This window comes from Leucopleurus acutus (assembly GCF_964270905.1).
Source record: "Leucopleurus acutus genome assembly, chromosome: 1".
NCBI classification, from domain to species: Eukaryota; Metazoa; Chordata; class Mammalia; order Artiodactyla; family Delphinidae; genus Leucopleurus; species Leucopleurus acutus.
The window spans coordinates 1,694,934-1,983,291 of NC_139142.1; the positions used below are offsets into that span (position 1 = coordinate 1,694,934).

At 46.0% G+C, this 288,358-nt stretch overlaps 5 protein-coding genes across 13 annotated transcripts; 2 read left to right on the plus strand and 3 right to left on the minus strand.

Moving 5' to 3' along the window:
• Positions 1 to 4,791: 4,791 nt before the first annotated feature.
• TRMT61A (tRNA methyltransferase 61A) lies at positions 4,792 to 11,758 on the minus strand. Of its 2 annotated transcripts, none has more exons than XM_082840092.1 (4): positions 11,691 to 11,758; positions 10,658 to 11,017; positions 7,928 to 8,194; positions 4,792 to 6,040 (listed from the first exon to the last, which is right to left on the minus strand). In XM_082840092.1, exons 2-4 carry the CDS (start codon positions 10,986 to 10,988, stop codon positions 5,781 to 5,783), a joined length of 858 nt encoding a protein of 285 aa, XP_082696218.1. In that variant the 5' UTR covers positions 10,989 to 11,017; positions 11,691 to 11,758; the 3' UTR covers positions 4,792 to 5,780. The 2 variants fall into 2 exon arrangements, with proteins under 2 accessions (XP_082696218.1, XP_082696217.1); XM_082840091.1 differs by having other exon boundaries at positions 10,658 to 11,071; positions 11,691 to 11,730.
• Positions 11,759 to 16,916: 5,158 nt separating this feature from the next.
• CKB (creatine kinase B) lies at positions 16,917 to 20,247 on the plus strand. The gene is made up of 8 exons (XM_082832861.1): positions 16,917 to 16,964; positions 17,265 to 17,469; positions 17,676 to 17,830; positions 17,904 to 18,036; positions 18,381 to 18,552; positions 19,300 to 19,423; positions 19,649 to 19,838; positions 19,930 to 20,247. The coding sequence occupies exons 2-8, from the start codon at positions 17,277 to 17,279 to the stop codon at positions 20,106 to 20,108; spliced, it is 1,146 nt and encodes a 381-aa protein (XP_082688987.1). The 5' UTR covers positions 16,917 to 16,964; positions 17,265 to 17,276; the 3' UTR covers positions 20,109 to 20,247.
• Positions 20,248 to 38,638: 18,391 nt separating this feature from the next.
• Positions 38,639 to 146,540, minus strand: MARK3 (microtubule affinity regulating kinase 3). 8 transcript variants are annotated; one of them, XM_082843362.1, is made up of 18 exons: positions 145,907 to 146,540; positions 125,524 to 125,715; positions 107,443 to 107,496; positions 79,704 to 79,752; positions 77,700 to 77,765; positions 72,949 to 73,019; positions 68,791 to 68,847; positions 66,006 to 66,242; positions 65,727 to 65,846; positions 65,396 to 65,495; positions 64,966 to 65,078; positions 64,320 to 64,425; positions 58,600 to 58,817; positions 55,538 to 55,641; positions 48,213 to 48,470; positions 44,115 to 44,141; positions 42,782 to 42,826; positions 38,639 to 39,645 (listed from the first exon to the last, which is right to left on the minus strand). In XM_082843362.1, exons 1-18 carry the CDS (start codon positions 145,955 to 145,957, stop codon positions 39,300 to 39,302), a joined length of 2,214 nt encoding a protein of 737 aa, XP_082699488.1. In that variant the 5' UTR covers positions 145,958 to 146,540; the 3' UTR covers positions 38,639 to 39,299. The 8 variants fall into 8 exon arrangements, with proteins under 8 accessions (XP_082699488.1, XP_082699485.1, XP_082699486.1 ...); XM_082843359.1 differs by having other exon boundaries at positions 64,320 to 64,473; XM_082843360.1 differs by lacking the exon at positions 44,115 to 44,141 and having other exon boundaries at positions 64,320 to 64,473.
• Positions 146,541 to 177,175: 30,635 nt separating this feature from the next.
• EIF5 (eukaryotic translation initiation factor 5) lies at positions 177,176 to 183,832 on the minus strand. The gene is made up of 12 exons (XM_082845795.1): positions 183,738 to 183,832; positions 183,392 to 183,603; positions 182,064 to 182,343; positions 181,872 to 181,953; positions 181,403 to 181,575; positions 181,022 to 181,133; positions 179,848 to 179,990; positions 179,435 to 179,593; positions 178,918 to 179,079; positions 178,423 to 178,587; positions 177,985 to 178,119; positions 177,176 to 177,575 (listed from the first exon to the last, which is right to left on the minus strand). Exons 3-12 carry the CDS (start codon positions 182,133 to 182,135, stop codon positions 177,486 to 177,488), a joined length of 1,293 nt encoding a protein of 430 aa, XP_082701921.1. The 5' UTR covers positions 182,136 to 182,343; positions 183,392 to 183,603; positions 183,738 to 183,832; the 3' UTR covers positions 177,176 to 177,485.
• A 73,749-nt stretch (positions 183,833 to 257,581) lies between these two features.
• On the plus strand, positions 257,582 to 258,962 carry LOC309960897 (ras-related protein Rap-2a-like). The gene has a single exon (XM_082837890.1). It carries the CDS (start codon positions 258,125 to 258,127, stop codon positions 258,725 to 258,727), a length of 603 nt encoding a protein of 200 aa, XP_082694016.1. The 5' UTR covers positions 257,582 to 258,124; the 3' UTR covers positions 258,728 to 258,962.
• Positions 258,963 to 288,358: the final 29,396 nt, after the last annotated feature.

Here is a 288,358-nt window from a genome sequence, read left to right on the forward strand (position 1 = left end):
GGTGGGGGCACCCTCAGAGCTTTCTCACATCATCTGGCCCTGGGCAGGGGCTGATGGGCCCCGGGGAGTGGGGGAAGTGGCAGGGTGGGCAGGAAGGGTGGAAGTGGCCTGCCAGGCAGGGGACATGAATGGAGCGGGGTCAGCAAGGGAAGCGGGGGAGGGAAGGAAGGGGCCAGCCACTAACAGACTCCCCGCCCCGTCCCGATCCCCTCCGCTCCTTCTAAGAATGTGCCCGCACCCGGCCTGCCCTCCTCTTTGAAGGGACAGATGTCGGGGAGAAAGCTGATTATCCTCAAAGGCTGGAGGCTGTGACCGGAGCTCTTGGGGAGCGTGACCCAATTCTGAGCTATTCTCAGCCTGGTGGGAGTGGAGTTATTCCCTCCCGCCAACGCTGCTGCTTTGGAGGCAGGCTGACTTTGAAATGCCCTCATCCTGCGGCCGGGCCCAGACACACACACACACACACACACACACACACACACACACACACACACACACACACACACACAAATGCCCTCATCCTGCGGCTGGGCCCAGACACACACACACACACACACACACACACACACACACACACACACACACACACACACACACACACACACACACAGAAATGCCCTCATCCTGCGGCTGGGCCCAGACACACACACACACACACACACACAGAAATGCCCTCATCCTGCGGCTGGGCCCAGACACACACACACACACACACACACACACACACACACAGAGAAATGCCCTCATCCTGCGGCTGGGCCCAGACAGACAGACAGACAGACACACACACACGGAAATGCCCTCATCCTGTGGCCGGGCCCAGACAGACACACACACACACACACAAGGAAATGCCCTCATCCTGCGGCCGGGCCCAGACACACACACACACACACACACACACACACAGAGGAGGGCAAGAAAGGCTGGCGAGCCTGGCTGTCTCAACCCCACTGGCTGAGGACCTGCAAGCCCCAGCCCCCATGCCCTGTGCCAGTAGCCCTGCAGCTCCTCCCCTAAAATCACAGGGTCTCTCTCTCCACCAGGATCTGAGGTTAGGCCATGTGACCAAAGGCTTGAAAAGCGCCTGCATGACCAGGCTCGCCCCTACTGCGCCTGAGCCACAGGACGTGGTAAGAGTCACAGTCCCAGGAGGAAAGGGTGGAGCAGAGCAGAGTTTACATCAGCTCAGCCCCCACACATGGACGAGGCTGGCAGAGGTCAGCCAAGAGCAGTCAAGCTACAGACCCAACAGAGGAACTGGCTGCTGCTTTAAGACTCTGAGTATTGGGGGGGCGGGGGATTATTTGTTATGCAGCACGTCTGTGGTGACAGCTAACTAGTACACCTACCGCAAAAATTGTGGAGGTCAGTTGAGTGCCATCTGCCTGTGCACAGCCCAATGTTCTCAATTTTTAGTTTTATTATACAACTAACTGTAAGCACAGTGACTGGATGACCTGGATTTTCCCGGAAAGTCTCAATGTCAAGTCTTCTGATGAACTATTCAAGTGCCCCTGAAGGTTCAAAAAGCTATTCAAGTGTCACAAAGTGCAGAGGACATTCCTCAGATTCATAAGTGGCCCCCAAATTCCGGCCTTGGAATCTGAAAGAAGGCCAGGGGTCTTCCTGGAAAGGGCGGTGTTTCCCACTAGCGCTAATAATCATTGAGGCATTCTGTGGACACGGACAGTCCAAACGTTGACACGACACTTAATCTCAGGGCAGCAGCTTCCCCCACCCCCATCCCCCCACTAGGCAGGCACTGTGTTCACCTCTGCACGAAGGAGGGAGGGACTCGTCAACGTGGCGCCAGAGGGAGGATGCGACCCCGACAGACCCGGCGCCTGAGCCCTTAAGTGCATCCTCCCGAGGGCAGAGCAGGGTCTGGTTATCCCTGTTGAGGACAGGCTGACTGCCGGGCCCAGTCCAGACTCCGTGTTTCCCCGTGACCGCCGAGGCCACGTCCTGGCGAGGCCTTCCTGTCTCACCCCACCCCCTTCCCTGCTTTGCTCCAGCCGTGCACATCCCACCTGCAGTCTTTGCCTCCCGGGAGCCCTCGAGGGCAGGCCAGGCTGCCCTGAAGGTCTGGGTCCCCGGCACCAGCGGGCCGCTGGCAGATGCTCGACCCCCATTTGCTGCATGAGAGCGCCCGAGGTTGGTGGAGAGGAGCGACCTAAGGATTGGGCCCCCATCTGCACGCTCCCTCCTCCAGCAGGGCCAACCCAGGGACACTCTCACCTGAGCCCCACTAGGAGGCAGGAACACCCCCAGGCTGGCACGTGAGCCCGAGAGCCCCCGGGCAGAGCAGAGCACTGGGTCCCGTGACTGGCCTGTACTCAGAGCAGCCTTGCACACGGCAGGCACTACCAGCCTTTCCTGAAGGCCTTTCATCCTCCTGGGCCTGCAGGAAGCTGTCCTGCCTGGGGCCTCCTGCTGCCCCCTGGGGAGGCCTCCAGCTCACCCACCTCCAATTTCCACCAGCCCCTCCACACCCTGCAGACCGTCGCCTCTTCCAAGGAGCCTTCCATGACTGCAGCAGCAAGTCTCCTTTGACCTCCCTAGACAACCACATGGGTGGGAGAGTGTCAGATATGGGAGGTCCTGGGTGGGTGGGTGGAGGAGGCCTGGATCTGCCTCATCTCTGCTGGGCCTGTTTCTCTCCCTGTGCAGTGGGCTGGGATGGGGTAGGAGCTGCATCATCTCCCTGGGCCAGGGTCCCACGCAGCCCACCCTCCCTCCAGCACGCAGACTAGAGGCCGGAGAGCCGGCAGCCCTGGAAGAACAGAGGCCATGGAGGCAGAGGGAAGGGGACGGGAAGGGGGGCCTTCCTGCAGACCTAAGGGTTGAGGGGGGCAGGTGTGGGGAAGCCCATCCCCTGACTTGTCCTCATGCAGATGACCTTCCTTGTCGCCCTCTGCTAGACAGGGTACAGCCTCCAGGGGCCTGGCATCCCTTGAACCAACCAACACCCATCCAACAACCGCCCCGAGCCCCCAGCCCACACTGCCCCAGGTTGGGTGCAGGGCACGAGCCCCTCCAAGGCAGGTGACGGTGAAGCACAGGGAGGACAGGAGCAGCTCACATTGGGGCTGCGGGGGCAAAGCCCGGGGGGCTTCCGGGGGGAGGCAGCTGGAGACAGCCCAGAGGCAGGCCCTGATCCTGGCCCGAAGGTGGGATCCTGGCCCAGGGCCCTCAGGGCAGGTGAGTGAGTCTGAGTGGCCATCTGCTTCCCGGGCTCAGACCTGGGAGCGGGGGCTGCAGTGGAGGGAGTTGATGTGTCACGTCTCAGCCACTCAGACCAGGGCTGGGCAGGCGCAGGAATTTCCGAGGAAAAACTGAAGACCAGAGGTGGGAGTCTGGGGCTGGACGGGGACTTTCCGGGTGAATCCTCGTCCTGTGACCAGCCCTAGGCTCCTGCCTCGAGGAGGTGACCAAGTGACCTGCTGATCGGTCACTCACCACGGACCCTGGCCCTGACCCTCCGGGCGTCAAGCTCCCCATGTGCGGTTTGTGAGGCTGCTTGGCTTCTGCTGTCTGCCTGAAGGGGCTCCCAGGCTAGGGCCAGCCCTACAGGGCTGATCACCAGCATGGGATGTGTGGGAGCAGAAGATGTGGTTGAGCAAGACGCTCTTGCCTCGGTGTGTGGGGGTGGGAAGCTCTGAGAGACACTTGAGGGGCTTCGAAGGACGCGCAGGAGTTCACTGCTGGCTTGCGGCCAGGTGGGGCTCCAGGCTGAGGCCCCTGGCATGGGATAGAGGCCCAGTGGAGCCCTGGGGGCTCGTGTGCAGGGCCTGGCAGACAGTCAAGGGGCTGGAGGGCCCCATACTTGAGAGCAGCTCTGTGCGTGCAACTGCAAGCGTGGACAGGGATCCAGGCCTCCTGACCCCTACCCTGGTGGCCCTCCGCCCTTCATCCATCCTGGGCTTTCCCTTCCACCTCACACGGACCCAAGTGCAGGCTCCAGTGACTCACCCAGGGCCATAGTCTAGCCTGCCAGCCGAAGCCCTGGAGAACAGGCAGAGCCAGGCCTGCAGAGGAGGCCTATGCCCTACATCAGACACCTCACAGGCCTTTCCTGAAGGCCAAGGAAAGCCCAGGTCCCTCCTCTGTCCCCAGACTAGGCATTTGGTCAGAGGTCAGGACAGGTCCTTGAAGGGGGGACATGACCCCTGGAGTAGGGCAAGGGCTTCTAGGGACACTAGGGTCTCTGAGGGGACACAGGTCTTACCAGAAGACAGAAGGCGCCCCTGGCCCTGTGATGCTGCCACCAGGAGACTGGTCCTCTTGTAGGCCCACCTCACTTGGTATCCCTCCAAGGACCCCCAAAGCCTGGGTGGTGGCCTGGGGCCAGGACAGCAGGCCTGGGAGGTCCTTCTTGAGTTCTGGGCCCTTCCGGCAACAAGAGGGGCAACCCAGGTGCCCAGGCCGGGCTGCAGACGGAAGGCCCAGCCGGACATGGACGGAAGGAAACACACACACGCGCGCGCGCACACACACACACACACACACACAGCCAGGGACTCTCTCCCCCCCCCGCCCCCACCCTTCCCAGGAACAAGTGGCCCTTTCTGCAGCTGGGTGGGGGTGGCCACACACTTGTCCCTTTGTCCACCATGTCCCAGGCCATTGTCCTGGAGTCCAGAGCCCCTGTGGTGTCTGCCCTGGGAGAGGAAGGAGCAGGGGCCGGGGGGCCACGTGCAGGGAGGTCCAGCCTGGATGCTGGTGTGGGGAGTGGAGGTCTGGCCTCGTGGGGCACCAGGGTGGACCAGTCAGCACAGCAGGGGCAACAGTGTTTTATTTCTCTGCCAGGGGTGGTCGGGGACCAGCCTCAGGCCAGCCCGGTACCCTGGGGCTCTCGCGCCGACCTGGGGTCACCGAGTCTCCTGACGGCTGGCTGAGGCCAAGGGCAGGCACCCAGGCCCTTCGAGCAGCAGGGCGGGAGGGATGCCAGCCGTGCACCAGAGCTGGAGAGCAGGCCAGGGCAGGGTTGGCGTCACCCCCTCCATCCTGGGTGCACGCCCCCATCCCCACATCCCTGCGGCTCCTGTGAGCGGCAGGGGCACCGAGTGGCTCTGACCCGACTGGCCAGCCACCGGAAGCACGTTCCCGCCCTGCCCAGCTCTTCCCTACATGACGCTGCGTGTTCGCACGCATCGACACGAGAGGGCTCTGGCTGGGCCAGGGCCGCAGAGGTACTTCCCGGAGGCAGAAGCGAATCAGCGGGGCTGCCCCGGCCCTTCGCCAGCGGGAATCTGGGGACATGCCCACGCGGCCTGTGCACTGCCCAGAGGGGTGGGGTCAGACCTGAGGCCACACAGCGGGGTCGCCTCAGACGCCGGGCAGCTGGACCATGGGGGTCCCTGGCCCTCCTCCTCCGGGTCTTTGCAACCCCCGTTTCCTCCCTCCTCGTTTGGGGCCACCTGGGAAGGGTCAGACCTGCACCCCGCCACCTGCACTCTCGGGCCTCAACATCCAGGAGAGCCTACGGCAGTGGAGACGGTGAGTGGCAACAAAGAGCAGCAGGACGGGGACGCTGACCACGGCGGTGACGTGGGCGGGAGGCCTCCCTCCCCGGGGGCCGGATGCTGTTCCACCGTGGCAGCCCCACTCAGCCGCCCGGGAGGCCCCCGGCCCCGCCCCACCCCGCTTCCGTCGGTTTCTAAACACAGGCCCTGGCTGGCACCCGCCGACCATATAAGGCAGCCTCTGGCCGAGCTCCGCCTCCCCGTCCGGCCCCGCGGTGCTCCCAGCTCCCTGGAGCTCCTGCAGGCGGCTCACTAGCCCGGGGTCTTGGTGGCAAAGGTCAGGTAGCCGGTGTGGCCCACGGTCTCCTTCATGGGCATGCCGCTGCGGAAGGGGCCGGCGTCGGGGCCCGGACTGGCCCCCAGGTCGGGCGCGGGCAGGCTGATGGTGCGCACGTTGTAGACCTGGGGCAACACCTCCAGGGTGCTGAGCTCCGAGAAGCCGCAGGCCGCCAGCGCCTGGCACGTGCGCTGCACCTGCTCGATGCACGGGGAGAAGGAGCAGAAGCGCCCGCCTGCGCAGGAGGAGGACACGGGGTCAGAGGGCAGGGGCCGCCCCCAGAGCCCCGCCCGCCTGGCAGCCTCCTCTGGCCCGGGCGTCTGCGGCCTGGGACTGCAGGGCAGAGGCAATGCACCCCCAGTCCCTTCGGGAGTGGGCGCTGCGAGACCCCACTGTGAGAGCTGAGGAGGGTGGACGCCCCAACCCCTGCCCTGGGGTCCGAGGCCATGAAGCCCCCACCAAGCCCTCTGGCCACGAAGAGCTGCGGCCCCAGCGGCCCCAGAGTAGAGGAGCCGGGCCGGGGCCCGGGGGCAAAAGCTCTTCTGCAGCCACAGGGCAGGGCCCAGCCCACCACCCTGACCTCCCTGGGCTTCCAGAGGGCACCGCCACCCCTGATTCCCACCAGGCAGCTGAGGGTCGGGGCCAGCGCGGAGCCTTGGCACGGCAGCCGCCAGAGTGCTGGGCCTGAACAGCTTCAACCACACAGAGCAGCCTCGGGGGCGGGGGCTGCGGCTGTCACAGGAAATTACAGGCTGTCGCCCGCTCCTGGGAACACGAGGTGCCCACTCTGAGCGGAGCCCCACGGACCAAGGGTGAGGGAGAGGGGGCGGGAGCCGCAGCCCCTTCCTGCCGCCTCCCACCAGGGCTCGCCCACACATCCAGCAGGCTGGCTAGGGGAAGGGACGTGGCCCAGGCCAGCCCCTAGAGGTCCCTGAGGCCTGGTCACCTCAGCCACACGTGGGACACAGACCCCCAGGTGGTCAGCTGGGAGGCCTGGGCTTGGAGGCAGAGCGTGAGGTTGACGTGAACCCAGAGGGCACAGGGTCACCCCCAAGAGGGGACGCAACCCCTGTGCACACAGCCGAGGAACTGGGGCCTGAGCCTGCTCGTCAGCCAGAGGCCCAGAGAGCCCGCGGCCACACCTCGCCGGGCCACGCTGGAGAAACGCCAGACCCACGAGGAAGTCGGGAGCCTCTGGGCCAGAGCAAGCAGATCCAGAGAACGGGGCTTAGCGGGGCGGAGGGGACGAGACAACACACAGCATGGCTCCCTCGGCAGGAGGGAGCCCAGGGCAGGGACTGCCTGCGCTCAGCCACGGCTGCGCGACCGGCTGCGGCCTTGGGGTCCGAGGCCTGGGCCCGCTGGTGTCCCTGGAGCAGCGAGGACCTGCAGGTGTCCAGGGGGCAAAGCCGGAGCGGGCAGAGGTGTGGGGAAGCCAGCGCTGCCCCTCTCCCCAGCCCCAGGCCACCTCAGCAGAGACCAGGACACAGGAGTCCAGGGCTGAGCTTGAGCCAGCAGGCAGGGGCCCCGCTGGGACCCTATGGCCGCCTTGGCGTCTGTCTTTCCGAGGGGCAGGCCTTCCCTGGGGCGCCCTGGCCTGCCTCTCCCGCCCCCTCGTGCTGCACTGCTCAGCGGGCAGGAGGACGGCCCGGCTGCCTGAGCCAACAACTTCTCCAGAAAAGGGAAAAACCCAGGGCCTCGCCAGCACTTTCCTGGCTCGGAGCCGACCTTCCAGCCTCTGCACCCAGCATCTTCCCTAAAAGGGGCGCATTAGCCTGGCTGTGGCGGCGGGTGGGGAAGGGAGACTCTGCAGGCACTGGCTGGGGTGAGGGGCTGCCCTCTGACCTCTGGCAAGCCCAGGGGTGCAGGGCCCGCCTCTCACTCAGGCAGGGATGCCACATTCCCCAGGGACCCGAGACACCTCCCACCTTGGGGTGGGAGTGGGGCCAGGCCAAGGGGCAGGAGCCCAGGTGGAGGCCCACCCTCCCCAGTCCTGACCCCTCTCACCCTCACCCTCTCCCTGGGCGACCTCCCCATGACTCCCCCGCTGCCCTGACCCACCCCCGCTCAGGCCGAAAGTGGCCCCGGCCTGGCCACACCCCTCCCAGACCCCCCCGCTCACCTTCAACCTTCAGGGCGTCCCAGGCATGGCCCACAGCCTCCCAAGGCGAGGGGATATCCAGGAAGACAGCGTCCGCCTCGCGGCTCACGCCGAAGCCGCTGCGGCACACGTCCTGGGTGCGCACGGTCACCCATCGGCCCACGCCATGCTCCTGGAACTCCTCCCGAGCCTTCTCCGCCCGCTGCTGGTGGAACTCCACCGTGTGCAGGTGGCCCGTGGGTGCGATGGTGCGGATGATGGCGTGCGACACGGAGCCGCTGCCGGTGCCTAGCGGGACGGGACGGGTGTCAGACGGGAAACGAGCCCACCCGCACTATGAGGGACCCATCAAGGGCCCATGAGGTCAGCCGACCCCGGGTTACCAGCAGGCACCAGTCTGGAGCTCCCTGAGGGGTCCTGGGACACGGAGGCTGCATGTGTGGCAGGGGGAGAGGAGGGAGCTGACTGATCATCGATGTCCGCCGTGGGTCCAGCGGCGAGGGTGGCAGCCCTGACCACCCCCGGCTCTGGAGAGACTCTGCTGCACAGACCTGGAGCCCCGAAGACGGGTCCCGAGAGGGGCCGGGACTGGCCCGTGGCCCTGCAGGCTCTGTGCAGAGCAGATCAAGGGGACTGGAATCGTCCCACGTGGTGGCTGGGCCCAAGCTCCCCGAGGGACTCAGGTCAGTCCATCTTCCTGCTCCCCCCCGATCCGCTCCCACCACACGGGGTGCAGCTCTGCCCTCACCTTGCGCGACCAGAGACACGGTGACCAATGTGCCCCCCACGTCATCGTCTCTGTTTTCCCCCAGCCTCACGGGCCACTCCTCAGCTTCCTTCACGGCTGCCCCTCTGCCAGCCTTCCTGTCCTGCAGTGTCCAGCCGGGCCTGCGTCCTCCAGTCACCCCCCGTGACCTTCCCCCACCTCGCTGCTCCAGGCGCCAGGCCTCACGAAGACGCCCGGGCGCCCATTGCACACCGATCACCTCCCCCGCGACCGCAACAGCGCCCAGCATTTACAGGTGCAGAGCTGGACCCGATCCAGCCCAAATCCACTCCCTGCCAAGCCTCCCGAACCAGCTGGTGACATGACTGCCCAGCCAGACGCCTCGGAGGAGCCCTCCCCTTCCCCACAGGTAACTCCTGCACCTCCTCCCCCATCTCTCTGGGAGCCCTTCTCCCCACCTGCCTGCCATGCCCGCCCGGGCCCCGCTCCCGGCTCCCCGTAACAGCCCCTGACCCCCGCCTTCAGTCCACCTCAACACAGCCGCGGATTCTCTCTCCCCGCGGTCAGACCAGGCCTCTGCCCTTTCCACGCACGGCGGAGTCGGACTCCTCGTGACTCCCGAGCAGCACCCCCTTCCTCCCTGACCTCATCCCTGCTCCTGCCACGCTGGTCTCCTTGACGGCCCCTCGCGCAGGGCCTCTGCAAGACTCTCCCTGGGGTGACCCTCCCCTTTGGCTCTTGGTACCACCTTCCCATCACATTCAACCACATTCAACTCACTGCTCCCTCCTCAGAGAGGTCCTCCCTGACACCCCTAGCTGGAGGGACCCCTCTCTGAGTCACCCTCAAACACGCAGCCCTGTTCCCCAAGCCCCCCAGCAATCAACAACACTGTAACGGTCACAGTGGGCTTCCTGTCTGTCCCCTTTGAGAAGCAGAAACTTGGTCTGTCTGGTCACGGCTGTAGCCACGGTTCCTAGAAGGGAAGCTGGCGCATCAGAGGAGCCCAGAAGCACGCTCGCCGACAGCACTTTTCAGCCGAGTGGAGCGAGGCCCTGGCTGCGGATGCACAGGGGGAAGCAGGGGATGAGCTGGCCCTGAATCCCGTCCACCCCCCAGCTGCCCTGGTGCCTAGCAGTCAGCCTCTGCCCAGGCCCCACCCACTCTCTGACCCGCTCACTGCCCAGGCTCTGCATCTGACTCTCCCCATTTCAAAGTGCCTGGCTGGGCAAAAAGAACCATCCAATTGTCCACATGGAGAAACTGAGGCCCTCCATGTGGACAAAGAGAGGGATGCAGATGGCTTGAAGCCTCCAAATGTTGGCAGCAGCACTACGGGGAACTCTTTGTGACTTTGGAACCCAGATGCCCGGCCCACGAAAAACATGCTGGAAATCTAGGCACACCTGGGCCTGGGCTGCTCTTGGCTAGGGTGCATGCTTCAATCCCCAGCACCTGCGTGTGTGTGTGTGTACGCGGGCGCACACAGGTGCAGAGGCTGGGAACAGCTGCCTTCAGGCACTTCCATCTGCACTCTAGGCTCTGGGCTCAGGGACAATGGTGCTGGCCTGGGATGAGCACGGGGCTGGCTCCTCACCCACAGTGAGCACCCTGAAGCAGCCCTGGCCTCCCTCCAGAAAGGGGCACTCTCAGCCCTGGGCCTGGGGCTCCCATTCGCAGCAGTCAGGGACGGCCAGGCCAGGCACCCTCTGCCCTCGGTCAGCGCCGAGCAGCGCTCACACCCCCCACCCCACCTAGACAAGTAGGATCCCCCCTGGGCACCAGCTCCTCCAGCGGGCTAGCCTTGGTCCAGTCCCATCAACTCTCACACAGAGTACAGCACCAGTCTCCTAACCGGCTTCCTTGCTTCTGCCCTCACTCCCTGCGGTCAGCACCCCCAGAAAGACCCTGTTAAAACAGAAGTTGAGTAATAATGCCTGTGTTCAGGAAGGGCAGGCTGGAGGCTGGCTGGACAGTGGGTCTGACCTCCACCTTCATGAACTGAGGCAACCTGAAGAACTCACCCGATTCACAGACCACAGAGCCTGGCCGAAGCTCCAGCATCATGGTGAGCAGGGCAATGTCGGTGGAGTAGAGGATCTGGGTGCGGTGTGGCAGGTTCAGTGTCCAGAGCTCAGGTGTGGGGTGCAGCACGTACACCCAGCCACCTCGGCCGCAGGTCACCTTGGAGCCGAAGGGGCGGCCAATGAGGTCTACTGAATGCCGAAGGACGCCGTGCCGGGTCTGGGTCTGGGCCCCACGCTGCACACGCACTGCCACCATCGCACCATGGCCCAGTGACAGGATGGCTGTGTCACCCTCTTTGATCAGCTCCTCATACGCCACGAAGCTCATGGTGTTGCTGTCTGGCAGGTGCCAGGGACCTGGGAGGTGTGTCGGCATGAACATGTAAGGGGGCCAGGAGGCAGGATATGCACCTGGGGTCCAGAGAGAAGGCTGTGAGGCCCAGATCCTGAGCAATGGGGGTGGAGTAGCTGGCTCAGTCCCTGGCACTGTCCATTAGGACAGCCCAATAGGGCTGCACCCTGGCCTGACATTTGAAGCCCTTCTTGGTGTGGTCGTAAGAAAAAAGCCATCAGCCCAAATCACAGATGGAGAAACTGAGGCCCTACACTGACAGAGGAGGGGCCCAAGGATTCCCACAAAGTAAGGGCCTGACCCTCTCTCTTATCACCCTTCTCCAGGAGCTTGGTTCCCATTCTCCAGCTGTAGGATGAGAGAGCGACTACCTAGGGAAGAGCTGCAAATGGCCCGTGAGGTCACCTCCACGCCAGGCAGAACGCCCCCTCTCCCCAGTTTCCCCTATGGCGGGCTCCTGGGCAGACAAGTGGCAGGGGGATGCAGATGTAAGGGCTCGCAAGCAGAGGTTGGGGACGTGCAGGGGGCAGTAAACAGAAACACTGGCCTGGCCTGTGTAGAGGCAGGGGGCGGCTCAGGCCAGGCTGGCACAGGGCTGGGGGCGGCCATGAGAGGCTGCAGGGAAGTGCAGGGCGACCCCCACCCGCGCACTGCCACCCTGGCCCTGCGGAGTCTCACCGGCGACGCTCGTCGGGCTCCGACTCCCGGAGGGTCTGCACGTGGCCCCGCGCCACTGCCACAGCACTTCCGGCTCCGGCCTGGTGCGCGGCGCCCGCTGATGACGTCATGGAGCACCGCCCCTCGCGCGCGGGCTCCCGGGAACCACGGGCCGTCCCTCTCGGCCACCGGAGCGCGCCTCGTGCTCGGACTCTCTGCTTTATATCTACTTGTGCAAAAAACAAACTGAAAGCCCCACTGTCCCGCCGCCGAGCTGCTGCAGTCCTTCCAGACTCTTCCTACGGGCGCTGTTGATAAAGGCTGGGAACAGGGCAGGGCCCCGTTCCGCAGGCTTTTGACAGCCCCGGAGTCCCCGGAAGGGCCGCCCAGGCGAGCTGCGCAGTCCCCTACGAGGACACTTTGCCATGGACATTTTGTCACTGCAAACCGCCCTGGGAACACCTGTGACGGGCCCCAGGATAAATTCCAGAAAATGGAATCGCCGATGAGAGGGTCGACCCAGAAGGCTTTGGCTAGGGTCAACCAGAGGAGCAGGAGATGGTGGCCTGGAAGGGTCTGCAGAAGTGGCCTTAGCCCAGGCCTTGCCTCTTCTTGGCCTGCCTCCTCTTCAGGGGCACAGTCTCCGGAGTGCAGGAGCTGCTTCAAGGAGGGAGGGGGTCCTGTGTCCCCTCCTGGAACCCAAGGTGCAATGAGCACTGGGTGAACTGTGCTCCCTTTGGGGTCGGTCAGTGAGGACAGGGCCAGGGGCCTGAGCAGGGGACAGGGGGAGGGGCAGCTGGAGGACGGGGGCAGAAAAGGGAAGCAGCAGCTCTGCTCTGTCTCAGCAGAGCTGATTCAGAACCGGTTCCTCTGGAGAGTGTGTGCGGGGGAGGGGGACAGGGGACATGGACTATTTTCCTCCAGCACACAGGTCCCTGTGGGCCAGGGCTTATCCTGTTAGCCTGGGGGACGGGAGAGGGATAGAGACCCCAGCCCACCCAGCCACCCTGAGGCCTGAGCCCTAACCCAGGGTCAGCTAGCAATGACTCTAGGCCACACTTACCAGGCCCAGGCTGCTCCATCCTGGGCAAATGGGAGTAGCCAGGCCCTTCGGAGCCAGTCCCTTCCCAGAGCCCTGCCAACCTGTGAGGCACTCTGAACTCTCCCTCCTCTGGGGCCAGGACTGGCGAGGGTGTCTTTGGACCACAGTGCCCATGATGGAGACCCAGGTGCCTAGCTTCAGCCCCTCCATGCCCCTGCCCTGACTGGGCCTGGGTCTTGGAGCCCCAGAGGATGAAGGTGAGGGGCCTTTGGTGGCCTCCCATTCTCTGTGGGTTCTTGTCCCTGTGGGGCCAGTGCTCTGGCCACCAGCTGCCTGTGTGGCTGTATCACTGTCCCCTTGCCTCTTGCTCTGGACACCGAGACAACCCAGCTCCATCCACGGCTCACCAACCTTTGTTCCAGGTGACTTTGCACCAGCCTGAATCACCCCCTAATTGCTCTCCTGGGAGATCTCAACTTTCCACTTCTCATGGGGGTTCCTTTTCCCCAGGCTTGCAGCTGCTCAGCGGCTGAGTGCCTACTAAGAGCCTAAATTAGGACTCCCAACTTCCCACTCGCCTCTCTGTGACTGGCTGGCCAGCTCCTCCATTGCCCCCTCCTCCAAGCAGCCTTCCCAGGGCTGTCCATCCGAGCCTGCCCCACCAGCCTAAGTCCTCAAGCACCAACTGATTAGCCAGGTCAGGTGGGTACTTTGCCCAGGGCAGAGTTTATATATTATATATTGGGGCCCCCCCCTAAAAAGAACTGATACTGTATGAGCCCAGCTAAGTGTCATCACATTGAGTCTTCCCCACAATCCTGTGAGAGAGGGACCACCGCCTTACAGATGGGGAAACTGAGCCTCAGGGAGGTCAAGTAACTTGCGTAAGATCACACAGCCAACGTGGCCAAAGTGGGATTGGGATTTAAAGCCAGTAAACTTGGCTTCAGAGAACTAGTGGCAGATTTGAAGAAAGCTGGAAACTGGCAGGAAGTAGGCCCTGGAGGAAAGGGAGACCCTGAGGATGCCCACAGGGGGAGGCTGCTCTGCTCTCATCTCAGGCAGGGATCAGGTGACCCAAGGTCTCCTCTTCCCTGACCAGCTCAGTCTCCTGCGCCAGCATGCTCTGTGACCACAAGGCAGCCCCCGCTCCTTTTCTGATCCTAACTAACTTCCCCTTTGGGTTTTGCGGAGCTCAGGGACAGGGCACCAGGAGGAAGCAATGCCCACCCTGGCTGCCCTCTGAGCACAGACTCTGAGGATGGCCTCGCGTCCCCTGCTTGGATCCTGGCCCTGCCCTCCTACCTGGCTCACCTCCACCTGCCCAGCTCTGTGCCTGCCCTGCTGAGCAGGGTCATGTTCTGGGGATGAAAGGCCAGGGACTCCTTTGAGGCTCCCCACCCCCTCCAGGGCCAGGTGGTTAATGTATAACCAGGTGCGATTTCCAAGAAACCTGGACCATAAATGGGTCTGGTGATGTCACCCAGCTTCTTGCCCGGACGCGGCCAGACCGGCTCCTGTGGGCCCTAAGGAGAGTGGAGGGTCCACAGACGAGGCCAAGTGTAGCTGGGGGCAGTGTTCTTCCTGCTGAGGTGGAGGCCCCCTTCCTGCTCCCCTGCTTGAGACCACCCAGGCTCCCAAGCGGCTCCTGCCTGGTGGGGGGCCTCACCCTGACTTTTGGGTCTAAAGGCCTCAAAGGCCTCTCCCCACTTCCCCCATCACAGCTGCTGACCATGTGCACCATCAGACTGAGTCCAGCCCAGGCTTGGCCAGCCGGGGGTCCTCAGGGTGGGCCCCAGTTCAGGTTAGCACAGGGCCCATCACTCCAGGACCGCTGAGGGACTGCCAGACCTCCAACCCGGTCCCCCATCACGCACCTTCTGATCTTCCCTTTGCTCATCCGCAAAGATGAGGACAAAACACTCGTCTCCAAAGGCTGAGGATTGCTGGAGCCCCAGGCAGGAGCATCCCTAGGGCCTGACCCTGAGCAAGACCGCAAGCCTCTGGACTCCACCTCTCCAGTGTGGACCTTGCTTGTGGAGAGAGAGGGGAGCAGGGGTCCTTTCCTGCCCCATTCTCCCAAGTTGGTCAGGCCCTTGGTGGCCTGAGGGTAGGGTAGGGGGGCCTTCCGGGAAGCTGCAGAGGCTACAAAGAGGAAGCCCTGAGTACCACCCCTCCGCCCGCTGGGGTCTGAAAGCCAAATAGGCCTCCAGGAGCAGCAGCTCTGTTTCTAGAAACAGAAACGTGAGCCCATCAGGCCTTTGGGGTGGAGACTTGGGAAAGGCAGCTGCAGATATTTCTAAAATGAGGGGAAGGGGCTGCAGGGGGCACAGAACGCAGGAATTTCAGGCTTAAGGGACACCTGCTGTCTGGCCAGTCCAGACCCATTTGCCTTTTTGCCTTGGCTTGTTTCATGGGTCTCAAAAATGCTGACTGCGAACAGGTCAAAACACGCCAAGGTGAGCAAGAGAAGAGGCAGGAGTCTCTCTGCAGTAACGTCGGGGGACAGAGCACAGAGGCAGGGCAAAGCGGCCTGCGCGCCCTTTGCTCCAGTGCCCATTCCTCAGCGGCACCAGGTACGCTGGAATGCCCGCTCTGCCCCAGCCTCCGCAGGACCCATCTCCTCCCACCTCTGGATGATACTCTGTTCACTTAGCTGCTTGCTCCAGCCAGTCTTCCCGCGGCAGCAGCAGTGTTCACCTTGCTGCCCACAGAGCACACTGTGCAGTCCTGGAGGGCTTCTGTTAAACATACACACAGATAAGGCTCTTCCCCCTTCCTTGCTTCACTCACAAAGCAAAGTATGATGGACGTCAACCACACAAGCTCCAATTCACGCTTTTCAACAGCTGTATAATATTCCACACTGGGGAGATGCCTTCCCTACCCCCGGCCAGTCCCCAAGCGATGGGCATCAAGTTACATCCGGGTTTGTTTGTGTTTGTTTCTCCTACTACACATCTCTTGGTCTATCTGCAAAGAGAAATGAGACTGGACTCCTAGAAGAGAGTCCATTCTCTCTTATAGAGAGAATCAGACTCTATAGGCTTGACTCCTAGAAGTGTGATTGCTGGGTCATGGAGGATGAACATTTTAAATTTTAATAGATACTGCCAAATTCCTTTCCTAAAAAGATGTAGCAATTCACAGTTGCAGGCAGCGTGTGCATGCCTGTCTCCCCACATTCCAACCCACAGCCAACACTGGCTGGTATCAATCTTCTTTTTTTGCCAGTCTGGTTGTGCTGGGGCTAGTGGAAGGCATAGTCGTTATTTTAACTTACGTGATTCTGATTTTTAGTGTCTTTTTTTTTCTTTTTTTTTAAATCTCACATGTGCTTATTGTTTGTTAGCATTTCCTCCAGTCTTTGCCAAAAGTCTCTGAGGACTGCCTTTGGGGGTGGGGTGGGGAGGTGAACCTGTCCCCTGAAGAGAGGGCACAGGCCTGGGGTCTGGGGACTCTGAGACTGTGCACTCCCCAGCAGAGCCAGAGTATTTCCGCATCAACCAGGAGGGGCTGGGCCCGGGGGTCTCTGGCTCAGACGCCCAAAAGCCCGGAGACTTGCCCAAGGTCAAGGCACCAAGGGTGCCGCCGGGCTGGGCCGCAGCCAGGCTGCGCCTCCGGAGCGCCTTCGCTCTGCACCAAGACCGCCCGGGAGATGCCTGCGGGCACCTTGGAGAAGGTCGGCGGCTCGGGGCCAGCTCGGACGGGGCAGGAGAAGGAGGGGCGGCGGGGGTTTGGCAGTACCTGCTGTGGAAGCCCTGGACGCCCTCGCCTGGCCCCTCGCCGCGACCACCGCGGGGACTGGCAAGACGAGGGAGGGCAGGAGCCATGGTGCAGACAAGCCCGAGCGTCCTCAAGTGCCTGGTGGCCCTCCTGCCTCGGTTTCCCGCTAGGAGGCAGGCGGGGGGGTGGGGGTGGGGATCCAGAATGTCCAAGGGCCTGAGGTTCCGGCTTCGGGATCCTGGGCGGGCGTGGGGTAGGGTAGGCGGGCTGCGCGGGGTTCCGGCGAGGGGATAGTCGGGGTGGGCTGCCTGGGGCGGGGGGCTCTGGGGGGCTGCGGGCGGCGGACAAAGCGACGTCACAATCCCGTAGCGCGGCCCAATGGAATGAATGGGCTATAAATAGCGGCCAATGGGAGGCCCGCGTCGCGTCCCTTAAGAGCCGCGGGAGCGCGGAGCGGCCGCTGTTCGCCTGCGCCGCGCCCTGAGCTGCCGACCGACCGAGAACCCCCGCCCCCGCCCGGCTGCTCAGTGAGTGGGCCCGAGGGCGGGGGTGTGGGGGTGGGTCGTGGGGCACCGGGGCAGGGGCGCTGCGCATGGAGGGGGCTCGGGGGCCGCGGCGTCGCGCGCTCCCGGCACGCAGGGGCCCGCCGCCTGGAGCGGGCGCCAGGCCGGGGGTCCTGGGCGATGTGGTAGCCCCCTGCGCGCAGTGCCGACCCCGCTGACCTTGGCCGCGCCCCGGGCGACCGGTGCCCGGGTCCCTGGGTGGTTAGCAGGTCCCCAGGAGGCCCGGAGCCTCGGGTGCCCGCTGACCCCCGCGTCTCCCCGCAGCCCGCCGCCGCCATGCCCTTCTCCAACAGCCACAACACGCTGAAGCTGCGCTTCCCGGCCGAGGACGAGTACCCCGACCTCAGTGGCCACAACAATCACATGGCCAAGGTACTGACCCCCGAGCTGTACGCCGAGCTGCGCGCTAAGAGCACGCCGAGCGGCTTCACGCTGGACGACGTCATCCAGACTGGCGTGGACAACCCAGGTACGCGCACACCAGTCCCGGGGTCAGGGTGCCAGCGCCGTATCCGCGGGACAACCCGCGGCTAGGGCCCAGAGCCCCCCCCCCATGCCAGTCCCCCTCGGGCCAAAGTCCGGGCGCCCTCTTCCCGCGCACAGCCGCGGGGTCCTCGGCGGCTCGCTGAGGCCTGGCAGTGACGTCACTGTCCCCACTCCGCGGCCCCCCCACAGGCCACCCCTATATTATGACCGTGGGCTGCGTGGCTGGCGACGAGGAGTCGTACGACGTGTTCAAGGAGCTCTTTGACCCCATCATTGAGGATCGGCACGGCGGCTATAAGCCCACAGACGAGCACAAGACCGACCTCAACCCCGACAACCTGCAGGTGCCGGGCGGCCCGGGGCGGCGGGTCGGCCTGGGGAGGGGTCTCCCGGAGCTCACCTCTGCTTGGCCCCCAGGGCGGCGACGACCTGGACCCCAACTACGTGCTGAGCTCGCGGGTGCGCACGGGCCGCAGCATCCGCGGCTTCTGCCTCCCCCCGCACTGCAGCCGCGGGGAGCGCCGCGCCATCGAGAAGCTTGCCATCGAAGGTAAGGGTCGGGCCGGCCGGGCCACGGTCCCGGTCCCGGTCCCGGCCCCTGCCGGCTTGTTTACTAGTCACCCGAGCCGCCGCCGACGCCGCGCTCTTATCTGCGCTCTGGCTCCGGTTTCCCGGAGGGACCGAGGCCCAGCCCCGCGCTTACAGCGTCCTGGGGCCCGGCGAGGGTCGGCTTGGGGCGGGTCACCGGCTCGGCCCGCCGCCCAGACCGGGAGGACTGGACTCCAGCCAAGCCGAGCGGGCATGGGGAGGTGGGGCGGATCCGTGTCGCTAGGGGTGGTGGCGGTGTGGGACAGGAGCCCACCCGTTTGTCCTCCTGAGCGCGCCCCTCCGCAGCCCTGTCGAGCCTGGACGGTGACCTGGCGGGGAGGTACTATGCGCTCAAAAGCATGACCGAAGCGGAACAGCAGCAGCTCATCGACGACCACTTCCTTTTCGATAAGCCTGTGTCGCCCCTGCTGCTGGCCTCAGGCATGGCCCGCGACTGGCCGGATGCCCGCGGCATCTGGTGCGTACTCCCCAACCCCCCTCCCCGCGGGTCCCCACTCCCCCACTTCGTCCTCTCCCTGGCGAGGCCGAGGAGGAAGAGGGAGGGGCCGCGCTCCTGGGATGGGTTTGGTGCCACCCAGGCCTCCTTGCAGGTGACCTCACCTCGAACGAAGGTAAGTGAAGGACCCCGGCTAGTAGAGGCCTCAGCCTCTCAGGATCTTAGAGGTGGGGGGAGCAGTCGTGTTGGCTTTCCTCCTCCACCCCCCTCTGGGGAGCTGGAGCTTCTTGTTTTCTCTCCTTTCCCACCCGCTTCCCCGCGGGGAGTCAGTCAGGTGCTGGGTGACGCAGACGCTTCCTCGAGTGGGCGGTGGGGGAGGAGGGCTTACAAGCTCCTGTTCACACTGTGCGTGTATCCTGGGGCTTCCGCGCCCAGCTACAGCGCATCCCCCTGTAGGGGGGCTGTGCTGGCTGCCTCTGCCCCTTATCCCCTTGGTGGGGACCACACAGTACCTGATGGGCAAGCTGGGGAAGCAGCTCAGGCCTCTCTTTCTGTCCCCTCTCTGAGCTGTCCTGGCCTCCCTCCGTGCCCCCAGGCTGTTGACGGGGCTGGAGTCCGGGCAGCGGCCCCCACTCCGGGGTACAGCTGGGATGAGCACCCCAGGGACCTGGGAAGTGCCTCTGCTCTGGGGACCCCCTAGAGTTTTTTTTCTGGATGTGCCCTGAGACCACAGTCCAGGGAGGAGGCTTGACTGTGCCCCTCCCCCAGGCACAATGACAATAAGACCTTCCTGGTGTGGATCAATGAGGAGGACCACCTGCGGGTCATCTCCATGCAGAAGGGAGGCAAGATGAAGGAGGTGTTCACCCGCTTCTGCAATGGCCTCACCCAGGTCAGGCCTGGCCCCCGCCACCTGGGCTGGCACAGTGGGGGCTGGGTGCCAGGGAGGGGGCAGGGCCAGGCCCCCCGGTTCAGGCAGAGATGTAGGTGCCCCATTAACCTCCTGGGGAGTCCAGGTCTCAGTTGCCTCAGGGTCCTGCCGGGGGGCTCCCGGGTCTCAGCTGGTCCCCTGGGGCATGTCTCAGCCAGGCCTCCCCTCTCACACCTCCACCTCCAGATTGAAACGCTCTTCAAGTCTAAGAACTACGAATTCATGTGGAACCCTCACCTGGGCTACATCCTCACCTGCCCGTCTAACCTGGGCACAGGGCTGCGGGCAGGGGTGCACATCAAGTTGCCCCACCTGGGCAAGCACGAGAAGTTCCCGGAGGTGCTCAAGCGGCTGCGGCTTCAGAAGCGAGGCACAGGTGAGTGGGGTGGGGCGCCTGCAGGCACCCCTCTCTGCCGGAGCAGCCCACCCTCCCCCACCCAGGCCTGCTGACCTGGCTGTCTCCCCAGGCGGTGTGGACACGGCTGCCGTGGGCGGGATCTTTGACGTCTCCAACGCAGACCGCTTGGGCTTCTCGGAGGTGGAGCTGGTGCAGATGGTGGTGGACGGCGTGAAGCTGCTCATTGAGATGGAGCAGCGGCTGGAGCAGGGCAAGGCCATCGATGACCTTGTGCCTGCCCAGAAGTGAAGCCCTGGCCTGCATCTGCCGCCATCTCCAGCCCTGCTGCTTCCTAACTTATTGTCCGGGCAGTGCCCACCATGCACCCCTGAGGCTCGCCATTTGGCGGCTGAGCCCTTAGCCTTGCTGTAGAGACTTCTGTCGCCCTTGGTAGAGTTAACTTCTGTGATGGCTGAGATGTTGCTGATGCTGAAATAAACTAGGGTTTTGGCCTGCCCCAAGTCTGAGTGGTGCCTCCCCTTTCCAGGGGCAGCCCAGGGCTCAGCAGCCAGGCTCTGAGGCCTGAGTCTTGGGTCTGCCCTTTGTACTTCACTGTAAGCTGGGACAGTAAGTGATCAGGAGGCAGGCACCCTGCTGTACCCACCTAGTCCTGTTCCCTGAGCCTCTCCGCCATCCTGTCTACTTGGCTTCCCTGCAGGCCTGGGGTGGGCTGGTGGGGGAGGGACAAGAAGGGGGAGGAGCTCCAGGGTGGCAGAGCCCCAGCCTGAGCATCCAAAGGATTTTGGGCCCTGGGGCGTGGAGCCTGGCACTTTGCTGAGCCCCATCCTGTAGCCTGGGGGAGCTGTGGACGCTGGGGGGAGGGCAGGAGCCCAGAAACTTGATACCTTTTCCCCCCAAACCCTCTTCCTCTTCTTCTTGCAGGCAGCTGCTCCCTCGCCCACCCCAACACCTACTCCAGCTCCTAAATAATGTCTCTCCTCCCCTTCCTTCCCTCCCAGCCTCCCATTAGGCTGAACTGTCCCCTCGCCCACTCCTAGCCTAGCCCTCCAGCCCCTTCCAGGAAGCCCCAGGGCCCCGTCAGTCCCCCTCCTCCCTGCAGCCTTCTCTCCAGAACGCTCAGGTGCCCCAGTCCCTGGGCCCCCCATGGCAGGCCCCCACCAGAGGGTCCCCAAGCAGGAGGGAGGTTGGGGCTGTTTGGGACATGGCTTTCTGGTCTGTTTTCCAGCCACCTCCTGGCTGCTGCTGTCCCCATCTGGTCTCACTCGGGGGTCCCCACCATGGGTGGGCACCCTAGGTGGGACGGGTGAGCCAGCCGGGGTCCTGGGCCCGTCTTCCTTCGCCAGCTCCTCAGCTCTGCGGACAGTCTGTGCTGCCCCCTGCTGGCCAGGGCCGCCTCTGTCCTTCCTTTCCTCAACCCCATCGGGGTCTGCGATGCCCAGCTCCCCATGCATCAGCCACACAGTCCTCCTGAGGTTATCCTGCACCTGGGAGAAGCCAGGCATGGCCTCCACGCCCTGGACTGGGCAGTCTTGCCCACTAAGGATTGGGGGCGCTCACGTCCCAGGGGCAGCTTGTCAACCCGGAACCCGAGGCCCAGGACAAGCAGGTTGGTAGGGCGGCAGTGGAGGAGGAGGTGCGCCCTGGCATCTGCCTCGGTGGCCAGGCTTGGTCTGAGGGGCCCATCCAGGCAGTGTCCAGGCTGGGGAGCGCTCTCAGGAGCCTTTGCCAGGGAAGGGGGCATGGGCCCAGAGGTTGGGTGAGTGAACACCTGGATAGGCTGGGCATAAGAGGGGGCAGGCCCCCAGGTGCAGAAGACTGGCAGAGAAGGGGTCTCTGCACCCACTCTTGGGGTCCCTGACTGGCCTGGGGGCCAGAGGCCAGTTCTGGGCTGGCCCTGTTGCCATGAAGTTCCAGGTCAGGGGCACACACCAGGCAGGGGGCCCCTTTTCTCAGCTTCCTCCTCCAGCCACTGTCCCCCTCCCGCCAGTGTGGGCTGGGCCAGGCCATACAGTGCTTCGTAGAGTCTGGAGACGGCAGGGTAAAAAGGGCTGTGACGGGCACAGGAGGTGTGCCCCTCCTGTGAAGGCGTCGCCCTGCAGAGAGGGGAGGCTGAGGGCAGCTCAGGAGAGAGCGGGAACAGTGGGAGGCCTCCCCCAGCTGGTCCAGGGGCTGCCCAGTCCGGCCGTGTCGCTACCATCCGAGGGGTCAGCAGGGTTCCTGGCCTGTCTGCCTGCGCCCACCCCGGGGCCCTTGCCCGTGCTCCCTCCAGCTGAAGGACCTCCTGCTTGCTCAGGCCCCCTCACCACCGCCTGGACTGAGCCCGGGGGCGCAGGCTCAGGAATGACTGTCCCGAAGCCACCCTCCCGTGTGCACGGGTACCTGAGGTCCCTGGTCAGGCAGGCATGTCACTTCCTGATAAAGAGAACGTTCCAGCACTTCCCTTTCACCACCTGCGCAGGCCTCTCAGGGCTTGGCGCAGGGAAGCCAACTCCCTCTGAGAGGCCTAAGCCTCGCCCTCTTGCCCTCGCCTGCAGCTGGGGTGGGGCACACACAGCACCTGGGCTCTCGGAAACCTGGTCGAGCGAGCAGGGCGGGCACAGCTCCCTGGGACCCTGGGGGGAAGCGTCTTCCACAGGCTCAGAGCTACGCCATCTCAAACCCACTGCTGCTTCCCTAGGCCGCTCGTTTTCCTCTCCACCGTCTTCCCTTTGCCTCACTTTTACTTCTCACTTTCTCATTTATTTTACCTGGCTGTCCTGAATGCACGCTTGTAAGCTGTAAGCTGCATTAATTCTTTTTTAGGACAAGACAGAGCTGACTATACACTCAGCAAGGGCACCTCTGCTCAGCAGTCCATGGACCCTTCAGCCACAATCCCTACAACCTCTCCCCTTTCCTCTGGATTCAAGAGACCTCTAAACAGGGTGGTTTTAATTTTCCTGAAACCACGGTCAAACACGGAAGGTCTAAGAAATGCCCCACCACATGACGATACACACTATTTGCTCCGATCAGCACCAGTGAGAGCATCACACCTGCGTCGCAGCCAGGGCCCAGCCAAGAAACTTCTCCACCGACAGCCGGCTGGCGGGAGGATGGGGGGCGGTCCCTGGGTACTGCCGGGCGCTCAGCACTATCACCAGCCTCCAACCTCTAGATGCCAGCAGTATCACCCACCCCGACTGCCACAATGGAAAGAAAATGTCTCTAGGCATTGCCAAATGTCCCCGGGAGGGGGGGGGCAAATTGGCCCTCAGCTGCTTCGAGAACCATTGCCCTACAGAGATAACGAAGAGATGCAGTCACTTAGAACAGGGAACAGCTGGTCAGGCCTCCAACAATAAAGGGTTGTTAAAAAACCAGGCCACCTCCCTCCCTCGACGTGGCGCCGCGCGGGCCTCGACAGCAACGTGGAGAGAGCTCAGTGAGACGGTGACATGATTAGAAAAAGCAGAAGTGTAAAAGCAGGTTATAAAACAGCTTGTACTCTTGGGATCCCACACAGAACATGTATGGAAAAATCCTGAACAGCAGCAGTCAGCTGTGGGTGGTGGGGTAACAGGTGATTTCCTTCTTTATACTTTATTTTCCAAATTTCCTACAGCGAACACATATTACTTATATAAATAGCTGAAACAAATTCTTTTTTTGAGTGGTTTAAAAAAAAACACTCTAATGTGTCCCAGTTGGTGGGAGACCACTGAGGGCTGCAGGGCTTCACCGCCACCACCCCCATTTGCTCTGGGTGAGCCTCTCCCCACCCCTGGGGTGGAAACTGAACTGGCTCAGGCGTCAGCACCAGTGAGCCCACCCAGTTCCAAGTCCTGGGCTCTTTTCACTGCTCTGACTTCTCAGAACATCTTAGACCTCCAGTGTGCAGGACCTGCTGCTCTTATCGGTAGCTGAACTGGTGGCAGTTGCCTGGAAGGTCCTTCATCCCGCATTTCTACTTGGAGCTGCGTGGTGCCTCTACACCAAAGCCCCATAAAGCACCCTTGGGGGCACACATGTACTCACTTCACAGGTAACAAAGAAAACGATCTTTTCATTGGCAAGAAGTCATCTTGCTGCCTGTGAGGTTTCCAATGAACAGGGGACAGAATTTCAGCTTGGAGAAGCAAGGCTTTTTGACCCTGCTGAGGGTTGAGGCTTTTCACGTGTGAACTGGATGACAAAAGTCCCAGTTCCCAAGTCTGGCTAGAGGCTTTCTGCAGGGATCCATTCCCAGCATCTGGACTCTCTCTACCTTTCTCCCCAAATCTGTGAAGATGTTCTGCTTGGTTTCAGAAGTTCTAACTTTCACACCTTTCCCAGAGTTGGAGTCTTGTCAAAATCTAAGGCTCAACCTAAATAATTAAGCTTAACACCCAGAAAAGTTAAGAGTACTCCTTCCAGCCCCTCCTGCTGCCGATAAATCTCTGTGCACTCTCCCCTTCTGCCTTCGTAGCAAAACCCTGGCTTTGAGCCTGGCGTGCAACTGCCCAGCTAGAGGAGCACATTTCCAAGACGCTCTTGCAGCATCCATGGCTGCAGGGAAAATGCTTCAGAGGCCCACCTCAGACAAGGGGCACCCAAGCCCGGCGGGTGGAACACCCTCGAGTGTTTAACCTGGTGCACACGTGTGACAGCCAGTATCACTCCTGACCTGGCAATGGGGACTGGGGCGGGGTCCTGCCTGGCTACACACTCATCCCACTGCAATGTCAGGCCTGGCTTGGTGCCTGCTGGTCCAGGAATTTAGTTGGAACTGAGACCAATGGCTCTAGAAACAGCCTGGCTTTGAGCCCCTCCCAGCCAGCATGCGCTCAGTCAGGATGGGACACACGTGACCAGAGACTGACGGCAGTGGCACCAACACCCCCAGACTTGTTCCCATCTGCCATCTCGGTCCAACCCGGGGCTCCCTTCTGCACGTCTGCACTATGCCTGCTATGCACCTTGCTAGTCCCACTCAGTATTCTCCTTATTTCAACCCCTTTGTCGACTGATACCAAGTTGGGCGTCATGCTCCCTCTTAAGGGTCACCTCTCTTGGGGAGCCCAGACACCCCTGAGCGGAAGTGTGGGAGAGCACTTCTCTCGTGGGGTTCACAGGCGGACTTTGTCAATCCCTGAGCAGAGATAGCGGGCGAGCACGTTTCTCAGCGGGCTTACGAATCTCGAATCTCTCTTAGGAAGTGTCGTGGCCGCACACCTTACCTCCTATCCTGGATTCCTCTTATATCCTCCTCTCCTGACTTCTTGGACTGTCTATTGGTCCTTGAGCCTCCTTGGAGGCCCCTCGCTCTATTTGTTTCTCTTTCTTTTGTTTCAGTGATAAAGTGAATCTGTTTAGTTGGCTCAGGGCCTAGGTCTTCTCCTTCCATCTCTGAAGGATTGAGGCCCTGGGACTCTTGTTCCTTTCCTTGACTAATCCAAGGGGCATCCTCAGGCTAACCAACCTGGCAAATTTCAGGTTGGCTGGTGGCTCTCAGGGACCCCACTGTTGACACTGGGAGAATGCCAGGACAAATGACTACCATCTGGCCAGGATCAATCAGACCCCCGTCATGTCAAGACATCCCAATAAGAAATGGGGGCAACTACAAGCATCCCGAAGGACTCTCTGCTAGGATGCATATTAGCTAATTGGGGAAAACTTAGGGTGGTTTAAGAAAAAAAGAAATTAATTTTCTTTTGCAATACTGCATGGCCCCAGTACGAACTAGGGGACCAAGAGATCTGGCAAAAAAATTGGGTCATTAAATTATAATCCATCTTGCAGCTGGACTTATTTTGCAGAAGGAAAGGGGCTTCCCTGGTGGCGCAGTGGTTAAGAATCTGCCTGCCAGTGCAGGGAACACCGGGAAGATTCCACATGCTGCGGAGCAACTAAGCCCGTGCGCCACAACTACTGGGCCTGCGCTCTAGAGCCTGCAAGCCGCAAGTACTGAAGCCCGTGCGCCTAGAGCCCGAGCTCCGCAACAAGACAAGCCACTGCAATGAGAAGCCCGCGCACTGCGACGAAGAGTAGCCCCCGCTCACCACAACTAGAGAAAAGCCCGCACGCAGCAACGAAGACCCAACGCAGCCAAAAATAATAAATAAAATAAAAATTTATTAAAAAAAAAAAGAAAGGTAACTGGAGGGCAAGTCCCATCCATCCAAATGTTCATGACCCTATTCCATTATCCAGGCCTAAAGAACTGCCGGGTGTGCCTGGCTCACACCCCTTTCCAAGTGCCTTCTTCCCCCACAGGAGCCTGATGTTTTAGATGACCCCTTATGAGTCCATTTCCCTGGGGTCCACAACCAGGAACTCCTACCTCCCCCAATTCTGAGGGGCCACAGTCCTCCAGGCCATTTACCCCTACTGCCCCGTCTGGGGAGCTGGAGACCCCAGACCCCCATAAATCAGCTCATGGATTTGGCGTTTGGAATATTTAACGATACAGATAGGGTTGAAGAGATAAAAAGGATTCAGGGATAACAGCAAAAAGCACAGTCACTGGCAGAGGCCCTAACCCCTGCACCATCTCAGGGTTTCCCACCCTTGCAAAGACCCATGGTGAGGACAGGATCCAGGAAGCCTAGATCAGAGCCACTGTCTCACTGAGAAAGGATCTGTTTTAAGTGTGGATAACAGGGTCACTGGAAGAACGAATGCTCCCTGTATGGGAAAAGTCCACCAGGACCCTGCACAATAGATCAAGAGGGCCACTGGAAGTGGACTGCCCCCAGTCCTGAAGGGGACTCGGGGCTCTCAAACCAATGATGGCTGAGAGGACCAAAGACTGACAGGGCCGGGGACCCAGGACCGTTCCCAACTCCCCAGTGACACATGGTCACTGCCCTGGAGGAGCTTTGGGTAACCCTTGACGTGGCAGGTAGGAAAGGTATTTTCTTATTAGATATGGAGACTGCCTACTCTGTGCTGATTTCCCTGGACCCCTGTCCTCCTAATCCTCTAAGGTAACGGGGATTGATGGAAAGCCCCAAACCAAGTGCTGCCCATGCCTGAGTGCCCCATTCCCTTGTTGGGAAATGGACCTGCTCACTAAATTCCAGGCATCCACCAAGAAAAACAATTACTCTTGGCCAGGGGAGCATGCTTCAGTCCCAAGTGAGAGGAGGTCTCCATTCCACCCCATCTAAGTTTTAAAACTATGGGCTGTTAAACTGGTTCACAGTGCTAGAACTAAAGGGTGCTTTCTTTTGCATTCCCCCGCTCCCAGACTCCCAATATCACTTTTCCTTTGAGTGGGCAAATCCGGACACTGTAATGCCATGAATGCCTCCACTGTGTGTGCTTATAAAATTCAAGCCGAGGGTGCCTACAGAATAGGAATGGAATGAGTGAAAAAATTGGGCTAAAAGTCGTCCAGCTATCTGTAAAAATGGGATCACGTGAGGTTACAGGAAAGCCTCCTCAAAGGCCGGACTGAGGGCCATAATTTAAAAATTTCTTAAACCCAGGGAGGATCCCCCAAATTGTGTGTAAATAGATTACCAAAATGTGAGGCCACTGGTCTGACTAAACTAATCATACCTGATAGGAATTTTGGGGGGAGGGCTTCTCCCCTAAGCTAAATAAGGAAAAGTAAAACATTCCAGCATAGGTGAATGGGTATATCAGTCCTTCAGTATCACTGAGGTAGCCACCCAATTCTTTAAAAGAGCAAACAAAAACCTGTCCTTGTCTTACAAATCAAGTCTTTACAGGAGCAGAGGTGCGGCTCCAAAAATAATCCAAAGCCCATCCATCCTTCTACCACTCCCAAAACCTTCCCTACCTAAGAGTTTTGTAAGTATTAAACAAAGGGGAAACCTAGGAGGAACTTGCCTATGCCTGTGAGATGCAAATGTCCTACCAGCAACTCTTGTCTCTGCCATCTTTTTTTTTTAAGGAGTTTTTTTTTTTTTGCGGTACGCGGGCCTCTCACTGTTGTGGCCTCTCCCGTTGCGGAGCACAGGCTCTGGACGTGCAGGCTCAGCGGCCATGGCTCACGGGCCCAGCCGCTCCGCGGCATGTGGGATCTTCCCGGACCGGGGCACGAACCCGTGTCCCCTGCATCGGCAGGCGGACTCTCAACCACTGCGCCACCAGGGAAACCCCAAGGAGTTTTTGATGTAGACCATTTTTAAAGTCTTTATTGAATTTGTTACAATATCGCTTCTGTTTCTTATGTTTTCATGTTTTGGCCGCAAGGCATATGGGATCCTAGCTCCCCGACCAGGGATCGAACCCACACCCCCTGCGTTGGAAGGCAAAGTCATAACCACTGGACCACCAGGGAAGTCCCTCTGCCATCTTTTTAAAATGCAAATTTTGAAAAGGGGCATAAATAATTTGGAACTTGCCAAGGACAAATAAAAATCTTAAACACCTTCCATAAATATTAGTAGAAAGGGTTTAGCCATCTAGATAAGTGAGCTTGATTTGTTCCATCTGCCAGAAACCCAATTTTAATCCAACCTCTTCTGTAGACTGATGGATTTTACATTGCTGTACCTGACTCATGGCTGAAAGTTTGGAATGGGAACTACGAGTTTGTGTGTTCATTTGTATCTATATGTGTGTTGTAGATGTATGGTATTGCCAAAAATTAATTCATAAAAGAGCTCTATTGAATTGACTTAAAGGAAATTAAGCATATATATAAATGCTCAGAAATAGAAAATAATCTGGCCAGAATGAATTTCAGGTTCATGTCATCTGGAAAATATTTAGTACTAAACTGATATCTGGTATTGAAGGTGGCTTAAGCTTGTTGGTTTAATATAGACATGTCTTTGGTGTCATCAGTGTTAAGTATAATACTTCTGTTGAACCTAGGTTTACTAGACCTTACATCTATTGCAAATTTGTCAGCAAGAAAAATAACTCAATGTGGAAAAAACAAAATTTAAGTTATGTGTTTTCAGTAAAAGGTGTGAGGAATGAAAAGAATACTGAAAAGAGTTATGCATGATCAGGGTTTTCTAAGATTGGATTGAATTTAGTTGGGTAAATGGATGTTGTTGGGAGTAAGCTAAGGTAAGACTTGGATTTGGATTTGGTTTTTCTTTCTGTTAAGAGAACAAAGTTTTCTTGGAATGTTGTTTTTGGTAACAGATTGTCTTTAAGTGATCTGTATTTGTTTTTGAGATCTCTTGTAACTTTGGTTAAGAAATTAGTATCGTCTCACAGAGACCGATGATCTTACTTGATCAAGTGTTTTAATTAAAACTTTTCGACAAACTTCCCAAGTTCAAATTTTAGTCGAAGCTCTTCTGACCTTCAGCTAGCTTGGGAGGCTTTAGAGGGCCCCTGAGGCATCGCAGAGAGAAATATTTAACTAGGATTATTTATTTTATTTTCAAAAAAATATTGATTGATTTGGCTGCGTCGGGTCTTAGTTGAGGTACGTGGGATCTTTCGTTGCAGCGCAGGCTTCTTTCTAGTTGTGTTGGGTGGGTTCCAGGGTGCACAGGCTCAGTAGGTGCAATGCGCAGGCTTAGTTGCCCCGCGGCATCTGGGATCTTAGTTCCCGACCAGGGATTGAGCCCACGTCCCTTGTGTTGGAAGGCAGATTCTTAACCGCTGGATTACCAGGGAAGTCCCAAACTAGTGTTAGTTAGTATGCTGAATTACACAGAAAGCATTATCACACGAGCCATAAAGCTACTTAAAAATGTACTGTATGGATGAATGTTATTAATATAGACATTCTAAAAATTGTATAAAGTTTCTAAAATTTGGGTATGTCCTGGTATAAGGCTATAGAGTTCTAGTTGTTACCTTAAAATGTTATGTCACAACAATAACCAAGCTTCTTTATCAATTACACTGTAATCAGATGTTTAACTATGCCTTTTAAGTCTTTTGTTGTTGCTGTTGTTAGTATTTATTTATTTATTTGGTTGAGCCGGGTCTTTGGGTCTTTGTTGTGTCAGGTGGGCTCCTTAGTTGCGGCATGTGTGTGGGATGTAGTTCCCTGACCAGGGATCGAACGTGGGCCCCCTGCACTGGGAGCACGGAGTCTTAACCACTGTGTCACCAGGGAAGTCCCTCCTTTTAAGTCTTTTGTCGTTTATAGACAGTTACTGTACTCTGATGCTGTTACAAAAGTGCTTCATCTTCAAAAAGATTCACAGAAAGGCTGGGGAAGCAGTTACAACAGTTCCACATCAAGATGATGGCTATGCGAGGATTCCAGCCCATACCAACTCAAAGCAAGAAGCTTCCCCCTGTCCCCCCACCCCTGGGACCCCCTAGATCAGGCATCTAGAGATTTCTACTCCCTGACAGGCAGGGTCAATGACCCTACTCAGCCCTGAAGCAGCTACAGAAGGCAGACCATCGCCCCTCTGCTTCCCATAAGATTATGGGAGTAAAATCTCTGAGGGGGGAATGAGACAGGAAGGGGGCCAGACACAACCTTTGAAAGAATGACACAGCCCAAGGACACGACATAAACCAATTAGAACCAAATTGCTCCAAGATGGCGGAAGAGTCAATTTCCACTAGACCCCGAGCTTCAGTATACACTCACTGAAACACATCAGGAAGGTAAATGACACACCTACAGGTGCCATGACAGTTCCATAGAGGTAAAAAAGTGGGCAGTGGCCCAATTCCTGGAAATCCGCATCCCCTCCTAAAATAGCTGGAATACTCCTCCCACTCGTTGACCTGTGAAATTACCTACCACTATAAAAACTGATGGCCCGGTACCCTGGTGCCTCTTTCACCTTTCGAGATGGCCCACACTCTGTCTATGGAGTACTTATCTCCCTGAATAAACCTCTCCTCTCTTTTAAACAAACAAGCACAGCCAGGAAGGACCTCAGCCCTCACCCGTCCTTCTCCTTCTCCTTGTCCCCTTCGTGCAATGGTTTCACTGTGAATCTCCAGGGAACACGGGCTGTGGGGTCAGGCTTTGGGTTTTTCCCCATTCATCCCACCTCACCCAAACTGGGCTGCTCCTGTTTCTGGTACGTGTGGTCTGTGTTAATATCGATACATGCCCAGGTTACTACAGAAGTACACCATTTAGCAAATAAACAAAACTATCAAATTTTCACTGGAGTGAAAAGTCTAGTTTTGTCAATACTTTTGACCCACCAACTGCCCAACACATTAAGTAGCGTTACAATTTCAAAAAAAAATAAAGGTGCTCCGTATTCATCCATACTTGAAATCGTCGACTCTGCTTGACAGGGGCCACCTGGGCTGCGCACCGGCAGTCACGGTACCAGTGCCTGTCTTGGAGAGGCGATACTGTGAGCAGAGGTCGGGGCCGGAGGTCCCGCCTCCTCCTCCTTCCTCGAGACCAGAAAGGAGGATCCAGATTCTGATGGCTTTCCTCTATTCCCCAGCATCAAAGACATAGGATAACATGCCTTTGCTTTTCCAGTCCCGTTCCAGTGTTTTGGTTCAATTCATTAATGCTGTGATACTGGGAAACTCAACCCAGCAAAACGTGCCCTACACACCGAGCGAGGTCAAGACAAGAGGATGTCCTGCACAGCCTTTCAGGGTAACAGGAACTCCCACCCTCTACCCACAGGCTAAGTCGGTATGTGACAAGCCATGAGACAAGCCCATGCCAAGCCTCCAGAGCTCAAAGAAGGAGTGGAGAGGACCAGAGACACAAAGAGAAGACAGGTAGGCTGAGGGTGAGAACACTGAAGACTGGGGGCAGCAGGTGACAGCTGAGCTGGGTGCTGAAGGACAAGCAGAGACTGGCCTGGGGACCCAAGCCAAGGGGGGACCAGCAGAGCAGCCCCCAGGCTGCACAGTGCATTCAGGGAATGGGGTGCGTCTGGGGCTGGAGGAGCAGCCCACAGCTCTGGTGTTGGGACATGGCTCTCAAGGGCACCCTCTACCAAAGGACTCCTGCTGCCACGCTAAGGTACACGACCGCATATGCTCCTACCTCCCAGCTTATCTCCACGCAGAATACGCCCACTTTGAGAAAGTATTCACACCTCCCCACGCCTGCTGGCAGCTCCCTCCTGAGAGAGGAAGGGCAAGTCAGTGCAGACCTCGCTCTGGAAAGAGCTGGTGAGCCAGGTGCCCCACACTAGGATGCTTCCTCTCTGGTCCCCGGGACCTGGCTTCCCAGGGCAGCAGGGTCTCATTTGGTCTGGCAGAACTCTCCCCCGAAGCCTGCCACGTCACTGCCTAAGGAAGTGTTGGCCCTAAGTCCCCTTAACAGAACAGAGGTGCATTGTCTGAGACGTGCTTTATTGGGATGGCGACAAGAACCCTGTCCAGCAGCACGCCAGGCCCACCGCTGCCCTTACACGTCCCGAGCTGGAGATGGGATGGGCCCTCCGTGCCTGCCTTTGTACACGCTACGCCCTCCTCTTCCACTGAGCAGACTTGGGGGGCTTCAGGCCATACCTGTCATCTCTACATGCCTCCTCCACCCAGACTGGGCTTCCTGCTCGGCCCCGAGCCCTGGTGTTCCTTCATGCAGCGCTGGCCATACCAGGTTTCAAGGCTGTGTCTGTGTACCTCTTCCTGTGAGAACGTGCTTCTAGAGGACACAGGTTTTGCCTTATTTTTGGATCCCCAGAGCTCAGCACAGGGCCCTCCAGAGTAGCTGTCCCATCTTAAACCCCCCCAAGTATGAATGTCAATGAAGGAATATATGAACATAAAAACAATGATAGAAAGTCTTCACATCTTGTCCTGAAACATCTGAAAAGAACTGGGGCAGTTTAACTTAGAGAAGCAAAATTCAGGGAGGGAATACAATTTTTATCTTCAAATACTTGAGCCTTGACTAGTTAAAGGCTAGTCAAGGAGAGTAGGAGAGACTCCCAGAGTGGTGCAGGAAGCTGCTGTGCATCCGGAAAATGCAGAACCAGCCCGAACTCCTCCCAGCCCTCTGGCACTGGAGGCGCCCAGCAGAAACCAGAGAAGTTCCTGATGGGCAACTGCAGACTTCCCTTCTGCGTGAGGGACGATTCTGGCTTAAAATAACACTCAGAGATGGCTTAAGTGGGTGGGATGTAGAGGGAGCAGGAACATACAAATGGCACAGGGGAAGAGACGCGGTATGATCGGTCGTCTCTTTTCTTGGTGACACCCCCAGGAAGGCCTCTACTTATCACCATAACTAGAAACCACAAGAATGAATATCCAGGGAGCTGGGAGAGGATGTGAGAACCTCAGAATGTGCAACCACTCAGCCCCATCACACAAACCACCACAAAAAAACAAAATAAATCAGCAAGGCGACCAAACCAACACCGATGGCATCAGAAGTGCCCGACACAGCCCCCAGTCTGCCCTGCCCCCACCCCAAGAGATCCAGGTCGTCTTGGCAAGCGTGGTCTGGCCTCCACCCCAAGGTGACCCTGCTCTGTGGGAGGCTCCTGCTCATGACAAAGCAGTCAGAGCGGGGGCCACTGTTAACACGCAAGCGAATCTGACAGACCACCTGACTGAACACAGCTCACATGCACTGCCGACCCTCAGGTCGCTACTCTTTCAGCAGTCTGAAATCCAAACGCTACACTGACCGAGCGATTCTCTGTGGCGTGGGACAGAGTACGGCGCTAAGCCAAGCACTTCAACTTGCAGTTTCACATCTGATGGCAAATGTCAGGCGATGCGGGGCCTCCTCCTCTACGTCCCCAGGAACTTGCACGGTCTGAGCCCCACTTGAGCTGAATGACACCATGTGGGCATCTGTTATCCAGGCAGCTGGGTGAAGAGAATATTGCACCAGTCACCTGGACTGTGGGCTCCATTCTCATCCCACCTCTGGGTCTCGTCTGTAAAACAGGAAAGGCTCGGAGAGCTGCTGGACACCAAGTAGGATGCGCCTTGTACAGACCAAACATGGCTTCCCACAGCTGCTGCCCGTTTCAGCCTGGGCCGTGGGGGAGAGGCAGCTACAGGGGAGACTCACGAACAGCCGCCTCGCGTTTTCCAGATCTCTCCTGCGTGCACTCCATCATCACCCTGATCGTCATGGCTCAATGAATACTTATTTTGTGCTGTGTACCAGGCACTACTCTAGGTACTTGGGTTACATGAAAAAAAAAGGGCTTACATTCTAATAAGGGCAGGAGATGAGAGACAGAATAAATCTGTAAATGACGCTGAGGGTCAGGGCGGCCGGAGCAGCAGGCCTGGAGAGGCCAGGGCAGGCCTCGGTGGAGGCGGCGCCGTCGGCTTCCTGTCTGCACGCTCACACCAGGCCTGCTAATTCTCCCTGTCCTCTGGGGACACTGGCAAAGGCTTGGGGCCAGGAAGGTGGTGGCACAGGCCTGTCAACTTTCCTAACAGCGGGTTCTGAGCCCAGAACTCTACGCTTTAGACACGGGGGGAATGTTCTTATGAAGTCTATGCTGGCAGGGCAGTGTCCCCTCCTGAGAGCCGGAGTGTGCTGTTCAAGGACTTCTGCGCCTTGGGCAAGCCGGGAAGAAAGAGAAGAGGACTGGCTGGTGTTCTTCTTTAAAAAGACCTGTGCCTGTGTGTGCTGCTGTCTTCCAGATACCTGCCAGGTGCCCTGCTCTGTACTGGCCGTCTGGTGGACCCTGCCAACAACCCAGAGTGAGATACTCTTACGACATGCTGACTTTCTGAGGAGGAAACCTGAGGTTCAGAAGCTGGAATCTGGACACCAGGCTGCCCAGGTCAAGGGCGTACATCTCTAGGCCACGCTGCCCAGTTCATTTTTAAACAGGGCTCTGAGTCTGTCTGGAGGGAATCCCGAGGTCCTGCTTCGGAATCCGCCCTGCCCCGGCCTTCCTGGCCGCGCAGACCCTGCTGCAGCAACTAGCAGGGACAGGCTCAGCGCCCCCGCTGTGGCCAGGGGCTCCCCTACTGGCAGAGGATTTTCTTATTTTGAGTTCACAAAGGCCTCCTCGCAATGCCCACCCTGCTATCTGTTCTGGGCCCTAAAGCCACCCCTGAGAGTCTGGCCCAAACACAAAGAAAGGTCTCAGACTCTCCCACCACAAGCCATTTTCCACACACATCACATCTCCTCACCAGGTGAGCTCCCTTCCCTGGGGACATAAGTCTGGCCCAGATGTCCTGCTTGTGTTTTTTTTTTTCCTGCCGTTGCCACACAGCTTGTGAGATCTTGATTCCCCAACCAGGGATTGAACCCGGGTCCTCGGCAGTGAGAGTGTGGAGTCCTAACCACTGGACCGCCAGGGAAGTCCCACTTTCTGACTTCTGAGGGTTGTGATGCTGCTCTGTCACATATCCCCCAATCTCACCAGTGGCTGGGCAGCCACACTGGGATGCCACCGCACCACGCAGCGAGCACTGCTTGTGAGGAAGCGTCACCTCTGGCTGGGTCCTGGTCTCTCCACGTGGCAAACCAAGACCAACTCACGAAGCTGCTGGATTCTGGCCTCCTCGATGACTGGCAAGGACACCCGGGGTCTGCGCTCGGGAACAGTCACACCTGGACTCACCTGTGCACTGTCAGGGCACCTGCAAGGCATGTCACCCTCTTTACATCGCTCCCTTCAAAAGCAACCATTTCCCTCCCCATTCAAAAGTGGCTGCTGAGCTGTCTAAAGGATCCCACGGCAAATTAGTAATAAAAAACAAAAAACAGCCCCAACAACAAAAACCAAAAAAAGCGAAGTTTGGACCCTCTGATCCAAGCCCTCCCTCATTTCTGCTGCCGCTCTTGCCTGGGCCAGACCAGAAGACACAGCACTTCACAGACACGCCTCCCACGTCCCTGTGACTCCCTGGTGCTGCTCACGGAAGCCGCGATTGCTCCATGGATCCCACGGTCACCAAGCATCACTCACTGAGCAAGAACTGCTGGGAGAGGGTATTCTAGGGACAGCTTCCATGGCAACGGTAACTCGTTCATACCGCACACGGAGGGAGATTTTTCTTTTAAACATCATCGTTCTCTAGACTTTTGGAGAAACAGATGCTGTGGAAGTGATCACAGTTGTGCTTCTGAAAGTTAGTCATGTTTCTTAACAGTTTTCTGCACGGGTCTTCACTTTTAGAAACGGAAGGACAGCCTGAGAACAAGGCACGACATTAAGAAACGTTGTCTTGGTTCCTTTGATCTGCCTGATCTAGATGAAAGTCGACCTAACTGGAAGATAAGCCTTATATTCAAGAGTAAGACAACACTCTGATTGTCAGGTAAATGAAACCAGTAGTACTGCCTCGCCAGGTACCTTACCTCACTTCTGAGGGATTCCAGGGAAGTAAATAAGGAAAAAAGTGTGGCTTTGTCTCAAGTAATCAAAGTACTCTAGAATATTCCCTTTCAAAATTCACCATACGGGACTTCCCTGGTGGTCCAGTGGTTAAGAATCTGCCTTCCAATGCAGGGAACGTGGGTTCGATCCCTGGTTGAGGAACTAAGATCCCACATGCCATGGGGCAACTAAGCCCACGTGCCACAACTACTGAGCCCGTGTGCCTCAAAGAGAGAGCCCACGTGCTCTGGAGCCTGCACGCCACAACTACTGAGCCCGTGAGCTCTGAAGCCCGCGGGCCACACTAGAGAGCCCGCGCTCTGGAGCATGTGTGCAGCTAGAGAGCCCGTGTGCCACAACTACTGAGCCTGTGTGGTTTGAAGCCCGCGTGCCCCAAGTGGAGAGAAGCCCACGTGCTGCAAAGAGCCTGTGTGCTGCAACAAAAGATCCCGCGTGCTGCAGCTAAGACCCAACGCAGCCAAATAAATAAAGTAAAAAAAAATTCACTGTATGAAGAATAAAAATGCCATATCCTGAGGACGTAGTATCTCAAGGAAGGATGTGGGCCCCTCAGTAATGGATGAGATCTCAAGTTTTAACCTCAGTAAAGGTAACACTACCTATGCTGCCACTAAACTCAAACCCTCATCAATAGAGTCTTTTACATACAACCAGTTCAGACGACTTCTGCAGATGAATACTGGTACTACAAACACACACGATTTCTCATTGGATCAGTAACTATTAAGATGCAGATACGGCTTATGACAAATAAGCAAGCAAAACTAATATGAACATTTGTGTCTGTATGAAGAGTGGCCGTTTCATTAGGGCACGTGGTAAACTGATTTCTCCTAAAGGAGTTTAACTTCTAGTATTCCATTTGTCCTTGAAAACCATTTAAAACATGTCCAAGGCAACAGGATCAGAAGAAACTCGGCTGCAGCCACACCTTTGCTTGGCAGAGCTCCGCTTCACCCCCGCAGCTCCTGCAGGGCCATCTTGCACAGGAAGCCCTGCACACTGTGCTCTCGGAAAAGTGCATGCTGAAAGGGGATGGGTCTGGAGGAGAAAGGAGAATGCCTCAAGTGAAAAAATGAGGGGACTTGTTTTTTTTCCCGTAATCACAAAGGTTTGAAAGTACCAGTAAGGTGAAAATGACCGGCTCTATTGTTAGGTCAAAGGGCACTGACCCCTCCATCCTTCCCTGACCCTGGCTGGGGACCACAGGCCTGGCGCTCCTCCCACCACAAGGCTCTCCCGCCAGGCCCACCTCTTCTCCCCGGCCTCCCCAGGCACTGTCTCTGGGGCTCAGCACTGGTCCTCTCCTCTGCTCTGATGAGCTTCTCTCACTTGCCGAGGGTTCCCGGGGTCTCTCTCCCCGGTCTCCACCTATGTGTAAAGGTACCTCAAACTCGATGTGTCCAAACCTGTTCTCCCACCCCCAAACTTTCCCACAACCTGTCCTGTTTCGTGGGCAGCAACCCTCTCCTTTCTGCTGCTCTGGCCGAAAACCAGGACAGTCATCCTTGGCTTCTTCTCACTCACCCATTTCTAATCCAGGAGTAAACGCAGTTGACTCTTATTTCAAAACATACCCAGAATCCAACCAGTCTCACCAGGGCAGCATCACCTCTTACCTAATTAGGGCCGACAGCCTCCAAATGGCGTTTCTGGCTTCTCCTCACGCCCTGGGATGAATTTGCAACACAGCTGCCAGAACACGGGTTTGAAAGCCTGAGGCCACTCTTCTTCTTCTGTTTGAACCCCCCAGCTGCTCCCATCTCAGAGTAAAAACACATCTGCATCACCTCTGTGGCCCAGTTGGCACCCTGACCAAATGCCCTCCACTCTGCTCCAGCTCGCTGCTGCGCTCCGGCCTCGGCCAGATACTCTTCCGGGAGACGTGCGCGGATGCCTCCCTCGCAGCCAGGCCGCTGCTCAAGCACCCCATCCCCACCCGAGCCCCAGGACCTCTGGAATGCCTGACCCTGCCCTGTGACGTTTTTCATGCCATTTACCACTTTGTTCTATACTAGATACTGTACTATTGTTTACTGACTGCTCTCCTATTAGGACATATGCTTTAAGAGGCTAAGGATGTATCCCAAATACCCAAAACAGTGCTCTGCCCGTGGTAGACAGTAAGTATTTGTGACTGAGTGACCAGACTTTCATACTTGGACCACCACCGACAAACCCAGAACCCAAACAGCACACCAATTAATGTGATAATATCCCCGTGAGATTAAAGCATCAAACTGACTGATGAGTTTATTACCCTCTTTATGTAACCATGTAGGTGTTGGGAAACGGATGTGAGTCTAATTCATGTACTGAATCACAAAGAACAAGAGAGGAAAATTACATACTTCATGGAGAACAAACCCAGAACTGCCAAGGCCTGGCGTTTCTCCACACGGGGGCGCGCCGGGGCTCCCGAGGCTGAGGCTGACGGCCACTCCCGACTCCCATCCTGCTCAGGTCACCAGGGGGGCCATCTTCTCCCTTTATTGCCTTTGGGGAAAAAAGATGCTAGAAATCACAAAATGTTGGGATCCACGCTAAGGAAAGGGTGGCCCGGCCTTCGCACACTTTCCATTTGCTTTTGTTCAACTTGGTGGTGGAGGCAAAAACACATACTTTTAAGTGACTGCCTTAATCTGAATCTTAAATACAGTATTAGGAGACAATGCAAGATTTTACTCAGAAAAAGTGAATTTTTAATTATCTTGTGAATCTACTTAGAAAAACACACACAAGCAATGTTCACAACTATAAATTTAAACCTTTTGCACTAAAAAAAAAACACGAAACAACAAACACAAAACCACAGGCATGAACTGTAAACCTGCATTAATTACCAACTAGTCTTAAAGTTAATTCTTAGTAGTAATTCAGTATTTTCCTCCTTGGCAATTTTAATGTTTTAGCACCAAATAATCTCCCACAGAGGTACTCGTAACAACTCTGGTTGCCAGTGTAAGGAGATGCTTCCGTAGCACTACTTCACACACACACCGTCCACTCTCACACCCGCACAGACAGGAGGCACGTGGAGATGGATGTCACACGCTGACTTTCAGGGCAATGGAAATAAGACAGAGGGCACACGTGTCACACGTCTTTAATGTAGTGCATTCGTAGAAAAAAGGCCAGCTTTCGCTCCCAGGCGTGCTCTCGTCCTTATATTTTAATATCATGATTTAGAAGATGCAGACGTTATTGCCTAAATATTATTCTATACATTTCCACCAGTGTTCAGGAAAACACTTTAAATTGCTACTTAATTTACACCATAATTACTGGGTTACAGCTTTAGCTCATTGGCAATTTTGGAAGCGATATTTTTGAAAGCTATGGACGTCCCTGATATCCGCTTAAACCGGACCCCGTTCAGAGACAGTCTTGGCAGCTTGCACACTTCCATCTCCCACTGCACGAGGCTCTCCGCGTGCCCGTCGCCGTGGACACAGAAGAGTAAGAAGCGCTCTCTCTGCTCGTAGTCACAGTTATTGGCGTCCAGCACTTTGCGGATTTCCCGCATCATGTCATTGGGATCCATGGAACTAGTGGTTTTCATGCTCCAGGTAAAGCGCAGGGAACGAGGTTTTGCTTCTTTGTTTTCCTCCTTTTGCTCAGCAGATACGTTGCGACTGAAAGGCACAGTGCAGGTTTATTCTTAATTGCACAGGAAAACTCACCTTTTCTACTCTACCCAGCTCATGACCAACGTCTTCAATACAGCATAATAAATGACTTCCACGTTTTTCCCGCATAGGCTCATGGCTGGTAGACTGTTCCTTTGCTAAGAAGTACTCACCTATTTCTCCACAACCCCCTTCCCGTCCCAATCATAAGCCACAATGTAAAAAATCTACCTGGCCGAAAAATCTCCACCAGTCATCCGGTGAAAATTAAGAAAGTAATTGTTAAACAGAACCCTTGGGAGGAGGCAAAGTGGAGAGCGAACTGAGCACGTCTCCAGAGCCCAGCCCTCGTCATCCAGGCTGGCTGCCGGCGGCAAGGTGCCGGCAGGGCCCTTCACAGGCCAGCTCAGGGAGGCGGCGGCAGCAGCCCAGCCACCAGGTCTGCTCGGCCTGGCTGCTTCTCCTACCACAATTTTTAAAGACTCAATTCATCATAACCTCCACTGTAACTGTTACTCAGGATAACCAGTTACTCAACACAGTTGAAAATTGCTTTCCCGGCAAACGGCCCCAGATGCTAAGTACAGCTAGGTAAGAGAGTGGGCCATTCTCTCAGTCCCCTACCACCACCTTAGCATTTTTCCTTTTACTGTGCTAATTTAAACTTCCAACTTCACAGTTAAAAAGAATTCTTAGATGACACTACCTTACTACTGAAATAGGAAAATGAAATGTTGAGGCTTACTTGCTGCTGAGCACTGAAATGACCAATTTGAATGTAAACTGTACAGATTCACAAGGTGCAGGCTGTGGTCCCAGGCACGGCTCTCTCAGGAACTCCAAGAGGCACCTACCATCTCACTGCTCTGCGGTATTTAATCATTACCGCCACAAGCCGTTACTGACATTCTCAATTAGGAGGGTGAATACCTAACATGCTTGTGCATTAAAAACTCACAGTGTATGTATGTTCAATACACTCAATCCTATGGCAAGTTCACCAGAGCTGAGAGTGGACCGTAGGGTTTACTGTGTATGTAACTCTCCCTGTCAGCCACCTGCTAACAGAATATTCAGTTTGGTTCACACCTACCAAAACTGTTTGAAAGCTTCCTAAGTATAAAATGCTGCTAAATACTAAATAGGTTACAAATAAAAGCAAAAGCTCTCTAAGCTGGGGTCGGCGGGGGGGAACTAAAACACAAGGAAACAGCAATAGCACAGGTAAGGCACGGGCTGTCAGCTAGAGTCCCAGAGAGGTGGAGCCCGCCTGACAGGGAGGACCGCAAGAGAGGGGAGGAGTGGAGCAGAGGGAAAGGCAGGGTAGACGACGCGGGGCGGGCAATGGCATCTGAGAAGAGCTACGAAGACACCATGGGATTTCAACATGACGGAGGCGGGAGAAAGTCTGTGTCTAGGGCAGAGGAAATCTCTTAAGTGAAGGCAAGGAGGTATGGAAAGCACAGAATGTGTTGAGGGCAAATTCGAAGGTACCCACGGACTGGAGCTGAGGGCACAGTCTCACCCCCCCCAGATGGCCACTGGCATTTACTGAGCCCTTGATCCTCAGCACACCAGGAGGTGGGTTCTGTTAGTCCCTCCCAACTATGGCTGGGGAGACAAACTCAGGGCAGCTAGACTTGCTCAAGGGCAGGCGGGGGGATGCTGCCTGACTCTCACCCTGAACTTCTGCCTCAACTGAGGGATTTGTGCGTGGGGGAAACTGGGGCTGCTGAGGCCACACAGGGCCTCATATGGACATGGTCGGCCAGGCGATGGGGCCACTGCAGGTTTTCATTCAGGGTAGTCATGATCAGAGCTGTGTTTTAGAAAGACCAGGAAGAGAGGAAATGGGCTAACAAGGACCTGAAACAGCATGGTGGCGACTGGCATAAAAAAGGGCACAAGTGGAAGAAATCTAGAGTCCTGAACCCATCTGGTGACTCCCCCTGCCGCCAGATCCATGCAATGACAGGTACAGAAAATTTAAACGCAAAACACTCAACTACATAATCATTCTTTTTTTTTTGGCCGCACTGCACGGCTTGTGGGATCTTAGTTCCCCGATCAGGGACCTAGTGAAAGCACAGAGTCCTAACCACTTAATTCCCTACATAATCAATCTTAAAGAAAAAAAAAAAGACATCTAATTTGAAATATGAAAATTCTCCTAGGGAATTTCCTAGAGGTCCAGTGCTTAGGACTTGGAGCTTTCACTGCCAGGGCCAGGGTACAATCCCTGGTCTGGGAACTAAGATCCCACAAGCCACATGGCGCGGCCAAAAAAGAAAAGAAAAATTCTCCTAAATATTCTGCTTTCACTCCTTGAGACTAGAACTATGCCAGGAGTTCTCACCAGGTCGACAATGCTCCAGACTCCCAGACCTCACCTCCGGTCAGGAGAGCTCAGGCAGGAGGAATGCATCTTTTTTTTAAATTACAAAAGGAAATTTATTTCAAAAGCATAAGGGAACACTTACATTTGAACAAGGGGATATACAGGTGTCTCGCAAAAGAAAACTAACCCATGGCACGAAGTTTTTCGTTCAAAGTTTTGAAGCAGAAATAACCTAAGTTGTGCACTACTGCCTTAGGAAGGGAGGGGACAATGAGGTGGCAAAGGAAGGAGCGCAGCCAACTTAAATCAAGCTTCAGAAAGCCAGGCCCCTTCTGCTCAGCTCTGAGTGTACAAACATCAAAAAGAAAAAGAGGGAAAATCACACTTCATGTTCAAATTTATATGACTGTAGTTCCAAAACAGCATCTATACTTGAAATGGCTTTAGGCCACTGGCTGATCTGCCGCTGAGGTCCAGGCTACCTGGTCACAGTTTTCAAATGGCAATTCCACGTTCCTATGCCTAGGAATGCGTATTTTAACACCCAAACACCAGTGAGAACCCAGGTGGGGCTGGGACCCGAGGCTCCCACCAGCAGGTGGCTGCAGCACTCCAGCGCCCTCACGTGGCTGCCAGGTGCCGGCGGCAGCAGCAATGCTTCCTGACCACATACTGCTGGTGGCACTAAGCAATTCCACTTGGAGCAGGGACAGATGCAGAACGTTCAGAAAAGGGGTGTTGCCTCTGCCGCAGAAATGAGGTAAATACCTATAAAATATTTTAAGTAAAAATCGTTTCCCTCACCTTGAGCCCTCATATCTCCCGTTCCTCTCATATTCAGTTGGAAGCCTCAATGAATAGAATGCAGAAGCACAGAGAAGTGGGAAAGAGAAAAGATATCTTACACACCAGTACACGACCAACCCAAATATAAACACAGACATTATAAAATGAACAAATCCAAAGCACTTTTTTTTGGTCACCAGCTGAGCTTATTAAAACTCCTTCTCTTGTAGGTGTGACTCTGCCAGAGGCCACCGCCATGAGTTCATGAAGGCCGTGCAGGAGGCTGGCTACACACCTGCTTCACATACACAACAGGTATTCCTGCCCAGCTCTGGAATCTGCGCACACTCACGGCCTTCAACTGGAGGTATTCTTTTTAATCACTACCCAAAGTATAGTGGGTTTCCAATTAAATAATCATGGAGTGGAGTTTCCCACAGAAAGAAAGCACTCTTCCCACGGTTTCTGATAAAGAGCTCACGTGAATAAAGACTCTCCACAACCCACATGGTGGCCTCCACATAAAAACCCATAACCTTGCCCGCTGGTGAGCTGAGAGCAGCAGGCACGATGTGGCTGCAGTGGCAGCTTTTCCCTCAAGGGTGTGTGCATCCCGAGACAGTGAGCAACGCTTCTGGTCTTTTAAGTGTCATCATCAAAAAACTATCTACCTAGTAAGAATAACATTTACTACAGTGCTTTAAGTAAAAATGAGACATACTTTCTTCAGAGGTTGGTGGAAAGTGCCTTTTAGATACAATACTACTCACTCTTCAACTCTTGGAAAATATTAAAATATTTCTGCTATACAGTTGCCCACGTCTTAATTTCTGAAAAACCCCAACAAATGAGGTTGTAGGTGTGAATTTTACATTTATTTCCAGTATCAGGATATTAGCTGATTTATCTGTCATTTTAAAGCCTTTTGCTAATGCAATCCTTCATGAAATAAAAAACGACAGCTAACACAATTACCACTTACCGTTTGCATGCTTGAGGCTAATCATGAATTGCACATTGTTACTGAACATCTCATTCTTCAAACAGAAGCATGCTAAGTGTTATTAGTATGAAGACAGAATTATTTGGATGCTAAATAATTCTACCAAAGGAAGAAAATGCACAGAGCATGCGTAGGCCTCTTGTTACATGGGTGCCACAGTCCCTTTAAAAATGCCTGACAGAGTTAATCTCTTTCTTTCCAGCTTCCTTTCAAAGAAGTATTTAGTTCTCAGCAGAAAGTTTAGTGTTTAAGGAAAAAAAACAAGGCTAGAAAGCCAAACCTGATGTTAATTGCAGGAGCCATTTCAGGGTGAGGATTGAAAAAAAAATGTGTATATATAAATCCTACCTTTTGATAAACCTGAATGACATGTTTCTAAAAGAAATTAAGCCAAAAAAAAAAATTAACAAAAATGAGTTGCACAAGTTAAATAGTCAATTACAGATAGAACAAAAACAGCAAGTAAAACAGGGCTCCTCTCCTGTCCAATGAACAATGAAACAGCGACATTTGATGAAAAAGTAAAATTATCACAAATAATTGAGTATGTGATCTTTTAAACAGAAATATAAAAAATCTGTACTTGTAAGAAAAAATTTAGCAGTAAATATTGACATTAACTATAATTAAATGTTTTAAGGTTCTTCAGATGGGTATACCTTAAGATAATAAAATTCAACATTTTGTGTTAGTCATTTGCAATGTACTAGAAATAAAATAACATTCCTCAACTTTCTTCAGAATATCTTATGAACAAAAAATCACCTTATACAGAAACATTAAAAATTTCATTATAAAAATATTTATCCATGAAGAGAATCATTACTTACTTCAGGAAGATGATTTAGACATTAACAGAATGTCTGTTACAGTGGTTTCGTATAAATCACTTTTTAAGAAAAAAAGTCATTGGAGGTTAGGTTTTTTTCCCTTCCAGTTTTGATATAACTGACATACAGCACTGTAATAAGTTATTGGGAGTTTAAAATGAAGTAGACTTTTTAGAGCTTTAGATATCAAAATGAATGAAAATTAAATGACCAGACAACAGTGGGGGGTTCATTTTTATGTTTTATGTAATAAACGGAAAGAGCTGTGTTTAAAAGAAGTAACTCTGCTCATTAAAAAAAAATTTAAGGAGATGCTTGGGTTGTGCTGAACAGAATTTGACAAAAGAAATTTCAAACTGGCTCAGGCTTGTATGATCATGCAATAAGCATTCCTGGGTGAGTGTGAGCTGGGCTTGTCAAGCTATTTCTAAATCTCAGTTCTGAGACAGAGCACAGGAGGCACTCAAATGTATTTGAGGACTGACTGAATTAATAACTTCCTTCGTTGTTTTTTTCCTAATTTGGGACGACTTTTGCATTGCTTCAGATACCTACCAATTTTAAAAGTATCTAACTACTGGAGATAACCGCCCACCACTCCATAATCAGATCAAAAGTAGTATACAGCAGGATTACACACAGTAAGGAAAGATCATGCATGTGAAAACTGATTAAAAGGCCTTTAAAACGTATTTTCATTTCCGAATTTTCTACCTGAGAAAAGTCAAGGGGACTGCTCAGGTACCATAGGACTGATTTTCTTAACTTTTCCTCCCTTAAATCCCTTGAGGTATAAAGAGGAGGAAGCTACAGGATTAAGGCTCTCACACTCCGCCCGGGACCACGTGGATGGCTCCCAGGAGCACAGAGGCACCTGCGCTTGTGCCCGGGCTGTCCTGCCTGCAGAGTATGGGTGACTCTGAGTGCCCTGAGCCCACAGCTCTCTAAAGCTCTCACAACATCCAAGGCACAGCCAGGAGCAGAGGGCGAGTTTTCTGATGCCAGTCCCACCGTGTCACAGCAGGTCTCCTTGCGGCATCTACGTGCCAACACCTGAGCCTTTCCTGCACTAGAACTTTAACCCTCACAATTATTGTTAGGAGAGGGTAAGAAGCTGATGCTGCGGCAGCAAGGACTCTGTTTTTAAGAATGAACTGACTACAACTGAAGTACAGCACCAAGGGAGGCTACAGGTCTCAGTCTGCAAACTAACAGAAGACTTTCTGTAAAAATTTTGGGGTGGACATTATAAAATCAGATGAGCCCCTCTAGAATATTTTTAACAAGAAGCCTCAGCCTTCAATTTCAATTCAAATACATGAAATAAATTTAATTCTAAAATGTGGGAAAAGGACTCACGTCTGTAACTGTGCTTTACCGTTTTCTGCCAGGGACACTACACAGTGGGTTCAAGGCTCTTCTGGAGCCACGGATCTGACTCAGCACTCTTCTGCTGTAGGATCTTGAACATGTGCCTTAATCTCTCTGAACCTTGCCTCCAGTTTCTTCTATGAAACTGGGACAATGTCTATTCCATGGGGTAGATTATGGAGATTAAATGAGTATGTGAGAGAGAATGCATGTGTGTGCATACACACATACTTATTTATGTATATAAAATGAGTATTCCTGGGCTTCCCTGGTGGTGCAGTGGTTGAGAGTCCGCCTGCCAATGCAGGGGACACGGGTTCGTGCCCCGGTCCGGGAAGATCCCACATGCCGCGGAGCGGCTAGGCCCGTGGGCTATGGCCGCTGAGCCGGCGTGTCCAGAGCCTGTGCTCCGCGGTGGGAGAGGCCACAGCAGTAAGAGGCCCGCGTACCACAAAAAAAAAAAAAAAGAGTATTCCTATATCTATAAATCTACAGACATCTCTTTAGCTTAGCACACAGGAAGCATTCAGTATACTGTGGCTGATGTTATTTTTGTCAATGATAGTATTAAGATGACCCCTAAAAACCCACGAAGGAGGCAAACAAATTCAAGGATTTTAATGATGTGCAAGGCTTTATTTAAAGAGCCCATTACTGACCAATGTGTAAGGACACAAAGCTGACTGTCCTGTGACTGAAGCTTAGACAGACCTGACTGCCACACATCCCTTCTGTGCTCGGGGACCAGAGGGCAAAGGATCAGTTGACATTAAGCAGCCTAGGCTCCAAGGAAGGAGCTAAGGCACAGGGAGGCTGGGGACAGCACCTGGGATGACCCTGAAAGGAAGCAATGCATTATTTTGGGGGTCATCAGACTCTTCTTGGGTTGAACTCATTGTCTCTCTTGCTGGCCACAAATGGGTGCCCCAAATCTGGCAAGGCCCTTCAGACCATTCTGCTCTTCTGCCCAGCCCGGAATGGAATGTCTCAGCAAAGGGGCTCAGAGAATAATAGGGTAGACCAGAAACTCTGGACTCCTCTGACCTCTAGTCAATGCTAGTGGATATCAGAAGTCCTCCCTAATCTGGTATTTGACATCCTGACAATGAACAGATCATCTGGGGAAAGACAGTTTAATGTGACTTGTCTAAGTTTTAGATGACTGATTTAAAATAAAATTACTGGGGGAGACTGAAAAGTGGTATTTAGCTTACAGGTTAAATCAAGAAGACGGCACATAACAGATCAGTAGGCTAACGGGCCACAAGGAGTCAGAGAAGAGAGGAGGAGGGCGTGTATCATTTTAGACTCTGGGAAGAGCCCACTGTTGTTCTGTGAAGAAGACACAAGTGATGAACCAGAGGGTCTGTAACAGGCAAAACCTGCAGGACACCTCGGACAGACTAATCCACAGAGAGGCTTAAGTTCAAAGAATTTCCTCTGGGTGTCCTGGAACTGCAGGGGCTCTCAGGTTTCCTGGCTGTGGTCCTGGCTAAAGGTGCCTTTGCTTATAATGCAGAGTGGTATCTTTTCTTTTTCCTCTTATAGTAGCCAATGTTTCTAGGCTTTGCAACCTCTAGACGAAGATTCTGGAAATAAAGTTAAAAGTACCTCAAGGACCTTTAGAGATTTCCCAAGGCCCCAACTGACAGTCTACTGGACATACAAAAGATTTTATACATGACCAGATACTAGCTTCTTCCTAAGAATAAGGCAAGGATTTTATCTCCAAAACTATTCAATATAGAATGTTACCTTGTTCTCATTATAACTCAGGCCAACAGAGAGAACAATTTCAAGATTGAAGCTCTAAGAAACTTAGTGCTCCTCAACGACACTGGAATGCAACGAGAGAAGAGGAAATGTCTCTCTCCTCCGTGTCTAGGGACGCTTACACCATACACGTCTTCCTCGGTGGCTACTGATGGGGCGCCAGCCCCCGAACTACACTGGATCTGGGCTTTCGCTAAACTGAAGTGCACATGCCATGTAGAGAGATGTGAGAGTAAAAGGAAAAGTAATTAAACAACAACCACCTCCCAAGTGCTAGATAACTTTTAGTGTTGTGAAAGGACTCTGAGCTCTATAATTCCTCTTCTAAAAGGTTTTGAAAGTACAGCATTAGAAAAATGTGAGCTAAAGACAAACTGAAAAGCATCTGGGCAGCGGCTTCACACGAGGGAGACGGCACTTCTCCCTTTGCCCTTGTGTTTGCTCCAACCAACAGCACCACCTAGGCACTTACCTCCTCGTGAGTTTGGAAGTTAATTTACTAAAAAGATTAGTGGAGCCTCGGCTTCGAGTCTGCGACAATGGTGTGGCTTCATGGGACAGGCTGGGTGAAGCAGGCGGGCCGTTATACGTGGCAGTGCGCCGCTCCCGGGGCTGGCCGTGGAAAGTGCTACGACTGGCAGTGCCTCTTGGGAAGCGGGTTCGATCTGGGGTGGTGGCGCTGCTAATACTGTGTGTTGAAGCAACTGGAGCTCTCTGGTCAGGAATAGTGCTTTGAGATCAGAAAATGACAGATTCTTAGATCTCTGTTCACAAAACCCTGGCTTTGTAGCAAACATGGCACACAAACATTTACGATCACAATATACCTTTGATATAGAGTGGAGAAAACCAGTTATATAAATCCAGATCCAAGGGGTATTTTATAGGACTTAGGAGCAAAAGGTAAGTTAAATGGCAAAGGGTACCAAAGGAATAGTACATAATCAAACAAAACCTCATGGAGTTTAAGGGAACAGTACACACATATTTTCAAGGACAAGATTAATGCAGGGAAATTCTAGAACAAAGAACAGCTAACTCAAGCTTTTTTTCCTTTGCTTCCCTCTCAAATTGCTTACATGCAGAGAAACTTGCCAATACAAAAGAAATAAAGGCTATGCAGGTGAAACTGAAGAATAGGCAACTAAAAAGTTTTGGAAGCACAAAAATGGCATAAGTACTGTAAAATTCCACATGCTGAAAGCAACTTGGAAAGAAGGGGGAATTTCTTACACCCTTTGTAGTATGCAAAGGCATGAAGACACAAAGATGACCAGGGACACCATGAGACAGGATGTGCTTAACTAAAACCACACACAGGAAGGACACTTTGTAGACAACTGGAACAAAATCTTGGACTATAAAATCCACAGCACAAAATTAAGAAGCAGTGGGTACACATTAGTTTCACAAGGAATGTGCATTTTTCTTACATAGCCTTGAAGTTATCTCCTTCACTGTCTATTGGAGGTAACATCATCTTGGGGCGCCCAGAGCCTGACATGGACATCGACTTGTGATGTCGCAGCCGACAGGTGGAAGATGTCTTACAAACAGAGGCAGGGCTAGCTGCGTAAGCGAACATTTCCATCAGGCTGGGAGGGGGTTTGGGTTCAGGCAGAGGCAGAAACAACAGTATGATGGACTAGTGACAAAAAGAGCAACTCTTGTTCAAAGCATATAACCTTCCTCCCCAAACCATCTCGTCTTTGTCAAGGAACAAAAATCTCTTAAACCTGTTTTGGGGATTCTGAAGCAACTGCTAATCTGTATCTGCTTTTTTTAAAACAGCAATTTAAAAAGTTTATTAGCTTTAAAGAAAAGAAAATAACATCATACATGTTTGAATATTTACGTGAGAGGGACGATCTCTTCCGAGCTATGTATAAAATTAAGCCCACCCTAAAAGAGATGCCTCCATTCATACCAAAGTGAATCTATAATATGAGCCCACTATGCTCTTGACCTGTTCCCAAAGCACACTGTCATATTTTAAATGGACTAGTAAAATCACAGGTACAGCAGTAACTAGTTCTATTTATCAAAGTATCCTATGTTGTTTAGATATCCTATGTTGTTTGTATTTATCAAAGTATCCTATGTTGGGCTTCCCTAGTGGCGCTAGTGGTTAGGAATCCGCCTGCCAATGCAGAGGACACGGGTTCGAGCCCTGGTCCAGGAAGATCCCACATGCCGTGGAGCAACTAAACCCGTGCGTCACAACTACTGAGCCTGTGCTCTAGAGCCCGCAAGCCACAACTACTGAGCCCCCGCGCCACAAACTACTGAAGCTCAAGCGCCTAGAGCCCGTGCTCTGCAACAAGAGAAGGCACCACAGTGAGAAGCCTGCGCACTGCACAAACAAAGAGTAGCCCCTGCTCGCTGCAACTAGAGAAAGCCCGTGCGCAGCAATGAAGACCCAATGCAGCCAAAAATAAAATAAATTTATTTAAAAAAAGTATCCTGTTAAAACCTTCCTACTCAAAGGACTTTCACTTCTTTATAAACAACACTCAGAATTCCTAAGGGGTCAACAGAGCCCCATTTTTCAAGGTGGGAAAACTAATAAGAGCGAATTAACTGTTTATAGACAGAAAAAGAGTAACAAGTGGCTACATGTCTGCAGTTTCACCTGGCACAGACAGCTATGGGACAAAACTACCTAAGGGAGTTTCCCCATCCTTAATTCCAGCTCAGTCATCATGTCCTTGGAATTTCAAAGGGGCAGTTTCTTTCCTTTAAAAGATAATCAGGGATTTAGAATTCTGACCATACTCTTTCAGTGACTTTCTACAGAAATCCTTTCAAAGCCTGAAACCTAGAAACATCAGGTTCTTTCCCTCATGCCCCACATCCAGAGCAACTGGGACATCTTGCTGGTGTCAACTTCCTAACAGCACTTCAATGAGCCCGGGCCTCCCCACCTCTACTCTGAGGGTCTTCGTGCAGCGCTTCACCTCTCCCACAGGCCCAATCCTAAGTCATCTGTCTTTACTGGTCTCCAATTTCACACTTTCCAATCTGTCCATCATACAGCTGTGAACTTTCTAAAGCGCAAACCTGACCTTGTCACTCATCTGCTTTTAACCATGCAAAAGCACACTGTGTCTTCAGGATAAAGTCCAAACTCTGCTGGCATCCAAGTAGCATCCTCAGGTGCCCACAGCTCAGCCCCTGCCACCTCTCCAGGCTTGACCTTTCACTGTTACCTCCCGGGACTAGACTTTCGGGCCCACCTGATGATGTGCAGTCGCTTGGTCGTGCATCAAAGAACTTTTGCAGGAGCTATTCTCCGTGTCTGGAGAGCTGGCATCTTTCTATTTTCATCAAAATTCAACCCAGAGGTCATCCCCTCCGCGAAGTCTCCACCGGTGCCCTCTCCCATCAGGAGTGACTCATTCCGCTCTATGTATTCAGTGCAGGCACCTGCTACCGCACACCACACTGTACCGCAGTGACTCCTGTCTGCTTATGCGCCCTGGAAGCACGGCCTGCAATCTCATCGTGTCCCCGGGGTCTCCTAACTGAAAAGGTACATTAATGAAATGAGCCACTGGAATTCTAACAGTCCCAATATGAAGGAGACAGGTCTTTGTAATAAACTGCTCAAGAAGATCTGCTTGTCCCTGCGTTTGTTTGACAATCCTGCCCTCTCACTTGGGGGAGTGGCTTATAAAGATTAAACATAGACTCACTTTTGTGTTTTTCACAGTCCTTTCCTTTGGCAAAAACACCTGAATTCTGTTTTGGTAGAAATAGGTTTTTGGTCTCTCGATGTCATTGACTCCACCCCAGACTTTCCCAGCTACCCTGGCCAGTGACAGATTAAGAGATGGGCACATGGCCAGAGCCAGACCAACAGGGCCCCAGAAGACAGCCCCAGGGCTTCTGCTTGAGCAGAGCTGAGTGTGGGAAGATGTCAGGGCGGATGCTGCTGAGCCCATCAAGGAACTCCTGCAGAGGAAGCAGAACTATGAGATGAACCCTGACTCTATCCCTGGACTTTTTTAGTTATAGGAATTCATAGATGCCCTTTTTAATTTAAACTTGTTTGGACTGGGTTTCTGTCACCTGCAACACAGAGAGTCTAAGTGATTCAACTATCTGAAGAAATGCTTTGTTGTTTCCAATATGCACGTACAGACATACATACACATAGATACATATAATTTTACTTTAATAAGTTACAGATAAATACAACTGTCTTTTGTGCTCTATTACCTGTTCCGAGCAGGTCAAGAGTCGTCAAACACACTTTATGCCCCCGCCCAGCTGCTGATGTTCTCTTGCCCAAATTAGGAGCTAAGATCAATAGATGCATTAAAAAAAAAAGCAGGGGAAGAAGAGGAGGCAGGGGTTATTTGGCATCTTCCCTGGAGAATATAAATGGTCCCAAAGACTCTGGATAAGGAAATGGCTTTCCTTATCCAGAGCAGGGAGATGCTCAGTCTATCCCCCGTGAGGCCATTGCTCCCTGGCTGGACGGTGAAGGCAAGACTGTGTGGACAGACACTTTACAATAAAAAACTGACCCCTCCTTAGAGGCAGAGACCTTCTTAAAAAGGAAGTGTAAATTGATATATTACAAATTATTAAATTTTTACAAAATCTTAAAGGCAATTAAATGAATTATTTCTTTAATCATGTCACATTACGAGTTCCACAAAGCAAGCAACAAAACAGATGTGTTTTTTTTGACTTCTAAAGTAGGCCTAGCACCTCAATTTAGGAAACAGTAAACTCAATAAATGTTTGCCGAATGTCAAGTCTGTACAAACTCACAAAAATTCTATTTACAACATACAATCCCAACATCACAATGGGCTGCATCAAACTGGACAAAATTTCTCCCCCAGAAAAGTGGCACAAATGATGGTTATAGTTCATAGACCACCCCACAAGAATCTACATAAACAAAACAGTAACTGCGTTATATTTTTAGTAGTTCTGGGTACAAGGAAAAATCATTTTTTAAACCTTAACTTACAGAAATAGTATGATTTCTTAAAATTCAAATTGTGTGAAGTTCCTGTTAATCTTCTGGTTTTATATCTATGCCTGATAATTTTTTAAAATTCGAATCTACTTACTGTTATTAAAGGAAAGGTATTTTCAATTTGTTTGATATGACATCTATCCTATATCAGAACATTCTGATATGAAATTGGTTGCTGACTCAAAGCATAATCAGTGATTGGGCAAAAGCAAAATTAAAAATATAACCCAAAGACACATGTGTTAAATGTGATAAAACCTTCTTTGCTCATTTAGTTTTCATTAGCCACAATCATTCTCTTGTTGGAATTCTGTAAAAACACTCACATGTATAAGAAAAAAGTCCAACATATTGAAGGCTAAAATGGGAATTAATGTCCTTCTTTCAGAAGTTAACATAGATCCAGGCATCCTGTACCTTACTAGTATTGTAGTCAAGGAATGAGATATATATGGGAGAGGAAAAAGCAACAATCTGCCAAAGAAGTCATCTGCACACAGAGAAGGCTCAGTGCATAATTTATGACTCAAGCATCTATTTTAAGGGTGAGAAAGTTGTCACATTTAATGCCTTCCTTAACTGGAAGTAAAAAATATGACCACCAGTTTGGCACTCAAACCTCCAATATTTTCCCACAATTTTTCAATTCATTTGTAAGACAGAAAAAGAAAATCCAGATATTATGAAAATCATGGGCCCCGCTTGTGTGGTTGGAGGCGCTGTCTGACTGAAGATAAAGACAACACTTTCAGCAAAGCATTTAAAGAGCTGATGCTAACAGATGCCATAAGGCCCAGGTTGGTATAAGGAGGAGGCAGCCCCACTGAGGAAGGCGTCTGCAGGTAGAACACAGACAGGTAATGACTCCAAAGAAATCAGAGTATTCCTAAAACTATTTCCAAAGAGTGAACTGAATAACTGTAGGGAAGGAGAATTAGAGGAGTAGATGCACACACAGAAACACAAATCAAGGGAGCAGACCTAGATCTTGGTCTTAATAGCCTTTTAAATAAAAGTCTGACTCTGTACCTCAGAGAATTGTATATTCTAAAGTTCAAAAGGAATCTGATAGAATAATTCAACAATTTAGAAGAATCTGTAAAAAGAAAGGTCATGAAACAACATTTTCTAGTTCTATAGACTAATATCCATAACATATTAGAAACTTTTGGGAACTCCCTGGCAGTCCAGTGGTTCGGACTCAGCACTTTCACTGTGGGGAACCCAGGTTCAATCCCTGGTCAGAGAACTAAGATCCCATGAGGCCAAAAAAAAAAAAGAAGAAAGAAATTTCTAAGTCTTCTACTGATATCTCCTATTCAATCCCTTCAAACTAGAAGAAATTTGATAGATTTGACAAAGTAACTGTAAGAAAAGAAAATTTACCAAAGAATAGACCACTATTAAAAAATAAATATACCAATCACTAATTTATAAGCTATCTAGCCCAGCTGCTCTACTCAAATTATTAATAGTTCTTAATCATAGGAAAAAGACAATGTTAAAACAAGCACACACATAGGAATCAGAATATCAGGATGTAAATATTTCTAAAAATTCACTGAAAAATGAATGTAATCTCACATAGTAAGCTTTTACCTTCGTGTCAATTCAAACATAAGTGGTCTGTGGAAGAGGGGAATGATAAAATAGTCTGGTTTTAAGGGTGAAAGAGGTTAGGTTAAGCTTAGGTTGTTACAGAAGTTACTGATCAAACATTTTCATTTGACTGATGAGATCTAAAGGAAACAGAAATCTTATAATGCAATTTCAGAAAGTAAATGTCAGAAAAAGAGGAAAAACAATTTTGATGCTACACATGAGAATGTGATATGACCAAGCAATGTTCAGAGAGGCCAGGGGACAATGAAAGATGATGTGAATTTATTTTATGGATTTCTACTCCAGAACTTTATCTGCTCACTTTGACCTTATCTCACCATTTTGAATTTAGTTTTATACTACTTTTCCAAAAAGAAAGAAGGAAAATCATGCCCATTTGGGAAATTTGTTCTATATACAATATATTTCACTACTCTACCAATCCAACTCCCCCCACCCACTTTTCCCTCTGCCCAAACTTAGCTCTACTCCATGGTTTCTGGATGTACTTAATCCCACTTTTCTGACTCTATTTCTTATTTTGAAACCCCAAGAAAATTGTTTGCATGATCTAACTCCTTACTGATATATTACTTTGTTAGTATTTTAAATCATGCTTATCCAATGTATGACTGCCTCTCTACCAGATTAAAATCATTCAGAAGATTGCACTCTCCATTTCTCTGGGATACTCAATGTGTCTCTTTTAAGGTGAAGACTGTGTTACTACTTGTCCGCCATGCTCCTCTGACACACTGCTGACCTATGACTGAAGGCTCACCCGCCCCATCAGGTGCTCCACATCTTCCTGAGGTGTGGCTCCCCGTCTCAGGTCCTCATCCTTCCCCCTTCCAGCCCTGGTTCAAGTTATTCATGTGCACAAAATAATCTCCATTTCCCTGTTCATAATTCTACAATTAAACCATAGCTTACCATCTATTTCCTCTGGGAAAGCTCCGTGCTTTAACTCAACCCTTCCAATCATCATACGCAGCTGGCCAAGAGGATAAGCTCTGGACAATGAGAGGAATTTGGAATTCTAGGATCTCACTAAAACTCTGCGTTCAAATTTAACTTACCATTAGCGAATACTTACCACTAGTATTTGAATTTTGATTATAAAAACTGAGAAGCAAATATCATTCTTCCATTTCTCTTGGGAAAAACAAATTTTCTTGCAAACAGGTAAAATTTCATACCTGTTTTCTTTGCCATTATGAATTACTGAATGTCTATCAGCTGTAGTTCTTTCACTGCAAACATAAGTATTCCGCCGCGTCATTCCACCAGATGCTGTATTACTCTATTAAAAAAAAGGGCATTTTGGTCTTAAACTATTTAGTAAGTATAGTACAATAGGAAAAAAACCCCACCTAATTTAAATAAACGTGAATACTCTTTAAATAAACCTACACTAAAATATCAACAGTACTGGCCACTAGATCAGAGAAGAGGATGAAGGCAGCAGCCTCCACCCTCCTTCCTAGCCTCCAATGTTTCTGCAATAATGAAAGATGGCTATGGTAAAGTGACTCTGAAAAGCTGGCTATAATAATCTACAGAGTAATAACTCATGGATTATTTAAAACAAAGCAGACAGAGAGATCCACTATTTTTAAAAGGTAATACTTTCAAAGTAAAAAATTAAAAAGCAAGGATTATAAATATAAGGTAAATATACAAATAAAATAAAAATTAGGGTTAAAACTGTAAAACTATTAGAAAAAAATGGGTATATCTACATGACCTTGGATTTGACGAGAGATTCAGATAAGACACACACACACAAATATGAGTAACAAAAAGAAAAAAATAAACTGGACTTTATCAAAATTAGAAACTTTTGTGCATCAAAGAACACTATCAAGGATGTGAAAAGAGAACCTACAGAATAGGAGAAAATATTTGCAAATCCTATATTTGGTAAAGGTTTAATATCCAGAATATATAACGAACCCTTACAACTCAACCACAAGATGACAAACAACCCAATTTAAAAATGGGCAAAGGACTTGAATAGACATTTTTCTAAAGAAGGCATACAAATGGCCAATAAACACATGAAAAGATGCTGAACATCACTGGTCATTTAGGAAACGCAAATCAAAACCACAATGAGGTACCACTTCACACACACCAGGATAGCTATAATTAAAAAAACCAGAAAATAACAAGTATTGGCAAGGATGTGGAGAAAGAGAGACTCAAATACGGCAGGTGCGGTACACAAACTTGTACACAAATGCTTACAGCAACATTATTTATAATAACCAAAAGACAGGAACAATCTAAATGTCCATGAATGAATAAGAAGGTAAACAAACTGTGGCATATAAAAAGGAATGAGTTCACCCAACAACTTGGATGAACCATGAAAATATTACGGTGAGTGAAAGAAGGCAGACACAAGAGGCTTGTATAAGTCCATTTATATGAAATCTCCAGAATAGGCAAACCTACTGGGAGAGAAAGCAGATTACTGGATGCCAGGGGCTGGGGAAGAGAGGATTGGAGAGAGTGATTACTTAATGAGCACAGGGTGTTCGGAAGTGTTTCAGAACTAGAGAGAGGTAGAGGCTGCACAACACTGTGAATGTACTACATGCCACTGAATAGTATGCTTCAAATGGCTCATTATATGTCATGTGAATTTCACATCAATTTGTAAAAAGCTAATACTTTCAAAATTAAAAAGCAAGGAACAAAAGTCACAAGTAAAAACTTTTATCAGATAACAATTTTAAAACAAAGATAAAAGCAGCCACCTTTAATACAACATGAGCAGATCATGTATAGGGAAGCAGAAGACAAGTGGGAGAAAATTATAACAACATACTTCTTTCCTTTATAAATAATCATATATGAGTGGCTAATAATGCTTGCGATATACTTTCAAAAGGGGGGTGTGCAGATGAATAGAGTTAAGGAATGGAAGTTATGAAGGCAGGGAACAAAGTCTTTTTCTTCTTCTGGTAACTGTCAACAAAAATTGGAGGCTGCATTTAAATTGCAGGGCTATGGAATGACGATCCAATTTTACTGCATTAGGAAGCCAAATAAAAAACCTTTCCACACAGCGTTTACTCTGATAAAGCACAATGTCAAAGGATGGAACACACAAAACCTTCTGGGTTCCTTTCTAAGCCTCTCCCCAAGAAATGGCCAAAGGGAGCAGCACAGATTCCATGTGGGATCCTCAGTTTGGGGATTCTTTAGGGTAGAGGAAAGGCTTTGTCACCGCTAACTTTTAGGGAAAAATGTGGTTACAGAATATCCTTAAAATTGTTCATTCTCTGAAAATTCTTTTTAAAATTACTTTTTGAGTCTTCCAGTTATAAAATAAATAAGTCCTGGGGATGCAATGTGCACCATGGTGACTCTAGTGAACAATACTGTAGTGCATATTTGGAAGTTGCCAAGAGGGTAAATCTAAGAAGTTCACATCACAAGAAAAAAATTCTGTAACTGTGTATGGTGACGGATGTTAATTAGACTTGGAGATCATTTCACAATAAATACAAACATCAAATCATGAAAAAAATTACTTTTGGAGTGCTAAGAATAATAATCACTATGTTAGGTCAGAGAGAACACATTTCAATTCACAAAGAAGTTGTTGAAACTGAATAGATTCAATTTAACAAATACTACCTACTTCCTAGGGAGATATTGTTCAGGGCAGGGATTAAGAGACGGATTCGGTTTAGCAGTATAACTTTAGACAATTACCTAACTTTTCTTCAATTTCTTCACCTTAACATTTAGCTAATACATGAAAAAGCACTCAGCATGGTCCCTGGCACATGGTAAGGACTCAGTCAACACTCTGTATCAATAGAGCCCTTTGAGATGCAGGGCAAACACCAAATCCCTGGCAGTCAGAGCTCACAGTGCCCTGTACAGACTCCATCAGGTTGCTGTTTGCCATCACCTGTCTGCATTGTCCCCATTTGGTTTTATTCATTTCCTCTGTTAGATTATGACGTCTTTCCATATCTCAGCACCTGATACAGTCTGAAGTTTAGCAGATGTTTATGGAGTAACTAAAAACAGCCCTTGACATAAAGGATCTGATCACTCATCCAGTGGGATACGGCTCAACAAGAAATACGTGCAACAGAGCAAGTGATCCTTACAGGCTGAGACTGTGCCTGGTGGCCCAGTGGGTAGGGCTTTGTAGGCAGATGAACACACAGGAGCAAAATGTCTTATCATTTCAATCCTACAACCCTAGCCTGCCCTACAGTCCAACAATACTTACACCAGGGACGGTGGAGCTCTTCTTGCGTTCAGGAATATCTGCCTTGTTGGGATTACTTGCACTCCCAAGCATGGGACTGGCTGGAGCAACTCCCTTTCCTCCAGCAGCACTGCCGCCTGGTTTCCGGGAGGGAACTCCATCTTCTCTGAGGTCACCGTCTGCAGTGCTGGTCTGACTCCTTTTTGGATACGCCACAACTGAAGGAATAGCTGGTCCAGCTAAAATACAGAGTTCACTTTTTAAAAGTCAGAATATAGTTTTATGTTTTATCCTGTGAAAATGAACACTTTATAAGATGACCCAAGATTTCTATTCATCTAAGAGAATATAAGACAGTAAAAATCTTCTAAGATGCTTCCCATTCATGTATAATGTCTTCCCTATGCAATGAATTCAATTTTATTTTATTTTTTTTAAATTACCTAACCACTTAAAAAATATATATATATATATTTTTGGCTGTGTTGACTCTTCATTGCTGCACGTGGGCTTTCTCTAGTTGTGGCGAGCAGGGGCTGCTCTTCGTTGCGGTGTGTGGGCTTCTCATTGCGGTGGCTTGTCTTGTTGTGCAGCACGGCCTCTAGGTGCACGGACTTCAGTAGTTGTGGCTCACGAGCTCTGGAGCGCAGGCTCAGTACTTGTGCTGCATGGGCTTAGTTGTTCTGTGGCATGTGGGATCTTCCCAAACCTGTGTCCCCTGCATTGGCAGGCAGATTCTTTTTTGTTGTTGTTGTTTTTTATTCCTTTTTGCAGGCAGATTCTTAACTACTGTACTACCAGGGAAGTCCTGAATTCAATATTAAAATTTCACTTATTAGTCCCTAACATTCTACGTTTTTAAAGTGTTTTTTTTTTTTAAACTAATAAGCTTATATAGTTGTCTTTCTGAAACATGTTTACGGGGTGTTACTGGACAGATAAATAATCAAACTAACTTGATGCATACACATCATGCAGAATGAACTGGTTCACCTGGTATCTATACATCTGAGTGAATTTCATCCTTTTTGTATAAGAGATGCCGTCACCTTTTGGAAAAGAACAGTACAGATCTACAGGCTCTTTCTTTTGAAGTTTTATCTTGCATCTTTTTTAAAGCACTCATAATCTTCTAGGTAAACAGGAATTTGAGTAGAAAAGGAGAGGCAGTATGAGCAAAAGAAAGCATGTTTCTCATGGAAGTGACAGGGAGGACATGGGTGGATGTTCCTGGTCAGACCCCCTCCCAGGGGGAGGATGCCTAGGGACACCCCAGGTGGGCAATTAACTGATGTCCTGCAGTAAATCACCTAGAGACTCTGATGACACAGGAGATTCAGAGTTCAAAGAATTATGGAAATGAATGAGATAACTAGTATATTCATTATATATGACGTCCAGTGGTAATCTTAAGGAACAGCACCAAATGCTAATCATTTATGGTAGAAAAGCCTTTATATTTTAGGTTTATTAAAAAATGGATGGGAGGGGGAAGAGGGAAGGGGAGGGAGGGACTGGGAGCTTGGGGTTAGTAGATGCAAACTATTACATATAGAATGGATAAACAACCAGGTCTCACTGTATAGTACAGGGAATTATATTCAATATCCTGAGATAAACCATAATGGAAAAGAATATGAAGAAGAATGTATATATGTGTATAACTGAGTCACTCTACTGTATAGTAGAAATTAAGACAACACTGTAAATCAACTATACTTCAACAGAAAAATAAATTATTAAAAAAAACGGATGGGGTGGGGTACAGAAAAGCTACTTCTAGGACAAAAATCCAAATGGTAAATCTAGGGAATTCCCTGGTGGTCCAGTGGTTAGGACCCTGTGCTTTCACTGCTGAGCGCCCAGGTTCGATCCCTGGTTGGGGAGCTAAGATCCCACAAGCTGCGTGGTGTGGTAAATAAATAAATAATGGTAATTCTATTTGGAACTGAATTAAAAGTAAACAAAGATTTGATTTATGGGAGAACAACCAAGTTCTCAGTTTGGCAATTTTAACATATAAAACAAAGAATCAACCAAGTATAGGGTGATACTACCCTTAATACTTCTCTTTCCTCTCAATATCATGATACATCTAATGACATTCTGAATCTTTAGGGTTACTACCAATTTGTTCTAAAACATTTATTATTGCTATTTAGAAAATTAAAAGATTTTTTTTCATTTTAGGATTTGAGACTGTGCATGGAACAGCTACTGATACAAGCCGCTGACCTCATTCATTCAGACTGCTCCTGTTTTACTTGCACTGTGTGTTATGTGCGTGTGTATTCAGCTCTACACATTTTAATCACATGTGCAGATTCACGGGATCACCACCAGTCAAGACGAAGAACAGTTCTATCTCAAGGACCTTGTGGGCGACCCTAACACAGCCACAGCCACCTATCTTCCACCTCAAGTCCCTTCCCTAAATCCTGGCAACCGCCAATCTGTTCTCATCTCTGTAATTCCGTCATTTCAAGAATGTTATGTGAATGGAGTCAATGTAACCTTTTGAGATTGTCTCCCCCATTCAGCATAATTCCCTTGAGATCCATCCAAATTGTTGTATTTATCAATAATTTGTTCCTTTTTTTTTTTTTTTTTTTTTTTGCGGTACGCAGGCCTCTCACTACTGTGGCCTCTCCCGTTGCGGAGCACAGGCTCCCGGACGCGCAGGCTCAGCGGCCATGGCTCACGGGCCCAGCCACTCCGCAGCATGTGGGACCCTCCCGGACCGGGGCACGAATCCGCATCCCCTGCATCGGCAGGTGGACTCTCAACCACTGAGCCACCAGGGAAGCCCAATTTATTCCTTTTTATTGCTGAGTAGTGCTCCGTAGTGTGGATATATCACGCAAAAATGTGATTTTTCTTCTTCTTTTTTTACTTTTGGGCCACACCGCAGAGCTTGCAGGATCTTAGTTCCCTGACCAGGGAGTGAACCCGGGCCACGACAGTGAAAGTGCCTAGAGTCCTAATTAACCACTGGACTGCCAGGGAATTCCCCAAAATATGATTTTTTAAAAAATAATTTTTATTTAATTAATTAATTTATATATTTTGTATTTTATTTTAGGCTGCGTTGGGTCTTAGTTGTGGCTCGTGGGATCTTCGTTACAGCATGCAGGATCTTTTGTTGCGGCGTGCGGGCTCCAGAGCACGTTGGCACGCAGGCACAAGCGCACTCTTGTTGCGGCACGTGGGCTCAGTTGTTGTAGCATGCGGGCTTAGTTGCCCTGCAGCATGTGGGATCTTAGTTCCCAGACCAGGGATCAAACCCGAGTCCCCTGCACTGGAAGGCAGATTCTTTACTGCTGGACCACCAGGGAAGTCCCAGTTTCTTTTTTTTATATTTACACTTTTATTCCAATTGGAATCCAACCTTGTATAAGATGTGAGAAATGGATGCAAATTTATTTTTTTTCCTGATCACTACCAACCTCCCCAATACCACTGACTGGTTAACAGAACAGTGATTCTTCACTTTCTTTTCTTTTTCTTTTTTTAAATAAAAGAACCCCTTGAAAATCTGATGAAGATCACCCTTCCTAGAAAAAAATGTACATACATACAGGGGGGTTCATACACGGGACCGAAATTAAGAAACACAAATAAAAATTAAGTTATGATTTTACAGAAGCAGGCAGATATAAATCATTGGCATCCAGAGGGAGGGAACAAGAGGAGAGATGAGATGGGGTGGGAGGGCAAGCTAAGAGTTGGTCTGTCTACAGGCTTGTCTGCCTTCACTTGGTACCAAGTGGATGTGCTTTACTAGAGTTCATTATTTGGAACCTATCTCATTTTCAGCACTTAAATGAACAGTGCCAGAGGCATAATCTAATCTTTTTTTTTTTGCTGACCACTATCTTCATCCCCAAAGCATGTGGAATTGGGTCAGTGATTTTCTATATACAGAATTTCTGGAAATGTTCTTTTGTGAACTTCTTTTTAATATCAGAGGCTCCAAGAAAGAAGGATGATTATTATTATAAAAGCACTACTATAAGAGGTAATGGGCGGGTTAGTGGACACAGCCATAGGACCAGGGGCCAGGAATCCTGGGTCTGTCTCAGGCGTTCCCACTTCTATTTAACCTCAGAAGACCTGGTGAGCTCTCTTGCCCTATTTCCTTATTGCTAATATGGGGGTTTGGTGACCTCTTTCTAGCTCTACAATTTTCTGAGCTGGGGAAAGGGACCTGAGAAAACTCCACCACCAGGTCTCTTCCAGGATCTAGGAACAAGTCCCTTTAAACTGGTTGATTTAGAGCAACACATAGGCATTTTGCTAATTGCTCTGCAGTACACAGAAAACCCCTCCTTGTAAGCAACTAATATGAACACGAGAGACACAGACCCAGATCAACACTTGGTTTACAAATGCCACCTGCACAAATCCTGGCATCAGACAGGTTCTGAGCTCTCAGTTACACCCTAGAAAATAGCAGACATATAGACAGTTTACTGACAGTGTCAGTACAATGTGCTGCTTTGGCCCAAACCACATAGAGAGGCAGCAGCAGCAGGGAGAGAAATGGAAACCAAAGTGTCATCACTTTTGGTACAAAACCAAAGCTACAGACACCTGGAATACTCTGTGCAATTCTAAGTGCCACATCTCAAGGTGAAAGAACGGAGTGGACAAAGTCCAGAGAAGGGAAATGAACTGAACAAAGCGATGAACGGGTGTTCCATGTGAGGATGTATTTTTAAAAGTTAGGACCAGGCCAACATAAATTCGGTTCCTGCATGCTGGAATTAAAGGAAATAATAATATGTGAATAAACACACACCTACTAGAGTCTCTGGATTCCAACAAATGGGGCTGGCTTGAAGGTAGAATAACTGTCAAGTTTGGTAAGCATATCCTTTAGGGTCTTAAGTCTCATGAAATATTCACTTCTATGGTGAAAACTTTTAAGAGTGAGGGTGGTTAGACACAACAACAGCTAGAGTGTGGCTGAGAAAGACACATGTCAAAAATTTAAACCAATTAAGGCAAAACTGGGATACTATACATTTTCCAGGGCTGTGCTGCCCCATGTGGTAGCCACTGGCTGCACAGGGCTTTATAAATTTAACTGAGACAAAACTGAAAATCATTTCCACAGTTCAAGTGCTCAACAGTCACATGTGGCTCAGGCTTCTGCCCAGCCAGGCCTTACCCAATAAAAGCCTACTGAGGGACTTCCCCGGTGGCGCAGTGGTTAAGAATCTGCCTGCCAATGCAGGGGACATGGTTTCCATCCCTGGTCCGGAAAGATCCCACATGCTGCGGAGCAACTAAACCCGTGCACCATAACTACTGAGCCTGTGCCCTACAGCCTGCGAGCCACAACTACAGAAGCTTGTGCTCCTAGAGCCCGTGCTCCGCAACAAAGAGAAGCCACCGCAATGAGAAGCCCGTGCACCGCAACGAAGAGCAGCCCCCACTCAATGCAACTAGACAAAGCCCGCGTGCAACAACGAAGACCCAACGCAGCCATAAATAAATAAATAAATAAATAAATTAAAAAAAAAAAAAAAAGCTTACTGAGTGTACCAAGGAGATCAGAGCCTTGAGATAGATAAATACGCCAGAACCTGCAGGACTGCTTTGAAAGAAATGTCAAGAAGGGAAATCAAGCAAATCCAACCCCAGTAGTCCATAAGCAAAAGGATGCTTCCCAGTGTTAGGAGGCCTCTTGGTTAACGGGAGACTGAGAGAACACACTGGAATGGTCTCAAACTTACCATGGTCACTGTACCGCCTCTGCTTCTGGCTTGAAGAAACACTTCTCTGGACTTTGTGGTGAGGAGACTGGCCAGTACTGTTGTTGAGGTCACTGCTTGGCCTAACCTTAGCAAGTGAAAGATTGCTGCTAGAACTGGAATCACTAGCATCCAGCTAAGAGAAAATGAGAAAAACAGAGCAAACCACAACACGAGCCCAAATGGTTTATTATGAAACTAAACTTACAATACACAAACCTCTCATAAGTAGTTCACTGAGAGAGAAGAATCAGTGTACAAAAATGACAACCCTAAACTCAGGCAGAAGTATTTTTCTGACTGCTGGAAAAACTCACACAAGGATAAATATTTATGTTCTTCTTTCCAGGCTTTTTCAAAAAACTTAAAACGGTCTATTTATTTCATCTGATACTTTACATTATTTAAAAACTACTAATGACTATAGGTTAACCTAATGGAAGCCAAATTATTAAAGGTTATCTTAAAGTTAAAATAGCATCTCATAATAGTCATAGGACTTAGATTAGTTATTTGAAGGTAAATTTAAAAATATTATCAAATGTTATACACACTAAAAAAAACTAAGTTTACATGAGCTAATAATTCACAAAAAGGATATTGTAGGTTTTTGTCTGATTATTCTTACCTCTGAAGATTTTCTCCCCAACAATAAGTATGTAGCTGTGATTTCATCATATTTCATCTTACTAAGAGATTCTTGAATTTCGTCTTGTGAATATCCCATTCCCACCATAATATCTAAAAGAAGGGTATAATACAGTTTATGTGTTTCGTTTGGTTAAGAAATCATTATGTTACAGGGTAAAATAATTTCCTTTATTTGACCCAAAAGATCACACATTTTCTAACATAAACGGGCAGTTGGCTTATTTCTGAGTTACTGAGTGCTATTACAGGAAATTGCAGATAAGTTCCTAAATATGACAAAACATATAAGCTGATTCATGTAACTTATACTTAACTTCCCATTATCCCCATTTTAGGCATACACATATGAATCCAAACAGAAATATGCTACTTGTACACACACCAACATGCAGGCACAGAATAATTACCTATTCTTTTCTGGTCTGAGATGTCCAGTTCTGGTTCAACAAATGGTTTTAGTTCATCTTCCTCATGCCCTGCATTGATCCACCTGTCCTTCATGATTTGCTGAAAGGTGAACTGTTCATTAGCAGCATAAAATGAAACATTCTGATAATCACAATACTTAGGAAAGTTTATTTTCAACATTTCATCGATTATGGCTCAAAGGGTAACTTTTAAAAAATGTCTCAATGTTACCCCAGGATAGTATTCAATACGTCATACAAACCAAGCAAAGTTCTAAAAATACTTTAAAGACGCTCCAAAGTTGTTCCTTATTTCCACTTATGAGATTACCTCTAGAGTGCCTCGTTTTATTGGATTTAGCACCAGGAAACGTTTGAGAAGGTTTTCACAGTCTGTGGACATGTAGAAAGGGATTCTGTATTTCCCTCTTAATACTCTCTCTCTCAGTTCCTTTGGGGAGGCAGAGAGGAAAGAAAACTAGTGAGTCAACTTTTAGGTTAAAAAAGAACTCAAAGAACCCCACTGCAACAACATTAACACATTAACTCTTATCATTTTATAAAATCCTTTTAGCTTTCTGAAGAACGTGGATGCAACCACTTCTTATACCTTTAGGTTCTGTCCATCAAAGGGGAGTGACCCGCTGACTAGAGTGTAAAGAATGACGCCGAGGCTCCACACGTCCACTTCTGGCCCGTCGTATTTCTTGCCCTGGAAGAGCTCTGGGGCTGCATACGGAGGACTGCCACAAAACGTATCCAGTTTACTGCCAACAGTAAATTCATTGCTAAAACCAAAGTCAGCTATTTTAATGTTCATATCAGCATCTAACAATAGATTTTCAGCCTAGAGGGAAGACACCAAGACAAAAATGAAATTTAACCAAAATATAATCAGAACTGTGATAGAATCAGGCATTTCACAAAAGCTTTTTGTAATGATGTAAAGTTAATATATCCTAATGAATAAGAAAACATTCTTTCTAGAGAAAAAAAATAGGAGCTAAATCAGAATTCCTCATTTTTCAGCATTAATAACCAGTAACAGATATGAGGTGTAGTCATCCCTCAGTCTTCTTAGGGGACTGGCTCTAGGACCCCCTGTGGATACCATAATCCATCATCATACAAAACAGTATAGTATAGCCAGCCCTCCTTAGCCACAGATGCAGAACCCGGGGATATGGAGGCCCGACTGTAAAGACTGATTCTAGCACTAATTATGCAGCAAATATCCACGATCAATAAAATCTTTAAAGAGCTTTTTAAGAATAAGGGGCTTTTAAAAAATAGATACTTGCTTTAGGTGGAGAGCCACATTTCATAAACACTGCTAAGTAAGCTGCATAATGGCTATCACTGAGGAGGGAGCATCCAAAACTTCATTCAAGATAGAGATCACAGTCTTCTCCACTTGTTTCAACAAACATTTACCACGTGGCAATTACACACCAGGTGTTATATTAGTGTCTGGATATACAGACAGACAGGGTCCTGCCCTCAAAAAGCTGACAATTTAGAAAAATAAGCAGCTACACTCTTGGCCCTAACTGCTCTGACAGAGAAGTGGGGAGTCATGGGCCCAGCACTGAAAGGTATGGTACGGCTTCCTAGAGGGGGTGAAACTAAAACCACTGCCTGGAAGATTAGTTGATAGTAGTGGGTGTGCTAACCGGAGGCATTTCAAGCAGAATAAACAGTGTGAAAACCCTGCTGAGACAGAACACGTTTTCCTCAAGAAACTGAAAGGCAGTGTGTGGTAGAGAGATGCAGAGAGACACAGCTGGGGATGTGGCCATGTCTGAATTACAAAGGGCCAGCCAAGTGACTTGTAGTCAAGAAGTTTGGGTTTGTAACCTAAGGGCAACAGGAAGCCACTGAAAAAGTCATTCAAGCGGGAAACGACAATCCGTGGGCCTCTCACTGTTGTGGCCTCTCCCGTCGCGGAGCACAGGCTCCGGACGCGCAGGCTCAGCGGCCATGGCTCACGGGCCCAGCCGCTCCGCGGCATGTGGGATCTTCCCGGACCGGGGCACGAACCCGCATCCCCTGCATCGGCAGGCGGACTCTCAACCACTGAGCCACCAGGGAAGCCCGGGAAATGACAATCTTATTTGTGTTTTTAAAGGACCATTCTGGTTACAATGTAGGAAACAGACATGGAAGAAAGAGGCAAAATTGGAAGCAGGGAAGACCAGGCAAGAGGCTAGTGTAGTAATCAGGTACGAGATATGCTGGTGGTCTGGACTAGGAGAGTGTGAGTGGGGACAGAAAAGAGCGAGCTCAAGTGATACTCAGGAAACAGCAGCAAAAAGACCTGGGGTCTGAGTAGACGGCAGAGTAAAGGAGAGAGAGGCACCTGAAGGACAGTCACCACAATGAGAAATAAAAATTCAAGTTTAGGAAGGAAGAGTTTAGGTGTTGAACTTGCTGAACCCGAGCTACCTGAGGGATGCTGACGTGAAGGTGTCCTTTTGTCAGCTGGACACTAAATCCTAGAAGAGAGCTCTGGCTGCAGGAATGGATCTGGGGGTCATCAACATATAGGTGGCCACTGCAGCTACTGGAGTGGATGTGAATGCAGCAAGGGTGGGTGAACAGAGAACAAGCAAACTGATAACAGTTATGTGAGGAGAGAGAATAAGTGAATATCAAGTTAAGAGAGAATCTAAACAATGTTTAGAGAAATACAGCTGTGAAGGTGAAGAGGAAAAAAAGGGTGTACCAGGAAGGGGAATCGGGGTGGGGAGGTTTTTTGGTAAAAGAGGGTATAAACTTGAGCATGTTTTTATACATGCTGCTAGCGACACGCCAGCAGAGAGAGAGAGGGCAGATGAAGAAGGGAGAGATGGGAGGAAACAGAGTGAAGCAGCCCCTGGAGGGACACAGGACCCAGAACACAGAGGGAGGGACAGCAGAGGCACCCCGCTGTCCTGTAACAAGAGGGAAATCCTGAAAGGTTAAGGGTGGATGCAGGTACAGCTGGGAAAGGAGTCTCTGCCTGGTGTTTTATTTTCTCTGTGAAATAGGAAACCTTACCCTATGCCAGGAGTGTGGGCAGAGGTGGAGAACCGTGAAGTAGGTCTCATTTAAATAACGCTGCTGTTAACAGGAGAGAATGCTGACTAGAAAAACAGAAAAGGATGCCAGGCAGCACTGAGGACACTGTCCAGGTGAGAGCGTGCATTTCTGGAGGCCCCCATCTGTTTGGTGGTAGGATGATTTTTCTCCAGAGACCAACTATGAGCTGCCTTAACTGAAATGTAAAATAGATCTTAGAATTTTTTTTTTAATTTAATAACACAGTCTAATCTATGCCTCCTTTGTGTCATGAGCACTGGGAGAACTGAGCACACACAAGGAAAGTGTACAATAGTAAGGGCACTATGACTCACCTTGAGGTCTCTGTGGACGATCCGCTTCTGGTGGCAGTACTGGACTGCAGACACTATCTGGACAGGAGAGATGCAAGGTTATTAGTCATCGCTGGTGCAGACTACTCAGTGAGCGCTCACTTCAATGTCTGTGTGGATCTCTAAATATAATTTTCTCATGCTTTGGACTTTTCAATTTGGAGAGATTGAGAGTGAGTGCAAGAAGAGCTAAGTGAGGCTGTTCTTCTGTTCTTTCTAATTTTAACTAGAAAGTCTCTTCTTGAGCCCTGCCCCGAATCAGAAGGCTCTGGTGCAACTTCTGCATGCCCACGTTGTCAACTCAAAACCAAGCCGGCAGTTACGGACTATCTGCGCGCTGGGTGTTTATCCAGGTTGGTTCTCCCCAGCCAGTCCCTACAACACTCTCTTCCTTTTGGCTAATGCAGGTTCAAGAACAGCAAAAATGACTTCACTTCTCTGAGGACCAGTTTCCTCTTCCTTAAAATGGAAGGATGAATGTTGTAGTGTATGTGAACTACAAACTATGGAAACTATTATGTGCTTTATCAGTAAGAATCCCTCTTACTCTTAGCAAATGATATGCTTTCATTTAGTCAACTTTTGATTACTCCTGGGATTAGCGCTGTTATTATTATTTTTTTGGCTGCACTGTGCAGCTTGTGGGATCTTAGTTCCCCAAGCAGGGACTGAATCTGGGCCCTCGGCAGTGAAAGTGCAGAGTCCCAAACACTGGACTGCCAGGGAATTCCCTGATTGGCACTGTTAAGTAACTGCTCTACTGAAATTTCACACTTACTAGCAATTTTTAAGTCTCCTTGTCTAATTATAAAACTTTTATATCCTTATTATAAAAACTTTAGGAAATACAGAAAAGTACATACAAGAATATGCTTTTATAACCAGCAAATAGAGATGACATCTTCTGTTATTCTGGTGCATTCGCCTCTAGTCTCTACTTTGGTATTACATATGTGTATTTAAATATATATGATTACACATCTACAAAACTGGTGTTATAATGAAAATACTGCTTGTTTCTCCAAATCATCATCAACTTTGTTGTAAGCAACATGCATGTAACTGCACTGGACACAAAAACTCAGAGAGGGCTGTTCTATTGGTTGCCATTTTGGTTCAGAATAAGCAGCAAGGATAAGCTGGGCTGGGGTTAGGGTGGGAATGATGCCAAAATCAAGGCTTCACTAAGCAGCTTCATACTTTATGAAGTGCATATGCAGAAGACCAGCCCACTCATAATCAACTAAAGGTACACAAATTCCAATGCCAAAATATCAGTTTTAAGAGCATCTGTTAACAATTTCACCATTCTATATTGTCAGCATGAAAATTGGGAAAGTGAAATAGCGATAGATTTGTTTCCCTCAAAGTAACAGGTTTATTGCCTAGGAAGGACATAGGTAAATTTTATCTTACTTCTGCTTGATCAAATTTTCCCTGTTCCCCCCAACCCAGCCCCCATATTGAGATTTCTCTCATAGGTTATTTTCAAATTCTGCTTCCGAACCAGATTTGACAATGTCCTACCCTTTCTCAAAGAGAATTTCTCTTCTTTTACCTCCAAACAGCTCAAAGCTAACCTGATGCCACAATAACCTGAAAGTACTCAACTTTCAATTATTGCTTTTTTGCTTTCTGCTTTTAAGGTAAAAGCAGTTATTTCCAAAGAAGGCTGACAACCCAGATGTTTCCCAGGTGAAATAAGAATGCACGCCTAATTCACTTCCAGCAACACATGAAAGAACAGAGGCAGCAAGACCAGCAACCCACCCAGAAAGAGCTGAGGAAAGAAGACGGAGCCAGGAATCTCTTCTCTCTCTTTGAAAAGAATGAGAGCTCAGCCAGCATAAATTACAACAGCATAAACAGTAACAAGGATGAGAGTGGGGAAGGAAATGGGAAGAGGGAAAGCCATCTGCTGATGAATATGGAAAGAAGGGCCTATTTTTGACAGAAAACGGATCAAGCATAGTGTACTCTTGTGTGTGGCATACCTTTCTCTTTGTAATAAATAGGAAAACTTTTTATTTCATCAAATAATGACATAAACTTTTGGAAGGCATGGCAATTAGAAACAGAGAAAAGTGGAAGCACCAATATGCCTGATCCTTCCAGGTTTAGTAAGTAGACTTAAGGAAATACTATGGCAGGAGAAAAGATTACATTAATTGTAAGCACTGTAAATCAAGCCAGCAATTGTACAAGTACATAAACTCTCTTTCCTGGACCAACTAACAGGTCCCTCAAATAATGCTTCAGAATTTCTGCAGGAAATTAAGAAGATGTGTGATAAATGTCCAAGTATCCCTGACAAGTCAGACCCCCACCTGGGGGATGGGCGGAGATGGAAGAAGAGAGGACAGGTCTAAGCACTGAACTGCTTCCCTGGAGAAAGTCCAGGCTCAAACCTGCTGCTGCCGGCTGGCAAGAGCCTTTTCCTCACAGTCAATAAATCATATTTGCATAAACATTTGCAAGTCAGATAGCTTCATCCGAGTGGGAAGGAATTTCAGTTTTATGAAGCAAAAAAATCTTGACTTTTAGGTGGCCAATTTATAAAAATTAAGAGTACAGTTATGGAAAGGGGCAAACAGACTTGTTTTGTAATAAAGAGAAATTTGAGCTTCCTTCCGTAGACCACAGGATAAAATGATATCAGAACTGGAAAGGATTTCAGAATTAATCAAGTATAATTTCCTCTTTTTATAGCTAGAAAAACTGAGGATCAGAGAATTTAAATGATGGCCAAAGTCAATTTCAACTTTGATATTTAACAGGCTTTAATTCAAAGTACCATTGGTACTTTTAAATCAAATTAAATTTAAGCAACAGCAAAAGTTAAGAAATTTATTTGTAAGTCCTTAACTGTAAACACTAGACTAAGCAAATCAAAAGAGGCAACTGTTAAAAGAGAAATCTTGAAAATTGGTTAAACTTGCCTTTCTAAATACTGTGAAACCCTTAAAGACTCCTACCTGTACTTCTACCTTAACAACCTTAAATGTTAATAAAACAAACATTTAAAGGTTCTGAGAGAAATGAGGCTATACTGCCATTTAAATACAGAACTTAAAACTATGGGAGGACAGCGTTAATTTAGAAGAAATAAAGTACCTGCTCCTTCCTTTATCTAAATCAGGGGTGGGTAAATTATGGTCTGTAGGCTCAATCTGGCCCACCACTTGTTTTTGCAAATAAAGTATCATTGGGACACAATCATATGAGTGTATTTATTCACATATTGTCTAAGCTGCTTCTGTGCTACTACAGCAGAGTTAAATAGCTGCAACAGACTGTATGGCCTACAAAGCCTAAAATATTTACTATCTGGCACTTTACAGAAAGAGTTTGCTGATTCCTAATCTAAGTAAGACCACATCATAATGATTAAGAATTTTAGACCTGTCTCTGACTCAGTGGTAGGTTTCCTACTTGCCAGTCATCAAATTTTGGGCAAATTATTTAGTCTTCCTGTGCCTCTGTTTCCTTATCTTTAGCAAATGGGCATAATACTCTTTACTCACAAGGCTGCTCCAAGATTTACATTAATGTAGGTAAAACACTTATCCCAATATTTAGCAGGTAATGATCAATCAATAAATAGTAATTGTTATTAGAGAGTTAAGTCACCTTTATGCTTAAAACCTATTTATTAAAATGAGTGTCTCTTTAAGGTCATGTGGTAAAGCAAGCAAAAAGGTAAGCCATTAATTCACAGGTTAAGTTCTGTTTGGTTTTGGCTTATATAAGACAAAACTAATAATGAATTTTGGGATTGTGCCACTTCTTGCTAAAACTTGGGAATGGTTTTCTTTAATGCAATCTCAAGTGTTTGCAAGGCTCTTGTTTTTTAAGGCTCAACTGTCAAAAAACTAAGGCTAAGAGTGGGACTAAAAAAAACCACAAGAGTGGGACTAAAATTTCAAATACAAAAGCTAGAACTAGAACCCATGGTTGCCTCTAGCACAGTGCCTTAGGCATGAAAGCACTTAATAAATTTTTGTTGTGTTGAACTGAATGGCCAAACCCTGATCCATTCTATGGGCCTTATGACATTTATAGAGACAAACACTTGTTTGCTTTAGGGTTTAAGCAAGAAAACATATTAAATCAATAAATTAAAGGTGCAGCAATCCATACCTGTCTAAATTTAGCTCTTGCTTCTTTTTCCTTCATTCTTCCATGTGCAACCAAATAGTCAAACACTTCACCTATAATTGAGAAAAATAAAAGTAAGCAGAAGTCCTACTTCTGAGCATTAACTTTCCCATAAACTGAAAATGTTTCACTTTTAGCGATGCTCTAATTTTAATTTTTTAAATTTTATTTATTTATTTTGCGGTACGCAGGCCTCTCACTGTTGTGGCCTCTCCCGTTGCGGAGCACAGGCTCCGGATGCGCAGGCTCAGCAACCACAGCTCACGGGCCCAGCTGCTCCACGGCATGTGGGATCTTCCCGGACCGGGGCATGAACCCGTGTCCCCTGCATCGGCAGGCGGACTGTCAACCACTGAGCCACCAGGGAAGCCCGCTCTAATTTTAATTTTTAAAATATAGGTATGAAGATAAACAGAAATATGTGGAATCTGAACTAACTTAGCCTTAACGATAGGCAAAGTTTATAGATAAAATCTTTTAAGCTAAAGATAAGCCTTAACATTAAATTCTCATGTTTAAATTATAAAACTTTTATTTTAAAGGTTATGTTTCCAGTATGCTTTAATAAAAACTTGGCAATGAAAAGTGAAAGTTAAAATGGTTAAGTGATTTGTGTTAAAAGATGTCTTCACTATAGGACCATGACAAAAAAGCATTTCCTGAATATACTCATTCATTCAACAAATAATTATTGAGTGTCTACTAACTGCTGAGAACCGTTCTAGGCTCTGGGGAAACATAGCAGTGAACAAAGCAAAGTCCTTTTCCTCATGGAGTTTATACTCTAGGAGGGGGTAGACAGATAATAAACAAACAAATGAATATACAGTATAGAAGATGATAAAAAGTACTGTGGAGAAAAGTCAGGGGAAAGAAACAGGAAGTGTGTTTGTGTAAGCATTGTGCTGACTACTGTGAGGGAGTGGACACTAGTTATCTGGGAGAAAGATTCTAGACAGAGACAAGAGCAAGGAGGCCACGAGGCTGGAGAAGCATGAACAAGGGAAAAGGGAGGTAGTGAATGAGCACAGAGATGATAGGAGAAGCGAGAACAAGAAGAGTCCTGTGGGTGCTGTTCTAAGTGAGAGGAGAAGCAGAGGAGAATATGAAATGACTGGCTTCTGGCTGCTAGAGGGAGAAGAGGGTTAGGGCTGAGGAAGGGACCGGGAAACCGACTGGGACGAGCGCAATATTCAGGACAAGAGAGAGGGTGGCCGGGCCTAGAGTGGGAAATGGCTGTGGTGCTGACAAGTGGGGAGATTCAGGACACAGTGCAAAGGAAAAGCCAATAGAACTCACTGGTGGACGTCTAGGTGGTAGTTTACACAGTATTAATTCCTCAGGGAAGAGAAGTGACATTTCAAGGAACCTATCAGTACTGCCAATTGCTTATCAATTTGGAGTAAAGAAACACCTCTGAAATCAACAAAGAGTACTAATTTAGCAAACTGGATATAAAATGTGTTTGGGAAAAAAATCACATTTACTTCATACAAATAAAGAATATTTCCATCGGCTTAGTGACAACAGTTAACAAATATTTTGATACTTAAAAAACGCTTAGTTTCAGGACTTAAATATTGTTGAGAAAAAGGTTATTCTGAACTGTACATTAATATCTCTGACTTAAACTTTTAGCCCTAACTTTGAATAAATTTTAAAATAATAAATGGGTATAAATATTTTCAAGTTATCACTGACTGCCTAATGATCTTTTAAAAGGAATTACCTATTGTTAATTTACACTACACAATTCATTTAACTATGATGAATTATAAAATTAAATGTCAGCTCAGTAAAATGTCAGTATTTTCTATGAGAATGAACTTTCTATTTGCAGAATAATATACTATGTCAAAACAAGTGCTTAAAAAGTGAAAACAAAGATGCGTGCATAACATATGGAACAGTTTTGACTTTTTAGAAAAACGTAATGGATTAAACCCAGTAGTTGTAGAGTCACACAGATAAAGTCCAAGTCTGTCAATATAATTTTAAGATATTTTAAAATTCAAATGCAATATAAACCTGTTAAGAGATTTTGGAACCATACACTCACAGTCACTAAGTTATAAACCAGAAATACAACCCAGATCTCTTATTTTTCCCCTTATTAAAAATGCATTAACACTCAGATTAAGCAGCTGAATTGAAAACCTCTCAAGGCTATTATTTATTAGGAGAAAAAATTGCAAACAGTGGCTCTCCCTGCCCAGGTCACGGCCCATGTGGTTGATGAAAGGACACTGGACAGGACAGTTCAGAAAGCCCTTGGTTTTAGTTCAGGTCCTGCCACTATAACCAGTGATGAAACCACTGGCATAGAAAAACCATTCAGAGCTTTAGGTTCATCTGTAAAAATTAGGCAATTGCCCTGGATGACTTCTAAGATTCCTTCCAATTCTAAAATTCCATGATTGTACCAAATTGAAAAATACGAGGCTGGGGAGGAGTAGGTAACCATTTTTTAAAAAATTTTATTTATTTATTTAGGCTGCGTGGGGTCTTAGTTGCGGCATGCGGGCTTCTTGGTTGTGGCATGCAGACTCTTAGTTGTGGCATGTGAACTCTCAGCTGCGGCATGCATGTGGGATCTAGTTCCCCGACCAGGGATGGAACCTGGGCCCCCTGCATTGGGAGCATGGAGTCTTACCCACTGGACCACCAGGGAAGTCCCTAGGTAGCCAATTTAATGAAACGTTTGTTGTTCAAAATGGCAAACGTATCAACAATAAAACAGCTGCCCTGGAGATAGTGCTTTGTTGAGCTGATTAAAACAAATGGCCCAAGCCAATAAACCACCACCACCACCAATCAGTGCTGTTATAATGCTGAGCAACGGCACCGAGCCCTCAAAGGAGGGCTGTGCTCCCATGCCCAGTAAGCTCAGAGACATGTAACTTATGAGGTCACACTGCCAATGACAGGCACTGGCTGGAACAACTCCATGTCTGTCTTTTCTGGAGTCCATCCTCATCCTGGATGGACACTTCTCAGATTCTCAGATGTTTCTGACTTCTCCTACACAGAGCAATCTCTAGGACCCTGGTACCTAAAAGAGATGGGAACGGAAAGCCGTGACTGACTGACCAATCAGTAGAGGCTATATGGTGTCGGAAGACTGGGCTCCAGGCCTGGCAACATGACCACAGTGAGATTTCCCAGCCTCCAATTCCTCAAGGGTAAAAGCCCATCGCTCACTGCTTGGCCACATCACCGAGGCATTGTGAAAGTCAAAGGAGACCAGGTAAGAGAAAAAAGCACTTGTACACTGCAGTGGCTACACAGATGAAAAGATTATGAACCGTAAGATGAGTAGATAGCATTCAAACTCCGTATAGACTTATGGTTCTACAATTAACCTTCAGCTCTTCCTACTGCTCAACTGCGAAAATCCCAACTAAATTCTCAAACCACACATTTAAAAGATGAAGCACACAACTAATTATGAATTAGAAGTATGAAAAAGTGGTGCCAGGGGTGTGCCTGCTCTGCCCACAACAGGTTTACAATCTTTTATTTAATGGTTAACTCACCACAGTGAGGCTGAGATTCAACTTTCTGTCTCCAGGTTCTGCATCCTGGATCAAAGTGCTAACAAAACAAAACTCTACTATAATCAAAACAATTTAATCTATACTGTAGAGTTAAATAGAGTATGTCTCCAGTAGTTTATAATTTCATTAATTCAGTTCAATTCTTATTTGCTGAGTATCTGCTATGTGCCAGGCACTATGCTAGAGACAGGGAACATACAAAGACAAACAAGAAAGCTTCTGCCTTTCACAAACAATGAAAACTCACACACAGTCCAAAAACTACAAGCATAGCCCAACAATAACCCTAAAATGAAAATCTTTGTAAAAGATAACAGCGATATACATTCATTTCATAAAACTGTCTACATGTATACAACCTTATAGGCAAATAATTACCAGTCCTTAATCTTTATTTTAGGGAAGTCTAACCATAAACACGGTGAACACCATTTCTGGCCTTGGGAAATGATGGACACCAATGACATAAAAATCTGATAAAGACATCCATCCAACATGCAGTACACATTTATTTCAAATAGGCTAATGCACTGACAGTTTTGAAAATTCAAGTACTGGAACAAACAAAATGTGCTATATACACACAATGGAATATTATTCAACCCTGATAAGGAAAGAAATTCTGACACAGGCTACTAAATGGATGAACCTTAAGGACATTACGCTAAGTGAAACAGGAAGTCACAAAAGGACAAATATTGTATGATCCCACTCATATGAGGTCCCTAGAGTAGTCAAATTCATACAGAAAGAAAGCAGAATGGTGGTTGCCAGGGGCTGGGTGGAGGGAGGATGGGGAGTTACTGTTTAATGGAGACAGAGTTTCATTTTGGGAAAATGAAAAAGTTCTGAAGATGGATGATGATAATGGTTAACAATGTGAATGTACTTAATGCCACAGAACTATACACTTGAAATGGTTAAAACAGTAAATTTTATGTTATACCATAATAAAAAAAATCCAAGTATTTGCTTATTATCAATTAATGATGCTAATAATGAAACACTTAATAGCAACCCACAGAACTGCTAGGAATCAGCCTTCCTGATTCTCATTCGAGTGTATTATGATTCTGAATGTTAAGTGAAACTTTAACGATTATCCGTGTGGGCTGTGTGGTTGTGTATTCTTCTAAAAGGGAAGAAAGAAAGAAAAACAATTTATAAATTTCTTACCTCCACTGGCATACTCCATGATTAGGTAGAGTGTTTTGTCAGTTTCAATGACTTCGAATAACTTCACTAGGGGAGGGGAGAAGATACAGGAGAAAAAGAAACAAATGTCCATATGCACAGTACTATGTACATATAAACTATAACTACAAAAAGTAACTTTTTCCTGTTAAAGATTTTAATAGCTGGCCCGCTAAAAAAATTCTTTTAGGAAAATTTATAATATATTACAACAGCAGAAAAGATTTTATAAAAACATGGAATTCCATAAAAATAAACATAGTTTCTGGGTGCTCAAACGGTGTAACTTCAGGATGCACTCAGCAGTCTAGTGAAGTGTATCTGCTCTCATTTCATCCTCCTGTATTACATCTGTATCTGTTTTATTCCTAAAAGTGCAAGTCCATTCACTTGTCATTATGGCTTTAAGGATACATATAATTCCACTTGAGACTTCTGTTGCTTGGGAAACATCACAATTCTCAGAGAACAAGGTCCTTTTGTTTCTTTTCTTTTTCTTAAAGATGTATTTTATTTTATTTATTTATTTTTTTTGGCTGTGCCATGCAGGATCTTAGCTCCCCGACCAGGGATCCAACCTGAGCCCCTGGCAGTGAGAGTGTGGAGTCCTAACCACTGGACTGCCACGGAATTCCTAAGGAGGTTCCTTTGTTTCTATTCTAAAGCCAGAGATGGCAAAGTAGAAGGGATTATACTATAAATAATTGAAAAGAACTTTTTAAAAAGAATTATTTTCAATGGGTCAGTGTGACTACTATAGCAGTCTCCTGTTACAGATACAAATAATATTTCTATTACTGCTAATTCATAAAACCATAGCAAATCAATCAGAAATATAAAAATTTTAAATGAAACTGAAGTTACTCTCTCAAGCTATCAAATCACTATCTCCTGTATCTACTTTGGTAATACATACTTTACAATTAAATTTAGCAAAAAAGGGAGCAGGGAGGGAGAATGCTAATCTCTTATGTTGTGGGTTATTTTCTGATGCTTTAACACAGAGTATTAGATCAAATAAAGTACCTTACACAGTATTGGATGTGTTTGTTGAACTGGTGAATAAAAGTATCATATCATTTTTAAGATGATATATGTTCAGGCTGTTAAGAAAAATTATTTAAAGAAATTTAAGGCATATATGCTGGTAAACCATCAACATATAAATAACAGCTTTCTAAAATTCCAATGCAAGGGGAATTCCCTGGCAGTCCAGTGGTTAGGACTCCTAGCTTCCACTGCAGGGGGCTGGGGTTCGATCCCTGGTCAGGGAACTAAGATCCTACAAACCACGTGGCCCGGCCAAAAAAAAAAAATAATAATAAAATAAAATTCCAATGCAAATACTGGCTCTTTTGCGTAAACTATTTTAATCCAATGGGAATTTAAATTTTTAGAAATTTATATTTTCAAAGATGTCATTTAGTAGTAAGTATAGAGAACTCTAATCAGGGTACAACGTAAGTAATTAAAAAACAAAACAAAAAGGTTTAAGGTAGCTACTTCTTGGCAGTATTTTTTTGGTGGGAAGTTGGAATTTGAAATCCAGAGTTGGCTAGCTAGTTCCCTATTGCTTTAAAAATATGATTCAATATACCAGTATTTTCTTAGGAACACAGCTAGAGCAGAAAGTTTTACACCTTTGAAAATCGTAACTCTAACTTACTATAATTCCCTCTTCTCTATCTATAAATTAAGTACAATTATGACATTTTCTAATATATTAAAAATTAGAAAATTATAATCTGACTACATATGTTTCTACTGAATTAAAGCTTTACATTAATCTTTTAACCTATCTTAGTAATTTCAAAAAGTTAACAAAAATGATCAATATACATATACATATACATATATATTCTAAAAGTGTACCTGGGCTGGGAGAAGGGAAGAAATCTCCTGTCACTCCTGGAATTATGTTTAGCTTTATGACATACTTTCAAGAATGCATTTAGACCCAAAAGTATTTAAGAAAGCAGAAAGTACCTATGTTTGGATGATTTAAAATCTTCATTATTCTTACTTCTCTGAAGAGCTAAAAAACAAACACACACACAATTCCCCCAATACAGGTTATTAAACATTATATATATTTAATGAAGATATATTTATATTCCATGGTTGCAATATAAATTTTCTCTTAGATAATTGATTCACTGATAATGTTTAGTAGTCCACATCTAAGAAATGGAAATCCAGGGTAATTATGAAGTAGTTTTGTTACCTAATACTAAATACTTTAATTTTATCTTACGAAAAAAGCAGAGGTCCCAGAAGAGGATGATATTTTGCTATTGTGAATTATACTCTGAATTATATTTTGCTACCTTGAACACAGAAATCAGATTTAAACAGGAATAGTTTGTGATTAGACTTAGTGTGATTCAGTAACTACCTAGGGGTTCTAATTCTGCAAATCAAAACTTGTATAGTCACAATGAACTGCATCATGATAATTCCAAGTAATTCTATAAGAAGATTTTGAATAAAACCACTTCAAGCTGACTACCCATCACACAGAATAAGGGGAAATAGTAAATTGTTGCACAAACACCTGCTGTGAGTTCAGAGGCAGGTCACAGCATTAGGGCCTGGGCTAATATGAGATTTCAGAAAATAACAGAATTTTACAGGTCATCTTATACAACCCTCCTGCAAACAAATGGAAACCAGAAAAAGAGAGGAAAAGATCTTCCAAGGTCCTACTATCTTTCCATGGGGAATATGGCCAGAACTAGTCTCCCAGCACCCAGTATACTATACAGCCTACAGGAGGCAAGGCTGGAACGTGGTTTGGGAAACGAGCAGCAGCTGGCTATGGAAAAAGGAAGTTGGGGCTCTCCCTGCGTTTGTCCTTGTCCACCAGGTCTGATCTAGAACTGAATCAGCAGCTAACAGCTGAAAGGCATGGTATCTGACCTACAGACAGCTCAGAGCTTAAAAGCATGTAATCAAGATGAAGAGCCTTCCTGTCTAGAATACTGGATCATCCCTAAAGGCAGGAGCACTTTTATCTCCAACATAAATACTTCCTATTGCTGTTGTGGTCATTCCCACATTTTCTGTTCTGAGATGAGAAGACAGCCTCCCTAACAACCATTCAGGCTTGAGTTCTTTCTTAATTTCCCTCTGTCAAGCTAACACAGGAATCTCGTTTTTCCAATCCATCATAGTTGGACTTGTAGCTATAATTTGAACCTCCCAGTTATTTCTACAAATGCTAAATTAGAAGAGCTCCAAGTTGGATATCATACTAACACAGCTTAGGACACTGCATTTAGAATGAAACCCTGACCACGGCCATGGCAGCCTCTGCCTACCCTCCAACCTCAGCTCCAGCCACCGTGATTTCTCTCAGATATTAGAACATACTAAGCTCTTTCCTTCCTTAGAGTCTTTTTTCCTTTTCATCCTTCAAGACTCAGGCAGATTCTCTAAAAACCTCATCTAAGTAGGTCTCCTTTGTTTTACATCATAGCAATTTTTACTTCCTTCCTAGACTGTCTTTCAAGTTGTGATAATACATTTCTGTTTACCAGTTCACTGTTGTGTCTGTCCTCATCCACAGTGAGCACGTCTGTTTCCCTTCACTACTGCATCCTTGAAACCAAGCCTGGCCCACAACAGGAACTCATTTGTTTGACAAATGCCTGCAGGAAAGTACTAACTACCAAGAAGTGTGGTCTGAGCCAGGCTCCTTAGCATTCTAATGACCACACTGCTTTGAAATCCTGAGCAGTAGAATGCCTATTACAGGGTTGTCGTAGTTCTGCTGGCGAGAGAGGTCAAATGAAAGCGATTGTTTTTTAAATCCCTACTAGCAGTGCAGCACTAAAACATCAGAGCTAAAGTGATTAGAACCAAAGAGCAGGAAAAAAAAATGTAATACTATAGGGATTCAAGGGAGGGAGAGCTCACTTATGTCTGGGGTAGTGGGCACCATGGAGGTAACTGGATTTATGCAGTTGAAAATGGGCTATGTGTGCTCCATATATGTGAGCAAAGACAGGGAGGTGCAACCAAGTAAGACTATTTAAAGAAGACCAACCCATCACTAGATCTGAAGTGGGCCTTGAGAATCTCACCTTTCAACTACCACCCCAGGTGTGGTGGTTTTCAAACAGGTCCACAAATCCTTTGACAATCCTCCCCTCAAAAGGCAGAACTTAATACCCCTCCCTTTGTGTGTGGGCTGCAATGAGTGACTTGCTTCTAATGAACAGAGTAAGGCAGAGGCAATGGTGAGGGGACTTCAGAGACTGACGTAAAAGGCACTGGGACTCCCTCCTTGCTCTCACAGATCACTTCCTTGCATGTTGTGAGCACACTGAGCACCTCAATGGACAGGCCCAGATGGCAAGGAAATGAGGACTCATACCCACAGCTGGTGAGGAACTGCAGGCCCTAGACAAGAGCCAGGGGAGAGGGCCTTTTCGAAGTGGATACACCAGCCCCAATCAAATCTTTGGATGCTGCATCTGTGGCTCTCACCCAAAATCTCTTGAGAGCACCTGAGCCAGAACCATCCAACGAAGTCACTCCCAAACACATGACTCACAGAAACTGTGAGATGACACATGGTTCTAAGTTGCTAAGTTTTGGAGTAATTTTTAGAGAGTCGTAGTACACTACCGGTAACACACTAAAGTTTGAAACCCCCTGAGTTACATACAGCAGAGGTCACACCAAGGGCTGCGTTGTGAAAACAGAGGAAAGGTGAGTGGCACCAGATAGAAGGATGAATAGTACAAGCTTACGCTGTAGAAAGAATAGCCAAAGGTTCCCTAGCAGGGTAGTGTCAGGGTATTACCAAAATAACTTTACATATCTGCCTCTATCAGAATTATACATCAGGTAGAAATGAGTTCATAAACTCTATACCAAGTTAATCAAAGGTGGTGGGGAGAGGAAGCTAATAGTGATCAAGTGTCACCTCTGTCTGAAGCTCAGCACTAGATGCTTCACGTCTATGATCCTCTCTGACTTAATTTTCACAACTCTGTCAGGTGACTACGGTCATCTCCAATGTACAGGAGAGGAGGACTAAGAAAGTTAAGAAACTCGATCAGGTTCTCTCAGCTAACACGTGCCGGAGTCCAGAGTCTGAGGTGTCTGACTCCAGAATCCACACTCATCTCACGAGTCCAAGCAGCCACCTTTGAAATGTACAAGTAAAACAACCGACAGATTACAAGCTGGCAATACAGAGAACCCAGAGCAACAGGTGGGTACTGGCACAGAATTGTTTTAAAAGTTGACAATTTGCATATACGGTTAAAATGCCAGAGATTTCATTTATTTGTATCAACTGTGAACCTGATGGCTGAAGATAAATTTGGATATAAATAATTTATTGAAAAGAAAACATGAACTTTAAGCAAAGTCCCTACTAGGATTGTACAACATATTTTTAAGTTTTGCTACTATAAAAGGACATTTAAATAAGACGTTCACCTATTTCTACTATCTTATTTCTCTACATTCCCTTTCAACCTTATGCAGATGCTAGTTGTAAAAAATAAAATAACACAGAAATGTGTAAAGTGAAAGAGTTCTCTCCTCATCGACTAATCTCCACCCTCTACACATCTTCCCATTTTTATGTCCTTTAGGAACTGGTAGACAGGAGGAGAACAAACATCTCTAAAGGCAAAGACGTGGACCCTGGTGACGAGAACACTAAACACACTAAGCCCACAGTACTACAGAGTAAAGAAATGTCCCCAAAGCCTGTACTGAGGATGTACAGGAATTATCCTTGGGAAAAAACAATTTTACCAATTGATATAAAAATAAAATGAGCATATAAGAGACAGCATAGGGTAGGGTGAGATGTTATCATAGTCATCAAACTGTGATCTAAATCATCATGACCAAAGTGTTCAGACTTGCTTCTCCAGATATATAGGTATGAGGCAGAATGAACAGGCCAAAGGTTGAGAGCCTGTGCTTTTCATGGCAGCTGAGTGACACGCTGGATGACAACTCATGTATTAGAAATAATGGACAGGAATATAATCGCCAACCTCTTCTTTACTAGGAAAGAGGTGAACTGTAAATCAAGATTGTGAGTAATTATTAGCTGCCTTGGATGAAGAGAAGGAGATACAGGTAAGAAGCATTCAGGGGGTAAGGGAGAGGGAGGCAGAGTTGAAGCCTAAGTTCGTGAATCTGGGTGCCACTCTGAGATAGAAGACTCAAGCTGCAGCGAGGAAGGTGAGCCTGGCTTTGGACATGCCACGTGAGGGGCAGTTAAGTGAGGATACTGAAAGCATAGCATGGTACTTGGTATTTGGGTCTGAAGCTCAGGAAAGAAATCTGGGCTAGAGATAAATTCTGTAGAATTATTAGCATAGGGATAGTATCCTTGGAAGGAAATGACACCGCCTAACTGTAAAATGAAAAAAACAGAATCATCAACAAGCAAGCATTTCAGAGAAGAGAGCTGAGGCCCACAGCGGAGACTCGGAAGAGGCAGCCAGAGTGACAGAATGAAATCCAGACACTAGACTCTAATGCCTACCACAGACAAACCTCTGTTTGTAACCAGCTTCCCAGACCCTGGAACGTGTCTGGGGCACTTCATGAAGGAAAGAGAGAAGGATGATGTACCTGCTGTTTCCTCATTATGGCCCTTTGTCTCACTTACCACACTGATCACAGCACCTCTGCTGAACAAAAGAACAAATCAAAGACCCTCTCAGACAAAACTGAGGGAGAGAGCCTGGCAAAAGCCCAGAGTTTGTGGAGAAGGAACTGTCAAAATGCTCTGATGTGAAAAAGAAAGAAAGAAAAATGTCTTTGCTTCTCTATAAACAGATTACCTCTAGAAGGACAAATAGAAACTGATGCCACTGGTGGTCCCAGGGCAGGGACCTGGATGCATGGAAGTCAAGGGGTAGATAAAGACTTTGCCTTCTATAGTTTTATCTGTCCTTTGAACTCTGAATCACAACTGTAGTATCTATCTCCTCTCCTCCAATTAATTTGAATTTTAAGAAAAAGATGGAGAATGAACAAAGAAAAGTGTTTTTTGACAAAAGGGGAATTCCCGAAAAAGAAAACTGCTGTATTCTGAGGACTGTTAACAAGAAGAGAGTTTACTATTCCTTTTCATAGTCTGGGCCAAGGCTGCTGATGGGTGAAAGGCAGACAAGTCTTCCAGGGAATATCTTTAAAGTCCAGCAAATATGACAGCCAGCACAGTAAGGCAAAACTTAAGGAGCTTAAAGAGAGTTTAGTTACTCTCAGAACCACCCTAACATTAAAATAAACAACAGAATAGGAAAGTTAACAAATAACAGAGAAGATAAGAGCACTATTAAAGACCCTTTGTTTAACACTAGGCAAAGGCAGTGACCTATCTCCTACCCAGGAAGAGCTGTCTATAGATGGGGGGAGATATATATGTGTGGGTGTACTACAGTGTAATTAACCAGAATTTTACTGATATCATGTAGGTTATCCCTAACTTTTTGCTGTTGTAACATTACAATGAGCATCCTTGTATATATACATCCTCATACACTTATGCAAATATATTGGCAGAGTAGATTGGGGGGCCAAAGGGCATACATGCTTTTAAAATTTTGTTAGTGCTATATTACTCTCTAAATATATATTAATTTAAACTATGTCAGCAATAACAGAGTTCCTGATTCTCTACACTCTTGCCAACAATATGTATTATCAGTTTTTTGCAAATCTGGTGAAAAAATGTTATCTTTTCGGATGTTAAACATTTTTTACTTGAATATTGACCATCTGTCCTACTAATTGCCTGAGTGTATCTTTTGACTATTTTCTATTAGGTTATATACTCCTGTTTCTCCTCGATTTGCAAGACCTTTTATATAGTATGGAAATAAGACTTTTGTCTGCCATAGCAGAAAATGTTGGGTCCTTACTCAAATTCACCCTCTTTCCTTTGCTGACTTTCATGAGCAATCCTTCCAACTTTTTAAGCTATTTCATCTACTGTTTACTGCATATTTCTAAAATGCCAGATTATATTGCTTCCTTGATTTTCCATTTTAGACACTGTCTTGTGACTCCCACTTTGGATTTAACTTTTGTAAACCCTTCCAAACACAGACTTATGCTTCCCCTCTCCATCCTCTTCATGAAGTTCTATTACAGTTTTGGCTAAGTAAATATTATGTTTAATTTTTATTGCTAAAAGCAGTACATACAGTTTTAAAAGTTGAACTGTGTAATGTAATATATCTCTCCACCCTCAACCCTTGTTCATAATGTCAAGCACTTTCAACTCAGGTATTTGCTGCCTTACTTTCTCTTTTTTTAATATATATATATTTTTTGACATGGACCATTTTAAAGTCTTTATTGAATTTGTTACAATATTGCTTCTGTTTCATGTTTTGGTTTATTGGCCACAAGGCATGTGGGATCTTAGCTCCCCGACCAGGGATCGAACACGCACCCCCTGCATTGCAAGGCAAAGTCTTAACCACTGGACCGCCAGGGAAGTCCCTGCTACCTAACTTCTGAATAGCATGCTTGTGCTGTTATTCTATGATTTCTTAGCCCCTCCCCCTGATATTAGCTATTTTCTTAGTATTGGCAGTGAAGATTTAGCTCTCTTACACCCTGTCCCCCACCCCACATCCCTTCCCACCTTCCTCCTGATCAGTTACCATAATATTTGGCTAAAGTATTCAGTTTACATTACATAAATATTCTTTATAGCCACACTAGGAATGCATTTCCATTTTTTATTTATCAAAAATGTTTCTGATTTCCTTTGAGCTAATGACTGTCTCGGTTATTTTGTTCACTTAGGTTTTCTATGTATCTCTCACTTTACTAATTCATCCTTAAACTTTGTAACAGAAGTGTATATCTCCTCTCAAATACTTGCAAATAGTCACGTTTTCTTTCTTTCCCCCCCCCGGAAATATCCATATTCTGGAAGCCCCTGTCCTGCTCTCAAGGCCTGCTGTGTTGGATTTCCTGTTCTAGACCCTATGCTCTTCTCTTTTTTAGTACTGTCCCCCGTTGTGGTGAAATATCCCACCAATAGCTCCTGAGGAAGGATAAGTGTATGATTAAAACCTTGCAAGAATGTTCTGATTCTATCTTCACATTTGATTGACATTTTGGCTGGGAAAGAATTCTAGGTCAGGACTTCCCTGGTGGCACAGTGGTTAAGAATCCACCTGCCAACGCAGGGGACATGGGTTCGAGCCCTGGTCCGGGAAGATCCCACACGCCACGGAGCAACAAAGCCCGTGCGCCACAACTACTGAGCCTTTACTCTAGAGCTTGCAAGCCACAACTACTGAGCCCACGTGCCACAACTACTGAAGCCCATGCGCCTAGAGCCTGTGCTCTGCAACAAGAGAAACCACCGCAATGAGAAGCCAGCGCACCGCAACGAAGAGTAGCCTCCGCTCACTGCAAGCAGAGAAAGCCTGCACACAGCAACGAAGACCCCAAAGCAGCCAAATTTAAACAAACAAACAAACAAAAAAAGAATTCTAGGTCATAATTGTTTTCTCTCAGAAATGCGCCCCCCCGTTTTAATGAGATATAATTGACATAGAATACTGTGTAAGTCTAAGGTTGTACAATGTGATGATTTGATACACATATATATTGTGAAATCTTTACCACAGTAAAGTTAGCTAACACATCCCTCACCTCACATAATTACCATTTTGTTGTTGTTTTCGTTGTGGTGAGAACATTTAAGGTCCACTCTCACAGCAACTTTCAAGTACTTGCTAACTATAGTCACCATGCTGTACAACAGATCCCTGGAACTTTCCATCTTGTAACTGGAAGTTACAACAGCTCCCCATTTCCCTCAACACCCCCATCCCCTGGCAACCACCATCTACTCTCTGTTTTTATAAGTTCAATTTTTTTTTAAAGATTCCACATATAACTGATATCACAGAGTATTTATCTGATTTAACTTAGCATAATGCCCTCAAGGTCCATCCATGTTGTCACAAAGAGCAGGATTTCCATTTTTACAGCTGAATAATATTCCTATTATTATAGGTTAGAATATATAATAATAATACTCCTCACACTTTCTTTACCCATTCATCTGTCAATGAACGCTAGGTTGTTTCCCTAGCTTGGCTATTAGAGTATACAATGCAACAAACATGGGATCTCAGATATCTCTCTGAGATAGTAACTGCATTTCCTGTGGATATACACCCAGAAGTGAAACTGCTGAATCATATGGTAGCTCTAATTTTAGTTTTTTGAGAAACTTCCATACTGTTTTCCAAAGTAGTTGTACCAATCTACATTCCTACCAACAGTACACAAGGTTTCCCATTTCTCTACACCTGTCAGCATTCATCTCTTGTCTTTTTGATAACAACCATTCTAACAGGTTGATTTGCACTCCCTTGATGGCTAGTGATGTTGAACACCTTTTCATGCACTTGTCGGCTATCTGAATGTCTTCGTTGGAAAAATGTCTATTCAGATCCTTTGTTGCTTTTTAAACTGGATTATTTGGGGTTTTATTTGCTACTGGTTGTAGGGGTTCCTTTTCTCCTATTTTGTAGGCTGCCTTTTCACTTTGTTGACTGTCGTTTGTTTTTTGTTTTTTTTGTTTGCTGTGAAGTTTTTTGTAGTCCCACTTTTTTGGCTTGTGATTTTGGTGTCATATTAAAAAAAAAAGTCATTGCTAAGAACAATGTCAAGGAGCTCTTTCCCACTGTTTTCTTCCACGAGCTTTATGGTTTCATATCTTCCATTTAAATCCCTAATCCATGAGTTAGTTTTTGTGCATGGTATAAGACAGGGGTCCAGTTTCATTCTTTTACACGTGAATATCCAGTTCTCTCAGAATTTTAAAGGCCTCGATCCATTTCCTTCCAGCTTACAGTGGTGTGGAATGGTATGATGACATTCTGCTACAATTCTTTGTGACCTATTTTTTCCTCTTCCTTCTCTTTAATTTTGATGTATTTAAATTTTAATATACCACAGATTCAGTCTCTGTGGTACATTAGCATTCAGTCCAGATATATTGTGGGTCTTTTGTCATTTACTGCATTGGGCACTGAGCCTTTCAATCTGGAAATTCAGGTCCTACAGTTCTGGGAAATCACCTTCTGTTAGTCTCTGATAATCTCCCCTCCTATCCCCAGTTCTTTTTACAACACCTCTTTACCAGAAACTAGACCTCCTAGATGGGTACCTCAAGTTCACATGGTATCTTTCTTAATTTTCATCTCTATGAACTTCTGTAATACTTTCTGAGAGCTTTCCTTGACTTTATTTTCCAACCCCTTTATTGAATTTCTTTCCAATACTATAAATTACCCTCTCCCCAACAGTCCTTTCTCAATGCACCATGTTCTTCTTTCATGAATATAATGGTCATTATTGCATTCTGTCTCCCTCTTTTTAAAATCTTTGAAAACATAATTAAAGTGTTGTTGTTTTTTAAAGTAGCTGAGTTTCCTCTTCCAGTGTTCCTTGCTCTTTCTTATTCTTGTTTGTTTTAGTTTCAGGTTATCCTCAAATATCTGGAGATTCTTGGCTGTCCTCCCATATTTAAGAGAGGCACCAAAATACTGGACTAAACGTTACATATATAAAAGCTGGACCATAGGATGACCGGGCAAAGATTAAGTAGATTCACTGAAAGACAATAATGTCTCTAACTATATTTTCATTTAACTCAATTTTCCTGGAGAAGAATCCTCCAATCTCCTTTTCAGGCAACACATGAAAGGCTAGAGAGTTCTGGGAGGCAAGCAAGGAGAGGGAAGACAGAGTATCTCACCACTCAGTGGGCCCGTTTTTAGTATGGGGTCCCCAAGTCTAGATGCTCTTCAATTCCGCCTCTTCAGAAAATAAACTGCCCAATTTCTACTGGGGCAGAGAAGGGCGGGTTGCCTGGAGGTGATATGAGGCCCAGTTACACATTTTAAGCCAATCCTGTTTCCAGTTCTACATGTACCTCCACCCACAAAAGGAGCTAACAGAACTCATCCTTAAACTTTCTGAATTCTGTGGCATGACTCAGCATGATTTTTGCTGGCACCAGCCTACCTATTCCCACCCCTAAGTGCTCCCCTTACGGATTGGTTTCAGTTCACTATGATTTGCTAAGTCTACTACATGAAAAAATATATATAATAGTGTACACACACACACACACACACACACACACACACACAACTATTCATCCATCTGCTTTCCATCTGGCAAACTAGGTTTAATTCTTTGTCTGCCAGTCTTCTCTATTTTTGACACTCCTTTTTAATTCCTTTACTACTATTTAGCGAGTGGGAGGAAGGAGCAAAGATAAATGTACTAATGTTTAACTGGAAGTCCTATATGCTAATACTTTAATTCCGAATTTTTGAATGGATGTTGTGAGATTGAACTATAGTTTTCTTCCCTGTTTCTAATACATTTTGATAGCCATGTATGTGAATTCCAGAGAAGAATTTGGAAGCTTCCCTTCAAGATCTATTCACTGAAGGTTTCAAAGAAGCCAATCATGAAATTCTGCATATGGCAATTTGAGGTGGCAGCTGGCCTTTTTACCACTATTCAATTTCTTCTGTAGTTACTGATGCATTTAGATTCTTTTGTAGAGTTAATTTTGATAAGTTACGTTTTCCTAGAAAATTATCCATTTTTTAGGTGTTCTAGTTTATTTGCACAAAAGGTTCTCTCATAATAATTTTAATTCTTCTCTATCTGGTCTTTTCCCTGCCCCTCATTTCATACTCATACTTTGTGTTGTCTCTCCCTATCCCCTGGATTAAGTAACTAGTGTTTATCTATTTTACTGCCTCCCTTCTCATCCCCCTCTCAAAAAAAAAAAGCTCTAGATCATTTTGATTGTTTTTCCAATTCACTAATTTCTGCCCTTTATAAGTTCCTTACATTATTCTTTGTTCCTGAGATTTATTTTGTTCCCTTCTCTAACTTATTAGTTGCATATTTAATGTATTGTCATTTTTTGTTTAATAATGTGTTTAAGGTTTCAGATTTACTTGAACACCAAAAGCAGTATTCTATAGGTTCGGATACACAGTATTACCTTCTAGATACACTGCAATTTTGGTTTGCATTTTCTCTTTGACCCCATGAATTCAAAGAGTTTTCAAGTCCCACATGCTTGTACTTTTTGTTTGTTTCTATTTTTATTGGTTTCTATTTTTATTGCTTGTTCAGAAAATGTAGCCTGGAAAGATCTCTTAGTCAGGCTTATTAATCATATTAACTGTTTATAGCTGTGTAAGTTATGCATTGCCCAACAGTGAGGAAATCACTTACGCTGCAATCATCATAGATTTGACTGGCACAGAGCTGTAATGTATCCTAAGAAAGGGATGCTTTTAAAAAAAAATGCACAAATGTGTGGGATTTCCCTGAGTCCAGTGGTTAAGACTCCGCGCTTCCACTGCAGGGGGCACGGGTTTGGTCCCTGGTCAGGGAACTAAGATCCAGCATGCCACATGGTGTGGCCAAAAATAAAATAAAAAATAAATTAATTAAATTAAAAATGCGCAATTTGTAATATGGGCTAGTGGAGGGGCTCTATATTAAGATCTGTATCTTTTTTTCCTCTACTTAATGTGTCATACATGGCCTGAGAGAAGATAAATCTATTTTGTCACTCTTGTGCTTCTATAAATTTAGCTCAGATTTTTCCTGTCATATATTTTGGGATTCTGTTTATCATTTGCCATTCCACTATTTTTAAAATAAATTTATTTATTTATGGCCGCGTTGGGTTTTTGTTGCCACGCGCAGGCTTTCTCTACTTGCGGCGAGCAGGGTCTACTCTTCATTGCAGTGTGCAGGTTTTTCATTGCGGTGGCTTCTCCAGTTGCGGTGCACGGGCTCTAGGCGCACAGGCTTCAGTAGTTGTGGCTCGTGGGCTCTAGAGTGCAGGTTCAGTAGTTGTGGCTCACAGGCTTAGCTGCTCCGCGGCATGTGGGATCTTCCCGGACCAGGGCTCGAACTGGTGTCCCCTGTGTTGGCAGGCAGATTCTTAACCAATGCGCCACAAGGGAAGCCCTGCCATTCTACTACTGAAAATAAAAATTTTAAATGAAAATAAATTTTAAAACCTGCCTTTAAAATAGCAATTGTGAAGTGAACCAGAATAACCACTTTGGAAGAACACAGTATGTGTGTGCAGAGGTAGGTACGGAAACTCTGTATTGCAGAAGAGTGGGGAACGGAGAGACGAGGCAATAAGTTGTAACACGTATGAAAAAACATAATTGGATTGCTACTTCACAATATGCACAACTTCAAGGTGGATTAAAGATTATAAACCTTTGAGACAACAGAGAAAAATATCTTTATGGCCCCAGGCAGGGAAGAATTTCTTAAAGAACACAGAAAAGGGGCTTCCCTGGTGGCGCAGTGGTTGAGAGTCCGCCTGCCGATGCAGGGGACATGGGTTCGTGCCCCGGTCTGGGTAGATCCCACATGCCGCGGAGCGGCTGGGCCCGTGAGCCATGGCCGCTGAGATTGCGCGTCCGGAGCCTGTGCTCCGCAACAGGAGAGGCCACAACAGTGAGAGACCCGCGTACCGCAAAAAAAAAAAAAAAAAAAAAAAAAACACAGTAAATGTACAAACCATATAAGAAAAGAATGACAATTCAGGTGTGTTAAAATTAAGAAATTCTGCTGTTCATCAAAAGACAACATCCAGAGAATGAAAAGATATACCATCAAACAGAAGAAGATATCTGCCACATGTCAGTATCCAGAATACATAATCTCTAAAATGATTAAGAAAAAATCCACTAGAAACTGAAAAGGCTTGAACAGGCAATTCACAGAAGAAACAAAAGCCAATAAAAATATGAATGATGTAATACTCATCAGCAATCATGGGAATATAAATGAAAACCACAATGACATAGTTTTATATCCATCAGATAGTCAAGAATTGAAAAATCAGACAAAATCAAATTTTGACGAGGATGTAACATTACTTGAACTGTCTTATATGCTACTGGTGGGAATATAAATTAACACAACTGCTTTGGATGAATGAGGATGTACAAACCCTGTGAACCAGTAAGTCTACTACTGGACACATATCCTTAAGAAACATAAACAACTTCACCAGGACACATACGAACAATCCATAGCAGTGTCTGTGATACAAATAGCTATAAGCAATCCAAATGTCTCTGAATCAGACAGAAAATGGATAAAATAAATCATGAAATATTCATATAATAGGATACTATATAACCATGAAAATAAGCATAGCAGTGAAAGTAAATTACATCTAAATACATCAACATGGAACACAATTTGGGCAAAATAAAGCAAACAGGAGAAGGACACAAATAACATGATTCCATTTATATAATATTTAAAATCTTCACACTATATTGATGAGGGACCCATATGTGGTAAAATTATAAAAACAATCAATAGAAAATAGTAACACAGGGACTTCCCTGGTGGCACAGTGGTTAAGAATCCACCTGCCAATGCAAGGGACACGGGTTTGACTCCTGGTCAGGGAAGATCCCATATGTCGTGGATCAACTAAGCCCGTGCGCCACAACTATTGAGCCTACGCTCTGGAGTGTGCGAGCCACAACTACTGAGCCCACGTGCTGCAACTACCGAAGCCCACATGACTAAAGCCCGTGCTCCGTAGCAAGAGAAGCCATTGCAATGAGAATCCTGCGCACTGCAACGAAGAGTAGCCCTCGCTTGCTGCAACCAGAAAAAGCCCACATGCAGCAATGAAGACTCAATGCCGGCAAGATAAAGAAATAAATTAATATATAAAAATAAATTAATTTTAAAAAGAAAGAAAATAGTAACACAAAATTTTTGTTAGTGGTTACCTTGTAAGGTGGGAAACAAAGAAGGAGGTCACGTTGGGGAAGGTTACAACGTGACTGATTTAAAGTATTGTTGCTGATCCATTTCTTGAATCAAATACCCTAAACATATGTATATGGCAAATATGTAACATTCTTCTGTATGTAAAGCATTTCATTCATTCATTCATTTTTGGCTGCACTGGGTCTTCACTGCTGAGCGCAGGCTTTCTCTAGTTGCAGTGAGCGGGGGCTACTCTTCGTTGTGGTGTGTGGGCTTCTCGTTGCAGTGGCTTCTCTTGTCACGGAGCACGGGCTCTAGGTGCATGGGCTTTAGTAGCTGTGGCACGCGGGCTCAGTAGTTGTGGCTCATGGGCTCTAGAGCAAGCACAGGCTCAGTAGTTGTGGCGCATGGGCTTAGTTGCTCCATGGCATGTGGGATCTTCCCGGACCAGGGCTTGAACCCATGTCCCCTGCATTGGCAGGCGGATTCTTAACCACTGCGCCACCAGGGAAACCCAATGTGCATTTTTTTTTTTTTTTGCAGTACGCGGGCCTCTCACTGCTGTGGCCTGTCCCGTTGCGGAGCACATGCTCCGGACGCGCAGGCCCAGAGGCCATGGCTCGCGGGCCCAGCCGCTCCACGGCACGTGGGATCTTCCCGGACCGGGGCACGAACCCGTGTCCCCTGCATCGGCAGGCGGACTCTCAACCACTGCGCCACCAGGGAAGCCCCCAATGTGCATTTTTATGATCAAGTATTTCAAAGACAAAGAAATTTTCCTACCACCTCAAAACCTAAGGTTCTGGTGGTCAAGATTCCTGGAATTAGGGCAATATGAGAAAAATATTAATTTAGTATTAAAATAAATTTGGTACTTATAAAATAATGAACAGATATTATTGGGTATCTACCACACGCAAGGTGAAGGAGCTTCAGTAAGCTCCTCTGTATGCTTCCCATATGGAAGGTGCTGGGCCTGATTCCTTCCAAGGGGACATGTTGGGAAAAGGCTATGTGAAGTTAGGGCTTTAAGTTCTAATGTTAGTTCAGTCAGTGTGTCAGTTAGTGCACAGTCATTAAGAATTTGAACTCTGGAGCCCACTATCTGTCCCCACCTGGGGATCTACCACTGACTGACTGAATCTAGGTGGCTTGACCTCTCTGGGCCTCTGGTACCCCCAGGGATAAAGGAACCTGACATGTTGTTGAGATCTTGGAACAGTGCGTGGCACACAATAAGCAACATACGGCTGTGATTCTGGTTGTTGTCGCTAGGATTCTTTCCCAAAGGTCTAGTTTTTGCCCAACTTTCAATTTTCCACAAATGGGTCCATGCTAGGCTCTAAGTTTAACCCATTTAAAATACCTGGTTCTTGGGACTTCCCTGGTGGTCCAGGGGTTAAGAATCCATCTCCCAATGCAGGGCATGTGGGTTTGATCCTTGGTTGGGGAACTAAGATCCCACATGCCACGGGACAACTAAGCCCAAGCGCCACAACTACTGGCTTGTGCGCTCTGGAGCCCGCACACCACAACTAGTGAGAGGCCCACGCGCTGCAACGAAGAGCCTGCATGCCACAACGAAAGATCCTGCATGCTGTTGAGGAAGATCCGTGTGCCGCAACTGAGACCCGATACAGCAAAATAAAATAAAATAAAATAAAATAGTTGGTTCTTCAGTGGCTTTTCTAAAATAGCACAATGAACAATTGGTACAATTAAAAATAAATTCTAATATTCTCAATTCATAATCTGTACTCTAAATTTGCTGCTAAAGTGAAAATGTCTGGCAATAAATTAAAAATTTCCCCATAAAGCAGCAGCAACACTGAAGCTATATTTTCTTACACTCCTATTACTATTTTTGAAATGTAACAATATACACATATTTTTATTCTCAATATTTTAAACATGTAAAATGAAGAGGGTTTGACTTAGATTTCATTTACCATATCCTGTTCGTAAAAGTTTACCTAATTCATTACACTGATCTGAATGCAGATGCTGGATTGAAATTAATAGTCAGGACTCTAGGTATTTTTTAATATCCTCTTTGATTCCTTCAGTGATCCACTGGTCTAGTGATCCATATTGTTTAGCCTCCACGTGTTTGTGTTTTTCACAGCTTTTTTTCTTGTGGTTTCTTGGATTTCTACTCTCACAGTGTTGTGGTCAGAAAAGACAATTGATATGACTTACAGTTTCTTAAGTTTGCCAAGGCTTGTTTTGTGGCCTAGCATGTGATCTATCCTGGAGAATGTTCCATGTATACTTGATGAAAATGTGTATTCTGCTGCTTTCAGATGGAGTGCGCTAAAGAATCAATATTGTTAAAATGTCCATACTAACCAAGGCAATCTACAGATTCAATGCAATCTCTATTAAAATACCAATGGCATTTTTCACAGAACTAGAACAAATAATTTTAAAATTTGTATGGAAACACAAAAGACCCCATATAACCAAAACAATCTTGAGAAAGAACAGAGATGGAGGAATCATACTCCCTGACTTCAGACTAAACTACAAAGCTACAGTAGTCAACACAGTATGGTACTGGCACAAAGAGACACATAGATAAATGGAACAAGATACAGAGCCCAGAAACAAACCCCCACACTTATGGTCAATTAATGTATGACAAGGGGGGGCAAGAATATACAATGAAGCAAAGACAGTCCCTTCAGTAAGTGGTGTTGGGAAAACTGGACAGCTACATGTAAAAGAATGAAATTAGAACATTCTCTAACACTATATACAAAAATAAACTCAAAATGGATTAAAGACCTAAATGTAAGACTGGATACTATAAATCTCCTGGAGAAAAATATAGGCAGAACACTCTTTGACATAAATTGCAGCAATATTTTTTTGGATCCATCTCCTAAAGTAAAGGAAATGAAAGCAAAAATAAACAAATGGGACCTAATTAAACTTAAAAGCTTTTGCACAGCAAAGGCAACCATTGACAAAATGAAAAGGCAACCTACTGAATGGGAGAAAATATTTTCAAATGATATGAATGATAAGGAATTAGTATCCAACATATATGAAAGAAGCAGACTCCCAGATACAGAGAAGAAACCAGCGGTTACCAGTGGGGAGAGGGAAGTGGGGAGGGGCAATATAGGGTAGGGGAGTAAGAGATACAAACTATTAGGTAATAAGCTGCAAGGATATACTGTACAACACAGGGAATATAACCAATATTTTATAATAACTATAAATGGAGTATAACCTTTAAAAATTGTGAATCACCACTATATTGTACACCTGTAACTTATATAATATTGTACAACAACTATACTTCAATTTTTAAAAATTTACAAAAAAGGATTCTAACAACTACTTTTGTTAATGGCCTGAGCTGTTTAGTCTCCTACAAGTCAATATGGAAAGAGGAAGGTATTAAGAAAGGAAAAGATCAACAGCGCTCATCAATGAAAAAGATCCCAACAATGATTTGTGCTTCACCAGATGGGTAAGGAGAAGGAAAGAAGTCCAGAAATTGGGTCAGGAAGAGTTTAAGAGAGGGGGGAGATATGTGGCAGCTGTAGTGGCAGCAGTCTATAAGACTTAAAACACTGGAGGAGGGGGTCATCTTTAAAACAGGTTACCTTTAGAAAGAGAATAGAAATTAAGGGTTTTTTTTAAACTACACAGATGATTCTACTGCACAACAAGGGTTAAAAAAGACTGCCCTAAGGAGGCTGAAGCAAAAGTACCCCAAATAACTCAGTGGTGGTAACAGTAAGAGTACATTACATTGTAGACCATAAGAAAAGCATGAGCGGGTTCTCTCTGCTTCCAAATATACAGCTCCCTGGCTTGTCCCACAACTGAGATTCCCTGGGATGCCAAAAAAAGGTCACTGCTATTACAGAGCTCTAACCATTAACAGTGGCTCCAAAATAAACACCAACTTTAAAAAGAAACCAGACTTGAGTGGGTGTAAGTAAAATTTCCCACAAAGACCCCGATAAAAGGAACCTATAGTCAACAATACTTTGATAATCATTCAGCAATCTGCTGTATATACTTTTTTTTTTGGCCACAGTGCACGGCTATGTCGGATCTTAGTTCCCCGACCAGGGATCGAACCCGTGCCCCCTGCAGAGGAAGTGTGGAATCCTAACCACTGGACCTCCAGGGAATTCCCGTATTTTGCACATACTTGAATTTATGCACATACTTAAATTTAAAATCATTCTTTTTTTTTCCTTAGTAATTTTTTTTTAACACAGGGATTTCTGTTTCTCTCTTACTAAAAGTCTGGATTTGAGAATGGTGCTTGAATATTACTCAAATATTGCTTGATGAGTCAGCAGAACCAACTAAAGGGTGGATTCTCCAATGAGGTGCCTTGTCCCTACCTTGTGGGATATTTTAATTGGATGAAAACATCCTTGTCCAATGTATACAGCACCAAACTAGAAGTGATAGCTAATACAAAAGACTCATTTTTCAAAAATACACTAAACAGACTGGAATTATGGTAGGAAACCATTTAAATGGTCTTCAGCAAGAATGAAATAAATTCAGTTAAGAAAAAAATCAATTACAGATGTGGAATAAACTAGCCCTGTGTTGAGGGCAAGTCCTGTAGCTGGCCCAAGAGGCTGAGTATTTACTCTGGAGAAGGGACCAAGAAGACCCAAGATAGTTGGTTATGTTGGATTGGTAGGGGTTATTTTTGTGGATTGGTAGATTTAACCTCCAAAGCTCCAAATGAAAGAACAGAGAACAGTACTGTACATGTTTCTAGAAGACAGATGCTAGTGTAAACTATGAAAGAAAAAAACCTGTTTAGGGACTTCCCTGGTGGCGCAGTTGTTAAGAACCCGCCTGCCAATGCAGGGGACACAGGTTCGATCCCTGGTCCGGGAGGATCCCACATGCTGCGGGCAACTAAGCCCGTGCACCACAACTACTGAGCCTGCGCTCTAGAGCCTGTGCTCCGCAACAAGAGAAGCCATCGCAGTGAGAAGCCTGTGCACCACAAATGAAAAATAGTCCCTGCTCACCACAACTAGAGAAAGCCTGCGTGCAGCAATGAAGACCCAACACAGCCATAAATAAATTAATTAAGAAAAAAAAAACCTGTATAATAACTAGAGTCGTCCAACACTGGAACAAGATGGCATAGGAAGCAGTGTGCCTCCATCCCTATACATGTTTAAAGCTGGCTAACCAGCTATCATAAACACATATTTTAAAAAATCAATTATTTCACTACATTCACACATTTGTTTTTAACTAATGGTTCCAGTTTAAGAAAAAGAGATTACTGTTTAAATTGACTATGTCACAGTATGGTGACAATTAAAGTTTCTGCCACCGAGAAGACTGAATATTTCTAAAATAACAAAATCTTAGTCAGAAGAACCCAGGGGGAAAGTTAGGGAATTACTGAAAAGTTTATTACACAGAGATGATTGTTCCTTAAAGAGCCGGGGCATTCAAGGCTCCCAGTTTGGCCTGATGTAACCGCCAGCTCAGGGCCTTGCACTGCCCTGCATACTCGCAGGCCTCGGCAGCCCACCGCTGCTGCAGTTGCTGCTCCTCAAGCTGTGTGTGCAATCCTCCCACGAACACTTAGTGAGGACCTCCATGTCAACGCTGCAAGGAGGACTGCAAAGGTCTTTCCATTCTTTATTACTTGGTAAAAAACATTTAGATCCTAAAGGTCTAAGTAAACTTTTACTGCAAACCACATGGTGAAGTTCACCCAGAGTCTGTTGTACTTCTCTGACTCTTCTTATCACAACGCTTGGTTCAGGAGAACAAGAATGTTTCTTAAACGAATTAGTAAGAGGGCACCCCTACTTTTCACTTGAAATCTACACATTCCTCGCATACTATCTCCTCACCCTGTGTTTTTGTTTTTTAAATTTATTTAGTTATTTTTGGCTGCATTGGGTCTTCGTTGTTGCGCATGCGGGCTTTCTCTAGTTGCAGTGAGCAGGGGCTACTCTTCATTGCGGTACACGGGCTTCTCACGGCAGTGGCTTCTCTTGTTGCAGAGCATGGGCTCTAGGCATGCAGGCTTTAGTAGTTGTGGCAGGCAGGCTCAGTAGTTGTGGCTCGCGGGCTCTAGAGCGCAGGCTCAGCAGTTGTGGCGCACAGGCTTAGTTGCTCCGCAGCATGTGGGATCTTCCCAGACCAGGGCTTGAACCCATGGTCCCCTGCATTGACAGGCGGATTCTTAACCACTGTGCCACCAGGGAAGTCCCCACCCTGTGTTTTAAAATGTAGGTTCTATTATTATTCAGGTATGGTGAGCCAAGAGATCAGGAGAAGAGTGCCATTAAAATGATGGTCTGTTACTTATAGTTCCCAAAAGAAGGGGGCACACAGTGCCATGCAGGGCCATGTGAGGAAGCACCAGGATGGGTTAGAAGGCCGATGGAGCAAGGGGAAAGCATGGGGAAGAGTTTTTATTCTGGTTTCCACAGGAAAGGTAAGTCCAGGCAGGGTAAGCAGGCTGAGGACTGGTTCACTGGGATAATTTCAGCAGGTTCTTGAGTATAAGTACAGTCTCTAGGTGTCCGATACCAGCTCTGCAATGATTAGGGCAGAGAAATATTGCCTCTTGGAGTTTAAGAGCCAGATAGGGGAGGTGGTTCAGAGTATGGGCTCTGTACTGGTTAGTTTCCATCTGAACAGTGTACTCACAGGGGAGTTGCTTACTATTTCCAGGAACTAGCTAGCCCTGGGGAGTAGTCTATCTCAGGTCAGCAAGGCCCCAGATGCCAGAGCATCAAGAATACAAAAAATAAGAAAATACAGTCAATACATCTTGCTTTATTTTTCTTCATGGCACTGACATGACATTATATATCTGTTTATTGCTGCTCTCCCACTATGATATCAATTCCATGAAAGTAGGAACTTCATTCATTTGGTTCAATGTTGTACCCTCAGTGCTCTCAACAGTGCCTGGCACACAGGAGGTATTTACTAATAAGTGTTTGTTAAGTGAAGGAGTGAATAAACAAATTTGCATAAAAATATGACTTATGCAAAGTTTGGAAGGGGAGGTGGGGTACAAGGCCTACTTCTCTTTCGTACTTGAAATATTGGGTTCGCCAAAAGGTTTGCTTGGTTTTTTCTGTAAGATGGCTCTAGTAGCACTTAGTTGTCTTTAACTTCATTTGAAACAATTTTGTTAGATTGTGTGTGACAGCTGTCATATCAAAGTGCATTTAAAAAAAAGGCTTAACAAAACTAGTGAATTTTTGTGTAGCCATTTTAATATTGAAGATGGAAGAAAAAAATATTTTCGGCATATTATGCTTTATTATTTCAAGAAAGGTAAAAACGCAATTGAAATGCAAAAACAGATTTGCTCAGTGTATGGAGAAGGTGCTGTGACTGAACATGTCAAAAGTGGTTTGTGAAGTTTCATGCCGGAGATTTCTCGCTGGACAATGCTCCACGGTTGGGTAGACCAGTTGAAGTTGATAGTGATCAAATTGAGACACTGAGAACAATCAACGTTATACCACGCGGGAGATGGCTGACATATTCAAAATACCCAAATCAAGCTATGAAAATCATTTGCACCAGCTTGGTTATGTTCATCGCTTTGATGTATGGGTTCCACGTAAGTAAAGCGAAAAAGACGTTCTTGACCGTATTTCCTCATGTGATTCTCTACTGAAACATAATGAAAACGTTCCGTTTTTAAAACAAATTGTGACAGGCGATGAAAAGTGGATACTGTACAATAATGTGGAACAGAAGAGAGTGTGAAGCAAGCGAAATGAACCACCACCAACCACACCAAAGACCGGTCTTCATCCTAAAAAGGTGATGTTCTGTATATGGTGGGATTGGAAGGGAGTCCTCTATTACGAGCTCCTTCAGGAAAACCCAACGATTAATTCCAACGAGTACTGCTTCCAATTAGACTAACTGAAGGCAGCACTTGACAAAAAGCGTTCAGAATTAGTCAACAGAGAACACATAATCTTCCATCAGGATACTGCAAGACCGCATGTTTCTTTGATGACCAGGCAAAAACTGTTACAGCTTGGCTGGGAAGTTCTGATTCATCCGCCGTATTCACCAGACATTGCAACTTCAGATTTCCATTTATTTCGGTCTTTACAAAATTCTCTTAATGGAAAAAATGTCAATTCCCTGGGAGACTGTAAAAGGCACCTGGAACAGTTCTTTGCTCAAAAAGAGAAAAAGTTTTGGGAAGATGGAACTATGAAGTTGCCTGAAAAATGGCAGAAGGTAGTGGAACAAAAGGGTGAATACATTATTCAATAAAGTTCTTCGTGAAAATGAAAAATGTGTCTTTTATTTTTACTTTAAAACTGAAGGCACTTTTCGGCCAACCCAATATTTCCTCAACCTTGAAACTATTTACTAACTTCTTCATAGCTACTACAAAGAAAGCCTCAGGTTAGTTCCCATCTCAGTTAGGGAAATTTAATTACAGGAGGGGGCCATAATGAAGTGGAAATAGTCCATGCTTTGGAGTCAGGCTAAGATTTACATCTTTGCTCCATCACTTACGAACTGGAGAGTCTGACTATACCAACTTCTCAGACTCTGTCTCCTCAATGGAAAATCAAGATGGTAGTAATACTCACCTAACAGAGTATGAAGGTGAAAAGATATCTATCAGACTAGCTACTGTGAGAACGCCTATATGTGTAAGAACATGGGAAGCACATGCTCTAGTATCTAATGACAATGAATTCCTATCCAACTAATATACCTGGGACATTGCTTACAGCAAATGCTCTATGGTCTAAACTGTGGTAAACATGTTTTCATTTAGAGTTCATTAATGCTCGACTCAATGATGACTACACCTATCATAAAATGACTGCCCGAGCAGCTATCACTTATTAGTCAGGGGACTTCGGGCAGATTACTTTTATCTCCCTGGCCTCTCTTTCCTGAATAACAGAACTTACTTCATGAAGCTGTCCCACAATGTGATATTTGGAGATGGAGCATTTGGGAATTAAGTTGGTTTAGATGAGGTCATGAGGGTGGGTCCTTATGATGGGATTAAGTACCCTTATAAGTAGAGACATCAAACAGCATGCTCATGTACCTTCCCCCTACTTTGCTATGAAGACACAGTGAGACGGCAGCCCTCTGTAAGCCAAAGAGAGAGCTTGCACCAGAACCCGACCATGCTGGCAACCCTGATTTTGGACTTCCCAGCCTCTACAACTGTGTGAAATAAATGTCTGTTGTTTAAGACACCCAGTCTACAGAATTTTGTTATAGTGGCTCGAGCAAACTAATACAGTACTCCATATATACTAAATGCGCAAATATTAGCCGTGATCAGAAGTAGTCTACTGCAAATAAGTCCTATGAGACCTAAGCCAGAACCTACCATTCAATCCTTAAGCTTTACTTATTTCCTGTGAGGGTAAAATTTAAAAAACAAACAAAAAATATCTCCTGGGAAAAGAATCTTAAAAAAAAAAGAGTGGATATATGTATATGTATAACTGATTCACTCTGCTGTACACCTGAAACTAACACAACATTGTAAATCAACTACACGCCAATAAAAGTTAAAAAAAAAAAATCTCCCACTCTCCCTCAAAACCAATATTCAGCAGGACACACAATAATAGCAAACACTCGGTCCTTACTATGTGCTAGGAACTACACTCAGCTCTTCTAAGGGCTTTTATTTTACTATTATTTTTTAACATCTTTATTGGAGTATAATTGCTTTACAATGGTGTGTTAGTTTCTGCTTTATAACAAAGGGAATCAGCTATACATAAACATATATCCCCATATCTTCTCCCTCTTGCGTCTCCCTCCCATCCTCCCTATCCCACCCTTCTAGGTGGTCACAAAGCACCAAGCTGATCTCCCTGTGCTAAGGGCTTTTAAATGTTAACTTATTTAATTCTCACCACAGCCCTAGAGGTACTGTTATTATTTCCATTTTACAAACAGGGAAACTAAGATCCAGGAAGGTGACTTGTCACACAGCTAGGCTGGGTTGAAGCCGAGATTTGAATCCATGTAGGCTGGCTTAACTGTGTTCCTAACCATTACTCTATAATCCCTCTTTACATTAACACACTACTCCAAGATGAGAAAAGAAAATAACTTTAGATGGGTTACACTTAGTGTACTTGCATGTCTTTTTTTTTTCTTTTATAAATTTATTTATTTTTGGCTGCGTTGGGTCTTCGTTGCTTCACGTGGGCTTCTCACTGCGGTGGCTTCTCTTGTTGCAGAGCACAGGCTCTAGGCACGTGGGCTTCAGCAGTTGTGACTCACGGGCTCTAGAGCGCAGGCTCAGTAGTTGTGCCACACGGGCTTAGTTGCTCCGCGGCACGTGGGATCTTCCCGGACCAGGGATCAAACCCATGTCCCCTGCACTGGCAGGCAGGTTCTTAACCACTGGGCAACCAGGGAAGCCCTACTTGCATGTCTTAATAAATTCATAACTTGCTTCTTAATGACAAACTTGAATTTAATAAAACAAGATTATCTGTAACCAAATCAAAGCTAAAAATGGGGCTTCCCTGGTGGCGCAGTGGTTTAGAGTCCGCCTGCCGATGCACGGGACATGCGTTCGTGCCCCGGTCCGGGAAGATCCCACATGCCACGGAGCGGTTGGGCCCGTGAGCCATGGCCGCTGAGCCTGAGCGTCTGGAGCCTGTGCTCCGCAATGGGAGACACCACAACAGTGAGAGGTCCGTGTACCCCCCACCCCCCCAAAAAAAAAAAAAAAAAAAAGCTGAAAGTGACTTTGTAAAACCAGGAGGAAGACTAACATTTTTTTTCACTCCTGTTGTTTTCAAAATCATTAAAGGTACACAACATTACAGAGTTCTTTAACGGCTGACCTAAAAGACATTTATGGACAGAAAATGTCTCAGGGATAGTACTCAGAAATTGAGATGTACAAAAACAATGGAGAAAAATATATCTTACTAGAATCTAACATTTATTCACTCAGTGGCTGGAAAAATTAAAAGGAAAAGTGAAGAACCTGTCAGTGAAAATAACATCAGTTTACTAATATGCAGTCAACTCAGGTTTGCTTAAATGCGTTTATCAGATGTACATGATTCAATGTGTAAGCCAGAATACTGTGAACATTTTGAAATGACACTATTTTAAACACCTGTGTTCAAACACTGCCTGAATGAGCCAGTCCACATTTTTTTTGGTAGTGGCAGTACAAAAAGATCGCATATTGTTGATGGCAGAATGTTGTTAGCTCCTAAGGCCATACACCAAGTTCCAGAGTTTAAAATCACAATATACAGAGATTTGAGTGAGCAGGTGTGATACAACTGTGAGTGGTGCTGAGGAAGAAAACAAGCTGCAAGCACCACTATTACAAGGGCAAAAGATGCCAGGTATACACCACTCTGCTGCCACCTTTCCATGGAAAGGGAACTCAGCGAAAAAGAATGTGAAGGAAGTATTTATAGAATGCTTCTAATTTATAAGAACACAAACACATGATTTATGATTTAAAACAATGCCCTACAAACTGAAAACATTACACTTATCAAATTATTTAACTTGGACGGATCTGCCTTTAGTATAAATTTTTTGTGGATGGTTCATACTTGAGCTATACCAAACAAATCTTAAAAGTCTTATTATTTATATGCCAAAATTAATGCTGATAAAAATCTGCATCACACCATCAAGCTAAACAGACAGCCTACCAGGTACTAAATTGATAATGATGTGACAAACAGTAATTTGGAATAATAACAAAAAAGAACAGTGGTAATTAAAAACTATGACCAAAAATAATGAAAAAAAGCAAGCAAGAAAAATCACAACCAACTCAAGACAATACTATGATAAAATTCTTCCTAGAAAACTGCTAGAATTCCAGTTATCTGCAAGTACACATGAATAGTGGAAGATCTGTAACATTCGAATACTGAATTAGAATCCTTAGCAAACTTCTCTACATGCTAATTTTAGTTCTGAACACCAAGTTTTAGTAACCCCTAACTTATTAATTACTACCAAGTCCTTAGATATATGAAGAAATGAATTTAAGGAAATGGATACAATTTCATGTTCAGAACAAAGGACTGGAAATTTTGGATCCTTCCAGGGCCACCCTGAGAACCCTTAAGGCCCACTATGCCCTGCAGAGCCACTTGTTTAAATAACATTTTCAGTGCAAGATAAAATCTGTCTCCCTCTCCACCTTAATCCCACACACACACAGACAGTTTCAAAATTATGATGATATAAATAGAAAATAACCATCAGAACTAGAACTACGTTAGAAATGTAGATAGGGCATGATTACCCTTAAAATGTCTTACGTACTGCTTTGCAGTTTACGAAACTCTTTGATATGTATTATTTCATTAATATAATCCATCATGAGAAGATTAAATCTCCATTTAGTTATTTTTATTATTATTTTCAACTGAAGTATAGTTGACATACAATATTATGTTAGTTTCAGGTGTACAACAGTGATGTGACAATCAAATACATTATGAAATCATCACCATGATAAGTCCAATAACCATCTGTCACCATACAAAATTATTACAGCATTACTGACTACATTCCTTATGCTGTATATTATATCCCCATGACTTGTTTACTTTATAACTAAAAGTTTATATCTGTTAATCCCCTTTACCTATTTCACTCAGCTCCCCTCTGGCAACCAACAGTTTCGCTCTCTGTAAGCCTGTTTCTGTTTTATTTTGTTTGTCTATTTGTTTTATTTTTTAGATTCCACATATAAATGAGATCATATGGTACCTGTCTTTCTGTCTGACTTATTTCACTTAGTGAAATTATCTTCATTTTAAAAGATGAGAAGCCCAATGTCCAGAAAGTTAAGTGACTTGCTCAAGGTCAAGTTACACATTCAGCTAAGTGGCAGAGGACTTCCTGTTCTTTTTTTTTTTTTTTTTGCGGTACGCGGGCCTCTCACTGCCGTGGCCTCTCCCGCCGTGGAGCACAGGCTCTGGACACGCAGGCCCAGCGGCCATGGCCCACGGGCACAGCCGTTCTGCGGCATGTGTGATCCTCCTGGACCGGGGCACGAACCCACGTCCCCTGCGTCGGCAGGCGGACTCCCAACCACTGCGCCACCAGGGAAGCCTGACTTCCTGTTCTTATTTCTAGGTCTCTGTATCCCCCAGCTACCATAGGCCAAGTCTAGAAATCAAATGAAGTATGTAAAAAGGCTCTGCAAAACCAAAAGGAACTAAAAGGATCTTATTATGAAGATCATTAATCATTCACTGATGCACCAGTGAAATACCTATGACCAGGCCCTACCTGAGCAATTAAATCTCCCTATGGGCCAGTCATCAGGATTTTGAAAAGAGGCCCAGGTGATTTTAACATGCACCAGGTTGAGAACTCCTGATCTACATTAGATAATACAAATGGCAATAGCTCATTAACAAACATGTTTTCAACTATCAATTTAGTTTTACTTTTATATTTTCCTTTTATATCAATTAATCATCACTCCTTGATTAGACATATTGTGGTAGTTTAAGAAATCCAAAGTGCTGACTTTAGAGATCTCAGTATTAGCTGTAAGAAAGATGTGTAACTCTGCTTAAGACTAATTACATGAAACTATGTTGTTCTGTCTTTTTTATAACTCTATTCTAGTCAATATTTAGAATATTCAAAGTACAGCCTTCAGTTTGTGCTATTAAGAACATTTAAAAATCATTATCTTCAACTGAAGGAAAAAAATACAATACTACATTTAAACCATATTAAATTTAAGTTGCATTCATTTGAGGAAGAGGAAGCTTTACTGTGTACTAAATACAATAAATAAAAATAATAGTAGAGGTAATTAATGGACAAATTAGATGACAATTAGCACTGAAAATCATTAAAAAAAAACTGGATACTGGACCAATCTTACCTTTTGTAGACTTGTTGGATTCAACTGAGTTTTGTCAATTATTTTTATTGCGACCTAGAAAAAAATTAATATTTATAGATTTTAAGAATTTGGTCATTACAGACTAATTAGTAATAGTTTTGTAAATGCCCAGACATGTAGCATTGTTAAATAGCAAGCAAGTAAACAAACCTCAGAAACCTAAAACTCAACCAGTTACAATTATATTTTACACTTTATAAGTATTTTATAATTGACAAGAGGGGCTTCATGCAAATAAGGGTATTTTATAACATTTTACATTTAAGTTACCTATAGACACAGGGAAAAAAAGTCTCCCAGAAACCACCTCCTAACCCCTCCCAAAAGGAGGGGTTACAATGTTAACAATTGTCACATTGTTACAATGAAAATGTTACATTGTTACAATGTAAAATGTTACAATGAAAACAATTCTAAAAATATGGCAATGTAGCAAATCTATTCATTATTTTCTGACACTTTAATTTTATCTGACTCTGGGATACAAGGGCAGGAACTATAGCTTTTATAGGTTTATACAGCCCAAAATGCTTTTGAGTGTCTGGCACAAAGTGGGAGCTGGTTAATTGAGTAAATATACGAACAAATAAGTTGGTGTTGAATCTGAAAACTTTAAAAACATCTTATTTCAATAAAAAAGCTCTTTAGAGAAGAGGAAGAGGCACTAGCTCTTCGAGAAGGAAAAGGCACTCTTAGAGAAGGAAAAGGCCCTAGCTTCAGATCAATCAACAAGCTAACCAAATGAGTATGTACAGAGGCAACAAATGGGTCCCCCAGTAGTCTTTGTTCAAAAAGGGGTGAGGCAGTCTAAAAATAAGCCACTAAGACATAGGAAGAAAGAGCTACAGCTTCTAATTATATGCACTTATCTTAAAAAAAAGAAAAAAAATTAAGTTGTACTAACCGTGCACCGACATCCTCACCTAGTCAGTCTGTCTTTTCTTGCTTAAAAATGAACTACATGCACTGTGGTAACCTAAATGGGAGGGAAGTCCAAAAGGGAGGGGATATCTGTATGTGTATGGCTGTTTCATTTTGTTGTGCAGTGGAGGCTAACACAACATTGTAAAGCAACGATACTCCAATAAAAATTAATTAAAAGAAAAAAGTGAACTACGGCTAACCAGAACTAGGAACTATGGATATCGAGACGGGGGGATGGGGTGATGACAGGGGACGGAAGGAAACGGAAGTGAAGTCAGAGGCTTTGCCATGAATTAGGGAACATAATTAACCCAGCTTTGCACCTGAGGTCCAGAACAACAAATGATCTCACCCCATGTCAATGAGGCTGTGTTCCTACTATGTGTCCCTCAGAACACAGATCCAATAAGAAGCACCACTGAAGAAAGGGACTATAGTCAAAGTCTGGGGAAAGTGTTCAAAGATTCTTTGTCAACGGTTCTAGAACTTTTTGGTCCCCTTTATATTCTTAAAGATTATGCTGGACTTCCCTGGTGGCGCAGTGGTTAAGAATCCACCTGCCAATGCAGGGGACATGGGTTCGACACTGGTCTGGGAAGATCCCACATGACACAGAGCAACTAAGTCCGTGAGCCACAACTACTGGGCCTGTGCTCTAGAGCCCACAAGCCACAACTACTGAGCCCACGTGTCACAACTACTGAAGCCTGTGTGCCTAGAGCCCATGCTCCGTAACAAGAGAAGTCACCGCGGTGAGAAGCCCGCGCACCACAACAAAGAGTAGCCCCCGCTCGCCACAACTAGAGAAAGCCCGTGCGCAGCAATGAAGACCCAATGTAGCCAAAAATAAATAAATAAAATAATTAAAAAAAAATTTTTTTAAAGAAAAATAAACTAAAAATAAGTGCTGGGGCTTCCCTGGTGGTGCAGTGGCTGAGAGTCCGCCTGCCGATGCAGGGGACACGGGTTTGTGCCCCGGTCCAGGAAGATCCCACATGCCGCGGAGCAACTAAGCCCGTGAGCCACAACTACTGAAGCCCACGCGCCTAGAGCCCGTGCTCCGCGACAAAAGAAGCCACTGCAGTGAGAAGCCTGCACACTGCAACAAACAGTAGCCACTGCTCGCCACAACTAGAGAAAGCCCACACACAGCAACAAAGACCCAACACAGCCAAAAATAATAAATAAAATTAAAAAATTAAAAAACAGATGGTGCTGGGGAAATGATATCCACATGCAAAAGAATGAAGTTATCAGACTCTTAACCTAACATCAAATACAAAAATTAGCTCAGCATGGATCAAAGACCTAAATCTACGACCTATAAAACTATCAAATTCTTAGAAGAAAACATAGGGCAAAGCTTCATGACATTTCAAATTTTATGCATCAAAAGACGTTATCAACAGAGTAAAAAGGCAACCCACAGAATGGGAAATAATATTTGCAAATTACATATGTGATAAGGGATTAATATCCAGAATATACAGAGAACTCTGAAAACTCAACAAAAACCTGATTTAAAAATGGGCAAAGGGGCTTCCCTGGTGGCGCAGTGGTTGAGAGTCTGCCTGCCGATGCAGGGGACACAGGTTCGTGCCCCGGTCCGGGAAGATCCCACATGCCGCGGAGCAGCTGGGCCTGTGAGCCATGGCCGCTGAGCCTGCGCGTCCAGAGCCTGTGCTCCTTAACGGGAGAGGCCACAACAGTGAGAAGCCCGCGTACAGCAAAAAAAAAAAAAAAAAAAAAAAAAAGGGCAAAGGACTTGAGATGTTTCTCCAAAGAAGATATACAAATGGTCAATAAGCACATAAAAAAGACGCTCAACATCCTTCATCATTAGAAAAATGCAAATCAAAACTAGGAAACACCACTCCACACCCAACTGGATGGCTTACTGCCAAAAACCCCCAGAAAATAATAAGCCTTTGTGAGGATGTGGAGAAACTGGAACCCTTGTGCACTGTTGGTAGGATTGTATAAAATGGTACAGCCACTGTTAAAAATAAAAAGTACAGAGTTCCTCAAAAAATTAAAAATAGAATTACCAGATGATCCAGCAGTTCCACTTCCGGTATGTACCCAGAACTGAAAGCAAGGATGGATGGACGGATAGATTGATTGACTGATTGATTTTTGGCTGTGTTGGGTCTTCGTTGCTGCACCGCAGGCCTTCTCTAGTTGTGGTGACTGGGGGCTACTCTTCATTGCGGTGCGTGGGCTTCTCACAGCGGTGGCTTCTCTTGTGGTGGAGCACAGGCTCTAGGCGTGCAGGCTTCAGTAGTTGTGGCATGCGGGCTCAGTAGTTGTGGCTCGCAGGCTCTAGAGCACAGGCTCAGTAGTTGTGGCCCATGGGCTTAGTTGCTCCACGGCATGTGGGATCTTCCCCTACCAGGGCTCAAACCCGTGTCCCCCCCTGCACTGGCAGGTGGATTCTTAACCACTGCACCACCAGGTAAGCCCGAAAACAAGGATTTAAAAAGCTATTTGTGCACCCATGTTCATAGCAGCATTATGTATAGTAGCTAAGATGTGGAAGCAACTCAAGAGATCATCAAGGGGGACTTCCCTGGAGGTCCAGTGGTTAGGACTCCACACTTCCACTGCAGGGGGCACAGGTTCAATCTCTGGTCAGGGAACTAATATCCCACAAGCCACGTAGCATGGCCAAATAAAAAAGTTCATCAAGGGATTAATGGAAAAGCTTAACGAGGCACATCCATAAGATGGAATATTATTCAGTCTTATAAAGGAAGGAAATTCTGGCACCTGCTACAACATGGATGAACCTTGAGGACACTATGCTAAGTGAAATAAAACAGTCACAAAAATACAAATACTGCATGCTTCCACTCTTATGAGGTCCCTAGAGTATTCAAAAGCATGGCTACAGAAAGGAGAATGGTGGTGGCTGGGGGGAGGGGGGAGGGGGAATTTAATGGGTGTAGAGTTTCAGTTTTATAAGATGTAGAGTTCTAGAGATGAATGGTGGTGATGGCTGCACAGCATTATGGATGTATTTAATACCACTGAAATATACACTTTAAAGCAGTTAATAAATTTTATATGTATTTTATCACCATAAAAAAATTGGGAAAAAAGTCTATTAGTGTTAATATAAATAACATTTTAATGAAATTCTCAAATGTCCTCCTGTAGTCAATCTGTTATGATATCACACGTCACATACTTCTGGAAAATTCTACTGTACGCTCGTGAGAAAGAATGGAAGAAGCAAATAATGTCTTAAATAGTATTACCAAAACAGTTTTGATTTTGCAGACCCCCTAAAATGGTCTCAGAAAACCTCCAGGGGTCCACATCCCTACTTCAAGAACTGCTGCACTATTCATATTAAAGCTTTTTTTTTTTTTTTTAACTGATTAACTTGGTTTAAAGCCTCCATCTGCCCATGCCATTTGATTACTTCCTATGAACCTATTAACCTCCTAAGGAGCTAAAGAAAGGGAAAGACTGCAGCAAGGCATCCAGTGAGTCTGACCCTGAAGTACAAGGAACCCATCACCCCTTCACCCCTGACTGGGATAGGCAAAAAATCAGAATTGGTGGAGGAGGGAGAGTTAATGAGTGTGTGTGCTTGCAAAAAGCAAAGTCAAAATTCTGATTCTATATTTGGAAAATATAAGTCTTGATGGAAACTACAGTAAATAAATCTAAAGGAAATACTGGCTGCTGGAATATGCAAACAATGACCACCTTGTGCATAACTCAATGGGGAGAAGACATCCTGTTATAGCCCTAGAGCACTACCTGTACACAAGGAGCATTCAATAAACGCTTACTGGGGTGAGCTGAGGCCTTGAATACTCGCATTAGTAACCACACACACATCAGAGATGGAGATAGAACAGTGAAGAAACAGGGTTCCTGGTGTTTTAACAAATACCAATGTGTGTTTTTTTGGTTTTTTTTGCGGTACGCGGGCCTCTCACTGTTGTGGCCTCTCCCGTTGCAGAGCACAGGCTCTGGACGCGCAGGCTCAGCGGCCATGGCTCACGGGCCCAGCTGCTCCGCGGCATGTGGGATCTTCCCGGACCAGGGCACGAAGCCGTGTCCCCTGCATCGGCAGGCGGACTCTCAACCACTGCGCCACCTGGGAAGCCCACCAATGTGGCTTAAAATTCCATTATTTTAAAGCTGAGGGAACTCCCTGGCAGTCCAGTGGTTAGGACTCTGCATTTCCACTGAACGGTACACAGGTTCGATTCCTGGTCGGGGAACTAAGATCCTGCAAGCTGTGTGGCGCGGCCAAAAACGAAAAAAATAATTTAAAGTTGAATGAATGAATTTTCTTCAAACTTTACTTTCATATGTAATTTTATGTGGTATACTTGGATCTCCAAAAGATCCAAGGGATTTCCATCTCCCAAAGGGATTTCCGAAGAAACCCTTTCAATAACACTGTTCTGGCCACAATTCTGTTTTCTTCCTCATTCTCATGGTCAAATCCATCAAAAATGCTGCCTTTCCAGTTCCTCTTTCCTCTGATCTTCTGAGACTTTGTTTCTATTCTCATGACAGGCCCCTTGATCACTAGTTTCTTCCGGTTCTGCTCAATATCCACCTTCTAAAGATTCTATTCTGATTTTGTTATTATACATTTTCAAGTACTGCTGTTCAAACAGTATCTAAAGCAAAAACAGAAAAAAAAAATGTGTTGCATTCAGCTAAATCAAACTGTAGAAGAGAGTCATTTTATCAAAAGCAAGTGTCCTCAGAGTGAAACATTATCATTTAACATGATGTGTGTATGTGTGTCAATGAAAACTGAGGGGGAAGCTCCTAATCCCCTCTTCCTTCCAGTTCCCTTGCTGGGATGACTCAACTACCAAAATAACCTTGGCCCAGAGCTGGAGCCTGGAGAAGAGCTCAGACCTCGAGGTCACCAAAAGAGGAGGCAACTGTGGGGCATCACTTAGGTGCCTCAGAAAGATGCAGACTGGAGAGAAGACCACTGACTCATTCCCAAGGTTGTGGAGGGTGTGTGTGTGTGTGTGTGCGCGCGCGTGCGCGTAGGTGTGTGTGCGCATGCATGCACGCACAGCAAAAGCCAAGGGAATTCACTAGGCAAGGAAACAGGAGTGTCCCTGGCACTTGTGTAAAGTTCTGGGAAATTCCATTTATTCACTCTGACGCCTAAAGCAAAGTGGAAAATTACAAAATAGGGATAAAGAGAGCTCACACATGAGAAGGGCTTCCCCCACCCCCCACCCAACATTCCTCAAATCAAGAGTCCAACAAACCTGCAGCAAATACTCACTGGAGGAAAAATCCGTATCTTCCACTTCCTGTCAATTAACCACTGGTCAAAAGATCCACCCTGCTCCTGACTGGTGTTAAAGCATCTACAACCACCAGCATCTACAAGAGCAGGCAGAAAAAAGATCCCAAGTCCTTTAAGAGGACACAATAATCCAGAAGAATGGTATATTAGTCAGCTCAGGCTGTCAAAACAAAAAATACCACAGACTGGGCAGCTTAAAGAGCAGAAATTTATTTTCTCACAGTTGGAAGCTGGAAGTCAGAGATCGGGGTGCCAGCATGGGCAGTTCCTCTTGGCTTGCAGATGACCACCTTCTCACTGTGTCCTTACAAGTGGAAGAAAGCAAGCAAGCTCTCTGGTGTCTCTTTTTATAAGGACACTAATCCTATCAGATCGGGGCCTACCCTTATGACCTAATTTAACCTAATTATTTCCACAAAGGCCCTACCTCCAAACAGGCTTTAACATCTAAATTCTGGGGGACACAATTCAGTCTACAGCAACGGAGAACAAGCCTATCAACTATAACAGCTCCCTACAAAATAAAACTTCAAATCAAAACCTAACAATACAAACAAAATGGGTGAATGGCACAAGCACAGGGTGGAGTAAAAGAGGCAGACACAAAATAATAAATACTGTATGATTTCCATTGTAAAATTTTAAGAGAAAAAAACAGAATATGGTGTTTTAGAAGTCAGGATAGTGGTTATCTTGGGGAGGAAGGACAGTGAAATGATTAGAAGGAGGTACAAAGGAGGACTTCTGGGGTTCAAGTAATGGTATATTTTTGCCCTGGGTCATGGTTAAGCAAATGTTTACACTTTTTCTGGATGTGTGCTATATATCAATAAGGAGTTAATTTTTAAAAGTCAGTGATGACTTTAAAAAATTATAGTGAAGTCAATAGATAATGATGCCTAAAACTGAAAAAATAATTAAGAATAAAACATGCTATTAAAATATATGAAAGTAAAACATAAAGAATCAGTTTGAAAGACTGAAAGTGGCCATCTTAGGAGATTAGGAAATTGTGGGAGGGGGCAGGGAACACATTAAAAAAAAAAACCTTGACTCTTTAAACTGTATAATATATAATTAACTTGAATAAAAATAACAATGAAAAGCTCCTTCATACCCATAATGAGGACATTCAGTTAAAGATGGCATACTAATCACATGCATTCTCTCTTCTTCCACCTGGCAGTCCAATTAAACAATAAAGACAAAATGACAAAGAATGGCAAAGAGAATGGGAGAGGTGGCATCAGCAGACAAGTGACTTTAAATAATTTCTGGGGGACAAAAATCAGAGGCACCCAGAGCAGGGCACACACAAGCCTAGAGTATGCTCTAAGAAGGGTGCAATCCAGGAAAAACTTAGTAATGACCAGAGAAAATAACTCAGTGCCTTGAATACGGAAGGTCCCAGCGAAAGGCCAACTTTCCTCCCAGCCACCGTGAAGCCAAGCCAGGCACCTGAGCAGCACCTTCCACACACCTCATGTAGAGAGCTCTCAATGTGCTTCTTATTTCTCTGCTCTTAAAAACGTTTTCAAGAATCAGACATCTGAGGAAAGCCCATACCCTTTTCTAATACCCCTTCCCATGTATCTGTTGTTAGGGGAAAATACCAGTAACAATTAACCCTCCTCCTTCAGAAAAAAAAGGACAGTTGATTCACGTTATTCACGGTAATTACATTCTATGAAGTCACTCTGAACACTGAACTAGTGAATACTGAACCACTGTTCCTGGGGGAAGGAGTTAAGACTCCTGCGAGCCCCTGGTCATAACATTTTCATCAACTGATCAATACATAATCTTGTTTTATGTGTGTTTCTGTTTAAGGATACCTCATTTACTATACATTATTGATTCATTAACACTGAACAGCACTATCTAACTCATGCCTGAATGAAGTTTACCTAACAAATGTTATTTTCTCTGTAAGGCACGTCAAAGCCTTGCACTTAGGAACACTGGCTAATACCTCAGCCCTACAGTTGGGGGCCATTTTAAACAATAAAATCACCAACAAAATGCACAAAGATGTGGAAAATGTGTACTAAATAACCACAAAAAGGGCATCTGTTTATAGTACGAAGGCTGAAAGGCAGAGTGTCACCTCGTTGGGCCTCAGCTGGGGAAACGCACATTAAGCAATTCAAACTTTTTACTGCTCTGTGCGTGTCTGAAAAAGACTGCAAAAGCACAGCGAGTACTGATTTTCGGGATTACAAATAATTTGTAGTATGTGAATTTGCAAGTATGGAATTTGTGAATAATGGGATTGACTGTATCTGTTCCGAAAATGGATAGTGATGGTTGCAAACACTGCAAATGTACTTAATGCCATTGAGCTGCACTTAAAAACGGCTACAATGGTAAACGTCATGCATATTTTACCACAATAAAAAAAAAGTGTCACAACTATGTAATTAAGTGACTTTTAATTTGTGGGAACTGGGTTTATGTGAATACTCCACAATGAACCATGATGATCATCTCTGCCATTTTCAGCTGCATCTGTTATCAGACTTATACTAAGGCTATCTTTACCGCCTGCTTGCTCACTTCCAAAACAAATAGTTATTGAGTATTTAGAGGCCAAGGATAAATGAGGTTCAAGACTGAATCTTTTTCCCTCTGGCCTCTCTCTGGTTTCTCCTCTAGTGTAGGAGAGAGGACACAGACTGACAATAAAAGCATACAGCCACAAGAGCACAATAACAAGCTGAGAAGACAACAGTGGGAAAGCTATTTCAATAACTTTCTGAAAGAGAGAGAAGAGACAACAGAGGAAAGGACACTATAACCAAAAACAGTGTGATTTCCCCAGCATGACTTGGAAAGGGCTCTAGACTTGGAGGTCCCAGGGGACCAAAGGCAACAGGGGAGCTGCTGGGCTAATTCCAAAGTCAAAAGTGTGTATAAAGAATGCTGCTGCTCCCCAACCAAACCAATGACCACCGGTTCTTAAGGGACTGTAAACTTATTCTGCGGAGAAGACAACGAGGCTCTGGACTCAAGGTCAACAGGCCCAGGAGAGGGCAGGAGTGAGGCATGGAGATGAAAAGGGGCGGGGGGGGGGCGGAGATTAAGTGTCAGACTGCCGCTGAGGGGTGGGACCATGGCTCCTCTCGGGCAGAACAGAAGATTCTTAACCTAGAGAACAGAATGGTCCCAGAGAAGAGATCTAAAGACAAAGATATCTGGGTACTCCAATAAAAGCACTGGATGACTCCCAAAGGAAAGTTCTGTGGTCAAACATATCCTGTACATGCAAACCAGCTTCTGATCAGCTTCTTAGGGTTCCACCTTAAACAGACACAGACAACCAGGGGTTACCAGATTCCAAAGAAAGTCTCTGTATGAAAGACAGACACCAAGAAAGAATCCCAGAGAAAAGAGAAACAATGTAGGGAGCAAAAAATCTACTTAAAAAAAAAAAAAAAAGAAGAAAGCTTTTACTATCCTCAGAGAGTTAACAGAAGAAACAGTATTGATACCAGAACTGGATACTACAAAGACAAATATCAGAAAAGGAAAGAGCTAGGAGAAGGACACATGCAGGGACTCAAACAAATTTAACAGAAAGATTGGAGGATAAAGTTAAAGACATCACTCAGAAAGTAAAATAGAAACAGACAGAAAACCAAGACAGATAGATAGATAGATAAGTAAGTAAATAAGTAAATAAAATAAATAATCAAGGTTCTTGGGAATTCCCTGGCAGTCCAGTGGTTAGGACTCGGCACTTTCACTGCTAGGGCCCAGGTTCAATCCCCAGTCAGGAACTAGGATGCTGTAAACCACATGACACAGCCAAAAAAAAAAAAGGAATTCTAGAATGACGATTTTTAAATAATAAAATGAGACAATTCTCCAGAACTGTTTATATTGAAAGGGTTCAATGTGCACCAGGAACAAAGAATGAAGACCAACTCCTTGGCACTTCACTGTGAAATTTCTCAACAGCATGGATAAATGCGAAGAGTCTAAAAAGCTGCTAGAAAGGTGGAGGGAAAAGCCATTTACACTGTTTTACTCTAGACTTTGTAACTACCAATATCGGAAAACCCACTATGATCTTAATCTTGAGTTTCCCACTCTCTAACCACCTCCTCCTAACTTTCCCACCCACCCACTCTAGAATCCCAATAACTATCTGAACTCACTGGGATCCACAGCCATTAATCCCACCACCTTCTTATGGTCTGCCTTCTCCCTCAAGTACTTACTTCCTACTTAAATCTATTGTCTTTAACTGAAATCACTCCCTTGGGTATTCCAAATCAATGCCCTTGCTCTGTTTCCATTTCACTACTTACTATAATAAAATCCCAACCATCTACAAATGTTATGCCTGTGTCTGGTTAACTGAATGTTGCTGGACAGTAAATTACATCCAGGCTGTCTATTCCCGATTTAAATCCATGATCAGTAACCTCAGGGAAGTGTTAAGGCTGCCTGGTAATTCTACTATATTTCTCAGTCCATTCACTCTCCTACTAACCTGTTAATTACTGTAACTTTCTCAGATCTCTAATATCTCCTATCTCCTTGACAGTCACATTCTTAGTTGGTAATCTTGCTTTCTATTTTACTGAAAAAAGAGCTGCAATGAGAAGAAAACTTCTCAAGCTCCCACCCTCATATAGAACCACTCACCTGCAGAATATTGGCATAGTACCCTCTACTTTCCTCCTACTTCTAAGGACTGTCCACGTTATCCAAAGACAATACCTCTACCACCCCCTCTCACCATTCCAGCACGTCTCCTCAAAGCACCATTTTTACCCTTTCCCTTAAATTATTCTCATTAGCAGACAAACATGTTGGTATTTTGCCCATCTTTTTTTTTTTTTTTTTTTTTGCGGTACGTGGGCCTCTCAGTGTTGTGGCCTCTCCCGTTGCGGAGCACAGGCTCCGGACGCGCAGGCTCAGCGGCCATGGCTCACGGGCCCAGCCGCTCCGCAGCACGTGGGATCTTCCCGGACCGGGGCATGAACCCGTGTCCCCTGCATCAGCAGGCGGACTCTCAACCACTGCTCCAACAGGGAAGCCCTTGCCCATCTTTTAAAAAATATCTTGGCCTGACATCTCCCTGTAGCCACTACCCCATTCATCTGTGCCTTGAAAGCGCTATCTTGCTGTTTTTAACCTCTACCCACCTATTCTCTCTTGAACTAATATGTTACATCATATGCATCGGTACTGCAAGGTATTTGAAAGATATGTTGGATCAATTTGCAGAAAATACATAGAACCATGAGAAAGTTGAAAAAAAAACCCCACAAAACTTGAGGCAACTATTAATTCTAGAAAAAATAAAAAATTATATAAGAAAATAAATTATTGTGGTCCAACACTGAACAACATTTACATAGCTTGATTAGTAAAAAAAATCTAACTTTAACCAAATATATCATTGCAATAGAAAGGCTGAGGAAAGGAAACTAGATGTGGAAGTGAATCATAAGAAAGCTATATCCATCTTCCATAAGGGGAAAGTCAGTGATGTCTACAATTATAAATCAGGAGATAACCAAAAGACTATCAGAAAAAAGAGCCTAGAAAATTGAAAGTAGGAGCCTTTGATTAATGGTACTGAATGATAAAGAGGAGGCAAGGAAAGTCTGATTTTAGTTAGAAGCTTTTTAGTATTATTTGACTTTTTAAGCTATACGCATGTATTACTTTGGAAAATAATTTTTTAAGGCAGTAAAAAAACAGTCTCAATTAAGTACCAAATGACAGATACAAGTGAGTTCTTCTGTAGTTCATGTTAGGGGAGAGATCCCTAGGGGCCTATGAAAATAACTATGGGGAAAAATGAACTTGAAAGAAAAACTTGACTTGAAAGAAAACTGTAATATTAAAACAAACAATTATTTCAAAAACCAAAATAATCTTCAGCTGTGAAAAGCTAGCCAAAACCAAGACAGAAGATGGAACTAACATCCCCAAATCCCAAATATGGGATAGCTGCTTCTATGACAATAGGTAGCATTTTCATCAAAGAGTTAAATCAGATGAATTTTATGACTGGTGCCTGTATTTTTAAATATATATAAAATAAGGATTTTGGTGTTTTTCTGGTCTAAAAATTAAGAACCATCCTAGAGAGACAGGTCTCATCTACAGTGGACTTCTACCACAATCATTCTATTTAAAGACTTGATTAGAAACTGTTCACTAGATGTAAGACGTTCTCTTGGTTATAATTCATTAATCTAATTTGTCTGTTCACAGGAGTTCCCTGGCAGTCCAGTGGTTAGGATGCGGCGCTCTCACTGCCAAGGGCCTGGATTCAATCCCTGGATGGGGAACTAAGATCCCAAAAAGTCATGTGGTACGCACCCCACCCCCCACAAAACAGACAAATAAAACAGAAAAAACCCACAAAAACTAATTTGTCTGTGCAGTAAAAATGCCATTCTTCCATCACATAAATTTTCTTGAGTATCTTTTATGTTCACAATGTCCTTGTGACGTAAGTGCATGATACAGATTATCCCCACTCTCTTCTTTCAGGGAATTCTTTCCACTATATAATTCTACTACATTGCTAGTCTTATCCTAATGACAGCAATTAAAACTGTCTCTTTAACATATAGTAACTCTTTATCTCCTACTGACTCAGAATGAATTAAGTCTCTGAATCACCAACACCACTTCCTGGTGCACTCTGGGTTTCCTTTAGTGCTCTTACTACCTCAATAGGAAAGATACATCACATTCCCATAAAAGGGCAAGAGAATGCTGATGGAAAAACTTTAGTTTCTAGTGGGCTGAGAACAGTACCAAGTGATAAAAATAATAACTAGACTAGAGTTTTAAGTTTCTTTAGGAATATTATACTATAATAAACCTGTAATAAAACCAACTTTCTAGAAAAACTTCAGTTTTTTACCATATGACCCAGCAATCCCACTCCTGGGTTATCTTAGAGAAATAAAAACTTATGTTCACACAGAAACCTGTACAGGAATGTTTATAGCAGTTCTATTCATAATTGCCAAACATGAAAACAACTCAAATGTCCTTTAGTGTAGGAGTGGATACAAACTGTGGTCCAGTCATACAATGGAATACTACTCAGCAATAAAAAAGAACACACTGGGCTTCCCTGGTGGCGCAGTGGTTGAGAGTCCGCCTGCCGATGCAGGGGACGCGGGTTCCTGCTCCGGTCCGGGAAGATCCCACGTGCCGCGGAGCAGCTGGGCCCGTGGGCCATGGCTGCTGGGCCTGCGCTCCACAGTAGGAGAGGCCGCAACAGTGAGAGGCCCGCGTACCACAAAAAAAAAAGAAAAAAAGAACTAAGAATACTATATGCAACAAACTGGATCAATCTCAAAGGCATCAGAGAAGATATACTGTATGATCTCATTTACTTAACAGACTTGAAACAAACAAAATTATGAGGATGAAGAATAGACAGGTGGTTGTAGGAGGTTATGATGGGGGAGGGAGCAACCATAAAGGGACCACAAGGGAATTTTCTGAGGTAATGGGACTGTTCTGTATCTTGATTACGGTACTGGTAACATCAATCTATAAATGTGTTAAAATTCATAGAACTGTACATCAAAATTAAAAATGATGTATAATTTAAAAAATAACATCAACTTGCTTAATTCTGATATCCAAAATGAGAGTAAGTTCAAAAGGTGCTCAGATACAAGATGTTATGCAAATTTGGTAGCCTTCTCATATATTCACAAACCCCATTCACAACAGCAACAAAAATTATAAAACACTTTGAAATGAACATAACAAAAACTATGCAAAATCCAGATGAAGAAAATTATGAACCTTAAAAACAAAATCGAGACACACTTCATAAGCCTGGATAGAAACACTTGGTATCATTAAAACAGCAAATTGCCTCCCAAATCAGTTTATAAATTCAATTAATTTCATCAAAATTAATCCAATCAAAATTCCAGTAAGGCTGTTTTTAGAACATGGCAACCTATTTCTAAAATTCATCTGACTGGGTGTTCCCTGGAGGTCCAGTGGTTACCACTCAGCACTGTCACTGCCATGGCCTGGGTTCAATCCCTGGTCAGTGAAGTATGATCCCGCAAGCTGTATGGTGCCACCAAAATAATGAAATGGAATGAAATGAAATGAAATGAAATTCACCTGACAGAGTAAATTGCCAAAAAGAGCAATGAAATTTTTTAAAAATAAGAATAATCAGCAGGGGACTTAACCTACTCCAAAAAAATCAAAACGTATAATCAAAAGGTGCAGTAATAAAAACACCATGATATGGGTACAAAACTAAATAAATGAAATCAGAGAAACAAAAGGGAATTTAAATAAATGGGGGGAGAGAACAGATGATCTGGGACAAGCAGTAATGCACATAGGGGAAAGAAAATTAGAGCCCTACACCTCATACTAATCCCCCAAAATACATACCAAATGGATTAAACATTCAGATGCCAGCCACAGGAGTATTTGAAGAAAAAACAGAATCAATTTAAAAAATCCTGGAAGTAAACCTTTCTCACCAAGACATGAAACCCAGACAGATCAGACTGATGTCTGAAACACATAAAATGTTTAAATCGCTAAGATTTAAAAGAGAAAAAGAAAAATGGATAAAGGATATACAACAGGAAACTTATTTTAAAAAGAAAATGACACAAATATACGAAAATATCATCAATCTAAGTAGTTATCAGGAAAAAGCAATCTTTTTTTAAAAATAGATTTATTGCTCATCTGATAGACAAAAATTATCTACAATGTTAGTAACGGTGTAGAAAAATGGGCACTCTCTCATTCCGGTAGGGCTAACAAAACAGTAAAACGTTCTCTCAAAACCAATTTAGCAGTACCTATTACAGTATCAAATATTCATCCCCTCTGACCCAGGACCTCCACACTTCTAGGAATTTATCCTACAGAAACACTCTTAACGAGAGCACAGAAAGTTATGTTAAAGAATGTTCACTGCAGATATTTGTAATAGCAAAAAAATCAGAAACCACCCAATGCCCACCAACGGGGGTGAACTACGGCACCAGCACACACTGGAAGATGACGTTCCATTAAACATAATGTCAGATCTATGAGCACTAAGATCCAGACGTGATCAAGTATGTTGCTAAGAAAAATTACCATTAAGTCCCATGAGTCCCTTTTTGTTAAAATAAACAAAAAGTTACTGTGTATATAAAAAACTGTGGTAATCTACACCAAACTGCTGAAAATGATCCTCTTTGAGGAGAGAACGTTTAAGGAATTTTATTTTCTACATAACGAATTTCTATAATGTTTACATTTTATATGATTCTGGTTAAGACCTACAATAGGGGGAAAAAATTGTTTATTTCCAATTTTAAAAAAAGTGTTTTCATTTACGCACTATCTAGTCAGATTCAAGCCATTTCTGGAGAGAGAACCTACTAGATATAAACATGGTAAGCCACACTCCAGCACACATGTTATGTAAAAGGGGAGAGGGTCTGTCTGTCCCACTCCTCTTTTAACCCACCATCTCTACCTATGGAAGGAAACTGGCCAAGCAACCACTCGAGATTGGTGGGGGAAATAAACTCAGAGGTTTTGTTCCTTATTTCAAAAATTTTTGATCAAGGGCAGCAAAGAAACCTGCACCCATTCATGCTATTTACTGATTCCAAAAGCAGTCCAGGCATCTCTACAACCAGGAGTCTTAACCAGGGAACTGTCACTAAAATTGAGATGAAATGTGAAGAGGCGAATTTTTAGTTACAGTCTTTACTTAAGACTCTAGTTAGCAAAGACCAATGCTCCCCAACCTTCTTCAGGTCCCAGCACACACAGAAAACCAGAACATTTGTAGGGCAAATTGTAGCAAACCCTGGGTGGGTCCTGCTCCAGCAGCCCTCAGCATGGTGGGCTGCAGGCATCAGTACCATGGCACATCGGTACTACCACCTTGGCACACATATCAGGAGGCTTTGGTACATGGGAAGCATTTCTTTATAAAGCTTCCTTCAAAAGTAACATGAAATTCATTCAATAAATATTTATTAAGTACCTAATATGTGCCAAGCATGATAAAGTACTGATGTCTACCCTATAGACTAGAGGGGGAAGACAGGTTAATAAGCAATTCCAACATAATTGTAATTGTAATAGTAAAACATAATTGTTTATGTAATTTTAATAGTAAAACATGCTATCTAAGGAAAGTATCAGGATTTTTAACATGAATCCCATGCCTGGGGAAAGGGAGTCTGTCAATGACTACTTTCCAGAAGAAGTGACTCCTGTACAAAAGGGTGAAGTGTATTTTAGGCAAAGGAATTGCAGGTACAAAGATCCAAATGCAATAAACTATGTCAAAAATAAAGAAAAAGGCAGAACAGTTCTCTACTGCATAAGTAGAATGTGAGGAGGGAGTTAGTTTAGTAGCAGTTTCGTAAAAAAATATTTATGTATTAATTATTATTATTTTTGGTTGTGTTGGGTCTTAGTTGCTGCACTAAGACCTTTCTCTAGTTGCGGCAAGCAGAGGCTACTCTTCGTTGCAGTGAGTGGGCTTCTCATTGTGGTGGCTTCTCTTGTTGCAGAGCACGGGCTCTAGGCGCCCAGGCTTCAGTGGTTGTGGCACGTGGGCTCAGCAGTTGTGGCTCGCGGGCTCTAGAGCGCAGGCTCAGTAGCTGTGGAGCACGGGCTTAGTTGCTCCGTGGCATGTGGGGTCTTCCCGGACCTGGGATCAAACCCATGTCCCCTTGCATTGGCAGGCGGATTCTTAACCACTGCACCACCAGGGAAGTCCCTATTAATTATTTTATTATCTATTTATTTTGGCTGTGCCAGGTCTTAGGTGAAGCAGGCAGGATCTTCACTGCAGCATGTGGGATTCTTTAGTTGCATTATGCGGACTCTTAGTCACGGCATGCATGCAGGATCTAGTTCCCCGACCAGGGACTGAACCCAGGCCCCCTGCACTGGGAGATCGGAGCCTTACCCACTGGACCACCAGGGAAGTCCCTAGTAGCAGGTTTTTGTTTTTAATTAACTTATTTTTATTATTTTTAAATTTTTGGCTGCGTTGGGTCTTCGTTGCTGTGTGTGGGCTTTATCTAGTTGCAGTGAGCGGGGGCTACTCTTCATTGTGGTGTGCAGGCCTCTGATTGCGGTGGCTTCTCTTGCTGCTGAGCACCGGCTCTAGGCACATGGGCTTCAGTACTTGTGGCCCGTGGGCTCCACAGAGCAGGCTCAGTAGTTGTGGCCCACGGGCTTAGTTGCTCCGCAGCATGTGGTATCTTCCCGAACCAGGAATCGAACCCGTTTCCCCTGCATTGGCAGGCATATTCTCAACCACTGGACCACCAGGAAAGTCCCCCTAGTAGCAGTTTTAATGGAAGCGTTTTTAATAAATACGGCATGTGGTTGAGTAGAAAGCCAATATCACAAAAATTAGGAAAGCATGTGCCTTCCTGCACAATAACCTATCAAACATAAGCTATGAGAAAAATATTTGGGGAGATGAAGAAACTTCTTGAGGATAAGTCTATAAAAACAGACAACACTATTGATTTTTTCAAGCACCATGAGCTTATAATGAAGTTAAAAATTTTTACTGTGGTGGTATACATTTACCACTGAAAAAGAACACTACCTCTTTTTAAATGCAGAAGATTATTCAAACTCAATATAATCTTTATAACATTTAAAGAAATGAGAAAGCAAAAGAACTCCCACATAATTAATACATAAGCTTCTTGTTCTTAAAAAAATGTTTAATTAGCCCAAATATATACATTCTTTTTCTTTCTCTCACATGGAACTAAACAGAGCAAGTGTACTAACAGAAATCAAGCATAATTTGTATTTACCTCTCTGCCTGTAAGGATGTGTCTTGCCAATTTCACTTTTGCAAAATTCCCCTTGCCGATTGTTTTCAACAGTCTGTAGTTTCCAATGTGAGGTTGTTCATCTGCACAGGAAGCTACAGAGTTTCTACATCGTGCTCCAGAGCGCCCAGTGCGAGAGGTAACTTCTTGCCGGCCGTCTCCATGTGACGTGTGCTACAATAAAACATAAAACAAACATTAGGAAATGAGAGACCCACGGTACTTGACAAGTTTTAAGAGCCTCTGGTTGAAGAAACAAAACATCACTGCTTTAATTTTAATCCCAATACATGTGGCACTTCAAAGGGATTTGCCCACCTGATATAAAGTTGTGAGGAAAACAAGAAAATGCTAAGAGAAATACCAAGTGTTGAAATTCAACTGGGTGTTCAGAAAGAAAGGAGATATTTTCTATATGTGGCTGTAACATAAAATAAGATAAACAGGACTGCCTTACAGTCTTAAAGAGCTTAACGTTTCCATTGTAAAACAACTATACTCCAATAAAAATTTTAAAAAAAAGAACTTGACTTTTTTATATGCTATTAAATGTACCAGCATATATTATCTTTAACACACCCTGTGATGCAGGCAGAACAGCTAATATCACCATTCACCAGATGAGGATACCCTGAGATTTATTCACTACCACATCACTAGTGAGAAATTCAAAGAGAACCTAGATTCCCAACTTCTTTCTAAACTATGCTGCTAACAATAATTTAAAACAATGTGTTTAAAGACACAGCCAGACTCTGTAGTCCCTGACAAATATTTGTTGAAGAGATGAATACAGTACTCAATATACTCCATAAAGGTAAAACAAATCATATATGCCTCTGACCATATTAAATATAAAGGTACGAGAGATACAAATGCCTGATGTGTACAATTCTGTACGTAGAAGTAGCCAGCTGCCTAGTGCTTCCTCTTTCCCCTAGTGCCCAAAGGATGCCATGCCCCACTGCCTACTTTTCATGGCTGCTAACTCCTTCCTGCTCAAGGAAGGTCTCTCACTCTCACGACATTCTACAAAGACACTTTCAACCTCTTTCATTCTTTTCTCTTTTCCAACTTTTTGTCCAGGAAAATGTCCCTTGTTTCTCATGCTCTCTCTCTACCTATAGGTCAAAACAAGCCTGATTCTAGGTGATAAACCTAAGAAACTACACTTTGTAACACACTCATATCAAGGAAAACAGAAAAACAAGTATTTTACAGTAAAAGCTTAAGAATTTGTGCCATCAACTTAAGTCCTCAAAAGATGTCCTTTTCAGAATGTCCACGTTAATTTCTATCTACTTTTTCATATTCCTCTAAGTAAATCTCTGTCCCTCATGTACCAGGTTTTGGGATAGGTTCTCTTCTGTTTTATTCAATTATCACATAATACTGCATTGCAAACAACAATTTCTGTTTTTTACTGTAAATGTATATTTTAGGTTAAACAGACTTTTACAAACTGGTTACAAATCTAAACAACTCTGTTCCTATAACAAAAAGATTCTAATTTCCAAATTACAAAACAGCCTATTATAGGGTCTTCCCTGGTGGTTCAGTGGTTACAAATCCGCCTGCCAATGTGGGGGACACGGGTTCGAGCCCTGGTCCAGGAAGATCCCACATGCCGCGGAGCAACTATGCCCGTGTGCCACAACTACTGAGCCTGCATGCCACAACTACTGAAGGCCATGTGCCTAGAGCCTGTGCTCCACAACAAGAGAAGCCACCGCAACGAGAAGCCCGCATGCCACAACAAAGAACAGTCTCCACTCGCTGCAACTAGAGAAAACCCGTGCACAGCAACAAAGACCCAATGCAGTCAAAAATAAATAAAATAAATAAAATTTTAAAAAATAGCCTATTATAAACGAGGACTTGATTAAAGAAAAAACTAAAATAACAACTAAGTTATTACACTAAGCCTTTACGCAAAATAGGTGTATTGTAATGCAAATTTTTATAGATCAGCTGGAGTACAGTTTTTAAAAAATTTTGATAACCATTATGTTTATTTCCAAACTAGATGTAAGTTTCATAAAAACAGGGACAGTAATTTATTGTTCCTTAGATCTTAGCAGTTGGCATATAACAGGTACTTAATAAATATTGGAATGACTAAATAAATGATATCAAAATACTGATCACTGTAACATTCACATGGTTAAATTACGGGAAATTTTTATCTCCCAAATTTCTTTCTTCTATTCATTCTTTCAAATATTTATCAAATGATAATGTATAATAGATTTTTTAAAATAAATTTATTTATTTATTTTTATTTTTGGCTGTACTGGGTCTTTGTTGCTGCACGCGGCCTTTTCTCTGGTTGCAGTGAGTGGCGGCTACCCTTCGTTGTGCTGCGCAGGCTTCTCAATGCAGTGGTTTCTCTTGTTGCAGAGCACAGGTTTTAGGCGCGTGGGCTTCAGTAGTTGTGGCACACAGACTCAGTAGTTGTGGCACACAGGCTTAGTCGCTCCGCAGCGTATGGGATCTTCCCGGACCAGGGCTCGAACCCATGTCCCCTGCACTGGCAGGCAGATTCTTAACCACTGCACCACCAGGGAAGCCCTGTATAATAGATGCTATATAAATATGAGCTGGGCACTTGTTTTGAGTGTTAGAAAGCAGTGCATAAAACAAAGTCCCTGTTCCTATGAGGTATATGTCAAGTGGTTTTACTATTTACGCAATGAAAATATAGTTTTAAAAATTACACTGCTATCCAAAATTTTGGTCAAAAAAGCTGTTTAAATGCAAACATACACTTTCTAATTTATATGTTTTATAAATTCAGCCCTTCATGTATTAAGTTTTATAGAGTAAGGTACAGTTAAACAGACAAAATATTAACTTTTATGCAAATCAACTGTCTTCTGCATGTAAAATAGAAATATCAGAAACTTAAAATTCATAGGCATCTAGTTTATACCTTTGCATACTCTCCGATCTACTTATAATAAAAACTAACTCCTTCTATATGTGGCTGTAACATAAAATAAGATAAACAGGACTGCCTTACAGTCGTAAAGAGCTTAACGTTTCCATTGTAAAACAACTATACTCCAATAAAAATTTTAAAAAAAAGAACTTGACTTTTTCATATGCTATTAAATGTACCAGCATATATTATCTTTAACACACCCTGTGATGCAGGCAGAACAGCTAATATCACCATTCACCAGATGAGGATACACTACATCCACTAGCATGTAACCTGCAGGAGAACACAGAGATCTTTGCCTGTTTTGTTCCTTATCAGATATTCCCAGAAATTGGAACAGTGCCTGGCACATAGTAGCTGTGCAATACATTGCTGCTGAATGAATGTTAAATGAATTCAAGGCCCTCTGTGATGTAATCCATGCCTCCTCTCCCGGTACATCATCCACTATTCTTTAGCATGATCCTCCCTCAGTTTGAGTGCCCTTTCTTCTCTTCAAACCTAAGAAAATCCTACTCATTCCCTTATGTTTGAGTCATTTGTCACCATCTTTATGAAGCCTTCCATGACTCTCCCTGCATCCCACCAGAATTTCTTTTCCTTTGGGCTCTGGATGTACTCTGCTTGTATCTATCTCTATTTGGCTACTTTGTTGTAGACAATTATCCACCACAATACACTGACTTCCCAGAGAAACTCACACCCCTCACTTGAGGTTCCCAATAGCCATGTGCCTAAGATTGGTCAATGAGATATGAGTGAAAGTGACATGTCATTTCCATGCTGAAGCATTTATTGCCAGGGCTTCACTCCAGCCCTGTGGTCTTCTCTCCTGAACCCAGAGCACTGTCCAAAGATGGAGGGTCACAGGACCAAATGGCCTGGAAATGGAGATCACTCTTCATGGAGTCAATGAAGTTGACAGTTTTTTTAAACTGTGTTAAGACACTAAGATTTTTTTGGTCATGTATGTTACCTCAGCATAACCTAGCCTAACCTAATACACCCTTATGCAAATAAATAATCATAATACAAACCCAAAAGAAACCCGTACTTCCTCTTAAGAGTGTAAACTCATATAACAGATTGAAATATCTGATGTTTGTTAAATTCCAATAGTTACTGAACTTAGTACATTTAGTTTGATACATAAAGTCCTGAAATTTTAAAATCTAATGTGTTTAACTAAAAAATTCTCTCAGGGCTTCCCTGGTGGCGCAGTGGTTGGGAGTCCGCCTGCCGATGCGGGAGATGCGGGTTTGTGCCCCGGAGCTGCTACACCCGTGGGCCATGGCCGCTGAGCCTGCGCATCCGGAGCCTATGCTCCGCAGCAGGAGGGGCCACAGCAGTGAGAGGCCCGCGTACTGCAAAAAAAATAAATAAAAAAAAAAGATAAAAAAAAATTCTCTCAAACAGAAGCAAATTAAATTGCCTTTTCTTGGCCTTCATTTTATTTTTCCCATGCAACCATCAGTGGCCCTAAAGAAGAAAAAATTTCCTAGCATTTTAACAAATAATTTTGAATTCTTGTACTATTAGTCAATTACTTCATGCTTGAATTTTTTTTCTCCCTAAGGTGACAATAAACCGAGGACCAAAAAAAAAAAAAAGTTACATAATAGTAGCCACTTTTTGTGGCAGCACTAAACACACAACAGGCACTCAGAGCTGTTTAATCTCAAAGATTAATGGAGTCCAGGGACTTCCCTGGTGGTGCAGTGGTTAAAAATCCACCTGACAATGCAGGGGACACAGGTGTGAGCCCTGGTCCAGGAATATCCCACATGCCGCGGAGCAACTAAGCCCGCATGCCACAACTACTGAAGCCGCACGCCTAGAGTCCGTGCTCCGTAATAAGAGAAGCCACCGCAATCAGAAGGCTGTGCACTGCAACAAAGAGTAGCCCCTGCTCGCCGCAACTAGAGTAACCCTGTGCACAACAACAAAGACCCAAGGCAGCCAAAAAAAAAGAAAAAAGAAAAAAAGATTGAAGGAGTCCTGATCCTTCTCCTTCTCAAGGAATTGACCTGAACCACTTTATCCACCATGAAAACTAGAATATGGGCAGTGCTACTAAAAATTAGGCAGAATCAAGTCAGAGAGAACACTGTTAACAAATCCATAAAGTGTTCATTTTCACACTAAAACTTCCGTTTAATGCAATACATTTAAGTTGCCAGGTAATATTAAGGAATGGAGCAAATACTGTAGGTATCTGCTCAATATCCATTCCTCCCTTCTTCATTTCTAAGAGAAGCCAGATGTGTATTTGGGGAGGCAATATGGCCAGTGAAACTCCTGTTTTCCCAAATTTCCTTGGTAGCTGGAGGTAGCACATGGCTTAGTTCTGGTCAGTTCTCATTAGGGAAAGTCTACTGGGGGGGGTCCTTGGAAAACTTTTTGTTTCTCATAAAGGGAGACAGGTACACTAGCACAGCCCCTTCCTCCCTTCTCCTGCCTTGAATGCAACGGTAACAACTAGAGCTATATAAGTTACCCTGTAGCCGTTAAGGTCTCAAATGTGAGAGAAAAGACAAAAATATTTTTAAAAACCACCAGCTCCACTATTACTGAACTGCTGAACCAAAGCTAGAAGCTGTCCAGACTTCTTTTGTGAGAAAAATAAACCCTTATTTGGTTAAGCCATCGTATAAGGTTTAGTTACTTTCAGCCAAAGCACTACTAAACTGTTACAGGGGCCATATCAATACTAATATAAGAGGCAGTAAGAAAAGTGAATGGGGAATGCACTCCATTTTATGTTATACATATTAGTTCTTCTTTAAAAATGTGTCTATATATTTGTGTGTGTGTGTGTGTATATATATATATATATAAAAATATATATATATAAAGCAGAAACTAACACACCACTGTGAAGCAATTATACTCCAATAAAGATGTTAAAAAAAAAGTGTCTATATAAGAAAGAGCCATAGAACTACAAAAAGGCATCACCTCACACCGGTCAGAATGGGCATCATCAAAAAATCTACAAACAGTAAATGCTGGAGAGGGTGTGGAGAAAGGGAACCCTCTTGCATGGTTGGTGGGAATGTAAATTGGTACAGCCACTATGGAGAACAGTATGGAGGTACCCTAGAAAACTAAAAACAGAGCTACTATATGATCCAGCAATCCTAATCCTGTGCGTATATCCGGAGAAAACCACAATTCGGAAAGATTCCTGTACCCCAATGTTCACTGCATAGCTGTTTACAATACACAGAACATGGAAGCAACCTAAATTGACGGAGGAATGGATAAAGATGATGTGGTATATATATACCACATAGGACTTCCCTGGTGGTGCAGTGGTCAAGAATCCGCCTGCCAATGCAAGGGACACGGGTTCTACCCCTGGTCCAGGAAGATCCCACATGCCACGGAGCAGTGAAGTCCATGCGCCACAACTACTGAGCCTGTGCTCTAGAGCCCACGAGCCACAACTACTGAGCCCATGCACCGCAACTATTGAAGGCTGTGTGCCTAGAACCTGTGCTCTGCAACAGGAGAAGCCACTGCAGTGAGAAGCCCGCGCACCGCAACAAAGAGTAGCCCTCGCTTGCCACAACTAGAGAAAGCCCGCACACAGCAATGAAGACCCAATGCAGCCAAAAATAAATAAATAAAATAAATTTAAAAAAAAAAAAAACTCAGAGAAAAAAGTGTCGTTATCTGCAGATGATATGATCTAACTGCAAACCAAAAGAATTGGAAATACCACTAGAACTCAAGAGAGCTTGGCAAGGTGCAAGATCAACCTACAACCAGTTCCTTACACCAGTAGTAACCTACCACAAAATTTAACTAAAAATAAGTATTCATCATAGCAATAAAAACTAAAAAGTAGGCAGAAAGTAACTTATTTAAGAATATATAAGAACTCTCTGGAGAAAGCTTTAAATTTTTAATAAAAGACATAAAAGGTCCTCTGAATAAAGGGGAATTCTATACTCTTAGATAGATATTATACAATCTACCCAAATTAATCAATAAGTTCAATGCAATATGAATTAAAATTTCCAGCCAGTAATTTATGAGTAATCTTAAACTTACTCTAAAGTGTACATGGACGAATATTTCATGGCTGCCAGGTCAGCCTTGAAAAAGAAGTTAAAAAAAAAAAAGTTCAGAAATGAAAAGTGATCAAGGTTAAAACCAGTAACAAGATGTATCTCTTTCATTGCACCCTCTAAAAGCATGCACTGAGAGGGACACAACATCTTTTCTGTGGCATTCTTGCCAAAAATATATAACCTTAATCTAATTTTGAGAAAACATTAGACAAACTTAAATTGTGGGATCTTTGATTGGAACTTAGAACAGAAAAAGAACGCTGGAGAAAAACTGGTGACAATTCAAATTAGTTCTGCAGTCATCATTAACGGTATCAGACCAATGTTAACTTTCTGGTTTTCATAACTGCACTATGGTTATCTAAGTGTTAACATCAGGGGAACCTGAGTGAAAAGTATACATGAACTCTGTACTAATCGTGCAATTTTAAGTCTAAAATTATTTTAAAATAAAAAGTTCAATAGACAGATACATATAAAGGTACGTAGATTACATATATTACAAAGCCACGGTAATTTTTTAAAGAAAAGAAAACCTGTAGGGTATCGGCACAACAGAAAAACAGACCAATGCAACAAAATACAAAGCTAAAAGACATGAATGTATGGGAACACAAGATACAATGAAAGCAGTCCTATAAACCAGTGGGGAAAGGATGGACCACTGAATGGATAGCAGTGGGAAAACTGGTTCACGGTATCAGTCTACAGAGAAAAATAAAACTAGATCCCTACCTAAGTCCACACACAAAAGGCAGGCTCCCTTTTAATCTAGAGGGATTAAAAAATCTACATGTGAAAAGTAAAATGATAAAGGGTTAATGTGAAATGTGAGAGCATATATCCTTGTGAGCCAGGCATTTAAGCAAAACTTCAAAAGCACAAACATAAGGCAAACGTTGGTTACACCAAAATTAAGAATTTCTGTCCAATAAGGGTCTTATAGAAAGATGACAGAAGATACATGCAATGTCTAAAACCTACATCAGATTAATATCTAGAAAATCAAGGAACACCTAAGAATCTACAAGAAATAAACAACAACCAAATAGAAAAAGGGACAAAGGAAAAGCAGCAATTTACAGAAGGCCCCCAGAGCCAAGGAATATATAGACATACTAAAGACCATAGAGAAATGCAAGTTAATAATGAAGCAGCACATTAAACTACTTTAGTAGGCTGGAAAAAAAAATTAGAAAGCTGGACAATTCTAAATGTTGGAGGAACCAAGGAGACAAAAACCCCTGTGCACTACTGGCGGGAGGGTGGGCTGATAGAGCCATCCAGAAGAGCAACCTGGCACTATCTGACATTTCCTGTGACCCAGGAGGTCCACTCCTAGCTACACATCCCCAAGAAATTCTTACACAGCTCCACAAGGGGACATGTATGAAGATATTCATTGCTGCATTGCATGGGGGGAGGGGGGAGGCGGCAGGTAGTCTACCCCAGAAAGTAGGTAAAATGTGGTAGGACTCATACCACAGAGTGCTATGCAGCAGTTAGAAGCAACAGATTCGATGCATAGATAAGACTATGCAATATTTACACAAAGTACAAAACATACACTTCTAAGAACACATACATGTACATGCATGACAATATATTAAAATGTTAGAACAGTAACCTGTTGGAAGGATAAGGAAAATGACATATAGGGATTAACAGGAACAAATAAGCAAGAGAACAGCCTCACACTGTTCAGATCAAAGATACGACTTTTGCAGCTGAGTTTATGAAAACGTTTCCAAAAATATGAGTAATAGGAAAGGGGAACTATTATTGTTCATATGCTTAAATTCAAATTGGTTTCACTTGTAATAAAACACTTATTACTGGCATAGCAAGTGAACTATCATAGTAATGAAATAAACTGAAAAATAATTTACTTGACCAATCCTCAGAAGAATAAGGCACAAATAAATTGTGGCTAAAGAAAACTTTGACTTGGTAGCTTTTGACCAGTTAATTATATGCTAAGCACTTACTAAGTAGCAGGCACTATAATGGGATAAAAGAAATAGAAAAGTATGGTGTCAAACTTTTAACACTCATAATCTAGCTGGGGAGCTAACACGGGAAACAGTAACTGAAACAAGGGGCAATCTCGCCCCATGAGAAAATCAGAGAGTGAATACTCCAAGCTCCATCCAATAGATTTGTGAGCTATGCATGAAATTTGCAATTTTCTAGTAGCAACATTAAAAAAACATAAAAAGGGCTTCCCTGGTGGTGCACTGGTTAAGAATCCGCCTGCCGGGCTTCCCTGGTGGCGCAGTGGTTGAGAGTCCGCCTGCCAATGCAGGGGGCACGGGTTTGTGCCCCGGTCTGGGAAGATCCCACATGCCGTGGAGCGGCTGGGCCCATGAGCCATGGCCGCTGAGCCTGCGCGTCCAGAGCGCAACGGGAGAGGCACAACAGTGAGAGGCTCGTATACCGCAAAAAAAAAAAAAAAAAAAAGAATCCGCCTGCCAATGCAGGGGACACGGGTTCGAGCCCTGGTCCGGGAAGATCCCACATGCTGCGGAGCAACTAAGCCTGTGTGCCACAACTACTGAGTCTGCACTCTAGAGCCCACGAGCCACAACTACTGAAGCCCATGCGCCTAGAGCCCATGCTCTGCAACAAGAGAAGCCACCGCAATGAGAAGCCCGCGCCCCGCAACGAAGAGTAGCTCCTGCTCGCCACAACTAGAGGAAAGCCCGCGTGCAGCAATGAAGACCCAATGCAGCTAAAAATAAAATAAAAAAAACATAAATTAAAAAAAAAATGAAAATAGGTTAATTTTGATAATAGTTTATTTAACCCAATATATTCCCAAATGTTTCAACACATAATATAAAAAGAGTAAGATTTACATTCCTTTTTTCATACTGTCTTTGAAATCTAGTATATATTTTATACTCACAAGACATCTTAATTCAGACTAGCCACATTTCAAGTGCTCAGTAGCCACGTGTGCTGGACAATGCAGCTCTAAGCACTCAGAGGGTATGATCACATTTGGGTGAGATGAAGGAAAAAAAGGGATGGAGACTTTGATGGACAAGTAGTAGAGTTCTAATGAAAGATGAAGGCCATTTCAAGCCAGGCACCAGCACAAGGAAAGCTTAAAAAGCTTGGGGGATTGCGGGGGGGGGGGGGGGGGGGAGGCGGGGAACCTCCCTTAACCTTCAAGTCTAGCCAGTTTCACCTCTCACAACTCTTTCATATGCCACTAACACTGAAAAGCAAAATGGCTTTAGTTCCTTGACATCATGATTGCTGGCAATTTCTTACCTTTATGTTCTTGACTAGGCTGGTACTTCTCTGTCTTGCATCCCCTTGCTTAGCTTAGTTAATTCCTACACTAAAGTACTTGACAATGAGCTCCTTGAGGGTAAGAATTATCTAATCTCTGTATTCTTAGTACACAGGACCTGGCAACCAGCAGCTGTGAAACTGCTAGATGAAGAGACAGCCAAGGAGAATTGTTTGGCTGTAGTGTTAAGTTTATATAGGTGAACAGTTAAAAAAAAAAAGCTAGAGAAGTGGGTCAAGAACTTTGAATACTAAACCAAAGAGTTTAGATTATCCAGTTTTCTAGAATAACACTACAAAAGCTATCTCAAGAGGGAATTAACATTTGAAGAACCCCCATTATATGGAGTAGACTGGGCCAAGCACTTTATACATGTTAGTTTCTTCAATCACAACAACCCTGAATAGATGGTGTTATTCTCTTTTGTTAAATAAAAAAGATGTAATATACAGCATGGTGATCATAGTTAGTAATACTGTATTATATATTTGGAAGTTGCTAAGAGAGATTTTTTAATTCTCATGAACAGAAAAAAAAAAAAAGCCTGTAATTATATGTGGAGATGGATGTTAACTGTTAACTAGACTTATTGTGGTGATCATTTCACAAAATATACAAATATCAAATCATTATGTTGCACACCTGAAACTAATACAATGTTATATGTTGATTATATCAATTAAAGTTTTTAATTATTAAAATTTTTAAAATGAAGCACAGACAAGTAATTAACTTGCCCATAGTTAAGTGACTTGTATTTGAAGACCGGTTTCAAACACAAACCTGTAACTCCAAATCCCAATTTCTCTTATGTTTTATTGCTCCTACTTTTTGGCTCCTCATCTGGTCCACTATTCCTCAGAAGTGTCTTCAGAATCTCTCCCTCAACCACAGTCCTAGGCTCCCACTTTATCCCTCACTTCTAAGCCCAGACTCTTTCCATCAAGCCTCCCTTTAAGAAAGCTATCTGAGGTTTTAAGAAAGGAGAAAGAAGATGAATTCATTGGAACTACTGAGGGAAGAGGCTGAAGATACAGGACACTAGAAATGAGAGAAATGACAACATAGAGATGAGAGATGAAAAGACCAGTAAACAAACCACTAATGATGGCTAACATTTAGCTATTACTTATTATGAATCAGGCACCATTCTAAATGCTTTACACATATTGTCTCATTTAATCACTAATTCGACCAATATTTATTTACTCTTCATCTGTAATAAATGACCAGCATGTTCTAGGTATTTGAAATAGTATTAATAAACAAAACAAATATTCCTGCTCTCAGGGAGCTTTCAGTATATCAGAGGAAACTGACAAAATACAATAAACATAAGAAATATGCAAATTATATATGTTAAAGGTAACAATGCAATGGAAAAAAAACCAGATCAGGATTAGGGAGGTTGGGAGGGCCACAGATGGTCAGAGTAAGACTCACTGAGCTGATGTTTGAAAAGAGGAGAAGGTGAGACAGTTAGCCATGTGGCTATCTGGAAGAAAAGTGTTCAAAGAGAAGAGCCAATGTCAAGGCACTGAGGTTGGAGTGTCCCTGGTGTGTTCAAAGAACAGCAAGAAGACACCTGGGTCTATGAATGTAGTGGGTGCGGAGAGGTAGGAGATGAGGACAAAGAGGTAAGGGAGGCCACAGCATGGAAGACCTTATTCTTGTAACAGCCCTATGAGGTCATTACTACTACCAATCCCACTTTATAGATGAGGTAACTGGGGCATGAAAAAGTTAAATAACTTGTCCAAGGTCACACAAAAAATGCTAGGTCAGATTATAAACCCAAAGAGTTACTATTCTAGTGGTTGGAAAACATGAGCCCAAAGCCTTTGACATACCTCCCATTACAGGGAAAGGTCTATGTCCCTTCCACTTGAATCTGGGTGCCAATGACTGCTCTAACGTTTTAAGAATAAATGGCAGAAGTGATACTATGTGACTTCTGAGGCAAGGTCATAAAAGGCAAGCAGCTTCTGTCTTGTTTGCTGAAACACCGAGCCACCTCATGTGTCCGATCACACTGGAGTCTCCATGCTGGAGAGGCCCATGTAGCCACTCTGGCCAAGTCCCAGCTGAGCCCAGCCTTTTAACAATACCTGCCAAGGTGCCAGATATGTGAGTGAAGAAGCGGTCTTAGGATGTGGATCTTCCAGCCCAGCTACTCAAATCCCCCAGCCTTTCGTTATTCCCCCAAACTGAAGTCCCAGCCATAAACCATTCCCATATGAATTCCTCATACAAAATCTGTGAGTATAATGAAACACTTGTTGTTTTACACTACTAAGTTGTGGACTGGCTAGTTCCACAGCAGTAATAAGTAGGACAACTATACAATAAGCAGGATATAAATGTTAAGCACCTGGCCTAAATTAACAGAAATGGAAAAAGCAACTAGAATACATTACCATGGTATGTAGAAGGTTCTTTATCATTGAATATCCTTAATGTCTAGAAGGCAACCTTCTTTTAAGAAAAGAAAATATAAGTTCCTTTAATCCATTCCACTAGTAAAGCTAACACGTGCCTATGAATACCAAGGCAGGCCTAGGGTAGGCAAGGGCTACACAAGGGAAGGAAGACAAGGAAAGAGGTGGAGACAGTACGTGAACAGAATGCCATCAAAAACACCTCAAGTACCTTGAACAACAAAAGCTGCTTGCCCAGCTTAGATTATTCTTCTGGACAAAGAATGGCAAGGCTAAGGGCAAAAGGCTGTGCTAGGAAATGGTTCTAGGTCTGCTCCTCTCCAGGACCCTCATGCTAGTCTGCTACTGTACTCAATGAAGTCATAAAGGTACTGACTACAGAAAGAATGGGGTTATATAAAATTCTGGAATAAAACCTTTGGTTCAGCTTACTTGAACTTCATGTTAAATTCTTCCAATACAGATTTTCATGTAAAATGTCCATAATACAAACCCCACAATATTTCAACTCCACCTCCAAGCAACACCTAACTATTAGCATGAAATACAAACAAAACATCTCAAGCTTTATTCAAGCTTCAACTCTGAACACCAAGATCCCAGGTAACCCACAGAAACAATGCCTTATCTAGTCTGCATAAGACTGTATAAGACTAACCATGGCCAAGCAGCTCAGGTGACTAAAGTGCAGTGCTAAAGAACTCTAGCTTGAAGAAAAAGTTGGACTCCCCCCAAAAACGTCATTTTCTTGCAGTGCCAACTTCTGCCCTCTCAATTACTGTTCAGGCAGGTGCATGTGGGTCAGCACAAACCCCTTATTACTACTTGCAGACCAACTCCAAGCACATTCTTTAAATTCCTACGTAAGACAACATTAAAGCTGGGTGATTGCCAGGGAAGAGATTTGTTTTCTCCTTGTTTATTTTGAAAGTTTAAAATGGATGTGAGACAAGTGAATTTCTGCTTCAGTCCTCCCAATGGTGATCAGAAGCGGCTGTACTCCCTGACTCTTACTTCCAGCTTGGAAACAAATTCCAGGGATAAAATTTGGCTATGGGGACTTCCCCGGTGGTCCAGTGGCTAAGACTCTGTGCTCCCAACGCAGGGGGCTCGGGTTCAATCCCTGGTCAGGGAACTAGATCCCACATGTCGCAACTAAAAGATTCCGCATGCCGCAACTAAGACCCAGCACAGACGGAAAAAAAAAAAATTGGCTACATTTTAGAATCCAGTACAATCCTCTCTGAAATTAAAGATAACAGAGACTATTAGGACTTCCCTGGTGGCTCAGTGGTTAAGAATCCGCCTGCCAACGCAGGGGACACGGGTTGAAGCCCTGGTCGAGGAAGATCCCACATGCTGCAGAGCAACTAAGCCCGTGCACCACAACTACTGAGCCTGCGCTCTAGAGCCTGTGAGCCACAACTACTGAGCCCACGAGCCCCAGCTACTGAAGCCCGCGCGCCTAGAGCCCATGCTCCGCGACAAGAGAAGCCACAGCAATGAGAAGCCCGCGCACCACAACCAAGAGTAGCCCCAGCTCACGGCAACTAGAGAAAGCCCACGCGCAGCAACAAAGACCCAACGCAGGCAAAAAAGAAAGAAAGAAAAAAAAAGATAACAGGGACTATTAATTTATATTAAACTGTTTATGAGTCGTTTGTAAGTAATTACAATATAAATACTCATGCACTACACAATCAAAACGACCAATATTCTACTCATGGAAAATTTCCACCTTTATCTAATTTACATAAAAAAGAAATGAAAACAACTCTGTAATTGAATAAGACCTTTTCCCAAACACTTTGACCCAATAAAAAATATTCTTCAGAGATCAACTTTTTTTTAAAAAACGCCCAAACACCTTGATTCAATAGATAGTTGTGCTTGGAAGTTAGGAAGATTAAATGAAATCATATTACTTATTTTTTTAAAAGTTTTTTTGATGTGGACCATTTTTAAAGTCTTTATTGAATTTATTACAATATTGTTTCTGTTTTATGTTTTGGTTTTTTGGCACGAGGCATGTGGGATCTTAGCTCCCCGACCAGGGATCGAACCCACACCCCCACCTGCATTGGAAGGCGAAGTCTTAACTGCTGGACCGCCAGGGAAGTCCCCATATTACATATTTTAAATGAAATATTATATAAAGTACTTAGTATTGTTGCCTGCTATTATAGTTAGTGATCAAAAATAGTAACTATTTTTATTCTCCATAATCACACTTCCCTACAAAGAACCAACTTTAAAAACTCAAGGAGGGCTTCCCTGGTGGCACAGTGGTTAAGAATCCGCCTGCCAATGCAGGGGACACAGGTTCGAACCCTGGTCCGGGAAGACCCCACATGCTGCGGAGCAACTAAGCCCGTGCACCACGACTACTGAGCCTGCGCTCTAGAGCCCGCGAGCCACAACTACTGAGCCCTCACGCTACAACTACTGAAGCCTGTGCGCCTAGAGCCCATGCTCCGCAACAAGAGAAGCCACCGCAACGAGAAGCCCGCGCACCGCAACAAAGAGTAGCCCCTGCTTGCTGCAACTAGAGAAAGCCTGCGCGCAGCAAGACCCAATGCAGTCACACACACAAAAAAAAACTCAAAGAAACTGAAAATGTTATTGAAACCATTGAAATCTCTTTTCTTTAGTCATAATACAATCTAAAGGAACACTGTTTAGTCAGCCAGTCTTCACTGAATACTAAGATAGCAATTCTTTAAAGTGTGGTTCCTGGATCTGCAGCATCAACATCACCTGGTAACTTGTTAGAAATGTAAACTCTAGGGCCCCGAAGGTAGAATCAAGGTCTGCGGGTGAGGCCCAGCAATCAGTGCTTTCAAAAGCCCTCCAGGTGACTGTGGTGTTTGTTCCAGTTTGAGAGTTTACAGACTAGTTTCACAGAGCTCAGGGTGCTTTGTTCTGCAGGGACTAGGAAGTCCTAAGGCAGGGGAGTGATATGGTTCCTAGGTATATCCTCTACGGCGCCTAGCACAGTGTCATACACATAGCAGGCAGTCAGATCTTAACAGGTTAATAGTCTCATACAACCAACAGCTGGCTAGACAATAACACCATCAGTTTATTTATTTCACAGAGATAAGGAATTCTGATGACTGTCTGCATTAACTAATAATAAGTAAGTACATGGTGTGCACACACACCAGGAGCTGCTAAATTGGCAAAGCCCTCCAGGACCTCTGGTACCTTTGGCAAATAACCCAGGCTTACTTATAAAATGTCATATGCTTTGAAATGTAAGTGAAAAATACATTTCTAATTTTGCCAGTACACAAACAGGATTTGTCCATGACCTCTATACAAGTCAACTGTAGAACATAAACTAAAATGCAAACTTTTTTGTTGCCTTTAAAAAAAAGCATCCTGGGGGACTTCCCTGATGGTCCAGTGGTAGATAATCCACCTTGCAATGCAGGGAACGCAGGTCGGGAAACTAGGATCCCACATGCGGTGGGGCAGCTGGGCCCCGCGACACAACTACTGAGTTCGCGCACCTCAACAAGCGAGCCCGCGTGCGGCAAACTACAGAGCCCAAGTGCCCTGGAGCCCGAGCACCAAAACTGGAGAAGAGAAAACCCGCACACCACAACTACAAAGAAGCCCGCCCACCACAACGAAGAGCCCACGCACCACAAGGAAAGATCTCGCATGCCGCAACTAAGACCCAACTCAGCCAAAAAAAAAAAGCATCTTGAGGACTTCCCTGGTGGTCCACTGGCTAAGGCTCCGCACTTCCAATGCCCGGGTTCAATCCCTGGTCAGGGAACTAGATCCCACATGCATGCCGCAACGAAGACCCGGTGCAACTAAATATATATTTTATTTAAAAAAAGACTCATCTGTGAAGAATTTAAAAAATAAATTTAAAAAAGCATCTTGTTTCACATATTAGCCATCTATAATATATGGAAGCAAGATTTATTCTAATTTGAACAAAGTGTTTTTTAAAAAAAGACAACTGAGGAAACAAGCACTGATTGGATATTTGATATTAAAAAATTATGATAAAGGGATTAAGGTTACATTTTTTAAAGAAGGTTTATCTCTTCTAAAAGCTTTGGAGATGAAATGATATGCTGTATTGAGCTTGCTTCTTGGGGAGAGAACAAATAAAAGAAGTCTGGTCATTAAGCTGTTGAGTACATGGGGGGGCTAACTAGATACCAGGGTTTCCCAACCCAGGCACTCTTGACATTTTGGGCCAAATATTTCTTTGTTGAGGGGCCAGGGGGCACTGTCCTATGTACTGTAAAATGTTTAGCTGCATTTCTGGTCAGTAGCAACGCTCTTCAGTTGTGACAACCAACAATGTCTCCAGACATTGTCAAATGTCCACTGGGGGGGGGGTGGCAAAATTGTCCCCAGTTGAGAACCATTGATAAATACTTATTAAATTCTCTTTATTTGTTTGAAATTTTCCATAGCAAAACATTTTTAAAAGTCTAATTTTAATTATACTCTGTGTATTGGTACAACTACATCTCCCTAGTTGAATAATTAGTACATAGCTTTTGATTAACAGCCTGCTACACAAAAAAGCAGAGAGGATTGAGATGGAGACCTGAGGTCTAGTACAGGCTCTGCTGCTAAACAGTGAGTAGTCACAAGCAGCTCCTGTCATCTCTCTGCGCCTCAACGTCCTCATTAGGTCTGACTGTTTGACTAGTCCTTCTGAGTTTTAAAATGATTTGATAACAGTTTTATCTTTTTTTTTTTTTTTTTTTTTGCGGTACGCGGGCCTCTCACTGCTGTGGCCTCTCCCATTGTGGAGCACAGGCTCCGGACACGCAGGCCCAGCAGCCATGGCTCACGGGCCCAGCCGCTCCGCGGCGTGTGGGATCTTCCCGGACCGGGGCACGAACCCGTGTCCCCTGCATCGGCAGGCAGACTCTCAACCACTGCGCCACCAGGGAAGCCCCAGTTTATCTTTTTATACACCTATCAGCTAATGGTGAATACTCACATCTGGAAATCAAACAACTGAAAATAGAGTAGTGTACTAGCATGAAGATAATATTCTTCTTGCAAATTATCTGCCTTTTATTATTCCTGATCTATAAGCAAAATTCTTACCACAATTATATTTACTTAAAATTTAAATAAGATTCCTAGGGTAAGCAAAATGGAGAGTCTTTTTACAAAATATAAAGACAAAGCTATTTGTCATATCAGCCAAAATGTCCATCAACTGGTGAATGGATTTAAAAAAACCGGTACATCCAATGAGTTCATTACTACTCAGCAATAAAAAGGAGTGAACTACTGATACACACACAAACATGAATAAATCTCAAAAGCATTATGCCAAGTGAAAGATGCTACACACAAGATTACATGCTCTCTGACTCCATTTAAATAATGTTCTAGAAAAGGTAAAACTATAGAGACAGATAACCGATCAGTAGTTGCCAGGGGCTGGGGGAAGGGAGAGGGGATTGACTGTAAAGAGACACAAGGGACCTTCTTAGGCAATGGAAACATCCTCTAACTTGGCCGTGATAGTGATTATGTGACTATACATTTGTCAAAACTCATCAAACTGTACACTTAAAAAGAGGGAATGTTCTATCTCAATACACCCAACTTTAACAAAAGAGATGCCCAACAGACTGAGAACTCCCATTCATTCTTGAACCCTCATCACTCGATTGGCAGGAAGTCTAACACTTAGCAGTTCAGTAGTGGTAGGTAAATAATATGGTATATGCCAGACGTGTAACACTGGCACAAGGGCACCACACTGTAAAAGATACACAACTACTTCCAGAACATCTCAATGCCGGAGTTAAAAACAGGGCATGGTGAATTAATGCAATGATGTGCTACAAACCTCTATTTTAGCACTGCCAAAAATTCACTTTTAAATACATTCCATGAGAATAAAGGCATACTCCATACCCTACATTGTTTTTAAAGTTAGTAATTCCTAACGACACAAAAAGACTACACCATAATTCAACAAATTCAACAGAGAACAAGGTAAAGACCCATTTGGTGTAAATCCTTCATTATAACAAACCTGCTATGATTGTTTCTGGCTTCAGTTTATTCGGTAAGTATGGAGCTCCTGCTCTGGTTCAATGTAAGGTTTTGCAATGGAAGTCAATGATCAAAGCCAACCAACTCACTTTTTTGCTTGCTCCGCCCGACAGGGTAGTCAAAGAACAACAAAATGATGAAGTAAGAATTAGGGTCTTCAAAGGGTCTATGAGAAAATAAGTTCACTGACTCACCTAGTCTAGATTTTCTACTACTTTTTATGTAACTTTCTAATCCATCTCAGGTAAAGGAACATACACCACTGTACCACTTATTTACCAGGTTAAAGAGCATTAAATACCACACCTTAATATACTGAAGGGATGCCTTAGACCAAGGTTTACATAAACAGATTAAATCATCTGACAGCTATCCAGCAAACAAGTGGCATTCTGAAGATTAAAATGAAGGCATTTGATACCACTAGGCCACAAGGTCTCAGGACGTAATTGAAAGCATGAAAACGGGCAGAGCCAGGAAGCTTTTCCTAAGTGATAGCATTTTCTTGCCAGGAATTACCTCATAACACTTAAAATAAAAGGCCAGTGAAGTTTCTTTACGAGTTATTTTTTAGATATTTTTGTTTTTAACAGAAGACAACTCACAGGTAGCTTGGAACAGTCCTGAAGCCAGTGCTAGAGAAGAGTTCAGAATGCACTTGGACAGAGTCAACATTTCTCCAATGGAGTTTCTACTACAAGTTGTCAGGCCCTAAAACTGCTTGCTGTTCCTGGCCTTCTGAAAAGGTTTACGTGAACAAAATCAAAGGTTCCTTTTACAGAATCACAGAATGTGAGTGCCAGAATGGACCTAAGAGCTCATCTAAGCCAACTTCTTTTGGGGAAGGCGGAAAGTTAAGCCCAGAGCGGGTGGCCCTCCGCTAGGCAGTGGGTGGCAGGGCTGCTTGACTACACATCCTCCTCTGAAATGTGCTTAACCAGCTCCTTCAAAACAGATTCGTAAGGAAACGGGGCTACTCCTCGACAAAGTCTTAGCTCTCTCCAAGAACTTCTGAAAAGCTTCGGAGTTGCATCGAAGGGGGCCGAGAAGATTCCTCAGTGCGCACCTAGTTTTAGTGACTGTCACTAAATTTAGTTCGAGACAACTTAAAGAACGAGGCATGACGGACAGTCCACTCGATCCAATCAATTGCGTTTAATCAACACCACAAACGTGTTTTTAACCCGACAGCCTCTCATGAGCTGCCTACCTAATTTAAAAGGTGAATTTAGTGGAAATAAGCCCTGTACACTGCGGGGACCCGACACACGCTCGGAGAGACCACCGCGCGGCCACCGGCCGGCCACGCTGCAGCCCTCAGGGTTCGCTACGAAGCGAGCCCCCGGCGTAATCGCGGATGCACTTCCCCGGCCCGCGCGCTCGGGAAACGGGCCGCCGAGGCCGCCTCCCGGGGCCCATGGCCGTCCACCGGGCCCAGAGCGCCGCGGCCTGGGGACCGCCGGCGGCGAGGCGAGGGCTGCGGCCGCGCTCCCGGGGACGGCGCGCGCAGACCTGGCCCGGGGCAGTCGCCTAGGTTACTCACGTTCTCAGTGTCCCGTTCATTCACCGTCGGCAGCGGGGTCCTAGTGGACATTTTACTTCACTTCACTTCTGCACAACGCGAGGGTGAAACAAATCAGCGCGGTCCCGGGGGCCGGAGAAGCGGCGTCGAGGGCCCGGCGGTTCCGGAGCGGCGCCGCTGCAGGGCGGCTCCCCTCCCCCACGGCCGTCTAGATCCCGGGTCGGGCCCGGGCCGTCCCCCGGCGGGTCGCGGGGCTCATGCTCCCCCGGCCCCGGCGGCCGCGCCGAGGAGCCCCGCGGGCGGCGGTGGCGGGGCCGGGCCGGCGGCGGCGGGCTGCGGGTCGGCCCACTGGCGTCCCCGTGCCTCCGGGCGCCCCGCGGGCCCGGACCCCCTCGCCTCCTCCTCCGCCCCCGCCCGTCGCGCCGCGGATTTCAGCGCCGGAGCCTCCACACAGCGCCGCCGGCGGCCCCTGAAGAAGAGGAGGATGTGGAGGAGGTGGAGTGCAAGACAGGTCCCCGCGGGCTGCGGGCGCCGACCATGGATGGGGCTGCGGAGGCGGCGCCTGCACCCGGCTGTTCTTCTCCCTCCGGCTCGCTTTCCGCCTCAGCCTCCGCCCAGTGGCCACCGACACCGCCGCCCCCAGCACCTCCGAGCCTCACGGACCCAAGATGGCCGCCCCTCGGCTTCCTTTGCTGCCTCCGGATGCCGGAAGTGACGGCACCGCCGCCTCCCGGAGTCCAGCCAATTAGCGCGGCCCGAGGAAGCTGGCCCGGCTGCTGTTGCTAGGGGTGACTCGGCCTGGTCTAGAGCCGAGGGGGCGGCGCCCAAGGCTGGGCAGGGCTGGCGGGTCCCGGCGGGCAGCGGGGGCGGCGGGTTCCCAGCGTCCAGAGCACGCGGCACCCGTGAAAGAGCCGGCAAACGGCCCTGGGCGGCGGCCTGAGCTTGACTGCTGGATTGATACTTATAGTGTTGATCGAGGGCCTGCTGTATGCAAAAGCTGAGGTAGCGTCCCTCAAAAGCTGGGACCGCGCTGCCCCAAATCGAGATATAACAGCAATTATAGGGCCGGGGCTGTGGGGAGGAACCGAGTTCCTGCATCATTAACGGTGACCCGGGAGCCGAGGACTCAAATCACCCTTCCTGCCTCCGGCTCTGAGCAGCCGGGGCTGGGCTCAGCATCCCGAAGGCGGCAGACGCGTCCGCCCTCAAGGAGCTCGCGGTCAGGAGGGAGATGGACCCGGACCCAGCTAAAAGCCTTTCGTAAGGAAGAGCGCTAAGAAGGTGGCGGGGAGCCCTAGAAGCCTCCTGGGACCACCGCCTAAATGCTTGTAGGGGATTTATAACCAGACTTCAAACCCCGGGTCGGATGCTCCGATGCTCAGTGGACGGATGCTCCACCTTGGGGCGGAGCCCGGTGGACGCTTGCAGACTGGGACGTTGGAAATGGAACCTCCCCTAGAAGCCTTCCTTGCTCTGGAGCCTCTGAATGTCTCCCGAGGACCTGCCTAGAGCCGAGCCAGCGTTGGATGGAATGCTTTGGTGCAGGGTTCTGAGGAGGAAGAGCGGAATGGGCTGGAGTAACATGAACTGTTACTGAGAGTCTACCTTGTGGGTACATTACATTTGTTACCTCATTTAAGCCTCAGAGTAACCCTGTAAGATGGACAGACACACCTTGTGATCCCAAGTCTAAACAGGTTACATTGACTTGACCAAAGTACCCAAGTTGGTTAGCCGCAAAGCTGGGATTTGAACCCATATCCTAAAACTTTCATAACAGATAAGCCCTTGTAGTGGGTATGTCTTGCTTTTCTTTTTCTATTTTTAATGTTTTCTCTTTTGGTCCCCCAGGATGTGACTCCTCTTGCTATGTCTGGGACATTTCCTGCTCTGTGAGACATATACGTCTTTAAACACCAGAATCATTCCCATGTGAGGACTAAGATGCAGTCAGGGCTTGCATCTCTCCCTCTCAGGAAAGTGTTCACTGGGCCAAGGACAGCCCTGTTTAAAATGTCCTTCTCTTTCTCCCTCTTTGGCCAAGCAGAGATGGTTGAATTCTTGTTAGTTAAATGTGTGTTTCACACAGTTCAAGTGAAATGTGGGTGAGCACAAGATTGTGGGAGTCCCTGTAGGGACACTTAGCCCAACTTGGGGAGTTGGGTCAAGGAAGCTTCCTGGAAGAGTGGTGGTTATGCTGAGTCTAGAAGCATGAGTCGAGTTAGCTAGGTGAGGATGGGTGGAAAGGGATGCCAAGCAGGATGGCCTGTACAGATGAGGAACAACATGGTGGGTTTAGGTCAATGTCAAGAGGTGAGAGGTGAGACTGGAGGGGTAGGCAGGGGCCAGGCCAGGTTTAGACACAGCATGGCACTCTGATGACAGGAATGTCAACTAGGTCAGCTGGGAAAACACGCAGAGGACCCACAAAAGGGTTTCAGCCTTGGGCAGGAGCTGAGAGAAAGGGTTTGGATGATTCAGAACATTCCACATTGGCCAGAGAAGTGGCTGGGGGTGAGGTTTCCACCTTGATGCTTTTTTCACTGAAGCCACACATTAAATAATGAGTCAGTGAATGCCAAGAGGTAGGAAGTGAAACTGACAGTACTTAACTCAAGATGCTTCTGGTTTTCATAAAGGCTAGAATTAAAGAAACACTTTGAACTTTTCATAGCACTTATGTCAAATGATATCATGGTACCATAAGGAGCTGGAAATGGGAGATAAGGCGTACATGTTATGTGAAAACTGGAGAGGAGGAGGAGGAGAAAAAAGAAAAGAAAAGAAAAAACAACACATTATTCTGTCTGAAGGACCCTCTGTAGCCTGAAATATGTACTTCTGTGGATCTATGGTCTGGAAGGAATGGAAGCACAGGATCTGGAAGTTTTCCTGGAATCCCTTCTTCTGTCCTTTTTCATATTCCTGTTTCCTATCATATTAAAATAGGTTCTATTTCAGCCTCCTTAAACTGAAAAGACAAAACTAAATATACCAAGTTGTGTATGTGCTTAGGTAGTGCCTACTTTCATGTCAAGGAGGAAGGTCATCCTGAGAGGTAAGAAACTGAAGATAATCTAGTCCTACTCTTGCTGCTTTAGGACAAAAGAGAAACTGAGCCTCAAAGAGGTGAAGTGACTTGTCTGAAGTTGACAGCTGGTTAGCAGCAGAGCCAGAATGGGGCCCAGATTTCAGAAGCCCCAGACCTATGTCCTTGCTCCACAGCTACTATGGGCATGTGGTGGGGAGATCTGTTTAGCACCCACTCCATCCCAGCACCAGAAAGAACGAGTAACTGCACTAGTCCTGAAATTGCTCTCCTCTGGACTTCTTATGCAAGAAAAATAAGTCCCCATTTGTTTAAGCCATGAGAGTTTAGGCTGTCTGTTACTTGCAGCCCAGTGCATTCCTAACCAAGACTATCATGTCAAGTGGTCAGATCTCCTGACCCCTGAGCCTGTGTTCTCTGCACCACACCTAGTTTGGACAGAGGTGGAGAGGCCTGCTTCTGCCTGGCCATCACACCACAGCACTCACAAGCACAACTCCCCTTTGAGAAGGTGTGGGAACTGCTGGGATCCAGGATCCATTCCTCAGCATGTGTGTGCATGTGTGTGTTGTTGTTGTGTAATTGATAGGGAGCAGAGAGCTGAGCACTGAGAATAAATAAAGCCAAGAAGAGAAGGGGTGTGATAATTGTGGGACATCTGGGGGTCATCATGCCTGGAGGCAGGGACAGGTGTGCCCCCAAATAGGCCACAGATGCTTAGAGGCCGCCACCCAGGGAAATATAAAGTCCATTCCAGACTCCACCCTCCCCAGCTTCCCCAAGCTGCTCCCCAACATATCGGGGGTCAGAGCAGACATGCTGCTATTCTTTTAATTCACTGCTCTGGTCTCCTTCACCTCATTGGGGCCATTGTTTTCCTCTGTGAGGGCCAGCAGGCAGTTTAGGAATTCTCACATCCAAGACTTGTCCCTGCTATTCTGCCTGGGATGGTCTAGTTGAATCTTCCCTATTGTTATAAGGCCCTGTCATCTTACTTCTTCTATGGGACCTTCTCAGGCTAGGTCCCAGTGAACATTCCCCCACTCCCAGAATCCTTGATTTTTGCTGCCTGAGATCATAGTACGTTTACTGAGTTCCATTTTGAGTACATTTACTGTGCTCCAGCTCTATTGGCAATGCACCAAGCACCTATGGTAAGACCACTAACTGCACCAGCCCGGTGAGGGAGGTGTCAGCCAGTGCTCAGAGAGAGGCTGTAAATTGTCCCACGTCGCCACAGTTCACAGAACAGCCATGATCGGACTCCAAAGCTGTGCTCTTCCCTCCAGTTGTCTAGTGGTGATTGGTTCCTTTTGTTCTGGGTAAGTGGAGGGCATTCTAGTCCGTTTGCTTAGCTCTGAGGAGGGCCCAGTTTGAAACCCAGCATAGATCTGTCAGGGATTTTCCACCCTTCTCTCTTCCACAGTACTGTATCTTTTCAGGATAATTGTGGATGGACTGTTTCTGAGATGGATCACAGACTTCCCAGCCTTCCTAAACACACTATTCTGAAATTTTCAGCTTTTATGAATGACTCATAGTCCTTTTATCAGTTCCCATGATGCACTGCAATATTGGGATGGCCTTGGGGGATGTGGGGATAGAAAGGGCCATCTGCCCGGGCACTTAGCAGCCCCAGGCTATTGAAATGTTCTATTCTCTCATTTGTTGGAGATTATAGATCCAGATCTAGGTACAGAAGGACACGTATATGACCTTCTGTTGGGTATCATTCCTATATCCTGACAGTGGAGCTCTCTGTGCAGGCCCTTTCCTCCGTCCACTCGGCTCTGAGCTGGGAAAACCCACTGTTTAGAACTGTATCCAAAGGTCTATGGAGACAACAGAGGTGGTAGGAAAGCAAGGGCTCTGGAGTTTCAACCCTGGGTTTCAACCCTGGCTATGACCCTGAATGCTAGGTGACCTTGGCAAATCACTTCATGTGTTTGAGGCTCAATTTCTTTTTTTGAAATAATTAATTAATTTGGCTGCGCTGGGTCTTAGTTGCAGCATGTGGGATCTTCCTTGCGGCATGCGGAATCTAGTTCCCTGAGCGGGGATTGAACCCTGGCCCCCTGCATTGGGAGCACAGAGTCTTAGCCACTGGACTACCAGGGAAGTCCTAAGGCTCAATTTCTTAATCAGTCAAATGGGAATATTAGAACCTTCCACCCATGGTTGCTGTGGGGATCCATGGAGATAATGCCCAGAGAATAGCCAGCATGTATGTGCAGATTTCACCCTCCCACCGCAGAGAGGACCCTCCTTCCTGGGCAGCTGCACTTCTCAGTTCTCCCCTGGATGAGCACAGGACTTAGAATCTGTAGACATAGGTCAAGGTTTACCAGGCCACACATGGCTGCGCGTCAGAGTGTCACTCCTCCTCCCATCCAGTTTCACCTAGCTCACTGGGCACTGAGCTCGTTACAGGAGGTAATGGGTACAAACGAGCTTGGTAAGGGGTGCTGCAATACAAAAGGTGTTGGTGTTTGTATTATTGCCTCTATTTTGCAGACAGGAACATGGAAACTCAGTAAGGGCAGGAGGCGTGCTCAAGCTGCCCAGGGCAGAAAGCAATGCCCTCAGATTCCACTCTGGTGGCTCTGACACCATGCTGGCAGCAAAGACAGATGGGCAACAAAAGAATGAAGGAGAAAAAGGATGAGTGGGTAAATAAAACCTGCTCTCTCCTGGAGCGTCATATCTGCCCCTTCCTTTAGGGTTGTCCTATTAAAGTAAACATCCCCCCAAAATACAAATCTCCCAAATACAAATCATAACTTTTAAGTCTAAGCTCTGTCAGAGGAAAGAATATTTCTTCCATTATATAGGTTCCTGCCCAACCCTTGGAGCCACGAACCCCCACAAAAAGCCGTGTTAGCCCTTAAGTGTGGCCCTCTATCCTTCCCCACTCTCTTTCCTCTGTTCCTTTCTGCCACAGTGTTAGGTGAGCACCTGCCTTATGCAAAGCAGTGGTTTAAGCACTGGGGATATAGCTGTGAACAGAAAAAGTTAAAGTTCTTAAGCGTCACTTACAGGATACATGTAAAAGAACTCAAAAATAATGTAATTTCAAGACAATAACTAATAAAAAATTTAATCAGGGTAAAGTGATAGAAACTAGCTCTTTGTTTAAATATTTATTTATTTATTTTTGGCTGTGTCGGGTCTTAGTTGCAGCACACGGGCTCTTTCGTTGCGTTGCGTGGGCTCTGTAGTTGCGGCACTCAGGCTCTCTAGTTGTGGCATGCGGGCTTAGTTGCCCCGTGGCATGTGGGATCTTAGTTTCCCGACCAGGGATCAAAGCTGCACCCCCTGCAGTGGAAGCATGGAGTCCTAACCACTGGAACACCAGGGCGTTCCCTAGCTCTTTTGTTTTAATTCAAATTTTATTCAATTTTTTTCTTTTGGTAATAGATGCACATGGTGCAAAATTTAAAAGTTGCAAAGGAACATACAGTTACCTAAAAGCTCCCCTCCACCCTATAACAATTTCTGTTTTTCAAAATATCAAGAAGGTGAAAATACAAACCTCAAATCGAGAGAAGATGTAACTGATAAAGGATTCATATCCATACTCCGTAAAGAATGTCTACAATTGGGGCTTCCCTGGTGGCGCAGTGGTTAAGAATCTGCCTGCCAATGCAGGGGACACGGCTTCGAGCCCTGGTCCGGGAAGATCCCACATGCTGCGGAGCAACTAAGCCCATGCGCCACAACTACTGAGCCCGCGCTCTAGAGCCCACGAGCCACAACTACTGAGCCCTCGTGCCACAACTACTGAAACCCGTGTGCCTAGAGCCCTTGCTCCGCAACAAGAGAAGCCACCGCAATGAGAAGCCCGCTAACTGCAACGAAGAGTAACCCCTGCTCGCCACAAGTAGAGAAAGCCCGCGCACAGCAACGAAGACCCAATGCAGCCAAAAATAAAGAAAGAAAGAAAGACTTAAAGAAAGAAAGAAAGAAAGAAAGACTTAAAAAAGAAAGAAAGAAAGACTTAAAAAAAAAAGAATGTCTACAATTTAGTAAGATAAATAACATAATATGAATATGGAAGAGACATAAAGGCAGGGGGAAGGCATAAAAGCAGGCACTTCACAGTGGTCAATAAATGTAAGATGCTGAAACTGATTTGTTAATGCAATGCAAACCAAGACCATAATGAGTTACCATGCAACAGCCACCAGAAATAGTCAGACAAAAGCAAGTGTTGCTGGGTATGTGGAGCAAAAGGCACTCTAAGACGCTGCTGGGAGGAGTGGAAATTGATAAAAAAGGCCAGAGCAGAAAATTATGAGATGCAACACATACACCACACAGAGGACCAACAAAGCCAAAAATTGGTTCCTTGGCAAAAATGAATACAATCGACATCTTGGCAAACAATCTGGCATCAGTGAGTACGCTTGAAGTTGTGTATCCCCTGCAACCCAGCGATACCATCCACAGTATTTACCCTAAAGAACCTTCTGACCATGTGCACAGGGGACATGCATAAAAATATTACCACATTGCCATTTGTAATAGGAAAACCCTAGAAACAACCTAGTTGTCCACTATCTGTGTGAATAAAGACTATAGCATGTTCACACCAAGAAATAGTATACAGCAGAGAGAACTTTATTGCAACTATGCAGAGCGACGTGGATGAATCACAGTTCTTGAGTACAAAAACAGTTCACATAGACTATATAAAGCATGATTCATTTATGCAAACTGCAGAAACAAAAACATGTAAAACCAACATGTTGTTTAAGGATGCAAACATAGGGGGTAAAACAATTGAAAAAAACGTTAAGGGGGTGATAAGCCCCCAAATCAGGGTAGCGGTACAGTGCTTACCTTTAGCGGAGGAAGAGGGAAACGAGAAGCAAGTACAGGAGCGTTTGTGTATCACAGCTCCTGACCAATACTTGAGATGTACCTGTCAATGAAAAAAAATAACTTATTGACATGAAATTCACAGAACATAAAATTAACAATTTTCAAGTGAACAATTCAGGGGCATTTAGTACACTGGCAAGGCTGTGGAAGCACCACGTCTGTCTAGTTCCAAAACAGCTCCATCACCCCAAAATAACACCCACACCCTGTTAAGCAGTTTCTCTCACCCCCTCCCCCCAACCCCTGACAGCCACCAATCTGTGTTCTGTCTCTGGATTTGTCTATTCTGGATATTTCAGATATCAATGGAACCAGACATAATTTGATCCTCTGTGTCTTGCCTCTTTCATTAAGGACAATGTTTTCAAGGTTCATCCACATTGTGGTATGTATCAGTACTTCCTTCTTTTTCGTGGCTGAATGGTAGTCCGTTGTACATATAGACCCCATTGTGTTTATCCGTTTATCCATTCATAGCCATTTGGCTACTTTTTGGCTACTGTGAATAGGGCTGCAATGGCCATGTGTACCCACATACCCGTGTGAGTACCCGTTTTCAATTCTTTTAGGTATACATCTAGGAGGGGAATTGCAGTTCTCTTCAGTTTTTATTAAAAAATAAAAATCATGAACAAATGTTGGCCAAAAAGAAAATAAAATGACCCTCCGGCGGGTGTGGAGGGGCTGAGAGGGAAGCTGCAGGCCTGGTGAGGAAACTCCTGCACAGCCAGGAGTGAAGAGGGAGCTGGGGCCGGGGCGGTCGTGCCAGGTCAGATTTGGGAGAGCTTATCCCTGTCAGGACTGCAGGACTTGCTGATGGACTGGATGCTTGGGGAGACAGAAAAGAGGGGCTGAGGCTGGCTCCCAGTAGCATTTCCTGAGATGGGGGAGACGTGGTTGAGGGAGGGGCGCTGGGGGATGGCAACAGAAATAAATCCGGTTCAGTTTTGGACACGTTACTTCTAAGATCGCTGTCAGACATCAAATGCAATAACCCGGGACCTATTTTGTGTCATAATTTCCATCTAATAAAAATGGAGTGTGGGGAAGAAAGACATAATACCTCTTGCAACATTATTATTATTGTAACTACGTTTTGGTTGGTTGGTTGGTTGGTTGGTTTTTTCTCGGGGTCTTAGTTCCCCGACCAGGAACTGAACCCGGGCCCCAGGCAGTGAAAGCACCGAGTCCTAACCACTGGACCGCCAGGGAATTTGTTATTATTGTAACTACATTTATTCAGGAATATAAACTCAGTAGGAGGCATGACTATAAATCTGTTTTTCAGCTCCCTGTTTTCTGCTCCCTGATTTCTGCTCCCTGTTTTCAGCAGAGTACTGTTGAATTCCTAACTTTCTGGACATTTTCAGTTGTTGAAAGTCTGGCCCAGTTTAAAGCTGCCAGATCGAACTCATAAGGGTGGGATTCACCCCACCCCATGCGGCTGGTGAGCCACCAGAGGAGGAAGGGGTGGCCCCTGGTCTTGGCACACCTCCTCCCCTTTCTGGGCTGGAGCTCCTTGGGGCAGTAGGGGAAGGGCAAACACTGGGGTGAGCCGTGTCTGCCCCAGAGGATACTGAGGGTCAGAGAAGCAGCAACAACCCACCCACCAGCCTGTACCGTACACCTGTTTAATGCCTCATGGCTGGGAGACCCCACAGATAGCCCTGGGCCCTACGGAGGGCCACCTTTTTCTTCTACTTCCCTGCATATCTGGGGAGTCTGGGCTTAAATCCTTCTGGCCCCCTCAAACCTTCCTTGGACCCTCCCTGGATCCTCGGCCCCTCTTTCCTCTGTACCCTCTCCCTTCCTACAGACACTTCCCCTCAGGCACCAACCGATGCCTTTCTCCATGTTCTAAAACAGGGGACCCTTGGGACTTCCCTGGTGGTCCAGTGGTTAAGACTCCACGCTCCCAATGCAGGGGGTCTCGGTTCGATCCCTGGTTAGGGAACTAGATCCTGCATGCCTCAACTAAGAGCCCACATGCTGCAACTAAAAATCCCGCATGCCGCAATGAAGATCCCACATGCGGCAAAAAATATTTTTAAAATAAAATAAAATAAAACAGGGGACCCTTGTTTGTTCCCTGCCCCCAGCCTTTGGTTCCCTTCTCTTGCATTGTTGCTGAGGTCAGACTGTCCCCACCATCTCCACACAAGGCCCCAGTGACTCCCAGGTTGCCCCCTCCTACAGGTATTCCCAACCTCACCCTCCATCAACTGTCTGTGGTATATGGGAAGGCCCATCAACCTGCCTGCCTTCCCTCTTATCTTCCTGGCCTCTCCTGCAGCGAATGAATTCCCATTTTACGGACGAGAAAACTGATACTCCTAAAGGTTAAGCAGTTTGCCGAGCTCCCCCAGCTGGTAAACGCTGACACCAGAACTCGACTCCATCTGTGCCCCGGAGTCTGCGTGGGACCTGGGGAGTGTCTGAGCTCACTTGGAGGTGGGTCTCCTGCCCCAGATTACACCCCCAGCAGCAGCCAGCCCTGGGCTCCAGTGGACTTTTACAGACTTAAGGATCTGGGGCCCCTGAATTTGGGCAGTGAGAAAATGAAAATGAAATTGAGTGATGAGTAGTTGACTTATTCATCAGAGCTCAGAGGAAGGAGCCTGAGTTTGCTTGCGTGGTTAACCCCTCAGCGGACCTGGAGGAAGCAGAAGCCAGGGACTCACCAGGGACTCGCCAGGGACTCGCCAGTGAGAGGTGCTGGAGAGATGGCAGCTCTTCCACCTCTGACCTCCCAGGGGCTACCTGGGGCCTGCCAGGCCTGGGCTCACTCTGGTGCAGGAAGGGGCATCAGCTGGGTCTGGACAGGAGAAAACCCCAGCGGCCCACATCCACCGAGCAGGACAGTGGATTGCCCTGGGGACCAGTGTGCAGCACCCACAGCATCTCCACAGTGCCCCACACGGCATCCTCCCTGGTCTCCCTGGTCTCGGCGAGTCAGTTTCCTACGACCACAGACAGTGGCTTGAAACAACGTGCCTTTATTCTCTTACAGTTCTGGAGGCCAGAAGACCCAAATCAAGGTGTTGGTAGGGCCACGCTCCCTCTGGGGGCTTTAGGGGAGAATCTCTTCCTGGCCTCGTCCAGCTTCTGGTGGCTGCTGGCTCCTTGCCTTGTGGATACATCAGTCTCTAGCCACAGTGCCATCTCCTCTTCTGTGTGTCTAACGTCCCACTGCTTTTCTCTTAAAAGGACACTTGTCACAGCTGAGGCCATGCTAAACTAGGGAGCCCTCAGACAGTCCACAGCTGACTGCAGGTGCCCGAGTGGACGGACCCAGCTGAGCCCAACTAGACCCACCCAGATTAGCAGAGGGACCCAGCTTACCTACGCATCCCTGAGCTAAATTAATGCTTATTATTTGTTTATTTATTTTAACGTTTTTTATATCTGTGTGATTTGAATCTTTAGTGTCTTTATTTCCTTTCTTTGTTTCTTTCTTTCTCTTTGTTTCTTTCTTTCCCTCCCTCCCTCCCTCCCTCCCTTCCTTCCTTCCTTCTTTCTTTCCTTCTTTCTTTTTTGGCTGTGTCGGGTCTTAGTTGCAGCACGCAGGATCTTCGTTGAGGCACAAGGGATTTTTCGTTGTGGTGCGCGGGCTTCTCTCTAGTTGCAGCATGCGGGTTTTCTCTCTCTGTAGTTGTGGCACGGGCTCCAGGGCGCGTAGGCGCTGTAGTTTGCGGTGCGTGGGCTCTCTCGTTGTGGCGTGGGAGCTCAGTAGTTGTGGTGCGCAGGCTTAGTTGACACCTCCCCTCTCCCCCACATGTGGGATCTTAGTTTACCGACCAGGGATCAAACCTGCATCCCCTGCATTGGCAGGTGGATTCTTAACCACTGCACCACCAGGAAGGACCAGGACCTGACATTTTGAGGGCCAGTACTAAGCCTACTGTACTCGGGCTTAGTGGGACTAACTAACTTGCCCAAGGTCACCAACTTGAAGTGACAAAATGACCAAGAAAGTGTGGCTAAAACATGCAGGCAGTTTATATTGACTATTTTTGTGGTTTTGAAAGAAAGGAAGGTAATTCTTCACTTGCTGGTAATGGATTTAACTTCGTCTTGAAGTCAGTGCACGAGGGCATAATTAATGCTTGACTGACCTTTCCGTCCCTCGTTATGGATTCGATGTGGGAAGCTGACAGAGAGTCGCTGTCACGAGACGAAGTTCACCCCACCCTTGCACCTGACTGGTGAGGGGCCCTGCCTGAGACCCTTCCTGCCCTCCCTCACTTCTGTTTCCCCATCTGCTGATCACAGCGATTCTGATGGTTCATCATATTCCTCAGCACATGTCAGCTGGGAAAGCAGTTGTCACTATTGCATTTGGAAAATATTTGCCGTCAGTATGATTCCAGGTCAAAAACAAGGGCAGAATTGAAGGAGTGAAACCCTCAAAGGTCTAGCATTTCATCTTGATAACTCCCTGACTTCACATGGACGGCTCAGGACCTGGGTATGGCTAGGCAGCTTGGAGCCCGCCAAGCCGTTAGACAAAATTCTGTTCCGGCTCGTGCGACCTCAGACATGAGCTGTCCAGGGCTGGGCTTCTGAGTCAGCCCTGAGTCCCACCTACACGCCCTCCCTGTGGGACCACCAGACTCAAAGCCTCCTTTCACAAAGAGGGCAGAAGCACAGATGACTCGGAGTGTGTAACGTGTCCAAGCTCAGATGAATAATAGATGTGCTTGAATATTCATAAGTAGGAACGGGTTTCTGTGGCCAGAGAAGCCCAAAAAGAGATTCTGTTAAAGTAAACTCTTGAGTCTAGACCTAAGGCAGGCAAACAAACATACAGACAACAACAAAACCCCAAACTTCCTAAAACTCCCCTAAACACAGAAACCTACACACACTTACATACACAGGGATAATTTATAGTTCAAAGAAATCAAGAGAAAACAGTAGAATTGAATGATTATGAAAATTTTACACATCAAAACTTGTGGGATACAACAAAAGAGGCATTTAGAGAGAAAATTATAGTTTTATATGCTTAAATAAGAAAAGAGGAAGAGCTAAAAATTGATGAGCTATGTGTTAATATTACGTAGTTAGAAAAATAACACAGTATACCCAAAGAAAGTAAAACGATCATGATGAAAAGCAGAAATTACTGAAATAGAGAACAAAGGTAAAATGAAATTGACAAAACCAAGAAATAGTTCTTTGGAAAAACTAGGAAAAAAGGCAAAACTCTAGCCTGGTTAACTAAGAATAAAGGAGAGAAAGCATGAATAGCACATTAGAAAATATAAAGGAGGATATGACCACGAGTGTTGCACGGATTAAAAAATTAAGGGACTACTGGGACCTCCCTGGTGGTCCAGTGATAAGACTCTACGCTTGCAATGCAGGGGGCCCAGGTTCCATCCCTGGTCAGGGAACTAGATTTCGCATGCATGCCGCAACTGAGTCCACATGCTGTAACTAAAAATCCTGCATGCCACAGCAAAGATCCCATGTGCTCCAAATAAGACCCGGCACAGCCTAAAAAAATAAATAAATACTAAAAAAAATTAAGGGCACACCGCAACGAAGAGTAGCCCCCCGCTCACTGCAATTAGAGAAAAGCCAGTGCACAGCAACAAAGACCCAACTCAGCCAAAAATAAATAAATAGGTAGATAAATAAATAAATTTATTTAAAAAAATTAAGGGACCACTATCAACAAATTGTGTCAATAATTCTAAAGCTTATATGAAAGAAATTAATTGCTAGAAAACTAAAACATCATCACTACTGAAGAAGAAAGAGAAAATGAATAGCTCTATAACTATTAAAGAACTTGAAGCAAGCCCGAACAGTTTTACAGGTAAGTTGTACCAAATGGTCAAAAGAGCACATTATTTCAGCTTTATATACATTATTTCAGACAAGAAAAAGAAAGACTGAAAATCTATAACCTAAGCAAGCATCTCAAGAAGCTTTAAAAGAAACAGTGAACTAAACTCAAAGAAAGTAGAAGAAAGGAAATAACACAGAGGAGAAAACAGACAATAGAAAGAATGAATGAAGCTACAAGTCTCAGCTCTGGTGAGACTGAACACGGTAAAAGAGAGTAGCACAGATAACAACGTCAAGAGTAAAAATAGAAGACATTATTAGAGCTCCTTCAAACATTAAAGTGGCAATAAGAGGGTATTATGAACTTTATAACAATACATTTATTTATTTATTTATGTTACAATCTTTATTTGTTTATATATTTTAAAATAAATTTATTTATTTATTTTTGGCTACGTTGGGTTCTCCTTGCTGCACGCAGGCTTTCTCTAGTTGCCGCGAGCGGGGGCTACTCTTCATTGCGGTGTCAGGCTTCTCATTGTGGTGGCTTCTCTTGTTGCAGAGCACGGGCTCTAGGCGCTCGGGCTTCAGTAGTTGTGGCACACGGGCTTAGCTGCTCCACAGCATGTGGGATCTTCCCAGACCAGGGCTTGAACCCGTGTCCCCTGCACTGGCAGGCGGATTCTTAACCACTGCGCCACCAGGGAAGTCCCTAAAACAATACATTTAGAAATGTAGATACTATGGACAAATTTCTAGAAAAATACACCTTACCAAACTGCGTGAGAATAAATAGAGAATCTAAATAGTCCTATAACCAACAAAGAAATTAAACTTGCACCTCAAAACCTTCCCACAAAGAAAATTCTAGGCCCTGATGACTTTACTAGGTGTCCTACCAACTTTTCTCTGTTTTTTTGGCCACACCACACGGCTTGTGGGGTCTTAGTTCCCCGACCAGGGATGGAATCCAGGCCCACAGCAGCAAGAGCACGGAGTCCTAACCACTTGCCTGCCATGGAATTCCCTGTCCTACCAAACTTTTGAAAAGAAGTAACACTAATCTCACACAAACTCTTCCAAAGAAAAGAAAGAGAGGATACCGTACAGCAGAAATTAACACAACGTTGTAAATCAACTGTACTTGAGTAAAATAATTTTTTTAAAAAAAGAAAGGAGACACTCACAAGTTTGTTTTAGTTGGACGTTGTAGCCTTTTTCCTAAATCTGACGAGGACATTATGAGAAAAGAGAATTACATGCCAATGTTACATTGTTTAGGAACATGGATAAAAGAAATTCTAAATAAAATATTAATAAGCCAAGTCCAGTGATCATTGAAAACACAGTATGTCACAACCAAGTTGGGTTTATTCTAGGAAGGCAAGTTTGGTTTAACATTAAAAAATCAGTCAATGTAATTCACCAAAATAGTAGAATAAAGGAGAAAAAAAAATCATATGAACATCCCAATACATGCAGAAAAACAATTGTTTAAATATCCCTAGCAAACTAGGAATAGATTGGGACTTCCTTGATCTGTTAAAAATATCTAAACAGAAACTAACACACCATTGTAAAGCAATTATACTCCAATAAAGATGTTAAAAATAAAATAAGCTAAAAAAATATCTAAACAAAGATCTGCAACAAACATTATCATCCCTAATGTTGAAATGTTCCCAGCTTTACCCTTGTCGTCAAGAAAACACAAGGGCTGCTTTAACTCAAGATTGCATTGGAGCTCCTAGTAAGTTCAGGAAGAAGAGAGAAAAAAGATAAAAGGATTGGAAAGGGACAAATAAAACTCTCGTTATTTGCAGATGACAGAATATGTACATAGAAAATCTAAAATAATACGTGGGTAAATTATTAGAATTAATAAATGACTTTAGTAAGGCTGCTGGATATAAGATCAAAATATAGGGGCTTCCCTGATGGTGCAGTGGTTAAGAATCCACCTGCCAACGCAGGGGATATGGATTCGAGCCCTGGTCCGGGAAGATCCTATGTGCCACGGAGCAACTAAGCCTGTGCACCGCAACTACTGAGTCTGTGCTCTAGAGCCCACGAGCCACAACTACTGAGCCCACGTGCCACAACTACTGAAACCCATGTACCTAGAGCCCTTGCTCTGCAACAAACAAGAGAAGTCACTGCCACGAGAAGCCTGCGCACCACAATGAAGAGTAGCCCCCGCTCGCTGCAACTAGAGAAAGCTTGCGTGCAGCAACGAAAACCCAACGTAGCCAAAAATAAATAAATAAAATAATGAATAAAAAAAGATCAAAATATGAAAAGAAATTGTATTTCTATAAAGTAGTCACAAAGAGCTAGAGAATAAATTTTTGTGAAAAGATATACTATTATATAGGGACTTCCCTGGTGGTCCAGTGGTAAAGAATCCGCCTTCCAACGCAGGGGACACGAGTTTGATCACTGGTCAGGGAACTAAGATCCCACATGCCATGGCGCAACTAAGGCCGTGTGCCACAACTACTGAGCTCGCATGCCTCAACTAGAGAGAGAAAAAACCTGCACACCACAACTAAAGCCCACGTGCCACAACAAAGCCCGTGCTGCAACTAAGCCCCCATGCAGCCAAAAAATAATAATAAAAAAAAGTAAATAAAAAATAGACATACTATTATATAAAGGGTACACAAGGCATCTGCATAGAAAATGAGAGAATTGAGAGAAATTAAAGAATATCTAAATAAAAGGTAGAATAGTACTATTTTTACATATCAGAAGACTCATTATTATAAGCACATTAACTCTTGGATGAAATTAATCTACACATTCAGTGCCATCTCAAAAAACATGCCAGGAAGGTTGTGTGTATGTGTGTGTGTGTGTGTACATGTGTATGTAACTTGGCAAGCTGATTCTAAATTTATATGGAAATGCAAAGGACCACGAATATCCAAAACGCTTTTAGGTCAGAAGAGCAGGGTAGGAGGATGGCGTCACTGGGGATCAAGGCTTATTATAAGGTCTGGTAATTGAGGCACTGTGGTATTAGTGTATAAATACAAAAATACTTCAGTGGAATAGCAAAGAAAACTCAGCAGCTGACCAACACATAAATGGACACCTGATTTACAACAAAGTGGGGATTGTAGAGTGGTGGGGGAAGAACAGTCTTTTAAGTGAATCGTTCTGAACAAGTGGATATTCCCATAAAAAAAACAAAATGAAACACGTGATTCCGCCTTCACACCATACACAAAAATTAATTGTAGGTCTAAATATGAGAGACAAAATATAGTTTGTAGAATACAATATAGATATTATAATATCTTCAGCAATTGCAGGTAGGGAAGACTGATACATTTGATTACAGTAAAATTAAGAACTTCTGTTCACTAAAATACATCATTCAAGGAGTAAACAAACAAAATCAAGCAAATACCTTTGAGAAAATATTTGTAACACATATTACTGACAAAGGCTCATATTCAGAATATATAAAGAACTTCTACAAATCCTTAAGAAATAGCCAAACAATCCAGTAGAAAAATAGGCAAAAGACTTGAAAAGGCACTTCACAAATAGGGTGGCAAATGGGCAGTAAACATACATAAAGATACTTAATTTGGGACTTCCCTGGTGGCGCAGTGGTTAAGAATCCGCCTGCCATTTCAGGGGACAAGGGCTCGAGCCCTGGTTCAGGAAGATCCCACATGCCACGGAGCAACTAAGCCCGTGCGCCACAACTACTGAGCCCATGTGCCACAACTACTGAAGCCCACGTGCCTAGAGCCCGTGCTCCGCAACAAGAGAAGCCACCACAATGAGAAGCCCGCACACTGCAACGAAGAGCAGCCCCCGCTTGCCGCAACTAGAGAAAGCTCATGTGCAGCAATGAAGACCCAATGCAACTATAAACAAAATTGATTATTTAAAAAAAGATAATTTTGTCAGCAATCAGGAAAATACAAGTTAAATCTACTTTACATTAAAATATCAAGAAAGGAAAAGACGTGTTACAAACTTGGAGAAGATATTTTCATGCACATTATCAACAAAAAGATTAGATCTTGAATACATAAGGAATTCCTGTAAGGCACTAAGAAAGGCAAACAGTACAGTACAAAATAATAATCCACTGTATGTGTATACCACATTTTATTGATCCATTCATCAGTTGATGGGTATTTGGATTGTTTCCACTTTTTGACTCATGAATAATACTGCTATAATATTCATGGACAAGGTTTTGTGCGTACATGTTTTCATTTCTCTCGAGTTTATACCTGAGTGGAACTGCTAGATCATATGGTAACTCTATATTTTGAGGAACTGCAAGCCTATTTTCCAAAGTTGCTGGACCATTTTACATTCCCACCAGCAGTCTATGTGCGTGAGAGTTCCAATATCTCTACATCCTCACCAACATTTGTTATCTGTCTTTTTTATTATAGCCATCTGCATTTGTATCCTGGGACTGCCATAACAAATTACCACAAAGTTGGTGGTTTAAAACAACAGACATTTATTTTTTCGCAGTTCTAAAGGCCAGAAGTTTGAAATCAAGGTGTCAGCAGGGCTGTGCTTTCTCTGAAGTTTCTAGTGGAGGTTCTGTTCCTTGTCTCCTCCAGCTTCTGGTGGCTGTTGACATTCCTAGGCTTGTGGCTGCATCATTCCAATCTTTGTTTCTGTCCTTACATATCCTTCTCTATTGTGTGTGTCTCTCTCAAAACTCCCTGTCTCTTTCTTATAAGGATACATGTGATTGCATTTACTGTCAGCTCAAATAATGCAGGGTAAGCTTTCCCTCTCAAGGGAGAGCTTAATCACATCTTTTGCCACATAAGATGGCATTTACAGGTTACAGGGATTTGATACGGCTATCTTTTGAAATGCCATTTTCTGATCTAGCATGCCATCCTAGTGGGTGTGACGTTGTATCTTATTGTGGTTTCAATTTGAATTTTCCTGATGGCTAATCATGCTGAGCATCTTTTCATGTGTTTATTAGCCACTTGTACATTTTCTTTGGAGAAATGTCTATAGAGATCCTTTGCCCAATTTTTAATTGGGATATTTGTCTTTGTGATTTATAAACTGGGTTATTTAATTTTATATAAGAGTTCTTTATATAGCAGTGACATCAGGGAAGATGATGGAGTAGGAAGTGCCAGGAATCTGTCTTCCCACCCAGACAACAATTGTACTGGCAGAATTTGACTGAAGTTAACTATTTGGGGACTCTGGAGTCTACAGGAAAGCTTTCAGTTTCCAGGGAGGGCTTAGATGGTAAGCCCTGGTTAATTCCAGGCAATTTATCTCTTAGCATACATGGTAGCAGGTACCCATTCCCCAGTCCCCTCAGCCCGACAGCAGGAAGCTGTGCCCATGTTGCTGGAATGGCTTATGGGAGCCAGGGTAGGTAAGTAAAAAGGACCCAGTTCTCTGAATACCAGGGATCTATGTACTGATTGCTGATTGCTTCTTCTGATCACAGATGTGCAGATACAGAGGCAGGCAGTCATCATTATAGTCATATTACAGCCACTGGCTGAAGTGGCTTCCAGAGAGTCTAAAGAGACAGAGTCTGTTGTCCCCCACCCCCTTTTGTTTTTCCCTTTTCTCCTTTTGAAAGCCAGACAATTAAGAAAGGGAACGTTTTAATTTTGTGTGTTGTTTTTTGGCTGCGCCCCACACCTTATGGGATACTAGTTCCCTGACCAGGGATTGAACCCAGGCCCTCGGCAGTGAAAGTGCTGAGTCCTAACCACTGGACCACCAGGGAATTCCTAAGGATGGGGACATTTGAAAGCAACCACATATACAGGGGAATCTAGAAAGTCACTGCACATGCCCAGGAAAAGACATAGTCTCAGAAAAAACCTGAGAAGAGCTTAAGCTTGTACCTCAGGCTGATACCCAGCACAGAGACACCCTACAACAATTATTTAAAAAGAAAAAGAGAAAAAAAAAAAAAAGGAAAGAAGGAGGGAAAGAAGGAAGGAAGGAAACTCTGGGGAAGGGGGGGTGTCTGATTTTGAGAGTTACCGCATTACAAAACTCAAATGTCTGGTTTTCAACAAAAATAACAAATCATAAGACATATAAAGATACAGGAAAATCTGGCCCATTCAAAGGAAAATATAAACTGACAGAAACTTTGTCTAAGAAAGAGCACATGGTGGAGTTTCTAGAAAAGACTTTAAAACAATTGTCTTAAAAATATTCAAAGAGATAAAGGAAGACAAGGACAGAATCAAGAAAATAATACTACTTGAACAAAAGGAAAATATCAATAAAGAGACAGAAAGCATAAAAAGGAACCAAAAGGAAATTCTGTATATGAAAAGTACAGTAACTGAAATGAAGAATTCACTAGAGGATTTCAAAAGTGAATTTCAGCAAGCGACAGAAAGAATCAGCACCCCTGAAGATATGAAAATGGAAATTATTGAGTCTGAGGAACAAAAAGATTGGAGAAGAGTAAATGGAGCCTAAGGGACCAAAATACGCATCGTGGGTGTCTCAGAAGGAAAAAAAGAGAGAAAAGGGGGCAAAGGGATTAATTGAAGAAATAATGGCTGAAAACTTCTCAACTTTGATGACAGACATGATTGGAAACACTCAAGAAGACCCTCACCAAGACATATTATTTTCAAAATTTCCAAACACAAACACAAAAAGAATCTTGAAAGCAACAAGAGAAGCAAGTCATCACATATAGGAATGCCCACTAAGATTTCTCATCAGAAACCTCAGAAGCCAGAAGGCAGTGGGTTGATATATCCAGTGATGAAAGAAAAAAAAACACACACTGTCAATGGAGAATCCTGTATCTGGGAAAATTATCCTTCAAAAATGACTTCCCTGGCAGTTCAGTGGTTAAGACTCTGTGCTTCCAATGCAGGGGGCGTGGGTTTGATCTCTGATTGGGGAACAAAGATCCCACATGCTGGGAGGCAAAAAAAAAAAAAAAAAAAAAAAAGAGGGCGGAATTAAGATATTCCTAGATAAACAAAAGCTGAAAGAGTTCATCACCACTAGATCAGCCTTCCAAGAAATGTTAAAGGAAGTCCTTCTGGCTGAAATGAAAGGACACTAGACAGTACCTCATAATCATATGAAGAAATAAAGATTTCTGGTAAAGGTAAATGCACAAGCAATTATAAAAACATATAGTATTGTTAGAATTTTGGTTTGTAACTCCACTTTTTTTTTTTTTTCCGGTATGTGGGCCTCTCACTGTTGCGGCCTCTCCCGTTGCGGAGCACAGGCTCCGGATGCGCAGGCCAAGCGGCCACGGCCCACGGTCCCAGCCGCTCCGCGGCACGCGGGATCCTCCCGGACCGGGGCACGAACCCGCGTCCCCCGCATCGGCAGGCGGACTCTCAACCACTGCGCCACCAGGGAAGCCCTGTAACTCCACTTTTTATCTTCCATGTGATTTTAAAAGCTAATGCATAAACAATTGTTAACCTGTTTTTGGACACACAATGCATAAAGATATAATTTCTAACAGCAGTAATGAAAGGGGCGGTAAAAAACTTGATAGGAGTAGAGGATGCTATTGAAATTAAAATCGTATAAATTTGAATGAGTTTTTTAACTTTGGGATGCAACCTAAATATCCCTAATTGTTTTGGGTAGTACTGACTTTTTGTGTGTGTGTGTGTGGTACGCGGGCTTCTGTTGTGGCCTCTCCCGTTGAGGAGCACAGGCTCCGGACACGCAGGCCCAGCGGCCATGGCTCACGGGCCCAGCCGCTCCGCGGCATGTGGGATCTTCCTGGACCAGGGCACGAACCCATGTCCCCTGCATCGGCAGGTGGACTCTCAACCACTGCGCCACCAGGGAAGCCCAAGTACTGACATTTTAACAACATTCAGTCTTCCAATCCATGAACATGGGATGTGTTTCCATTTATTTGTGTATTCTTTAATTACTTTCAGCAATGCTTTGTAGTTTTCATTGTACAAGTCTTTCATCTCTTTGGTTAAGTTAATTCCTAAGTTTGTTCGTTTTTTTTGATGATTCTGTAAATGGAATTGTTCTTTATTTCCTTTTCGGATTGTTCATTGTTAGTGCATAGAAATGCAACAGATTTTTGTGCTTTGCCTTTGTAGTCTGCTACTTTGCTGAATTCATTTATTAGTTCTAATAGTTTTTTTGTTTTGTTAAAAAAATATTTATTTATTTTTGGCTGTGTTGGGTCTTTGTTGCTGTTTGCGGGCTTTCTCTAGCTGAGGCGAGCAGGGGCTACTCTTCATTGCAGTGCGCAGGCTTCTCATTTCAGTGTCTTGTTGCAGTTGCAGAGCATGGGCTCTAGGTGTGAGGGCTTCAGTAGTTGTGGCATATGGGCTCAGTAGTTGTGGTTCGCGGGCTCTAGAGCACAGGCTCAGTAGTTGTGGCACATGGGCTTAGTTGCTCCACAGCATGTGGGATCTTCCTCAACCAGGGCTTGACCCCATGTCCCCTGCATTGGCAGGCAGATTCTTAACCACTGCACCACCAGGGAAGCCCTTTTGGTTTGTTTTAGTTTTTTGGTTTTTTTCTGTGGAATTCTTACGGTTTTCTACATGTAAGATCAGATCATCTGCACAGAGATAGTTTTACTTCTTCCTTTCTTATTTGGATACTTTTCTTTTTCTTACCTAAATGCTCTGGCTAGAACTTCCAGTATTATGATGAATAGAAGTGTTGAAAGCAGACTTCCTTGCCTTGTTCATGATCTTTGAGGAAAACCTTTCCGTCTTTCACCATTGAGTATGATGTTCCCTGTGAGCTTTGCATTTACAGCTTTTATTATGTTGAGGTAGTTTCCTTCTATTCCAAGTTGTTTGCATGTTTTTATCATGAAAAAGTGTTAAATTTTGTCAAATGCTTTTTCTGCATTAGTCAAGATGTATCATGTAGATTTTCCCTTCATTCTGTTAATATCGTATATTACACTGACCAATTTTTGTGTTGATGCATCATTTCATTCCAGGAAGAAACCTCACGTAGGCCTGACGTATAATCCTTTCAATATGTTTCTAACTTAGTTTGTTACTACTTTATTGGGGACTTCAGCTTCAATGTACATAAGGGATAGTTTTCTTGTAGTGTCTTTGTCTGCCTTTGGTATCAGAGTTATGGTGGCCTCATAGAATGAGTTAGGTAGTGTTCCCTCTTCAATATTTTTGGAAAAGTTTGAGAATGATTGTATTCTTATTTAAATATTTGGTAGTTAACCAGTAAAGCCATCAGGTCTGTGGCTTTTACTGTCTGGACATTTTATATTTCTGATTCAATCTCCTTACTAGTCATACTAGCTTTTATTTCTTGGTGATTTAGTCTTGGCAGGGTTTGTGTTTCTAGGAATGTCCATTTCATCTAGGTTATCCAATTTGTTGGTGTACAGTTGTGCATACTGCACTTATGACCCTTTTTATTTCTATGGACTCAATAGTAATCTCCCCATTTTCATTTCTGATTTTAGTAATTTGAGACTTTTTTTTCTTATTCCATCCAGCTAAAAGTCTGTCAGTTTTGTTGATCTTTTCAAAGAACCAACTTTTGGCTTCATTTATTTTTTCTATTATTTTCCTATTCTCTATTTTGTTTATCTTTGCTCTAGTCTTTGTTATTTCCTCCCTTCCACTAGCTTTTAGTTTGTTCTTTTTATAGTCCCTTAAATTGTCAGGTTGTTTTTTTTTTTTTAACATAAGCATGTATAGCTATAAATTTCCTTCTTAGCATTGCTTTTACTATGTCTCTTAAGTTTTGGTATGATGTGTGTGGTTTATTTATTTTGGCCACGCCACGTGGCATGCAGGATCTTAGCTCCCTGACTAGGGACCGAACCCATGCCCCCCTGCAGTGAAAGCGCAGAACCCTAACCATGAGACCACCAGGGAATTCCTGTTTTTTTAATTATTATTCATCTCTAAGCATTTTCTAATTTCCCTTGATTTCTTCTTTGATCCATCAATTGTGTAAGAGCATTTTGCTTAATTTCTACAAGTTTTGCCTCCTAATTTTACTTCTGTTTTTGATTTCTAACTTCATTCCATTGTGGTCAGAGAAGATACTTTGTATGATTATCTTTTTTTTTTGCGGTACGCGGGCCTCTCACTGCTGTGGCCTCTCCCATTGCGGAGCACAGGCTCTGGATGCGCAGGCTCAGCGGCCATGGCTCACGGGCCCAGCTGCTCCGTGGCATGTGGGATCTTCCCGGACCAGGGCACGAACCCATGTCCCCTGCATCAGCAGGTGGACTCTCAACCACTGTGCCACCAGGGAAGCCCTGTATGATACCTTTTAAAATATAGTAAGACTTCATTTGTGTCCTAACATATGGTTTATTGGGGAAAATGTTCCATGTGCACTTGAGAAAAATGTGTATAGCTGTTGCTGGGCAGGGTGTTATGTATATTTGTTATACCTCGTTGGTTTATTGTATTAAGTCCTCGATTTCCTTACTTACCTTCCGTCTGCTTGTTTTATCCATTATTGAGAGTGGGGTATTAAAATCTCCAACTACTACAGTAGAACCATCTATTTCTCTTTTCAATTCTGCCAGGTCTTCCTTCATATATTTTGCTGGTCTGTTATTAGGTGTGTAAATATTTATAATTGATATTATCTTCTTGATGCATTTAAACTTTTGTTAACATATTGTCTTTGTCTCTTGTAAACTCTTTTAAGCTCTATTTTGTCTGATTTTAGTATAGCCACCCCTCTCTCTACTGGTTACTATTTGCATGGAATATCTTTTTCCATCCTTTCACTTTCAATCTATTTGTGTTAGAATCTCAAGTGAGTCTCCTGTAGACAGCTTGTTGTTGGGTCATGTGTTTTTATCCATTCTGTCTTTTGATTGGACAGTTTAATCCATTTACATTTAAAATATTACTGGCAAGTAGGGACTTCTGTCATTGTGCTGTTTCCTTCTGTATGCCTCAGCTTTTTGTCTTTCATTTCCTGCATTACTGTTGTCTTTCGCATTTAGTGGATTTTTTTTTGAGGTTAAATGCTTTCATTCTTTTCTCATTTCCATTTTTTTTTAACTTTATGTTTTGGCCGCATGGTGTGGCATGTGGGATCCTAGTTTCCCGACCAGGGATCGAACCAGTACCCCCTGCGTTGGAAGGATGGAGTCTTAACCACTGGAATGCCAGGGAAGTCCTCATTTCCTTTTGTATATATTCTAGAGCTGTTTTCTTTGTAGTCATCATGGACACTACATTTAACATTCTAAAGTTATAACACTCTGATTTGAATTTATACACTCTCCACTAACATAAGCGCCTTTAGAGCTCTATCCCTACCCGTATCTGTTGATGTCACAGAATTACATCTTTATACAGTGCAGTGCCCCAAAAGATAACACAAAAACTATAATACTAGCTCTTAGATTGTTTTTAATGTATTACTCTTAAATCACGTAGAAAACTGAGTTACAAACCACTGTTACAATAATACTAGTTTTTATAATTTTCCATGTATTTACCTTTATTGAGATCTTTATTTTTTCTTATGGCTTTGAGTTATTGTCTAGTGTTCATTTCACCCTGCAGGAGTCCCTTGAACATTTCTTGCAGGACCTCCAAGGTTTCTGATGAGAAACCTGCTATGCTATCGGAGCACTGTATGTTATGAGTTGCTTCTCTTGATGATTTCAAGTTCTCTTTACCTTTCGGAAGTTTGACTATGTGTCTCTGGTGGATCTCTTTGTGTTTATTTTACTTGGAGCTTGAAGCCTCTTGGATGTTCATGGAGCTTTATTCATTTACTTTGGGACATTTTCAGCCATTATTTCTTCAAATATTCTCCTTGCCCTTTTCTCTCCCTCTCTCTCTCCTTCTGAGACTCCCACAATGTATATGTTGTTCCTCTTCATGGTGTTCCACAGGTCACTCAAGTTCTGTTCATTTTTCTTCAATCTGTTTTTCTTGTTCTTCCCTTGTCCTATCTTTAAGTTCACCGATTCTTCTGTGTGCTCAAAGGCTGCCTTTGAATCCCTCTAGTGAATTTTTCATTTCAGTTATTGTACTTTTCAACTCCATAATTTTTGTTTTTTTAGGTTTTCTCTTTATTGACATTTACATTTTGTTCAGACATCATCTTCTTGACTTTCTCCACATCTTTAGTTCCTTGATGTCCCTTGTGTTATCTATAGCCTGGTAACCACAGTCTGATTTTTCTTTCACACAAAATGCTCCTCTTGAGTCTGCATCTGGCTCCACCAGTTGGGTCTCCCTGTGGCCCAGAGGATATTATTTAACTCAGGAACTCGTCCACTCTGCATCCTCCCAGGAAACCTTCACTAACAACCTTTCACACATATTCTAACCACAACTGTGCAAGGCCACCCCTTTATCAGGTAACCCCCAGTAGCTTCCTGAAGGCAAACTGTGCCTCCCCTATTAGACCCTAAGATCTCTTCAGCAGGGCCCATGTCCTGTCCTCTTGCCTCCCACACAGGGTAACTGAAGTGCTGGGCGCTCACAGTAGAGCAGAGTCCACTTGCTGTTTGACTGCCTGGTTATACAAGGAGGCTGCTGCGCAGATGTCCTTTACACAGAAAATAGGTTCCAGTGAAAACACCCTGTCCTGGATGTTTCCAAGCGCCAGTTTCCCTTGCTCCAATCACAAATCCGTATTGTGAGGTAGCCTTTGGCAGCCATGTTTCAAATCCCTTGTAACACTCTGCACCCCCTGCGCCCCTCCCCCACCTTTGGCCACATTTGACTGGAGCTGCCACTAGAGCTCATGGTGCTGGAAGTGAAAAAAAATCAACCTGATAGAAATGTTGCAAGACCAGTGTGAGCCTATCAGACATGCCTCCTTAGGAATCTCAACTAGTAAGTCTGGAGAACTGAGCATTAACCAGCAGGAACAGAAGCTTGATGGTCACAGGGGGCCATGAGAAAACCAAGTCACGAGGAGGTTCCGTGTAGCTTTACAGGGCCAGAAAGTTCACGAGTAGTGGATGGAGAACTAGAGAAACCCAGAGAGAAGTAGACATGTGGGCAAGCACCCAGGAGGAATGTTCTTTCTTGCCCAGGGACCTGGAGTCCTAGTTGGTACCATCTGTGTCCACAAGGCTGGACCTGCTGGTGTCTCTTGGGTCCTTGCAAGGCCAGGTTTGTGCACTGGGGCTCCCAATGATTAAGTCATAATGTGAATCCTTGGGAAACTGTTCCCAACTGACTCCATGAGTTATTTGTCACCAAAAGAACTTTATCACATAAGACCTGTGATCACATTTGAGAATGCTTTTCTTTGCTCTTTGAGGACTCCAACCCTGCAACTACAGAGGGGCTGTTCCTAGCTTGGAAGTCATATCAGAAAAACCCTGCATTCACTCAGGCCCTGAACCTCCTGGAATCTCCTCCAGGGTGCTGCCCTAACCCCAGACGGGAGATCTTGGTCTGCAGGGAAGGTTCCAGCACTCCTGGGTGCTCAGATTCTGCTGCCTGTGGGAGGGATTTGGGCTTGTTAATCCTTCCAATCTGACATTGTGCCCTCAGGACAGCCAGGGGACCCTGACATTCCCAGGCCAAAGTGCATCCTTGTCTGACCAGTCCACCCTCATGGCAGCTGCTGGCTTTGTCAGCCATGGGATTAATAGCCCTCCTCGATTCCCACAGTGGCTCAGCATTCCTGGCAGCAGGATACAAATGTAATTCCATTCCTGCAGCTTGTGAAGACTCAGTTCTCCAGGGTTCAGTTTGTAGGTAAGTACTGCCACCTCCTCCAGCCTCATCCCACACACTGCACTCAACTAAAGAGAGTAGCTTCTACTTTCCAGACATGCTCCCCTACTTCTTCCTCCGGGGTAAATTCCTGCTTCTCCTTTGAAATGCTACCTCTTCTCTTAAGACATTCCTCAAAGTCCCCAATCATTTCCTCCCTCCTCCGAAGTTCCACCCCTCTGTCCTGTGTCTGCTTTGGTCTGCGAGCTCCTTTAAGGTGGGGCAAGGCTGAAGCAAGTGAGAGATGCGGGCCAGGGGTACAGATGGGGTGCATGAGGTTGGCACCCTGCCTCAGATTCTGTCTGGAGCTTCACCCAAGTCAAGCCTGGACCCTGAGAGCTGCTACCTGGCCCTCCCTCCAACAACCACCCTAAGGACCAAAAAGTTACTCCTTATCCTTGCCCTAGGTGCTTCCCAGTTTACAGGACCTGAGAACTGTAGGGTGGGACAAAGTGGAAGCTTACACAGCAAAAGCCATGGGGTCTGGGCTGTATGCGGGTGTGCTGTGGAACCTTCAGCCAGTCTCCTCCTCCTCAGGACTTGTTCCTTCCTTGTGAAGTACATGTTACCTAATGTTTATGTCACCGACCTTACTGGGTACTTTGGAAGGATTCCTTCCCTGGATGTTAGAGGACCACTGGGACCAGACTCAACCCAGCCTCATACACTGGCCCTGCACCTGTCAATCCTTATCTCAGGCTGGGCTGGCTTCTTGTTCATGCTGCTATTTACATTATGTTGTGGGGCCATGGCCTGCCCTCAGCCTCTGCTCTAGACTGGTCTGAACATCACTGCACATTAAGGGCTGCTTGAGGTAAAAACTGTAATACCCTGAAACTGCTCCAGCCAAAAATAACAGCCCTTTCAACTACCCACTGCTCTCAATCTGCTGTAACCCCTGTTCTGAATGTCTGCAGGTACCGGCATGAGCTCTTCTTCCCTTTTCTCTTCCACACAGGGCAGTTTTCCCTAGCTGCCCCACTCAGGCATTACCTCTCCTGCTTGCTGTATTCTAATTGCTGTACACAGGCATTACCATCCCCATTAGACACAGAAAGATGGGCTTCTAGTTTTACAGAGGGCCTGCCAAAACCTAGATGACTCCAGAGCCCAGGTGAATATGCCCCATAAACTCAGAACGCATAACCGAATACTAGTCATTGAGAACAATGTACAAGTCCTGGTTTGGGTTCTGAGGAAAGAACCTCTCCGTGTTATTTCCATATGCTAGTACATAGGAATGGTTCAATTTTCCGGCTGTGAAGAACTAGCAATCTTTCTGAAGACCTTTGTTGGGCTAGGGCTGGAATATAGAACCCTGAGGCAGGTGGCCACAATGCCTGAGCTCCCAACCTCCTACAAAGGCTCAAAGGGACAAATTCTGGAGACTGTGCACAGGTCAGACACAACAACTTTGGCAAGTCTTATGGAGTGTCATTCTTGGAGGAATAAAGATCTATACAGAGTACTGGGGACAGAGAAGATATAAACATGACTGTCCATTCAGGAAAGACAGGACACAAACCACATGATAGTTGGAGAGGGCAGAGATTCAAGTGCAATACTGTTCCTGGTACCGAGAGCGCTTTGAAGCTTTGGAGTGGTCAGATAGGCTGGAATCTGAAAAACCATCAAAACTGACAATACAGGACTTGGGCAAAATTTTTGCATTTTAGGGTTACTCTTAATACTGGCCTGTGAAGCTGTAGCAATTCATTAGATGAACACCCATTCTCTCTCAAACCTTTAGGAGCCCAAATAGTACCTTTCAAGTTCATTAACCTCATAGCTTTAGAAACATTCCTTTGTTAACTAAGGCTAAATGCTATAGCCAGTTATTTAACTATATACCAGACACACCTCAAGTCCCTCATCAACACCCAGGCAAGATTTTAAGAAACCAGATGAAAGCAGACCTTTTTGGTTTGTAATCAACTTGAGTTACAGAATACAAACACGAGATCTAAGGAAAGCCACTGTAATGAGCAACATCTGTTTTTGAGTAGGGGGCAACTGCAGAAGGAAACATCCAACACAAATCTGAAGCAACAGCTACAAAAAGGGGGAGATTTCAATGCTTCAATTTTAAAAACAAAAATTTAGGTTAATATTAAAGCAGAGACAAAAAATAATTTTAACGTTGTTTTAATCACGTAACATAGCTGTTTCAAACAGGAAGTTTTAAGACAGTTGAATACAGCAAAGTGAAAGATCACTCTATTAGGATAGCTGCTATGAATAAACTCCTTACTCTGTGGATGTGAATTCCACTGAAAGTTTGGCACTAGACTGAAGAGTGGTCTAAGCCAAAATTTTCTCTTTAGTGTTTAGAAGCCTTGTAAGTTTTCCTTCAGATTTAAGGGGGTGGGGGAGGAAGAAAAAGGGGAAAAAAAACCTCTATAACAGAACCTCATTAGCTTGATAATGGGTATGCTGAATGCAACTTGATCCCCCCAGAACAATTCCAGATAATGGCAAAAATTTAAAACCTAGGTGAGACATGAATTTGCAAAAACTTCTTCTCTTTGGTGCGACAAAGCACATTCCCCTCCAGGTAGGTATATGGCTCTCCTTCAACCTCATCAAAATCTATCAAGAAAGGCAGCTGGAGACCAATTTGTACCTCTCCAGTAAGACTGCCAGGGTTTAATTTCTTAAAATACCAAGCTAACAAGGTTTTATTATACCAAATGTTCATATAATTTCAATGTGAAAAAAACTTACATACATTTGTTAAGGTCTCATTGTAATCTGTGAGATGGATCACAAACAAAAGAGGTGAATGATATAAGCCAGTGCTCTCCACGCATTTTGATTCCCAGTGTACTTTTTGTGTAAATTTGCATCCTCAAGATGATTTCTCAGATGTAGTCATAAGCCCTTCTATCAAGTGAGTTTACATCAGCAAATTGGGCAAGCAAATCACAAGAAGTTATTTCCAAACCTAAAGCCCAGGATGGGCTGGGTCAGGTCCTAGTCACCTGCTTTCAGTTGCCATCATCACAGACTTCCTGGGTATCTCACACTATTCATTGTGAAAATAAAAAACACCCCAAGTCTTACACCAAAATATAGGCTCTTAGAAGTATGCTTTTAGCTTTTTTTAAAAATAAGACATTTTGGGGGGTGGGGGGAATCTGAGATATAGTTAACACTTGTTTTGGCAAGATAGCAACAAAAACCAATAAAGTATAAGCTATGCATCCAAATGCAGAAGTCATCAAAGAACCAGTTTATCAGGGGAAAAATCCACACTGAACAAAAGATACAGTATGTCTAAATATTTTGAAATTGTAATTTGAATCAAGAGTAAAATTGATTGAAAAATTTTGCTCAGTTTTTGCTAGAGATTAAGTGTACCTTTTCCTGCTTCCCCCAAATAAAATCGTAGAGCTTACTTATCACTCCCCAAAGTTTCAGTTTTCTCTCAATATAAAGCAAGAGCTACATACACATAATAAAATGTTTATGTTAATGTAGTAATTCCCCTGGCTTATCCAACGTGCAATGCACATGACTTCAAAGACTACAATTTGGGGCAAGCATAGAAAAAATGAAAAAAAAAAATACACAATTCAAGTTTCAAAACCTGTTCTTAAAATTATTTAGGGGACACCCAGGTCATTTTAACATCTCAGTAAGTTAAAGGTGTTGCACTGTCATTTGATTATCAGTCCACCTTGGCATGGGAAGAATGTACATTACCAGATGCCAATCTGAGGGACTAGAAATAAGACTTAAAAGTACTAACAGGCTCCAATAATCCTATCAGATTAGATGATGGTGCAACATTTTTTAAAGGAGCCAATTATTTCAGCTTACTTAAGTCATTCAGAGCCAAAAATCTGAAGAACGACCAAAATCAAATCTTTATTTTTATAACTGTATAAATGTGACCCAAATGTGTCCACCACTAAATTTTCAAAAAGAAACATGCTGTAAATAAGCAAACTACATCTGCTCACTGATATGTGTATGGACTCCCTAGATGTCTTGTTGGGTTTAAATACAGACCACTCACAGCAATACATTTTTAGTAGAAAGTGTAGCATGACGTTAAGCCATTTTAGCTTTTGCACATACATGTTGCACTTCTGGCTGATGATGCAGAAAGATTCTCAGCATTACACTGTTAAGCTGGGCTGCACCCACCCCTTTAAATGGCATCAATATCAATGTCATCGTCCTTGTTGTCAGACTTTACAGCTTCAACTTTCGGTACACTGGCAGTCTTTGAATACACCACCTGATAAAATGAAGATTTTTGATTGTAAACCTTTATCCCAGTAAACCCTTGTAAAATAAAACCACTAAGAAGTCAATGGTCAACAAAGGACAAAAACGACCTAGAGAAAGCCATTATTCTTCATGAAAATTTGTGTGTATGTAGAAAGTAAGTTAACCCTCCGCAGCCTAACAGTACCTTATTTTTATGGACGATCAACCCTATACTTAACGTTAAATAAACTCTCCCTTTGGAAATTCAGACAATGTTTATTTGGAATCAATGCCTGGGGGTAGGAGAGATTTCCAGCACCTTTTCTATTAATGTGATTACTTTCCAAATTAAGAGGCTGTATTACCCAATACTGGCATTTTATAATTCTCAAACACCCACCACTAACACTGTATTTAACGATTTCCCCAGCGTTTACCTCAATGTTCTCATCTTCATCATCATCTTCACCACCGGAAGATTCTTCCTCTGCTTCCTTCAACCATTTTATAAAAGGTTCCGCTTTGACACGAATCTCTTTGGCAAGTTCTTTTGAGACATATTTCTTAGAGGCCTAAAAAGTGTTCAGTATAATTTTCTTAGTTCAAGGAATTTAAAATAACGCGAGTCATTTATATAATTGCCCAAATACATCTCTTTGAGGGGACTGGGCCACATCCTAATCTTGACCCCTCAGCAGAATAAATGTATTCAGCACAAGGTTTTCTAGAAACCTTACTAGAAAGCTACCATGATGAGAACCACCCTACAAGTTATACCAGTCAAGCATGTACAGACTAGATATTAGTAGTTAACGACTTCTTCCAAAAAAGCCCCAATACTTCTAATCTTAAAGAGCCATTTAAATATTCCCCACCTTTTCTGACCAGCTAATGATGACTTCTTCCTCCAAAAGGTCTGCATCATACATCTCCTTCAAGATATGTGGAATCTTGGAGATGAGCTGAGCTTGATGCATTGCTACCACACACTCCAAGCCATGAAGAAGGTACCGTTGAGCTTTTTTGTTGTTGTGACAAAACTGCAAATAAGTATCTCAGCATTAACAAGCTTTCTTAGATGTTTTAAGTTGACAATTCTAATATATGTTCTAAATAAACTTATTGCCTTAGAAATTGTTCTTTGAAGCCATGGCCCTACAGCAGTCATTCAGAGAGATCAATGCTTAAAGATCTCTAATTTACTTTACGTATAAGGGACTACATGCACCAATTTCCAGGTACTCCCATTCCTGTTAACGTAGGTCAATTATCTCCATTTTCAGGATGACAGTACAAATAAACGAGGTTAAATCAGTATTTCCAAGGTCACACAGCTGTAAAATCTTATGAATCTAGAATGATTCGCTTACTCGTAAGAAATGGCGCCTGTATTTCTTAATTTGCTCTCTAATTTTCTCATTAAAAAGAACTTCAGTCAAAACAAGAGGGCCCATGGCTTTTACATCCAGTCTTTCTGCTTCAGCTACAATTTCTTTGTCAGATGAGTCAATAACACCCTCTTCTTTCTTTTTCTGCAAATAAAAGGAAGCAATTCAGTGAGATGGAAGCACATTTTGCTCTAGAGATACCATAGTCCCTGCTCTTACGAACTCTTCCCCTACCTAATTCAAGAAGGTTCTAGGAATTCTAAATACACACCTGCCGAAGACAATGCCTGGAACCACCCTCAAAAAAATTTCTGAACAAATAGAAGTAGTAAAGGTGAGACTTGTATTTGAGTATTTCAAAAGGAAGCATGGAAAAAACACAACAAACTACTTGCCAAGTACCCAGCTTAAAGTAATATCTAACAAAGCTCAGGGATGGGTAGAAGCTGATTTAGTATGATCACGGAATGTTTAACTGTTCTTGAAGCAAGCATTTCACCTTAACAAAATCAAACAGGATATTGACACGCTCTTCAACAGTCCTTTCCAAATCATCACTGAGGGTTAAAACTTTCGCATGGTCACTGATTTCGTCCATTCTTCGCCTTTGAGCTTCCTCTGTTGTATCCTCCCCCCAATCATCATCTTCCTCTTCTTCCTGTTTTTAAAAACAAAACTGCTTGGCCAAAAAAACGACCTTATAGGTAATAAAAAGAAATCCCAGATTTCTAGTCAACAACATCAACTTCCCACTAAACTTGTGTTCACATTAGTTTAGTCAACAAATAGCACCTGGAACCCAATATACTGATGTATTGTTCACTGAAGAGCAGTTCATTTCTGCTCACCTCAACCAAAGGTCACACTGTACACAATTTTAGTGCCCACCACACCCATCAACCTTGCACTGACCACAGCATGCGGAGGACTGATTTCACTGGGTGGTGGTGGTGGTGGTGGTGTCTCACTGCTGGACATGGAACCATTTTCCTTGTCTTTGCCCTTTCTATTTTTCTTTTCCTTCTCTTTCTTTCCTGTACCACTGTCACTATTCTCTACAGGGACAAAAAGGAAATGAAGTTTAGTACCGTAACTTATATTACACCTCATTGCCCATCGTGAACATTTAAAATCTTGCCCTTTTGCTTTGAAACCCTCCCCTCAGAAAACCACACACAGAATGCTACCTATAATTCTAAATGAATTCACAAATCAAATTCATCCACTATATTTCACAGGTAAGCAACTCAAGCTGAGAATGGAATGTCCCTACCTATCAGTGGTATTAACTATTGGGTAAAATTAAGACTGAATGGTAATACCTCAGAAGACCAGGTAATTAAAGTGGCACTCACGACCCTCTCCTTCCATCCGTCATGAACTTAAATAAGGGTATTTCTTAACCGCGCTTTAGCCAACAGCTGGAACACTGTTTAAGCCTATATAACGGCTCGTCTCACGGAGAAGAGAACACCGGAATAGGTTAGACTTTCTTGCTATAGCAAGCTCAAATTGTGTCAGAGTTTTGATCATCTGCCACAGAGTGTTGCTTGCATGCTCTAAAACCACTTTAGCTTAATGAACGAAGACCCACATTTACAAAAGTTTTCCAGAAATCGATCCTTTACTAAGATCCCATTACAATTCGCTTTACAGTATTTCATACATCCTAAGACAGGTCTTGAAAATCGAGAATGTGGTACAGTTTAATTGGCAGCCTGTACTTCACCTTTAACAATACATAACACAGTACATTTAACAAAAAAGTTCAAAATTCAGTAAAATATGACACAGTGACTAGAAATTTCTTAAACAGTTGACCTTTGGACAACACAGGTTTAAACCGCACAGGTCCATTTACATGGAGTTTTTTTTCCTCAATAAATACACACTACAGTTTCACACCACCCATGGTTGGTTGAACCTTGGATGTAGAAGGCTGACCCTATTGTTATAGCAAATTTTCACTTGTGCAGGTATTCAAAGGTCAACCTCACTCCAGTTTTACAGCAGTAAAGAAACTTCCATTGTTTCCAACTATCAGGTGCTTTATGCCAAGATTTTAGAAGTTATCATAAGCACTTACCAGGTGGGTTTTTGAGAATGAATGTGCAGAGTTTATGATGTGTGTCAAGCATGCCTCGATAGCCACAGGCTTTACAAGAATTACCTATTGTTTGTTTCTTTGGATTGACATGCTGCCAAAAAAGCAAAAGTAAGTTATGTCAACCATAATATGAGATGAAAATTCTGTGAGGAACAAAATATGGAAAGATCTAACCATCAAGAGGCATCTAAAACACAAATCTAATATCAAAATGATTTCTTTTTTTTTAAACATGAAATCAGTATGGAAATACCTGCAAAATCTGATGTTCGCTCTGCCTTCCCGGGAACATAATTTGCTGACATCACAGAAACAGATACAGTTTTTTCTTTTACTGACAAAAACCTCAAAGGCACTCACCAGATCCGTTTCAGGATTCTCACACTCAGGACAAAGAACAAATTTTTTAATGAATCCATCCAACATGTCTTGCAGCTTATTCGCCTCATGAGATCCATTGACAATGTAACGGTCATTCTTAACATCAAACTGGGTCTGTGCTCCCAGTTCACAACCAAAATATTTGGTGGGATCTATTTGGGGGAAGAAAATCTGTTCATTACAGTTAACTAAATTAATCTTTGGCTGCTCACCCTCATTTATACAAATATCACTCTGTATTTTTAAGTTGCTAGGTTCAAAAAATGTGTTGCCCGGACAGTTTTTTATACTAGTAACAACTAACACATCAATGAGTTTTAAGCCCAAATTTCCACTCGACCCAGAAGTTAACCAACATACAATTCAGGCAAGATTTTGCAGACCAGTAATTACCACGTTTGTGTCAATAAAATGCCTCTTTAGACTTCTTTCAAGAGGCATTACTTACACGTTGGAGGCCGATTAAGCGCTTTGGCTACGTCAACCATGTTGACTATAACTGTCTTGATTCCATTTCCTTTGCCCTCAACCTAAAGGAAGTAAGAAGTTTAATTTTGCGCGTCTACCCCGGGAGAAGCAATCTTCAATAATCTATGAAAGAAAACTTAGGACTTGCTACTAAAATGAAGATGGACATTACCTTGGCAATCAGACGGGGCATCTTGTAGCGATAGAACTGGTCTGACACGCTGCGGTTGACGTTGACAGACATTTTGGCTTATTAGTGGCTTTATCAATAAGATGAAGAGATCTTTGATTGCAACTTTTTGGTATCCTCTGTCTGGAGAAGAAGGGATGACATAAACGACTGCAAGAGTTCTCGGTCTCTGACATGAAAAATTTTTCGCCACTGAGGCTGTAAGCTTCTTGCTTGTATGCTATGTTTCCCCAATACAGGTACCAATGGCTGCGCAACAGCTCTGAAAGAGAGGAGAGAGAACAAACAAATCCCCCACGTTTAACGCGATCCCTGCATTAAGACACCTCCCTGTCCTTTCCGTTTAATCACACCTAAGGCTCCAACGTTAAAAGCATCTGTGCTACGCAAAAACCAGTTCTCAGACTCACGTAACACGGGACACCTGCAGCAACATAAAAGGCCTCCATCTGGACGCAGATGTGATTCTGGGAGCCACCAGACTAAAACGACAACCCACCACGGCGCTTCAGCTGCTCTGGGTTTTTATCCGACCAGTCACCACGTCAACGGTCGGCTTCGGCCGAGGAGCCGTGTTTTAACGACCGCCGAGGAACGAACACAGACAGGCATCTCCTCTCCCCAACCCAGTCCGCGTTGTCAACAAACTTGTGATACATCCCTCGACGACGAGAACCTGTGCAACTGTTCCTCACGGGCAAGCTGCGCCTTCGGCAGCCAGGGCTTACTCCAGAGCCACCCGCCCCCAACTACACCCACGGAACGCGGCCTCGCGGGACGCCGCGGAGCGTGCGCGGACGCCCGGCCCCGACCGTGACCCCCGTCCCTTCCTCTCCTCCACGCACACGCACCCGCAACCTTCGCTCCCGTCCCCGCGCCCGTCGTTCCCTCCAGGGCTGTCAGGGATGAACCGGAGGCCCCCGCGAGGCGGGAGCGGCGGAGGCGCAACGGCGCCCGCGGCAGCCCCGCCATGTGCGCCGCCCGGCGGGGGAAGCGAAACCGGCCGAGGGCCGCCGGCCCGGCCGCCCCCGCCCCGCCGCGGCGATGACTCAGGAATGCAGCAGTCAGGCCTGAGTCAGCCCCGCGCGGCGGCGGGCCCGCGCGGCGCGCGCCCGCGAGGCCGGGGTGGGGGACAGGCGGGGGCGGGGGGCGGCGTGAGGACAGGAGGGGACGCGGCGCCCGGCCCCGCCGCCCGCCCGCCCAAACTGCGCCACACACGCGCGCTCACACACTCCGGCGCGCGCGCGCGGGGCACGCGGCGCGCCGCCATCTTGTGCGGCCGCCATCTCCCCGCCGGCCCGCCGACTCACCGTTTTCGTCAAATAAAGACATAAACCCAACGCTGCTCGCCCGGGACTGGGATGAAGTGAGGCGCGCGCGAACCCGAGTCCGAGGAGCGGCGGCGGAGGCGGCGGAGGCAGCGCAGCGAGCAGCGGCCGGGCCAGGCGCCGCCGAGCAGCGGGGAGGGGCTGTCCCAGCGACGTCCGGGGTCCACACCCTTCAGCGCCCGGGGCCTGGCGACCTGGCGCGGAGAGAAGGCGCAGTGAGCCGCGGGCGTCGGGGAGCCTTCCCCGCCAGCCAGCGGCCCGCGGAGGTCGAGGGTGCGGGGAGAACGGGGGACCGGGCCTGGGGCTTCCGCCCCTCCACCGGACTCACCTCTGGAATGTTCTCGCTGTGACTGAACAACGCCGCCGCCGCGCTCAAGCTACCCTCGGCCCCAGCGCCCGCCCCCCGCGCCAGGCCGCACAGCCCATTGGCTGGCCGTCCACCCGAGCTCGCTCGTCATTGGCCAGCATTTCGCGTCAGTCGCGTCTTTCCCCGCCCCTTCTGCTTCCTGAGGCTCCGCTCGCCGCCTCGGCCCGCCTCCAGCCCTGCAACCCGGCTTCCTTCTCTCGCTTTCCCCTCCCCCGCTTTTCCCAGAGGCCTTCGCGGGCTCGCGAGAGTGGGCGGGCCGCGGCGGGGAAGCTCTGTCGCTGTCTCGCGCTTTGTCGGTTTGGGCGCTCGAGGAAGATGGCGGTTGGCCCCCCTCCCCCGCTTGTTCGGCAGCGGCGTTGCGGCTCCCGAGGCCGCGTTCCCGCACGAGTTCCCGCTCCGGGCGGGGGAACTCTCGGGGGTTTCTCTCTGCCCCTTCCGTTCCTTGGGGACGCCCGTCGTCGAGTCTTGAGAAAGAAGTTGCTTTTCCTCCCCACTCCCCTAGGCCTGGGCAGAGGGCGAAGGTTGGAGGGCCTGGGTGTTTCGTCCCAGGTGCCGCCTTTTATCCTCCGAAGCTCAGGTGTGCGTGGCCGCGGCGATCGTGACTCAACCGCCCGCCTCGCTCCCTCCGCGGCGCCCGGCCTGCAAGCCTAGTTTGGCTGGTCGCTCACGTCCACCCGTTTTCTAAAGAGGAAAACACCAAATTAGTTCGTAACTCCTGGGCCTCCTGAAGCGGTCCTGGGGCTGGGGGAGGGGGTCCTCCATGTTCTCGTGCTCCACCGTCACTTTGCTGAAAATAAGCCTCACCTCAGGTTACCGTTTGTGGAATCCTCCTCTCCAGTGTTTACAAACTGACCTCCTTGCCCGGCAAAGGAAAGCCGAAAACAGGTGTTCCTAACGATGTTCCAGTGTATTCGCTCGAAAACGATTACTATTTACAAAGAGCCTCTCATATTTTAGTTCTGTTCATATGATTACAGAAACTCGCCAATTCTTTCAGATACTTATATTTTGTGTAAAATTTCGGTTGCGACTGTAAAAATGCACTGAGTCCACTCTGAACTGTGAAAACGTACTTGACTCTAGAGCAAGAGCCAAATAACTGAGCGGTTGCAGCAGTGTCCTGGGCGGCAGTGTGGTTTCCCGGATCTGGATGAAATAGCAATGTTACTGAGGACAGGGTGAGGTGGATAAGGGGCTGACCTTTGTTTTACAACATTTGAATTTGCAAGGTTAGAATTGAAAGATGTTTTGATTTTTATCAAAGTTGAAGATTACTCTGACATGGTTTTATAAGCTTTGTAAACCACTTAAAAATTGACAGTGTCGGCTTCCCTGGTGGCACCGTGGGTAAGAATCCACCTGCCAATGCAGGGGACACGGGTTCGAGCCCTGGTCCGGGAAGGTCCCACATGCCGCGGAGCAACTAAGCCCGTGCGCCACAACTACTGAGCCTGCGCCCTAGGGCCCGTGCTCCGCAACAAGAGAAGCCACCGCAATGAGAAGCCCGGGCACTGCAACGAAGAGAAACCCCCGTTCGCCGCAACTAGAGAAAGCCTGCATGCAGCAACGAAGACCCAAGGCAGTCAAAAATTAATTAATTAAAAAAAATTGACAGTGTCAGTGGGGAGAATTAATCAACGGGATGATCCAGAATTGAGAGAAGTGATTTGTTCATTGCTGCAGGGGCTTCTGTTGTAATCACACAGTGTATACGTTGGTGTGTAATCGTTAAACCAAACGCATAATGCTTTATGGGTACCCGGGTTCCCGTCAGACAAACTAGAAAGATCCCAAATGCGCTTCTCTGGTTCTCCCTGGGGCTTGACTTAGCAGTACTGAAACTGAGTTTTTGCATGGCTGCAGACAAATGACATTATTTTAGAAACTTGAAAATGTGGACATGAAACTACCTGAGGTTAGAGGCCTGCTTCCACAGAAAAGTTTTTTTTTAACAACTAAATACAAAGTGATCACTTTTTTGTGTAATGTTTGATGGCCCCATATTTAATTTCATTAAAGAAGCTTGTACTAATTTTAACTTTAATTTTTAGTATGTGTACCATTCATTGTGTCTAATCACGGACAACGTTTAAAAACAACTCAAACATAACCATTTGTTGAATGCTTCTCGTAACCTAGGATTTTCGAAGTCCTTTGAATACACTATCTTATTTACTTCTTTGACCCATGAGGAATTTTTATTCCCATTTTACAAATGAGCAAATTGAGGCTTACCGGAAAAAAGCAACTTGCCCAAGATCATACACTAGTAAGTGGTAGATCTAGAATTTAAACCCAGATCTGTCTGATCCCAAAGTCTGTTCCCTTAACCATTGTATGACACAGCCTCTCCAGATGAATATAACCATAAATAAAACTAGGCAATTTGCATGTGTAATCCCATTTAATTCTTTAACAATTATGTGAGGGAGTGTTGTTATGCCCATCTTACAGGTGAGGAGAGAGACTCAGGAAGGTTAAGTAATTTCCCCAGTCACCTGTCTAGTAAATAGTTGACCGCGTTTGAACACTAGCTTGACGCCAAGCTCATTGCACAATTGCACCTCCCATTTCTGGGTCTCCACCACCTTTGGCTGCGTTTTTCCCCCAACCAGGTGCTCACAGTTTGCTAAATAATGGGTACTTGGTGCTTATGAAATCCTTGTCAAATGAGTGCCCGAATTAATGCATTTCAGGCAGTGTCCTGGACGGCAGATATGAATAGCTATCGAAAAAGTAAGTTATTAAATTGGCTTTACGATTGTTTAGTTACGGGTGTCTGTGAGTCTCTTTAGCATGAATTAGCCCCCGTAAGCAAGATCAAGTCTGTGTGGACTGAGAACCTTGTGCTTCTGAGCTGAGGGCCACTGAGGGGACCAAGGCATTGCCCTCTGTGATGGGCCTCCCTCTATGACATCCCTCTCCCAGCTCTCTCTGACCTCTAGCATACTTCTTCTTTTTTTTTTTTTTTTTTGCTGTACGCGGGCCTCTCACTGTCGTGGCCTCTCTCGTTGCGGAGCACAGGCTCCGGACGCGCAGGCTCAGCGGGCATGGCTCACGGACCCAGCCGCTCCGTGGCATGTGGGATCTTCCCGGACCGGGGCACGAACCCGTGTCCCCTGCATTGGCAGGTGGACTCTCAACCACTGCGCCACCAGGGAAGCCCTCTAGCATACTTTTAAAGCTGTGTGCTATTAGTTAAGCTCCTGTCTCCCCTACTTGAGGATGGGCTACAGGGGATATGCCCCGTTCTCTTTCTAGCACAAGCCTGTAAGTGTACGCATAGGCAGACATTTGAAGCTGCTGGAAGGGAACCGAAGGTTATCTGGTGAGTACAGAGGTGGTGAAGGGTGTTGGCTGTGTTGAGGACTAGTGTCCTAAACCATGGTAATCTAATGCACCATATCAGTAAACATTTCTGAATTGCTAGGCAGCGAGGATATAGGCTCTGCCTACATCACAGGCCCTGCCCAGGGAGACCATGTGTCAACAAGCGGTGGCTAATATCTTCCTGGTGGACACCCGAGTGAAGCTTGTCCCGCTCCGTGGAATCGCTGGCCCTCTGGGCAGGGGTCTCCCTGCCTTTGTGCCTGGCACCACCCCCACCCCGAACCTCTGGCATTCATGGTGCTTCTTTGTAGTTGCCACTTCACTTGTCCATCTTCCTCATTAGGGTAACTAACTGGCAGACAGGAAACTTATCCTTGAGGAGAACCAAGGCATTTGAACTTTGGCTGAGGACCAGGGACCTTCAGTTGCAAAGGGGACAGATGCCTCTGAGGAGAAGAGGTATCCAGGCGAGGTGTCACTGGGGACAGATGTGACATCTTCTGCCTCCCAAGTATATAACTCTGACCAGCGTCTCTCATGTGTCATTCCTTGAAAGAGAGAAAAAAGTGTGAAGTGGTATCAATTCAGTAGATGATGGAAAAACGTGGGTGACTCGGAGAGCAGGCCCTGCTCTTGAACTGGTTGTGTCCTGGTCACACAACACCTCAGGATGGGACAGTGACCACACTGGTGGCTTCTGGCTCGCCGCAGGTCCTTTCTTTAGGGAAGCAAGGTGGGTGCGTGCCGAGCTGGACCCTCACATGCATGACTCTAGTGGCAGTGGGCTGTTGTGGCCCTACGAGGCGTGTGCGCTCAGAGGGCTGGAAGGGGCCCAGGAGTGCCCTGCAGCTGGCTCTCCCGCTGAGACCCTGGGTTCCCGCTCTGATTCCTGACAGCCATTTGCAAACCTTTGTGAGAGAACGTCTTAACGTGTTCCCATCTCTGCCACACACTGTCCTCTTTAGCTGGGAGTCTGGCACAGTGCCAGCCAGTTAGCTCACTGAGTGCGGACGGGCCGTGGCCTAGGCCTTGTAATCAAGCGCTGGACCCACGCCCCAAGGAAGCACATTCTCGGCTGAGTCAGCTGCCACTTTGGGTAGACTTGCCATCTACATCTAGTTTTTGTTTTGTTTGTTTTTCGGGTTTTTTTGGCCGCACCCTGCGGCATGTGGCATCTTAGTTCCCGGGACAGGGATCGAACCCGTGCCCGTTGCAGTGGAAGCACAGAGTCTTAACTACTGGACCGCCAGGGAAGTCCCTAGGTCTAGTTTTGACAGCAAATATGTATGGTTACCTTCTGGGCTCCGTGTTTCTTACAGGAGGCCTATCCTGCTCCTCTGTGTATGGCCTGGTTTTCCTAAGCCAGTGGTTCTCAAATGTGGGTGAGCATTAGAATCCCCGGAGAGCTTAGAAAAACATAGATTGCTGGGCCCTTCCCAGACTGAGATTCAGTAGGTCTGGGTGGGCCCAGAATTTAGATTCCTATCAGATTCCCAGGGGCTGCAGGTGCTATTTGTTCCAGGAAACACTTTGCCGTAAAGCCAGGGGACTATGTGACTTCGGAGTCCAGGGACCTCTTTTCCCCTCACCAGAGTCTCAGTAGCTTTCTTTTGAGATAGTCCACATGCCGTAATTCAGGCAGGCTGTCTGTGAATTAAAATAAGTAAAGAAGAACAAAATTAATGCCCCATGACTGCATTGCAGCAGTGGTCACTAGGCCTAATGGTGAAGTTATGGGACTGGCTGTCGGGAGACTTTGCATTATACTGACCACGCCCATTAGAATTATGATAATGGTCCCAATGACATAGCATTGCTGCCAGAGCCCTGTCACCCGAGTTCTCTTATAGGCATCCTGACACCTCAGGGGGGTGGCAAGTATGCATGTTACCCCCTCCTCTGGTGGTTGGATAGAGTGAGCCTTGGAGAGAAGATTTACCCCAGGGTTGGGGTCAGGTGTCCTTACTCCCAGCTTTAGGGCCTTTCCCACCTTGTAGGGACTACTTATCCTGCTTGGTGTATCCAGATTCTAGCAGTTTGCTTCTCCTCTTTTAGTTGGATTTCAGTGGCTCCAGTGCTCTTCTTCAGACACTTCAGCGAGGAGGTGGGATCTGAGGGCTGAGGATACATTTTCCTTTTGCCACTCATTTTCTTTTTTCTTTTTACTATATTAAAATTTTTAATTCTGTTCAGTAAAAGTCACCATACACAAAATAAAGAAAAACAATGGACTGTTACACACACATAATAACACACACACACAGTCTAAAGAGATAGGAAAGGATTAGTATTCAAAATATACAAAGAATCTTCTACAAATCAATAAGAAAAAGCCAAACAACCAAATTAAAAAATGGACAGAGAATACTAACAGTAGGTTTACAAGAGAAGAAATCTAAATGGCTGATAAAAATAGGAGAAAATATTCAGTCTTACTAAAATGGAGTGTCCACTTTGCCCAACTATCAACAGAAGTTTAAACTCTGGCTTTGTCAGGTGTTGACCAGATCATGGAAAAGTACAAACTATTATAAGACATCAATAAGTGTATAAATCTACTGAATGACATTGGAAATTATTCTAGCAATGACTACCTGTAATCCAGAAATTTCATTTCTAGGTATATATTCCAGAAATATGGCAAATGTACAGAACAAAAAGTTCATTGTGGGACTTCCCTGGTGGTCCAGTGTTTAAGAATCTGCCTTCCGATGCAGGGGATGCGGGTTTGATCCCTGGTCGGGGAACTAAGGTCCCACATGCTGCGGGGCAACTAAACCTGTGTGCCACAACTACTGAGCACGTGAGCCACAACTTGAGAGCCTGCATGCCGCAACTACAGAGCCCACGTGCTCTGGAGCCTGCGCACCACAACTAGAGAGAAGCCCAAGCGCCACAACGAAAGATCCTGTGTGCAGCAACGAAGATCTCATGTGCTGCAACTAAGACCTGACACAGCCAAAAATAAAATAAATAAATAAATATTTTTTAAAAAAGTTCATTGCCTCATTGTTTCTAAAACTAAAAATGGGATTTCCCTGGTGACACATTTGTTAAGAATCTGCCTGCCAATGCAGGGGACACAGACTCAAGCCCTGGTCCAGGAAGATCCCACGTGCCATGGAGCAACTAAGCCTGTGTGCCACAACTACTGAAGCCCGTGCACCTAGAGCCTGTGCTCCGCAACAAGAGAAGTCACCGCAATGAGGGGCCTGTGCACCACAGCGAAGAGTAGCCCCCACTCGCCGCAACTAGAGAAAGGCTGTGTGCAGCAACGAAGTCCCAATGCAGCCAAAAATAACTAAATAAATAAAACAAAACTAAAAATGAATTTCTAATCTAAAATATCCATCAATATAGTATGAGCTAATTAAATTGATTTATATGTATGTATTGAAGTACTACATGGCAGTTAAAAGAATTTACATGATATGAATATGCCTAAATCTCTCAAAAACATAATGTGGAATAAAAAACAAAATGCATATATATATATATGCAAAACATTATGTAATAAATACATAATGTCTAATTTGAATATAACACGTGTGTGAAGAATCAACATAACACCCATGATTGAGGCTGCCTTTGAGATTAAGGAAGAAGATAACAATGTCATTACATATTAAAAAATTGGGCTTCCCTGGTGGCGCAGTGGTTGAGAGTCCACCTGTCGATGTAGGGGACACGGGTTCGTGCCCCAGTCCGGGAAGATCCCACATGCCGCGGAGCGGCTGGGCCCGTGAGCCATGGCCGCTGAGCCTGTGCATCCGGAGCCTGTTCTCCGCAATGGGAGAGGCCACAACAGTGAGAGGCCCGCGTGCTGAGAAAAAAAAAAAAAAAAAAGATTCAACTGAATATTGTCTTTGTTCTTTCATGAGTAATATAAAAGATCTGGAGCAAAGACAACAGGATATTGAAATATGTTAACTCTACATGGGGATACATTGATATTTAATGTATCATTCTCTATAGCTTTGAATATTTTAAAAATATTTGATTCTATTGTGCAATTACTTATTAGGTACCAGCTGTATACTCAGTGCAGGGCTAAGTAAAGAAAAAATAAGAAAAAGAAAGAAAAGAAATTTTCACATGTTGAGGTATGAGAAGTCATTCTGGCTTATACTTGAGTTAATTTGAATTGTATGCTGAGTAGAACAGCCTGTCTGTGGCATATCAAACATACACTATATATCTGCTTTAATTATTAAAGAAAAGTGTACACTGACCAGAAGTAATGGATGTCCATGTTAAAAATAAAGATGAAATGCCTCTCTTCCCTGGACGCCAATGCTGGTCCACTTGTGATTATGACTCCCTCCCCAGGTGCCAAGGCCATGCTGACTCACTGTGTACGTGCTGATCTGGTCTTTTTTGAAAGCTGGAAGGAATGTATCCCTGACTTGTATGACGTTCTTTGTTCTGACAGGACATAAAGCTGTGCTGAAAACCATGCTTCTCCAGAGCAATTTGTCAGAATAATCTGGGAAGCTGGCTTCTGAGCTGTGGTCCTCCGTTTGGCTCAGATGAAACTCTTTTCTATGCCTCTGGTTGTTTATTGGTTATTTTTGTCGATGTTACTTGGCATAGTCAGCAGGATATCAGAAAAACGCACCTGAGGTCACCTGGAGTCTACTTTGGACCAGCACTTGGTACCATTCATGGTCTCTTGAGCCCCTGCATCTTCACAGCACCCTTTAAGTGATTTGGTAAGTTTTTCCTGATATCTGGACCTCCTTGTATTTTTTGTTTGTTTGTTTTGGCCACACCATGCGGCATGCGGGATCTAGTTCCCCGACCAGGGATCGAACTGTGCCCCCTGCAGTGGAAGTGCCCAGTCTTAACCACTGGACCATCAGGGAAGTCCCCTGAACCTCCTTGTATTAAGTGATGGTCCACAACTTTTTTTTTTCTAATTAATTTTTATTGGAGTATGGTTGCTTTACAATGTTGTGTTAGCCTCTACTGCACATCTTGGAGTCTTAAGGGGGTACCAGTACATCTCCTACATGAAGAAAACCTAGAGGGAATTTCTAGGCAAGGGATCTAGAGGAAATTTCCATACAGGAAGGCCTGGAAGGAATTTTGGAGTGAAGTGTGTTGGCTGACTTTTTTTTTTTAATGTGGCTTAAAACTGGAAATTTAAATTTAATTTTAGACTTGCACTTTATAATAAAATGAATCTAAAAGAAAGGGGGAAATTGTGTTTCTAAAGCCTATCAGCTCCCAGACAGGGAGCCACCCACTGGAACTCCAGCTGGCTTCCACAATTGGTATGGAACCAATACTTGCAAGTACTTTTCTAACCCTAAAATGGCCAGGAGGAAACTTTTTTTTTTTTTTTTTTTTTGCGGTACGCGGGCCTCTCACAGTTGTGGCCTCTCCAGTTGTGGAGCACAGGCTCCAGACGCGCAGGCTCAGTGGCCATGGCTCACAGGCCCAGCCGCTCCGCGGCATGTGGGATCTTCCTGGACCGGGTCACGAACCTGTGTCCTCTGCATCAGCAGGCGGACTCCCAACCACTGCGCCACCAGGGAAGCCCAGGAGGAAACTTTCTTGACATTCCAAAACTGATTTTTATATGCACAATTAAAGAAAGCTAGCTTGATAAAACATCTTTTCAAAATTCTAACCCTGAGAGAACATAAGTACTCCTAGGAGAAAGCTTAAAGTTATAACTCCCATCATGTCCTTGAAATGCAAACACAGCCCACACTGCCTGAGACTACAGCCTTGGCTCAATTAGTAGAAGCCAAAATCAAAGGGGGGAAAAAAAGGAGGGGGGAAAACCTTTTAAAATTCAAGCAGGATGGTCGGGACTTCCCTGGTGGTACAGTGGCTAAGACTCTGCCCTCCCAATGCAGGGGGCCTGGGTTCGATCCCTGCTTGCAGAACTAGACCCCGCATGCATGCAGCAACTTAGAGTCCGCATGCTGCAAATAAGTCCACATGCCGCAACTAAAGATCCTGCATGCCACAACTAAAAACATGCCACAACGAAGATCCCATATGCTGCAACTAAGATCTGGTGCAGCTGAAATAAGTCAGACAGAGAAAGACAAATATCATATGTTGCCATTTATATGTGGAATCTAAAAAAAGATACAAATGAACTTATATACAAAACAGAAACAGACTCACAGACATAGAAAACAAACTTATGGTTACCAAAGGGTGAAATGGGGGAGGGATAAATTAGGAGTTTGGGATTAGCAGATACAAATTACTATATATAAAGCAGATAAACAACAAGGTCCTACTGTATAGCACAGGGAACTATATTCCATATTTTGTAATAAACTATAATGGAAAAGAATCTGAAAAAGAATATATGCTATATCTATACCTATATACCTATATCTCTATCTATGTATCTATTTATCCCTATATCTATGTAGCTCTGTATCTATCTATCTTTGAATCACTTTGCTGTACACCAGAAACTAACACAATGTTGTAAATCAACAATACCTCAATTTAAAAAAAGTAAGCACTTAAAAATCAAATATTTCTAAATGTAGAAAAAACTAATCCAAATGCTTAAAGGATGATGTGATCTAGGATTACTCTTGAATAAAGGGAAACAAGTTTAAGTTGTTGGTTTGATTAATACAGACATGTTTTTAGGGTCATCAACATTAAATGTAATACTTTTATTGTACCTAGGTTTACTAAAAGTCAGTAAGCTCATGTTGTCTCTGTTACAAAATTTGTCAGCAAGAAAATTAACTTGGTATGATGATATTTTCACAAGTAATGAAGTAGAGATAAATGGGATAAAAGTATTAGGTGAACTCTTAAAGAATGGTTATGTTTGATAGTATGCATACCTAAAAACAGTTTCTCCAGATTTTAGGTAATTTGAAACTCTAGAGTTTTGTTCAATTGAGATAAATGATGGGAATTCATTGAAAATCCAGATCATTTCCAATTAAGGTAAAAATACTGAAACATTCACTGCTAAACATGTCTAAATTTACCTACTTTGTCTTCTGTTTTTTTAAATTAATTAATTAATTAATTAGGCTGCATCAGGTCTTAGTTGCGGCACATGGGCTCTTCGTTGCAGCGCGAGGGATCTCTAAGCGTGGCACGTGGGCTCTAGAGCGCGCAGGCTTAGTTGCCCCACGGCATGTGGGATCTTAATTCCCCAACCAGGGATCAAACCTGCGTCCCCTGCATTGGAAGGAGGATTCTTAACCAGTGGACCACCAGGGAAGTCCCCACTTTGTCTTCTTATGAGAGAAAAAACTGAAGATATTTGGGTTTATTAGACACATGTCTTGTACCACATTAGAAAGAGAAATTATGCTATGAGGAAAAGGTATGTTTTTAAAGGTTATGAAATATGTTCTTAAGTTTGCTAATCAGGAAATACTGATATGACAGAGTAATATCTTGATTCACTAGAGATTAAATTTTTTAAGGGTTAAAAATTATAATATATGTAATTAAAGATACTAAAATAATAAAGTAAGCATTTCAGGTATAAAAAAGTAGGCTATATATTGTTAGTGATAGAAGATATAAAAATGTAAATATCTTTGTTTAGAGAAAACAAGGAGAATAATTTTTTCCTACAGCTGGTTGTTTCTGGATGGAAAAAAAAGGGGGGGAAACAAGCGAATATTGATAGAGACAATGATGGAAGGTTATGGAAAAGGAAACTTGAGAAAAGAGTTTTGTACATGGTCAGAATTGATTAAGATTAGATTGAATTTAATTAGATAAGTAAAATTTGTTATTAAAAGTACGCTGAAGCAAGACTGGATTTGGTTTCTCTCTCTGTTAAGAGAACAAAGTTTTCTTGGAATGCTGCTTTTGATAACAGGTTATATGAATTTCTTTGCCTTTAAGTGATCTGTATTTGATTTTGAATTTTTTTGTCACTTTGGTTAAGTAAATAAGTATTGTTTCACAGTGACCTATGATCCTGTTTGACCAAGTGTTTTGAAACTTTTTGATATTTTTGACAAACTTTCAAAGTATCAAATTCTAATTAAAGTTCTTTTGACCTCCAGCTAACTTTGAGATGCTTCAGAGGACCCCTGAGGCATCTCAGAAAAATATTTAACTAGGATTATTTGGTAGATTAAATTATGTGGGAAGCATTGTCAAATAAGAGATGACATTAAGCCTTCTTTATGTTATATCTATATAAGTATACGTATTATAAGTATTCCAGAAATTATATGAAATTCCTGGAAATCTTATATGTCCTGACATAAAATGTTATCTGTCATCAGAATTGAGGCTCCCACTGAAGGGACTGAACCCAAGTATTAGGGAAATGCCCTAGCTGTCTTTTACACCATGGCAACAACAGCAGAATCTGTAAAGATCATGGCACATGCAGATAAAGTCCGTTCTGCTTCTACAAAAAGTTAACCCCTCATTGTCAGGCCTTTGCCATCCTGATGTGCTTTTAACATGGCAACAGTCTGCTCCTAAATCAGAAATTAAATGGGTAAACGATAGCTATGAATTAAATAGTTGGGGCTATGGGAAACCCAAGACGGCCACCTGGCTCTTCCCGGCTCCCTGGAAAACATTATTTTTTATTTGGTGGGTTAAAGCCTTCCCTTGCTGCAAGGCTGATACCCTCCAATGACAAACTGTTAGAAAAATGTGCTTTTCCACTTGGGGTACACTTTCCACAATCTCCAGTGATCAAGGCACCCACGTCACTGAGCGAATCATGCAAGCCTTAACCAAAACCTCACAAACTTCTTGAAATTATCACCGTCACTATCACCCTCAACCATCAGGCAAAGTCAACAGAACTGATGAAAAAACTGGACTCAAGCAGAACAAAAAATAATTACATAGAATTGAATGAACTGATCAACATGACTATGACTTTTATGACGTTTTATCTGAAATGTTACTGGCTTTTCATCTTTATTTTCCAGATACGGGAATCTTTCCCTTTAAGCTAATTATGACTTACATCAGTTTGATAAATTACACATTTGTAAACAGATTTGAAGCATTTATCTTTTCTCTCTACCTGATCCCTCCAGAATTTATAAATTCTTAGGTTCCCAGTGGCCTTTCCAGGTGAATAAGGAAGGTCACCTCCTGGCAGATATAAGAACCTCAAGACAGGGCTTCCCTGGTGGCACAGTGGTTAAGAATCCGCCTGCCAATGCAGGGGACACGGGTTCGAGCCCTGGTCCGGGAAGACTCCACATGCCGCTGAGCAACTAAGCCTGTGTGCCACAACTACTGAGCTCTTGTGCCACAACTACTGAAGCCTGCACACCTAGAGCTCGTGCTCTGCAACAAGAGAAGCCACCACAATGAGAAGCCTGCACAACGCAATGAAAAGTAGCCCCCGCTCTCATTGCAACTAGAGAAAGTCCACACTCAGCAATGAAGACCCAACACAACCAAAAATAAATAAATTAAATAAATAAAAATTTTTAAAAAGCTTATAAAAAAGAACCTCAAGATATTTTGGAACTTGAGAAGAGAGGGACCCACCTAAATCTGTAGGTATTGCAGGTGGAATCTAATGGCAAATCCTTAGCATGACTTTCCTGGCCTTGTGAGACCTTTTAAAAGTTCAATCTGTGGGGCTTCCCTGACAGTCCAGTGGTTAAGACTCCATACTTTCACTGAGGGGGACACGGGTTTGATCCCTGGCTGGGGAACTAAGATCCTGCAAGTAAGCTGTGTGGTGTGGCCAAAAAAAAAAAAAAAAAAGCTCAATCTGAGATCAATTATGAAAAGTTCCAACAAAGCCAAATTTAAAAGAGTTTATATAATCAATTACACTTATGTAAATAACCAGGCAAAGTGTATTGAAACCAGACTAAACAAATTAGTCTTAATTTGACTCTATTTGGTAAAAAAGAGGATAATTTAGAGAGAAAAAATTATGTTTCAATAATATATCTTTACAGGTATTGAGGTTTTATATATGCTGAGGTTTTATATATACTACCTACTGAGGTTTTGTATTTAATTGAATTTTAAAGAGGATATTCTAAACTTGTTTCTGAAGCTGATCGCAGTAACCTATCCTTGGATGAAGATCAGATGCCCCATGACCTGCACCCGGGAGATTATGCAGACTGGAAAATACATCATTTAAAGGACTCTTTCTCCAACTTAGATAGTAGGACCCTTCTCAGATACTCTTAAGTAACACATGGACAATAAAACTGAGGGGAATTGACTCAAATTTATACCTTCTACTTAAGAAGGGCCTCTGCACTAGACTTGGTCTATAGAAAGGACTGCTGATCAAAAACCCATGACTACATTCTATTGACGGCTTATCTTCTTGCTTCTAGTAATGACTTACAAGAAATTCCCATTGGCAATGCTGATCTAACTTGGCTTACAGATGGGTCCTACTTAAAATATGAGCAAGGACATAACTGAGCTGTATATGCAGTAACATCCACAGTGGACGTAATTGAAAGCTCTTATTTACCAGAAATTAACTCAGCACAATCAGCCAAATTAATTGCCTTAACTTGAGCTTATCAAGTAGCTAAAGACCAGATAGCAAATATTTGTACTGAGAGTCGTTATGCCTTTGGAGTGGCACACGACTCCGGGATGTTATGGCAACAATGAGGTTTTTAACCTCTTCAAGACAGCCTATAAAAAATGGAAAGCAGGGCTTCCCTGATTGTGCAGTGGTTGAGAGTCTGCCTGCCAATGCAGGGGCCACGGGTTCAAGCCCTGGTTTGGGAAGATCCCACGTGCCGCGCAGCAACTAAGCCCGTGCACCACAGCTACTGAGCCTGCACGTCTGGAGCCTGTGCTCCGCAACAAGAGAAGGCCGCCACAGTGAGAGGCCCGCGTACTGCGATGATGAGTGGCCCCCGCTCGTCGCAACTAGAGAAAGCCCTCGCACAGAAACGAAGGCCCAACACAGCCAAAAATAAATAAATTAATTAAAAAAAAATGGAAAACAGATTGCAGAGTTATTAAATGCTATACAATTACCAAAAGAGTTAGCAATTATTAAAACACCAGAACATTCCAAATCTAAGACTATGGATGCTAAAGGAAATCAGCTTGCCGATGATGTCACAAAGCAAGCAGCTCTAAATAATCATTCTGTCCAGTCTCGAGAATGTCCACTGCTCTCTGTTAACCCTGCCAGCTCAATGAAGGATTTCCTTCTACAGGCTCAAGAAATTGCCGCTGAAGAAGAGAAACAGATACAGCAATAAAAAGGGGGAATTTTTAACCCCGTCACACAAATATGGCTTGGACCTGATAAGAAACCTATAGCACCTGCTGGAGCCCCGTTGTCATTGCTCCAGCATATACATTCTTTAACTCACTGGGCACCTGAGAAAATGATTCTATGGGGAAAACAGTACGTTTGGAAACTTTCTCCCATAATGGTTCCTAATGTATATGCTCGCTGTAATATATGTCCTAAATATAATCCTGGAAAGTCATTTCGTGGGTCACAAGGCCACTTTCCCCTTCCTAAGGGACCCTTTGAGGCATGGCAATTGGATTTTGTCCAGATGCCGCCCTCTCAAGGAAATAAACAGAGCTTGGTAATGATCTGCATGTTTTCACACTGGGTTGAAGCTTTTCCATGCAGGAGAGCAATGGCTTTAACAGTAGGTAAATTGTTATTAGAAAAGACAATTCCTCTTTGGGGAATTCCTTCTGAATTGCACAGTGACTGAGGAACTCATTTTACTGGACAAACAATTAAATCTGTTTGTGACATTTGACCAATAATGTGGCATTTTCACTATGCTTATCATCCCTAATCTTCAGGATTGGTAGAAAGGAATAATGGTGCTATCAAAATGCAACTGGGAAAATGTTCAGCAGCATTTCATCTCTCACGGCCAAAAGCTCTTCTTCTAGTGCTTCTCAACCTTAGATCTATGCCTTTTGGTAAACACTGGCTGGTCCTTTTGAAATAACAGGATGGCCTATGTGATTAGATGAGGGAATTATGAACCGACCTCACTCCAAGGAGATATATTACATTAGAGTATTGTCAAATTCTTATTAAAACACTTAAGGAAAATGAAAAATTAGTAGCTAACTTCTTTCACAGTGAGATCCTGGGAGATGAAGACCTTAAGGGTCATGGATTACAACCTGCAGATTTTGTTTATTGGAAAAAACATAAAAGATTCATTGCAGCCACATTAAAAAGGACCTTACCAGGTATTATTAACTAATCCATGTGCTACCAAAGTAGAAGGCACAGATTCGGGAATTCACATCTCTCATTTTAAAAAGCCCTCTCTAAAAGGGAACCCTTCTGGGGACTTCCCTGGTGGTCCAGTTGTAAAGAATCCACCTTCCAGTGCAGGGGACAAGGGTTCAATCTCTGGTTGGGGAACTAAGATCCTGCATGCCTTAGGGCAACTAAGCCTGCGTGCCACAAGTACAGAGCCCTCGCGCCCTGAAGCCCATGCGCCACTACTAGAGAGAGAGGGGGAAAAAAAACCCACAAAAAACTGACACATCACAACTAGAGAGAAGCCTGTGTGCCAAAACGAAGATCCCACTTGTCGCAACTAAGACTTGACACAGCCAAAAAGTATATTTATATAATAATACTAATTAATAATAATAATAAAGGGAACCCTCCTACACTGTTGGTGGGAATGTAAATTGGTGCAGCCACTATAGAAAACAGTATGAAGGTTCCTTAAAAACCTGAAAACAGAGTTGTCATATGATCCAGCAATTCCACTCCTGGGTATATATGTGGACAAAATTCTATTTCAAAAAGACACATGCACCCCTATGTTCATAGCAGCACTATTTACAATAGCCAAGACATGAAAGCAACCTGAATATCCATGGACAGATGAATGGATAAAGAAGATGTGGTACATATATATATGTACACTGGAATGTTACTCAGCCATAAGAAATGAAATAATGCCATTTGCAGCAACATGGATGGACCTAGAGATTATCATATTAAGTGAAGTAAGTCAGAAAGAGAAAGACAAATATACGATATCACTTATACGTGGAATCTAAAATATGACAAACGTGAACTTATTTACAAAACAGAAGCAGACTCACAGGCATGGAGAAGACTTGTGGTTGTCAAGGGAGAGGGGGATGGGGGAGGGCTGGATTGGGAGTTTGGGGTTAGCAGATGCAAACAATTATATATAGGATGAATAAGCAACAAGGTCCTACTGTGTAGCACAGGGAACTATATTCAATATCCTGTAATAAACCATAATGGAAAAGAGTATGAAAAATAAAAAAATATATATATGTATAACTGAATCACTTTGCTGTACACCAGAAACTAAAACAACATTGTAAATCAACTATACTTCAATTTAAAAAAAAACGAAATTTGTACTTACACACACACACAAAAGCCCTCTCCACCTGAATGGACTTTGTCCCCTATTTCTGACACTCGGCTTCAACTAACTGATATCAGATGGCACCCTCACCAGGATGAGAAGAAGATGACAGCAGTGGTAGACAGCTGACCCAAGAATCTGGGCCAGACCTGTAAGACCCATCCTACTAGTTTAATTGAACTGTTTACCAAATATTTGTCTCCCTATCAAAACTGAAAGTTATTGTTTTACTTCTAGGTATACTTTTGCCCCAGTATTCATGATGGAAAGAAAATTCTTTAGTAAAGTTTTCATCAAGTATAGCTACTGGGATAATCCCCTCATAATATCTATCACTGACTTTTCAGATGTTCCTAATGTTACCACTCACCCAGGCCAACCTCCCTCTGACCTAATCTTTCAGGTTCAGATTCCTCAACATATTAATATGTCCATCCCTTCTCTGATACTATCCTCTGTTCTTAGAGACTGGACACAATTTACCCCAGGATGCCCTCATTCTGTTCCTTATTTAATTGAAAAATGTCTTTAAAAAAAGAGAAAAATGTCTTAAAGAGAAAAATGTGAGTAAATTGTGCCAGCAGTGCCCTTATATCAAATACTTAGTTGACTTTTGGAAAGCCTACAAGAGAAGGGATCCATAGTTTAAAGTTGTGTTGACAAAACTCCCAAATCATGAGGCTATCAATGATAGCACTCTGGGAGGGACCACTTGTGCTCCCCCAGGTTTTGTCTTCATATGTGGTATTGGAACTGACCTACCTTCCCAAGGATGGGTTCATAAATGTCTTAATAGCTGACAAATAGAAGGTTTATGTTTATTAGGACATTATGTTACTTCATTGTCTATACATCAGGAAATAGATGAATCTCCTTTGTCTCCTTTGTCTCTTCATTACAGAAGCAAGAGATCCATGTTAGCAAGATACCAAGATATCTGGTGGCACAATCCTTTGGTTCCTAATGCAGGAATATATGTAAACAAAGAGATGATTAGAAATCTATCAGCTACCATTCATCAAATAGCTGAAGAGACTGCAAAAAACACTGCAGCACAACAGACATCCTTAAATTCCTTAGCCAAAGTTGTGTTAGATAACAGGGTTGCCCTAGATGTTCTACTGGCTAAACAAGGAGGTGTTTCTGCTATAGCTCATACTACTTGTTGTAATTATATCAATACCACTGGAGAAGTTGAGACGTGCCTAGAAATAACTTCCCCAAAGGCAAGGTGGTTACAAGATGTAAGAAAAACTGACCCTTTAAGTGACCTGTTTAATTGGCACACTTCAGGAATAAGCTATCTTTTTCACTCTGCTTTACAAATGATTATTATTTTCATAACATGTATTATCACTCTTTTCCTAACTATCAGCTACTAATGACATGTATCACTGCTTGCTTTAAGTCTACTACTAAAGGCACATGTAGGGACTTCCCTGGTTGTTCAGTGGTTAAGACTTCACCTTCTAGTGCAGGGGGTGTTGGTTCAATCCCTGGTCGGGGAACTGAGATCCCATGTGCCTCATGGCCAAAAAAACAAAATATAAAGCAGAAACAATATTGTAACAAATTCAATAAAGACTTTAAAAAGTCTTTTTTGGTCCACATTAAAAAATATTAAAGAAAAATAAATAAAAGCGCATGTACTATGTTTGTGTGACAATTCAATATGGTTGACAATATGTATAGCTTATAAAATTCTTCCCGTGTCAATATATGGCTCTGTTTTTATCCATTACACTCAATTACACCCCCCCCCCAGTGAAGATAACTAGGCATCTCTATTCCTGTAAAAAAATAAATAAATAAAAATAAAGGAAAGAGGTAGACCTAGGACCAACGGATATGATAGACCCAGGGCAGGCAGCAACCACCCTGGCATTGAGGGAAATTTTTTTTTTTTTTTTCGGTACGCAGGCCTCTCACTGCTGTGGTCTCTCCCGTTGCGGAGCACAGGCTCTGGACACGCAGGCTTAGCGGCCATGGCTCACGGGTCCAGCTGCTCCGCAGCATGTGGGATCTTCCCGGGCCGGGGCACGAACCCGTGTCCCATGCATCGGCAGGTGGACTCTCAACCACTGCGCCACCAGAGAAGCCCAGGGACAAATATTTTGATCATCAGTGCTTTCTATTGAAAGATTTACAATCAAAATGGGAGAAATGATAAAAGAGAATTTTACATTTTGAGACACGGGGAAGTAATTCTGGCTTATACACGAGTTAACTTGAATTTTATGCTGACTAGAACAGCCTGTTTGTGGCCTATCAAACATACTTCTACATCTGCTTTAGTTATTAAAGAAAAGCGTGCATTGACCAGAAGTAAAGAACGTCCATGTTAAGATCAAAGATTAACAGCCTCCCTTTCTGGAACACCAGTGCTTGTCCTCTTTCAGTGATAAGACTCCCTCCCCAGGTGCCAAGACCACACTGACTCACTGGGTATGTGCTGATCTGTTTTTCTGAAACCTTGAAGGAAGATATCTTTGACTTGTTTGATGTTATTTGTTCTGACAACACATAAAACTATGCTGAAAACCATGCTTCTCTGGAGCAGTTTCTCAGAGTAATCTGGGAAACTGGCTTCTGGGCTATAGTCCTCAGTTTGGCTCAAATAAACCTCTTTTTTAATACCTATTTTAGGTTGCTCATTGATTATTTTCTTTGACAATAGGAAGAAGGAAGGAAGGAAGAAAGGAAGGACACACTTATCTTTAGGTCCCTGTCTATTCCTAAAAGTTCTGCGAGGTTATGAACGATGCCTATCTTATGCCACTGATTTTCATCAGGCAACCACTGTGCTTCCTGGCCAAGGCTGATTCAGACATGAAAGATGCAGATGGGCTTCTGGAGATGCTGTATGTGCTCGTACACTTGTTCTGTTTGTGAACTGACACCTAAGAACTTGGGAGATTTCACCTAAAAATCCAGATTTCTGGTTCTTTGGAAAGTTGGAAGCCCTGGCATGCTGGAACATATTCCCATGTGGCAGGTTTTCCATGAAGAAAGTCTCTGTCATTCAGAGCCTAAGATGGGCTGTGAGTGTTCATGGATGAGAGCCACTGTCCCCTCCCCCATCCAGGTGTGCATGTGCACCTATACCTGTCCTGTTAGTCCCATTGCCTGCCTCACCTCTGTTGGTCTTCACTCATCTATTCATTTATTCATCCATTCAACCAGTATATATCAAATGCCCTCTATGTGACAGCTCTAGGGAATTTAAACATTTAAGACATTGCAGTAGTTTCCTAGGGCTGCTGTAACAAAGTATCACAAACTACTTGGCTTAAACAACAGAGGTTTAATCTCTCATAGTTCTGGAGGCCAGAGGTGTTGGCAGGGCCATGCCCTCTCTCCTAGCTTCTGGTGGTGTCCAGCAGCCCTTGGCATTCCTTGTCTGGCAGCTGCATCACTCCAGTCTCTGCCTCCATCATGTGACTTTCTTCCCTCTGAGTGTCTCTGTCTTCACATGGTATTTCCTCTCTATGTGTGCCTGTCTCTGTGTCTCCTCTCTTCTTAGGACAGCAGATTAATGGATTAAGGGCTCACCCTACTCCTCAATTCAGTATGAACTCATCTTAACTATTACATCTGAAAAACAGTAGCTCCAAATAAAGCCTCATTCACCTTGTTCAGGGTTAGGACTTCAACATCTCTTTTGGGGGGATGCAATTCAACTCACTACAGACATTAAAAAAAAAAACCCTCAAACATTCCAAAATTTACAACATGGCCCTTGCTCATCACCCACTTGGGAAGACAAGACTCCTAAAAAGTCAGCAAAGCACCCCAGTGACAACTTAACCTTTCTGGAGCATGTACGATGAGATGGCTCCGTGCTCTCAGTGTTTCAGACACACTGATGCATCTAATCCTCAGACAGTCCTCCGAGGTAGATTGTGCTGTGACTCTACGCTGTAGATGAGGAAGTTGAGGCATGGAGAGGTTACACTGTGTGGTCAAGGTCACCAAGGGAGCAGAGCTCATGCGTGGAAACAGAACAGCGAGTTCCAGTGGGCGGGTGAAGCTCAGCAAGCTGCTTTCCCTCCCCCATCAGGCTTTTCCCCTTGTGATACGGACATCAGACAGTTTGAAGCTAGCCTTTCTCTCGGCCACCATCATGAAACTTAGTACTTATCTCATTTACAGTCCCCCTGTGAGGTGAAGCAGGCTGCCCTGCTGCTCTGTGGACTTCCCAGGGCAATTGCAGGGGCTGTGTGTATGATGTATAAAAGGTCTGATTATTTTCTTGACCCAGAGAGTGATGTTTCTACACTTATATTTAAACAAGATTTAGTCCATATTTAGTGTCAATTTCCTGTGTCTCTGTTGCATTCTCTCGTAGATGGAAGAATCATTCAGAAACTATAACAGTATGCTCTAAATAACCTTTATTTTGTGGTACTGATCTATCTAAGTACATATAGTTAGTACTGGATGGGACTTTTGCAATGCAGAGTTCTGAACGAAAGAATTGATTCATTTTGAGTTTCCTTAAATTAGGTGAGAGATTTTTTCCTCTGGTGATCAACTCCCACATTCAATATTCCCAGCATGACATTTTGTACTGTTATACTTGGTAAGTAGGCTTAGCTATTCTGAGCTTTATGTGAAAGGAGCCTGTGCTCAGAGTTCCTTTTTTAGTTTAGTTCATAAAGGCTGCTTGTATGTTTGGGTATTTCATGCAGAAAGAAGTCTTTGGGGCTAGGCCTTTACATTCCATACTCTCTTGCTAGGTATTTACAAAGTTCATGGCTATTTTTAACACACACTTTTGCTACCTTAAAACCACAGTCAGAATTTAAAGCCATGACTGGCCTATTTCACTTAACATAATGTCTTCAAGTTTCATCCATTATGCTAAGTGAAATAAGCCCGTCATAAAAGGACAAATACTGTATAAGTCCACTTACATTAGGTCCCTAGAGTAGGCAGATTCATGGAGACAGAAAGTAGAAGGGTGGTTGCCAGGGGCTGAGGGGAAGGAGTAGTAGACAGTTAGTGTCTAATAAGGGACAGAATTCATTGCAGCACTATTTACAATAGCCAGGACATGGAAGCAACCTAAGTGTCCATCAACAGATGAATAGAAAAAGAAGATGTGGCACATATATACAATGGAATATTACTCAGTCATAAAAAGAAATGAAATTGAGTTCTTTGTAGTGAGGTGGATGGACCTAGAGACTGTCATACAGAGTGAAGTAAGTCAGAAGGAGAAAAACAAATACCGTATGTTAACACATATACATGGAATCTAAAAACAAAAATGGTTCTGATGAACCTAGGGGAAGGACAGGAAAAAAGACACAGATGTAGAGGATGGACTTGAGGACATGGGGAGGGGGAAGGGTAAGCTGGGACGAAGTGAGAGAGTAACATTGACATATACACACCACCAAATGTAAAATAGATAGCTAGTGGGAAGCAGCCGCGTAGCACAGGGAGATCAGCTCCCATAGCACAGGAAGATCAGCTCGGTGCTTTGCAACCACCTAGAGGGGGGCAATAAGGAGGGTGGGAGGGAGATGCAAGAGGGTGGGGATATGGGGATATACGTATGCATATAGCTGATTCATTTTGTTATACAGCAGAAACTAACACAACACCGTAAAGCAGTTATACTCCAATAAAGATGTTAAAAGTAAATAAATAATAAATAAATAAATAAAAGGGACAGAATTTCAGTTTGGAGAGATGAAAAAGTCCTGGAGATGGATGATGGCGGTGGCTACACGCAATGTATATTACTTGATGCCACTGAATGATACCCTTAAAGGTGGGTAAAATGGTACCTTTTATGTTATGTATATTTTACCACAATAAGAAAAAAGCCCTACAGTAACCTAAGCCACTCTAAATATATATAATATATATATAACATATCTAAATATATACAAAATATTTTAAAACTCCCATTCCTGCAACTAAATATGACATACATTGTAAATATTATTAACAATCACACATAGAGTTTTATAGAGTTTGTTTACTGTTTTGTGTTTTTCTACTTTTTTTTTTTTTTTGCGGTACGCGGGCCTCTCACTGTTGTGGCCTCTCCCGTTGCGGAGCACAGGCTCCGAACGCGCAGGCTCAGCGGCCATGGCTCATGGGCCCCGCCGCTCCGCGGCATATGGGATCTTCCCGGACCAGGGCACGAACCTGTGTCCCCTGCATCGGCAGGCGGATTCTCAACCACTGCACCACCAGGGAAGCCCTTTCTACATTTTTTAACTTAAAAACTTCCTTGGCAAATACAAATAATTTTAGCTCTCTGACTTACTGACTCTGTGACTTAGTGCAAGTCTTTTTAGCATTTCGTGCTGTTATTATCCTGTAAACTAGGAGTGCTAAGTCTACAGGGCTACCAAGGGGGGGTGGAGATTTAAAGACATGAAATTTACTCTGCAACACAAGTAGAAACCAAAGTAAACTGAGATCACCCCTCAGTAGGGTTTAAGGTGTAATGGAATCAAGAGTAATTCTGGAAATTTCTCAGTCCCATAGAGCAAGACTTGTAAACCTAAATCTTTCAAGGGCCTGGCAGGTGATAGCATAGTGTGAAGTAGGCAATAAGGAATGGCAGGTCCTGTGGCAAACTGGAGATCTCTTGTGTAAAGGCATTCACACTCAATTAAAAAAACAAAACAGAGGCTTCCCTGGTGGTGCAGTGATTAAGAATCTGCCTGCCAACACAGGGGACACGGGTTCAAGCCTTGGTCTGGGAAGATCCCACACGCTGCAGAGCAACTAAGCCCGTGAGCCACAACTACTGAGCCTGTGTGCCACAACTACTGAAGCCCGCACACCTAGAGCCTGTGCTCAGCAGCAAGAGAAGCCACCGCACTCAGAAGCCCACACACTGCAACGAAGAGTAGACCGTGCTCGCCGCAACTAGAGAAAGCCCACACGCAGCAACAAAGACCCAACGCAGCCAAAAATAAATAAATTTAAAAAAAAGAAATATTAAAAAAAAAAAAAAGAATCCGCCTGCCAATGCAGGGGACACTGGTTCGATCCCTGGTCTGGGAAGATCCCACATGCTGCAAAGCAACTAAGCCCGTGCACCACAACTACTGAGCCCCCGTGCTGCAACTACTGAGTCCACGCACCTAGAGCTCATGCTCCGCAACAAGAGAAGCCACCGCAATGAGAAGCTCGTGCACCGCAACAGAGTAGCCCCCGTTCCCGCTGAAACTAGAGAAAGCCTGAGCACAGCAACGAAGACCCAATGCAGCCAAAAATAAATAAATAAATTAATTAATTAAAAGATTATTAAACAAAAAAGAAAACAAAACAGGACCAAAAACTTCATGCAGACAAAACAAAACTTGAAGGGGTTGTGTCTAGCCTGTGGGCCACCAGTTTGCAATTTCTGCTTTGGAGTGAGAGACTCTTTAGATCTGGGAGGACATGGGAGGCCTTTTGGTCCCAACACTTAATTTTTCAGAAGAGGAAATCATGACTGAAGATATGGAATGTTTTAGAAAGAACTGCTCCAGAATCTACTTCTTAGATAATCATTTCAGGCTTCTTCCTCACTGCTGGCTAGAAACTTTTTTTTTTCCCAGATAATGTGTCGTTCCAAGTTTGAATTCAAATCTTTATTTTAACATAGGTAAATGTATTTAATTTCATCTTACTGCCCAGATCAAGTCAGCCCCTAGTATTTTTCTATTTTAATAACAGCTACCACTTCCCAACAAAATCCAACGTTCAAGTGTCAGCAGAAATTTTGGTGTGCTTTCTACATGCCTACTAGCCTTTTAAAATTGCAATTATTTGTATTCAGTTCTTTGGATGAAAATGCCAAAGGAATTCATTGGTGGACGTTTTCATGTCTCTGATTCTGCTGGCCGCCTGTGAGATTTAACATGTCTAGAGAAAGATAGATTTTTCTCTGGCTCCCAGGTTATTAACATCTGCTGTGAGAATTTAGATTATTTTTAGAAAACTCTGAACCAGGGGCATGAGCTGGCAGACCTAGAATGAATATGGCCCCTGCACCTGTGTCGTGTTTGGCTACCATTTTTTGGGAGGAGGGGAATGAAATGCCTTAGGTCATCGTGTGCTCTGGGGAGTCTGGCATGCTCCCCACTCTCCCACTAAGGACTCTTTCACACATGCACTGCCCCGCCCTGGCCCCTGAAGGCAGGTGAGGTTGCGATCTGTCTCACTCAAGGGAGATCACAGTGCAGTCCTGTCAAACTGAGATTCTCCAGGAGAAGTGTTCAGAGGTCAAGAGTGTCATCTGACCTTGCCTGGACAGCCTCACGTGTGGTCATTGGATTTGGCCTGTTGGACAGGGTACAGATCAATTCACCTGCTCTGCCTCTGGCCATGTTCAGGAGTGCCATGTGACCTTCAGCCAGAACATTGGAAGCCGTGCTCTCATGGAAGGGGTGAGCCCTGAGGAGCTGCAAAGGACACCCCCTATTTAGGAATGGAATTTAAAACCACTCCGGTCCAGGCCAGGCCAGTCAGCATTTATGGAAACATCCCCATGGTCAGGCCCTGTGGGGTCCATCGACATGAATAATCTTCGTAAAACAGTGGCCCACATCTATTCAGCTCCTGCAGGTTCTGAGCAAGGTTCTTTTCGAGGGTTAGAAGTCAGAATCCACAGCACTAACAGAGCTTTGGCTGCGAGGGGAACTCCGGGGACCAACTTGTCCCAATTTGCTCAGGACTTTCCCAGTTTTCCCACTGAAAGTCCCTCATCCTGGGAACCCTCGGTCCCAGGCAACCTCAACAGTTGGTCACCCTGGGGAGGGGCACACATTTTATCTAAATTACTTGGTATAACATAAAGTGGAATAAAAAAAAGTGGGCCAAAAGAACGATCAAGTTCACTAAGACATGTTGGTCACACTGCAGGTGTGGTGGCCAGGAGTAAAAGCAATGTAGAGGGGTGAGAAGAGCGTTTGTTTAAATGTTTACTTTTTATCATTTAGATCCGTTTTAGGCTCACAGTCAATTGAGCAGAAAGTACAGAGAATTCCCCTATGCCCCTCCCACACACAAGCCTCCCCCTCCCCTCCCCCCTCCCCCCGTGCTCACCCCCATCAAGTGGGACATTTGTTCCAGTCGATGAAACTCCACTGACACATCATTAGCACCCAAAGTCCATAGTTCACTTTGGGGTTCACTCTTGGTGGACATTCTACGCACAAGAGCATCTCAAAGAAAATGAAAGGAAGTAGAACAGATCACTCGTTTCATTACACACACACGTGCATGTGCCGCGCTGTCAAGTAAGACTCTTCCCTAACTGGGTCGTGGTGACAGACGGTCGAGATACTCTGCTTGGAGTTGAAGGGCCAGGGGCACATCAGGCTGGGGAGAACCTGGAAGGGCTCTCTGGGGTAGGGAGGACATCCAAGAGAAGCAGGGACTGAAGAGACAGCCAGGAACCCGGAGGGAGGACGGCAGGACGGGTGGGCGGGTGGAGGGCTGGGCGTCACGGGGCCTCGGAAGGCTGGGAGGGTTTGGGTTTGACCCCTGCTCTGCGGCTCACTGATGTGTGACCCCAGCGCCCACGGAACCCCTCGGGCCTCTGCTTCTCAGCAGTGAGAAGAGGGTAGTCATGGTGCCCCCCGCGTGGGCTGGGTTAGGAGTCAGGTGGCGCAGTGCCTGGAGTGTGGGCAGTAATACACCCACTGCTATGGTCAGGCTTCGTTAAGGAAGATTTGTGGGGCAGCCACCCCAGAACCGCGGGGGGAAGGCAGAGATGGCGTCTGACCACGTGGCTGGCGGGTGTGCGGTGCAGGGGGGATGCCCAGGGCCCAAAGGGCTGTCCTGGAGGCCATTTTTTCATGTTCTGCTTCAAGGGGTAGAGCCCTCGGTATCACTGTGTTCATTGTATTGACTTGTTCGTGGCATGGAGGTTTGACCTCGGGGCAGGGGCAGGGTGGGCTCTGTAAACTTTTGGGGCTCCGTGGAGACTCCTGCAGGACCCCGGGCCTCCCACTAAGGAACTCCTGGCTCTTTCTCTTGCCCAGCTGGAATTCCCCAGGGTGGTCCCAGCACAGGTCAGGATGCCTTCAGGAGTCAGCTTCCGCCCTTGGCCACTTTTTCTTTCAAACAAAGTGACCTCGTGATGTCGCTTCCTGGCCGGTCGAGCTTGGTCACCTCGGATGGAGCCTGTGCTCCTGAATTCAGGGTCCCGGCTGCCCCTGGACTGGCCTGGGTACCACATCTTCTTCCAGTGACGCCATGTGCCTTCTCTCTGCCCTGATGCCCCGTCTTGCTCTTGCCATGCCACTCCTGGAGAACACCCGCGTCCCCCCCTCCCCCTTGATGAGCCCTAGTTTTGGGGCCTGTTTATAGACTGTTTTGGCCTGTTTAGGGAGCCCCACATCTGCCTGGTAGCTTCCTGCTGTTCTTTTGGGAAACACCATTGGCAATGACCCTCCCGGCCTGAACAACAGAATTTGCTGCTTTGAGAGACCTAGGCTTTGAAACAAAAAGATCTGTTTATCATGCTTCATCCTCCCAAGGGCTAGCAGGGGACCAAGGGAAGCACAGCTCCGTTTGTGCCCTCAGCAGGTCCCTCTGACCCTCTTTTGGATACTCTGTTGCTCTCCAGACAGACGCTTGGTGACTGGACGCTACAGTTGACGTCTGCGCTGCTGTGGCACCCAGAGCAGTGTCCTGCCGCATCGGCTACCGAGTGCTGAGTATCAGGGTCAGTGATGAGACCCCGTCGCCTTAGGGAATGGCACGTGGTAACACTTCCTACTCACACAGCTGTGAAAAAGTCATCCCCAGCTGCTTTTCCCCTCAGGAAAGCGTCAGGCAGGGGCAACGGGCCAAGACGGCGTCTGATGCTAATTTTCAAGGATATCCTCTAGCGGCTTTGGCCTCCCATTAATCCTGCAACACGTCTTGAGTGCCTCCCCCGTGCATGCGGTGCCAGACCCCGTGCCTCCAAGAAAACCGACGATCTATGTATGATGCGATGTGACAACTGGTAAATCATGAATACCTTGCCTTCAGAGAAGCAATGTGCATTGTGGGCCAGGGTGGGCAGGAAAGGAGTGCCAGCAGTGGAGGGAGAAGGAGGGGTGTTGGCATCTGTCTCCGAGTGGTGAAGAGCAGCAGGAAATGCGCGGAGGTGGAGGTGTGAAAGCAGGGACTGCATTTAGAACGCATGTGAGTAGCCCCGGCCAGCTGCAGGCATGTCTTAGGGTGTGTTGGGAAGGAAGGTGCGGCCACTGGCTAAGAGAGACGTGTGTGCTGTGTTGTAGCCACTGCTTCTGATTAAGTAATTGATATTTATCGGCCACCTCCTAAGGGCAGGCCGTGTACTAGGCCCCCAGGATAGAGTGATGACCTAGATGTCTGTGGCCCTTGCTCTCGGGGTATGGACAGATTAGCACATGGACGGATGTAAACAAGAGGCCAGTGTGAGCCTGATGAGTCAGCGAAAAGGGGAGCCCAGAGCGCTGGCTTGGGAAGCAGTTACACGAAGCCCCAAATTCTGAGCAGGAAAGGGCCAGATGAACAGAGTGGGGGACTTTCCAGGCAGAAGGAACAGCTGGTGTAAAGGCTCAGAATGAAGGAAGAGGACACAGGCTCCTGGGAGAGGAAGAAGTGGTGTGTCACCCCTGAAGTGTGACTGCAGGTGTGCGCCTGAAACCAGCGGAGGGGAGGGCTCTCGAAGGCTCCGAGCAGAGCGGTGGCCCAGGGGAGCAGTGTCCTGTGCAGGGACATGTGGAGGGGGCCACAGCAGTGACAAGAGGAAACAGGCCTTAGTCAGGGCGTGGCAAGGGGGCAGGAGGGTGGACACGGGGAAGGCACGGGGTGCGGGGTGACCGTTCCCCTGGTGTCTGGCTCTGGGAAATCCTGGCAAACCGGCCGCTGTCCCCACCCCCAGGCCCTGTGGTCTGTGAGGGACTCTGAAGCCGCCTTGGACCTTGTGTAGGGCAGGCAGAAGACAGGCAGGTCCATGGCAGCCCATGACAGGTTTTTATAAAGGGCCCCTGTGTGCATTCTTTCTTTACAGGTTGCAAACCTCTCTTTCTATATATATTGTACATTGGGGTCCAGACCTTTTAACTCCTTGCTGCTTTTTTGTCAATATCTGAAGGATCCGTATTTGAAGGATGTGTTGAAATCTCTCCCTAAGATGCTGGCTCCGTCCGTTTCTCTCTGAAGTTCTCCCAGCCTTCACTTCAGAGATCTTGAGGTTGTGCTATCAGGTACACACTTGTTTAAAATCACTTTACTGTCTTGGTGATTTGAAACTTTTTTCCATTATTTAATGACCATCCCTATTCCTAGTAGAACTTCATCTTGAAGTCTATTTCATCTGATATTAACACCTGCTCTTTGGTTAGTATTTGCCTGATGTGTTGACCTCCACCTTTCATTTTCAATCTTTCTGTGCCCTTAGGTTTTATGTGTCTTCGGCAAACAGCATTTATCTTGGTGTTTTTAAAGACCGGTGTGTCAGTGCCTGTCCTTTTTTTTTTTTTTTTAATATTTGTTCATTTATTTCTTTATTTGGCTGCATCGGGTCTTTGTTGCGGCACAACAAAGATCCGATGTTGCAGATCGTCATTGCGGGATCTTTGCTGTGGTTTGCAGGCTTCTCTCTAGTTGTGGCGCACAGGTTTTCTCTTCTCTAGTTGTGGCCCAGGCTCCGGAGTCCGTGGGCTCTGTAGCTGCTGTACGAGGGCTCTCTAGTTGAGGCATACGAGCTCAGTAGTTGTGGCGCACGGGCTTAGTTGCCCCATGGCATGTGGGATCTTCGTTTCCCCACCAGGGATCTAACCCACCTTTCCTATTTTTGAAGGTGGATTCTTTACCACTGGACCACCAGGGAAGTCCCTGTGCCTGTCCTTCTGATTGACAGGTTTAGTCAATTTTTTATTACTGTAATTATTGATATATTGGGGCCAGTTTCTACCATTTTAATCAGTTTGATCAGTTTTTCTGTATTCTTTTTTTTTTTTAAATTTATTTATTTATTTATTTTGGCTATGCTGGGTCTTAGTTGTGGCATGTGGGATCTTTGTTGCCACATGCGAACTCTTAGTTGCGGCATGTGGGATCTAGTTCCCCGACCAGGGATCGAACCTAGACCTTCTGCATTGGGAGCATGGAGTCTCACCCACTGGACCACCAGGGAAGTCCCTTTCTGTATTCTTTTTAGTCCTTTTGGCTTTTTGGAATTGATGTCTGTGTGCTGCCCTAAACAGACAAGGACAGACCAGCTACTCACATCCTTCACATCCTTCGGTCTCCCCCAAACCTTGATTCCTCTCAAATTCATCACGACTGCCTTTTACTTTCGCATTGCTGTATATATTTTCCCATATTTATTGGAGTATATATGGGAAAAGTATATATTTTCCCATATTAATTGGAGTAGTCTTGGCTATTTGTTCTTTGTGCTCTAGGTGCGCGGGCTTCAGTAGTTGTGGCACACAGGCTCAGTAGTTGTGGCTCATGGGTTCTAGAGCGCAGGCTCAGTAGCTGTGGCACATGGGCTTAGTAGTTGTGGCTCGTGGGTTCTAGAGCACAGGCTCAGTAACTGTGGCACACGGGCTTAGTTGCTCCGTGGCATGTGGGACCTTCCCAGACCAGGGCTCGAACCCGTGTCCCCTGCATTGGCAGGTGGATTCTTAACCACTGCGCCACCAGGGAAGTCTTTGGGCGTGGGCCTTTGACCCTCTCTGAGTCTTCAATGTCAGGTCTTTTATTTATTTTTCTAAATAATTTATCTCCCTTACTCTTTCAGATATTTATCTCTGTCTCCTTGTGGATCTCCTCTATTCCAGTGTTAGCAGTTCTGTGTGTACCCACCATTTCTCTTCCTATTCCTATTCCTTCTTCCTCCTAGGAACTTTCCTGCATCTGATCTTACCATCTGCTGATGTGCTCCTCAGCTGTACCTGGTCTGCTCTTCATTCCATTTGTTTTGTTCTTAATTTCAACTCTGCTTTTCATACCTAATCTCTGCTTGGCTCTTTATTTATTTATTTTTTTGCGGTCCACGGGCCTCTCACTGTTGTGGCCTCTCCCGTTGCGGAGCACAGGCTCCGGACGTGCAGGCTCAGTGTCCATGGCTCACGGGCCCAGCCGCTCCGCGGCATGTGGGATCCTCCCGGACCGGGGCACGAACCCGTATCCCCTGCATCGGCAGGCGGACTCCCAACCACTGCACCACGACGGAAGCCCTGCTTGGCTCTTTAAAAAAATGTTTTCCAATTATTATTTTGCATTGCTAATCTCTCCCTTTATCTCATTTGCTAAGTGTAGTAACTAATTTCAAACTCTAGATCCATCTTTCCTAATTTGTTTTTGGTAGAGTCTGTAGCACAGGCTGTGGGTTTCCTTTAGAAAAGTCATGTTCTTCAAGTGTCTGGATGTCTTTCTCTTTGTGCTCAATTTCCCCTGGGGGGTATCAGATACTCTGCCAGGCTTCCCATAGTGGGGAGAGGCCAGTGGGCTTGGCGGGTGGGTGGATGAACCCCGGATGGAGCGCCCCGGGCATGAGAAACCCTGGAATAACTTGGTGGGTCAGGGTGTGCAGCCGACAGGCCTAAGACTGTAATTCCCAGCCCTGGGTCTTTTGTGGGGGAGGTGCAGGTGGAGTGGGGGTGACGGTGGGGAGGCTGCAGAAGGACCGCTGGGGATTTGTTCGTCCCCCTCAGTTTTTCTTAGTGTTTCGCATACTCAGGGCTCCTGCTGGCCCTGATTTCACTCTTGAGGCTCCCGGAGTGGCTGTGAGAGTGAGGCCAGCCAGGCCCTCGTAGCCTCCAGGCAATGCAGGGAGAAGCAGGCACAAAATTCCCTCAGCTCCTGTTCCATTTTATTCTCCAGTGGTCCTGAGGCCAAGGTCACCACCCACCTGATCAAAAGAGCATCCAGTACTTTCTACCAGCTCACTAATTCTCTTCCTCTACATCTGATACTCTGCAAGTGTGACCAGCAGCATTGGCCTCACTGGGGAGTTTTTTAGAAGCACAGAATTTCAGGCCTCACCTTGGACCTGTGGAATCAGATTCTGCATCTTTTTAAAAGCAGCTTTCTTGAGGTGTAACGGACATACAATAAACTGTACATATTTAAGTGTACAGTTTGATAAGTTTTGACATATCCTATGGCTGTGAAACCATCACCATGATCAAGACAGTGAAAAGCTTCATTATTCCCAAAGTCTGGTTTCTGTCACTAAAGATTAGTTTGTATTTTCCAGGGTTTTTTTTTTTTAATAGATCTTTATTGGAGTATAACTGCTTCACAATACTGTGTTAGTTTCTGTTGCACAACAAAGCGAGTCTGCCATGTGCATACACGTCCCCATATCCCCTCCCTCTCGAGCCTCCCTCCCACCCTCCCTATCCCACCCCTCTGGGTCATCACAGAGCACCGAGCCCATCTCCCTGTGCTATGCGGCTGCTTCCCACCAGCCAACTATTTTCATTCGGTAGCGTACATTTGTCGATGCTACTCTTACCTCGTCCCAGCTTCCCCCTCTCACCCCATGTCCTCAAGTCCATTCTCTATGTCTACCTCTTTATCCCTGCCCTGCAGCTAGGTTCATCAGTACCATTTTTTTTTGTTGTTTTAGATTCCATATATATACGTCAGCATACGGTATTTGTTTTTCTCTTTCTGACTTACTTCACTCTGTAGGACAGACTCTAGGTCCATCCACCTCATTACAGTTTCCAGGGTTTTGCCTGGCTTCTTCCACTGGGAATAGGTACTTTGAGATTCATTCGTGCTGTGCGTATCCATGGTTCATTCCTTTCGTTGCTGAGCTGCATTCCATTGCATGGATATACCACAGTTCATCCATTCACCCATGGGTGGACGTTTGGGTTGTTTACGGTTTTTGGCTATTACACATAAAGCTGCTATGAATCTTAGTGTACAGATCTTTGTGTGGACATGTATTTCCTTTTCTCCTGGGTAGTTAACTAGGAGTGGAGTGTCTGGATTGTATGGTAGGTGTGACTTTTAAAGGAACTCACAAGATGTTTTCCAAGGTGGTTGAACCATTTTACATCCTCATGAGCAACGTGTGAGAGTTCCAGTTCCTCCACATCCTTGTCAACACTTGGCTTTTTTACCTAATTAAGTCATATGGACCCTGCTCGGGCCCTAGCCCGGCCAAGGCCCTCTGTCTTGGTGGGAAAAGGCTCTTTTTCCATTTGGGTTTGAATAGCTAAATAATGAAATGCAAGTTGAGATCGATGCAGCACAAGCTTTATTCAGTGGCCGAAGAATGGAGAAGCGGGAACTTAGTTCACAGATCAAGTTCTCACCCACGTGGCGAGAGGGATTTGATTTTTTTTTTTTTTTTTTTTTTTTTCTGTATGCGGGCCTCTCACTGTTGTGGCCTCTCCCGTTGCGGAGCACAGGCTCCGGACGCGCAGGCCTAGCGGCCATGGCTCACGGGCCCAGCCGCTCCGCGTCATGTGGGATCTTCCCGGACCGGGGCACAAACCCGTGTCCCCTGCATCGGCAGGCAGACTCTCAACCACTGCGCCACCAGGGAAGCCCCAAGGGGTTTGATTTTAAAGAGTGAAGACAAGGGGAGGAGTAGTGAGGCTAATGTTGGGGAGGCAGATGCATTAGTCTACGGGGGGGGGGGAAGGGCAGGGCTTTCTGAGGGAGGGGGGCCACTGTCTTTTTATCCTTTTTTTGTCCTTAATATCCAGTCGTGACTGCAGATAGGTGTGTCATTTAATACGCTAATGTAGTGAAATCAGCCTATAATGAGACTGAGGGTCTGTTGGAGGTCAGATTCATCACCCTCTTAGTCCCAGCTGGTTCCATCTGGTTTTTGTTTGTCTCCCCCTATAGTTTCCTTTCTTATCTCTAGACCTTGTGACTTAAAGGTTTACTTTAACTCCTGCTAAAGGTAGGGGTTTGTGGGTTTTGAGCAAGGGCCTGGAGCATCTCTGACAACAAACTCCCTCCTTTCCTTGTTACTGCTCCTAAATCTTTTCTTTTCTTTTCTTTTTAGTATTTATTTATTTGGCTGTGACGGGTCTTAGTTGTGGCACGCGGGATCTTCACTGTGGCATGTGGGATCTAGTTCCCTGACCAGGGATCGAACCCGGGCCCCCTGCATTGGGAGCGTGGAGTCTTAACCACTGGACCACCAGGGAAGTCCCATTACTCCTCATTCTTGAGGGGAGCTGAAGGGTGAAGGTCTATCTTCCGAAGCTGCTTCCTGCTGAACATGGGCACAGTTTTTCCCTGGATTAGAGGAGCAGAGCTGTTCCCTGACAAGCCTAAAACATGTCTGATTGTTGTCAGGCTGCAGTCGCAGGGGCTCACACCCTTGTGTTAGTATCATCGGAAGTTTGATGGCTTCAAGCCGTTTACTATCGAAGTTGACAAGGCAGTTAAGGAGGTAAGGCCCAAAGATGAGCAGGAAGACGATAGCAATTAGTGGGCTGAGAAATGGAAAACACCAGGTTCAGCTGGGGAGGCTCGATGTGACCATACCCCAGATGGAGCTTGGGTCTGGACCTTGTGTGTTATATCTGTGTAACCACTGAGCTTTTGCTCACGTATCTCTTTTGTGTTTGCAGAGTTACTGACATACGTGCAGCAGGTTTTATTAATAACTGCAAAAACTCCCCCTTGCTCAGCCAGGCCATGGTGAAAGGCTAGCCTACTGTTGAGAACATTTGCTAGTGAGTCCAGAGAAGTATGGAGTCCTTGTAAGTCATCCCCTGTATTTTTGGATAATTCCTCAAGGGCCATGTGAGACTTTGTAAAGTGATTTCATGGTATGGGAGGCCTCCCCAGGGGACTGCCAGTCTGAGAGCGATCCCTGCTCCTGCCAGAATGAGTCCTATTGCCCTTTAATCTCGGGGTTGGGTGATATTATGAAGGGTTATACCGAGGTCCTGAGAACTTAGCCGGCCTAGTGTGCACTGTCCCCAGTTGGGCGTTATCTAAACAAGGATAGGCTAGAGCCTACCCCGGAGAAGGGAAGGGGGAGTTGGGGTTGTTCTCATGGGCAATTGGTTTACTCTTGGGCCAAAAAGCAATAGGTACCCAGGGGGAGTGCATGCCTGGCGCACTTCTGAGGAACTGAATCACCTTCATAAGAGGCTAGCCCGAGAGGAGGTGACTTTGCAGTGTGGGGAAAGAGACCCACCCGCATAGTCGGGGTCACTGGGGGATCCTTGACCAGTGGCTTTTCCCCAGGCCTCAGGAGGGCCATACACTAAATGTCAGACAACCGGCATCTTCCCTCCCCAATAAGTACATCTCCTGTCTTGTCCCTGTGTGTATCCATCGAGTCGGTACAGAGGGCACCAATGGGTGAGATTTCCATAGGAGTCAATCCCGGGGCACTTAAACTGTGGGGCAATGGAGGAAGCAGTGATCAGAGTCCAGAGCGGCCCGGGGTGTTACTGCAAGTCCCCCGCTTTGGTAGGGGCTCTTGATAGGGGCAGTGGCAGCGAGGCTGGTTAGAACGATGACACTTTAGACTGAATGCTTTTGTATTCATTAGAGACATTAATGTAGGGGGCAGGTCCAAGCTGGGAAGCTGTCTTAGGGATGGGGTGTGAACTTCAAGAGGAGTAGGTTTAGCAGACCTGTCAGCCAAGGTGAGAGTGAGGTGGTCATTCTGAGGGGTAAAATGTAATACCTTTAATCCACAGGTGTCACTTTGGGGGTGGGGGTGACTGGGATAGATGTTGTCCATGGGCTATAATTCTCGAGAAATTTACTATTGCATTGAATTCCCATTCTGCGTGGACAGTTGTAGGAGATAGGGCAGAGAGTGTTAAAAAGAACAGATAATATAACCACTCATCCTGCTTCCAGCAATAGTATTCCCTATACCCAACATGGAAAGAGGAGACGTTTGCCAGGGGAGGGGCTTTGGCGGAACAGCAGAAGCTAAGTAAGACAACGGCAATGACAAGGCCAGCTAAGTCTGTCCACCACGTTACGTACCTACTGGTAATTTCATCCTTTTGAAGAGTGACTTAAGGGCTAGGACAGGTTCACAGGTGTGTTGAGTGGGTGGCTCAGTAACTTCTTCCTCAGGCATAGGAAGTGGTGGGTCCACAGGGTTGTGCCCTGTAACTGTCAGGCAGAATGAATGGTCAAGATTACTAAGAAAGTTCCTGTCCACTTGGGATCTAACGGGTCTTATGGATTTCCAGCCTCCTAAGTTTTCAAACAAACCCAATCCCCAGGGGAGAAAGGATGTAAAACCTTGTCAGAAGGGGAAGGCAATTCCTGAGTCCCACAGACATGTAAAGCTTTGACTATTTCCCCTCTCTGTAAGGTATATGTCAGTCGGTCCATATCCCTAAGGTTGGCTTCGTAGCCAGGTCCTTCGGGAATGGGCCTCGCCTGCATGAGCTCATATGGACTTAATCAGAGCTTTCCTTCAGGGGCTATTCGCATTCTCAAAAGTGCTATGGGGAGGAGGTAGATCCAGGGTTGATGAGTCTCTTGGCATAGTTCGGCTAAGTTTCTTTTGAGGGTTTGATTGGTTCTTTCTAATTTTCCTGAGGTTTGTGGTCTCTAAGCTTGGAGTGTAAACTCCATGTAATTCCTAGGGCTCCAGAGACTCCCTTAGTAATTTGGGAAACAAAGGCAGGTCCACTGTCACGTTGAATGCATTTAGGGATTAATCCCTCGAGCAGGGCCTTAGAGACTTCCAAGACAGTTTTAGTTGGGAACGCCTCCATCCAGCTGGAGAAAGTATCAGTTAAAACCAGCAAATATCTAAAATTTCCTTGTGCCTGGGGAGTTGCTGTAAAATCAACTTACCAATATTGACCCGGATATGTGCGTTTATAGGGGTTAGGGGTCACTCCCTTGACCTTTGGGGGGTGAGTGTTGGGGATATTCTGGAGGCAGATAGGTCAAGCTTCAACCACCCGTTTAAGGAGACTCCAGAAACTGAGGGTAGTCATGGACTTGATGAGCCATTGATATAGGGCCTCCTGCCCGTAATGTGCGCTCTGGTGAGCTTCCGGGATGGCCTGCCGTGCAATGGCCGATGGGAGGATCAGTTGCCCATGACCGTTAACCATGCCCCCCAGGTATCTCCTTTCTCCTGGGGTGCGTGTAGGAGTCAGGGTCTGGGGGAGCTAGCAGGAGTGGCGTCTGGAGTCTATCCTGTATGCTTGTTTGGATGCCGTGTCCACCAGTTGTTTCCTCTGATTGTGTCTGCTTCTCCCTTTTGACGGCCTCTGCAGCCTCCAGCAGCCACTCCATTTCCCATGGGCATGTAGGATTGAACAGGCATGTTAAGAGTCAGTGTAGATATTGGCAACTTTTCCTCCCCAGCTCCAATGCTCCAGGCAACTAATCCAGCCCTCTGGGCAGAACAGCCAGAGGGCGAAGCTTTAGCTTCCACTGCTCCCATCAGCGAACCATCCCAGCTCTGCGTTCTCCACAGCGGAGCTCTTCCGGTCGGGCCCGCTGGAATAAACCTGTTCCATAACTTCCTCACCACCGTGAGTTAATTTTGGACCAGCGTGGGGTAGCAAGGAGGCAGGGTTGAGGACATTACAGGGCATCGGATCCACAGACGCGTGGTCTAGGAGCATGGCTTGGACTTGGAGGGTTCGACCAGGGGATAACCAATCTGCCCCCCTTTCCTTTAAGAGGCGTTGGAAGTGGTGCGGGGTCCAGATGGTCAGGAGCTGCCCACGGGTTAATTTGTCAGCCTCTGTGAGGAGTTGAGGAGTAGCAGCAAAGCCCCCGTAAGCACGGGAGCCGTCCTTTAGCGGTTTGGTCCATCTGCTTAGAAAAATAAGCTAGCACCTGGGTCTGAGGCCCCCGTTTTCCGTGAAGCTCCCCTAGGGCAGTTTCTCCTCTCTCAAGTACATATAGATGGGTGAAGCTAATGCGGGGGCTCCCATGAGATGGCTTTTCAGTTCCAGGAATGCCTGGTCCCAGCTGGGGGTCCGCTCAAAAGGGTCAAGGTCCTTCCCTTTTAATTGTTCATACAAGGGCTTAGCAATTAAGCCAAAGTTGGGAATCCATGTGCAGCAGGACCCAGCCATCCCCAGGAAATGCTGGAGCTGTTTCCTCGTACTGGGAGGTGCCGTTGCAGGCAGCAGAGTGGGGCACGAGAGGATGGCCACATCCCAGGTCTCAGGCGAGTCCCTGGGATGGGCTGCCAAGTGTGGGTTCTTGGCTTCACGCAGGAAAGAATTCAAGAGCTGAGACAGGAGATAGATGGGCTCCAGCCTAGACATGTACAATGGGCTCCTGTTCACACTTCCCGGGGCGAGAAGAGATGGGCTCCAGCCCGGACGTTCACTACCAGCCCCCTATTCACATTTCCTGAGGCAAGAGACAAACGGGCTCCGGCTCCGTATTTATAACTGGACTCCTGTCTGCATTTCGAGATCTGCACTTCGATACAAGAAACAACAGGAATAGGGTAGATAACCGGACTTTGGACACTTTTATGGCCGGGACAGAGAGGGGCTAAACCCTGTTAGAAGGTCAAGAGGTCATGCATTTCCCATCCTCGTGGCAAGGGAGACACTACACATGCACAAAAGGCTTCCCAGGGTCAAAAAGGCAGAGGAAGCCAGACCATAGTGAGTCTTGCTATCTTCCTCCCAGAAGCCTTTGGGATAAAATCTATCTTGCCTGAGGGGTGCATGCGCACACAGGGGAGGGTCCTGAGACAGATTAGCCACGGGGTCAAAACAATACAATTGGCCAGGAAGAAGACAAAGACATGGAAGACTGCCCCCTTATGAAGGATTTAAACTTCCCAGTGGTGCTGTCACGACTCTTTCGCTGAGTTTGCCTGTGCGTCTTTCCACATGCACTCTGCTTTTCTAATAAACACTTATATTTTCTTCTATACCTTCTGTCTCCTTATCAGAGTCCTCCTTTCAAGGTAGACAAAGGACTGGGGGCTTAGGTTCTAGCCTCTGACCCCGCGGGCCAGCATTTAAGATCCTGGTTTCCAGCCAGGTGACCTGGGTTTGATTCCCCGTCAGGGAACTAAGGTCTTGTTTCCAGTCGCTGCTTACTGCAAGCTAACACACACTGCTGCATGCATCTGAAATCAGAGTGAGCCATAGTAAAGTGAAAGCAGGTTTATTCAAGGAGATACACGCTCCACAGACAGAGTGTGGGCCATCTCAGAAGGTGAGAGGCGCCAGGGTATGGGGTGGTCAGTTTTTACAAGAGTGGCTAATTTCACAGGCTAATGAGTGGGAGGGTTTCTCCAACTCTTTGGGAGAGGGGGTGGGGATTTCCAGGAATGGGGCACTGCCCACTCTTTGGCCTTTTATGGTCATCATTGGAACGATGGTCATGGCACCTGTGGGTGTGTCGTTTAGCGTGCTGATGTGTTACAATGAGCTTATACTGAGGTTCAAGGTCTAGTGGAAGTCAGTCGTCCACTATCTTGGACCTAGTTAGTTCTAACCAGTTCATGTCGTGTCCTCAACAGCTATGTCACTCTTTAAAGGTTGTGCCCTGCTCCCTTCCTGTCTTAGTGCCATCCAGCAAATCACTTCTTTCCTCCTCTTAGATAGTGCCCTGTGCCCCCTTCCTACTATAAATCCTAAGTATCTTACCTGCTGGAGGGAGATCCGGGCTTTTTCCTTTGAAACTTTATATCTTCTCTCAGCCAGGTGATTTAAGGCGTTAACGGTGTCATGGTCAGAAAGCTCTTTGGTGGGGCTGGTCATCAGAATGTCATCCACATATTGAAGTATGGTTCCCTGTTCTAGCTCAAGGTCACCAAGATCCTCAGCTAAAACCTTTCCAAAAAGGGTGGGGGAGTTTTTCAATCCCTGTGGCAGAACCTCCAGTACAATTATTTTCTTACGCTGTTGGGATCCTGCCATTCAAATGCAAAAATGTATTGAGATTCTAGGGCCTCCCTGGTGGCGCAGTGCTTGGGAGTCCGCCTGCCGATGCAGGGGACGCGGGTTCGTGCCCCGGTCCGGGAAGATCCCGCATGCCGCGGAACGGCTGGGCCTGTGAGCCATGGCCGCTGAGCCTGCGCATCCGGAGCCTGTGCTCCGCAACGGGAGAGGCCACAACAGTGAGAGGCCCGCGTACCGCAAAAAAAAAAAAAAAAAAAAAAAAATGTATTGAGATTCTGAGGCTAGGGGTACCCCAAACAAGGCTAAACCCAACACTGAGTACCAGATCCTCTCAGTTTATGGTGGAAAGCAAGGTGTGAGGGTCAGGCACCATTGGGTGAATCCCCTCAGTAGCTTCCTTTGCAGCCCGAGGCCCTGAACTAGCAGGTGTGCCCCATCTGGTTTTTGTACCAGCAGAATAGGGTGTCGCAAGGGGACTGGCAGGGTCGAAGGAGCCCTTGCTTGAGTAGGTTTTCGATTATAGGCTTAACGCCTGCTAGGGCTTCCTTGCATGAGGGGCATTGCTTTTTATATAGGGGATTGTAGCCAGGTTGCAGCTTGACTATGACCAGTGGTGCCCTCCTGGCTCTGCCCACGGGGCCCATACTAAGGGATTAACGCCCTCAAGGTTAATTGGGACATTATTCTCTGGAGAGGGCGGTAGCACTAGGACTGCAGAATGGAAGGGAGTCTTACGTATTTCAGTGGTAAGGTTTTTGTCTCTGAGATAAATTGTATCTCCCAATTCCTACTAGGGGAAATGGGCCTTCTGAGAGAGAGTGAGATAAGAAAGAGTGAGGTAACAGTCCCCCTTCCAAATTGCACCCAAGGGGCTCTAAATAAAGTCATGCTCCTGGGGCTTCCCTTCCACCCCCATTATCCTAAATTTGTCTTCAGTCATTCTGTCTGGTTGGGTGTTCAAGACCGAGTAGGTGGCCCCTGTGTCGACTAGAAAGTCAACCTTTTTATCCCCTGTGGTCAGGGTCAGCTGAGGCTTCTCCAAGGAGCCCCTGGGCTCTTTCAGTCCTCCTCTTCTTTCATGTGTGTGACCAGCAAGTATGGGCCAAGAGACGGCAGTCCACTTAGCTTCCTTCTTGGGGGTTTGGGACATTCCGCCCGCCCTCCAGTGGCCCTGCTCCAGGCGGTGTGCACACTGATTGGCTGTGAGCCCTTCTCTCCACCGTGGGTGTGGTCTTCGAAATCCAGGATGACTCACCGATGTTACAGGGTCCCTAGTAGGGGGAGCGGGGAATGGCTCTCAACCCTGGAGGCAGATTGACCCTGAATCGCTAAAGCTCGAATACTGGCAGCCCGTTCAGTTCATCTGTCTTCCTTTGCATCCACCTCCAGATCCTGGTTTTGAACACCCAAAATGCTGATGAAAGCCGATGGGGCAAGGGGTCCCTGGAGAAAGAGAACCAGGCATGGCTTTCTTGACACAAGAGAAGTCATTTTTGACATAAGCCATTTCGGGATCTAGGCCTGGCCACAGTGCTTGCCCTCGAGCAGGTCTCGGTAATCAGTGATCTTAAGGGAAGTGAGGGAATGCAGGAACACAGGAAAAGCAGCTAAGAAACAGTAGTTCAGTGTTAAAGCAGAGTCCTGGTTCTTCCTCCACGGATTTACATAACAATCTGATAAAGTCTTTTTTAAAAAAATATTTTATTTATTTATTTCTTTGTTTATTTAGCTGCTCCGGGTCTTGGTTGCAACACTTGGGATATTCGTTGTGGCATGTGGGATCTTTTAGTTGTGGCATGAAGGATCTTTTAGTTGTGGCATGAGGGATCTAGTTCCCCCATCATGGATCAAACCCGGGCCCCCTGCATTGGGAGGGTGGAGTCTTCGCCACTGGACCACCAGGGAATTCCTGAACTTTGCCCCAATTCTATGTTGAATTCTCTGCTCCAGTTTTGCTGTTCAGGAAGACACTGCTTTGGGAGAGATCCCTGGTGCTCTCCTTACTTGCTGCAAGTGATAAATCCTCCCTTCTCCCAATCTTTGCCTTGGCTGTGAGTTTTGGCTCGACACCCCCAAGAGGCGAATCCAGCTATCGGGTAACACTGACTCCACTAGCCGGGAACTGGGTGTGAGGGGCCCTGTCTCCAACTTCTGTAATTTTCTCCTAATGTCTGGGGTGCTCTGGGAAATGAAATGGGACTTCAGAATGGCCTGCCCTTCACTGACTTCAGTTCACATTTGTACACACCCAGAGGCATTCATTTAGGCACCCAAGAAAGGCCGAGGCGGGCTTCCCTGGTGGCGCAGTGGTTGAGAGTCCGCCTGCCAATGCAGGGGACATGGGTTCGTGCCCCGGTCCAGGAGGATCCCACATGCCGCAGAGCGGCTGGGCCGGTGAGCCATGGCCGCTGAGCCTGCGCGTCCGGGGCCTGTGCTCCGCAACGGGAGAGGCCACAACAGTGAGAGGCCCGCGTACTGCAAAAAAAAAAAAGAAAGGCCGAGGGATTTTCCTTCAGTGCCTGGTTGATTTCCCCCACCCTACTCCAATTTATGGGCTTCCTCCCTGCCGATTCAGTGTCCTTAATAATCAAATCCCTGGGCTTCCCTGGTGGAGCAGTGGTTAAGAATCTGCCTGCCAATGCAGGGGACGCAGGTTCGGGCCCTGGTCTGGGAAGATCCCACATGCCACGGAGCAACTAAGCCTGTGTGCCACAACTACTGAGCCCACGTGCCATAACTACTGAAGCCCACATACCTAGAGCCCGTGCACTGCAACAAAGACCCACGCAGTCAAAAATAAAGTAAATAATAATAAAAAAAGAATCAAAGCCCTGAAATGTGTGAGGTGCTGCCAACTGTTTTCCTCTTGATGGTCCAACCCAGGGTCCTGTTGGGAATAGCTTGGATTCAAGGCTGGTATACAGTGTGCCCTGCATTATTTTGATTAATTAACTCCCTCCCTCACATTAGGTATCATCATTGGCTTTTCTTCCCCAGAGAATAAAATGTTTCAGAGGGTTTGGACATCCACCCAAGTGGGGAAATGGGTATGGAATATTCCCTGGACTAAATTAAGAACTCCCTTGGGGTCTTCCCTCAAACCCTTGAATTGATCCTTCCAGCTATATAGATCTGACGAAGAGGAGGGTACATACATGGTGGTCAGTCCACTTGCTCCACTGGGGACCTCCTGAAGGAGGAATAGCTTATTGATTCCAGAGGGCTTGTACTGAACCACACTGTGTGTGGGTGTTGGACTAGTCTCCAAGGGAGGACTGAGAGATGGAGGTGGGAGAATCGGGGGGGAGGGTGCCCACCAATTTTTCAGTTGAACCTCTAGAGCTGGTGGGGTTTTTTGTTTTGTTTTGGTTTTGGCCACACTGCATGGCTTGCGGGATCTTAGTTACCCTGACCAGGGATTGAACCTGAACCCTTGGCAGCGAAAGTGCAGAGTCCTAACCGCTGGACCGCCAGGGAATTCCCCCAAAATGGTATTATAATTTAGAGAGCCATTAGTTGGACAACTCTCTCCATACACCAGTTTATATTGGGGTCACGTGGTATTGCAAAAGAAAATAAGCTGTTTCTTTGTTAGCAGGTGGTACTTGAATTTCCAATGATGAAGGATGTACTGTAGCAGTGATTTTGCTTGGATAGCGGCTTGGTTACCCATACTGGGGATTCCTTATTTCTAATCTGTTTTCAACTCTCCAATAGCCTCCTCCTAGGCTTGGTAGCAGTGCAGATCCCATAAGATCTGGCCCACACCAACTGGTCTAGGCGCTCTGACTGAAATCTGAACGAATTTTTGCAGTGGCTGGAAGGGGAGATGCTGTCTAAGAGGGTCTTGGTTATGAGGTCCCCTCTTAGACGTCTTAGATGTTCCTGGACCCTCTGTGGGACTATAGGAGATACCCGATGTAAGTGGGTGCTTTCAGTGAGCAGTTCCTGGATAGTGTGAGGGAGGAGTGGGAAATAGTGCTTTCTAATCAAATAAATTGCCCAGAGACCCTCTCCGGCAGTCAAGGAGGCTTGTTCAAAAAGGGTTTGTCCTTGCTTGGTTAGAGGTAATTGGGAAGGGAGACCGAATGCCCACTTGGTATACATACAATTTTTTATACTCTCAGCTACTGGGACCCAAGGACTTTGAGTGACTTTGGGGTTCCTCTTCTTCTTTCTCCAGCCAGGCAAACTGATTGCTCTGAAATCTGGCAAAAAGAAGATTTTTTAAAGGTTCGTGTTTCAGAGGAGGAACCCCTAAGGATTTGTGATGGAGAGTGGTGGGGAGATACCTACCCGACAGAGACGTGTACCCAGCCCCAGGATGGCAAACTGGGGCAAGACCAAAAAACACAAACGATGTGCTCTTGGATTTTTGACTGTACCTTAGAGGTGGGAACGCTGCAAGGCTTGGGGCTATGAGTGCTTTACAGTGCGCCTACTTACGTGGACATTTGCTTCCGGTCAGCAGCACGCCTCGTGTTCATCTACCCCGGTCTGTGACCAACTTATCCTTTCACGGGAGTCTTCCAGTGGCAGGCACCTTAGCGGCCTTTAAGTGCTCGACCCGTGCCCACAGTTGCGGCGAGGATTTCCAAGAGCATTAGGACAGACAAGACCACATAGAACAGAGATTGAAGCTTCACTCGTATCAAGAACGGAGACTAGGGCTTATGTCACACCCACAGAACAAAGAGATGTTCTTACCTTGCAGTGGCCTCCAGAGGGCTTCCCATTCTGTCCAATCCTCTTGCTGGGAACCAGTGCAACTAGATAGCCAACTGTTCAATCTCACCCCACCTACCAGAGGATTGGCTCAATTCAGACAACCAACTGCCTAGTCCAGTCCTCTAGACAGAGGTCTGGTTCCAGCCAGACAGCCAGGATACTTCCCCTTAACCAGCAACCCTTACAACCAACCTCAATTTTGTCGGCCAAAGGGGGATCAGCACCCCCTGTATTGGGCGTCCCCTGGACATTACCCCAATCTATAGCAAGTGTCCTTGCTGTAGAGATGCTGGGCTGGTTGCGGGGAGCTCTTTACCTGGGGATCGCTCCACTTGACCCTTGGCTGCTTTTTGATCTCAGGCTGAATTCAGTAGCTCTCACTGGCCCAGAGGTCAAGAATTGGGTCAGGGACTTCCCTGGTGGTGCAGTGGTTAAGAATCCGCCTGCCAATGCAGGCGACACAGGTTCGAGCCCTTGTGCAGGAAGATCCCACATGCCCCAGAGCAGCTAAGCCCATGTGGCACAACTGCTGAGCCTGCACTCTAGAGCCTGTGAGCCACAACTTCTTAGCCCACGTGTCACAACTACTGAAGCCCACGTGGCTAGAGCCCGTGCTCCGCAACAAGAGAAGCTACCGCAATGAGAAGCCCACGCACCACAACGAAGAGTAGCCCCCGCTCGCCGCAACTGGAGAAAGCCCGTGTGCAGCCGCAACTGGAGAAAGCCCGTGTGCAGCAACAGACCCGATGCAACCAAAAATAAATAAATAAATAAATTTATTTTAAAAAAAAAGAATTGGGTCAAACCGCCCAGTTATTTAGCTGACTTTGTTAACCCTAAGTCAGCAAGCAAGCCCTGAGTCACCAGACAGAATGGCGGATCCAAGGCCACCACCGTCCTGCTGCAGTTGCCAAAATTTGTTACAGAAATTAAGTCATATGGACCCTGCTTGGCTCTAGCCCAGCTGAGACCCTCTGTCTTGGCGGGAAAAGGTTCTTTTTCTGTTCACATCTTTTTGGGTTCATGTAGCCAAATAATGAAACTGAAGCTGAGATCGAAACAGCACAAGCTGTATTCAGTGGCCAAAGAACGGAGAAGCAGGAACTTAGTTCACAGATCAACTTCTCACCCACGTGGCGAGAGGGGTTTGATTTTAAAGAGTAAAGACAAAGGGAGGAGTAGTGAGGCTAATGTTGGGGAGGCAGATGCGTTAGTCTACGGGGCGGGGTGTGTGGGGGGGAAGGGCAGGGCTTTCTGAGGCAGTGGGGGGCCACTGTCTTTTCATCCTTTTTTGGTCTTTAACTTCCAGTCAAGGCTGCCATAGGTGTGTCATTTAATACGCTAATGTAATGAAATCAGCATATGAGACTGAGGGTCTGCTGGAGGTCGGATTCATCGCCATCTTGGTTCCAGCTGGTTCCATCTGGTGTTTGTTTGTCTCCCCCTGTAGTTTCCTTTCTTATCTCCGGACAGTGTGACTTGAAGACTTATGTTAACTCCTGCTAACGGTGGGTGCTGGTGGGTTTTGAGCAAGGACCTGGCACAGCTCTGGCAATAAAATGGTCCATCTTTTTAATTCCAGCCATTCTAATAAGTGTCTAGTAGTACGTCATTGCGGCCTTAATTTGCATTTCCTTAATGACTAACGATGTTGTGCATCTTTTTATATGCTTATTTGCCGTTTGTGTGTCTTCTTTGGTGAAGTGTCAGTTCAAATCTGTTGGCCATTTTAAAAACTGTGGTGTTAAAAAAAATAAATAAAATAAAAATTGTGGTGTTTATCTTCTGAGTTTCAAGAGTTCTTTATATATTTTGGATACAATTCCTTTTATTTTATTTTATCTTACTTTTGTTTTGTCCCTTTCAGGACTTGGCTTATTCTTTCACAGTGAGAACCTGAGTCTCTTTTCTGCTCTGGAAACGTTTATTATTTCTTTCTTTCCCCTTTATTTTCTTCTTTTGAAAAATCCTAGGAGATGACAGTTTAAAGTCTATTAGCTTTTCTTTCCTCTGCTACATTGTCCCCGTGTTGAATGCAGGTACCCTTCCTGGTTCCTGGGGCTTCGCTAGCGAGCAAAACGGATAACCAGCCCGCCCTCGTTCTCACCGCGAGGCAGAGTGAGTGATGCAGTAAATTGTTTCTTCTGTGACAAGGTGATCCTTGCCAAGGAGGAAACTGGAGCAGGGCAAGGAGGAGGGGAGGCTGCGCCAGGAGCAGGGTGGTCAGGGCCCATCTAACCCAAAGGAGGGGAGGCGTCTAGGGAGAGCTTCTGGTGGAGGGACCAGCAGTGCAAAGTCATGGGGGGCCAGTCTGGCGGGAGCAGAGGGAGAGACGGGGGCGTAGACGGTGTCTGGTCAGAGAGGAGAAGGGCCAGGCCATGGGTTGGGGTCAGTCTGGTCGCTGCGTGGAGGACAGACCGTGGGGTTGGGGGGTTAGCTATGGAAGCGGTGGGGTGTGACAGCTGATCTCTGTGTCAATCTGGGTCTTCTGAGAAGCAACGGGACTAAACGTCTTCATGTGGGAAATATCTGTGGGAGGGAAAGTCAGGAGAGGGGGCAGCCATACAGGTCTGATCCAGAGGGAAGGAGGGAAGGCTGACGGCAACCGAAGGACCTGTAGCCTAGGAAAAGTCCAGCCTGGCCATCAGAGGAGCCCTAGCTCCTAGAAATGGGCCTGCTTTTGTAGCCTTGCTGCACTAGATTCCTGGCTGGGAGCAGCCCTGGGAAGCATGAATTTCAGAGCTCAGCAGCTGGGACCCTGGGCTGGTTTCTGTTTTTGGATCTGGGGGGTCTTCAGGTCCACACTCCCTTGCCCATGATTGGCCTGGACTGGGCCCCTCACCCCCACCTCTGTGATCCCAGATGCAAAGGTCAAGGAGGACAGTGGCCCTAACCAACACGTTTATCACCGGTTCCTGCCAGCTGCCTGATGTCTGCGTCCTTTGCTTAGGGGGTCAAGTCCCTATCTGATGGGTATTGGGGTTAAAATGCAATGTGATTCTATTGCTACCATGGAGGTCCCAGAGGAGAGAGAATGGAAAATCAGGTCACGAGATCTAGGAAAGAATGTAGGTTAATTAAAGTTTAAAACACAGATCTCTCTGCAGTGGTTCTGTGATTCAGCATGGAGCTTGGGGAGAGGCCCAAGGCACACGAACCATTAGAGGGTCCTGCCTGGGGGCCTCAGCCTCCGTATGGTGCCAGCACCATTGTCCCCACTGGGGAGAGCGGCCCGAGTTTGCTTTTAAGCAGCATTTAAATTCATCCCTGTATATCCTGGACTGCCTGGGAAACGTCCTAATTCAAGCTGAGAATCTGGGTCAGCTGCTTATAAGAACAGTATTTCCTGAACGAAGCTGGCAGCCCAGACAGCGGGTGACCTCTTGGGGGGCAAGAGGAGGTGGAAGGGGGAGGGGTGTAGCCGTGAGCTCACTCGTTTGACATCTGCCCTGTGCTGCGCTGCTAGTTTTACTCTCCAGGTGTTGATCTGAGTGTTGAGCCTGCCAGGTACCACCTGGAAACATGGTACAGCAGGGCTCCCGGAAAGGCTTCCCTGTAGACGAGGCACGGTGGGAGCCGCAGGTACCTGTAGCACAGGTGACTTAGCATTTGTGGCCTGGCCAACACACACACACACACACACACACACACACACACACAGAGAGAGAGAGAGAGAGAGAGAGAGAGAGAGAGAGAGAGAGAGAGGGAGAGCAAGGGAGGGAGAGAGAGAGACTTGCCACAGGGTTTGCTTGGGCCAGGCTGGGGTTTCTTTGCAGCGGTTCTGGGTGAGGCGAGTGTCTGTGCCTCCTTCCTTTGGGCTCCTGCCCTCATGGTCCCGCCTGGGCTTGAGCTCTGCTCTGGGCTGGGCTGTAGACACGTCTACCAGACTCTGAGGGGTCCTGGGACCGTGTCTCCGTCTCTTTTAAGCTCCCACATCCATGTTATGGGCTGAAGTGTATCCACCCCAAATTGGCAGGTTGAAGTCCTAACCCCAGTATCTCAGAATGTGGCTGTATTTGGAGATGGGTCTTGACAGATGTAGTCAAGTTAAGAAGTCACTGACCCATCAGGGCAGGTCCTGAGCCAGTATGACTGGTGTCCTTATAAGAAGAGGAGATGAGGGAATTCCCTGGAGGTCCAGTGGTTAGGACTCGGAGATTTCACTGCCCGGGGCCAGGTTTGATCCCTGGTCAGGGAACTAAGGTCCTGCAAGCCATGCGCGCAGCCAACAAAAGAAGAGGAGGAGATGAGGACCCAGATACACGGAGGGATGATCACGTGAGGACACGGGGAGAAGACGGCCGTCTGTAAGGCGAGGAGAGAGGCCTCAGGAGAAGCCAGCCTTGCCAACACCTTGATCTGGCACCTTCCAACCTCCAAAACTGTGAGAAACTAAGACCCCCAGTCTGTGGTATTTTACGGCGGTCCCAGGAAACAGTGTCTGGTGTATTTGGGTAACTTAACATTTGTGGGATAAGTGAAGGTGGGACCAATCATTTTTTCAAATGAAATGTAGTTAAGGTACAATGTTATGTTAGTGTCAGGTCTGCTAATGATTTGACCTTTGCACACATTATGAAATGACTACCAGGATGTCCGGTAGCCATCTGTCCCCACACAGAGTTATGAGAATATTACTGACCATATTCCTTATGCTGTATATTACAGCCCCGTGACTGGAGGTTTGTACCTCTTAATCCCCTTCTCCCTCCACCCCCCAGCAACCATCCATTTGTTCTCAGTACCTATGAGTCTGTTTTTGCAAGGTGGGAACCATCTTTGCTAAAATCCTTCTGTTATTCTGTAGAGGAGGCAGGTGAGGCCCTGGGGAAAACTGCTCACCCGCGGCTGAACTTGACGTTCTGGCTGGAGCTGAAGTCCCAGGCCTTGTATCGCAGGCTCCTTCCACCCAAGATTTCTTTCTTCCCGGGCAAGGAAAAGAGGGGCTCTGGTCCTTGCTTTCCACATTTCCTACCGACTTCAGGGCAGGGGGCCTGCTCAGCCTCCAGAAGGGGAGGCTGCACCAGGTCTTCCTCCCAGATAGGCTGCCGGGGGTGGGGGGGTGGTGTGTGCCACACCTGGGCCTGGTCCTCTGAGCTCAGAGCCGTCTCTCCTGGTGTTGGCTCCAAAGGCCCAGTGCTGACACCTGCGTGCGCCGGGTAATAATGGAAGTGTGTTTCCCTCCGTGGGTCACGGTCAAAAGTGACAAGCTTGCAGAGGGGCTCTGCCTTGGACTCCATCTGTGTGTGTGTGGTCCCCCACCTCCTTAAGGCGGAGAACTTTCCAGCAGTTCTCTAGGATGAGCAAAGTCAGGAGGGCACTGGGAAGACTCACACGTCTGTAAGGTCTCTGAGTCTCGAGCTGTCACCACCCCTCTCTTAGTTTAACGCTGTTGACATTTAAGGAGTTGTTCTGAAGTGTGTCCCACACTTTGAACCTGACGGCTCACTGGCTCGGGGGGGCCGTGGACTTGCCCAGTTTTCCTGGCGACTGGCTTAGACCTAGGCTCAGACTCTGCCTTTGGCGGTACTTGTGCTTAGATGGCAGCACGGTGGCCGGAGGCCCAGGGGAGGCCTCAGTCCACTGGACCTTGATAGATTTGAGCACGGGCTTTTCTCTGGCTGGTGACTGGAGTTCTGCGGGATCAGCTCTGTGGTCGGGTTCAGGAGCTCTGCACCCCGGTCCTAGCGTGACTCCTTACTGGTTTGTGTTGGCCCTACTGGCCTTATGTAGAGCCTGGGAATGATGTAATGAGTTCTTGTAGGGGTGCAATGAGAACATTGACTTGAAAGAGCTTTGGAAGCTATAAAGTGGCATTTAGGGTGGCGATGATTCTCTCCCTGCTGCCTGTGGTTCAGGTCCCCCGCCGCTCCATCCCCCTCCCTGGATGGCTCACCCCTGCATCTTGCCCTGCTGCCCTCTCCCCGCTACACCAGCACGACCTGCCCCTCCGGGCACTCTGTGCCTGGGCTCTGTCCTGGGCGGAACTCAGCCTTGCCCCCCACCCCCATGCTGTCCAGGGCCCACTGGAGGGTCCAGGGCGTGGGATGATGCCCGGCGGGAGAGCGGCTGGTTGACCCAAATAACAAAGCAATGAGTTAACGTCGGGGCACTTGCCGCTGGGATAAATTCACGCTTTGGAGTAAAATTCTTGGAACCCCATCGTATAAAAGGCTGCAGAGCAGTGAACTTTTGGCTGGAGTGTGGTATCCAGAGAAAGAGCCGCTCAAGAGACTTTCAAAAGCAACCTTTGGAACTTTTTATTGAAGTATGATCTACATTCAGAGAAGCACACATGTATGAGAACATGGCCCAGCGAATGTTCACAAACTGACCGCTTGTAGGAACGAGCACCCAGATCGGGAAGCAGAACCTACACTCGCCTCCCTCATGCCCGGCTCCGTCACCCCAAAGGTGACATCCCGAGATGTTTGAAAGGCTGATTTTCTCTAACTATAAAAATGGCGGAACTGTGCTCAAAGCAGGCCAGTCCCGCCCCCATCTCCAGCCGTGAACATGCCACCCTGTCCTTCCTGCTCAGCCCCACTGCTTCCCAACCTGCTCATCAAAGGGGAGCTGGGGATGCTTTATCTAGGAAGTTATTTTCTACTGACAATCAAGAGGGGGACAAGTGGTCGCTGATAAGACGTTATTATGGCTGTGTTTCTGAAGAGGGTAGCGCTTGTCCCCCCTCTAGAACGTGGTTTGGTTCACCTGTGTGTGTGTGTGTGTGTGTGTGTGGCTGTAAAGAAAGTACTTCTGTGCCAGGACGGAAGACTCACCACATCACCAGGAAATGTTTTGTTAATTACTGAATTGAAGCATTTGAAGTAATTAAATATGTAGTTTTAAAGGTTTAACAGTTTTTACTTAAACTGGTTTGTCAGTGAGACTGCACCTCAGAGAAGGCCCCTTGTAAATGATTGCTAAAATTGACTGGGTTTATAAACAACATAAGATTTTTATTTATTTATTTATTTATTTATTTATTTTCAACATAAGATTTTTAAGTTGAACATCAACGCTTAAGGAAAAACTAGGCTTTTAAATGTAGTATTTTAAGAAATTGAATATTTATTTAAAAAACAAAGTGACTGCCACCACTTGTTTATGTGCACAAACGTCATCTTAAAAAAAGACGGCGGGGCTTCCCTGGTGGCGCAGTGGTTGAGAATCTGCCTGCTACTGCAGGGGACACGGGTTCGAGCCCTGGTCTGGGAAGATCCCACATGCCGCGGAGCAACTGTGCCCATGAGCCACAACTACTGAGCCTGCGCGTCTGGAGCCTGTGCTCCGCAACAAGAGAGGCCGTGATAGTGAGAGGCCCGCGCACCGCGAGGAAGAGTGGCCCCTGCTTGCCACAACTAGAGAAAGCCCTCGCACAGAAACGAAGACCCAACACAGCCAGAAAAATAAATAAATAAACAAAATGTGGGGTTTAAAAAAAAAAAAAAGAAAAAAGAAAAGAATTTAAAATTAATCAAAAAAAAAAAAGACGGCGATCCTTTTACTGCAGGGTGTGCATGCCTTTGTGAGGGTGGAGTATGGGGGCCTTGGGAGGGGAGGTGGGTTCTTCTGCAGCTGGAAGGAAGGGGAGGGGTCTCAGCAGCAAGAGGTGGTGGCTGCTGGTTTCAAATCTAATTCCTGCACTTAGTTTTTTTTCCCCTGTGGTCCTGTCACCTAAGGCAGTGTCTTCAAACTGGGGCCTGCAACTCACTAGGAAGATCGGCTTAGGGGACTGCAGCCAGTCTTTTTAAAGGGTTGTCAGGTAAAATACAGGACAAACACAGTTAAATTTGAATTTCAGATAATGAAAACTTTTTTTTCAGTACAAATATATCCCCAATATTATATGGGGCTTACACATACTAAAAAATGTCAGATGTAACTGGGAGTCCTGTGTTCTTATCGCTAAATCTGGCAGCGCTGATTAGGATAGAACAGAAAATATCACAAGAGGCCTCACAGCACAGGAGTAAATGTTGCTTCAGGTGTCTGTGTGGGCGTGCACGGGGTCACACCAGGGTCGCCTCCCTTACTGAGGATTGGAGTGTGAAAGCCACTGTCACAGGTGGTTGGGTTAAGTGTCAGACAACCACAGAGGCGCTAACAGCGCCTGATGTGTAATAAGGGGCACCCCTGGTGCTACAACAATCATTGTTGCCCCATTCTCTGCCTTATTCCCTATTTTTATTTTGGAGAGAATTTTTCTTGAAAGAACTCCGAGCCTTCAAATGTTTACTGAAATATTACTCAGAAAATTTCCCCTGTTGATCAGACTCTCACCTTTCTTCTAAGGGAAAGAACCCAGTTCCACTCTCTGGTCTCACCTTGGGGTGGGCCATGTGCCCTTCGCCATCGGACACTTCCACCCATGGCCACTAGGTGGCGGCACGCGGCTGCGGTCTCTGTGAAGCGGCACTTTCTGTGAGAGCTGATCAGGTGGTCCATACCGAGGGCAGATAACACGCTTCCGGTCGGTCATCTCCTTTTTCCTCGCAGCAACCCCAGGGCGCGTCCTCTTCTCATCCAGATGCCACAGCCGTGAGTAAAGAAGCTGTCGGGCATCCGGAACCCGTCCAGTAAATTGTGGCCGATGAGCGTGGGACGAGGGTACCTGCGGGGGACTCCAGGTGAGGCCGAGGTGTGGCTCCAGGACAGGCAGCCCCAGGGGAGGGTGGCTGTGGACCGTGACGATTCATGAGGGGAGGTGCGCAGCATTCCCGGTGCCCAGGGCAGCCACTCGCCCCCCACTCGGTGTTTCCTCCCCCTTCTCAGCGGCCCCCCTTCCCTGCTGTTCAGGTGCCTCTGTGCACCTGCTTCCCTTCCACCCCGCCCACTCCTTTCCCTGCTGGTGGTGGTATTCTCTCCTCCCCTTAACCGAAGCGAACAGGGAGCAGCGGGCAGCGGGGTGACTTCTTAACCCCTCGCAGCCCATGAGAAAATCAAAGCACCAGTCCAGATGGAAAACCTAAATTTCCTGCAACCTTAGCCGACTCACAGTGCAGCTCGCTGACTTGACTTTGCCTTCTTTTTTTGATTACTCAGAAGCATAATCACGAACATGGATCATTGAGTCATCTGGTAATGTCTGATGTTTACATTTTCTACTTCTTTCGATTTCAGTTTGTCCTTTCTCCTTTGTCACTTAATTGGTTTGAATAAATGCTCCGTGTGGGGGGTGGGTGTGCACGCACTTGTGTCACTCATTGCTATGTTTGTATAAAGTTTTTTTGGTTTTAATTTTAAAATCTGGTGAGTTGAATCTTTTCTAACTTTCTGCTAAAATCATTTCCGGATTTGATTTCCTTCTAATTCGGTGACCAAATAACCAGTAAAACACCCATATTGTGTTTTATTTGTTTGTTTGTTTATTTATTTATTTAACTCTATTGAAATAACTAGTGGCCCCCACTACTCGACACTGCTGGAAGGGGATCCTTCTTGAGAAATTCATGTGCTTTGCCCCGGAAGGAGGCCATCTGCCCTTCCTCATCCGGGTCTGGGGTCCCAGGCTCCACACCCCACCCCTTCTCCCCCATCCTCTCCCCTGCCGGGCTGCTGGGAGTCAAGTCTGGGGGATGGAGGAGGAGAGGCAGTGGGTTTCCCAGGGGTGGGGGTCAGTCGGGGTGCCTTCAGACTCTGATGGGAGGTTGGGAGTAGATGCTGGAGGGACTGGCCACCCAGCGCTGCCACCCTGGGGGCCACAGCCTGAGCCCACGCTGGCCCTCATGTGGGCTCTGAGGACGTGGACAGCGAGCCTCTCTGCGGACACGAGGGTGGACGAAGGTTGGTGCATCTGTCCCCATCCTCTGGGCCCTCCACCATGTTCTTTAGGGTCCGAGGAGGGAGAGAAGGTCCTTCCGTCCTTCCTGTAGCCTCTGGCCGTGGGAGCTGAGCTGGATTCATCAGAGTCCTTTCTTTTTTTTTTTTTTTTTTTTTGCGGTATGAGGGCCTCTCACTGCCGTGGCCTCTCCCGTTGTGGAGCACAGGCTCCCGATGCACAGGCTCAGCGGCCATGGCTCACGGGCCCAGCCGCTCCGCGGCCTGTGGGATGTTCCCGGACCAGGGCACGAACCCGTGTCCCCTACATCGGCAGGCGGACTCTCAACCACTGCGCCACCAGGGAAGCCCCCCAGAGTCCTTTCTTGCCCACGTTGGACAGACTGACCCTGGGCTCCCGAGGCCTGCGCTTATCTCGTGCTTTCCCACCTGTGCCCGACCTCCACAACCCATGGCCTTGCTTCCACTAGGCCCTGTGTGCCTGGCCCGGTGCCCTCCGACCGCGGCCAGCAGACCCAGGCTGGGGGTGGGGACAGATAAAGTCAGGTTTCGAAAAGGAAAGTGGGTGTCAAGATGTACTTTGAGATTTTCATGGCAGTCATGTTGAGCAATTTTACCTGTTTCACAGGAATTTAGGATGTGGGAGAGATGATCCCATCATGGTTCCGTGTTGCCTTTCCTGGAAAAGCCCACCTCTGTGTCCTGCTGGCTATTGTAACGGAGCAGGACCCTATGGGGCCTTCCCGGGACAGACCCCGCCCGCATGTCCTCTGCTCTAGTTCCTCTCGGAAGTACCCAGATAACAGTATCTGATGCACATTTCCTGAGTTCTTTTACAGATGCTAAACCCACCCAATGAAAGAGCTTAACCACCTGATGATCGTGAGCATGAAGCCCCCAGACCTCCTGGAGCCTGAGGATCAATAATGTAACCTAGTGACACTGGCCTGTTACCACCATCAACCAATCAGAGAATTGTGCACGAGCTGATCACATACCCTGCGACGCCCCTCCCTCACCCGACCTTTAGAAAGGCTTCCCTAAAACCCATCAGGGAGTTCGGGCTTTTTGAGCACTGGCTCTCCTGGATTGCATGTCTAGCGCCCTGCAGTAAACACTGTGCTTTCCTTCACCACAACTTGGGGTCAGTAGGTTGGCTTTACTGCACATGGGCGAGGGGACCCAAGTTTGGTTCGGTAACAGTGGAACAAAGGGGGTCTGTGCAGCTGGGTTGAGAGCCAAGCCATTCTCCGACCTGCATGGGGTGCGGGTCTCCCTGACCAGCCTCTTCGAAGGGCAGGCGGAGCTCCAAGGGGCACCTGAGGGCAGGAAGACCCTTCTCTCCCAGCTCTAGCCCCACTTACCTCAAAGCCTCAGGCTTGTTTCTTCAGGGAAATACGATTGTCTACGGGGGGCAGAGGGGACAGGCCCAGTCAGGGCCCCCTGCTCCTGAAGTGACGGTGGAGGCTGAGGGAGTTGCTGAGTTTCATAATCAGAGGCCTTGGAGGCCACCCGGCCCAGCCCAGCCCCCACCCCAGTTGAAGGAGTTCACCTCAAACAGGGGCTCAGGGCTTTTTCAACCGCATGCCCATTCTATTCATTCATCCATCCATCCATCCATCCATCCATTCATTCATTCATTCAGCAAACCCAGATCACACTAGGTGCTGCCAGGCCCTGGGACGCAGTGGTGAACCGGGGCCTGAGTTCACGCAGCTGATGGGCCTTTGGGAAGAGGAGTGCTAGGCAGTGATGAGGGAGAGAAGGTTGGTGCATGGGGGGCACATTGGGCAGATTTGTCCTTGTCTTGGGGGCCCAGGGGCAGCCTCGTGGAGAAAGTGACCTTCAGCTGAGAATGCAGAGGGAGACTCGGAGCGTGAGGGAAGAGGGTGGACAGAAGCAGCTGTGCGTCCGCAGCCCTGAGGGGCCAGTAGGGAGGGGACAGGATGGGCCAGGAAGGTGCCCAGGACTTCAAGCGCCCCTATTAATTGTAGCAGGAAGCCTCTGAGTAGGGGAGAGAGGACCAGGTTTGCATTCGAACATAATAATCTACTCCTTCGGGGAGCAGGAGTGAGCTTGGCCACGCCCTTCTCAGGGTTCAGGGGGTTACGGTGCTTGGAGGGGGCTGGCAGGGGGAATGGAGAAAAGTGGGCAGATCTGATCCACATTTCAGAGGAAGTTCCCTGGACCCTAAGCCAGCGAGCGGTTCTCAAATGTTTTGGCCGTGGGACCACTTTACTCTGAATAGCTATTGAACTAAAGAACTGTTGCTTATGTGGTTATATTTACTGATAGTTACTATATTAGAAATTAAACCCAAGAAATATTCATTAATTCGTGTACAATATATTTGTTAAAAATAATAGAAATTCGTTAAAATAGAAAATTAGTATTCATGAGATAATTATAAAGTAAGTGATAATATACATGAATAATTTAGAACTAAACTAGTATTTGTATAAAATGATATTCATTTAGAAAAATTAATTTATTTTAAAATAATGATAATAAACCCATAACTTGTTAACATTAATAATGATTTTTAAATGAAAAAATAAGTATTTTCTGAAACAATAACAACAAATTTAATGATATGGGTGTCATTGCTGTACATTTTTGCAAGTATCTTTGGCTTACTAGAGACAGGTAGATTCTCATACCTGCTTCTGAGTTCAGTCTGTTGCGATATATTGTTTTGGCTGAAGTATGTAAGGGATATCCAGCCTCTCACAGATACACTTTTAGGAAAAAGAGAGGTTATTTTAATGCCTTTTTTAAAGTAATTATGGATAATCTTCTTTGATACCACAGCAGAACTGAACAGGAAGTAGTTTATTAAAGATTATTTACAAAGTGGATTCTGAAACCATCTCGATGAATTTTACAAAATTTGCATACTCTGTTACAGTAACCATTGGTTTATCTCGTACTTTGAATGGCTCTTTTACCCACATGTGATTTTGTAACATCAGATGTTTGTCATCTGGCAAATACTGGTTCGCAGACAGAGTGATGCAGATCTTCTAGACGTTGACCCATTTCATTATACGTTATCCAAAAATCACCTTTGTTAACGTCACCACAACCTCATCAGGAAAATCTTTAGCTTTTGGGAATCTCTGGTCACAGTGGTGACCAGAAGTGAGTTTTCCAAAAACCTAATTTTTGCTTAAGAGCTCCAATTTTATCATCGGCAGCAAACACTGTCAGTTGTTTACCTGTAAGTGTCCAGCTCCCATCATTCATTTTCAAGAAAATGCCTGCCGATAATTCAAGCTTGAACAGGCATAGTTTACTCATTAGTTCTTCTTTCAGGTGAAAGTGCTGTAAAACAAGTGACTAGTTCAGCTGGTAACTCACACAGTCAATTGCACAGGTGCTTTTCCTCAGGGCCGTGCCTGTCCTTCCCTTTGCGTTTTATCATACAGACTATTAAAAAGAGGTAAACCCAAGGGTTGAGATTTAATAAAAATAGCCATTTTTACTGCTTAAGCACTACATTTTAAAGGGAAACTAGGTTTATTTCTGTGAGTGCAGCATAGTGCTGGATCCAGTGACTGCTGGTAGAGTTTGGTGCTGCTGCCTTGATCTGTGCTGAGGTTCCAGCAGCTCTACCCACCACAGCTCTTGCACCATCAGGGTAAATGTCAGCCCAGTGTAAAGGGTGGAGAATGCTTTAGTGTTACGGAAAGAGTTTTGACCTCATGGGTCCCCAGAAAGATCTCAGGACCCCAGGATTCCAGGGAACACACTTTAAAAACCACTGGCCTACCTGCACTGGGCTCCTCTCCCCCTACGCCTGCTTTGGATTGACTTCTATGAAATTTTTGCTGTTGATCATTATTTTTTGCCAAAAATGACAAACTCACTTGGTTCAGATCGTCTCCATGTCTTTGCATGTTCTGTTCCACCTACCTGGAATGCCTTTCCAGCTGCTGAAATTCTCCTCCTTCTAGGTCTGGCTCCTAGACACCCCAGTCTGGGTTGCTCGCTCCCTTTCCCAAGATGTGCGTCACCATCTCCTTTGGCCAAGAGCTGTCCTGTCTGTTCCTTGGCAAATGCCATGATGGCAGAGGACCAGCCATGGTTGTCTTCATCTACGCAGTGCCTGGTGGCACGCTGGCTGCCCCAGATGGAGGTGGACGTGAGCTCTAGTTTCAGGGAGACTCTGCCACTGAGGACTGTGGAAGTCACGTGGCTCCAGCGCCCGACTAAGGCAGAGGATCTGAGTGGCCCTGACCACTTCACAAATGGCAGCCTGAAATCCAGAAGGAAGCCAGTCCTTCTCAAGTCTGGACTCTCCTACCAGAAGGAATCCTGATCTCAGACACCAGGCAATGAAAGGCTGGCATACTCCGTGGTCCACCCAAAAGAACAGGAAGGCAAAGGGATGGCCAGGGACAGAGCAAGGCACAGGTGCTTCCCACCATCCTGGTTGCGTCGTTGCTTTCTTGTGCGTACAACAGCTTTACGGAGATACAATTCATATACCATGCAATTCACCCACTTAAGTTCAATGTACCATTCAGTGGTTGTTAGCATATTCACAAAGTTGTGCAACCATCACCACGGTCAATGTTAGAACATTTTCATCACCCTGTAAAGAGACCCTGTACCCTTCAGATATTACCCCAAACCCCTCTTCCCACCCTGCCCCCAGCCCTAGGCAATCACTGCTCTGCTTTCTAGCTATATAGAGTGTTCTGGACATGTCACATAAAATGAATTATATAATATGTTGCCTTTTGTGATTGCCTTCTTTCACTTAGCATCATGTGCTAAGGCTCAATGGTGTTGTGGCTTGCATGCATATTCCATTCATTTTTATAGTTGACTAATATTCCGTTTTACAGATATTCCACATTTTGTTTATTCAGATGTCTGTTGATGGGCATTTGAGTTGTTTCTCCTTTGGGGCTCTTATGAATAATGCTGCTATGAACATCTGTGTACAAGTTTTTGTGTGGACATGTTTTTAGTCCCCCTTTGTTCTACTTAGCAGTGGAATTCCTGGGTCAAATGGTAATTCCGTGTATAACTTATTGAGAATCTGTAGAGTATTTTTCCAAAGCGGCTGCACCAGTTTACATTCCCGCCGGAGCTGTACGAGGGGTCCAATTTCTCCACACCCTCATCAACGTTTTTTATTTCTGACTTTCTGATGATAACCATCCTGGTGGGTGTGAAGTGGTATCTCACAGTGGTTTGGGGTTTTTTTATAAATTTATTTATTTTATGTATTCATTTTGGGCTGTGTTGGATCTTCGTTGCTGCGCACAGGCTTCCTCTAGTTGCGGCGAGCGGGGGCTACTCTGTTGTGGTGCGTGGGCTTCTCATTGCGGTGGCTTCTCTTGTTGCGGAGCACGGGCTCTAGGCGCATGGGCTTCAGTAGTTGTGGCACGCGGGCTCAGTAGTTGTGGCGCTTGGGCTTAGTTGCTCTGCGGCATGTGGGATCTTCCTGGACCAGGGCTCAAACCCGTGTCCCCTGCAATGGCAGGCGGATTCTTAACCACTGCGCCACCAGGGAAGCCCTGTCCTTTTTCAAGACTGTTTTTGGCTCTTCTGGGTTCCTTGAGTTTCCATGTGAGTTTAGGATCAGCCTGTCAATTTCTACGAAGAAGCCGGCTGCAATTCTGATATAGCAATTGTATTGAACCAGTGTCCTTTTTGCTGCAAGTTAGAGTGTAAACAAAACAATACAAGGAAGGTTTCTGTGAGCTGCAGCCTCAGGGAAAAGGGGCCCCTTCAAAGTGGATTCTGGAAAGAGCAGCCTTGCCTGGCTTTGAACAAAATGTTCTGGCGCCGCTGGAGCTGGGTGGGCACCTGGGCCTGCGGAAGCGGTGGGTGCAGGTGGATGGTACTTTCCTGCCAGCTCTGCGAAGCATATGGGGCACCTGGAGCAGTGGCTCACCTAGACCTGGCCCGCCCATGCCCATGGCTTCAAAGGCACGGACACTGACCACCCACAAACAGGCTTCTTCTTGGTGGCGGCACGGTGGGGAGTGCTGAAGGGACTGCCCGCAGGTGACCCTGGACTCCCCTTGCTCTCCACCTGCTCACGTGCTGCCTCAGTTGGACGAAGGTTTCAACACCTGTATACAGTCTCCCAGCGTATGCCAGACCTCACCTCGGCCCTGGCAAAACCCAAAACCTGGAGGATCTTGATCGGGGAGCCTGATTTTGGGGAAGACACACAAAGCAATGCAGTGTGGGGCGTGAGACAGTACAGGACCTTGTACATCAAGGAAGAAGGGATGAGCCCAGCAGGAAGGGACCATGTTTGCGGCAGGGCTGTGGGCTGGGCTGGGCTGGACGGTGAGGTCCAGGAGGGCCTCTCAGAGGAGGGCCAAGGTGCCCCACCCCCATCAGGGTTAGAAAGAGGGTAGGAGTTTGCCGGAGGATAAGAGGAGGGTGGGGAGGGGTGACGGAAGAGATGGGCTGGAGCTGGGTGTGTTGGCACCAATGAGGCAAGTAAAGGGGCAGCGGGAAATGGTGGCGGGGGGCAGGGCAGGCAGGTTAACCGCGGCCCTGGTGCCAGGCCAGAGCACTCAGGCCCTGGGCCTGTGGGCAGCAGCAGCTGAAGGGCTTCCATCAGGGGGTGACCCCGTGGTGGGTCTGTTGCCCCCGCAGCTGCTGGCAGCCGACGGAGGGGGCTGGGGAGGATGGTGTGACCCTCTGCTTGTGGGACTCAGTGCCCCGGTATGTCCCCCTGGGAGGCGAGGAGGGAATGGGTGTTGCCACGTCACTTGCACTCTTATCAGCACTGCCTCATCTCTGACAACATTTTGGAATAGATCTAACTGCCACCACCACAGATGAGAAGACCGAGGCTCAGAGGGGAGCGTGACATCCTCAGGGTCAGCCACTCCTCAGTGTGGGTGTGGGTACAAACCCAGCACTGCCAGCCCCTCATCTCCAAGGGTCCTGTGCCTTGAGAGTGGCCTGTAGCCCATCCCAACTCCCACCAGAGGGCGCCAAAGTCAGGCTTTTGTGAGGAAACCCCACCTCCACCCCCGCATTGACCGAGGGTCCCAGAGGCAGACCCCACTCCCAGGCCCTCCCAAAGGTTGGCCCCAGTCCAGGCTTAGGTCCCAGGGGGATGGGGTCACCCTGTCAGCCCAAGACAAGAGAGCGGACTGGAGTTAGGCCAAAGGAAGGGGCAGCGTGAGGACCTGAGGCAGCCACCTAGCAGCCCTGGGCTCCTTCACTGTCCTTGAACATTTGGCAAACTCTTCAGAATCCTGGAGGGCCCTGCGTCTTTGGTGAACCCCGCAGGGGGCCGCTGTGATCTAGCCCAGGGTTTCCCCCAGCGCTGGCTGGTCAGGAGGAATTTCCACCTCTTCCCACAACCAGCCCCCAGGATGAACTGTGACCAGAGCGCTCAGGTGCACAGGCCTGGGACTAGCCTGCTGCTTCCTCCCTCCCTCCAGCCGGGGAGCTGACGCAGAGCTGGCCGCGGCCTGCTGCCTGCACGGGGACCTCATGGCGTGCCAGGCTTGCGGGGAGAACAAGGCGACTGGAGGGCAGGACGGGAGGGCTAGGCTGAGCAGCCTCCCCCCGACCCCTTGGGGCCTCTCGCAGGCCGAGGCGGGTGGCCAGGATGTGATAGGACATAAGCCAGAGAAAGAGACAGGAGGATGTCAAGGAAGGGGAGGTGGGGATATCTGGGGGCTACTTGGCAGGGTGCCCAGAGGGGCCGTGAGCCTTCCTGCCTCCGGATGCAGTTGCAGGATCACGGAGGGGGTGGTCAGCATCCTTTCACTGTGAGCGCAAAGCTGAGAGAATCGTGGAGGAGAGACCTGGATCCTGGGCTCCACTGGTCCCCAAATTAATCCCAGGACCACTGGGTCAGTCAGCTGGAGCCCAAAGCATCCCGTAGAGCCATGTCATCACCCAGAGAGAGAGTGCCCCTGCCCCACTGCTGACTCACTGTCCTGTGGGCGAGGCTCGCCCCTCTGAAGGGATCTGGGTGACGGGAGTGCCACCTGCCCTTGGATGGCTTGATGATATCATGACAATATCACCCACATAAGCTACAAGTCCAAAGTCATCCCAACCGAAACGCCACGTAGATCCTTGGAGGAGCTCAGTAAACATACTCGAAAAGTGAACGACTACGTCACCAAATGGCCAAGTCACTGTAAAAACGGAGAATATCTGATGGGAAGGCAAGGTCAGAGAAGTTTCTTCTAGCCAGAGGGGAGGGTGGGGAGCTGGAGGTGGAGCCGGATGAGAGGAGACCCTCACCACATACCCCCGGGGCCCCACCGTCAGCAGAAAGTAAAAACGGTCCTTACTTAACCTCACCTACAAAGACGGATCCTAGAGAGAATAAAGACCCAAATGTAAAAGATAAAAATATGAAGTTAGAAGAAAAATGCGGAAGACTCTCTCTAACATCTGGACAGGGAAGGACTTCTTACACAAAGTTCCCAAAGCATAATCCATACGGCAAAAAATAATGATAAGTTTGGTTACGTCAAAACTCAGACTTCTTCTCAGCGGACACCACAGACAGGTTAGAAGGAGATCAGAGAACGGGTAAACATATTCACCATGTCTAAAATTAAGAGATGGAAATCTCTGGAATGGACAGGAATGCCTGTGAATCAGCAAGGCTGATGGATGGGGCAGCAACCGAGGCAGGGGCTTCCTTGGGGTCTCAGGGTGTGTGTTGAGGGGTGAGGGGGCAGGAGGTGTTCCTGGGAACAGGAAGAGTATGTGTTCGCATTAGTTTCCTGCAGCTGCTGTAACAAATTACCACAAAGCTGGTGTCTGCAAAAAATTGGAGAATTGCTTGGTATAGAAAACCTACACATTTGGTGTCACAAGTGTTGGGAGTAGAGGGATAGTTTTCCTTTCACCACCTTTTTTTTTTTTTTAAATAAATTTATTTATTTATTTCTGGCTGCATTGGGTCTTTGTTGCTGCGGGCTTTCTCTAGTTGTGGCATGTGGGGGCTACTCTTCATTGCGGTGCGCAGGCTTCTCATTGCGGTGGCTTCTCTTGTTGCGGAGCACAGGCTCTAGGTGCGCGGGCTTCAGTAGTTGTGGCACTCAGGCTCAGTGGTTGTGACGCACAGGCTTAGTTGCTCTGTGGCATGTGGGATCTTCCTGGACCAGGGCTCGAATCCGTGTCCCCTGCATTGGCAGATGGATTCTTAACCACTGCGCCACCAGGGAAGTCCCTATATAGTACTTTTATATATTTTAAAAGAAATTCTGGGGACTTCCCTGGTGGTCCAGTGGCTAAGACTCCATACTCCCAATGCAGGGGGCCCAGGTTTGATCCCTGGTCAGGGAACTAGATCCCCCATGCTGCAACTAAGAGTTTGCATGCTGCAACTAAGACCCCACACAGCCAAATTAAAAAAATAAAGAAAGAAAAAAAGAAAGAAAAGAAATTCTGCAGTTTGGGGCTATATTTCCTTTTTGACCCTAGAGATGTCAAAGGGTTTTTAAATATAAATTTCCAGGTGGGAGGGTCTTTTTGTTTTCTGATTTGTTTTTATCTTCTGGTTTTATTGTGTGATATCATAGAATATTGTCTACATGATTTCTATTTCTTGGAACTTATTGTCATTTAGGGGAGAGGGCAGTACGTGAAGATGTTCATGGAGGTTCCCTGGGAAGGGTTGTGAGAAGCTTGGGCCAGAGCCACTCTGTGCTGGCCCAGCCCCTCCTCTGTCTTGGGTAGAAGGACAAGCCTGGCCTTCACATCATCCCCCTGTCTGCAAGGAGCTGTCTGGGGCCCCCAGCTTTACTGATACTGAAGATCCCTGGGAGCCCGGAGGCTGATGGGATGGGCCAGATCACCACCCCCACTCAAGTCTGGCCACTCAGCCCCCCCTTCCCCCTCCCCCATCAGCCTGTAGCCCTGATTACCCCCTTCCCAGCAGGCTTTGTCTACAGGCCACAACCTGGTCCCTCCCTGGGACCCTGCTCGGGGTCAGTCTGTGTCTTTCCCCCAGAAGGACCCTCAGCTGGGTGGGGAGGGCATTACTTTGGGGGCCCAAATACACAGGATCCCCCCTCCCACCACCCACCTTTTCTCCAACCCTGGCCCGACGTCCAGCAGAGGGCAGCCTGGCCCATCCCTGAGAGTCCCAGGAGTTCTCAACCCCCCAGCGTCCAGACAGCTGGTCTAGCCCTGGGAGTCCCGCTCAGAGGCTGGGGAGGTCCTGCCATGCAGGTGGGGGGGGGGGGGGCAGGCGAGTCCGGGGCCTGTGTGATGGGCGATCCTCCTCACAGGGTGAGATGGAGGTCCCTCTTCCTTCCTTTTGCTTCCTGATCCCTGCACTAGGAGGAGGGCGTGTGGCTATGGGAGGCGGTGGGGCAAACACCTGGGGTCCAGAAGGAGGGCTTAATGTTCCTCTTGTTGACGAAAGAAGCGGTTTGTTCATTTCCCTCCTCCCCCTCCCCCTTCCCTAATCACCACGCCCACCACCCGCTGGGGAGAATGAGCAGGCGGGTCTCCTAGGAGTTCTGGTTGGTGTCTCAGCGGCCCCCCTTCCTCTCTACACCACTCTTTGCAGGGGCCCAGGGCTCTGACTCCAACCCAGGAAATCCCGCACTCCCCACCCCAAGCTCCTGTGTCGCTGGGGTCATTGCCTCCCGGCGGTGCAGGACCAAAACGGGCAGGGACCTGGAGACCCCGGTGCGCTTGGCCGAGGCCCGGGCGCGGCGGAGCCTGCGGCACAGCCAAGGGTTCCGCGACATCGTCAGCCCCTTTGGAACCGGGCCTGGCGGGAAGAGGGCCCCGGGGCGGAGAGGGGTCATTTTGCGCGCCCTGGACACTGTCCTGCCCTCGGGCAGATGTGAAAATCGTGGAAACTCTGCTGGGCGCGCCTGTTCTCCGTCTAAGGATCTTGGAGCCAAGGCCTCAGCCCGGCCGGTCCACTACCCCGAGGGCATCGAGGGCCCGTCACGGGAACGCTCCAGCGGTGACAGAGGACCTCCCCGCAGGTCTCACCCTGTGCTCAGGAGCCCGGGCCGCCTCCAGCTCCCTCCCACCTGGTCCGCGGGCCTGGCTCTCGGCCCTGACCTCCCGGGCCGGCCCCGCCCGCGCGACCCAACCGAACCCTCCCCGCCGCAGGATGCGCTCGCCATGGCCCGGGTGGCCTCGAAGGAGACACCGGTGCCTCGGCCGGAGCAGTCGAGGCCGTGGGCGGGGCAGGACCGCGCGCTGGGACGCCCCCCCCACCCCGGCCCTGCCACCTCCTGTCACGCGGCGCTGGCGCCTCGACGAGGGCTGGACCGCGGGGGGACAAGACGGCACCAAGTGGCGCCCACGCCGCCCTGCCGTCCACGGCCCGCGAGCGCTCCCCACCAGTGCCCCCTCCAGGCCCTCCCATCAGAGCCGCGCCCGGGGCACGCCGGTCACGTTGGAGAATGGAGGAGGGGCACGCGGGGACGTGGCGGGGCGCCTCCCTTCCGGGGGCGAGAAGGAAACGCGCGCTGCGGGGTGCAGTCTTCGGTCCTGCAGGAAATGAAGGGGCCGGGGTTGGGGGGCCTGGGGACCTCAGAGGCTCCGCGGCCCCGCCCCGCCCCGCCCCCAACGCGGACCCAGCTCCGCCCCCGACAGCGCTCTCCTGGGCCGGGTTCCCCTGGGCGTCGAAATGCAGAGTCCTGTCCTCCCGGAGCTCCCACAGCGTTGCAGGCCCTGGACCACCTGGCGGGCACCAGGGGCGGGGGGAAGGGTGTCGGGGAGGGTGACCCTGGCGGCAGGGTGAAGAAAGGAGACGCGCCACTGGGCCTGGGGGGGAGGGAGTGGCGAAAGAGTGTCTGCCCGAGGGGAGGGCAGGCCTCCCAGGGCGACGCCTCTCCCCCATCCCCGCAGACGCCGCTCCTGTCGAACTCCTGAGGGGGGCGCAGGAGGAGCTGGAGGCGGGGTCGCGACTCCCGGCCTGTCCCCGCTGCAGCCTGGCTGTCCCAGAACGAGTCAGGATGGGCAGAAGGCTCCCGTGGGCATCCTGGCCTCTGGGTTTGAAACAGCGTCTGCACCACGGGAGGCGCTGAATTATTGTTAGTTAACGGATGGATTGAATTCAGGAATCATTAGGAATCACTTCAGTCTCCCCCACTGGGGAACTGGATTTCAGCTCGCGTATGTCCTCCCCCCCACACACACACACTTGCACACGTCTTCTCTAGCCGTCTTCACGCTGAGGTGTACCAGAACTTTCCAAGGACTGGCAGGTGCATGCAGCTCTGGACTCACATATGAACTCTTTCCTAGAACCTACCTTAGTTACAAACTGGGTATTTGGCTCTAGTTGACGTGTTCTGAATACATATATACCGTAGAATGGCAGCGATGACAAATTTAACTGACTTTGTCAAGAAATGCAGACTGCGGGGGCAGTGACAAAGGACAGAGCATCAGGAAAAGGTGTTGCACCTTACTCCAGCTAGAGCCCCTCAAGGCCAGGCAGCTGCTTTGTCCAGCCCTTGTCGGAGAAGCAGAACTCAAGCGAGATGGCTGTAATAGGGGCACGTGTGGGGCGTCTCCAGGACTGATGCTGGTGCTTCAATGTCCACGGGGCAGGTTGTCAGGAAGGGAAGTTCGGGAGCAGCCCGCAGCCTCCTGAATGGGAGCTGGTGCCCCGTGAACACAGGCTGAAATACAGATACAGGCTGAGATACCAAGGTCAGTTCTTGTTGCCTCTGACCTTGGTGACTCCGGTATTCTGCGAAAGCCAGTATTTTTATTTAGTATCACAATTTTCCTCATGTCTCTAACCTATCAATATTTTTTGTTTTTAAACCGTATTTATCTTATGTCGTTGATCTGGTAACCCTACTGCCTGAAAATTACACTGTCTGTGCTGGCTCTTGCTTGTGGTGACTTGTTCCCTTGTCTGTTCTGTAGCTTTGGACCATGAGCTTTATCTGAGAGATCCCCACTGAAGGTGCATCCTTCCAGACAAGTTGGCTTATATTGCTTCCGGGGTCTTGAAGGAACTACCGACCTGGGCTCCTTAATGTTAATTTCTAAGCTTGCTGTTTCCAGGACCTCAAAAGGATGTTCAGTTTAAACCACCACCCCCCGGGGCCCCCCCACCCCGGACTGAGCCCTTGTTACAAATTTTAAGGAAGATATTTTATTTTTTGTCCTAAGAAGGGCCCTGGGTAGGACATTTTCATTCTCATCTCCTTTTGCTGATAGTTTGAAAAATTTTGAATTCATTCATACACCAAGGATATGGCCCTTCTAGGATGCAGACTGTGTGGGATTCTCGGTTCTAACTGGGAACTTTATAAAGACTCAAAATCGTGTCTCTCTTCTCCATCACACCCAAAGCTCTTGGTGACCAAGATTGCAAATACCACCCCCCCCATGCCCATTTTCAGCTTCTTTGTTTGGGACATTTCCTCTTCCCCACTGCTGCAGCTGTGCAAGGAAAGATTCTGTAACAGTTCATTCAGAATTTCTAGTCTCAGCAGATTTTTTCCAGTCGCCTAAACTACTTAATTGCCAAAAAAGGGAGTAACCACTTCCGCTTTGCAATAGCTGCGTCCACATTTGTCTTCACTAGTAGACCTGTTAACAGAGACAGCCCAGCATGTTTGCGACAGTTCTAGCGATCGTCAGAGGGCTCCTTTGTTTGCTGCCCCCAGGAGGGTCATACAGTTGCTTTCCACAGAGGCCAGCGGCAGCTGCTGCTTTCCCAGGAATGCTGTCCTTCTCTGTGCTGAGAGGTACTGAGACCACAGTTCCTCCCAACTGGGTGGAGACTTGGAGGTCAGAGTGATTCTCTCTGGCCTAGGGCCAAAGCCTCAGAGACAGTTTCCGGGCTCCCAGGCACAGCAAGTCCTAGATAATAAGACCAGGCCAGAAGTCTGGGGAGTGGGCACCTGGACTATGGTGTGAAGTTTGCTACCTGTGATTCCCTGCCGTGAATTTCAAGGGGCCACTCCCACTGGGGTGGCCTGTAGGTTTGCAGGGCTGCTCACCCCTGGGCAGGTGAGTCCAAATGTGGGATTTAGGATTAGGAAGGTCACTGTGCAGTCTGCTAAAGCCAGCCGTCTGCTCCGACCCAGACATCATCTGTGACGAGGTATAATTTTATATATTATATAAAATATTGAGTCTTCTTTATCCCATCTCTCGAGTGCTTGGGCCTGGGGCAAGAATAATGAGGTGTCACTTACTGGGTCCTTTCACAGCCCTGCATTGACCACTAACTTATCCTGTGTGACTCTGTGCAGCCTTTAGGATGCAAACAGCCTCAACAAACGGTTAGCAAATGTATTTCATTAATATACTGAAAATATACCAGGATAAATTGGGGTTTAATTCAGAAAGGCAAGCATTTATTCAATCACTCAACAAATAGGGTCGGTTTTGCTATGACGTATCGTAAGCATTCCTAAAATTCAGGGTGCCACGCAAAACTGTACAATGAGAACTATAGGGCTTACGGGGAAAATGGGGCTGGAGCGGAACACGCAAAATACTTCATCAGTGACACATTTTTTAAAAAGATGGGAACCTAATACAGAAGGTTAGCACAGTTGTACAAGTTAAATAGTTTTTAAAAATACATAAATACTACCAAAAAAAAAAGATTCTTTATCAGAAAAGGCCTGAACTTTGCTTGTGGAAGTAGGCATCGGAAGGGCTGCAGCTTAGGGGGTATTGTGAGGTGAATGGAATGTTGTAACCCCGCTGTGGAGGCGGGTGGCTCATAACACAGAGGTTAGGAGGTAGCTGGGAGACATTTGAGGTGTGTGAGTATGTGTGCTTCCTACACACCTGAGCTCAGCTGGTGGAGTTTTCTGCGTCCACCCAGTATCTCTCGTAAACAAAATCACACGGAATGCAAAATTCACATTATACTCCAACTGTTCCCTAACTGTTCAATGGTGTTGGAACAAATTCACATTTTCAAAGCAAGCATCATGGCAGAACTGTAGTTATGGACTACCTACTCTGTGGGAGGTACTGCCTGACACACAGTAGGTTCAGCAATCTACTGTCTCTGCCCTCATGGGAGATACATTGTAATAAGGGAAACAATAAACAAGTAACTAATCAATTTCATACAATACCATTTGCATATCACCCTCCCCCCAAATTCATATGTTGAAACCTAACTCCCAAGGTGATGGCTTTTGGAGGTGGGACCTTTGGGAGGTGATTAGGTCCTGAGAGTGGAGCTGTCATGGATGGGATTAGTGTTGTTATAAAAGAGACCCCACAGAGCTCCCGGCCCCTTCCACCATATGAGGACACAGCAAGAAGATGGCTACATATGAAGCAGGAAGTTTCTCTTACCAGATACTAAGTCTGCTGGCGCCTTGACTTTAGACTTCCCAGCCTCCAGGACCGTGAGAGATAAATACCCAGGCTATGGTATTCTGTTACGGCAGCCCAAATGAAGTAAGACAGTAGGACAGTAAGTTCTGGGTTTCTGGTAGGTGGAACTGTATGCCCCAAATTCCTGTGTTGAAGTCCTAGCCCTCTTACAGGTTGGTGTGTTAGTTCCTGGGGCTGCTGTTAACAAAAGCCCACAGACTGGTGACTTACACAGAAATTTAGTATCTCACGGTCTGGAGGCCAGAAGCCTGGGTGAGATCAAGGTGTGGGCAGGGTTCCTTCCTCCTGTGGACTGTGAGGAAGAATTCATTCCATGCCTCTCCCTTAATTTCTAGTGATTTGCCAACAATCTTTGGCATTCCTTGGCTTGTAGAAAGCGCCCCCCATCTCTGTCTTCCCCTTCATGCGGCGCTGTCCCTGTGTGTGGGTGTCTAAATTTCCCCTTTTATAGAGCATGAGTTTTACTAGATTAGCGGCTCACCCTACTCCAGTAGAACCTTGTCATAGCTGATTACATCTGAAACGACCCTATAGTGTCACATTCTGAGGTACTGAAGGCTAAAACTTCAACATGTGATTGGGGGGGGCGGATACAACTCTACCTGTCACTTACTTCTTGCCCCCTTAAAGGGGCAAGGGAAGACCCCTTTAAGTAAGTGACATCTGAGCAAGAGACTTGAATAAAATGAGGGAGTGAGCCCTGCAGACATCTGAGAGAACAATCTCAGGAGGAGGGAACAGCAAATGTGAAGGTTCTGAGACAGGAACACCGATTGGCCTGCCAAAGGAACAGGTCATTGTGTCTAGAAGGTAGCAAGGAGAAGAGTGGTGTAAGAGATGAGGTAAGAAACAGAATATTCCCCAATAGGAAATCCATCGACAAATTAACAAAATTAAAGGAGAAAAACCTTATGTATTTATCACGGACCAAAACAAAACAAAACAAAAAACAGCTGACGTTCCCAGTAAAAACTCTAAGGTATAAATAGACGAAAACTTCCTCTTATGATAAAGAATATTGGTTAGAGAACAAAAGCAAACATCGTATTAATTGTGTGATATAAAGACATTTCTGTTATTCAGAAATGAGGAGGGGGACTTCCCTGGTTGCACAGTGGTTAAGAATCCGCCTGCCAGTGCAGGGAACATGGGTTTGAGCCCTGGTCTGGGAAGATTCCACATGCCGCGGAGCAACTAAGCCCGTGCGCCACAACTACTGAGCCTGCGCTCTAGAGCCCATGTGCCACAACTACTGAGCCTGCGCTCTAGAGCCCATGTGCCACAACTACTGAGCCTGCGCTCTAGAGCCTGCGAGCCACAGCTACTGAGCCCATGTGCCACAACTACTGAAGCCCGCATGCCTAGAGCCCATGCTCCGCAACAAGAGAAGCCACCGCAATGAGAAGCCCGTGCGCCACAATGAAGAGTAGCCCCTGCTCACTGCAACTACAGAAAGCTCGCGTGCAGCAACGAAGACCCAACACAGCCAATAAATAAATAAAATTAATTAATTAATTAACTTAAAAAGAAAAGAAATGAGGAGGGCTGCCAGCAATTATGCTTTTGGTTCAGTATTGTTATTTTTGGAGAGTCTAGCTAAAGCAATAAGATAAGAAAAGGAAATAAGCAATATTCTCACCATTGTTTGCACATAATATGCTCCTAAACATGCCCCCCTGCCCCAAATGAGGTATTTTCAAACTATTAGAACTGAGTCACACAGACATAGAGATCAGAATTGTCATTGCCAAGGGGGAGGGGGGAGGGAGAGGGATGGACTGGGAGTTTGGGGTTGGTAGATGCAAACTATTATGTATAGAATGGATAAACAACGAGGTCCTACTGTATTGCACAAGGAACTATATCCAATCTCCTGGGATAAACCATAATGGAAATGAATAAAAAAAGAAAAAGAATATATATATGTGTGTGTATAACTGAGTCACTCTGCTGTAGAGCAGAGATTGACGCAACACTGTAAATCAACTACACTTCAATTAAAAAAAAAAATAGAACTGAGTCAGTCATCTTTTATGCCCTAAACTCATGTACTCTGGGTCCACTTTCTTGCTCTAGTCATGGCTACAGCAACCAGCTAGTTGTGCAGATAGAGCCTGGCTGCTGCTTGCCTCAACTGCACTGCACAGCCCTTGCTCTCTACTGCTGCTGCTTGGAATGCTTCTGGAGCTCACTCAACCTACCTGGCACATGTGCACACATGGAAGAGGGAGTTTGCAGGGCAACCCTGGAGCAATGAGGAATGGGTGCCAGTGGACACATGCTCCCCTCACCTCTGTGCATCAGTGGACAATTCTGATGTTCGTTCTATACCGCTCCTCAAGTATTCCCACAGCAGTGATAACTCAGCAATGCACCTGGCATAAGATCCCCCCGTCCCTGTTTCTCTTTTCCAGGGCCCCCATTCCTGATCTCCGTGATCACTTCCAAAAATAAACTCTTTGCCCACAAGACCATGTCCCATGTCATAGATTACGCTTTTGGAGGGAACCTGAACTAAGAGAGTTAGTACCAGAAGAGGCTGTAGAAAGCAGAACACTGGGAAAGAATTCTAAGATATGTCACGCACCTTTCAGACCCCGTTGTAGGACCCTTACTGCTGGTGGTAAGTGAGCTGGTGATGAGCTTTGGCCTGTGGCACAGTTACAGTGACTCACTAGGGGTGCATCAGGATGTCACGCATATGGAACGTAAAGCATGGGCCTACATGGTAGCAGTGGTCCTTTAATCGAACTGAGGTCAGGGTAAGAAGGACTGGGGGTCAGGCTGACTTTTGCTAAGGGCTTTCAAAGCCTCAAATAATGATGACAAGCTCAAACCAGCCAACTATCAATTTAAGGCGCCCTGTGACTGTCCGGCAGCCTCATGGCAACCTGAAGAAACCCTTATCTCCTGCAGGCACAGGTCACTGTATGATGAAAATTGGTCCAGGATTATTCACATCTCTGAATACTGTTGGCTTTATTTTCTCTTCAGCCATGTTTAATCTCCTGTTTAACCTATCAGTGGGTGTTTTGTGTTAATTAAAATAATAAATGATTATGTTTTCCATTTCTAGAAGGCTTTTTTTTTTTTCTTTTTGGGGGAGAATCTCTTTCAAACTACTTGGCCGCAGTCTCTTGTCCCTTGCTTATATTTTTAAGATTTTATTTCTTTAAACACAGACATAATTATTTTGTGTGTCTGTTAACACTAATACCTGCCGTTTTCTGGATGTGATTTTGTTGTCTGGTGCTTCCAGTGGCTCTCACTCAGAGTGACTTTTTTTTTCCTTGTGCATTTTGGGACTTTGTTTTGACAGTGAGTCCCCTATTTCTCTCAAAAGTTATCCACGGGGAGTTGTTGAAACCTATATGGAACTTGCATTTCTCCAGAAAATGTTTGCAGTTTATCCTTTTCTAAAAATTGATTCTTAGTTTTGTTACTTTGCAGTCAGAGAATAAGTCTTGTAAGATTTCTCAAATTAGAAATCAAGTTGTCTGTTGTAATAAGTATATAATTAACATTATACGTTAAGGATGTTCCATGCACTGTTTATAGAAAAGCACATTCTGTAGCTGACCACAGACACCGAGGTGCAGGATGTCCTATTGTCACTTAACCTTTATCTCTGAGTCTGTGCTGCCGGGGAGCCAGGAAATTCCAGCTCGGTCAGTTTTGCGGCCCTGCTCCCTCAGGGCTGCACTGGAATGAGGGAGATTCAGTGGTACCCCAAGCCTAGGGACAGGGACAGTGTGGATATCTCATCTCCACTTCCAACCCAGGCCTGCAGGGCCCCTGAAGTCCTAAGGCACCTGTTAGTGCCTGAAACAGACAGTGGGCGGAGTTTACTCAGGTAGACGATCCCAGAATTTCTGTCCAGCCCCCTCTGTCCCTACACAGCCTTTCTGCTCCGACATCAAGGAATAGCAAGAAGGCTGTGCAGCTGGAGAATGGAAGCTTGAGAGAGACCGGGGCACGGGAGTCAGACCTGGGGGAGCCCCTTTATAAGCAGGGTGATAAGCCCCGTTTCCCCGGGTTTTTCGGTTTTTGCCTGCCGCTGGGTGAATGGGTTCATGCTTTCATTGTCAGGCTTGGGTTAGAGTTATGCGGTCACTTCTACTCTTAGATCAGGAGGGTCCAAGAGAAAGCCAGGGAGGGTTTAAGTGGGGGAGTGAAATGTGATATACATTTTATAAAGTTCCGCTGGGCTCTGCTCAGTGACAAGAGGGCGCTGGCGGGGGCCAGAGTGAAGACAGGGGCACGAGGGGCACAGAATGGGTGCCAGGAGCGAGCAACGTGGGGCCCTCGGTTGAAGCTCCCTCACCGGTCCCCCCTTCCGTGGGGTCCTCCCGGCCAGGAGAGGTGCCCCAGCGGCGCAGCCCCACCAGGCCTGACCTTGAGCGAGGCCAGTCTGGCTTCCGGCCACGAGACTGGATCTGAAATGGTGGAGAAATGCTGGTATTTCCCGGCTGACGTTGAAGGGATCAGGTTACCTTCTGGTCCCGCGGGCGGAGCGGGCTCTCCTAGGAACGGGTGGCAGGGAGCGGGGACTGAGGGAGGGGCCCCAGCCGGCAGGCCGACGGGGTACTGGGGAAAGGCGGAGCGCGGCCGGCAGCTCGGGACCGACCGGAGAGGGAGGCCGGGACGTGGAGCTGGTGGGGGGTGGCCGGCGCCAGACCGCCCGGGCCGGGGGCGGGGCAGACGCTGCGCGGGAACCAGGGGCCGGAGAAGGGGGCGGGGGGCCCCGTCCCGGAGGCGGGGCGGGTGACCTCTGAGCCGCAGGGAGCAGATCGGGGCCGGGCGGGGGCAGGTCTGGGCGCGACGGAGGAAGCCCACCGCGGCCCCGACGCCAGAGCCAGAGCGCCAGGCCCCCGGGGTCCCCTCCCCTCTGATTTCGTCCCCGCCCCTCTCCCCCCTGCTTCTCCCTCCCCGGCCCTGCCTCCACGCCCCCGCGGCCCCGGCGGCCCGGCCCCAGCCTCCGCGCGCCATTCCTCCGGCTGCGCGTCCAGCCAGCCGCGCCTGGGCCATGGCGGGCCTGGGGCCGCGACCCGCCAAGGGCTACCGGGTGGTGCTGCTCGGCAGCGTGGCCGTGGGCAAGACGGCGCTCGCCACGCAGTTCGCCTGCGGCAGCTTCCCCGAGCAGTGTGAGCCGTCGGTGGAGGAGCTCTTCAGCAAGGTGATCGAGGTGAACGCGGCGCCCGCCCTGCTGGAGATCGTGGACACGGTGGGCGCCGAGCACCTGGTCACCCTCAAGGACCTGTACATCAAGAACAGCGACGGCTTCGTGGTGCTCTACAGCGTGTGCAGCGAGGCCTCGTTCGAGGCGGTGCGGCCGCTGCGGGAGCGCATGGGCCGGCTGCGGGGGTCCAAGGCCGTGCCGCTGGTTCTCGTGGGCACCAAGGCCGACCTGGACGCCCAGCGCCAGGTGCTGACGGCGCGGGGCCGCGCGCTGGCCCGCGAGTGGCGGTGCCCGTTCCTGGAGGTCACGGCCAAGAGCAAACTCATGGTGGACCAGGTGTTCACGCAGGTGGTGCGCGAGATGGAGGCCCTGGCCCCGCCCGAGGAAGAGGTTCCGGCCGTCCCCACCAACGCGCAGGAGACGTGGCCATCGGAAAGGTTCATCGGCTGATGTGCAAACGGTTCATGATTCCTGTATTCATCGCTTTTCTTGATTTCTGAAGCTCACTTTACTCTTCTGCCTTTTTGAAGAAAGTTATCCAGCTGTAAACAAGTGGTTGCTTCTATATATTGACTCAGATCGGTGCTTCAGACTGTCCAGAGCTTCTTAAATATTTTGTTGAAAACTTTGTTTACCTCTGACAGTGCTGGAAGAAGAAATTAAAAATCGATTTTCTTTTCTTGTATGGAGAGAGTATTACCCTTTTCTTCGAGTGGGGTTTGTTGCAGGATTCTTTTTTTTTTTTTCTTTTTGGTCATAATTAACACCTTCAGATGTCATCTGACATTTGACATTGATTGAGGAACATGACCTAAATCGAAGCTTTCCAATCCATGAGGCTTTCATGTGTTCCCCTCTCATTTACAGCCTTGAATTGCAGCAGTAATATTTTCCTCTCTGCGTATTTCTAAATATAGTTATGACATACATAGCATTGGTTTGAAAGGGATGTTGTATACCCTGGGAGGGGAAAAATCAACTGTGTACTCGGGCAAAGACAGTTCAGCTCTGCCTTCAGTTTTGTAATTGACATCTAGTCGATTTCTGCATCTGTAAACTAAGTGAAAATAAAATGACTCTAGAAGTTGATAGTTTTTAATATTTGTCTTTCTAGAACCTAAAGCTACAATTCCTAAAGTCTCCGTACACCATACTTTTGCTTTTCAGTTATTTTCCCGGACAAGTTAGTTGCTAGGGTGGAAGCAGCACCACATCTTTTTGCGTTTTTGCAGAAGTGCTTTCTGCGGCTGGTGTTATTTTCCCTGTCACTTGCCAGAGTCGGATATGTTGTCTGAATACCTGCCTAGCTTAACAGTGACAGGGGTGCTGAAGTAGAAGCAAAACGTGAAGAATCTTTTTGTATAGTTTTCACGTAACGATAGAAGAGACTTTTCTCGTACTGGTTTAAAAATATTATTGTTTTATAATTTTAAAAACTGGTCTTTGATATGAGTTACTTGTGTTTATTTGCACAAGTTAACAATTTTACCTCAGCCGTTGCAACAAAATTTTCAAATTTACGCACCTAACTTAGCCATTTGGGCAAACTTCTAAAAATAATAAAAAGGAAAGCTCCTTGCCTGCGATCTGAAATCATTTTGTTAAAGGAAAGTTATCTATAAAGTGATGGTTATACAAGGCTCTGGGAGTTTTATTTATATTGTATATGATGTTTGACTAGAAGAATGGATTTTAACACAAAAAATATATCTTAGAACCTAACAGTGCCTGAGAGCCAGTTCGCCCCACAGGAGAGGGCTAGGCTGGGACCTCCCCTGTCTTTGATCCCTTTCTCTTTCCCCTGGATGGTGGGAGCTGGGGCAGTTGGGGTGCTTACTTTTGAAGCCTTGAAACCCAGCTAAGTCACTACTCTCTGACCCTCTGTCTCCTGGGGTCACTCCTCCTGGCAGCATTACCTCACACCCTTTTCCGAACCATCATTTCTCCAAGGGGACGGTTCAAACACAGGGAGGAGGGGAGGGGGCAGTGGGGTGGTAGGCAGGAAGCATCTCCTGGCCTCAGCTTTGTCCAAAGCTGCCCCCTCCTCCTGCAGAAGCAGAGGTTATAGAGCCAAGACTGTTCCCTGACTGGGTGTGGGCGGTGCAGAGAAAGCAGGGTGTGGGGCTGGGGTGGGCGGGTGAACAGCAACCCCTTCCCAGCCCTGAGAGCTGGGGCCCCAGGACTGCCAGCTGGCGACTCCCCTCGCCCTGCCTGCCCTGCCTTTCTGACTCTACCTGCCTATGCTGAGGCCTCCGGGGAGGTTCTGTGTCCCTGGATCCCAGGCCCTCTGGATATCAGGCCTGATCCAGGAAAAAATACATAAATAGCTATTTCTTCCTTTAAATTACTAGAACCATCTCAGACTACCACTCAGATCCAAGTGTTGGCTTAGAGCCCAGGGGTGTTCCTGACTGACTGGTCAACACAGGAATGGTCAGGCTCAGGTGATCCACTCCTGTGACCTCAGGAATATGTATGAAGCAGCCTTCCGGGTGTAATATGCTCACACACACACACACACACACACACAGATAAAATTAAAGACCCAGACACTAATTTTCTTTCTCTTCCTACATTTCTAATTTCTAACTTATGCATGTTATTTACAAGTTTCCTGCAGTCCCTCTGGCCTCAACTGAGACCTAAATAACTCTACAGTGAATTTGCAAGTGGCCGATATGACCTCTTGTCAGGGTACCATGTTACCCGGAAGCACTGTGCCCAGGTGGAGGGACCCATGAAACTGTGGCAGCCAACCCGATAGCTCAAAAATGGTGTTCAAATCACAAGCCCTTTGTTTAGCACTGGGGAATGTGAAACTGGTTTCCAAAGAGTGAGGAACATTCACTTGCCCACACTCAGGGTGACTGCTTCTGATTCTCCAAATGCCCTGCAACTCAGGGCACGGACAGATATTTTTCTTGCCAGTGTGTTATGGTTCAGTTTATACTATTCAGAGTGCTGGTGATGCTGAGAATTTTTTTTTTTGGCCTTGCCACGTGCTTTGCGGGATCTCAGTTCCCTGACCAGGGATCGAACCCAGGCCATGGCAGTGAAAGCGCCGAGTCCTAACCACTGGACCACCAGGGAACTGGTGACGCTGAGAGTTCTTTTGGAGGTTTTTATTTATTTATTTTAATTTCTTTTTTTTAAAATTTACTTATTTATTTTTGGTTGCGTTGGGTCTTCGTTGCTGCGCGCGGACTTTCTCTAGTTGCGGCGAGCAGGCGGTGTGCGGGCTTCTCACTGTGGTGGCTTCTCTTGTTGCGGAGCACGAGCTCTAGGTGCGCGGGCTCAGTAGTTATGACACACGGGCTTAGTTGCTCCGTGGCATGTGGGATCTTCCTGGACCAGGGCTCGAACCTGTGTCCCCTGCATTGGCAGGCAGATTCTTAACCCCTGCAGCACCAGGGAAGCCCCTGGAGGTTTTTAAATGACATTTGAGTTCCTCTTCTGTGAAATGCCCGCTCTTTTTGCCCGCTTTTAAACTTGTGTGATCTGTCCTTTTCTTCTTGGTTCTTGGCCTCTGAGACACGCCCAGTGATCCCCACCTCCTGGTACTCATGCCTTTGTGTGGTTCCCTCCCCTTGAGTCTGGGCAGGACCTAGTGACTCTCTTCTAAGGAATATAACATAACAAGAGTGATGGGGTGTCATTTCCAAGATTATGTTCCACCCCTGCACAAGGATGACACACAAATTTGTGAAGCATTCTATATTTTTTAGTCTTGGAAATATTAAATATGATAGGTAAAGTAAAAGTTTTTTAAAAACTCTAAAAAAAAAGAAGATTCTGTTCCAGAAACACTGATTTCTATCTTGCTCACCCACTCTGTCTCTTTCTCAGAGCCCTTCTTCCGGGCAAAGCAAGCTGGCCCGTGTGACTAGCTCAGTGGAGAGCGCCTTGTAGCAAGGAACTGATGTCTCCAGCCCGCAGCCAGAGAGGACCTGACACCCACCAACAGCCTCATGAGGGAGCTCGGGAGGGGGGTGTTTTCCCAGTTGAGCCTTGAGATGACAGCCACTCCAGCTGACCCTTTGCTGCGGCCTGTGGGAGACCTTGAGCAGAGGACGCAGCTGAGCCACAGAAACTGAGATGATAAATGTTCACTGTTGTCACCACTACGTCTTAAGGTAATGTGTTATGCAGCAATAGAGAACTCATACAGCTTTTTGGTAACTGGAAATGGGGTGCTGTCACACAAATACCTAAAAGGGCAGGACTGGCTTTGGAACCAGGCTGTGGGCAGAGGCCAGAAGGATTCTGAGGACTGTTAGATAAATGCTACATAACCATGGACAGACCATCAGTGGAAAGCTGGACTTGGAGGATGCTGTCAGTGAGGGTTCAGAAGGAGGTGAACAACAGGGCTTCCTGTTACGTAATGGCAGAAAGCTTAGCAGCTGTGTGCCAAATCTGTAGTTAATGGAGAGCCCCAAAGGTGCCCATCGTTTTTGGTTTTTTTAATGGGCTTTATTTATTTATCATTTACTTATTTATTTATTTATTATCTTTGGCCGCGTTGGGTCTTTGTTGCTGCACGCGGGCTTTCTCTAGTTGCAGTGAGCGGAGGCTACTCTGTTGCGGTGAGCGGGCTTCTCATTGTGGTGGCTTCTCTTGTTGTGGAGCATGGGCTCTAGGGACACAGGCTTCAGTAGCTGTGGCACATGGGCTCAGTAGTTGTGGGCTCTCGAGCGCAGGCTCAGTAGTCGTGGCGCACAGGCTTAGTTGCTCCGCGGCATGTGGGATCTTCCCAGACCAGGGCTCAAACCCGTGTCCCCTGCGTTGGCAGGCGGACTCTCAACCACTGCGCCACCAGGGAAGCCCTGGTGACTCTTTTGTGTTTCCCATCTGCCCCCCTTTTTGAACAGGAATGTCTACAGCAGCTCTCCTACGCCAGTTGCGCCATTGTACACGCAGGCTATGTGTGGCAGGGGAGAGGCGGATAACCTTTCTCTTAGTTGCATGGATCCACAGGCCAAGAAAAACTATATTTGAGCAGCTGTTTACTTAAGGAACTACACCAGAGGAGCCTCATCCTCACTAGACTTGATTTAGATGACAAGATGGTCAACTTTAAGCTCATCAAACATGGATGGTTACTAATCCGTTTTATGATGTTAAAGCAACGTTGCACTCCTGAGATAAACTCCAACTGGCTGTTAGTTGCTATAAATTTGATACATTTGATAAGTCGGTTTTCCTAAGATTTTGCTTCATATTTTTGCCTCTGTGTTTACGAATGAGACTTGCCTATAGTTTTCTTATACTGCTGTTGTTTGCATTTGGTATCAATATTATGTTAACATACACAAAAATGTAGCGGGGGACTATTCCCTCTTTTTCTAGTCTCTGTAGGTTCTGTGTGAGATTGAAATGATCTGTTCTTTCAATATTTGGCAGGTATTGCTTGTAAATCCATTATTTTGAAAAGATTTCTAATGTATTTCATTGTTACAGGTTTTACATTTTCTTCTTAATTTAGTTTCCTAGTTTGTATTTTTCCAGGAATCTATACATCCTATGTCTTTTCAGATGTATTGGCATAAAATTGTTCATAACCTCTTACAAGATTTTGAGTAACCGTAGCATCTCTGGTTACATTCTCTGCTTTGTTCCTAGTATTGTTTATTTATGCCCTCTCTCTAGCTCCAGTTCTTTCTCTAGTTCCTTCTCTATCTTTGGTTTACTCCAAAATTCACAAAAGAAAAAGTCGATACGTTCTCAGAAGAGATTCTAAGATGAATTTAGAATGCAGGACGCTCATTAAGAGATGCTTTTGGGAAGGACACGTATGGAAGGAAGGGAAGCGAAGTAGGAGGGCAGAGGGAGAAGTTGAGCAATGCAACCATGATAGTGGCCCCAGCCAACCCCACAGGGGTCTCCGAACTAGAATGGCTCTTCAGGTGTTCTGAGTTGGGTAAGAATGGCCAGGTCTTTATACTCCCCCATCAGGTCAGTCACTGGATGTGTGATATTGAGCAGGCCTGCTCTATACGCCGAGGTATTCCCTGATTGACAGCTGAAGTCTGTCAATCAACAGCGCTCCCAGCAGCTGAGGCAACAAGCCTGTTGAAGAGAATCCGGGCAGCGCCTCTGCAGTCCTTCATGGCAATGGTGGTGTAAATAAGTCAGATCTTTATTCTCCTTGGTTTGCTTCCAGTCTAGCTAACTCATGCCTCAAGTTTTTCTTTCTTATAACTTTGCTAGAGTTAGCCTGAAGCAGCCAACACATGCCACTTACTCGTTTTTTTTCTAACTGCTTCCTTTACTACATGTACCAGTCAATTCAGAAGGAAACTAGACTAATTATTTCAACAGAGAGAATTCAACATAAAGAATTATTCACCAGGTATCAGAAAACTGAAAAAGCAAAAAGGCGACAATAACTTATCTCAGAGCTGGTATTTCAGGAAGCAGCGACCATGCCTAGTGCTGGGGGAACAAAGGTAAGAGGCTGAGATTATTAAAATTTAGAAGCTTAGAGAAGGGATCCTGTAGGAACTGAGAGCCAGACCTCTGAGGAAGGGCCATGCCTGATTTGTGCTGATGCCTCAGCAGCTGGATGGAGGGACCTCAAAGAGCTGAGATCCAACATCTCAGAGGAGAGGGCACCAGGGCGCTGGTGCTGGTATTCCAGAGGAGAAATGCAGCGAGGCTGGTTCTAGAAATGTGGGAAAACTGCAAACCGGAATCCACTGCTGCTCTTGAAATCACCTGCTACTCTCACGGTGAAGCACCATTTCTCTGGCAAACAGAAGAATGAGTGCATTTTCCCTCCTGCAGCTTTCCCATCGACATCCATTACCTACTTTGGTGAGATGCTAACAGGCAGCTAGTTGGCAAAGGAGAAATGTGTTTGCAGAGACCCTGCCTTAGCACCAGAAAGCAGAGTGTAGAAGTGTGGGTTTGAAGGAGAGAATAATAGCAGTGCCCCTCTTTGACTGCTAAGCACCCATACATACACTCCTACACACACAACAGAAACAACCTGATGCTTCTACGGAACAAGATGTAACTATTTACTCTAAATTGAAAATGCTCTCCCCCTCATCCCAAACCACGGGGGACACAAAGTCCCAAGAGTCATTGCATCCATCACACGGGGGACACAATGTCCCAAGAGTCATTGCATCCATCATACGGGGGACACAGAGTCCCAAGAGTCATTGCGTCCATCACTGGGACACAGTTACAATATCCATCTCTGGACGGCGTTAATGACTCCATAAATTCAGGCCCAGTCCCATATGAATATGCTGTTACCGAAAGACTAAAATTTAAGGTTCACCACCACTTGCAATTCTTCTATAAAGTAGTGGGAAGAAGGAGAGAAAGAAGCTCTCAGTGATATGCACACACAGCCACATAACATGAAAGGAAGAACATTTTCATGGCTGCCATAGGCATTGTTTCTGTAACCCATCATGAGGCCATAGTTGATTTTTAAATTGTGATAAAGTACACATAACACAAATTTTGCCATTTTAACCATTTTTAAGTGTGCCGTTTTGTAGTGTTAAGTATATTCATGTTGTTGTGCAACCAATCCCCAGAACTTTCTCATTTGTAAACTGGAACTCTGGATCCATTAGACAACAACTTGCTTTTTGCCATTTCCCCCTCCTCCCTGTGCCTATAGCACCCACCATCCCACTTTCTGTCTCTGTGAATTTGACTACTCTAGTACCCCCCCAAAGAAGTGGAGTCAAACAGTATTTGTCTTTTTGTGGCTGTCTTATTTCACTTGGAGTGATATCCTCAAGGATCATAATGTTGTAGCTTATGTCAGAATTTTCTTTCTCTTTAAGGCTGAGTAACATTCCATTGTCTTATGTACACATATACATGTGTATGTATAGACCACATTTTATTTATTCATTCATCCATCAGTGGACACTCGGGCTGCTTCCACCTTTTGGCTATTGTGAACAGTGCTGCTAAGAACATGGGTGTGCAAATCTTCTCTTCTGCTTTCAATTCTTTTGGATATATACTCAGAAGTGGACTTGCTGGACCCTATGGTAAATCTAGGCTGAAGTTTTTAGGGCTCACAATCCTGTTTTCCATAGCAGTACATCCTCAGCAACGCCAGCAGCGCACACATGCTCCAATTATTCCACATCCTCAGGGCCACTTGTAATTGTCTTTTTTTTTCCCCCATAGAAGTCATTCTAATGGGTGTGAGGTGATACCTCATTGTAGTTTTGATTTGCATTTCCCTAAAGATTAGTGATGTTGAGCTTCTTTTCACGTGCTCACTATTTGTATTTCTTCTTTGGAGAAATGTCTGTTCAAATTCTTTGGCCATTTTTTTAATCAGATTGTATTTTTGTTGTTAAATTTCAGGAATTCTCGTTAAATTCTGGATGTTAATCTCTCATGAGGTATGTGATTTGCAAATTTATTTCCCATTCTGTGGGTTGCCTTTTTACTCTCTTGATAATGTCTTTTTAAAAAATAAATTTATTTATTTATTTTGGCTGCGTTGGGTCTTCGTTGCTGGGCGCGGGCTTTCTCTAGTTGCGGCGAGCTGGGGCTACTCTTCGTTGCGGTACGCAGGCTTCGCATTGCGGTGGCTTCTCTTGTTGCAGAGCACGGGCTCTAGGCGTGCGGGATTCAGTAGTTGTGGCTCGCGGGCTCTAGAGCACAGGCTCAGTAGTTGTGGCTCAGGGGCTTAGTTGCTCCTTGGCATGTGGGATCTTCCTGGACCCGGGCGCGAACCCGTGTCCCCTGCACTGGCAGGCGGATTCTTCACCACTGCGCCACCAGGGAAGTCCCTTGATAATGTGTTTTGATGCACAAAATTTTACATTTTTCATGAGATCCATTGTTCAGTTTTTCTTTTGTTGCCCGTGCCCAGAAATCACTGCCGAATCCGAGGCTGCGAAGACTCTGACCTACAGAAACGCAGGGTGGGTCTGTTCTGCTTGCTGGTCTGTGTTTGTCTTCATGCCAGCATTACACTCTGCTGGGCACCAGAGCATTGCAGCAGTTTTGACATCAGGAAATGTGCCTTCCAGCTGTGTTCTTTTTCAAGGTTGCTTTGGCTCTTTGGGATCTCTTGACACTCCATGTGAATTTGAGGATGTTTTTTGCTATTTCTGAAAAAATGCCATTGAAATTTTCATAGGGATTGAATTGAATCTATAGATTGTTTTGTGTAGTATTGACATGTTAACAGTATGAGGTCTTCCAATCCATGAGCATGGAATGTTTCCATTTATTTGTGTCTTTAATTTTTTCAGCAATTTATTGTTGTCTTCATGGTACAAGTCTTTTTTTTTTTTTTCTAAAGGTTTATTGTAAAACCATAAATACAACACTGACATGAAATAATTTAAGCAACTGATCTTCTCTAACCGTTAAAAGGATGTCTTTTTGCCTTGGCATCAACCAACCGGGAAATAATGTTGCAAGAATTCGGCGGGTAGGGGGTGCTGAATTCTGGGCTGAGGCTTTTGGCGATTTAAGGAAACAAGTGCAACCTTCCTCTTCTCCTCGGGAATGTCCCACTTTTGGACAAGAACAGACAGGTAAAAACAGCAACATTTAAACAGCTCAGTTTTAAATTTTATTATTATTTTGTAAAAATTTTTTTTTTCTGTTCCTTTCCTCCATTTGACACGAGTGGGGGAATTCCATGGGCATAGCCTATTATTTCATTTTTTTTGCTGTAAAATTAATCCCTTGATCAAAGAAATGTTCTGTGGGATAGCAGGAAGGTCCATAAGGCGTACTGTAAATCTGTGGATGGTGGGGCTGGCAGAAGCATTACGGGCAGTGAAGGCAAATCTATACCCAGAATAAATGTCTACCCAGTGAGGGCAAATTGCTGCTCCTTCCACAGTGGAAGAGATCCAGTGTAATTGACTTTTCACCAAGTGACTAGTTGGTCCCTTGGGAAATGACACCATATTAGGGGCTCAGTATTAGTCTCTGCTGTTACTCAACAGTGATGACAGCCAAATCAGACTTGGTGAGGCAAAGTCCATGATGTTGAGCCCCTTCATAGCCCCTGTCCCTGCCTCCTTGGCTGTTTTGTACATGGGCCCATTGAACGAGCACTTGGATGGCTGGCTGAAGAGGCTGAACTGCTATGCACAGGATGGACTGTCTTGCTCAAGTGATTTATTCAATTTTTTAATCTTTTGGCCATGCCGCATGGCATGTGGGATCTTAGGTCCCCGCCAGGGGTCGAACCTGCACCCCCTGCAGTGGAAGCACAGAGTCTTAACAACTGGACCACAAGGGAAGTCCCTTGCCCAGCTGATTCTTGTGAGCCTCCTCTGCAGTAGGTGCCTTTGGGTGGGTATTCACATATGGTAAATTTTCTTCACAGTTTATGCCTATACAGACAGGTCCATCCTCATGTCTCCTCCCCAGATCACCTCTTCACCGATTTTTTTTTAACATCTTTATTGGAGTATAATTGCTTTACAATGGTGTGTTAGTTTCTGCTTTATAACAAAGTGAATCAGCTATACATATACATATATCCCCATATTTCCTCCCTCTTGCCTCTCCCTCTCACCCTCCCCCGATCTTCCAGTCTTGTTTTTTCCAAATCTCTGATGATCCAGCCAAGCCATTAGCAACTGTCCACGAGCAAGTGTAGAGCCATACTTCTAGCCATCTTTCAGTCCAGCAAAGTGGACAACAACCCAAAGGAATGCTTGAAATGGAGACCACTGGGAAGATTTTCCTTCATCACTCTCTTTTCTTTTCTTTTATTTATTTATTTTTGGCTGTGTCGGGTCTTTGTTGCTGGGGGCCGGCTTTCTCTAGTTGCGGCAAGCGGGGGCTACTCTTCGTTGCGGTACGCGGGCTTCTCACTGCGGTGGCTTCTCTTGTTGTGGAGCACGGGCTCTAGGCACACGGGCTTCAGTAGTTGTGGCACGTGGGCTCAGTAGTTGTGGCTTGCGGGCTCTAGAGCACAGGCTCAGTAGTTGTGGCGCCCTGGCTTAGCTGCTCCGCGGCATGTGGGATCTTCCCGGACCAGGGCTCGAACCCGTGTCCCCTGCGTTGGCAGGCGGATTCTTAACCACTGTGCCACCAAGGAAGCCCCATCACTCTCCTTTAGGGCCACCTCTGAGTGGGACTGTAGAGCCGCAGCCATCCACTCCTGGACCATCTGTAAACCAGGATCAAGGTTTTTCCTCCTCAATCTACTGGTCATAAGGACCTCCCTGTGAGGCCATAGGTGTGGATTGTGGGTGAGGAGACACAGCCTATCAGCACATTTCGACAGACTCTTTAGGTACGTGGTCTACCTTCAAAGGCACAACAGTTTTACCAAATGTTTTGCCCTGGTAGCACAGGGCTCACTGGCTTCCCAGCCCACCTCGATGCATACTTACACCAAGGGAGAAGCAGCCCCTGCCATCTGGGAGCTGGCCTGGCGCTCACAGCTACGCCATGGCGTTCTCCTGTTGAATGTAAACAAGTTCACAGAACATGACCTAGATGGATCGAGACAAAAACAAGAGCACCCTGTAATCAGGTCTAAACACAGAAAAAAATGTTTCAAAACCACGAAAAATGACCAAATATTCCCCCTCTCATCTACTATGAGTGATGAATGCTTCTTTACCAAGTGCAGCCTTCCCTCCTTATAGATGAGTTACTATGATATTCAAGCATTTAATTTCCCCCACTACCTGACAGCGTCTCATCCAGAGCAAAGCCCTGCTTCCTATTAAACTTTCACCAAAACTACCTTATACAAGCCTGTAACCAAGTGCCTTCTACCATCTTCTTACTGAGACACCCCATGACTCCCAGGTGTGTGGTCAGCAGTGCGGAGTGAAGTCAACTTTTTTTTGCCACCGTCCGCGGCTTGCGGGATCTTAGTTCCCCCACTAGGGATCAAATCCGTGCCCCCTGCAGGGGAAGCATGGAGTCCTAGCCACTGGACCACCGGGGAAGTCCCCGGAGTAAAGTCAACTTGTTCAGTGACAGGTGTGCTCCTCTGGTCTTTAGCTGGAGGGCAGTGACATCACCCACACCTCACCTGTTACCACAGGTGGTAAGGCCACATTATTTCTAGCAGCAAAACCTGGGGCAGTCAGGGTGCGGGGAGCAGAACCACGGGAGGTAATCTAAGCAAGGCTGACTTACTAAACTTGATCAGGAAGAGCTGGAGGAACAAGGTCTGGGCTTGGCCTCTGGGAACACTTCCAGAGTAACAAAAACTGCCTGGGGTGGGGGTGGGGCTTCCGCGCTCTGGACCTGCCTCTAGCGTCACGAGTTTGCAAAACATCCAGAGCTACCATTCCAGGTTCTGGCGCCAAAACAGAGATGCTTCTGCTGCTACTCTCACTGCTGTCCCCGCCTGCCAGCACCCGGGCAGCTCGGAGGAGACACGGGAACATGCTCAGAGAGTCCTCATCGCTTCACGACCTTGCTCGTCGGCAGAAAAGAGCAAAGAGCAGCAGGGGCATGGCCTACACGCCCTTTCCCACTTCCAAAGCTCCTGGAATATCATGCAGTTGGCCGACTCCAATTCCCATGCAGATCTGAGACGGAGGAAGTGCGGACACGCGGCTGTAGCAATTACCCCAACGCGGCCTCGAGCAGCTGCACGACCCACTTCCAGATTTCTCTTTTTCTTTTTTTAACAAAACCAAACTTTTGGGTTTAACCCCACTGGGTCCGGACTTCTGACTGGCGCGGGCAAGAGCAGGGTCTCCCTGGGATCTGGGTCTGGGACTCTGACTGGGCTCCGCAAGCAGAAGCCCAGGTATCAGCTGCGGCAGAAAGGGCTCCTGGGGCTCCCTCGGAAAGGCCTACCCTGCCCTGCCCTGTCGGGGGGAGGGGGCTGCGTGGGCAGTGTGGGTACAACTAGTCAACGGTGGTTTCAGGTGAAATGGGGACACTCAGTTCCAAAGGCATGAAGGCCCCGGAGCCGTCTGAAGGTATCTTGGGGAGGGCAGGCACTGGGGCGCTGAGGAAGCCCACAGGGGGATATCTCTCCAGATTCCATCTGTGCAGGCAGTGAACCCCCGGCCTCTCCCGGACGGGCCTCTAGCACTTTCCTTGAACCACAACACAGGAGGTCAGGGCTTCCTGGGGTGCGGACACCGGAGCGCGAACTCTCAGACGTCCTGTTACACATGCGTGCTGTGAAGTCACACTCGGCTAGTTAGTGAGGCCCGCCCGCATTCCAGGGAGGACCGCAGGCCGCAGGGGAGACCTCGCACCCGGGTTGGCAGCCGTGGGCGGGGCGAGGAGGGGCCGCGCATTCCAGCGGGCGGAGGCGGGTCCCGTGGCCCGGCTGGCTGACCGCGCCTCCCGCCGGCCTGGCCGCGCCTCCCGCCCGGCCGCCAATGCGCCTGCGCCTGCGCGGGGGCGGGGCTGCGTAGAATCAGCTTTTATGGAAAGTTGGTGTCTGTGGCGGGATCGCGGTCTGTTACGCAGAGAGGCCGGGACGCGGGAAGTCTGGGCTGCCGTGGGCCGGGAGGCAGGGGACGGGCCGGGCCACGAAGGGCCCCCGACGCCGGCCCCCACGAGGTGTTTGTGCTGCGGCGGCGGCGGAGGGGCCATCTCTGGGACGAAGACGCATTCGGGTGGCGGGGAAGGAGCCTCTCAGGGCAGCGACTTCGGTACCTCCTTGGTGACTTGGAGGGAGGGGCGTGTCCAGAGGAGGACGTCCTTGCTCAAGGTGTAAGGTGACACCGCCGGGGAGGGGAGGGGTGGGGAGGCCCATCCAGCGTGGGAGCAGGGCGGTGAGCTTTTTGGATTCCAAGGCTTCAAAACACAGTCCGACACCTCAGAGGGAGGGGACGCCGACCGCGCCCCAGAGCCCGCCCTGCCTCGGGTTGAGAATTGAGTTTTTTGGTTTTGTTTTTATTTTTGAGGTGGGTAGTAAGATAAAAGCCATCACCTTATTTAAATGTTATATGGAATATTAATAGAACTCCCCTTGAGAAAGTTATTTAGTTACAGATCAAAATACGGTTCTGAGGTTGGTTTTGGGTTTATTTTATTTGGAAGCGTGTGGCCGGCCGGTATAGCTGATGTAGAGAAGCCACAAATCAACACAAACTGCAGCTTTTTAAAACAAGCTGAAAAGATAATCCTTCCTAAAATTGCAAAAGGTAAAACCTTTCAGAAAAGAGTTCCCCATACACCACTATCAAAAACCAGGATCTAAAAAAGGACTTAGGGGACTTCCCTGGTGTCGCAGTGGTTAAGAATCTGCCTGCCAATGACACGGGTTCGAGCCCTGGTCTGGGAAGATCCCACATGTTGCGGAGCAGCTAAGTCTGTGCGCCACAACTACAGAGCCTGTGCTCTAGAGCCCGTGAGCCACAGCTGCTGAGCCCATGCACCACAACTACTGAAGCCCACGTGCCTAGAGCCCGTGCTCCGCAGCAAGAGAAGCCATGGCAATAAGAAACTCACACACCGCAACAAAGAGTAGACCCTGCTCACCGCAACTAGAGAAAGCCGTCGCGCAGCAACAGAGACCCAATGCAGCCAAAAATAAATAAATTAATTAATTTTTTAAAAAACCTACTTAAAAAAAAAAAGGACTTAGGCTTGATAGGTTTTCTGTTCCAGTGCTGATGCTACCTTTAAAATATTCGAGAGGTCAGACTGAATAGAGGGATCTGCTAAACACCTTTTAAAATACACTTGCAGGGCTTCCCTGGTGGCACAGTGGTTGAGAGTCTGCCTGCCGATGCAGGGGACACGGGTTCGTGCCCCGGTCCGGGAAGATCCCACATGCCTTGGAGCGGCTAGGCCCGTGAGCCATGGCCACTGAGCCTGTGCGTCTGGAGCCTGTGCTCTGCAATGGGACAGGCCACAACAGTGAGAGGCCTGCAAAACTCAGTGTTGTTTTTCATTGTGCTGATTTTGCCTTTCCTCTTAACAGAATTCTTGGGAGAGAAGTTAAAAAAGTAGATGTGCTATAGATGTGCTAACAGCTAGTTAACACAGCTTTAAAATAAAATTCATTCAGACAAATGTAAAATCACTTTATTTGTGCTCAATTTACTGATGCAAATGTCTACTAAAACTAACATTTACAAAACTGGCAGAGCTGAGTTCTAGGGTCTGGATACACAATTAATACCCCAGCGATGCAGGCCCCTTCTCAAGGCATTCCTAGGGAGGTCACAGCTATATTTAGAGTGATACAGAAAGGGCCACAGCTGCAGTTCAGGGCTGCAGATAAGCTTTAAAATATATGAGGCTTCATAGTATTCTGAGCTTACTTGTCAGCTAAATTGTCCAGTGAAAACATTAATTATAACTCTCAGAGCAGGTTCTGCATATTATCTCATCTATACAGCAGTGTCCTAGCGTGCCTCCCCTGCCAGGAAACAAAGTGTCAAAGCGTGAGTGTGCCAGACAGGGAGAAAGTTTTCAAATAAGTAACCACTGGTTTGAGACTCAATTCTTCTTTTTTTCTTTCTTTAAAAGACACTGATTTGGTAATTCAGAGCTCAAATATTTACTCATTACAAGCACAGAATGTGATTAAGAAAATCAATTATAGTTTTAAAAACCATCCTTTGCATTTCAGCCATTTTGAAGATCTTAGAAGGCTAAAGGGCTGACTGATAAGGACCAGATATCATACTGGTGGGAACAGCTGAGCACCCCTGTTCTCCGCCCATGCATCTTGCAGGGCCAAGGCCACGGCACAGGCTGGTCCTCTACCCAGCCAGCACCAAGGCCCCCATCTGGGGACACTGAAGTGGTGGCACAGGACCTCATTGGAGATTCCACCTCAGGCTAGTCTCCACCTCATGCTGGACCTGAGTGCACACCTGGTCCACCTGGGCCTCACTCTTTGCTGGGACCTCCAGGCCCCAGCACCGCCCCTAGCAGGCCAGTGTGTGCCCTGCACTGTCAGCCCCTCAACTCACCTGCTGAAGCTTCCACCACCACCCAATGTGCTTGCCAAGGTCCGGGTGGCCCTGCAAGGCATGAAGAGCTTGTGGAATTTTATACCCCCCCATTAAACTACCATTCAAGAGTGAGGATAAAATGAAAATATTTTCAGAGAAACAAAAATGGAAAGAGTTAGTAACAGACTGTGATTAAAGTATGCACTTCAGGAAAAAGGAAATTGAACCCAGAACGAAGATTTGAGAAGAATGGTGAACGAAACAGACGAGGCAAGACCCAGAGAAGTCAGTGAACAAACTGAGTCTGGGTGATCCCATTATTTCAACCTATTAGACAACAAAAAAAGAACCTCCACATTCCAAGGAGTGACACGAGAACCCTTCTGCATACAACTTATTAAGAAGTGTCCGACTGATTCGGGGACCATATCACTCTCAACAGGCTATTGAAGAGGAAGTTTATGGTAATGGCGGCCTAGGTAGTCTAGAACTGCCTGCCAAAGACAAGTGAACTGATGAACAAGATCTAGAAAACATATTCTTCAGAGCACCAGAGAGCTTACAAGATAACAACCCAGAGAAAACAACCCAGGCAGCATCACACGGTAGGAATCCGGAGAAGTGAGTCTGGCAGTTGGGAAAGCTTTTTCCCTAGGGACAAATCCAGGAGAGATGGAAGGCTGTGCTGCATCTCTGAAAGCCTCAATGGCTTAGAGGTGTGGAATTGAGGTTTGCCTGTAGAGATGACCAATGATGACTCCTGCACACACAGTTGCTCCTTCCATAAGGAGGCGAGTCTGTTTCCTTTCCCTTAGAATCTGACTTCCTTTGACTAGTAGAATGTGGCATTAAGTGATACTGTGTCAGGTCCAGGTCAATGCCTCAAGAAGACTAGCAGCTCCTCTCTGGTCCTCTTGGGATGCAGTCACCAGATAAAGAAGTCAAGACTAGACTACTGGATGGTGGGAGACCATATGAAGAGAAAGAGAGAGCTGAAGCCATTCCAGCCTTCCTGGATGAGTGAATACATGCACATTCCCTCCCCAGCTGAGCTGCATAAGTGGCTTCAGCAGAAGAACTGTCCAGCTAAGCCCAGTCAATACTCAGAGTCATAAGAAATAATACATCTTTTAAATTTAAGCCACTGAGTCTCTGGGTTTCTGTTATGCAGCAACAAATAATCAACAGAGTCTGTGGCCCACCAAGATTGGGGCCCCAGGGAAAACACGTGCTACTTTGAGCTGGAATCTTAAAGGGTTGCACCCTAGAAGTGAGGGTTAACTGGAAGTAAATCAACCTTCAGAGAGTCTGGAGCCCAGCTTTAGGAAAATCTTTTAAGGAAATCTCAAGCCCTGAAATTAAATTAAGCCTGAAAATTAGATTAGATTAAGCCCTCTCTTATGGTTAGTGCTCCCAGGCACCTGGAAAAAAACAATTAAAACTCTTCTGGAGAAAGGGAACAACCTAAGCTTCAAATTGTTTCAGTGATTTATCCAATATGTAAAAAAGATCATCAGGCCCATATGAGAGATGAAGAAAAACAAAAAGATAAGAACAGACCCTAGAGACCCAAGATACTGGTTTAATCAGACACAAACTTTTATTCTGTTCAAAGAAAAAACAAAAAAGCTTGAAAAATTTAGCGGACAACTGAAAACTGTAAAAATCACATAGCATATTTGAAAAAGAATTAAATTGAAAGTCTAGAACTAAAAAATTGAAAAACTTAAATCCCAGTTGACAAGTTAACTGCAGATTAGACACAGCTCAAGAGAAAAATCAGTGACTCTGAGAGATTTCAAAATAAATTATTCAGAATAAATTTTTAAAAAGTAAATAGGAGAGGTAAGAGTAGGTGAGGAAGTCCAACATAGGTGTAATTTGAGTCCCCAAAGAAGGCAGATTAGACCACAAAAAAGCATATTAAGAGCTAATGGCTGGGGACTCCCCTGGTGGTGCAGTGATTACGAATCTGCCTGCCAAGGAAGGGGACATGGGTTTGAGCCCTGGTCCGGGAAGATCCCACATTCTGTGGAGCAACTAAGCCCGTGCACCACAACTACTGAGCCTGTGCTCTGGAGCCTGTGAGCCACAACTACTGAGCCCGCATTACTAGACCCTGTGCTCCGCAACAAGAGAAGCCACCGCAGTGAGAAGCCCACGCATCGCAACGAAGAGTAGCCCCTGCTCGCCCCAACTAGAGAAAGCCTGCATGCAGCAATGAAGACCCAATGCAGCCAAAATTAAATAAATAAATTAATTTTTTTAAAAAAAAGAACTAATGGTTGCAGACTTCCCTCATGGTGCAGTGGTTAAGAATCCTCCTGCCAATGCAGGGGACACGGGTTCGAGCCCTGGTCTGGGACGATCCCACATGCCAAGGAGCAACTAAGCCCCTGCGCCACAACTACTGAGCCTGTGCTCTAGAGCCTGTGAACCACAACTACTGAGCCCACGTGCCACAACTACTGAAGCCTGTGTGCCTAGAGCCCGTGTGCCACAACAAGAGAAGCCACTGCAATGAGAAGCCCATGCACTGCAACGAAGAGTAACCCCTGCTCGCCGCAACTAGAGAAAGCCTGCGCACAGCAATGAAGACCCAACACACCAAAAATAATAAATAAATAAAATAAATAAAAAATTTTAAAAAGAGCTAGTGGTTGAAAATGTTTGAAAATGGGTGAATGACAATATACACAAACAAAACTATGGATTTCAGCAGAATAAATAAAAAGAAACCTATACATAAGATACATCACAATGAAATTACAGAACACCAAAGACAATGTGAGATCTGAAAGCAGTCAGAGGAGAAAAGTACAGTAGTTAGACTAATAACTAGGTTTTTAACAGTAATATTCAGAAGCCAGTAGGAAGATCTCTTTAGCATATTGAAAGAAAACAATTGCCAACCTAGTTATCTTTCACTGTCTTTCAAAAGTGAGGGCCAAATAAAGACATTTTCAGAGAAAAAAAAAAGGGATTGGCACTACAAATTCATACTAAAGGAAATGCTAAAGGATGTACTTCAAGCAGAGTGAGAGTGATATAAAAAGGAATAAAGGGCAAAGAATGATCAATATGTGGTAAATCTAAATGAAGATGGCTATATAAATGGTAATAATTGCACAGTATTCGGGGGCTAAAAACAGGATCGAATTAAAACCACAACAATAATAATAGCAGAAGTTTAGAGGAAGGAATAGAGGAAGGAACATGAAGTTAGTGTTTCTTTTTTTAAAATTGAAGTGTAGTTGATTTACAATGTTGTATTAATTTCCGCTGTATAGCAAAGTGATTCAGTGATACATAGATACACATCCTTTTTCACATTCTTTTCCATTATGGTTTATCACAGGATATTGAATATAGTTCCCTGTGCTGTACAGTAGGACCTTGTTGTTTATCCATTCTATATATAATGGTTTGCATCTGCTAACCCCAAACTCCCAATCCATCCCTTCCCCCTCCCCCTTCCCTCTTGGCAACCACAAGTCTGTTCTCTATGTCTGTGAGTCTGTTTCTGTTTCATAGATAAGTTCATTTGTGTCATATTTTAGATTCCATATATAAGTGATATCATATGGTATTTGTCTTTCCCTTTCTGACTTATAAAGTTAATGTTTCTAAAAATCCTTATTTATGGGAAGATAGGAAGGTTTTTAAAAACTATTTATTTATTTATTTATTTGGCTGCATCAGGTCTTAGTTGTGGCACACGGGATCTTCGTTGAGGCACATGGGCTCTTCATTGTGGCATGTGGGCTTCTCTCTAGTTGTGATGCGTGGGCTCCAGAGCATGCAGGCTCAGTAGTTGTGACACACGGGTTCTCTAGTTGTGGCACACAGGCTCCAGAGCACGTGGGCTCAGAAGTTGTGGCATGCAACCTCTCTAGTTGTGGTATGCAGGCTCAGTAGTTGCAGCACATGGGTTCTCTAGTTGTGTCACGCAGGCTCCAGAGCATGTGGGCTCAGTAGTTGCAGCACGCAGGCTCTCTAGTTGTGGACTGCAGGCTCTAGACCACATGGGCTTAGTTGCCCTGCAGCATGTGGGATCTTAGTTCCCCCACCAGGGATCGAACCCGTGTCCCCTGCATTGGAAAGCAGATTCTTAACCACTGGACCACCAGGGAAGTCCTCAGAAAGGTTTTGATTAATTTTAAACTTTGATGAGTTAAGTGCGAATATTAAAAACTTTAGTGTAACAAATAGAATATTTAATCAAAACATGAAAAAATAAGAAATCTACAAGATGACATGAGAGGTGGAAAAAAGAAAATAGAATAGGCAGGACAAATAGAAAGCAGAATATAAGATATTATATTTAGGGAATTCCCTGGCAATCCAGTGGTTAGGGCTCCACGCTTCTGGGGGCACAGGTTCAATCCCTGGTGGGGGAGCTAAGATCCTGCAAGCCATGCGGCCAAAAAAAAAAAAAAAAAGATATTATATTTAAACTCAATTATAATTTAATTACATTAACTATAAATAGAATAAATTCTCAATTTATGAAAGATTATAAGATTAGATTTAAAAAATCAAACTATTGCTATTATGGGATACACATTTAAAATGTAAAGATGCATAACGTTTGAGGGCTTCCCTGGTGGCGCAGTGGTTGAGAGTCTGCCTGCCGATGCAGGGGACATGGGTTCGTGCCCCGGTCCGGGAAGATCCCACATGCCGCGGAGCGGCTAGGCCTGTGAGCCATGGCCGCTGAGCCTGCGCGTCTGGAGCCTGTGCTCCGCAACGGGAGCGGCCACAACAGTGAGAGGCCCGTGTACCGAAAAAAAAAAAAAAAAAAAAAGATGCATAACGTTTGAAACAAAGAATAGAAAATTATAGTGGTGCAATAATACCTAGAAGTTTGGTATAACCATATCAGTGTTTGACGAATAGGCCTAAACACAGATTTGGAAGGCTAAGGGAAGCAGTCTCCGTTTTGTAGCTCACACAAGTGTTTGCTGACATGCTGACTGACCTATAGATGTGAGGTTATAGCTGGGCCTCAACCTGCTCCACCTTCCCCTAGATCCTCCTTCAGCTTCTCTGACTCCTGGACCAGGTGTGTGCGTTCAGCTCTGTGATGAAGGACCCAACTCTTCTGCAGGATACCCATATCACCAAGGCCAGAGGCAGCAAGAACTGGCGCGGATTTCATTCTTTCTTCATGGGGTGCCAGCTCCTGCTCAGAAAGTGCTTTTCTTCAAACGTCTCCCTGACATGCGAGCATATAGGTCTTTTCTTGTGGTCATTTAATATCACAACTGATTGATTATTAGCAACCAAGAAAAACTCAATTCCAGTCTTAGTTTGCTAGGGTTATTATTATTATTTTTTTTTAAAGATGATTTCATCTAGAACCAATGATCTCTTTTTTTAAAAATTTATTTATTTTTGGCTGTGTTGGGTCTTTGTTGCTGCCTGTGGGCTTTCTCTAGTTGCAGTGAGCGGGGGCTACTCTTTGTTGCGGTGCTCAGGCTTCTCACTGTGGTGGCTTCTCTTGTTGTGGAGCACGGGCTCTAGGTGCACAGGCTCAGTAGTTGTGGCGCATGGGCTTAGTTGCTCCGTGGCATGTGTGATCTTCCTGGACCAGGACTCAAACTCATGTCCCCTGCATTGGCAAGCGGATTCTTAACCACTGCACCCCCAGGGAAGTCCCCGCTAGGGTTATTATAACAAAGCACCACAGATTGGGTGGCTTAAACAACAAAAGTTCATTTTCTCACAATGATGGAAGCTGGAAGTCTGAGACTGAGGTGCTGTCAGGGCTGGTTTCTCCTGAGGCCGCTCTCTGGACCGAAAGATGACTGTCTTCTCCCTGTGTCCTCACATGGTCTTCTCTCTGTGTCTGTGTCCTAATCTCCTCTTTTTATGAGGACACCAGTCATAATGGATTAGGACCCACCTTAATATCCATATTTTAATATAATTACCTTTTTAAAGACCCTCCCTCCATATACAGTCACACTTTGAGGAACTAGGAGTTAAAATGTGAACATATAAATTTTGGAATGCAGTTCAGTGCATAACAATTCCTGGAAGGATCTGCTGGATCTCATCCTCCAGCTAAAGTGTATTAAAGCTAGAGCACTGCAGTTGTTCTTTAAGAAACAAAGTTCAGGGCTTCCCTGGTGGCAGAGTGGTTAAGAATCCACCTGCCAACGCAGGGGACACGGGTTCGAGACCTGGTCCAGGAAGATCTCACATGCCGCGGAGCAACTAAGCCCCATGTGCCACAACTCCTGAGCCTGCACGCCTAGAGCCCATGCTCCACAACAAGAGAAGCCACTGCAATGAGAAGCCCGCACACCGCAATGAAGAGTAGCCCCCTCTCACTGCAACTAGACAAAGCCCACGTGCAGCAACAAAGACCCAGTGCAGCCAAAAATAAAATAAATAAATTAAAAAACAAAAACATTCACTTAAAAAAAAAAGAAACACAGTTCAGCTTAGGATTCATAAACATCCCAATGTATTTCCAAGGAGAAGAGGCATCTTACCATCAAAAATGACAAAGCACACAGGAAGTGAAACACCATGAGAGCACGCCAGCAGAATCATATAAACTGGATAGAATGGGATTATCAGACACAGAATTATACTTTATATTTTTAAAGAGATGAAATCAACTTCTAGTTACTACCGCACCACTATAATTTTCTACTCTTTGTTTCAAACCTTATGCTTCTTTACATTTTAAATGTGTGTCTCATAACAACAGTAGTTTGATTTTAAAAATCGAATCTGATAATCTTTGTTTCATAAATTGAGAATTGATTCCATTTATAGTTAATGTAATTAAATTATAATTGGGTTTAAATATAACATCTTTTTGTTGTTGTTGCTGTTTTTTTTTTTTTTTTTTTGGCCACACGTCTTGCAGGATCTTAGTTCCCCCACCGGGGGTTGAACCTGTGCCCCCAGAATTTACTTTATATTTTTCCTTAAATTGGTAAGGAAATGACCCTAAATAATGACCATGGAGATTTGTAAGAGATTCAAGTAGACCTTCTAGAAATGAAAGTTATAAGAATTCAACTAAAATTAAACACTAACTAAATGGCTTAATAACCAGACACAGCAGCAGTATGAATAAAACTGGCATAACTCAGATATCCTTGTCCCTGGAGAAAATCTCAAAGGATCTACAGATAAGTGACAATTAATATGTGACTTTAGTAAAATTGCTGGTTTATAAAAGTTTGCTTACAGAAAGGATTCTGGGAAGATGGCAGGGTAGGAAGCCCCAAAATCTGTCTTACCACCTAGCCAACAATTGCCCTGGCAGAATCTGTCCGATGTTACTATCTGGGGACTCCATAGTCTACTGAAGGCTTTCAGCATGCAGGCAAAGGCTTGGACAGTAAGTTGCATGTAACTTTAGTCATTTTCAGGTCTTAGCACAGCAGATGCCCGTCCTCCAACCTCAGCCCTGTGGGAGCCAGCTGTGCGCACCCTCCATACAGCCTGCAGGGTCAGGGTGGACCCAAAGGACCCTGTCTACCCAACAGTGGAGACGTGTGCTCCAGCTACTCTTGTAATCACAGGGGTCCAAAGAGGGAGGCAACCTTTGATGTTGCCCCTCCCCCATTATTGCAATCCGCCCCCCTCCAGCCAAAGTGACTTCCAGGGGATATAATAGGCCAGTGCCCTTCCCACTTTCATTTTTCTTTTTCCTCTGTTGGGAGCCGGATATTGGAGACTAGGGCACTCAAAAACAATTACATATACAGTGACAGCCAGAAGATGATTGCACATGCCCAGGACAGATGCGGGCTCAGAAAAGAGCTGAGAAGACCTTAAGTTTACACTTTATGCTGATCCTTGACATAAAGACAACCCTCAAGAGAACAAAAATAACCAAATCCCCCAGGAAACTCTGGGGAAGGGGGAGCATCTGATTTCCAGAGATACCACAATAGATTCAAATGTCCAGTTTTCAACAACAGCAACACAAGGCAAAGAAAGAAAAGTACGGCCCATTCAAAGGAAAAAGAAATCAACCAAACAGTTCCTGGAAAAGATCTGATGGCAGATCTCCTAGACAAAGACTTTAACACAACTATCTTAAATATGCCCAAAGAAATAAGATGTGGAAAAAGTCAAGAAAATGATGTATAAACAAAATGGAAATGTCAAGAGGTAGAAAACCTGAAATGAAACCCAAAAATTTCTGGAGCTAAAAATGTATGATAACTGAAATGAAAAATTTGCCAGAGGGATTCAAAGGCAGATTTAAGTAGGCAAAAGAAAGTCAGTGAGCTGGAAGATAGGGCAATGGAAATTACCAAGTCTGAAGAACAGACAAAGATAGAGGAAAAGTGAACAGAATCTAAGGGATCAGTCAGAAACTATCAAGTGGACCAACATACACATTGTGAGAGTCACAGAATAAGAAAGGGAAAAGCATCAGAGAGAATATTTGAAGCAATAATGACTGAAATCTTCCCAAATATGATGAAACATGTGGATATAAATGTCCAAGAAGCTCAATGAACTCCAAATAAGATGAATGCAGAGAGCCACACCCACACCTGCTATAATCACACGTTGGAAAGAAAGACAAAGCATCTTGAAAGCAGCAAGAGAAGTGCCTCGCCACGTACAAGGGATCCTCAATAAGATCTAAAGTGGATTTCTTACCAGAAACTTTGGAGGCCAGAAGGCGTGAGTTAATAGATTCAAAGTGCTAAAACCAAAACCTCTGTCAGCCAAGAATCCTCTATCCGGCAAAACTGTCCTTCAGATGTAAGGGAGAAAAGACATTCCAGATAAACGAAAGCTGAGGGAGTTGGTTGCCAGTAGACCAGCCCTGCAAGAAATGCTCAAGGAGTCCTGTGGGGTAAAGGGAAAGGACACTGGACAGTAACTTTAAGCCAGGTGGAGAGACAAAGATCTCAGGATATACATGAGGCGTTATAAAAGATATTGATGTCACCTTGGTTTGTAACTCCACGATTTGTTTTCTGTATAATTTAAGACTAATGCATTTAGCTATTAGTTCATGTTTTGGGACACAAAGTGTCTAAAGATATAGTTTTGTGAAAACAGCTAAAAGGGATGGAGCTGTAAAGGTGCAGGGTTTGATACTGAGGTTAAGCTTGTGTAAATTGAAATTAGAGTGTTATAACTTTAAAATGTTAAATGTAATCCACATGGCAACCACAAAGAAAATAGCTATAAGTCTGCATGCCGTAACTAAGAGTCTGCATGCTGCAACTAAGAGCCCACATGCCGCAATGAAGATCCCATGTGCTGCAACTAAGAGCCAGCACAGCCAAAATAAATAAAATTTAAAAAATTTTAATTTTCTTAATTAAAAGGAAATAAGGAATTTGTGTTTCACCATAAAATTCAACTACACACACAAGATGACAGTAATGCAGGAAATGAGGACAAAAAGTTATAAAGCATATAGAAAACGGCAAAATGACAAGAGTCCCTTTTATCAGTAATTACTTTAATCCATTTACATTTAAACTGTCCAGTCAAGAGTATCCATTCTGTCAAACACACATGATCCAACTATGTCTACAAGAGACTCACCTGAGATCTAAAGACACAAACAGATGGAAAGTAAAAAAGGTAGGAAAGATTCTGTGCCAAGAGTAGCCAGAAGAGAGCAGAGTTCGTTATACTAATGTTAGACAAATTAGATTTTAAGTAAAAAAATTGTTACAAGACAAAATAATAAAAGGTTCAATACAGCAAGAAGATATAGTAATAGACGTATATGTACCTAATGGCAGACCAGAGTATTCGAATAAAAAATAGAAAGGGTGAAACAGTTGGCTCCACAATAGTGGGAGACTTCACTACCCCCCTCCCAATAATGGACAGAACATTGTAGCGGTCAATTCCTCTATAAATCAACTACACCTAACAGGCATGTACAGAACGCTCTACTCAACAATAAGATACACATTCTTCAAGGGAACATGGGATGTTTTCTACCATAGACCATATGTTAGGCCACAAATTAAGTCTCCATAGATTTAGAGAGATGCATATCATATAGGATATCTTCTCTGACCACAAGACGATAAGTTAGAGGTCAACAGAAGGAAACTGAAATTCAAAAACTGGAAGTTAAACATAATCTAAACAACCAATGGATCAGGAAGAAATCACAAGGGTAATTAGGAGTTACAGACAAGTGAAAACAAAAAACAACAAACCAAAATGTGTGGGATTCAGAGGAAGCAGCGCTAAGGGGGAATTTATAGCCACGAATGCTTACATTAAGAAAATAAAGGGTGTCCCTGGTGGCGCAGTGGTTGAGAGTCCGCCTGCTGATGCAGGGGACACGGGTTCGTGCCCCGGTCCGGGAGGATCCCACATGCCGCAGAGCGGCTGGGCCCGTGAGCCATGGCCGCTGAGCCTGCGCGTCCGGAGCCTGTGCTCTGCAACGGGAGAGGCCACAACAGTGAGAGGCCCGCGTACTGCAAAAAAAAAAAAAAAAGAAAGAAAAAGAAAATAAAGGTCTCAAATCAACCACCTAACTTCACAGCTTAAGCAACTGGAAAAAAGAAAACTAAGCCCAAAGCTAGGAGAAGGAAGGAAATACAGGGCAGAGATAAATGAAACAGAGAATAGAAAAATGAGGGAAAACATAGTCAATGAAACCAAAAGTTGGTTCTTTGAAAAGATCAAACACGTTGACAAACATTCAGGTAGATGGACCATGAGAGACTCAAATTACTGAAATGAGAGATGAGCGGGGACGCTACTCCTGACCAGCAGAAACAAAGCCTGCGAGAGCTGTAACAGCGATGCAGACAAGTTGTGTAACTTCGATGAAAGGGACACAGGCAGCCAGTCGGACACAAAGCCGTTTGAAATGTTTTATTCCAGTTTCCAAGTGTCACCTGGTAAACCAAGGTTTAGTGGTTAACAAAAGTGCTAGTCACAAACCCATAAAATAGAACACAGCTGAATCCATTTGGTCCACGTAGGCTTAGCTAGTTAACTGTTGTCTCATTGAGCAGTTTACTAACGTTTCTGGACTAAATCCCAGGATGTCACCCATCAGTCGGCTTGTCTGTTTGTGGAAATTGTGGCAGGTGACCCTGGGAAGCCTGTGTCCCAAGTCCAGTCTCTACAGTGTCAGTGGATCAGGGGACTGGCATGGTCATTGGAGGTGAAGTGTTTCCTTCCAGGAGATTCTGACTCTGATGTGTAGTTTGAAGCACATGTCTTTCAGTAAGTGACAGAGAAGTGGAAACCACCTGTTGATGACAGTTAGCCAGAGTCACTAAGTTCTATCACTATCGCAACCCAGGTGTCAGATGAAAGAGCTGAGTCTTCTGAGAACAGGATCAGTTAAGCATCTAGCCAATGACTGTCATGCAAATGGACATTGGAAGTACTTCCAGGTCGTTTTAGTTTATCACTCAAAACAGGTTTTTGTCACCACTAACAAGTATTTTAGACCTAGAAACTGCTTTTTAAAAAGTCCATTCAAGACTTATTGTTTCCAAGGGAGAGGGATGGATTGCGAGTTTGGGATTAGCAGATGCAAACTATTATATATAGGATGGATAAATAACAAGGTCCTATGACAAGGTCCTACTGTACAGCACAGGGAACTATATCCAATATCCTGTGATAAACCATAATGGAAAAGAATATGAAAAAGAATGTATATATGTATAGCTGAATCACTTTGCTGTACAGTAGAAATGAACACATTGTGAATCAGCTATACCTCTCTCTCTCTCTCTCTCTCTATATATATATATATACACATATATATATAATTTTTTTTGACTTAACTGTGCTAGTATTTTTACTGGGATTAGGATGCAATGTTGAGTGTTTAGGGCTATGCATATGACATTCTGTACATTTTGAGTGGTCTGCCCCAATCTTGTTTTTCCATAAGTATGTTATTTTTGCTGAGCAATTTTGCAGAAGGTAACTTTTTTTTTTTTTTTTTTTCAGTACGCGAGCCTCTCACTGTTGTGGCCTCTCCCGTTGAGGAACACAGGCACCGGACGCGCAGGCTCAGCGGCCATGGCTCACGGGCCCAGCCGCTCCGCGGCACGTGGGATCTTCCTGGACCGGGGCACGAACCCGTGTCCCCTGCATCGGCAGGTGGACTCTCAGCCACTGCGCCACCAGGGAAGCCCCCGAAGGTAACTTTTTAAGATGCATAAATGTCGTTAGAGTAGAAGTGCCTGCACACTCTACGGTATACTAAGCTATACCTGGGAGCAGGATGTGACAGATGCCACAAAAGAGGGTCCTAGGGTACAGGGACATGGACAGTATTTTTTTTCCTGTACAATTACTTCACCAGGATATGCCACTAAGCTGCTTCACAGGAGGGGAAGTGCTCCCCCTGGAGGAACTTACAGTCTGGGGGCCAGTTCCTTCACTCCAGGCGGCGTTTCTAGCACACGATACTCCCGCTGGTTGAGATGAGGCCCTGGCTACATATAAATAGAATGGTGTCTGCTTTCACTTCCGAGATTACATTTTAGAGAAGAAAGCAAAGCGTCACCTGGTCCTTCGCAGCTGGGACCGGTTTTGCCTGTGGAGCCATCCCCATTCCCAGCCTCTCTCCTCTCAAGTTCAGTGGATACACAATAAAATATACTTTTAAAGTAAGTTAAGGGGCTTCCCTGGTGGCGCAGTGGTTGAGAGTCCGCCTGCCGATGCAGGGGACAAGGGCCCGTGCCCCGGTCCGGGAAGATCCCACATGCCGCGGAGCGGCTGGGCCCGTGAGCCATGGCCGCTGAGCCTGTGCGTCCGGAGCCTGTGCTCCGCAACGGGAGAGGCCACAACAGGGAGAGGCCCGCGTACGGCAAAAAAAAAGAGAGATGGTAGCCCTCAGAGTGACTGTCCCTTGAGAAGACCAACCACTCACTTGGCCAGTTTATTACATCAGACCTCCTCCAACCAGGAGAGGAAGAAATTCTTCCTCAACAGAATCAATACCTACCCTGGATATAGATTTTTTTTTTCTATGCCCAGAGCTCCCCTGCCAGCTCTGCTCTCCAAAGGCCTGCCTGCTGCCCGATGGATCTTGCATACATCACTTCAGAGCGAGGGCCACATGGTACAGCAAAAGAGGTACAGCAATGGGTTAGGACTGCAGGACCTTCTGTTCCTAATAGAGGCCATATCACCCCGAAGCAGCTGGCCAGATAGAAGATTGGAATTACCTTCAGCTGCTAAGACATCAGATTGGGGACCTCATCCTACAGGGTTGAGGGTCTGTCCACCAGGGTGTAGAGTAAGAATGGAACCAATGGCCCACATATGATACTACATCCAAATAGCTAGAAGATGCCGGCGGAAGTGGGAGTGACCGCTCTTCTCATCACTCCCGGAAACCCATGTGAAGGATTTGTGCTTCCTGTCCCTGAAGCAGTAGCTTCCACTACATTATTATCCAGGGGATGAATTCTTCCTCCGGGTACAGTAAGGGTTCCACTGAACCTGAAGCTATGCCTACCATCTGGTCACTCTGAGCTCTGTATTCTGATGGACCAGCAAAGAAAGGAGTTACTGTCTCGGTGGGGGTAATTGACCCTGGTTATCATGAGAAGCCACGGTGCTGCTGTACAATGAAGACAGAGAGGAGCACGTCTGGAACTCAGGGGATTCTCTGGGGCATCTCTGGGTGCTTATATCCTCAGTGAAAATGGTGAATGGCCTATTGCAGCAACCGTATTTTGACCAAAGCAAGGCAACTAAAGTCTCAGACTCCTTAAGTCTGAAAGTCTTGGTCACCCTACTAAGCAAGCAACCTAAGCCAATTTAAATGATTGTTGAAGGCGAGGAAAATCTCGCGTGAGTGGTGGAGAAAGAAGATGGATATCAATTGCCCTCTTCAGTCCAGGTGCATCGGCAACTCTAGCTTCTCCCCCTAATTTTTGTGCATTTAGCCTTTTGTGGATATTGAAAGAAACTGAAAAATTGGACTTAAGTCTGGCATGAGAGGGTCTGAGAGGCGCAAGAGGCTGACGGTGGTTGACACCCCTGATGTCCCATGTTACACATCATCAGCCCACTCTGTCCTCAGCCACAAGCATAATGGGCAGTTCCATGTAAGCTCAGGTTGACGGCATCCCAAGCCAGTGGGCACCGTGCAACCTTTCTACTTCCTACGGCAAGGCTGCAGTCGTTGTTTTTAAAGACCACAAATTCTTTGATGCTCATCCCATCAAGAGGTAGAGTCTCTCTGCTTCTTGATTTCGGGCTTGGA

Bases quoted from the DNA above. Each gene is read 5' to 3' on its own strand.
- LOC309960897 (XM_082837890.1), top strand. From the start codon at position 258,125: ATGGCGGGCCTGGGGCCGCGACCCGCCAAGGGCTACCGGGTGGTGCTG.
- TRMT61A (XM_082840091.1), bottom strand. From the start codon at position 11,042: ATGTTCATGCCGACACACCTCCCAGGTCCCTGGCACCTGCCAGACAGC. The intron at 8,195-10,657 runs GTGAGTTCTTCA...CCGTCCCGCTAG, and splicing joins CTCTGTGGTCTGTGAATCGG to GCACCGGCAGCGGCTCCGTG. The intron at 6,041-7,927 runs GTGAGCGGGGGG...CCTCCTGCGCAG, and splicing joins GGACGCCCTGAAGGTTGAAG to GCGGGCGCTTCTGCTCCTTC.
- EIF5 (XM_082845795.1), bottom strand. From the start codon at position 182,135: ATGTCTGTCAACGTCAACCGCAGCGTGTCAGACCAGTTCTATCGCTAC. The intron at 181,134-181,402 runs GTGAGTGCCTTT...CTTTTTTGGCAG, and splicing joins AGAATCCTGAAACGGATCTG to CATGTCAATCCAAAGAAACA. The intron at 178,120-178,422 runs GTGGGGAATATT...AACACTTTTTAG, and splicing joins TCATTAGCTGGTCAGAAAAG to GCCTCTAAGAAATATGTCTC.
- CKB (XM_082832861.1), top strand. From the start codon at position 17,277: ATGCCCTTCTCCAACAGCCACAACACGCTGAAGCTGCGCTTCCCGGCC. The intron at 19,424-19,648 runs GTCAGGCCTGGC...CTCCACCTCCAG, and splicing joins TCTGCAATGGCCTCACCCAG to ATTGAAACGCTCTTCAAGTC. The intron at 19,839-19,929 runs GTGAGTGGGGTG...CTGTCTCCCCAG, and splicing joins GCTTCAGAAGCGAGGCACAG to GCGGTGTGGACACGGCTGCC.
- MARK3 (XM_082843359.1), bottom strand. From the start codon at position 145,957: ATGTCCACTAGGACCCCGCTGCCGACGGTGAATGAACGGGACACTGAG. The intron at 48,471-55,537 runs GTATGAAATTTT...CTGATCTCAAAG, and splicing joins CATAATGGCAAAGAAAACAG to CACTATTCCTGACCAGAGAG. The intron at 42,827-44,114 runs GTAGGATTTATA...CTATTCATTGAG, and splicing joins TCATTCAGGTTTATCAAAAG to GCTTCCAACTGAATATGAGA.